Source organism: Phoca vitulina, unplaced genomic scaffold (assembly GCF_004348235.1).
Source record: "Phoca vitulina isolate PV1807 unplaced genomic scaffold, GSC_HSeal_1.0 scaffold1, whole genome shotgun sequence".
Lineage (NCBI taxonomy): Eukaryota > Metazoa > Chordata > Mammalia > Carnivora > Phocidae > Phoca > Phoca vitulina.
The window spans coordinates 68,905,910-69,194,267 of record NW_022589704.1 but is presented as its reverse complement, the minus strand read 5'-3'; the positions used below and the strand labels follow the sequence as shown (position 1 = coordinate 69,194,267).

The following is a 288,358-nucleotide window of genomic DNA, read 5'->3' as shown; positions in this document are numbered from 1 at the left end:
GAAGATTTTAAGAAACCTACTTTAATGGGAGAAAGAACAATATACTTGGAGACATGATGCAAAGTGTTTAACCCTCAGGGCACCCAAGAATCATGCCTAAACCAGTCTTGGGGAGCCAGAGAGAGCTATCCAGAGAAATTAATGTCTACACCAAGAAATGAGGGACAAATAAGAGTTAGGTAAAGAGTAGTCAGAAAGGACACTTAAGGCAGTCTGCACAGCGTATACAAACGCCCAAAGACAGGAAAGCATGGCTGTTTTGGAGAACTGTACAAAGTTCCCCACTGTTATAGTTGTGGTGAAAGGTGAGAGCATGGAGAAGTAACCAGGGGCCAGTCATGAACAGTTTTATATGACTTTTCTGAGGGATGAGGGTTTGGAGAGCCATGAAAAGATTTTATTATTAGGAAGGTAACGTGACCAGATTTGTACTTTAGAGAAAAATAGGGAGCAATGTAGAGAATGGATTGGATATGAGCTAAGTTTAGCGGCAAAGAAGCAGTTCAAAGGCTGTTGTAATCCAGTAAGATAAGATGGTATGTACTGAAGAGAGGTAGTAGGTATATAAGAAGGTAAACCAAAGAAGTTGGTTGCACTGTACTACTGTCCTGTCCAAGCAGAAAATCTTGCGTTGGAATGTGCTGTGGCAGAAGAGGAAAGGTGTCATGAGACTGCAAGGAACTGACATTTGTTGAGTGCCTACTAACCTGGACAGAATTGTGCAGGGCGCTCTCTGTTTCAGTCCGCATCCTTGGGAAAGCCTCCTTTTGTGAAGGTCCAACTTCTCTGATGACTACCTTTTTAAAGTGCTGTGTTGTTTTTTCTTAAATTTCTATCTTTTGTCCATTTAATGAAAATCACACATTACCAATCTCCAACCTTACTGTTGTCTTAGGTAAGATTGTGGAGCACAATTTAGCTTTTTATGATGTCTCAGGATCATCAACATGGAGAGTGCTTTGATCATTGTTTTTTTGCATTGAGAAATGTAGCCCTTATTGGCCCTACACCAGACGATAGCGTTTTCTGAGTTCTTATATCTGCTTTTTTGTTTTTCTTGTCTCCTCTCATGCTTTCAGCTCTTGTTGATATCTATATCTGTCTTCAACAACTCCTATCCCTACCTTTTAATTTGCTGCTTCTAACCAGCTCTGAGCTAGGGAAATATCATCAAGCTTGTTAGAATAAATCTAAAAAGAGAATAAGAACAAAATGCATGTATCTGTGGGCCTTTTGGCTCTAATTCTGACTCCTCAGAAGCTCTATTTACTTACTTTCTAGCTTTTGCCTGTGTCCTAGAGAGCTGAATTTGTTCTAGAGAGCTGAATTTGTTGGATAAGCAACTTCTAGTTAAATGCGCTGCAGAGGCCATGGTCTCTACCTGCTGTCTACCTACTAGCTAACAGGAGGCCTGTATATCAAATGAGAGAATTATATATTCACATACAGTTTTCTGAACATGCATCCCAAAATTTCATCCTTCTTTTGCCTCTGCTGTCTTCTTTCTCCCCAACCCCCACCACTGCTACTCCCTCACATGGATTATTGAGAGTACACAATGGCTAAATTGATTGGTGAAACACTTGGTCACACAGTGACATCAGGGGTAATAAATGGCCTAATTCACGCAGATTCTTAACCTGTATAATGTTATGTATGCCTAGTAAGGATTTTCCTTTTTAACAACTTATTTGTCTAAGCAAGCTCACAGTTGCAGCTTCCATTACTGACAAAATGTTTAAATGTATACACCACAAGCAAATGTTTTTTAAGCATAGAACAGGATAACTGTGAACGAGAGGCAAAGCTTACAGCAAAAGACCTAGGCAAAGACAAAGTAGTTTAACCGTGACTAATAAGCTCCGTTCCAGTTCACGCACTGGAGACTGCTGATATTCCTGTGAAGATGGAAGCAAATGTAAAAACTCCCAGTTGTCTTCAGTTGCTATAAAAACTAATAGAAAAAATCATATTCATCTGTCCAAAGCTAATTGAACATTCAAATTTTTAAGAATGATTGGAGTGCAACTGTTTTCCTTTTGTGTTCTTTTCCCTGCAGAAACACAATGCTCTCTCCCTATACAGTGTACGGATAAAACAGAGAAACAAGAAGCGCTGGGTAAGCCTCAGGCTAAAGATGATATAAATAGAGGTACACCATGTGTCACATCTGTCACACCGAGAGGACTGGGCCGGGATGAGGAAGATACCTCTCTCGAATCACTTTCTAAATTCAGTGTCAAGTTTCCACCTACGGACAATGACTCTACTTTCTTACATAGTACTCCAGAAAGACCCAACATCCTTGGTCCTGTCACATCTGAGGCAGCATGCCAGGATAAATTTAATATGGAGTTCAGAGACAACCCGGGAAACTTTGTTAAAACAGAAGAAACTTTATTTGAAATTCAGGGAATTGACCCCATAGCATCAGCTATACAAAACCTTAAAACAACTGACAAAACAAAACCCTCCAATCATGTAAACACGTGTATCAGGACAACTCTGGATAGAGCTCCGTGTTTGCCACCTGGAAACCATAATGCATTATATGTAAATACATTACCACTTCAGGACCCGTCTGATGCACCTTTTGCTTCACTTGAGTCCCCGGGAAAAGCTATCCGAGGACCACAGCAGGTAACCGTTTTGCATTAACAAATATATTATGTGTGAACACACATTTTGCCATACATGCACAGATATGCATCTTTTTTAGGTTATCAGTCATCCTTAAACTAATGACTACCTACAGTTAAGGGTTTTGATAATTAAAAAAAACCCAAGTCCGATAATAAATGACATGAAATTTTAAAAACTGAATATATATGGTAAAGCTCTATTATAAAGTACCTTAAAATGTAGAACACATTTTAAAATACATGTCAGCTTTATCCATACCTAGTGTGTGTCTCTTAGTCCCTTATTCAAAGCTTTTTACTCAGCATCAGTGTTAAAATAGGATTCTTTGTTAAATTTCGTACTGTGAAACAAATGGCATTTTTTTATTAAAAAGTTTGTGTGTCATTACTCTTTACAAGAATGCATGTTTTTCATAAGTAAATAATTGCATCGTGTATTCCTCTTTATCAAAATAAGTGAACTGTCTTTCATCTAATACTTCCATTACATTCTCAATTATATAGTACGTAGATCCGAAGGGTTTGGTTTTGGTTTCTAATCTGGCAATGAACATGCAGCCTAATAGATTTTTTAAATAGTCTCTGCATATGTATGATTTTAATCAAACACTTCAATGTTTCTAAAGCTCGCAGACTACTTACAGCCCCCCAATCCACTACTATCCACCCATTTATTCAGGTTCTATTGCAGAATGATGCTCTTAGTTTAAAAAAACAAAACAAAAACAAAAATTAATGCCTGAAGGCAAATGAAAAATATATAATTGTTACAATATACCGAAGCTGGTGAAAATACAGAATGGTATAAATATCTGTATAATTTGCCCACATTTGTTTGATTTCTATTTGCCTTGAGATACTTATTTTTAAAAATCCAACAACTTGATGAATACCCTTTGGCTCTCTAAGTACTCACATAGGTTATAGACTTTTAAATCCGCCACAAAGGAGGCCGTATAGTCAAGCTGTGGTATTTTAGTAGTGGGGAGAACTAGGCATCTCTGACAGTAAGCTTTAATTGTAAACTCACTTACGTTCTACATTGTGCCTTATTTCACATCATAGTCTCAGTTATAGTTACTACTAAATGAAACAAATTAAACAATTTCTTTTATTACAAGTAGAATTCCTGTGGAGCTGTGAAGTGCATCAGTTCTAATGCCTGTTACTTTTTTCCCCATTATATCTCTTGCTTGTTCTTTTACTAGTTAGTCTGTGCATTCATGTTTCAGTAGATGGCACCCTGCATTGTGCATTTGCTTTCTATGCTACAGCAAGGGAAACAGCTGGTATGTGATTACAACTTGATGGAAAAGTATTCAGCTTAAAAAATGCAGGAGAATTGGTGTTGAGCTGTCACAAGACATGGGGCATAAGGTTAGATAATTGATATTTTGGCAGAAAAGGCAAAGAAATTAGTTTGTTTTGAAGGCCATGTTGCAGTTCAGGATTGAAAGAATATTTCTTAATTTTTAAAAACATTTTGCCATTTTATTTGTATTAATAAAGCTAGTATGATAAATATAAAATTCTTGAATTGTTGGTAATGATAAAGAGACATGAAAAATTTGGGTTATATATTTCAGATTTTTATTTTATATCAGTCACTACTACCACTTTTTTATACCTTCAGGTATCATAACAAAGCGTAAAATATATCTGCTTATTTTTGCTCTATGTGATTTTCTTTTCTTCTAACTTTTGCTGAGTCAGTGAGTGGGGTCCCAACTGAATTCTATGAAAAGATCAGATCTGAGCCAGTAACTCCTAATAGAGGAGGATAAACATGGACTTTAAAGATAAAGTGGCAATAGAATATTGGCTCACCAAATTTAGAAGCTAAATTGCTTCTAAGCTTATTTCTTGCTATTGTATAGATCTTAATAAGAATTATCTGTAACAGAACAATCTTTTATTTATATCCCTGTCAGTTTCCCATTAAAGTGATGCACATTAATCACTTGTACTTTTTGTTTAAACTGCAAACAGTAAAATTTAAATCTGGTTAACTCTAACTTATTTTTGCTTATATACTCACAGTTATTACTGCTGCTTTTAATCATATTTTCTAAAGAAGATTATCCCAAATTTTAAAATAAATATTTTTAATATTACTATTTTTTGTGATAAAATTGTCACTTCTTAGAAAGGGAATTGAATCAATGTTATTATAAGCCTCTGCTCTAATATTTGAATGTATCTCGGTGCCTAGACAGACTTTGTATATTTACACCAACTGTACGCAGCTGTCCAGTAAAATGTTTATAAGAAGACAGTGATGTGAAACTCAAATGCTTCAATTAGTAATACACTGTTTATTGTAAATGATTGGTTAACTAGAATGAAAGAGATTGGTTAAGGGAATGAAAACTAACATTGTATCAGGTGTTGGACTAGGTTGTTACTTTAAAAACATATTGGTAATGGGAGCCCAAAGGGATCTCTTTAAATTGATTTTTTGAGGTGATTCTCCTCAAAGTGTCAGAAATTAGCTGTGTCAAGGTAATTTACCTACGTCAGGGTATACCAGGAAGCAAATTTTTAAAATAATTTGGTTTACAATATTTCAGGAAAGTAAGACATTCCAGTCAACAAACATTTATTGAGCACCTACTATTGAACTAAATGCTTTTTCTTGCCCTGCTAGATATTTTTTTTAGAAAGAATAAATGCAGTATTTTCAGAGTACTTATGTCTTGCTTATAATGGAGACAGTTCTGTTGAATTATGGTTTTCCCTGCTTTAATTAAGCAGCTATTGACAAGTTTCACTATATTCAGTCACAAGAAAGGGTTAAGAAGGTAAAACGATGCACTATATAACAAGATTTTGTTGAATGATTAAATATTTGAGGTTTCAAAAAACACCTGATCAGTGGAATTTGTTTAGTACTTTAAAAATTTTTCAAAAACCAAAACTACACTTATTCCTATATGTTTTATTCATTGTGTATTTGCTTATAAATAGCAAAATTTAAATGGCTCTTGATCAAAATGCATGTATACACACCTCATGTCTAGTGTACTGTGTATTAAAAAGAGCCCTATAACTTAAGGTTTCTGTTGGAAAATAGAAAAGATAGAATTTAATTTTTAAAAAGTCTTAATTATTGACTGTTGTTCCAAAACTACTGCTTTTGTGATAACAGGTATTAAAATTTGCTGGTGGTAAAACTGGAAAATTTTTAAATATGTGAAGATAAAGTGCATGTATGTATTTTAAGTGACTCTTAATCAAAGTTTAGCTGTGCCCTTAATGAAGAGAATTGAGTCACGTCTTCATGCTAATGCTATGGAAAGGTAATTTGCTTTCATATAAGGGAATTTTGTGTTTATGCACATAACCCACACAAAAAATTTGAATTTGAAATTCATTGGAAGTTGATTTTTAAATACAAATAACAGAAGATGTTTTTGTTTGTTTCCTGCAGCCCATTTGGAAGCCCTTTCCTAATCAAGACAGTGACTTATCATCGGTACTAAGTGGCACAGGCTCAGAACTGCATATACCTCGAGTATGTGAATTCTGTCAAGCATTTTTCCCACCATCCATTACATCCAGGGGGGATTTCCTCCGGCATCTTAATTCACACTTTAATGGGGAGACTTAAGATGCATTTGAAAACAGTTCTGTGTGATGATTCTATGTGATCATCAAGTTCTATGTGATGATCTTGGGTTTGTAATACTATAAATACTTGATTGCAGACTTAGTTAAAGATCATTTATTGAAAAATAGCTATGTCACAGCTATTGGAGTTTTTTTCTAGACTTGCATTGTAACTTTCTTTTATTATCTTTTAAAAGATCATTCTGTATAAAACTATAATTCATTATATTCATGTTTACAGTGTTTATTACCTTAATTTATGTTTGTTTCAAATATCTAAGCTTATTGCTTGGATTTCTATTAGATCTATTGAATTTGGTGATGTCAAATGTTGATAGGGTTTTTCACCTAAAAATTATTTATGCTATAGGTGATTTTTTTTTTTAAGTAAACCTGTAATACAGAACAGCAGACAACATGAATGTCTTAAGTAAATACCAAACCTAAGACATTTGTTGCCGAGTGATAAAATCACTGGTAGAATTATTTAAACACTTTAGATTGTTTTGTTAAATAATATACATGGTTTTAAATTTTACTACATGATGAAATGAGTTAAATATTTAAAAAGTTACTTATGTTGTGATCATTAAATGTGTTCTTTGTTCCTGAGTGAAAAAAATAAAGGAATAAATCACGTTTTGGGGAAGTTTGTAACATTCGTGTTTTGTAATGATAGGAGGGTGATATCAGATCTGGTGATATTTAATTACGAGTAGTAGATCACTTTGAATTTAAAAATTATTTTTCAAACTAAACTTGCCAAAGAAACATGTATTTCCTGGGAGCAAATCTAAAGCCCTGTAAGGACCATCCACATTTATTGATTTATATTATACATGTCTACATTGTTGTTCAGAAATTTGTTATTCATTGTCAGCAGCCTGATTGATGGCCACTGGAAGACATTTGAGAGCAAGGATACCGAATCCAGAAGGCTGCAAAATTTTGTTTAAAATGAGATTTCTCTTTCATTTTTCTTCCCTGTGGTGCTTGTTTTTTTAGGTTTCCCTTTGCCCTCTGATTTTTAAAAATGTTTGAGGCATGGCTTCCATTTTAGAAAATGAACATTGATTTGCAACTCTCAAAACATGAATTTAAGCCTTCTTTGGAATAAGTGTTTTTAAAAATTGGAGGGTTTTAGGATGGGGGAATTTGAGAGGCCCCTGTGCTACAGCAAAGAGCCTTCACTCGTGGAAGAATGAGAATGGTGCCTCGACTTCTCAGGGTGCCAAGCACATCACGTTGACATCTTCCTCACCAAGGTGACATAGCGATTATTAGGCATTCACTGTGAAGGGTTCTGAGACATGTACATCTTTCCTCCACTGCCACTGGGGCTGAATGGAAATACCTAGACAGTTATCCAAGTCTCTTCCCTACCTCCAGCCCACCCAGCCTCCCCTCTCACTCCTTCCCCCCTCCCACAAAATTAAAAATAAAAACTTCTCCGCCCTACCAGCCAGAATATACCACTGTACCTATCTCGTGAACGGGGATTCTTTTTCCTTCTCCTTTTCTAGAAGAGAAAGAGTCCCTCTCACACAGTTGCCATCTACTAGCCTGCTGACAACCAAAGGAAATTATAGCCCAGAAAGTGACTCAAAGTGTTATCAGGGACTCTTCTCCGGTCCACCCTTCTTCCACATCCAGCACTGTTAGTAAGAGCGGGAAACTCTTGTTTCCTTTTGGGTTCCAGGGCTCCAACTTCCGAGGGACAGAGGCCCTCTTAGGCCACAGGAAATGCAGCCTGGAGAGCAGCCTCCAGTCCCGCACTGCAGAGGTGGCGCAGGCTGCAGCTTGAAAGGTGGAGTGGGCACCCGCCGGGTCTCTCCCTCTGCCCCTTATTACTGAGTCGTGCAGGGGCTGCATCTTGGCATCTGCTAAGCGTGGCCGGGTAAGAACAGCTCCCAGGTAGAAAAGCTGCACACGCGAAACGCTGAGTCTGAAAAAACCACCCCCGCCGAGACGAGGCAGTTGTGAGCGGGATGCCTGAGAAGTGGGAGGTGAATGTCCTCGGGAGGGCCCCCCCTCCCCCCACCCCGTGCAGCTTTCCCCGGAGGCTGAGGCTGCTGCCAGCGGGGACATCTGCTTTCTTACACTCCAGCCTGGCTCACCCCGCCCCCTCAGCCCGGGTTGCGTGGTTATTTTACCAACACCGAGGGAGGGAGAGAGCTCGAGGAGGTAGAAAAGGGGTGGCTGGAAACTCAGGAGATATTCTTCCCACTCCCCCACGTCCCCTCCTTTTTTTTCACATCTTTTAACCTTCAAGGTAAAGACTTTATAAATATGAAACGATAAACGTGTCCGCTGGCTCCCAGGCCCGCCTTCTGCTCGCGGGGCTCTCGGGTGCGGGGCCTTGCCCTTCTCTCCATGGTCCCCGGAGTCGGGCCGGTCCGGGCGCTTGGGCCGCGCGCAGGGGCCGGCCTGGTGCGCTCCGCCTGTGGCGCCTTCTCTCCCGGGCTGCTGCCTCGACAGCTGCTTGTAGCTACAGTAATTAGACTGTCAGTGCTTGTTAGAGGAGAGCGGGGAGAACACGCTGCTGACAGCAGATTCCGAGACTCCCCAGTTTGTTAATTTCTAAGAGATCTTTAAAGCATTAATTGAGGTCTCCCCAACTCTCCCCTCCCGCCCCTCTCCTCAACTCCTCCCTTCCCAAAAATTTCTTCAGGAGGAGAGATTTCTCTCCGCGTGGAAGCAGTGTTTCCCGCAAAACTGCCAGGCCGCCCCCTACTCACGCGCATACACCCTATTTTACATAGACGCATATACGCGCACTTGTATACGCGCGAGGTTAACTCCGCGGAGGCCTCCTCCAAATAGGAACCAGGCTTGCATTTAAAATAATAATAATAATAATAAATAAGTAAGTAAGTAAATAAATAAATAAATAAACTGGGGGGGTGGGGGGAGGGAAGCAGAAGTCGGGAAGAAAAGAGAAAAGCAGCAGGCTGATTACGAGGTGTCAAAACTGCCAGGAGCAAGAAGGTGATAGCAATCAGGGGTGAGAAGAGTGCGGCATTCGTGCGGGGCAACTAATTATCCGTCTCATTTGAGAAGAGCAGCATTTGAGGCAGCAGCGTTCGCCTGCTGAACGGTGACAGATTGGCGCGGAGGAGAGGGGAGGTGTTAAAACAATGGAGCCGGGCGCGCGAGCGCTGCTGCATGCTAATCAGCCCTCCCTCCGCCTGCCTGCCGCGCTCCCTCCTTCCCCCCCGGCCTCCCTCCTCCGCGCTCCCTCCTCCCGCCTGCGGCGCTCCCTCCTTTCCAGCGGGCCCGCCGCCGCCGCCGCCCGCTTCCTGCTCCCTCGCTTTCCCGCGCGTCCTTCCCGCCACTGGCAAGTGGAACCCAGCCACCGCTATCGCGTCCCTCGCAGGTCGGGAGCCCCCGCGCAGCTCGCCGCGGGCATCCTTCGCTGGGCCCGGCCGTAAGCGCGCGGCGGGCGGGAGCCGCCCCGCGCTGCTGCGCCACGCGCCGAGGGCCGGCCTGCGCCGGGTGCCCACCCCTGGGCGCCTCCTGGGGGTGGGGCGAGGGCCCGCGCTCTCGCTTCCACCTCGTGCGGAAGAGGCCCAGGAGCCTGCATTCTTGTGCCCACTTGCTGTCTGCTGGTGGGTTGAACGAGCTGGGCAGCGAGTGAGAACCCAAGCGAATTCACGAAGGGCGAAGGGACAGGTGGGACAGACAGGAGTGGGAAGAGAATGGAGACCAGAAAGGCAAGGAAGGCCCCTGGAGAGACTGCAGCTCCGACGCCCGGCCCTAGGACGGCTGCCGCCCCACAGGCCTCTCGCGGCCCGCAGCCCGCTCCACGGCAGCCGGGCAGCGGGTGAAGTCAGCCCCTAGCAAAGGCTCCCTCGTTGAGCCCCACAGACACCCCCAGAACCTTCCTCGGCCCACCAAGCCAGAATAGCGCACACGACTTAGAAATCAGACAGAGGAAGACAAAGGGCCTTCGCAGTAGTTGTGCTTCCAAGGCTTGACCTCCTGACGCAAGACTAGACTGGACCTCCAGAGACACCCCCATTAAACTGTTGCTGGTGAGAGAAAGCCTTTAAGAAAACGGCCACCCCACCCTCTGCCGCTTAGACTTGGAGGCAAGAGGGCGCCGGGGCATTTCTGGAAGCGCAGCTCTCTGCCTGTTGCTCCTCTCAGTGCTCTGACCTGAGTGAAGTTGTCTCCCGACAGAGGAGAATCCAGAACCTGAGTCTCTGCTCTACCTCTTGAGGCAGGCGGGCCCAGGACCTGAGGTTTTGATACCATTTCCTCCTACTTTTTTAGTTTAAAAGCTGATTGTTGAGCTCCAAGCTTTTGCCTAAAATACTCATTTACCTATATCCTACATTTTTACTATTCTACATCTTACATAAACTACCCTTAGAGATTAAAACATTGAAACACTGCCGTTCTTGTGGCTTGAGTGGGTTAAACGAAACATAGCTTCAGAGGACTGGTAGGAATTTGGACTGAACGAGAATGCGGTTCCTTCCAACGTGTTCTGTGCTATTTAGCTAAGCAGGTGTTTAAATTAACATCATAAAACTTCCTTCCCCAAAAATGTAGATGGAAAAGGAAAGCCCCTGAAAGATAATCCAACCAGTATAATTTTTTTTTCTGCTGACCTTTACCATTGCATCAATTTACACACACAAATGTTCGTTTAAAAAAGATCAATTTAAAATGTGAAGATTCGATAAAGCTGTCATTTATACCTGAGAGTTTCATTTATAGTATTCTCTCTACCCCTCCCTGTTTCTAATGTGTCATAGTTAAAATACAACACAAGAGAATAAAATAAAAATGACTTGAGTAAATTTTGGTGTTTTATATCATAATCATTGATCGAGTCATATGAAAACCTGCATAAACACACAGAATGAATCAGTTTTCCTTTTAGAAGATGCCCAAGGCATACCAATACAATAGCTGAATGCAAGATTGTTGGGATCTACAACAGAATAACACAGAATGTTTAAAAGTTTTAAAATTGAGAATTCTTAAAAGAGTTACCCCAAGAATTTTGTATAAATAATGTTTTTTTTTGTTTCTACTCCTTGGAAAACCACTAAGCAGGCCTCTCTACCCTCACTGCATCACAGACTTCTCGGTGCTAGAGTATTATCTGGCATTTGGAAAACTCCCTGGCATGGGAATCTGTTAAAATAGCAACCTACCTAACAGGAAAAAAATTTTACTTTACATTTACTAATGTAAATTTGGAGATTCAGGTGCTCCATCAGCATGAAAATTAACCAACTCATTAACTATTCATTAGACTTTTCCTCATTAACCAATTCTATAGAACCAAAATCTCTCTCTGAAGTGGTAAACCTATAGAGTTCAAATACATTTAGTTCAGTTCCATGCTGTGTATGTATTTCTAATATCTAATCAAACTCTTTACCTTCCAATGTCTTGGTTGTTGTTACGCGCTTAATGCAATTTCTTCTCAGTCTACAGACTTCACAAATTTGCATGGTTGTTTTAATGGTGTATTTACAGATAAGTTTTTATTTGCACATAAGGACAAAAAGGTGAAGTGAAATTTGGTCCCAATGGAAACCTGTTAGGTTCCCTGAACATATGGCTCATTGGGCTGTTACTTCCTTTTTGAGATCATTTTCCAAGATTTTTTAATATATACATCAATTTGACACCAGTTATAAAGCAAATATATTGGCTTCGAAGATGCCTCCACCTGGGGCATATCTCTCGGTAACAACCCATTTGGTCAGGTGGACCTCTGAATGTACCGGCTTCCAAGTCTCCAAGAACAGGGTACGATGATTTGAAACCAGTCAGAACTGACAGTTGCTTTACACTGTCTTTGCAATCAGGTAGTTCTTTGGATTCTTAGAATGCCACAATGATTTGGTCAATACAGCTCAGGGGAGACCACGTAAAACTCTTTTTAAGGAGGCTGTGCGTTTGGAATACACAGTATTACAATGACTCCTCTCAGTAGATACAAGTGATGTAAGTCTCATTTATTGAAAGTATGGGATGCCAGCTTAAGACTTAAGGGGAAAATCACAGCACTTTGAAAAAGATGTAAATGTTCAATTGGTAAAAAAGGGGGGAAACCGTGCTAAAACATGTGCCTATTTCCATTATGCTTAATTTACTATTCAAAACAAGTTTTTCCTAATAAGCTCTATTGTTTCTTTCTGTTTTGTAAAATTTAATATGTGTGAGACAAAAACCAGATTCAGAATGTGAATGAAGTCTGTTTAGCGAAAGCTTGTTGGAACTTACAGCACAAGGAGGGCCTCAAATTAAAAGACATACCACTTTATAACCCTGATCGGATGTAAGGAAGTGAGTTTTTTGGGTCTTTTCTAGAACCAGTTACAACTAGATTGCTAACTTCCTCCAGCCTCAGAGCACCTCATGGATGAATTCATATACTTAAAATGCAGCAAACACTAGAATATTGAGAATGATGATACCACGTATATTTACTAAGTAACTTTAGCTTTCTCTTTATTGCAGTCTTCTTTCTCAGGTCTCATTCCCCAAATAGGGCTCCACCGTAGGTTCTCAAACGTGTTATCTATCCCCTTGTCCTGTTTGTTCAGGGTTAAGCCTTTGCTCACCCTTCTCCAGAGTATTTGCACCTGCTTATGTATCTCTTGATGTTGAACTGGTCTCCTTCATTTGAATATCCCCTTGGAATCTGGAATGCCTGGGTAACCTGAAGTGTGCCCATGATTCCTTTGTTGTTTAGAGCCACATCATGAATACATTCCTTAAATATCTTACTTATATCTTTTGGAAGCAGAGTACAAAAGATAAGTCATCACTTACTAATTAATTCAAGGAATAGTTGTTTTTGAAATAACAAAATCTCAAAGATTGCCTAATCCAACTTTCTTTTTGTGTGGATGAAAAAACCCAACAAACAATAAACCCCAAATAAACTGCATTTAAAGAGGATGAATGAGTCTCTCAAACCCACTCAAATTGTTAGAACCCAACTCAAGCTCTCCTGTCTTTCAATCCACTATTTTTTCCATAATAATCCTTCACCTTAAAATAACTACACTTTTTCACTGGCTTTGTACTTGGCTTCATAGGAAGCTTAAATCATTCTATCAGAAGTCTTTTGTACACAGAGGACTAACCAATATACCAAACCACAGGGACAGTGGGGAGGCTGACATTACCTGACCATGGGTGGGGTGAATTATTTAGGGATTATCCATTTATCACCACCCTAAGGCAGGCCTCAGAACAGTTCTGCTGGGAGGAGGAAGCACCTTAGTGCACTGAATGTCAAAAGCATTTCTCTTTCCTTGCTCCAAGCAGCAAGTGTTGGAATGTAATTTTGAAGCTTAAGACACAAACTAAGGTAGGAGAGAAAGTAAAAGAGATTTGCATCTCAAAAGCTTGGAGTTAAACCTCACCATAACAAACCACAACGCTAACTTTAATTGTCTAAACTCTAAACCGAAGGTTAGAGTTTGTAAGGTAAAGAAAAAAAAGTAAACCAGTATGAATTGGAAGTGAGCCTATATATTTTCTGAAACTATCCAACTGGAACTAAAACATTCCCTAAACCAAACAAATGTTTCATTGGTTCAAGAGTTGGCCTTCACTTGTCTCAAGATGGCCCTGAGGCCCATGAGGAGGTCTCAGCATTATATTATCTTCCCTTACATGTTGGTGAATCAACTCTGGAAACAGCTCTCATTAGACAAATAGTCTCTCCCTTTGCAGTTGTTAAAGGGACAGCCCGTGTGGGTGTACTCATCCAACTTCAAGCAGTTGGCTTAAAAGGAAGGCAAGCTCACTGGGAATCCAAAGTATCAGTAAGGGTGATAAAGCTTCCTTGAAAAAGCTCTCACTAACCAGGACTGAGGGAGAAATGCAAGCAGCAGGCTTCCACCGTTCAGCTTTTCGATTCACACACACACACACACACACACACACACACACACACACACCACATTCCAATATGCAAAGACCCACTGTTTCGTTTTTCTTGAGGTTTCTACCACTGGCATTTTGAAAGTCTTTTCTTTCAGCATCTGTAAGGCCTGGATGAGATCTGTTTATAGGTGAGAGCCCTTGAGAAATTTCAAAGCAGATTTTCCTTTTCCCTTCCACCTTTAAAAGTTTTCAGGTCCCAACTTTGTCTCTTTCGGAAACAAAATAGATACCAACGAGTAATGTGGCTCCATACTAAGTGGTAGAAAACATCTAATCCTGACATGGGAGTCCCACTGTCACTGACACTCTACTTCCAGGCAGGCTCTGGGTGCTCTGTCCTAGCCTGGAAGGGAGCCAGCCTCTGGGAAGGAACCCTGGCCCATTTCCTAGTCAACAATGACACCGCCACTTCTTCCAACAAATAAGGACATTTCCGCGTGTTTCCATCATTTCTTCCTCCACCCTACTATAGGCTTGGAAAAGGATCCTGTGAAGGCAACTCATTTCCTTTCAAAGTCAAAGTCCCATTGAAAAGTCCTTACTATCCTGATTATTCTATTAATATACATCAGAGCATGAGCCTTGCTTTTTTTTTAGTTAGTATTGCCAGATTTGGCAAATAAAAATACAGGATGCCCAGTTAAATTTGAATTTCAGATAAACAACAAATCATTTTTTACTGTAAGTATGCCCTATGCAGTATTTGGGAGCCCTATTTTTAATATTTCATTGACTTGTAACGATGTGAAATCAAGTCTTACTTAACAGATTTTCCTCTAGTTTTTTTTTCTTTCTTCCTTTTTTCTTTTTTTTGCTCTTTGTGGATTTTGGGGGTGAGGGTGATTAGGTGTGAGGTAATTACCTCTTTTTGTGCCTGGAATTGTCTTTCTTCCTTTTTCATTCCTCAAGGGAGATCTCAGTGCCTCTTAAATCTCTCTCAGCATTTGCTGTACAAACTGCTCCCCTTGCTTTCGATCTCACAGTGTTTTGTGTTTAAATGTGTGTTTATATAGTCTCCTCCATGCTACGGTGAGCTTCTCCAAGAGAGAGACTCCGTGTCGCGTGGCTTCCTCCCTTCCAGAGTTGCCGGGCCCCTCTCCACCTCTCCCTCCAGGTGGGTCAGGTGGGTGGGGAGGCGCGCCCCCGAGGGCTTCCCTCCCGCCTCTGACCCGGAGCCGGAGCCGAGGGGAGACTGAGGCTCGGGTACTGGGCTCCTGGAGCGGACCGAGAGGGAAAGGAGAAAGCGAGGAGGGCTTTTCGACCCTTGCAGCCCAGCCCTGCGAAGGGTGGAGGGGCCTAGGCAGGCCCTTCCCTGAGGCCTGCACTGGAGGCCTGCGCGCTGCGAGGACCCGCCAGGCCTGGAGGCCGGGAGCCGGGCCCGGGGCCGGGGAGGCCGGGGAGCGGCGCGGGGGGCCGACCGCTCCGGGCCCGGGGGCCGGGGGGCCGGGGGGCCGGGGAGGCAGGCCCCGGCTCCGGCTCCCGGGCGGGAGGCCCCCAGGCCCTTCCCCGCCCGGCCGCGCCGCTCCGCGCCTCGCTCCAGCCGGGCGGTTCTTCCCCTCATTTGTTGCATTGTTTGCATTAATATGAATATCTTGTTCTGTTTGTTTTGTCTCCTGGGAGCCAATAAAGCTGTGAGTTTTTTCTTTACACCAAATGCAGCTCTACGGGCGATCAATCAATGGGTAGTCTTCGGATAATCTGTGAGAGTGAGAAATCTAATAAAGCTAGCGACTAAAAAAGGAAAACAATCTATTTTTCTCTTAGGTTAACTACGTCAGGATGAGTGTGTTCCACTTCTGCTGCTTGAGGTGGGTTTAACTCTTGTTCTTGTTTGGTTTAGTTTGGTTTTGGTGTTTGAAACAAATGGATTAAAATGTCCAGGTGGGAGGGAAGGCGATCTGAGCGGAGAGTGAGGAGGAGAGGGATGTTCAGGGGCCTCGTAACAGTTTCTGATGATTGGTCGGTTCTCGCAAGAAGAGGAAAGAAGGTACTTTCTCCTGTCCCAGGGAAAAAAAAAAAAATGCGAGGGATGTAGGATTCTATGAAGACGCACTTTGGCGAGGAGGGCCTGCCTCAGTGTTCCAAGCAGACAGGAAATGTAAATTAATAACGAAGGAAGCTAACTACTGATAATAAATCAAGTCATTACGAGGGGCCCTCGCCCCCATCGCTTGTTCGCTCCAGCTAGACGCTAAGCTCCCCAAATGCATTTTTGGAAGTCCCCTCAGCTCTCCTGAGCCATGCAGTAAAGACGAGAAGGATCTTCTGCTCCGCCGCTGCGCTTCTCCTCACGGCACAATGCAACCTAAATCATTTATAAACAGATCAAAATAACAATCTGAATTATCTAACATTAACAGCTGAACTGAAGAGCCCAAGATTATGTGATGAATTGTTAAATTGCAGTAGCATTGTTTTGGATTGCTAATTAAAAAAAAATAAGCAAACCCCATGACTCTAGATATGACAACTGAAAATACCCACAAATTATTTAATAAATGAAGCGTCTAACAACTTTAACACTTCCTGGTCGCCTTGTTAATAAATGTAATTTGAGGTAGATTTTAAAAATCTTCAATCTAAACAGTGAATTCATTACGCGCCATTCAGATCTCTGGATGCCTATGGACTTCTTGGAATTAGGTGTTAAATAGACAAAAGTGAACCAAACTGCCTTTAAAAGCACAGCATGACCATGTAATTCTTTTTCCAGTTTGTGGTAAAAAATGATGAAACTTCTTTCCAAGTAGCTATCACCCAGATTTAGTGTGAAAAGTAGTGTAATTGTAATTCACGCCATCAGGGTCTATCGCTGATAGACGATCAGCTGTTCTGTAGTGGGGAGAGGCTTTCTTTTCAAATAGGAAAGCTGCCAAGTGCTCTGCGATACCTCCAGCAAGCTTATCGGATTGAGTTCAGAGCCAAAACAGCAGCTGCACACATATGCAAATTGGCAATTAATAGTATAACATTCTGCAAAAAAAAAAAAAATGTTAAAAAAATTTTTAAAGAAAATAGAAAGAAGCTACCTGAACATTAACCTCCACTGTAACTGGGACTTCTAGGATGAATGACTAAGGATTAATTACCCTCTGGAGAGGACCTGCTCTTTATTACCTTCTCTCCTGCAGATCAAGTCTTTGTTGTCTTGCTGAGTTTTGTCTGTTCCATGGAACACAGCAATGGACTCTACAGGAAGAAGTTTAAAAATAACTAAAAAGCCCTCATATTTTGATTCCAGAAAAGGGGGAAAATTAAGTCCCTTCCATTGATCATGCTTTCTCATACACAGAGATCACAAAGCAAGAGCTTTAGCGTCCTCGTGGCAAAAACATTTTGTTCTGGATGTCACCATCTCCTTCCACTCCAGCTTGCAGGAGGAGCAAGCTTCACGTCCTGGGGGTGCTGCCTGTCTCTGTCTTGATTTCTGTCTGTCTCTTCCTCCCATTGACAGGAATGCCGTTTCTAGGCTTCACGCAGCAGTAGCAGAAATCCAGCAAGATTTATGATTTATGTTGCCCAGCATGTAGAAACACAACAGTCTCAAATGTTTAAAGAAAAAAAAAAAATCATATGAATGTGTTAAATGTCTTGACATCCTGGTGCCCCACCCCCACCCCACCCCAATTCACACACACAGAAGTACACTGTTTTCCCTGGTAGAGTCAGGTAATAGTCGTGGCTGGAATTAGGTTGACAACCTAAGGCCTAAGAAGGGCCTGGCATTTTCACAGTGGGCTTTCCCCAATGCTTGGAGTCTTCCTCTCCCTCTAGCTTGGGGGTGGGGTGATTAGTAAATGTTTCAGATAATCTGTGAATTCTTAATAGTCATATTTCCATGGTTGAAGATCTGCCTGTTTCTGGGATGTGGCAGGTTTCAGAAACCTTGGTGTTGGGGGTTTTACAGATATTTCCAAGTTCCAGGAGTTTGGAATTTGGGTGAGGATCCTGATTCCCTTCAATGTGCGAAAGTGAAGGAGGTTTTATTTTGCTCTCTTTTTCTGGATGTTCTGGGGGTGAGATTGTATTGGTCCTGGCTGTAACGTGGACCCGAAATGCAGAGTTGTGGCCATTACCTCTGCCTTTTTCTCCTTTTATCCCCTACACTTCTGATGTTCTCACTTTCAGTTCTATTACAAATCAAGTGTGCCTTTATTTTTAAAAACATTCTTTGTCTTAGGCCCTAGGGACACTTCTTTTATAATCTGAGACAAATTTGGGATTAACATCCCCCTTGAAAGCAATACTTTTCAATGCCACTATGGGCTTTGAAGCGTGAATACCAAAATGTTAATAGAAAATCCACCCATGCAGAATTTAAATATATTTGTTTATATTTCTTGGAAAAGAAGATTTTGGATAACTGTCAATTAAGCATCCAATCCCATGTTGGGTGCAAAAAATTTTGAGCTCCTAATAAGAAGGACAAATTTTTTTTTCCCCACTAAGTGACCAACTCTGGGTCAGTAGATTGCACTTTCTAAATACTTATGATTAACAGAAATTTTTTTTGTCTGATTCCAATAGAAATAGTCTATGTTCTGAAAATTTAAGGTACAGGAGAAAAATTGTCAAGCCTGTATTCTGTGCATAAGTAAGATATTATTTTTCTTGACTTGTGATCCAATTTGAAAGCATTGTTAGGCTTTTCTGTTTTCTTTTGACTAAATGAAAAGTGGTTTAAAATGATATAGCAAGTCAACTGGAAAGTTGCTTTTGAATAAAACAGAAAAATGGGAATGCCAACTTTCTTTCCTTCTCTATAACTTCATTAACATGGTTGTATAGACATTTGCATGTAAAATGTAGTTAACAAAAATTACACAAAAGTAAATTTAGTCCTTTAGTGCCTACCTCTATGGTAAAATCAGACCATTTGGCATAGTTTGAAGTCTTCCAAGAAGCCTGGTTTCCACCTGGAAAATAAATTACTAAATTTGAATGTGTTAGTTATACTATGGTGAGTTGTCTATCTGTTAACATTTTATTTTAGTGCATATACTAGAAGTTGTATTTAGAGTTTTCTAAAAATGTCATCTGTCAAGGTAGAGAATTATAATCATATAATTATATCCAGGGAAGGTGTTCTGACTTTAGATTATTTTGATGCTGTCACAAATATGATGCATTTTTCAAAATTCAGAATGCCACAAGTTCCTATGTTTCATTGTCTAATTTAGATTAGCTGTAACTGTTATAACCATAGTTTATTTTCTTTGCATTTATTAATACACAGATAATGTTTATACAGGGGTTCAATGTAACACGTAGGCACTATCGGAATATCTAGCTGTATTACTTTGCTCCATCTTTAAATGGAACTTCATCTCAAAAATTTCTAATATAGCATATTTATCAAATCATTGTTATAGTCTCAATTCAACGTATCCTACTGTTTTGAATCATAAAGTTTGTAGTATTATAAAAACTATTTTGATTAATCAAAGATTCTCTGTCATAGGACACAAAGTATCATAATGAGGTGGTTGATGAAATGTCATAGGCAGTGAAGACAGCACTGGATTAATTTATCCAGATGGAAACTATGTCTTATAATGCTGCAGGTGTACACGGTGGAAACAGATGAAGATGCGGGACCATGGCTCAGTAAAAACTCATTAGCACAGCTAGGGACAGGGGGAAACGATGTGTCTTATTAAAATGTGTTTGTTAAGTTTTTCTTCATCTGAAAGGAGAACACATTAACCTCCTAAAGGAAGCAGTGTTCCTTTCTGAAGGGTATATTTTCTAAATTGAATAAACAGCCAGAACAAGTGTGGCTGTGGGACTGTATACTTTCAAGACCAAAGACTTTACAATTAGGTCCAATATAGCCAAACATGTCTAATTCCTATACCATTTTCAGGATAATTATAATTTTATGTTTGTCATTTTTTTAGTCTGAAGTGAGTCCAGGTGAATATATAATAGATACCACCTTCTGTGGGGTTGAAAAGAAGAAAAATCTTGATTCATACTTAAAGATGCTATATTTGAACAATATGATGTTAAAATATTTTATGTAATATTTAAGAGCACAGGGTATTTGTTTTAAGATGCTATATTTGAACAATATGATGTTTAAATATTTTACTTAATATTTAATATCACAGGGCATTTGTTTTGGAGAATTTATCTGGAGGACTCAGCACATCTTCTATGTAGTAAACTGAATGAAGAGCCTTGACTTAAGATGGTAAAAGAGTAATATTTTCAGAAAATCATGCCTCTAGGACATTTACGTGGCCACTGTTTTAATAGTCTAAGCAGTGATGGTGATTGTGATGGTCATTATTATCTTTATCCACTGACAAGGAAAATGTGGCCAAGTTTAAGTCACGTGGCTGGTAACGGATGAGCCCCTACGGCTGTGGGACTAGTCCTTGCTCTTCGGTGAGGCACTTCCATTCTGGTGTCTGAAGGATAGAGGGATGGGAGGTTAGGAAACCATCTCTGCCCCCTTAAAATTCCATTTTCCCTTTACTAAATCCAAAAGACTCAATGAAGTAGTCCAAGAATTTAGCAGTGTAATCGAGGTCCATTTGATTAGGAAGTCTTTATATGCCTAGAAACAGGATTGCTTTGGCACAGGCATGAAGACTCGGGCGATCTACACATCCATCCTCAAATTTAGCAATTCGAAGCAGTTAGCTACACGGACAGTTTTGTATGCATTGCTAAATGCAGACACAAAAACTGCATTTGCAAAAAGAGGAAACCCAGTTAAACTAGGTTGCAAATTTGGCCCTAATTTAGCGTAGCATTTGTGATACATATAGGTTAGAGTGACATTTATATAATGGTGTGAAATATGAGAAACTTCCAATGCTAGACACAAAGACTTTTTAAAATTGCTTTTGCCTACTTTGGTTAGTTTAAGAAACAGGAGGAAGAATTTGGTTTTTCAAGTGATGGGAAGCCTTTAAGCATGTTGGAACACTGTTCAGTCCCCTGGGGTTCTGCCTGCTGTACAATTTTAAATGTCTTTTAGCTAAAAAATTGGCCAACAAGGGAAACATAGAGATGAAATCTCTTTTTCCTTATCTGGGAAGTGACAAGCTATAGGTGGGTAACATAATCCAATTGTGACTGTCAAATAAATGGTCAGCTTTGGGGGTCGGAAAGCCATAATCGTTTCTCGTAGCTAATATGACTATTTAACTGGAGTAACTACTTATATACTAGAATTTTCTTTGGAGGTTTTGTCCTTATGCTCGGTTGTAGACGTAGTTTTCAGCTTAAGAAATACAGCCAGAAACAAGACTAGCTATACACACAATGTTTTCTCTAAGTGCTGCAATCATGGTACCTGAAACTATTTCCATTTCTCCAGTGAAGACCACTGGAGGGCAGTGTTTTCTCCTGTGGGAATAGCACCTGGTTTCAGATGGAGGATGCGCTGGTAAATTAAAAAGGCGTCTCGCTCATGGAAAATGATTTGCTCTTCTCACTCAGGCTCTGCTTGGAACTGACCCCTCCTGTTCACATGCTGCTTATCACACTGCCAGCCAAATCAGGCAGACCTAAAATCAGATCCTAAAATAATATCATGTACATTATTTGCTACTTGGGAGTCTTTTAAAGTTTTATGTGAATGAACCATGTGAGGATTGTGCAAAGTTTGTTCTACTAATTTAAACAGCAAATGATAGGATACATGAGAAAGAATGGATAGTTTTAACTAGCTGCTTTGTGCTTCACAATTTTAACATTTCATTAGGTTTACATTAATTTTATTTTTAATACAGTCTGTATACATGTTTGTCACCAAATCAACAAGTTAGCATTTTCTAGAAAGAACAAATTAAGAATGTTTCCTAGAGTTTATTTGCCCTATTCTGTGGTATGATTTGTTCCCTGGGGAAGTATATGGAAAAATATTTAGAAATTTTTTATTAAAAAAATGACCTGTTGCTGAGTATTAAATTTTATAATTATACTTATTTGTGTTCCCATTAATTAGAAAATGAAGGGGGATTACATAATAAAACTTAGGGAGGAGCCATTTAATCTTTACTTAAAGGAGTATAATGCTAATTGAATTCTTCTAATTATTATAGTAATTTGTTTCTTTTTAAAAAATGAAAATACTGCGTATTTTAGCTCTGTGATTTTGTCTAACAAAAGATCATGATTTTTTACAAAATCAACATATAATTTTATTCTCATGATTTACTTGGTATATTTTCTCAATGAAATGCTGACAAGCTAACCTGGGCTTACACCTGAACAAAGTGACCCAAAGCAACCAGTCACTTAAGAAAAAACATAAATTTCAATGTCTGCATCATAAACATTTGTTTAAAGTTTTTTTTTTTAAGATTTTATTTTTTTAAGTAATCTCTACACCCAATGTGGGGCTCGAACTTCCATCGCCGAGATCAAGAGTCACACACTCTACCGAATGAGCCAGCCAGGTGTCCCAGGATTTTATTTTTATAACATTTTTGCTGATTATAAAATTAATAAGTGTTTATTGTGAAAATTATGGAAATAATATAATAAAAATCACCCATAGCCCAACTAGTTAGAGATAGTCACTGTCACAATATTTTATATATAAATATAAAATAAATAAAAATAGTCACAATATTTTAAAGCATATTGTTACAGCGTATTTTTCTGTGCAATAATACGTATTAAAAATAATTAGAATACAGGGCACCTTATTTGTGAGCTACACTTTTCAGTTAAAATATATCACAAATATTTTCCCATGTCATTAAATGTTTGTGCCCAGAATTATTTTGAATGCCTGTATGGTACACAATAGTTTACCTAACAAGTTCTCTGGCACTATATTCAGTGGTTTCTAGCTTTCCTACATTATAAGCAATGCTATGATGAACATCTCTGTAGACAATACTTGCATACATCTACAATTATATCCTCCATACAAATTCCCAAGATGGGAATTTGAGGATCAAACAGTTTTTTTACAAGCTTTAACACAGAAATCCAAAGTGTCTTCCAGATTGGAAGGGTATGAAGGTGTCCATTTATCCATCTCTTCACCAACACTAAATGCTACCAGTTTTTTAATCTACTGTGATGTTTAAAAAAGAGTTTTGTTCTAGTTTTTGTTACTTTGACTCAAAAATTTTAATATATTTCATGTTTATTTGCCATTTATATTGTTTCATAGTGACTTGCTTCTTTCTCTACTTCATCCATTTTTTTTTCTATTGACATGTTTTTATTTTTAAATTAATTTCGGAGCGTTTTTTATATAATAAGGATAGTAACACTGTGCCATATATTATAGAGTATTTTTCCAAGGTAATGTCATATTTTGTCATTGATTTTTTCATTTTTAAAAAGTATTTTTTAAGTAAACTCTACTCCCAACATGGGGCTTGAACTCACAACCCCGAGATCAAGAGTCACATGCCCTACAGACTGAGCCAGGCAGGCACCCCGGCTTTTGCAATTTTAAATTATCAGTTTCGCGGGGCGCCTGGGTGGCTCAGTTGGTTAAGCGACTGCCTTCGGCTCAGGTCATGATCCTGGAGTCCCGGGATCGAGTCCCACGTCGGGCTCCCTGCTCAGCGGGGGGTCTGCTTCTCCCTCTGACCCTCTTCCCTCTCTTGCTCTCTGTCTCTCATTCTCTCTCTCTCAAATAAATAAATAAAATCTTAAAAAAAAAAAAATTATCAGTTTCGCAAATGTTTTCATTAAAATTTCTACCTGTGCTTGTACATTTAGAAAATACTCCTTATGAAGATTAGGTATTCACTTACATTTCCTGCTACATATTTAATGACTTTGGTTTGTTTTTGTTTTTTGTTTTCATTTCATGCATTTAATGCTTTAAGCAATCTGCAATTTATTTTGGCTTGTCACGTGAGGTGAAGATTTGATCATTTCTTTCCAGTTGTTCAGCAATTGTCCCTGAATATTTACTGAATGACATACTTCTTTCCTATTGATTTAAAAAGACTTTTGAATCAAGCTGAATTTATGTTCCAGAGTCCTCTTCTGAGATTAATTTCTGCTCCTCTGATTTCTCTCTTCCTCTATCACAATATTTTAATTATACATTCTTACATCTGATATTGCAAGTCTCTCTTCAGTAGTTTTTTTCCAAAGTCCTCTTTGTTATTCTTGCTTACTTATTCTTTATACGTTTCAGAATTACTTTATTAAGTTAAAAAATTCACTTGAGAGCATATGTTTTGCTATGGAAAAATGCCCAAGATATATTAAGTGGAAAAAGCAAGTCGTAGAACAGTATGGATGATATTATCCCTCCTATAATTAAAAAAGTCAGCGAAAGCATAGAAGTGTGTGTGCATGCCCATGTGTATGTGAATATGTGCCTTATAGACACGTAAAAAATTTCTGAAAGAATAAACAAAAAAAATTGTTACCAATGGTTACCTTTGGGGTGTAGGAGTGGACATTGTGGGGAAGAGGAAATTTTCCTTTTTACTATGAGGTAGTCCTTTTAGGCAGTCTGGATTTAAAAACTCACCTGAAATTCTAAACAGAATTACATTCAATTCATAAATGAATTGAGACACCTTTATATAATATTGTCATTTTCCCATCTAGGAACAATTTGTAAAAATTTTTGTGTTTCTCAGTATAGTTTTTTAATTGTTCTCAGATGGGTCCTACACAGCTCTGCAGTTTATTATACCTCAATTTTATGTATCTATAAATACCTAAATTATATATCTATATTTATAGATTGATATACAGAATTCTAAAGATATACAATATCATAATAATATTATATAACTGTGATTGTAAAGTTAATTTGTCTCATTGAAGACTATTTGCTAATTGCTTTTTTTCTTTAAATAATTGATTTTTTAGTTTCTGAACTTGAATTTTAAAAATAATCCTAAAATAATTGGTCATCTCAAGTTGGTCAGTTTAAGTTCAGGCTAAAATGATTGGTTTATGTAGAAATACTCTGATTTTACTCAATGTAATTGTTTTTATTTATATACTTATTTTGGAATCATGTAAACATGGCTGAAGAAAATAGCAATTATGAGGAATATTCTAAAATATAAATGACTGCAGAATACAGTACCTGTCATTTTTTTGAAATGAAATGCAAAGGAGTAATGAACAAAAATAATTATTAGTATAGATAAGATTTCTATGAATAATTTATGAGGACCTAGACAAGGCAGAAATAATAGATATGACCTATTTTGAATCCTGTAGGCTTTTTTCTGTATTTGTAGTAGAAGATACTGCCATTTTAAATATTTTTTCTTTTCAAAAAGGAAGGTGTTTTATTGCTCTTATTCTTGACTATAAATATATGATATTCTCATTGTAAAAAGCATTCAAATATTATAGAAAAAAAGGACTTCCTTATGTGAAGTTCAGCCACAACCCTATCATCCAGAAAAAAATAATAGAATTTTGCTTATTCTTCAAGAATTGATTCTATTCATATATATTTCATATATTTATAAAATGCGACCATACTGTGCATACTGTTTAATAACTTCCTTTTTCTTTTATTTTTTTTAAAGATTTTATTTATTCACTTGACAGAGAGAGCGAGAGAGAACAAGCAGGAGGAGTAGCAAACAGAAGGAGAGGGAGAAGGAGGCTCCCCGCGGAGCAGGGAGCCCGACGTGGGGCTCAATCCCAGGACCCTGGGATCATGACCTGAGCCGAAGACAGTGGCTTAACCAACTGAGCCACCCAGGTGCCCCAGCTTCCTTTTTCTTTTAATGTATAATTACTGCTGTCCTTAAAAGTCTATAAATGCAGATCTTGATAATTCTTAACGGCTGCCATTAAAATGTATATTTTATTTCATGGTGTTCCATAATTTGATCAGTCTTCCACTGATTAACATTTAGGCACTTTCCACTATTTTACAACGAATATCTTAAAACATCTTTTCACATTTGACACATAATTTCCTTAAGAAATGGAAATGCTAGATCAACAAGTCTGCTTAATTTTAAGACTTTGGATACATACTGCCAAACTGGCCCGCAAAAACGTCATGGTGATTTTTCTCTCAAACCTTTCCAGTATTGAGTGTTGACATTATTTTTTTAATCTTTTATAATCTGATAGATGACAAATGGTATTTCATTGTTCTTTTAATTTCCAGAACTTGATTACAAAGGAGATTTATTGTGTTTTTGCCTGTTTATGGTCTATTGTTATTTCCATATTTATTTGTGAGTTAGCTATTCCATCCTTTCTGGGTTTTCTTCTGGAGTATATATATTATTGTTATTGACTTGTAAATGGCTCCTTAAAGATTAAGAATATTAATCCTTTGTTATATCCATATATTTCAGTATATCTTTAGTCTTTTTACCTTATTTGTGTCATTTTTGCCATACAAAGTCTTTATGTGATCAAATTTGTAAGTTATCACTTAATTTAATATCTTTGGTATCATTCTTAAACATTCTCTATGACAAGATTAGTGAGAAAAGATTCTCATATGTTTTATTCTAACTGTATTTATGTTTTCATATTTTGTAGTTATATCTCTAACTTTTCTAGATTTTTCTTTGACATAGAGATCTAACCATATTTTTTTCCAAATGGTTAATGTTACCATACCATTTTTGAGCAACTGATAATTTTCCCACTAAGTTCTTAGATATATTGTAATCTAGTTCCAGATTTTATTTTTATCTTCTGTTTCATTTATCTATATTAACATGATCTACATTAATGAGATTCTGAGAATATTGTTTGGGTTTTGCAGCAATAGTGCTCTCCCCCAAATCTCAATGGCTTACAATAACAAACATTTCTTTCTTTCTCATGGGTCGCTGGGTCAGCTATGACATTGCAAGGTTCTGCTAGATGCAAATGGACTTTGCTCCAGGCTCCAGGTCAGGCTTATGACGGTTTCGCATGCCTCTTTTGTTAGAGCATATTCTTTTGGCAGGAGTTCAAGAGGGCTGGCAAAGTTTTGGCTATACTTACTTCTCAACTCAGCACATTCTCTTTTCTATCCACACTCCATTGCTTTGGCCAAGCTCTAGGTGAATGACAAAGGAAAATATATTGCCTTCCCAAGAAAGGCATGTTAAGGACTTGGAGAAAATGAAACTGTATAAACAAATAATACTATCTACCTCACTGAGCCAGTTATATTTTTAAAGCCCCAGGTTTTTCACTGTTAAACGTGATAATTGTGAAGATTCAATAATATAAATAATAAATTACTGACATCTAGTAATTCAATAAATGTGTATCTGCTTCCTCACCATATACTATAGTTTTACAACATACTTTAATATGTGAAAGAGCAGATTAGCTCCTACCCCATCACTCTGCCTTAACAGCATTTTTCTAACTATACCATTTTTTCCAGGTGAATAAACAAAATTTTTATTCCATCACATGTGTTCATCTCATTAATAACTGAAAAAAAAATCTCAATCATACTACTTTAGAATGATGAGCAGGTTGTTTCAAGGCCTCACCAAGAAGGGATTGAGAGATTACTCTTAAGACCCATAATAATCAACATATTTTCTCTTTATTCAAAAAAGTCAAAACAATACTGCACAGATTCTCAAATGATATTAAATTAATTAAGGTACTTGCTATCCTGAAAAAAATAAACTATAATTCAATTTAGGATAATGATCATATATTTTTTTTAGTTTAGAGATTTTACTTATTTGACAGAGAGAGAGAGAGCACGAGCAGGGGGAGCGGCAGAGGCAGAGGGAGAAGCAGGCTTCCCACTGAGCAGGGAGCCCCAATGCAGGGCTCGATCCCAGGATCCTGGGATCATGGTCTGAGCCGAAGGCAGATACTTAACCAACTGAGCCACCCAGGCGCCCCAATGACCATATTTTTTTTTTAATGATGCTCAAAAGAAGTAAGTGCAAGGTGCACTCATAATAATTCAGTACAATATAGGATTGTAAAGAGTGTCAGGGCAAAAGGACAGAAAAAAAAGACTTTAAGATTTATCCACGAAGTACAAATACTCAATGTGGGAGAAAACATAGTTTTTATGATTTCCTAAATATTCTTAAACAGGCAAGGGAAAATTTCTGCTCTGTATCATATATTAATTACATTTTTGTTTGAAAATCATTTCCTGTTTGGGATCACATTTTTTTTAAAGATTTATGTATTTATCTGAGAGAAAGAGAGCACGTGCACGTGCGGGGAGGGGCGGGGGGCAGAGGGAGAGCAAGAGAGAATCTCAAGCAGAGTCCCTGCTGATGGGAGAGCCAGAGGCAGGGCTCAATCTAATGGCCCTGAGATGATGACCTGAGCCAAAATCAAGAGGAAACTCAACCGAATGAGCCACCCAGGCGCCCCTGGGATCACATTTTTAAAGGAGGTGAAGAAACTGATGAGAATTCAAAAGACAGAAAAATAGCTAAAGAGATTTAAGTCCTTGAAGAAAGCTAAGGGAATTGGCATTATTTCGTTGTAAAAGGCGAAAGTGTGACTTGATTAGTATTCAAAGGCAAAATTTATTTTCAGAAAAAAGATACTGAACACGAGTCCTCTATGTCTAAATAAGAACAAACAATTTTTATTAAAACAGTTTAATGTGACTTTTTTTTAAAAAAGATTTTATTTCTAAGTAATCTCTGCACCCAACGAGGGGCTCAAACTCACCACCCCAAGATCACTGACTGAGCCAGCCAGGCACCCCTGATATGACTTTTATAAGGTAGCAGTGATTGTTTGTTAGGTCAAGGAAACACTAAAGATAAATACCAAGAAAGATTTTTAAATTTCTATTTCTAGAAAGAGAAATATTTTATTTTTTAAGTAATAGACAATTACCCGTTTGGCTAAAACTGTCATTTGAAGGTAAGTGACAGACTAGATGAGCCCTTCCAACCAGTGTGAGCCTCTGAATTTGTCTCAAGTTGCCTAATACATTAATCTGTATTATTCATTAATAAATTAACTCAAATATTTATTATGTAGTTTAATCATAGCAATATATTGACATATTTATGCACATTTGAGCATGAAACAAAATAGCATAGTTGCCTAATTTACTCTTACTTCTTAATAAATAGCAATAGATATATTAGAAATACATTTGGTTAGTTATGTTCTGTGGATCATTTTAGGCTATTATTTACAAGCATCCAACAAAATGTTGCCAACACTATGCCCACTTATTCTTGATTATAACATAGAAATTCAGAGTTTTAACTGTATTTTTAAGCATTACTTTAAGGCTTAATTTTAGAATCATATATTTTATGTTGTCCTCCAAAGACCCAGGTTTTAGAACTAACATGCCCTTTTAAATGTTATTTGTTAGCGCTGTAAAACTGATTTTTCAAATGGGGCATCTTCAATGCATTTAAAAAAGGGGTCTGTAACATAAAAACCAAGAAACTCTCGGTAAAAGGGCAATTGGGAGGAGCTGAGATATCCTTTGCTTTCAGTCCGATGAGGCACGGGCTGTTCCTTGTGTGTATGTGTGTGTGTGTGTGTGTGTGTATGTGAGATGAGAAATTTTAAGAAAGAGTAAATGTCAGTTTTCAAAAATATAACGCAAACCTGTCAATTAATTTAGATCCAGTCACAAGAAATGTGTTTTGGTAGAATCAAGAATGAGGTAGGGTGGTTTTGTTTTTATTTAATCCCCTGCCAGTGGTTCTAAGAAATGTGTGTGTGTGTATGTGTGTATGTGGAAAACACATCAGTTTATTCCCAAATCTCAGCTCAGTGGAGTAACCTTTGTGTAAGGAAGCAGTGTATTTGCATATTATAAATGGGTCAGTTAATCTGCCCAATTTTTTATAAATATTCTTTTCAAACTACTGATATTATTAGCCCTGATTGCATTTTGGCCCAAGTGAAGACCTATTTTCACTTTTCGATGGCTTACTCATCTTTACAAGATTAAATAGCCTTCACTGCTTTTAGCTTTCCGGTTGGTTCTACTTTTTAAAATTGCATTATTCCAACTATTGATAACTTCCTATTTGCATTATTAATAGGCTGTCAAAGTGTATTGATGTCTGTGTTAGTTTTGAAAATCCCTTAAGGTTTTCTTTGCATTGGATCTAGACAGATCAACCCATTTGGAGAAGAGTGTGATCAAAAGTGACAGCCTTGCTCTCTTGGTCGTAGAATCACCCAATGCAGGCACAGATACGCACAAGTTGGAAATAAGGTAGGTAGGATGTCTACTTCAATTTCAAAACTCAATTTAGTTTTATATCATTTTGTGGTTTTTTTTTTTTTAACATTTGCTCCTTTTTTATAAAACAAAAGGAAAATTGCATCCTAGGCCTCTGCTGTGAGGACTGATTCTGATCTTAAGGATGAGGATAGTGTTTATTCTTCCTTGGAACTGACTGTCCCACCACTAAACAACACCTGAGGCATGGCAGCACTCGATACTATTTATCAGTCAGGTGAACTTGACAGTATAATATAATGGTACCAAAACTTGCCCTCTGTAGGTTCTTGGAAATTGGACGCAACTTTGCTGCTTTTAAAGCTACAATTTAAAATGTTTAGATGGCATTTTCATTCATTGTAATTGGCAATCTGGCAGTGTTCATCAAAATTTAATACACACACATTTGACCCAGTGATTCCAGTTCTTTGAACCTATCCTATAAAAGGCCCAAACATACTCACGAAGATTGGTCTACAAGGCTACTCACTTCATCATTGTTTCAACAGAAATACCTGATGGACTAAATGCTCATCATTGGCAGATAGTTAAATAAATTGAGGTACATCTACACTGCACAGCAATTTTAAAAGAATGAGGTAGGTCTATGCATTAACACATGGAAAGATCTCCGAGATGTATTGTTGAGAGTTGAAAAAAAAGCAAAATTCTCCAAATAATTTATGTGATGTCAATGAATAAGCATATGTTCTGAAATGATAGGCACACACTTTTAGTATTATTTACCTCTGGGATACAGAGGTATATTGATAAAATCATATGTTTTAAGGTTCTGATACGGGCTTTCATTTTTTACTCTACTGTATTGGTTGTATTTTAATTTTTAAGAACAAGCATGCATTTATGAATTAGATAATTAAATAAGCCTGAGAGTTTTTTAAACAATACTTTTTTAGGCAGAGAAGCTTTTCCCTGATAAAACAATTGTTAAAGTATAAGGTATAACATTTATAATTATTCTCCACATCTCCATCTTTTCTGCCATTCCTCTCTTCACACATCCCACCCATTACAAAGCTACAAAAAGCCAAAACATCTTTAAAAACAGGAAAAGGGAAATAAAGATATGCCTAGAAAATGCCTCATTTAGATTATGTCCCTCTTTTTGTTTAGTGGCAAAAAACCAAGTTTCTATTTAATCCAGTGGATACCGTTCATATACACAGTATTGAGAGCACCAGAGACCCCGGCGTGTTGGTCCCTCTTGGTAAACTTCCAGGGAGATGGAGCTGATCATTTCTACCACAAGTCAAAGACAGAACAGTTCTTAAATGCTTTTGAATGAGTAGATACAGCCTATGTTAGCATTTTATCTGCTTGTCTTACATTGAACAATATCATACTGGGGTTAATGTTTTTCTTTAAGTACATGTTACATTGCTTTCATCTCACTAGGTATTAATATTTATTAACGTATGCTCTGTTGTGGTATATTATTTCCTATTCATTTGTCTACCTCACACATGATATCATTTATTGCTGAGACTAAGTCTTGTCCATGCCTTTGTAAACGAAATATAAGTACTAAAGAGGGGTGCCTGGCTGGCTCAGTTGGTAGAACATGTGACTTTCGATCTTGGGGTCCTGAGTTTGAGCCCCATGTTGGGGGTAGAGTTTACTTTTAAAAATATAAATAAATAAATAAATAAAGAAGTACCAAAGCAGTACTTAGCTCTTGTCCCTTCTTACTCTCTACTTTTACATACACTTATATACAATCTAACACATAGTTATAAAATTATTTTTTGTTTTTATGTTATCCTATGAGAAATATTTTAAATAAGGAATAGGGAGGAAAAATGCTTACATAGAATGAGAAGTTGCTTCCAAAAAAGAGAAATGTTTTAAATGTTACAAATACTTCAACTTACTTGCTCTCTGTAAACTCTCACTTAGATGTCAGCTACAGATCTTGATCTTCACTTTTCAAAACTCTGAATATCTAAACCACGCCTTTCATTATTTTCTCTGAAGCCTAACTTAATCTGAGCAGATTTTGTTCTTGAAAAGAGGAAAACTTTTTAAGACTGAGGCCCGAGGTTTTCTCATTTAATGCCATTTTGAGCTAAAGTATGACTATTAAGAAGAAAATTGAGACATCACCTGTCCCATGGTCCTTCACAGATTCTGATCTGGTCGGTAGAACTACTAACCAAATAATCATCTCATAAAACATATTGCTACTTTCTAAATGAAAAACCATTAAGCTAATAAGATGAAACAAAATCTAATGATAGCCAACCCCTTCTGCTCTTTTCAAATTCAGAAGTAGCCACCCATTTTCCCAGGAGAGGAAAATTTTTAACTAAACAAGTAGAAAATAAAGCTACTTTCATATATTTTTCTATTATAGCATTCCAAGGAAAAAAAAGAGGCAGGTAAGACCTTAAAGCAGGAAAATACAGCAAGAAGTAATGTGGGTTTTTTTGTTTGTTTTTGATCATTCATATTATTTTCTTTATTCTTTAAATATACTTCCTCTTCCTTCTAAAAGAGTTGTATTTCTAAAGTCAATGGAAAATGACATTGTTGCGGGCCAGGTAAGGGAAGATGTGTTAATGCTCGGTCAAAATGTGGAAAATCCTACTGAGGTCTTAACAGTTGTTCAGGCTTTTGGCCTCTCCTCACATTCTATTTTCTCACCTCGATTTTTAATCATTACTGCATCATTAATTACTAAGACAAGCAGAATAAATGATGTAGCGGGAACTCAAACTTTCGTTTAAATATAGTTCACATTTTTAAATAGGTGATGGTCTAATAGGAGAGACAAGATTAGCCTGAAATGAATTCACTGAAAATAAGCTAATATGGGTTATTTACTCTTGTTATGTATTTGTAGGTTTGCCTAGATATTTATATGCATTCATTGAATATATTCTTGCATGTGAACACATGCACATATAGGGGACAAAGTGGTCGGTTGCTCTGTATTAATGAGAGAAGACTTCTGAGAGAAGGGGACTCCACATATCTCGACATATGGATGGCTGATAATTCCATGCTTGGAGTCAGCTTGAAGATGATGATGGACCAAAGGACTTACCTGAACTTTTTACTCTAAAAATTGTAGTGTTGTCACAGGAATAATTGTTGTCTATGGGACAACTAAATATACAGACATATTTATATTATTATGAACAACTATTATTGGCCTGTCTGCCTCAAAATGAAAAACTTACTTTCTTTGAGCTTTGTTTCAAACTGAATTCTGATGAACTGGAAATAACAATATATGAAGAAAACTTTCTTTTTGTTTTCCATCTCTGTACACAGAACAACAAATACAACAAACACAGTTTGAAAACCAGTTTTTATTTAGAACTATTTTTCACACAAATTTAAAGAATACACATTGAAAGAAATGTCTGTGTTGTCAGCAAAATGGAAAATTTAAATTACTTGACTAGAAACATACCAGTCCTCATGTAACTTTCACTCAAAAGAGCCAAGAGCAAGGTAAGTGTATCCCATATACTGAAATCACCATTTATTTTTCTAACGTTGATAATTTTAGTAAGATTATACTTTTTTAAAATTAACAGACTAAAAGGATTATATTTACCTATATCTGCATGAAAGTATAAATGAGACTATAAAACTAATTTTATCTATTTATTTGCTAGCCTATGTTTTAATAGGAATTGAGCTCTAATAAGTCTGCTTCTAATGAGCTTTTTCTTGTCCTTGTTGGGGAGAGTTGGGTTACCATTTCTGATATTTTTTGTGCTGAGGATACTTTATAGTACCTCAAAATCCAGATAATCTTGAAGATCTCATCTAGCACAACTTCCGTTAAAGATGCATTACCTACCTGTAGTTAAAAGGCAAAAATCAACTATTCAACAACGAAATGGGGAAAGTATTCTGAGTTACTTCTCAAACTCGGTCCATTTCTCTTTATAGTGCACTGTACAATGAAACAATTTTTTCCCAATTTTCTTGGTTAAATGGACTTTTAAAGGTAAAATAAGCCACCTAAATGGTTTTCCGTTGAAAGGAGAAGTCCTATAGAGGCATTGGGTTATTTTACCCAACACTTTTTTTTTTAAGATATTTATTTATTTATTTATTTATTTATTTATTTATTTATTTGACAGAGAGACACAGTGAGAGAGGGAACACAAGCAGGGAGAGTGGGAGAGGGTGAAGCAGGCTTCCCGCGGAGCAGGGAGCTCGATGCGGGGCTGGATCCCAAGACCCCGGGATCATGACCTGAGCCAAAGGCAGATGCTTACCTGAGCCACCCAGGAGCCCCTACTTTTTGACATCAACACGTGGTTATGTTCTGAACTCGACTGTTAACATGCCTTTCGTGGTCTAACTTTGTAGGTTCCGAAGAACGGAACTTCCCCTACTTTCCCGGGAAGACAATTCTCCAGTGTAGTCCCTCTAATTATTTAAGGTAGGTCTTCATTTCTTTAAAATAGCTGAGTTATTCAAGTTTGAAAAGCAGCTACTGCGTAAGCAGCCTGACTTAAACTGACAAAAGCAAGGAAATTCTGGATCCATAATTCACCTTCCACCCCTCGACCTCGCAAACCGCCATATTAGCGTGATCACACCAAAATACCAGCTTGTGTTTACAGTTTCAGTCCTCCTGATGGCGGACGGGCGCGTGTACACGAGCACTCACTCTGTGTGCACTGAATAGGATCACGATCCGGAGAGCTGAAAATGTAAACACAAGCTGGTATTATGGTGTGACTGGCGGTCTGTGGTTCTTTGTTTGAATACTTTAAAAATGGGCACCCTGGCAAGAACAAAAGAGGCAGAAAGCAGAACTGCTCTTAAATGGCTTCTCTCATCTTTGTCCCTCCTCAGGTAGACCCAGAATAACTTACCCTCTTGACGGGCGTCCCCCGCAACCATTTGTTTTTGCTTAGTTGGCTACACTTCAACCCAACAGTTTTGTTTTCAAATGCAGGCCGTTAATACTGTGCCTTTGGTAAAAATTAAATTATTTTTCAGTATTTGCAAGCCTCATACTTCTCCAGTTATTAGTTGAATCAAAATCGTCCACGTGGCAAATTCATTGCAACGTTTGATGTGTTTAAGCAGGAACCTAACTGCCTTATGTGGCCTTGTTTTAGTATTTGCAAATTAGCAGTAGTTTCTTTACCTCAAATGAGGATTGGCATCAATATAACCGTATTAGACAACATATCTACCTACTGTTCTTGCTTGTGCTATTTTAGTCATTGATTTTGAAGCACAGAAATTGACCTCAAGAGAAATGTAAAGGGTAAAAAAACTAAAATTATCAGCTCTATTTTAGCATAATGTCTACTTGCAGGGTTGGTCCTTCAGTTTTCTCTGCAGTCTTTGTCATTTTCCATCTTCACGCTAAATACGCTCATACTTTGGTTCTCCACTGTGAACTTTGATTCTGATATAGATTTACTTGTAGAATGAAGAAATGATCCTATCATTTCGGGAAGAAACTTAAGACATATAAAGCGGGAAGGTTGAAAAAAAATTCTTGCCTAAAAAATGTCAGCATAGCTCATGATATGCTTGACTTCATGATAAAGTACACGGTCTTGTTTTTTTTAAAAACAAAATTTTCTCTTTGGAATTAGGTATACCAGCACTACCAAAAGTCAGTAACTAAAGGAACAGTGGGTAGTTGGCATATCCCTTTTCTTAAATAAAAATTACAAATTGATTTTACACCTACTGAAGCAGCCATTCTCCACTGTAAACTTATTTCTGACAACTGTTTCTCTTAGAATCCAGTAAGTAATTGAAAACCAAAAGTAAATTTTCTCAACACAATTGGAAAGCAGTTAATGTAAAGACATAAACACCAACAACTCATGGTTGTAGACAGTTTTGATGTAGACTGCAGTACTTAATAATGGAATAGGAGGGGTCCTAGCTTGGGATTTTTTAATGAAATGCCACTCAAATGGGAACAAGTGATTTCAGAAGTGTTGCCAGTCACTTTAGACTGAAAAGAAATAATAAGAAATAGCTTTTAAGATATCAAATAATTTGCACTAAAATGCTGTATTCTCACACCTCGCTTTTGAATAGGCCAACAAGTTGCCTTGTTTATTTAAAATATACTTGGTCACTTCACGAAACTGCACAACTTGACTTACTTTTGCCATCTTGTACCTCGATTATCTCTCTCCATGTGAGATCCCTCACCAAGGCAGCTTGCTAGCATTTCACAAATTGTAATAAAAGAACCACCTACATGTACGTCAATACCGACAGATCTGGGTCATCTTATTTTCACCTGATATATGTTCAGGCTCCATTGAAAACTAAATTATGGAATGCGTATTTACTGGAAGAGTGAGTTTGGCCTTATCTTATACACACATTTTGAGAACAAGTGAGTGAGGCTATTTTGGAGATTCAATATCTACGGTAATATGTTCAGTTCTACAAATAATTAACATACAAAGAATCGACATTTTCACAAGTTTTATCTCCAATATCATATAAAATCATATCTTGTGTGCCATATTTCATATTCTGGAGGAAAGAATTCCATGCTGCAGTGTTTCATAGCTTTAAGCTTTAACTTTTAGTTTTAGAGATTTTTTTTTAACTCGTCATTTCAAAAATGTGACTGTAATTTTACAGAAAGTTCAAAACATCTTTGAGCCTGCAAACATCCTTATTACTCCCATAGTTTGCTTTGGCTCATCCACTTTCTAATGCCACCACTTCTTATCTCCCTCATGCTGTTAGTATGTGTTGGTAGCAAATACAGATAAACAAATGTGGACTTTTAGATTAGAAGGTCTTTGGCAAATTTATCTTATGGAAACCAGCTAAGCAGGGCTCAGGAAAGCTGCAACAATGGCCCCATTCTACATTTCTAGCAACAACAACTATCTATTAAAAAAAATAGATTGATAGAAATGGATGGTGGCGGGGTGATTGTACAGTGTGAATGTGCTTAATGCCATGGAGCTCTACATTTACCACTGGTGAAAATGGTAAATTTTATGTAAATTTTACCACAATAAAAAAAAATAGAGGTTAAGATGAACTTGAGTGAGAAATTAGGGACTGACTTCAAGAACCTCCTTGCCCCACAAAAAAGCAATTGTACGACCGAAAGGATGCAAAGGCATGTGAGAGATTAAGCAGGCAAAGCGAACTTTCTTCCCAGTTCGCTGGAGCACACACTTAAGAATTCTTTGCTGCTGGAATTTATTCAAACACAGATTATCATGTTAACACAGCTGAAAGATAATATTAAAGGAAAACAAAGTTTATTACATATCTTTTAGTCTCTCCTCTCTATTTTTTCCAAATGGCCATCTTTTTTTCTGGGTTATTATTTTTTTTAAAGCCCATGCACATGAGCATATAACTTGTCTGTGTGACTATTTATAAAATTGAAAAGGAATAAAGTAAAAAGAAGTGAAAAATAACACTGCCTTAAATACTAATGAATTTTAAGTAGTTGAATTTTTGAAAAGTAAACTCTAAGTCATACTGTAGGGCCTACTTTCCTACTTTTTAATAGCTTTCTAAAAAAACTCAAACCTTGAAGTGCATGCAATTAGTAACAGGCAACAGTGAGGCTAGGCTTAGTCACAGCACTATTTCAATGCTGCTTCTATTTTTGGTGTCCTACAGAGAAATAGAATTAGAATGTTCTAACCTCTGCTCATTCTGTAGGTGAGAGTATAAAGCTGACTGCTTAAAAAAATTGGGGAGGGAAAGTGCTTTCTAGCCAATTTTTTCTTGTGTTTTATGTATTAGGTGATTATTTTACTATGATGTGGACAATTCAGGACAAACAATTAATCTTGTATATAATCAACTCCAAACTCTCTTGGACAGATTGCCATGAATGTGCCCTATCTAGGAGCACCAGAACATGGTTTCTGCCTCATATCCATATTATCCTGCTGGGTTTGTGCCCTAGCCGTATGGTTTTTAAGGCTTCTCCACAATCTAAAACAGAGCAGTGTTACATAAATTTAGAGAGTCTTAGGGTTGGATGAATTTTAACTTCATCCAGTTCAAGCACCCATCCGATGCTTGGATCTCTTCAAGTACTCACACGGCCTTAAAGTGAATAATTCTAGTGATGGTAATGCTTACTTCTGCTGGAGCATATGTAATTAAGAACCGGAAAACTAATAAACCAGGAATAAATTACTATCCATTCATCTGCAGAATATCTATAAGATTGAGGACTCAATGAAATAACCCATGTAGTCATGGCTAGCACAGTGTTAGAAATATAATGCCTATTAAACAATAGTTCTATTTAAATCCATTTATATCATGTTCATTACTCCTTATGTTTCAAGTGTCTAGTGCTCGTTAACGTCACATAGTTTTTTGGTACCTGGTTGTCAGTTATTATGTGAAGGTAAGAGTTGCTGGAGTGTCATTAGTTTAATATTATGAAGTAGAACCAGTTCACAATTTTTTAACTTGAAAAAATAAAGATACTTCTGTTATAAATTAGATTCTTGTAGTCTTAGGGTTTTGGCTGTGTCATGATATAGTTAACATAAATATTTACCTGTCATTTAATTCACCTTTCCACTCACTCTCTATTGCTAAAATCTTGGCCACAAACTGTAAAAATCACCAGAAATTTTGGAATCTTACGATCGCCTCAGTAAATGCTTGTCTTCACGTGAGCAAAGTCGCTCTTCCACTTTATTCATACCTCTTGATTGAGTAGATGTTGAGGAGTACAAAACCTACTAATTTCCACATCTAAAATATCCCACATGTCTATTTCTTAATTTTATATTCAGATATTAAGAAAAATCCCACAAAACTTCCCTCTGGGGAAAATCACATTCAACTAGGTATGATAGTCTTTAAGCTATTTTTTTTAATGTTCTTAAGGATGTCTAGTTCTATGATTAGGATTATTATTAAAGCGATCTGAATATAAGCAGTTTTGTTCAAGATAAGTTAATTCAAATTATGAGTATGTGACCTAAAATGTCTTAAGGTAATTAGCAGCTCTGGTTTACCTGAAAACGGCAGTTATCAGGAGCATGTCGCTTAATACCAGCACATCTCTAATATCGATGTTATTTAAAGCCATACATTAAGAGTCATAAGCATCTGTAGTGACAGAAGAAGCATGCAGCAAAGTACTGAAAAACTGGAATAGAATTAATTGGTTTTGGTCTACCCACTTCAAATTAGAAAATAGCAACAGAAAAAAAAATTAAACACTAAATGTATTCGTTAGGCAGGATCAGCAATCATGCTGCCCACACATGATCTGCAATTAATTTGTAAATAAGATTCATCACCTGGAGGATAATAAACTCTAGTTTTATGGCCCAAAAGACTAGACAAGTAAAAACCACTAATGAATGTACTGTATAAACACAGGGGCAAGAATATACATTGGTTGAGCAAGTGAGGATAACAAGGAGACTGTGTTTTGTTATTAAAGTAGACCAAAAGATACATGACACATATCTGGAGATTTTTCTGAAGTGTTAACACTGCTCAAAACAGGGTCACTTAAAAGGCATGGAAAAGTGTTACTACAAGGTAAGGAGGGCAAAAGTTGATTTTTAGAAAGAACATTTTTTTTTTAAAGTCAGGATCAGTATTTTAAAAACTGAGATAGTTATCTTAATTTTAATTAATTTCTTATAATTGCATATTGGAAAATCTTACTAATAAATAATAACCTGAAGGAATTTCAGCTTACCATCTTTAAATGTGACTTGGATTATGAAGAGAAGTCTGCAAACATTATCGAGAAAATAAGTATGAAGTGGAATGTTCGGTATTGCCCTACTTTGTAAGAGGGTTTGATATGAAAACTAATTTCCTTCATGTAAGTTATAATTGTATAACACACCTTAATTTGGGGGGCGGGGTTCGTTTTTGTTTTGTTTTGTTTTAAAATTCTATTTTTTAGTAATCTCTACACCCAACGTGGGGTTGGAACTTACAACCCAGAGACCAAGAGTCACATGTTCTACTGACTGAGCCAGACAGGCACCCTTTTTTCTCTTTTTCTTTCTTTCTTCTTCTTTCTTTCTCTCTTTCTTTCTTTCTTTCTTCTTTCTTTCCTTCTTTCTTTCTTTTTCTTTTCAAAATTTTACACACCTTAATTTAAATCCAAAATAAAACACTCAACTTTACATTCATTCAAATGAGAATTTCTTCTTTAGTGTCAGCTAAGAACTCTGAGAAGTACAAAGAGGTAAAAGAATCAATAGGGATGTTTATTTAAAATACAGAGTCCTGGTCTCTACATCATACCAATTGAAATACAATCTCTGGAAGTGAGGCCCTAGAATGTGTATGCAATTGTAACAAAATCTTTACTTGATTCTGATACATGTTAAAGTTTCAGATGACTTTATTGATTAATATCCATGCTTGTCGCAAATTTCTTTAGATATTTCCTTTTATAAACAAAAATATTTTTCAGTAGACGTATGAAAATATTTCTGCAAAGTGTAAAAAATAGCCCTGAAATTTCCCATAATAAATAAATTCTCAGACCTGAAGTCCTCTTAATGGGATCAATAATATTATTAATACTAAAATTAAAAAGAGAAGGAAATCAAAGAGGTATAGTAAATAGGATTCAAATTTTGAATGTTCTAGAACTCAATTATTAATTATAAATATAATCAGTATATTAAAATAGATCACTTATTAAGCAAATAGAACTATCAAAGTGTCTCAGTACTCAAAACAGATGCCATAAAACATACAAAGGTCTATGTAATTCAACAATGATATTTGTATTTGACCCAATTCTAATAACTTCATTTATCTGGTGTATTTGATTATAATACATTAGAGATAGTAATATTTTGAAACAAACTTTGGGGAAAGAAGACATTTGCTGTTAGCAGTTACTTTTAAGAAGTAATACCTGGAAAAAAGAGAAAAAATGCTTATTAAAAAACAAGCCCCCAAATACTAGACTGAACTAAAATACTGTAAAGGGTAAGCTCAAAAAGCATGGTTATCTGGGTCCATTTAACATACGGTCAAACACTAGAATAGTGTGTATATGCTTATGTAGTACTGTAATTGATATTTATGATGGTGATTATCAATCATCAGGAAACAGGCTTATATGCTCTAGCTTAGGAAGGAAGACAAATGTATATAGCCCACTTAGAAAGGTTTTAATCCAGATTGTTTAGAATTAACAATTCTTTAAATCTTAGAGATGAATTGTACCTATCATGAAAATTCACTAGTGGGATTTACCTCAAAGGAAGACAAGGATTTTTCCAAATAGTTTAACTTAAAAAAAAAAAAAAATAGATTGTGTTATTTAGGCATAGGCGCCATCTACTGGCAAAAAGTGATAGTTTCAGGGTAATTGTTTAGTCGCCGGATTAGGACAATATGGAACTGGCTACATCCAGAGGTTTTGTTTAAAATGTTTTAAAAAACATTTTTAAAATGTTTATTTTAAATTGTACAGATTAAAATGAAAATTATTTTTTTAAAGATTTTATTTATTTATTTGACAGAGAGAGGCACAGCAAGAGAGGGAACACAAGCAGGGGGAGTGGGAGAGGGAGAAGCAGGCTTCCCATGGAGCAGGGAGCCTGATGCAGGGCTCGATTCCAGGACCCTGGGATCATGACCTGAGCCGAAGGCAGACACTTAACAACTGAGCCACCCAGGCTCCCCTAAAATGAAAATTATTCATTAAATTTCAAAAGAACTAAGGCTAATGAAGATCACAAAGTGAGGCAGAAGTTGAAGATGATGAAAGTAGTGTCAACATAAATAGTAGAGATATGGGAAGTATAAAAGGGAAAATCAATACAAATAGGGTTTAAGAAAAAACTTTATTGAAGTTGATCATAGATATATTATTTATTATATACATACATTTTTATGGGGAATGTTCTGCTTTGTTTTGTTTTTACATTCAGAGCCCTGTTTAAAAATATGAATGTGTGGTGGAATTCTCTCTTCTCTGATGATGGTAGTTATAGGCAACATTATTATACATTCAAACATTAGCCAGTTGTGAGGAAACGTGAGTTTTCTGATTAATTATAGTTTACCAACAAATAATTATTAAATAAGTACTCTTCATAACTAAACAAGTTCAAGGGAATGAGTAATATTGAAAAAATACATAGTTTCTGTTTATAATCGAACAAAATGCAGCTGATATGACAACAGATTACTTACAAGAGAAAATATTTAGTAGGGAAAATAATTTAAAAGTCATTCCAAACCTAAGACCACTGCCCAATCCAAAGCTCAAGAAAGGGTGTTCCTGCTTATCCTGGTGCTTTGTGCATCTCTATTAAAAGTTTATCGTGTGTGCTCATAATTTGGTTTGACATGTTTCTTTCTATAATTTCTGACACTGCTATATTCAAATGTAAATACAAAATCAACTTTTTCCAAAGTTAAATAGGAATTCTTTTTGAATCAGCCACCATTTTGGATTAGGAGGCACTCTTTGGATGGAGGGTAGATAGGGTTTGGAGATACATGGTCCTGGGGTTGAATCCCAGTTCTGCTAGTTTTTAGTTTTAAGACTGTTTGCAAAGTATTCAAACTCTCAGAGCCACAACATTCTCATCAATAAAGAATTAGTAATGCCCGTTATGTGAGACCATATGTGACATTGCCTGGCTATGGTAGATATTTAGTTCCTAATCTTCTGACCCGTTCGTTAATATAGATAAGTAAGTCTAATTGATAGGAAAAACTGAGCAAGTACTGAAGGGTAATATTTTATATGGGGTATGATTAGACAAGGAAGGATTTAAGATGTTTTGAGTCAGATCTAGAACAGAGTGATAAGTATAAAATGACAAAGAAGAGGGGCATCTGGGTGCCTGGAGCCTACTTAAAAAAATTTAGGGACAAGTGGGTGGCTCAGTCAGTTAAGCATCTGACTCTTGATCTCAGCTCAGGTCTTGATTTCAGGGTCGTGATTTCAAGCCCCACATTGGGCTCTGTGCTGGGCATGGAGCCTACTTAGAAAAACAATGACAAAGACGGAACTAAAAGGCATAGAATCTAGGAGCATAAAAATGGAAATTAACATGCTGTATTGATATAGAGGTCAATATGGAAAGTAAAAAGGCGTAACACAAGAATGACGAGGGTCATGCAAGGAATTATCGTTTAAAGATTTATTTTATGTTAGGCAATAGGGAACCATGATATTTTCTTGCAAAATACTGAAATACATCATTCAAGTAGCTGATTCACCACCTTATTTTACTATTAAATTGACTCAATCTAAATGCACGGGGATTTATTTGTGAGTTTTTCTAAGGAAGGAAAAAAGTGAGAGGATCGGTTACTTACCTGTCTGGATGTGGTCAGAAACCTTGAAGGAAAATCTTTCAAAAAATTTTCTAGAACCGTTTTTCCCCCTAGGTGTCCATAGTACTCAACATACAATCGTGACATTTTCCTTCTCTTTCTTTTTCCTTTCTTTCCTTCCTTCTTTCTCCCTCCCTCCTTTGTTTCTTTCCTTTCTTTCTTCCTTTCTTTTTTTCTTGATTATAAAAAAAATCCAAGGCATAATTACATTTTAGTTTTGATGAACAGCTATGTTGAAACTCTTAGGGAAAAAATTAAGTAAGAACTTCTTCAGCTTTATTTCCGATATCTGGAAACAAATTACCTAATATGCTAAACTTCCTAAGCTGTCAAAACCATGAATCCATCTATACCTTACTAAACTCTATTAAAATTTATATATATAAATGATACCTATCATCTTAAAATTCTTCAAAGTAAGTCATTCTACTTGAATGTGACTTGTCTTAGAAAAATAAATATAAGAAAAAAGCTATTTTTGATAATGTTTTATAAATTGATTCTGAATTATTATAAACCACTGTAGATCTTGTCAAGGAGTGTTATTATAGTTTGTCTTCAGCAGAACATAGACATAATTGATAACCCATAATCTTTTCCTACCTCTTGTAAACTAGGTGCATGGATTCTTATGTTTGCAAACTGCACCATTCAGTTTTTCAACAAAATAAATAATTAGCTAAATTATTTGTGCCCCAGAGCATGGTTGTTTTTTGTTTGTTTATTTTGTTTTGTTTTTGACTAATCTCTACTCCCAAAATAGGGCTTGAGCTCACAACCCTGAGATCAGAGTCATATGCTCTACCAACTGGGCCAGCCAGGTACCCTAATCCAGAGTGTGCTTCTTAACCTCCATGTTGAGGTCCATTGCTTTGTGTGCCACAGTGAATTGTGAGATTTGCCAAAAGTAATATGTGTTACTGATAAAAAATAAAGCAGCAAAATTGACAAATAATTTACTTTTATAAAGTTATAGCACATTCATATTTATCTCTATAATGACATAACTCACTCATTTGAATTCACACATAATTCTTTAAATTTTTTGTCACCCCACACGCGCCCAGAGGTTCCCACCTCCTCCTGCCCCCACCTCAAGGACATGGGATGAATTCACAGATTATTCTTAAAAGCAAAGCAAGAGCTAGAATAAACTTCTGTTCCCATTCCCATGAATTATCTACATCCTTTAGGATAGAGCTGGCATTGTTAGAGCACAGATAAACTATCCAAGCAACATATGAAGTAAATTCCAGCCACTATCCATCCTTCGTAGTTGTTTTGTACTCAGCAGTTATTCATTCATTCATTCTACTTCCTGAAAAATGTGCTAGACATTCAGGTTCTTAAGATTGATAAGATTAGGTCCCTGTACTGAAGGAGCTCAGAATAACTAGGGTGAATAGTTTGCTTGGTATCCAAAATTACAGCTTGTGGTGTTAGTAGGAAGATGATTTCTACGAGGAAATACATTGATTGTTTTCTTTGGGAATTTTATTCAGTTATATGTAAATATATCCATTTCATGTTTTTATTTCTTAAGTTTTAATTTTCCGATTCACATGCACTAATCATGGGCTAATAACGTGCACGTGGCTTTTTTGGTTGAATATCCCAGGGTGATCTGCTGATGCCAGTGCATTTATCCTGATTCTTATCACTTTCAAGGTGATTGTCGAGATGTGCTTTGGCCATGAAATTTCTCCTTAGATATCATTTGTTGAGTCCTTATTCTAGAGTAGGAGATGCAAGGACTTGAGGCTTTGCTGGCTCTTCACCCTGCTCTCTGCCCTGGGAGACTAGGCCCTAAGGACTGAGTCATCTGGAAGCCAGTCTCAGTTTGAGAATGTCTGAATTCCATTAAGGCCATAGTTCCATCAGATGGCCCATCCCCCATAGCTACAGATCTCATCTCAGGTTCTGGTAACTACTTCTTCCCCTCCCCCCTTAAAATCTAGGGATAGGAATGGCTTCCTGTTGGCAGGTGCTTCAGCTGAATTCCTTTAAACTTGCCCACGTGTCTTAATGAAGGTCCTCATTAAACTGTCTTTTGATGACATCTTTTGAATGTGTTTCTCTTTCCTGCTGGGATTCTGACTGACAGAAGGCTTCTAGTCAGAATTCCAGCAAGAAAATTATAGAAAAGAAATATATATACCAAGCAGGAGAGACATGGGCAGAAGAGGCTAGCTAGTTTTATGTTGTAGTAGAAAACACTAAACTCTTAGTCATTTAAAGCATAAACAATTATTCCTCTGTCAGTCAAGAATCGCTACAATTGATGCAGTTGTCCAGGGCTGCTGTCACTCAGGTGTCACTAATAATCAGGTCTACTTTGATCTTCCGCCTCCAACTTCTTACCACGAGACATTCCCATTTGCTGCTGTAGAGGAAAAGGAACCTGGGAGATTGCATGGTGGCTTTTTACTGCCTCAGCCACATATCATTTCCTCTCACAGTCTATTGACTGGAAATATCATATGGCCCTGGCCAACTCCTGAGGGCTGGGAAGTGGGGTTTTCTGTGAGCCTGTGGAGTCTGACACTCACTCTGGGTAGTCAGTATGATGATGTTGAATTGTAGGACACCCAGATGGTGTGAGAGAATCATAGAGTTGAAGAGTGGTGTTGGAAAAGACACCATGCTTTTGGTGTCAGGGAAAGAACCCTAGAACCACAAAGAACTGCTTATTCTGAATAATGTGATTGATGAAAGTTCACCATTAAGAGTTCTAGGTAACCTCATGTGTGTCTCACTGTTTCCCACCCTGCCAAGAACAGATGATGTGGCTCTATCCTTAAACCCTCTGCCTTTTTAGGATTCTCTTTTTTTTAGCAAGATAGCTGCATGAGAAAGTCAAAGGTCAGGGCCCCCTGGAAATATTTTGCACAGTGTTTGGAAATGGGGTGAGTAAACCAAAAGAATTAGAATAGTCACAAACAAATAAAATTTGACATTATTGACCTAAAGTTGCACAACCATTACCACCAATAAGCAAGTAGCACTGAAACCTAAAGGTGGGGAAAAGAAGCAGTCACTGATGGACAAGTACTTTGGTCTCCCTCAATTTATAAGTGGACTATTCTGGCATTTAAAAGCCTGTATATATTTCATTTATTTTTCACAACCCTGAGGTATTTTAAATCCCTGTATTTAAAAATGATAATTTTATTTATGGCTATTTATTTACGGTTGTTTATAATACCTTATTCTGACAACATGTTATTTTAGTTAACAAAGACCCGCCCCTCACTCCTCATACCATCTACAGTATAAGTACATAGAAATTTCTAATTAGGGGCACCTGGGTGGCTCAGTCGTTAAGGGTCTGCCTTCGGCTCAGGTCATGATCCTGGGGTCCTGGGATTGAGCCCTGCATCGGGCTCCCTGCTCAGTGGGAAGCCTGCTTCTCCCTCTCCCACTCCCCCTGCTTGTGTTCCCTCTCTCGCTGTGTCTCTCTCTGTCAAATAAATAAATAAAAATCTTTAAAAATAATTTTTTAAAAAAGAAATTTCTAATTAAATATAAGGAAAATGTTTTTTGAATACATAACTGTGCTTGAAAGAAAAAAGGGAGGATCCAGAGGTACTAGAAATAAAGAGAGAATTCCCAGCCATAGCAGTAAGCCTATGAACAAATGCTGTGGTGGGCTGAATAATGGGCCCCCAAAGATGTCTGAGCCCTATTCTCCAGAATCTGTAAATATGTTACTTTACATCATAGAAGGGATTTGGCAGATGTGATTAAATTCAGGATCTGGAGATGAGGAGATGATGCTGGATTATCTGGGTGGGCCCAGTGTAATCCCATGGTTCTTGTAAGAGAGAGGGAGGTCAGAGAGAGCAGAAAGTGATGAGAGGAAGAAGGAGACTGGAGAGATTCACCACAGCCCGTGAATGCTGGCCACCTCTAGAAGTTGGAAGAGGCAAGGAACAGATTTTCTCTTGGAGCCTCCAGGAGGAAACTGCCCTTAATTTTAGCCCATAAAGCTCACCTCCAGAACTGTAAGAGAATAAATGTGTGTTGTTTCAAACCACTGGATTTGGGGTAATTTGTCACAGTAGCAATGGGAGACTAATACAGGTGCCAAGGCAACTGAGGAGGTTATCAGACATGGATATGGATCCAATTGGACAGGAAATAGGAATCTCACTCCCAGGTGGGAACAAGAGACTTGGTCCTGAGCTCCCGTTAACGGGGGAGCAAGAACTGAAACCATGACTTGCAGCAGGAAACCAGAATTGCTGTCTGCCCCTGAACCATGCACAGTCATAGAGCTCAAATGCACGCAGCTGGAATAGTGCCAGTTACTGTGAAGAAAAAAAACTAACAGACTCAGGGCATCTGGGTGGCTCAGTCAGTTGAGCGACCCACTCTTGATTTCGGCTCAGGTCCTTATCTCAGGGTCGTGAGATGGAGCCCCGTGTGGGGCTCCACACTCAGCGGGAAGTCTGTTTGAGATTCTCTCTCTACCCCTGCCCCTCCTCCCATGCGCACTCTCTCTCTCAAATAAGTAATAAATAAAATCTTAAAAAAAAAAGGTTAGACTCTGAAGAGTGAATTAGTGAACTGAAATATAGGTATGAGAAAATGAGCTAGAATCCAGCACAGAGGGATAAAAACATGGAAAACATAAAAAATAGATTAGGAGATTTGAGAATAAATGAGAAATACAGCACACAACCAATAGAAGTTCCAAGATGAAAGGATTGGAGAGAAGTGGGGAAAGGCAAGGAAAAGAAAAGGGCTAAGAATTATACCTTGAGCCTTCATATTGAAGAAGGGCACTGAGCCCTGAAGATAAAAATGAATCCATTAGTAGAGATAGCAAAACGTAATTCCAAAGACTAAGCTCACGGAGAGAATCTTAAAAGTGAAAGCAAAACCAAGCCAGCCCAAACCAAAATGGTAACAACCAAAATACACAGAACCCAGAAAAGACAGCAAAAATAAACAACTAGATCATAGAATACTTTTTAATATTCTGAGGAAAAATAACTGATAATACACAGTATAATAACTAGCTAAATTGTTATTCAAAAGTGAGAGCAAAATATACTTTCAAAGTCAGAGTGTTTATTGCTCAGACTTTTACTGAAAGAAATAATAATAATAAAGTAATAAAAGATGTATTCCCATAAGAAGGCAATAAACCCACAAGCAAAAGTAATTAATAACCACATGGGTGAACCTAACATTGAATTGAAAAAAAATAAATAAATATAATGATTAATGGTGGGAATTACGAAAGCAAGATAGAACTGAACAATAACATGGTAGACAGAAGAGGAATTTATTGGCGTTCAATCATCATAAGATCTGTGGTTTGAGAGAAATGAGATATTGACTAAATTTAGACATTGGTAAGTTAAATATTCATGTAAATATCAGGGTAGCAATTTTTTAAAAGATGAAATGTATAATATACAAACTAAATCAATTGATTTCTAGCTTAAATGCAATAATTGTAATAATAACACATAACATCTACTAAGTGCTTTATAAATATTAAGTCATTTAATCCTCACAACAATCTTATTGACTAAGTAGCATAATTATCCCTATTCTGGCTCCAGAATTCATGCTCTTACCCACTCTGCTAATGTTATTATATCTCTTAGTTTGATCACAGTTGCAATAGATGTCAATATTTTTTACACAGCAATAATAAATGTGGCATAAAAATATATACAAAATGCTAACAATCAGTACATAGAACAGAGTCTTCATAACTTAAAGAAAAAGGCAGGACTGGAATATAATATTTCTTCTTGGCAATCAGTGAAGGATGAGAAGAGATAGAAGCATCCCTAAAACTAAAGTACCAGTAACTAGAAATGAATTCGATGTGAGGATAAATGTGAGAATTTATTACAGGAGAGGGTGACATTGCAAATCAGTAGGATAAAGATAAATTACTTAATAAACATAGGAACAATTAGATAGTAATCTTGAGAAATATGATTTTGGAGACCTACCTTACTCCTTACAGAAAAATAAAATCCAGGAGCGCCTGGGTGGCTCAGTCGTTGAGCGTCTGCTTTCAGCTCAGGTCATGATCCCAGGGTCCTGGGATCGAGCCCCGCATCGGGCTCCCTGCTCAGCAGGAAACCTGCTTCTCCCTCTCCCACCCCCCTGCTTGTGTTCCCTCTCTCGCTGTGTCTCTCTCTGTCAAATAAATAAATAAATAAAATCTTTAAAAAAAAAAAAGAAAAAGAAAATCCAGATAGATCAAGGATTTATTTGTTTGTTTATTTACTTATTTATTATTTCATTTATTTATTTGAGAGAGAGAGCACAAGAGGGGTAGAGGGAGAGAATCTTCAAGCAGACTCCCCACTGAGTGTGGAACCTGATGTGGAGCTTGATCTCAAGACCCATGAGATCACAACCTGCACCAAAACCAAGAGTCGGACGCTCAACTGACTGAGCCACCCAGGTGCCCCCAGATAGATCAAGGATTTAAATGCAAAGTCTTCCTTAAAGAAGGAAGATACGATTGTTTACAAATGTTTATGCTGTGAAGTCTGATTGTGTACAACCCAGAAGCAAAAGCAAAGTCATCAAACTTTTTTTGAAACTTTTATACAGCAAAAAATAGCATAAACAAATCTGCAGAGGGCTCCAGGTTTTCCCACCCACCGCCTGAACAGAACAGTTCTGCATATATGTGTTTTATATATTGGTGCTCCATGGTAAGACTCCATTTAGCAAAATGCTCTATTGCTAGAATAAGAAAAAGAAGAGAAGTTGAAAATCACTCTCTCCTCATGCACACTGAGGCCCAGAGCAGTTAATTGATCCAAAGTCACAGAGTTAGCAACATAATCTGGTCCAAACTTGGGCTATTTTGTTTTGTTTTTTCTTTTCACTATGCTTTTTTTTTTTTTTTTTTAAGATTTTATTTATTTATTTGACAGAGAGAGAGAGACAGCGAGAGCAGGAACACAAGCAGGGGGAGTTCGAGAGGGAGAAGTAGGCTTCCCGTGGAGCAGGGAACCTGATGCGGGGCTCGATCTCAGGACCCTGAGATCATGACCTGAGCCGAAGGCAGACGCCCAATGACTGAGCCACCCAGGCACCCATTCACTATTTTGTTAAGATTAAGTGAAACACTACATAGCCCTTGAAATAAATCCTCTTTTGCAGAAATTGAATAGCCTATTGACTTTTTCCGTTTCTTTAGTTCTCAGTAGTTTTGATGGTTTTAAATCTTTTTCACATGTCCCATTATTGATTATTTAATTTCTTATTATAGCACTACAGAGTCTAAAAATGTGCAGGTTAGAAAAAAATGGAATAGACTTTTCAAAGAAAAGTACAATATATGTGTGTTTTTTTTAGGTTTGAAAATTACCCCAAACAATTAACAGTTCATTAGAAACATTTTATAACCAAATCCAAAATGTCTTATTATAAGGAGGTGTCACTTTTGAGGCAATTTTGTAGCACAGATACCATGGTTATTATAAGTCCAGAAAGCCTTTTTGCATGCTAGCCTCAGAAAGTTACTTCATGAAAAAAAAATCTACTTATATATGTAAAAATATATATATAAGGTTATGTATATACATATATATGTATATATGTGATTTGATGTTTTGTATGTGAATATTATTTTTTTAAATATTTTTATTTATTTGAAAGAGAGAGAGACAGAGAGAATGAGAGAGAGCATGAGTGGGGGGGCATGGAGGGAGAGGGAGAAGCAGGCTCCCCGTGAGCAGGGAACCCAACACAGGGCTCCATCCCAGGACTCAGGGATCATGACCTGAACCAAAGGCAGACACTTAACCGACTGAGCCACCCAGGCGCCCCATGAATATTATTTTAAAATGTTTTTGGTCAGAACAATTAATAGTTCAATTGCTCTTGTTAAGCGTTAATAGCCTCATTATGTTTTGAAAAATAAAATAAAAAATTACCTCCAGGTAAGGAAAAATAATCTGGTCCTTATTTAATCCTTAATCAAATTATTTGTAGTCTCAGATTACCACTTTCAAACTTTTTGCTCAATGGCTGAGATTTATTTAAAATGTTACCATCTATCTGTAAAGAACTCTTGTCATTTTGTGAATGAATATTAAATCCTCTCCATGAATGAGCTCATTTTCACCCAAATTGTTAGGAAATTCATCTATTACACTAACATTTTAAAGCATTAAGGTTATTGCTTAATTTATTAAACACAATAATTATAGAAAGAAATCACAAAATGCCAGGAAAATTAATACAAAGATTAAAGGGGTTTTATAGTGAACTAATCTACAAATCAAATAAGTTTATTATAAAAATAGTTATACTCTAATAATAGAACTCTTTATAGACCCAATTAATAACATCCAACAAAGATGATCTTGTTTAAGCTACCTCATTAGAGGCTAAGAAAGCTTTTGAAGTTTAACTAGAGCAGTATTTTCTGATACTTCACACATTTTGATTTAATTCTCATATTTGTAAGAAGATCAGGTTTATTTTATAAAAGGTTCAGAGCTTTATGTAAGTCCTAACCAATGAGTCACTAATATTTTTACTTTAAAATAGAAGCTAAGTAGGAGCGCCCGGGTGGCTCAGTCGGTTAACCATCTGCCTTCCACTCTGGTCATGATCCTAGGGCCCCGGGATTGAGCCTTGCATCAGGCCCCCTGCTCAATAGGGAGACTGTTTCTCCCTCTCCTTCTGCCTTTCCCCCCTGTGTGTGCTCTCTCCCTTTCTCTCAAATAAATAAATAAAATCTTTTTAAAAATAGAATCTAGGTGTCAGTTTGAGGATTTTATGAAATTAAGAAAAATATTTTACTCTAATTCTTAAGAAGAGAGTAAAATTTTATGCAAACAGCATTCTACATATTGAAATAAATAGTAAATGACAGTACTATACTTTTTTGAATCCTGGAACAACAATAAAAAACAGTTAGGGATTTTCAATAGTGATCTGATATAGGCAATTTCCTTAAGCCAGAATACACACAGCATCTCTAAATGATCACTTAAGCAAGTTAAAAAAAAAAAAAATCATAGTGTTGAATCACTATATTGTACACCTGAAACTAATATAACACTGTATATTAACTATACTGCAATTAAAATTTTTAAAAAAGGAAAAAATTATAGCGTAGAAATTTACTGAGCCACTAGGTCTTCACTCTTCTACTTTTTTGGGCTACTCTGCACTCTAACAATTTTAGGGGAGGTATTTTAGCTTCTTCCATCTACAAACTCCCCAAGTAATAAGTGAAAGATAGGACATTATCACTCAAAAACTTGGGTACTTCCCTGTACATCTTATTTTAAAGCTATTAAGAACAGAAATGCTTTATACTATCCTTACAGTTGATAAAATCTTCTTTATTTATTGTTAATAAAGCTCTTCAAAATTGTCATTCTGTGTCTTACATGGAATAGAGGACATTCAGCATTTTTTCTGAAATAACTTAGCATTCATTTGAATTCATCCCTTAGTTTTTTTTCTCTGGGTTAAAAAACCCCCAAATTATTCTCATCTTTATTCATGTTTTCTATTATTAAACGATTATTACTATTTCTTTTTCTTTTTCTTAAAATGTGATGATAAATGTTAGATGTTGGATTCCAAAAGGGGACTGTCAATGCCAAAAATAGGAAGAGATTACTTTCTTGCACATGCTTATTAGAACAAGAATGGGAAGGGCGCCTGGGTGGCTCAGTTGGTTAGGCGACTGCCTTCAGCTCAGGTCATGATCCTGGAGTCCCGGGATCGAGTCCCACATCGGGCTCCCTGCTCGGCAGGGAGTCTGCTTCTCCCTCTGACCCTCCCCCCTCTCATGCTCTCTCTCTCTCTATCTCATTCTCTCTCTCAAATAAATAAATAAAAAATCATAAAAAAATAAAAAAAAAATAATAAAAAAAAAAAAGAACAAGAATGGGAAGATTTTAGAACGTATCCAAATGGAAAAGACAGAGATTTTGGTGAGCCTCACAATGATAGGTAGGTGTAAGTGGAGGAAAATACATCCTAAACACCAAATCTAACCATGAAAATGGCCAGAAGTAGGACATTATATGGAAAAGGGCAGCTCTTTGGAATGAGCAAAATATGATGGAGAGTAAATGGAAATTAGACTTTCTTTAAAGATTAAAATTAGATTTCTTGTTTATCAACCATTATTCGTAACAGGTCAGCCTTTAAGTGTGGGTCACCACAGGCATTTTTCTCCTGATTATACCGAGAGAATGATATTACATGCTAGTTTCAATGTCATTGGGACAAAAGTCAGAATTTGGGAATATTTCTGCAAAATTAATAACATAAAACAGGACATGCATATTTTGAAGTAAAAAAATAGTGGGGAGATTTAAAAAATTGACCCAGGTCTATGTTAAACCAGTAAAAAGGGGTCAAATGGCTTTGATAATGGTTTTAAGGGTTTGTGCTGGAATTTAAAGTATGATAAGCAGAATTCAATTTTTTTTTTTTTAAGTAAGCTCTATGCCCAACATGGGGTTTGAACTCACCACTTTCACTTGAAATCGGGAGTCTCATGCTCTACCAACTGAGCCAGGCTGGTGCCCTATAGATTCTTTTTTTTTACTACAAAGTGAAAGGGGTAGATTCTGGAGATGTGAAATACTAGTCGTCAGACATTCTAATCTGAAATTCTTATAAACAAAATTTTATACAAAATGACTCAATATCATGCTAAGTTTTGAAACAATAGCATTTGCTTACACTTTTGTTTTTGTTTTTGTTTTTTTTAAGCGGGGCAGGGAGGGATAGGGGGAGAAGCAGAGAGGGAGAGAGAGAATCTTAAGCTGAGCCCTACCAGGGCTCGATCTCACAACCCTGAGATTACCTTGAGCCAAAATCAAGAGTCTGACTCTCAACCGACTGAACAACCCAGGTGCCCCTGCTTATACTTTTATATTTAGCTTAGAGGGCACTGGGGCGATTCTAAATATACTATTCTGAAATTAAAGGTTTATCTTATAATTAGTACTATCTATGCCTTGAACTTGGGGTTATTAGAAGTAAAGTATATTTATGTATTTTTTAAGATTTTATTTATTTATTTGACAGAAAGAGAGAGAGCACAAGCGGGGGAAGCAGCAGAGGGACGGGGAGAAACAAATTCTCTGCTGAGCAGGGAGCCTGATGTGGGGCTCGATCCCAGGACTGTGGGATCATGACCTGAGCCAAAGGCAGGGGCTCAACCCACTGAGCCACCTAGGGGTCCCTAGAAGTCAAGTTTAAATCTTTAGACAAGTTCTACCCATCGCACTATACTTTTAATTTTTTAATATTTTAAAATATTTTTAATATATTTTTTATTTCTTATTTTTCATGCTGACAATGCTTAGTTCTAATACTATCCTAGGCAAAATTTTACAGATCTGTGTTAAGATTTTCCATAAATAAACATTAAAGTGGGGCACCTGGGTGGCTCAGTCGGTTGAGTGTCTGCCTTCGGCTCAGGGCATGATCTCTAGGTCCTCAGATTGAGCCCCACGTGGGGCTCCCTGATCATCGGGGAGTCTGCTTCTCTCTGTCTCTCCCTCTGCCCCTCCCCCTTATTAGTTTTCTCTCTCTCTCTCTTTCTCTCTTAAACAAATAAATAAATAAATAAAATCTTTAAAAAAAATTTAAGTATTCCAAAGCCAAAGTATTTGAGAGAAGGTTGTGAACCAGTAGAAAACAATGAACTGGGCTTGAGATCTGAGTTCTTTAAGGCCTTGAGGATACAGGAATAATCAAGACAGATACAGTTCCTTCCTGCCCAATGGAGCCTGGGGTTGAATGGATGAGAAAAGGTGATGTTCTTTATACAGGTCCAGTACTGTGCTAAGTGCATTATATATACTATTTCATTTAGTCACATAATCCTATGAGGTTGTTAATTTTATTATTTTGATTTTACAGATAAGAAAACTGATGCTTACAGAGATTAGGTGACTTGCCCAATGTAAGTAAGAGATAGAACTGGGATTTGATTCTAGAACTGTCAAATACCATTGTCTGGATTATTACAGTTGTATAATAAGACTTGAAGTCAGGTAATATAAGTTCTTCAGCTTTGTTCTTCTTTTTCAGAGTTGTTTTGGTTATTCTAAGTCCTTTGTATTTCCATATGAATTTTAGAATTAGCTTGGGGAGAACTGATATCTTAATATTGAATCTGGCTCAGTTATGTAGAAATACTTTGATCCTTTGGGGTTTTGCTTTTAAGCTTTTTAAGCAGGACCAGACCTGCAATTAGTCTAGGACTAATTTTCCCCACTAATGAAGCATACCCTTCTTGGTGCTTTAACTGATGCTGTTTGAATTATGAAGTTTTTTTTATTAAGTCTAGCTGTTGGGAATAGGTATTATTCCTAGTCCCTACAAACCAGTCGCTGTTCCCTCTGATCCTTTCACATGGTTCTTTACCCAGCCACACACAGATACTGCTTAACACTCAACTGATTACTAACTAAATGCAGTCTCTCTGCAGATCTCTGGTGTTCTCCCTGTGATCTCTCTCCTATCTAGTACACAGCCCTGTGAACTCTAGCAACCTGGTTTCCCTAGACTCCACCTCTATCACCTCAACTCAGGTAGACCCTTGGGTTCTGACTAAGTTCTTCCTTCCTGTATTGAGGCTTGGAAACTTTCTCCAGAGTGTAAGCTGGGACAACTGGGGGGACCAGAGAGCTCCCCTCCTTTGTTTTCCATCTCTCAAGGTTCATTGTCCTTTGTTGCTTGATGTCCAATGTCTGAAGTTCCATTGTTTCCTTCCATCCCACTAGAGATGATAGTCTCTTTTGCAGTTAGTTATTAGAATGTAAATAAAAGTGATATGTGTAAATTCTAGTTCATGCACTTAATAAAAAGCTGCTTGCTCCATACTTCCTCTTTTCCCCTTCCCACATTGTTGTAGTGTGAGGATGATGGAGCAGCTGGGTGGAAGGATCCCAGGCTTCTAGTAAACTTCATGGAGCAGTGCTACCCTGACTCCCTCACCACCTTGAACTTTCATGTGAAATAGAAAAAAATGTTATAACTTCTTTAAGCTATTACTATTTTGGTCTTTGCTGAAGTAACTAAATATACTAACCAATATGGCCAAGGAAAGTAAATAACTTCCCAAGTTCATGCAAATAGAAAGTGATGGAGTCAATTTATTTTTTTAAGACTTATTTATTTATTTGAGAGAGAGCAGGGGGAGGGGCAGAGGGAGAGGGGGAGAAGCTGACTCTCCACTGAGTGTGGAGCCTGATGTGGGGCTAATGTGGCACTCAATCCCACAACCCTGAGATCATGACCTGAGCCAAAATCAAGAGTCAGATGTTTAACCAACTGAGCCACCCAGGCACCCCTGGAGTCAATTTATAAACTCAGAGTCACCTGTGACCAAGATCACTGTCCAGTGTTTTTGAAATTTTTGTCATTTATTCATCATTTCACAATTTTTCCCACCCACATCCTATTTGTGTTGTTTACTTAATATTTCTCTTTAATAGATGACTTTAATTGAGTGTCAAATCTATAAAGAACTTCTTAAACTCAACACCCAAAGAACAAATGATCCAATCAAGAAATGGGCAGAAGACATGAACAGACATTTTTCCAAAGAAGACATCCAAATGGCCAACAGACACATGAAAAAGTGCTCAACATCGCTTGGCATCAGGGAAATCCAAATCAAAACCTCAATGAGATATCACCTCACACCAGTCAGAATGGCTAAAATTAACAAGTCAGGAAACAACAGATGTTGGCGGGGATGCAGAGAAAGGGGAACCCTCCTACACTGTTGGTGGGAATGCAAGCTGGTGCAGCCACTCTGGAAAACAGTATGGAGGTTCCTCAAAAAGTTGAAAATAGAGCTACCATACGATCCAGCAATTGCACTACTGGGTATTTACCCCAAAGATACAAATGTAGGCATCCGAAGGGGTACGTGCACCCCGATGTTTATAGCAGCAATGTCCACAATAGCCAAACTGTGGAAAGAGCCAAGATGTCCATCGACAGATGAATGAATAAAGAAGATGTGGTATATATATATACAATGGAATATTATGCAGCCACCAAAAGGCATGAGATCTTGCCATTTGCAACAACATGGATGGAACTGGAGGGTGTTATGCTGAGCGAAATAAGTCAATCAGAGAAAGACAAGTATCATATGACCTCACTGATATGAGGAATTCTTAATCTCAGGAAACAAACTGAGGGTTGCTGGAGTGGTGGGGGGTGGGAGGGATGGGGTGGCTGGGTGATAGACATTGGGGAGAGTATGTGCTATGGTGAGTGCTGTGAATTGTACAAGACTGTTGAATCACAGATCTGTACCTCTGAAACAAATAATACAATATATGTTAAAAAAAAAAAAAAAAAAAAAAAGATGGGCGCCTGGGTGGCTCAGTTGGTTAAGCGACTGCCTTCGGCTCAGGTCATGATCCTGGAGTCCCTGGATCGAGTCCCGCATCGGGCTCCCTGCTCGGCGGGGAGTCTGCTTCTCCCTCTCCCGCTCCCCCCCTCATGCTCTCTCTCTCATTCTCTCTCTCTCAAATAAATAAATAAAATCTTTAAAAAAAAAAAAAAAAAAAAAGAAGAAGAAGATAGCAGGAGGGGAAGAATGAAGGGGGGGAAATCAGAGGGAGAGACGAACCATGAGAGACAATGGACTCTGAAAAACAAACTAAGGGTTCTAGAGGGGAGGAGGGTGGGAGGATGGGTTAGCCTGGTAGTGGGTATTAAAGAGGGCACGTTCTGCATGGAGCACTGGGTGTTATACACGAACAATGAATCATGGAACACTGTATCTAAAACTAATGATGTAATGTATGGGGATTAACATAACAATAAAAAATTAAAAAAAACTAATGATGTAATGTATGGTGATTAACATAACAATAAAAAATTAAAAAAAAAGAAATTGAGTGTTGTCTTAAGCAATAATAGCCATTAAATCACAGATCCAATATGCCTTTAATATATTTTTCTAGTATTCATCAAGGTAAGTATGTATCTATTAATGTGAAAAATGTCCATAGACTATCTAAAATTATCTTGTGTACTACGTGTCGAACTCATTATAAACAAGAAGAAATACACTGCATTTTGATTTTGCCTCTCAATCACTTTAGATAATGAGTAGATAGATCACAGTGAATAAAAAGATCAGTCTCCTCGGTGGGTCTTTATCACATGACATACTTCCCTCACTCTATCCCCCAAATTTGAGTTTCCAAGATAGTTGTTAATAAATTTCCTGTGTTATTTACAAATATAATGGACAAACCTATGACTTCTTAATGTTCACTATTGGGTGTAGCATCACTGGAGCAGCATGCCAATCTCAGTGGACTGCTAAGCCCATATATCTGCCTGGCTCAGAAAGGAGGTGATCAAATGCAATCCATAGTATAGAATGCAATCTAAAGTGTCATGGAAATTTAATATTATACTTCTTTCCACTTTAGAAAAATAAAATTATGGCATAGAAGGAAATGACATTAGTTGCACATGAGTTGCTTTTCCACCAAAAAAAAAAAAAAATCACTGGTTACTATGAATTTTGACTCTGCTACTAACAACATGACCTTTCCCATGTGATGTATCCTCTTCAGGTTTCATTTTACTGAAGTGCAAAATTAAGAGTTTGAAAGTATGCAAAAAAGGACACATAAAACCATAGTAAAGAATGTGCCAAAGTCATGAATTGACATTTCAGAAAAGAGAAAATGTAAATGGCCAACAAACATATGAACGATGTCCAACCTATGAGCGATCAGGAACATGCAAATTAAAGCAAGACAATATATCATTTTTTTCCCATTAGGGTTGGCAAAAATTAAGAAGTCTAACAAAATTATATGTTGGTGATAATGTAAAGTGATGAGAAAGTTTGAAGATTATATTGAAATACAATTTGGTATTATCTATTGGGACTGACAACATGCATGCCTTAGAACCCAGCCGTTTTACTTCTAAGTATGTATCGTTGAGAATCTCTTGGTCAAATAGACATGGAAAACATAGAATATTTATAGCAGTATTGTTTGTAGTAACAAAAAACTGGAAACAACCCAAATGTTCATCAGCTGGAGAATGGATAAATAATAATATAGCCACACAACAGTGAAAAACCTGAAGAAGAGACAGACACAGATATTAGAAATTTGCAAGTCTTCAGAATGTACATAGTAATGAAAACTTTATTTTTTAAAAAGATTTATTTATTTATTTTATGGGGGAGGGGCAAGAAGAGAGGGGAGGGAGAGAGCAAGAGGGAGAGGGAGAAGGAGAGAGAGAGAAGCAGACTTCTTGCTAAGCATGGAACCTGATGCAGGGCTTGATCCTATGCCCCCAAGACCAGGACCTGACCTGAAATCAAGAGTTGGACGCCTAACTGACTGAGCCACTCAGGTGCCCCAATAATTCAAACTTTAAGCCTGAAAAAAATCATACATAAAGCCTGTAGAGTGAAAAAAGAAATGGGTGGAAAATGGCAAGAGGGACCAACAAATTCCCTTTTCAAAGAGACAGAGGAAACAAAGGTATACAAACCTTTAATAATCATCTAATATCTATTTTCTTTTTCCATTAGAGATTGAATCTATTTTCTCTGTCTTCTGTAAAGTGTCTTTCATTAGAAACCCTTTTGTAATGTGCAAAATTATTTTGTAATATAAATAATCACTATCTTTTTTTTTCTGTAAAAATATATTGGGTTTCTAAACTGAGGGCACATCAATTTGGAATCATTTGAGTTATTCCTTTTATTTTATTTATTTTGCTAAATACAGTAAGTTAAATTTTAGAGGTTTCTTGAAAACAAAGGTTATGCTTTTTACCCAGTAGTATCTTGAGTATAGACTCTGGATTCTGATTTATCCCCTTTATGGTGTCCTTTCTTCATAGATGCTAAGAAAATTCTTTGTTGAATTATTCACTCAAACAGTCAAAGAAAAATATGGAAATTACTTGGGAAGATTAAATTTTATTGACACCAAGGATACTTAGGCCACATCACCAAAAAAATTTATGGCAACATCAGTAGTGCCTTTTAAATTAAATGACAAATTGGAAGTGTTTAACAACATATGGTTGCTTTTCCTTGACATATATGATTAAGAATATATCTTTTTATCAAAATGTAAAATACCATCTGGCAGAAGTAACAATTATTTTATTGGCCTTATACATTAAATTAATTCACTGTACTTTAAAGAGTAAATATTTTCCTATTTTTCCTTTTTCTTGCACTAGATCTAAATTTATTTATAATACTCAAAAGCTGCATAATTCAAAAACTATAATTAGGTATAACAATTAAAATGGATCTTAAATTTTGCACAGAAAACAATGTGTTTCTTAAATTTTTTCCAAACATTTCTTTGAAATTCAAATGGCAACAGCCCTTGTCTGATATTCATAATTGTAAAGCTGGGTTATCTGAAAATTACTGTTACAATTTCTTATTAGACACATGGTCAGACTTTGTATATGAAAGGAGTTATATGTATATGTACATAGTGCTCTTTACGGATAGGAGGAAATTTTTATAATAAGGATGATGCATTTTAAACAGCTATGTATTACCACTACTAGGCAGAGTTATTCATTCATTTAACAAACCTTTCAGGTTCAGAAGATACCAAATGAGCAGGAAAGTTTCTCTCTGATACAATGTACATTACATATTTAATAATGTGAGCTTTTGGCAATTTATCATTTTGGGAAACATATCAAACATTTCACAATTCTGTGCACTGTAGTGTTCTCCAAAGCCACACTGGGACTAATACAAACAATGAATGCTTTAATCATAGGCATGTAGTACTTGTATCAGATATGTGGCCATTTAAATTCCATAAATTTGGTTGTTAATTTTTGAAGAATTGATTGTTTCAAGAGGGGCTGTATCTGGATTTAAAATGTTTCTGATCCTTTTGAGTATAGTCAGGAAGCAAAGTATTTGGACAAGTAATACTTCAACAGCCAACAATAATTTTTAGTACCAATTTATGGCCAGACCATGTTCTCTGCTCTGAAGAAATTTAAAGTTTAGATGGAAAGGCAGACAAGTAAAAAAAGAGATTATAGAGTAGGATTGTAGGGTAAGATTCATGACTAGTATTAACCAACCACTCTCCAAAAAGATGGGGTGGACTGTGGGGATAGCAGATGGGAGGAAGGACATTTCAGAGAGAAGAAACAATAGGTTTGAATATTCTGAGGCATAAAACAACATGCTTTAACTACAAAATACCTTGGTATAACCAAGGAAAGAGATACAATAACAAATTTGAGGATTTTTTCTTCTTTTAAATAAACTTTATGATAGTATAAATAATATACAATAAAATGTACCCATTTTAAGTGTACTATTTGATGAGTTTTGACAAACCACCACGACACAAAAAAAATATAGAACATTTCTAACAACCTGAAAAGTTCTTTTCCTCCATGGAATCAGTTCTTCTACCTAACTCCACTTCAAGTCCCCAAGATAACCACTGATCTACTTTCTGTCACTATATATTTGATTTCATTTGTTTAGAGTTTCATTAAAATGATGTTACATAGCATGTACTCTTTTGTGTCTCACTTCTTTTCCTCAGCATGATGGTTTTGAAGGTAATCAATGTTGTTGCACATATCATTAGTTTCCTTTTTATTGCTGAGTATTATTGCATTGTAAGGATATATCACACTTTATCCATTTACCAGTTGGGAAACATTTGGATTATTTCCAGTTTAGAGCTATGATTAATAAAACTGCTATAAACTATCACATTCAAATCTTGGTGTGGACATATGTTTTGATTTATTTTTGGTAAATATATACAGTGTAGTTGCTAGGTCAAATGGTGGTTGTATTTTTTAATTTTATTTAAAAAATAGCAGAACAAAATAAAAATAAAAATAAAAATAGCAGAACAATGTTCAAAGTGCTTGTACTATTTTAGTTACTGTTCGCATTATATATATGTTTTTCATCTTTTTAGTTTCAATATATTTTGTGTCTTTGAATCTAAAGTGTGTATCTTGTGGACTGTAGATAGTTGTATCTTTTTTTTTAACCCATTCTGCAGATCTTTGTCTTTTAATCAGAATGTTTAACCCATTTATATTTAATGTAATTACTGATAAGGTAGTATTTACACCTGACATTTTGCTATTTATTTTCTTTATGTCATATGTTGTTGCTTACTGTTGTTCTATTCCTTCATTACTGCTGCCTTTTCAGTTAAATACATATTTTCTAGTGTACCATTTGAATTCCCTTGTCATTCTTTTACTATATATCTTTTGATTATTTTCTTAGTAGTTGCTCCAGGGATTATAATTCCTGAGTTATAACAATGTAGTTCAGATTAATAACAACTTAATTTTAATAGTATACAAAAACTTTACTACTCTACAGCTTCATTCCCTCCCCTCTCCTTTGTGCTGTTATTGTGATACAAATTACATCTTTACACACAATATGCCAACACAGAATTATTATTGTTGCTTTATGCAGTGTCTTTTAGGTCAAATAGAAAAAAAATGAATTACAAATAAAAAATATATTTATACTGTCTTTTATATTTACTTATGCAGTTATCTTCACAAGTGTCCTCTATTTCTTCATGTGGATTTGCGTTATTGTCTAGTGTCCTTTTATTTCAACCTGAAGGACTCCCTTTAGTATCTCTTGTAGATTTCCTGTGATGAATTCTATTTTTGTTTTGACATATATTTTGGAAATATATTAATTTCTCCTTCATTTTTGAAGGATAGTTTCTCTGGATATAGAATTTTTGGTTGATGGTTTTTTCCTTCAGTATTTTGAAAATGTCATGCCACTGCTTTCTGCTTCCATAGCCTTGGTTGTAAATTTTATTGATAATTATGTGATGAGTGGCTTCTCTTCTGACACTTTCAAGATTATCTCCTTGCCTTTGGCTTTCAACAGATTGATTATAATGTGTCTAGGTATGGATTTCTTTGAGTTTATTCAATTTGGAATTTATTAATATTCTTGGATGTGTAAATTGATGTTTTTCAACAAATTTGGGAAGTTTTTGACTATTATTTCTTCAAATATTTCTGCCCCTTTCTCTTTCTCGTCTCTTTCTTTTTTTTTTTTTTTTTTTTTTTAAATTTTTTTTTTTTTTTTTTGAGACAGAGAGAATGAGAGAGAGAGAGCACATGAGAGGGGAGAGGGTCAGAGGGAGAAGCAGGCTCCTTGCTGAGCAGGGAGCCCGATGTGGGACTCGATCCAGGGACTCCAGGATCATGACCTGAGCCGAAGGCAGTCGCTTAACCAACTGAGCCACCCAGGCGCTCTTTCTCGTCTCTTTCTAAGACTCCCATTATACATATGTTGGTATGCCTGATTGTGTTCCACAGAATTTCGTGATTCTATTCATGTTTCTTTATTTTCTTTTCTATTTGTTCCCCAAACTTGATCATCTCAACTAATCTGTATTGGAATTTGCTGATTCTTTCTGCTCAAATCTGCTATTGAGCCCCTCTAATGAATTTTCACTTCAGTTATAGTTTTCAACTCTAGAATTCTTGTTGTTTTTTGTAATTTCTCTCTCTTTATTGATTTTATCTATCTGGTGAAACATTCTCCTCATTCTTTCCTCCAGTTCTTTAGACATGGTTTCCTTTAGTTCTGTGAATATATTTAAAATATCTTATATAAAGTCTTTAGTAAGTTCAACATATGGGCTTCCTCAGGTACAGTTTCTATTAATTGCTTTTTCTGCTATGTATGGGCCATATGTTTTTTCTTTGCATGTATTGAACTTTAAAAATTTTTTTTTTATTTTGAAAACTGGACATTTCAAATAATATAATGTGGCAATTCTGGAAATCAGGTTCTGCTCCCTCCCCAGGGTTTTTGTTGTTTCTGTTTGTTATAGTGGATGTTGGTTTAGTGACTTTTTGAATGCGTTCCTTAAGTCTATATTCTTTGTTGTGTGTGACCAGTGAAGTCTTTGCTTAGTTAGCTTAGCAGTCATCTGATGACTGGACAGAGATTTCCTTAAATCATTTTAGCCATGATTTTCCTAGTCTTTGCTGAGGGTCTTAGTATGTGCATTGGGACATGCCTTCAACACTCAGGCAGCGAGTTTACACCTCTGTATTAGTTTTTATTTCTTGCTCTTGTAGAGCCTCAAGGTCAGACAGAGGTGAGAGTTTGGGGTCTTCTCAGTTCTTTCCTGAGCATTTGCACAGGCCTAGCTAGGTATGCAAATGTCCCTAAGCATGTGTATTACCTTCTAGACCCCCAGAAATGTCTCCGTTTTTCAAAGTTTCTATGGACATCTCATTCCCTAGCTAAATACTTTAGTGTGGCTGGAAGCAAGGATGTTCTAAACAAAGTTAAGAGATTTTTGACCTTTGTATTAATTGTTAGGGGGAGTCACTGGTGAAATTTTTAGCAAAGAAGGGGCATGACTGAGCGCCTGGGTGGCTCAGTTGGTTAAGTGACTGCCTTTGGCTCAGGTCATGATCCTGGAGTCCCTGGATCAAGTCCCGCATTGGGCTCCCTGCTCGGCAGGGAGTCTTGCTTCTCCCTCTGACCCTCCCCCCTCTCGTGTGCTCTCTCTCTCTCATTCTCTCTCTCAAAATAAATAAATAAAATCTTTAAAAAAAAAAAAAAGAAGGGGCATGACTCTATTTGTGTAGCTGAAAAAAATCTTTGCTCATAAAGGAGAATGGATTTAAGGGGGACAAACTGGAGGCAGGGAGATTAAGATTATTGCAGCATTCTAGGAAAAAAGTGAGGAAGGCTTGAGTTAAGGTTGGAGAAGAGGGAATGGAGAAAGGTGAGTGGTGGATTAGAAAAGCTCTTTTACAGATTAGACAATGATTTATAGGGTGATTAATTGGGAGGTAGGTAGGAATAGATGAATAGGAGAGAATATGTCTACTCTCAGGTCTGATTAGCGAAACTAGCTGAAGGATGGGTTCATTCACCAAAAAAAAAAAAAAAAAGCAAACAGAAGAGGCACAGGTTGGGGTAGACACATAAAGATGCTGATCCAAATACAGTATTACCTGTGGTTAAAATAACCAATGTATTATTATTACTTTTTTTTTAGGTAGAAATGGAGTATCTTTAAGAGGGAAATTTTTTGTAATTACGCCCACTCAAATAGCTTTGAATTCAGATGCTGTAATTCTTCCTTCCCCTCCATCCAGAAGATTCATCACCATTCTTGATTTAGGAATGCTTTAAAGATGCTTATTATTTGGAACATATTTGACAAAGTGAGAGGGACTTGGTGTAACTAAACAGAGCCTGTAACTAAATATAATATAAACAAAGCCTGTAACTAAATATGATATAAATTTGTCGACCATCAGTCATTTCTTTTTTTTTTTTTTTAAGATTTTGTTTATTTCCTTATCAGAGAATAAGAGAGAGAGAGAGAACAAGCACGGGGAGCGGCAGGCAGAGGGAGAAGCAGGCCCCCCGCTGAGCAAAGAGTCCGATACGGGACTCGATTCCAGGACCCCGGGAACCGCAGGCAGACACCTAACCGACTGAGCCATCCAGGCATCCGGATAATCAGTTATTTCTTGCGTGGTTTTGCTCTCTGAAAACCTAGCACGGAACAGATAATGGGTAAAACGTTGTTGCTGCTAATTATTTGGAGAAACGTAATGATTTTTTTTAAGCCCTGTAAGTTAAATTGGGCTTAAAGTGGGTGGTTTTAACATTTGGGAAACGTTGGTTTTCCTTGAAATCCAATTCCTGGAAAGCGGAGAAGACAAGGAGGTGGGTAGACTGCGCTCTGGAAGAGAACCTCTGACCTATTTCCCCTCTTTTTACACCTCTTCCTTTTCTCTTCTGCTTCTCTGACGACCAAGTTGAGTTCAAACGAACCTTTCAGTTTTTGAGTTCAAGGACCGCGGTGAACACCCAAACGAACGGGCTTCTGGTTTCTCCAAGCCCGCAGTTGCATTTCCTAGCCCGTCACCTCCAGGGTCCAGTAGGCCGGCGTCCCAGATCTCGACTACGGCCTGGATTCGCAGAGGAGGGGAGAAAAAGGTGGGGGGAGAAAAGGGAGGATGTCGGAGGGGCGGGAGCGGCCCCGGCGCTAACTTCCGTCCGGCCCTCCCAGCCTAGACTGGAGAAGCGGGGCGGCCCGCGCCCACCGTCTGGCGCTCTCCTCCCGGGACGCCCGCCGGACTCCCGAGCCGTCTCCAATTGGCCGTCGGGGGGAACGGAAGCCGAAGCGGAGCAGTGAACCCGGAAGTGCTTCGCGGCGGAGGCCCGGGCGACTCTTTTGAATGGAATCGGGCTGATTCATCGCCGGTTCGCGGAGCCAGAGCCCCGTGGAGTCTGAGCCGCCGCCGCCGCCGCCGCAGCTGCCGCCTCCGCCGTCTTCGCGTCACCGCTGGTGGGAGACGAGAGCCCAGACCGCGGCTTCCCGACCCCTGCGGCTTTCAGGTAAGACAGGGAAGGCAGGCCTCGGAGGTCCGCGGAGGCAGCCGCGCTAGGCCGCCGCCAGCCCCGTGCTTTCCTGAGTCACGTTGCCCAGCCGAGTTGCCACTGGAGGCCTGGGCCCTGAGGGAGGAGCTCAGGCTTCTGCGTCCTTCTCGCCGGTTACTCGGGTCTCTTGTAAGTTAGGCCTGGAGGTGGTCTTGTCTTCCAGGCGTTTCTGCTTCGCTGAATGAAACACATCTTGGGAACCCTCTTCTCCCGATACCAGGAAAACCCTTGTGTGTGGCCTCCGTTTGTGTGTCTATTGATAGTTACTCCCGTGTTGAAAAACTTCAAAGCTGGCAGAGGAAACAAGGGAGAGAGAATAAAATTAACTTTCCCATTGAAGGCATGCTTGTTTTATCACTTGTCCTTCTCATGGGCCTTGACCCTTTTTCTCTTAGTGTTAGGATTTCAATTCCCTTTAAAAACCAAACAGAAACCCCAGAGATGCACTGGTTTTTAACCTTGAAACTCTTCAAAACAAAGTGTGGTTTTTCTGCTGTGCCATTTAACTTACTTTCAGTTTGTCCTAATTGAGTAGTTGTGAATAGATAACATTTCCTGTTTTCAATAAAGTAGTAATCTGCTACTCTGTGTTACCTCTTGGAACTTATTTTTTCCTGGGGACTTACTTTGTGTCTGTCAAAAGAAGAAAAAATGTAAACTTTTCGGAAGAGTTTGAATATAAATCTAGCGACCGAATGAAAAATTCTGGAAATTAAAAATGGTAACTGAAAGTTGATAAAGATTCATGGGAAAGGCAGGCAAGAAGCCTTAAAAATTATCATAGAAATGCAGTTTTAGGGTGAAAATTATTTTTTTTATTGCTCACAAAAATATGTTTTTAGTGCTGCTAAGTTGTTTATTATGTGGAAAGCCAGAAGAGAGTCACTGATAATGTTGAAAGAACAAAAAAGAACCGAATACAGTTTTGGTGGAGATGATTAAGACAGTGGTGGTTTCCTTGTTTTGTCATGTAAGTCTAGCAACTGGCTCATTTAAAGTTTATAGGTTTTAAATAAATTTAAATTTAATGAATAACTGTACATTTGGAGAGATTAAGATATAGTAGTTCAGAATTAACTACAGTTGTGTTTAGTGAAGTGATATTTAGTGAAAGGCCTGAATATTGTCCTGAATTTGTCCCAGAACAAAATTACTTCTGGCCCACAGAAGAAGGTTTTGAAGTCATCTTTCAATGAAGCCTCACCTGTTGACTTTGGGGTATTATTCCCCCCTCCCAAGGTGCTTGGTAAATAATATTTTGCTATTCTAATTGTAAAGCTGCATTTTAACCTCCCCGTCATGGGTTTATTTTATTTTTATGCTTGTCATGTAAACCTTGTGTTTAGTATGTAGGTTTAGAACCCATGTTTGAATATCAGGAACGAGAGGCAATTGTGTTTTTGTTTTTCATTTTATAGCAGTGTTCATTTCATAATTCAATGTCCACTTCTGAAAGTCTTACCTGAATATTCATGGCATTTATTACTCATGAACTTGTCACATACCCAGTTTGTTGCACTCATTTGACATTCATATCCTGCTTTGTGATATTTTGGCATCTCCACCTGTAAAATGAGAGATGGATTAAATAATAGTTTCTGGTTCTAAGATGATGATAACAATAACAGTAACAGCAGTTACTGAGTACCTTATAAATGTTCCAGGCACTGTGTTAGGTGCTTTGTATTTTATCTTACCACTGACTTGCAAGGTAGGTATTGTCCTCATTTTATAGATGAAATCTAGATTCTAGAAGAAGGTAGCTTTTTCCAGATCATACAGAGAGTAGGTTTGCTTGTTTTTTGAAGACTGTATTTGAGAGAGAGAGAGCACGAAAAAAGGGGTGGGTGGGGCGCAGAGGGAGAGAGAGAAGCAGACTCCCCACTGAGTGAGGAGCCCAATGGAGGGCTTGATCCCAGCACCCCAAGATCATGACCTGAGCTGAAGTCAGACGCTTAACTGACTGAGCGACCCAGGCGCACCTGGAGAGTAGGTTTTGAAGCTTGGATTCCGATTGAGGTCTGATTGCCTTCACAGCCTTTCTGGCTCTACACTGCTTCCTTTCACTTTATGTATTTTTCATAGGTTTATATCATGCCTCCCCAAATAGACTATAAATTCTTTCAGTGAAAGTCACTTGAGTTTCTTAGTGGCTCTATTTCTATATCACCTTATGTACGAGGTAGTACAGGTTTCTCCTACTGTCTGAAAGTTAGCTTTACCCCACTTCACTTTTACAGAAGGCCTGCATTATACCTGTTTTTTTGCTAACAGAAAGAAACCCGAAGAGGATTTTCACTTTTACAAAATGTTAATTGTTTTTTTGATTTATGCCATTTCCACTTAGGAAAGTTTTTTTTAAGATTTTATTTGTTTATTTGACAGAAAGAGACACAGCGAGAGAGGGAACACAAGCAGGGGGAGAGGGAGAAGCAGGCTTCCCGCAGAGCAGGGAGCCCGATGTGGGGCTCGATCCCAGGACCCTGAGATCATGACCTGAGCCGAAGGCAGACGCTAAACGACTAAGCCACCCAGGCGCCTCTCCACTTAGGAAAGTTTTAAAAGGAACATTCTGCTTCTGGATAGAGGGGGAACCTTGTACTTAATAAATGTTTAATTGAGTGCTGTAATTAGGAAACAGCACAAGAAAAGATATTGTGGTAGTTCCATCTTCACTGTTCTAAACTGGAAAAATCTTGCTTTCAAAATCATATTTATATAATTAAGTTTAATGTTGACTCTTTCTATTTCTTCCATTGAAGAAAGCCCTTAAAGTCAAAGAAGTTCCTAATTACTTTCCACAAATCAGAAAGTAGAGGAATTAGAAATACAATGAGATCTGGAGTAAAGAAAGGATTTAGCATCAATCTGAGAAGTAATATGTAACTAAACTGCAGCATGGGTTGAGGAGTACAAAATGAACTAAGAAAAACAATGATGAACTCGAACAGCTAAGAGCTTCATGATTTTGTTTGTTATGAATTACTGGGACAACAGTGTCCCTTGTGAAAGGTTGAAAAGTTAAAAGAAAAAAATTGCCACATTCCAAGACCAGATTAAGTTAATTTTGAAGGATCTGTTTTTTTAAAGTTATTCTTGGTTCTGTACATTTTCTGTAAATATTTGAGAATTGATTTATTTTAGTTCCAACATGAACACAATCTAACTGTATCAGGTTCTCATCAGCTGTTAACTCAGTAGGGAGATGAAAAAGTGGAAGATCATCAATTTTTTGATGTACAACCTTTTGAAAGTACCAATGCTTATTTCGTACTCTTTACCAGTTAGGATACTAAAGATTATTCTATGTATGATATGCTAGTTACAGCTAAACACTTTATTCATATTATCTGATAATTTTTTTAAAGATTTTATTTGTTTACTTGAGAGAGAGCACAAACAGGGGAAAGGGCCGAGGGAGAAGCATACTCCCCTGCTGAGCAGGGAGCCCCGTGTGAGACTCTGGGATCATGACCTGATCCAAAGGCAGACACTTAACCTACTGAGCCACCCAGATGCCCCTATCTGACAATGTTTTAAGTAAAGTTAATCATTTCATGATAAGCTCTTGAGTCCTCTGTTTTTTGATAGGTGTAAAAGCTTGCTTTAGATCTATAGGTGTTATGTATGGCTTTTATTTCTAAGAATTGTCTTTCATATTATAGTGTAACCACTTTAATTTTATTAACCCTTTTGCTAAATCCTGCAAAATGCAAGTCCCTCCTCTCCAATATAATTCATTTAGTACTGTGAAATGTGCCTACTGTTTTGAAATTCACTAAGTGGCAAACTATGTAGGAAGAAGAATCTGTGTTGTATGAACTGTAGCCCCGCTAAGGAGGGTGGTGCTGATAGCAGCTAGCACTCATTGTTTACCTACTATACACTAAGCATTATGTTAAATGTTGTTTATGTCCACTGTCTTCTTTAATTTTCTAAACAACTGTAAGGTATCCCCATTTTGCAGATGAGGAAACAGGCTCAGGGAGGTAACTGACCCAAGGACACACAGCTAATAACTATCAGACACAGGATTTGAATCCTGGCACTTGTACTGCAGAGTCATAGCTCTTAACCCGCATATAAAATATGTATAACATAAAATTTACCATTTTAACCATTTTTAGATGTACAGTTCAGTGGCTTTAAGTATACTCGTGTTGTACAACCATCACCACCATCCATCTCTGGAACTTTTTCATTTCCCAGTTGCAATACTTTTGAAAACATAGATCATAATTTTGTTGAGACGATGGCTATCATCTCTGCTTGCAAAACATTTTTTTTTCTTTTAGATTTATAAACAGTTAAAGTTAGTCCAATGATTTTTTTCACTTCTACATTATCTATTTCTTTTTGCTCATCTTTGTGGACAATTCAGCTTTTGCCCACATGTGAACTTCATCAACATCATAAAAGATAAAAGAATATGTCACATATCTCTTCAGCAAAACAAGTTCTGGTTGTAAAATAGTGTGTAAAGGAGTCCTTCTTGTTGAATACCTAACTGGATGAGAACCTGTTTCTTTTTTAGTCCTGGAAATATATTGTTTGCTCATTGATCCACTTAGCAAATAATTTTTGTGGTGAAATTCAGGTAACAAAATTAACCATTTTAAAGTGAATATTTAGGGGCCCCTGGGTGACTTAGTTGGTTAAGCATCCGACTCTTGGTTTTGGCTCAGGTCCTGATCTCAGGGTCATGAAATCAAACTGAGCGTCCATGCTTTAAGTCGGCTTGAGATTGTCTCTCCCTCTCCTTTGCCCCTCTCCCATGAGCGTGCATGTGCTTGCTGTCTCTCTCTTTCTCTCAAATAAATAAATCTTGAAAAAAATAAAGTGAACAGTTCATTGTTGTTTAGTAGATTCATGGTGTTGTGCAACTACCCCCTCTACCTAGTTCCAAAACATTTCCATCATTCTGAAGTAAAATCCCTTACCCATTAAGCAGTTTCTCCATATTACTCCTTCCCTGTAACCTCTGGCAGTCACTAATCTGTACTCTTTTTCTAAGGATTCAGGTATTTGGGTTACTTAATATAAATGGAATCATATGGTTTGTGACCTTTTGTGCATGTCTTCTTTTACATAGCATAATGTTTTGCGGTTCATCCACATTCTCACATGTATCAGTACTACATTCCTTTTTATAGCTGAATGATATTCCATATGTTCCATTGTATGTATATTCATGCTAGAATTTGTTTATCCCTTCACCTTTTGGTGGGCATTTGGGCTTTTTCCATCTTTGGGCTGTTGTGAATAATGATGCTCTAAACATGCATGTACCTGTGTTTGTTTTGAATACCTATTTTTAATTCTTTCGGATATATAGCTAGGAATGGAATTGCTGGGTCATATGGTAATTCTTTGTTGAATTTTTTGAAGAGCTCCCAAACTGTTTCCAGCACTCCTTGGTTCTTAAGTTCGAGAAGATTAATCTAAGGTATTGTCATCTGAAGATGTATAGTCTGAAATTTTGTTTCTATCAGTGGTTCTGAACTGGGAGTGATTTTGCCCTTCCAGGGGACATTTGGTAATGTCTGGGGACACCTTGGATTATCACGACTGGGTAGGTGCTACCAGCATCTAATGAGTAAAGGCCAGGGATTCTGCCAAACATCCTGTAATGCACAAGACAGTCCTCTACAGCAAAAAATTTGGTTCTGAATGTCAACAGTGCTGAAGAAACCTGGCTTATACCATCAATTTTATTGTAATCATTAGAGACTAGAGTGCTGTTAACTGGTTTCTTTACATTCACCTTATGATTCTCTAATCATTAGGAAACTTTTTTTCTCTGTTCTTCTCTCTTTGACATTATGGATATAATATGAAAAATTCTGAATTTTCAACTGTGTTCAAATGAAAGCTAAAAAAAAGACTACAAAGATTGTGTCTCTGGTCTTTTCTTTTTGAAAGATGGTTAAATGCTTTGGGCAGCACAATAAAAACTGAAGAATGAAGCAATAGCGGTAATGTATTTCACTGTTGCATCATTTTGAATAATTACTCTTTCATTTTCTTGTTACTTTGGCATAGTTGGGAATAACTGACTAAAAAATGATGAACTAATTCCTATGATAATGAAATAGCAAACTTTAAAATATAGGCAATAACATCACTAAGATTCCATAATATATCATGGATTTGTAATAATGTGCAATGGAACTATATGGTAATTACACAATAGAATGTTCTCTTTAAAAATATGGGTAAATTTTCTCTTTGTTCTTTGAAACACCTCTAGAAAGACTAAAAGTCATGAAATGTCAATTCTTACATATAATTAGAACTGCTCAAAAAAGAAACTTAAAAACAGAATTTGTGTATGGGGTAATCCTCTGCTCTATAGCTCCCTAGGATGCTATTTCTTTCCATATTCTTCTGGAAATGGTGATTAAAATCAGTTTTTATTTCTGTTTTGTTTTTAGGAATTTTGTTTCATTTAAAGTTTGTGGCATAGTTTCCTCCATAGTTCTCAAAGTAATTGTATCTTATTTTATTTACTTTTTTTAGGAGAGAGAGAAAAAAAATACTTAGGAAAAGTTATACCTGCCAGTATTAGCAAGAGCTTGAGTTAAGAAGAAATTTGTCAAACTCAACGAATTGAAGCTTAACACCTCAAGAGTTGTAGTTACTGACCAGGTGAGAATTAAGAATGTATATAACTTTCACCTGTTCTTTCAGGATATGATATAAAGATGTTATGAAAATGTATCATTTTTTAAACACACATCAAATTATAAATATGTGATAGATATCTAGATTTAAGAGCTCATGAAAGTCATTTAGATAACTAGCACTTTTGTTCTTATTTGCTTTCTATAAACTTTTTTTAAAAAATAGTGTGATATAGAACGTTTATTGATATATTTCATTTCCAAATGTTAGTATTTTTATTAAACCTCATTATGTTATCTAAAATGTTTTAGTTTGTTAAATATTTTTTCCTGTTTGCTGAGACATCTAATTTTACTAAAAACACAAATTTGACCTGCCAGATTTTCTTTCCCTCTGCTCCCCACATTGCTCATGTATATTCACAGCATCTGGAGTCTGTGTAAAGTCATAAGAAACAACACTGGGGGAATAGATAAACTGAACACAGCTGGGAATCGACTTTGGCCTGGAATGTATATAACGTCTAAAGTATACTGTATGTTGTTAGTTTTTTTCTATTTGTTCTTTAAGTTTATAAGCTTGAAATGGTCCAAAAGAATTTTTTTTCCTTTGGTAATACATTCTAGAGAAATGTCTTTAATATTTTAAACTAGTCAGGTTTTGCCCCTCTGTTTATAAGCCTTTAAAAAAATGCCATGTATTGAATGGTATATTTGAGTTGAGGAATTTTAATGAGAATTTAATGGAGATTTTGTTCGTAAATGCTACTTCTAGAATGTGTTAAGGTCATAAAGCAGAAACTTTGTCTGGACTAACAAGTTTTCTTAATGTGTCTTTCTTTTTTTAAAATGAATTTATCCATTGTGAATCTCACAGACTTGTTGATATAAAGTTATTTATAAATTGTTGTTTATATAAAAATCAAAAACAGCAGAACTAATCTATGCCATTAGAAGTTGAAATTCTATCTTTGCACGGTGGAAGGGACCAGAAAGGGGGCATGAGAGGTGTTCCAAGGTGCCCATAATGTTGTTTCTTTATCTAGGTCGTGGTTGTGGGAGTGTTTTCACTTTGTGAAGATTCCATGGCTTTGTCATTTGTGCATTTTTCTGTACGTGGACTTGGATAAAGTTTGCAATATTAGCATTGTTAAATACAGAAATAAATTGTTAGCAGGATCCAACAAACGTGATTGATTAGGCTGTAGTGTAATGATCATGAGTACATTATTAATTTTTAGTTTGTATAGCGGTTCTAACTAGTAAAAGAATATGAACAAATGACTAATTCATTAGCATTTAATTTAGAATATAAATTGTAGTAATACCATTTTCTAAAGCATACATTAGAAAAGGAATTTTAAGGCACAGTAGCAATTTTCAAGTAGATGAAATGCTCCATTGTCACTCTTAAAGTATTTAGTTGTACTGCTATTAACTTTTTAGAATTTGGTTACACTTTTTTGTGTAGTTGAGGTCATATCAATACCCTTGTTATTTCTTTCCGTTGATTTCTTCCGAGTTTTTCAAGCTTATAAGAATGTCTTCTATAGTTATTCTAGACATAAAAAACAAATTAGATTGATACTTTAAAGTTAATCTTCTTTGTATTGATTAACTCTAAAATTATCATTGGGAAGAACAGCTGAATTTCCTTAGTGAAAAAGGTATATATCTTCACAACATCTGAAATAAGGCAAAATATCTGTGTAGGTTCTAGAACACTATCTTAATGCATTTAATGTTTACTTTATAATATTTCTTTTAGTATAATGAGTTCATTTTAAAAAAGCCTTTGATGCTAATTCAGAGATCCATAATCTGCTCACAATGTCTTTCACATGTAGTTTTGATGATAACTGACAAGCTGTAAGTTAATTAGCACAGAACTTACTAATGAGGATGTTAAAATTTAATTTAAAAGTGAGGATTTTTATTTGTACACTCTGAACAAATTGAAGGAAATTCAATCATACATATGATAAGCATTTCAGGCACTTTTTCCTCATTCAGGTACTTTATTAGATAACAATGAGAAAATATAATTAACTTAATGATAGCAAAGTTTTGAAAGTATGCTAAGATTGCTTGTCTTTAAAACCGGGGATAACCCAAAACCAAAGCAGTAAAGTAAGGTCTGTTAATTAGCATGGAAGACAGCTTCTTGAATTAATATGTGGTGTTAATTAACAGGAAGTCTGATGTTGTGTTGTAATTACCACCAATATTTTTGACATACTGAGTGACTGAAGGTGAATTATATAGATAGCAATTGAGTAAACACTTTTGTGCTTAGGAACGTTTTCCTTTGTTTCTGTTTTCTAGAAATATGGACAGACTTCTTAGACTTGGAGGAGGTATGCCTGGACTGGGCCAGGTTAGTATATAGACTTTCAGTATTTCTTTGTTTGTAAACTACACATCTTTCTCTAGTTATCCAAAGAGAAAGAAATCACTCCCAAGGAAATCATCTCACAGATAACCTTATGGTAAGAAGCTTACCTTATTGCTGGTTGTTGTATTGCAACACTAAATAACATGGGGGGAACATTTTCTATTATCTTAATTTAATTTTCTCCTAGGAATAAGAATTTTCTGTATTTTTTTAATTTAAAATTTGGGGATATGTAAGATTCTCAAACTTGCCTTTTAATTAAAAAAAAAAAGGAGTCAAAATATCTTATCTCTGGGTTTACAACATAGACTTTAGAAGTAACACATGAAAAAGTAAACATGGCATATTCTTGGCAAGATCCAGAAAACTGACCCATAGAATGTTTGTATGTACAGTTTTAATACTGGTAAATTCCTTCTAGTAGTTATGATACATGGCTGAAATAATATGTAATACCTCTTTTTTTCTCTAAATTTGGTATGTATGGTTTCTTTTTACATTCTTATTAAAATTAAATTTGTTTTTCAGTTTTAATATTATCATCTATCTTGTTTCTTGCTATTGGGCAAATGGCCTCTAGATAGATTTTTTTGATCTTAGAATATTCTGCTTTAGGTGAAGCAGAAATTTTTGCCTTTTTTGAGTTCTACACTGATTATCTTTCCAGTCCTCCATTCACAAAAGTGATAACTGTGTTGTTCCTTTCCTGAGACTTTTATGTAACATAGTGTTTTATGACTAAATTTTGGGAATATTTTTATAACCTACTTTTATAACCCTTTTAGCTACCAGCTTTCCCTCATTTTCATATCACGGTCAATCAGTTTGTCTTCCTTCATTTAAAGTGGTCTGTATTTTGGGAAAGAAACAGTTTTGTTGGGGATTTCGTGGTATTTTAGGTGTGGAGGCACTTCCATAAGAATTCCTTAAGTAGGTCTGTCACATGGCTTCTACTAATAAACCTTTTCCTTTTAGAAAGTTGGAATCATTTCGTGATTCTGTGTTGCATCCTTTATAGACTTCAATTATTTTTCCTTTTTTTTTTCAGTTACTTTTACTTCTGTTAGTGTTGACTATTTATTTCTCCTGTTCTTTACTATCAGCCTACTTCTTTATGATTCTTCATTTTTGTAAGATCTCTGTAATCCATTCTCTTAAGAGGCCTAAGCCTTGGGGCGCCTGGGTGGCTCAGTTGGTTAAGTGTCCAATTTTTAATTTTGGGTGAGGTCATGATCTCAGGGTCTTGAGATTGAGCTGTGCATCGGGCTCTGAGTGGAGTGCGGAGTCTGCTTGAGATTCTCTCTGCCTCTGCCCCTACCCCACATGTGCACATGCTCTCTCTTTCTCCCTATAAATAAAGTCTTAAAAAAAAAAAAAAAGAGGCCTAAGCCTCTCGAAACTTGACCCTTCCAAAGCTGTTTCCATGCTTTTGTAAGCATTCTAGATACCTTCTAGAATTCCCTCATTTATTCTGAAATTAGCAATAACAATGTTAAAGCATATCAAAGTGTCAGAAGTGAGCTGAGGTGATAACATAGGTACTGCAAATTTACCTGCAAAATATAGGCAATGATACTGCCTTAGTAGAATTCTTTTTTTTTAAATTTTTTTTTAAGATTTTATTTATTTATTTGGCCGAGAGAGATATAGCTAGAGAGGGAACACAAGCAGGGAGAGTGGGAGAGGGAGAAGCAGGCTTCCCGCTGAGTAGGGAGCCCGATGCGGGGCTCGATCCCAGGACCCAAGGATCATGACCTGAGCCGGAGGCAGATGCTTAATGACTGAGCCACCCAGGCGCCCCTGCCTTAGTAGAATTCTTAAAGGAAGTTGCAGCAAATTTAAATGCCCAAGTACCTTTTCTTAAGCATTAGATGCAATAAATTTATATATCCATGTTAGAAATCCATGCTGGGAAATTGCTGGATGTGAAATATAGTTTTACTGACCACAAATTGAGCTACATCATATCTCAGTGACTACTGCAAACCTTTGTAGTAAGTGAAAAACTTAAGTTTGGTTCAATAACCTCTCCTTGGCTCCTGATAATTTAATCACCTCATGTGCCCTCTATTCTTATTTGAACTTAAAAATATGTTATTTGAGAATCTTTTATTTCAAGTATGTGTTTCATCTTCCCAATTAGATGACAAACTCTCAATGGGATAATTTGTGGGGTGCTTATTTCTGTGATATCTCCTTTATCAAATACTAGTGTTCAATGATTAATTTTTTTTTAAATTTTATTTTACTCTTGGGGCGCCTGTGTGACTCAGTTTGTTAAACATCCAACTCTTGGTTTTGGCTCAGGTCATGGTCTCAGGGTCATGGGATCAAGCCCTGTGTCGGGCTCTGCGCTCAGTGCAGAGTCTGCTTGACCCTATCCCTCTGCTCCTCCCCCAACTCATGCTCGTGCTCTCTTTCTCTTGAAAAATAAATAAAAATCTTCAAAAATTTTTTTTATTTTACTTTTGTTCTAGATTTAAGATGTAATTTTGCAACAAATGTAAAGTATATTTTTTAATATACAGGAATAGAATGTTGTTTATTATTTATTTTTAATAAAGTAAAAAATATTTGGGTTAAAAGCTACTCTTTCCATTCAGTAATGCATAGCAGCCAGTAAAAGTGGAAAAGGAGACATAAGCAGTTTTATCCTTACAAAAATAAATGGGTAATGTTACTATCTTACCATTTAATGGAAAAGTCAGAATTTCCTTATAGATGGGGCAGGATACTTGCTGGTAAGTTTGCAGATGGTCCTTTGAAAACATGAGAATACAAACAGAACAGGGTTCTTCATTCTAACAACTCTGAACTTTCTCTGAAACGAAGTGATTTTTCTCTTCTCCATGGCTAATCTTTCCACTTATTCTCTGATCCCATCTTCTCTTGAAACCTTGCTCATATGCACTGACCCCTTTCTCTGTGTACAAAAATGTTTGTCTGTATCCAAAAAACAACAAAACTTCACTGTACCCTGCCACTAAGCCTTTCTTTTATTTATTTCTAGAATTCCTGAAATAATAGCTTATACTCACAGATTATACTTCCTTACCTTTGACTCTTCTGAGGTTATATACTGGCTTTCTTTTCCATTACTTTCCTGGAATTGCTCAAATTGCCCAATCTATTGGCCTGCCTTTGGTTCCCGTTTCACTGGACTTTAAAATATTTTTTAAAGATTTTATTTATTTGTCAGAGATAGAGAGTGAACACAAGCAGGGGAAGCAGCAGGCAGAGGGAAAAGCAGGCTCCCCTCTGATCAAGGAGCCTGATGGGGGACTCGATCCCAGGACCCTGGGATCATGACCTGAGCCAAAGGCAGATGCTTAACTGACTGAGCCACCCAGGCATCCCCAGTATAAATGTATTAGTAGTTTGAAGTAGAAACAAACAGATTCTTTTTTTAAAGATTTATTTATTTATTTGAGAGAGAGAGTGCACACACACACACACAGGGAGAGGGAGAAACAGACTTTCCACTGAGCAGGGAGCCCGATGTGGGGCTCAATCCCAGGACCCTGGGATCATGACCTGAGCTGAAGGCAGATGCTTAACTGACTGAGCCACCCGGGCGCCCCACAAACAGATGTTTTGTTAGAAGTATTAAAATTTGTTAACTGGTAGCTTTAAATTTCAAATGTATTTTTTTATTTGCTAAAGTGTTTATGAACTTGAAATTACTATAAGACATGAGATGATTTATTAAAAGCATTTACTGCTGTAATTTGGCTACTTGATTATAACTATCCCAATTTACGTCTTGGCAACTAAACTTTCCAAAATCTGTGAAGATAAAACCCAAGAGATAGGCATAGCCAAAGTACTGTCATAGTCTCCAGTCTCTAAAAGTTTTAGTTTAAGTCTTTGGGTCCATTTTAGCTTTAGAAACAGCCAAGGTAAGCTTTTAAGGTAAGCTTAAAAGTAAATGAATTCTCACGGTGCCTGGGTGGCTCAATCTGTTAAGTGTACGACTCGGTTTCGGCTCAGGTCGTGATCTCATGGGTGGAGATCTCATGGGTCAAGAAATGGAGCCCCGCTTCCAGCTCCATGCTCAGTAAGGAGTCTGCTTGAGGATTCTCTCCCTCTGCTCCTCTCTGTGCACGTGCTCTTTCTCTCCAGTATGAATAAATCTTAAAAAAAAAAAAAAGAAGAAGAAAAGTAAATGAATTCTTAAATGAAATGTCAGTAGCATCTGTTGGCTTGTATTGTATTTGAATTTGTTAGGCTAGTATTTTGATTTTCTAAGAACATTGTTACTTAACCTAGGTATGTAACATTCTACTCTGTATTGTTCCGATTTTAGTATATATGCTGCTGCAGAAGCAAGCAGAGTATGTTATGTCCTAGTATAAACACACCAATTATGTTTTAAGTGCCTGGCACATATTAACTACTTTGAGTGGATACTAGTGCTTATTATAAATAGTGTGATTTAAAAGTATAGTGGTTGTAGGGTTTCTTTTTCCATGATAAAGGTAAATAAGACTGAATCGAGGAGATGATTGAGCTAAATTTTGGAATATATGGCAAGACATATTTAAAGGGTTGGAGAATAGGTGATGTAAGGGAAAACCACAAGGAAAGAAGCTGGTGAATGAATTTGGAGTAGATTGTGAAAGGACTGAATGCCATTCCTAGTGATTTTTACTTTTTTTTCCCCATAGGCATTATAGTTTCATGTTTTTTTTTTTAGCAGAGTTATGAGATAATTCAATCTGTGTGCCTTTTTTTAAAAAAAAGATTTTATTTATTTATATGAGTGAGGGAGAGAGAGTGCGTGTGTGTGCAGGGGGAGTCGCAGAGGGGGAGGGAGAGAGGATCTTGAGCAGTTTCTGTACTGAGCACACAGAGCCCAACATAGGCTTGATCTCACAATCCTGAGATCATGACCTGAGCTGAAACCAAGATACCCTTAACTGACTGAGCCACCCAGGTGCCTTGATGCAATCTGTGTTTTTGTAAACTAATTCTAGTGGTAATTTGCAGAATAGATAGAAGGGAAGAGATTGAAGGCAGAGTCATCAGTTATATGAAATAACTTCTGATTTATAACCTTTTGGGCACGTAGCAGGCTTTTATTTCTCTATCATTTTTTAAGTTAGCTTGACCATGATTTTACTTTGACAAGTGGAATGTGAATTGGAAATTAATAGGTCACTTTTATGTGGAAGCTTCAAAAATCAGTATGATTTGCCTGCCCTGGTAATCAAGAAAGCATGGAGATGGAATCTTTGTTAGCTGGGTTCCTGAGAGCGAATGACATACCTGCAAGTCACAGATTCTGTGATTTTTGTGTGAAATGTCTAATTGTTTTGGTCTCTGGTTTTTGTTTTCAGGAACATGATGTAGACCAAACTAAGCACATATGCAGACCTGTGTTGCCTATGTTATCAGTTTGTATCTTTCTGATATAGACGTCAGTGATTTCCAGATGCAAAAAAAGGGGGAAATACTATAGATGAATGATTAGAGGAGGCTTTCTGAAAGTGGTGAGATGTAAGCTATATTTTGAGGGAGTATTTCAGGTGGCTTGATTAAAAAAAAAAAAAACAACTTCCTGAATTGGATGTGTTCTGTTTTATTTGTTATAACTCCCAAATCCCTACAGTATGTGGATTTTGTATACATAACTAATAGTCATTTTTCTGTTTCCCTGGGTCTTTGAGTAGAAATGTTTTTTTCAGTTATTTGTCTTTTGGGTTTTGGTCTGATGTTTTATAGAAAGGATTTACTTAACATAGGAATGGAAAAAAAATGCCCAGAATAAATGAGGAAATACCATTTTCATAGATGAGGAATCTTAGTATCACATGTGAGTTCTCCAATTTAATCATAAATTCAGTGGAGTTCCAATAAAAATATCAACTGGAATTTTCATAGAATTAGAAAAATGATTCTAAAATTCATATATGAAAAAATAATCCAAGAATAGCAAAGAAATTCTTAGAAAGGAAAAAGAAACTTGCTCTACCAAATATCAAAATATATTTTAATGTTACATGATTCAAGTAGTATAATAGTGGTATATAGATAGGTCAGTGTAATCAAGTAGAAAGCCCAGAATAGACTCATGCATATATGGGAACTTGATTTGTGATAGAGATTGTATTAAAAATTAGTGAGGAAGGAGAGAGCTGAGCTGTTCATTAAATGGTGCTAGAACACGTGGCTTTCTATATGGAGGGAAAACTGATACTAGATTCCTACCTTATTTTATATACAAAAATGTATAGCACATGGATTGAAGGCATGACTATGAAAATCAAACTTTATACTTTTGGAAGACACGCCAATTAGGATAGCTATTCAAAAAAAAAAAAAAAAAACTGGAAAATCACAGTTGTTGGGGCACCTGGGTGGCTCAGATAGTTAGGCATCTGCCTTCAGCTCAGGTCATGATCCCAGGGTCCTGGGATCGAGCCCCATGTCGGGCTCCCTGCTCAGCGGGGAGTCTGCTTATCCCTCTCCCTCTGCCTCTCCCCCTGCTTGTGCTCTGTCTCTCTCTCTCAAATAAATAAACAAAATCTAAAAAAAAAAAAAAAAAAAGAAAGAAAATCACAGTTGTTGATTAGGATGTAGAGAAATTGGAGCCCTGTACATTGCTGGTAGGAATGTAAAATTATGTAACCTCTGTGGAAAACAGTATGGTGGTTCCTCAAAAAATTAGGCATAAAAGTACCATACAATGCAGTAATTCTATTTCTGTCATTGTATATTCCCCCAGAATTGAAAGCTGGGACTCAGATATTTGTACACCAGTGTTCATAGCAGCATTATTCACAGTAGCCAAAGGTAGAAGCAACTTGTGTAATAGCGATAGATGAATGGATAAACAAAATGTGATATGTACATGCTATGGAATATTATTCAACCTTAAAAAGGAAGGAAAAACCTGACATCTGATAGAACATGGATGAACCTTGAAGACATGATGATAAGTGAAATGAGCCAGTCACAAAAGGACAAATATTGAATGATTCCGCTTATATGAAGTACTAGAGTAGTCAGATTCATAGAGACACAAAGTAGAATGGTTGTTGCCAGAGGTTGGGGGAAGTAGTGAAGTGGGTTAGTGTTTAATGGTTACAGGGTTTCAATTTAGGAAGACAAAAAATTCTGGAAATGGATAGTCGTATTTGTTGCACAGCAAATGTGAATGTGTGAATGTACTTAATGCTACAGAACTGTATACTTAAAAATGGTTAAATGATAAATTTTATGTTGTTTATATTTTACCACAATAAAAATTTCAATTACCATATCTTTAAAATGAGATTAGTACCTACCTTAGATGTTTCTTAAAAGGATTAAATATGTCAGACACACAGAAGATAGCCCAAAAAAATATTTTTTAAAAGATAATTTGTATGACCTCAAAGTAGGAAAGCAAAACTCAAAAGATTGCTAATTTGACTGCTTCAATACATTACTCTTGTCCCAACAAAGACAATAAAAACAAACTTAACAGACAAGCAATAGAAGGAGAGAAGATATTTGTAACATATTCATCTGCAGCACATTTAGCAGAACCACAAATCAGTAAGACAAAAAAAGACAGCCTCATAGAAGAAAGAACATGAAATGGCAGTTCGTAGAACAACTGCCAGCAAGCGTAGGAAAAGATACTCAACTTCAGTGTATGTCAGAGAAATGAAAATTAAAACAAGTATTAGTTTTTTTTTAAACAAAAGTCTGTTGTATTAATAAGTGTTAATGAAGATTTTGAAAAGCAGAAATTTTCACGTAAGCTTTTTATGTAGGTGGGGTGTGGGTGTGGAGTATGGGTGTGGGAATTGGTTAAGGATTGTATCTCAGTGCTTAGAACATTACCTGGCAAATAGAAGACCATAAATATATGTTGAATGAACACACTGCATGTGGAATATAAATGGTTGAAGTCACTTTGGAAATCAATTTGACAGTATCTAGTAAAGTTGAAAATGCCCTAATTTCTGTGACTCAGCAATTCCATTTATTCACTTTAGAGAAATTCTTACACATGTGTATCAGGACACGTGTTTAAGGACATTTATTATGACATTGTTTACACTATTGAAAAATTGCAGAATACTTACATGTCTCCTTGTGGCAAAAATGTGTTATGATGGAATATTATATTGCAGTTAAAATGAACCAGATTCTTAGACTTATAAACATATGAAGAGAAAAATTGAGGTTGTAGAGAGATATACAATATGAAAGCATTAATGTTAATTCTAAAAACATAACACTTTTTTTAAAGGGTACATAACTCTTGAGTAAACATATTACAAGTTCTACAGCAGCACTGTCCAATAGAACTTTCTACAGTGACGGAAATACTCTGTATTGGCTCTAACACAGTAGCTGCTAGCCATATGTGGCTGGCTATTAAGCACTTGAAATGTGAGTAGAACAACTGAAGAATTGAATTTTAAATTTTATTTAATTTTAACTTTTTTTTTTTTTTAAGATTTTATTTATTTATTTGACAGAGAGAGAACACAGCAGGGGGAGTGGGAGAGGGAGAAGCAGGCCTCCTGTGGAGCAAGGAGCCCAACGCGGGGCTCGATCCCAGGACCCTGGGACCAGGACCCGAGCCGAAGGCAGATGCTTAACGACTGAGCCACCCAGGCGCCCCTAATTTTAACTAATATTAATTTAAATTTAATGGCCACATGTAGCAGTTGAGTCCATGGATTGTGCCTACCTTATGTGACTGAAGAACTGAATTTTTAATTTTATTTAAATGTATTGTTATATGTAGCTAGTGACTACCATAGGCCTAGATAAACCCACACAAATTCATGAGATGGGAGGGAGGCAAAAGGAACTTTTACTTCATATATAATGTTTTCTCTTTTTAATAAACAAATGAACAAACAAAAAAACTAAGTAAAAGAACAAATAGTGAGTACCATTAAATGACATTAAGTAACATTTTCCTTTAGTACTTTTTTAAAAAGTCACCAAGTGAAACAAAGTCAAAAATGCATTTTAATTTATTTTTCAGTACTTTTTTTCATGCTTTACTTAGGTATTTCATATAACTCTAAAGAGGTTGCCAGAGGCTAAACTATTTAGGGCCTAATAGAAGATTCTCTTCCAATTGAGTTGGGAAATCATTAGAGATTTTTGAGCAAAGGAGTTACACTTATCAAACATTTTTAAAGAACTTGGGTACTCTAGAGATGTAAGATGGAAAGAATGGAAGCAGAGACAAGAAGCTACTACAATAGTGTTTTAAGATAAGTTATAGATTATAATGTTTTATTTTTATTGTATATTTATCTGCCAGAGAGATTCTGGTGTAGCTTGAGCCAACACAAGTTAATGTGTACAATTAATCTTTATACCTGTCATATTTGAAATATGACCTTTATTTACTAAAAGGTGCAGTAGCATGAAAATGAGCAGGCATTTACAAAAGGCTTTTTATGATTATGTTCCTTGAGTGCTTTAGTCTGTATTGACAATTTTTATATAGTGATGGATGCTCCTGGTTACCTTTTTTTCCTCTTTGATTCTTTGAGTATCTATCCTTATGTGATCCTCTGAACATTTACAAAGAGCCTTTCTAAACATTGGTAGATTAATTTGGCCATTTTTCTGCCTATTAAGAGTAGGGAAGGGTCAAGAAATTGTAATTGTTTTATTTCTTTGCTTAACTACAAATAAATAGTGATTTTGCTTTAGAAACAAAGGAAAAATACAAGATGCCTTTAGTTTTTTTTCATTTGCTGCACTTGTCATGTAATAATTTTATTATTTTTAAAGTATAGTTCCTAATTATTCTATTCATGTACTTGAGCTGATGTTTCTACTGTAGAAAATTAAGAAAGGTCAGGTCAATAGCAAGCTAGAGCACACTCTTTCTAGTCATCATTGTAATGTAATTCTTCTGAATAGATATTAAACCCCATGAAAAATGTGGTGCTCTGGAGAGGTCTCAAATCTACTCTTGAGAGTGTTCAAGTGAAAGGAAAACAAATTCCTGGTGGGTGCATTATAGTTACTCTCTGTCATTTTGTTTGAACATTCTAGTGAGTGGTCTTTCAGTGGGAAAGATCTTTGACACTTGGTGAATGTTAAATTTCTATTTTGATATGAAATTACCATAAATGATTTTGTTTGAATTCTTTAGAATATAAAGGGAGCAGTTATTTTCAATTACAGTGAGATTATCTTCCAAAATTAATCACATTCTGATGAAATAGAAAATCAAAATTAAGAGAAAAATGAAACATTAAGATTTTAAATTTGAAGTCAAGTATATGATGGATCTATGACATTTGATACCATTTTTGGTAGAAAAGATACATGGGATGAGAAATAAGATACCTCTGTCTAATATAGGAAACTGAGGTATTGCAATATAATCTCAATATGCCAAATGTATGGGATGTTATAATCTTGAAAATCCAGTCTCTGTCTTTTTCTTCTCTACCTTCTATATTGTTTTACGTATTTGATTTACTGGCTACATTGCTCATTTGGTACATTGATCTTTGTGTTTCCTATCTTAAACTTTTGTAATGTAACTTGTAATTTTTCAGATCATATTATCATTTGGACAGTACTCTAGATCTCATACTCATCTAAAATCGGGGAGACATGGTCAGTGTTCTCTCCCACAACACACAGTGGTTCTTTGTGGGATGTTATCTGGGTTGAGTGCCCCAGAAGCATGCCACCAGAGCAGGGCAGTGGTCTCCACTGAGCAGCCTCCCAGTGCTGCTTTTCACATTGTTGCTGGTGATTTCACGGGCTCTAACTGCCAGGACACTGAGTGCCTGTTCGGAGCACCATGGGAGGGCTTAGGGACAATAAAGAATAAATTAATGATTATGGTAGTTATACTTTTCTCTTACTCCTATGTATATTTTCCCTCTTTTTACCCGTGTACATTCTTACCTGCCTGTGGTAGCTCTCTGTTGATAAGTTCTTTATTCCCTTAGTGTCTAAACACCAGAGCCTAAGTAATCAAAAGCAAAATGCTTATCAGAAGTAGATGAAACAACAAAACCTGGTTTTGGAAAAGCACCCCTTTCTGTTTTATAGAAAAGGTGTTCTTCTACTAAATGGAAATGGCTTATTTTATTACCTAGTAGAATACATTTTTCTTACCATTAAATAGCCATATCACTAAAGGGAGATAATTTTGATTTTACTTTAGTTTGCATCTGGTTCCACAGTTTCTGGCTACTATTTCCTTCCCATTCCCCCCCCCCCCCCCAATTTCTTTTTTATAGGCTAAATGAGATCTTTGCATATTTTATAGTTCAGTCTTTCAACAAGATTCTTCCTTAGGGGTTTCCATGAGGGCTGTGAACATTGTAGCAGTATTGTAGCGATATTGGAGCAATATAACGAGATAGTCTGAATAGGGAATGTAATTGTCAATGGGATCCAGGGCTAATGTCTGGATCCATAAAGAGAACCCACATATTTTGACAGTTGTATCAGGATTCCCCTAGAATTTATAGAAGGTGGGTGGGGGAGAGGATGAGAGCCAAATGGACTAATGCTGAGTGCCTCCCATGTTTTGAGGTGTCTATGAATTTAATCTCATTTAATCCTCACAACAATCCTATGTGAGTAGGGATAATTATTCCTGTATTACAGGCTTGAGTCACAGAACTAAGAAGTGAAGCTAAAGTTGGAACACAAGTTTTTCTGATGCCAAGGGCTGTTCTACATCAATATTTTCTCAGGTAGATAATCTTATAGTGTTGTCCCTGGCTATTTGCCTCATAAATTAAAAAACCTTAAATAATCTGGAAATTTTTATTGCAAAATGTAGGTGAAGAGTAAGAAGCTTGCTTTTTATTTATTTTTAATACTTATTTTTGAGAGAGAGAGAGAGAGAATGCATCCGTGCCCTTGGATGCAGTGGTGGGGATGGGCAGAGGGAGAGTGAGAGAGAGAATCTCAAGCAGACTCCCTGCTGAGCGCAGAGCCCATGTGGGACTCCATCCCACCACCCTGAGATCATGACCTGAGCTGAAATCAAGAGTCGGATGCTTAACTGACTGGGCCATCCAAGCACCCGAGGTTCTTGCTTTTTAAATTTTTAAGAAACAAAAATATTTGAGAGGGTTTTCCTTTGTTGTGATATGTCATTCTTGTTTCATGTTTTTTTTTTTTTTTTTTTAAAGATTTTATTTATTTATTTGACAGAGAAACACAGAGAGGGAACACAAGCAGGGGAGTGGGAGAGGGAGAAGCAGGCCTCCTGCTGAGCAGGGAGCCTGATGCGGGGCTCGATCCCAGGACCCTGGGATCATGACCTGAGCTGAAGGCAGATGCTTAACAACTGAGCCACCCAGGCGCCCCTTGTTTCATGTTTTAAGAATATTTAAGGAATGAGTGAATATTTCATTTTATTCTCTATGATAACATATAATATATACCTTGATATATTGATAAAAGTAGAGGATACAAATAGTACAACTTTTTAAAGAAGGTTTATGTACCTTACTCCTTTTAGTTTATAAAACATTTTCCTTCCTATTCAGAATTTGATTAGTACTCTAAAGTAATTGTCAAAATAACTTGTTTCATTTAAAAAATTATTTTTGGAAAGAGGCTTCTCTTATTAAGCTAATTTGAATGACCAGTCTTGTTGTACCTTGACTTGTAATAATGAAAGAAGAGGTACAGAGAGCTGTTTTATTTGAATAATAGACTTGCCAATTAGCCATCAAGTGCTTCCATCTGTGAAATTGTTGATCAGATGGGTTAGCTGGGATGTTTCCAGACTAGGGCATCATAAATGGCACTTGAAAACTGTCACTTTGATGATGAGGTTTCAAGTATTACACGGCTTGGTGCTGTGGAACCTTTTTTCCTTTTGCAGTACCATGTTTTTTTAGAACATACTGATCCCACTTACGAATTCTGTGGCATCAGGAGAACTTGGAAGACCTGCCACTGATGTAAAGTTCTGCTTAATCTGCTGCTCTGGCCTGTGCTGAGATTGGTTTTAAACCAGAGTATTAACAGCTTCTTTAATGGCCTGCACAGTAACGTTGGTTGGTGATCTGACTAGCACAGACAGGCAGTGCTCACTGCCCATGGGCTATGGAGCTGGCACACACTGGCAAGTTTCTTTGCACTTTCCCATTAATATAAACTCATTTTCAAATGTCTCCCTCCCTTAAATAAATGTATGGTAGTCTAAGGCCACATAGATTTCTACATGTAGCAATTGTATGAAATGAATTTGACATCTGCCCTACAATTTTTTTAGGATTTAAATTACTTATTGGTAATTGTTGCATTTTAAAATTTGTTTAGTAATTTGGAGATATACATTTCTGGAAAGAATTGTCATACGTTTTTCCTCACTATGCCACATCTTCCTTGCTTGGTCTTACATTTTGCAGGATATTTTCTTTAGTAAGTTGATGTCTTTGAATGCTTGTGGTTATGATTAGATTATGGAGTCCCTCTCTGGTCCCCAATTTGTGTGGGGATAAATTCATGCCACCAGTGTGGCTTGCTTTCTGCCTTGGCATGGATATCTAATTCAAACTCACTGAGAAAGGTAGTATATATTGGGCAACAATCAAAAGGCCACATTCTGGAACTAGACTAGATCTGAATGGTGACAGAGATCTGTGGAAGAGGAAAAGAGAATGACAGTACAGTGTCAATGTGCAAGAAAGTGGATGTTTGGGATCTTGTTGCTATTCGTTTTTCTTCCAGGGTATATTTTCATACATTAGCATCATCCGCAGGCCCTTCAACCTCCCTGAGCTATCTCCCAATGAGAAAAAAAGTATCAATTCAAATGTTTTGTTGTTTGTTATTTTGGATTACCTGATGACTGCCTTTTTTATTCTCAGGTTTGGCTGTTATTCTCTCTCGCCTCTCCTAGGCAAAAATGCCCAGTAGTTAGTAAATAACATTGATTAAGCAACAGTTTTTCCATCTCACAGGTGAAGAGATTGACACATACAGTAATTAAGTAACTTACGACCTTTGAAGGAAAAAATATGATTTCGGAGTAGAACTGAAAGACTTGCTTTCAGGTGCTCCTCTGTAGAGCATTAAAGAGCAGTATGAGAAAGGGAGAAGAGAAATAGATGTGACAGTGTCACCTGTACCTTCCTTCCCAAAAGAATAGAATTTTCCCCTGGGCTTTTTGACCACAGCCTCTCTTTAATGCTCTGTAATACTTTTTCTTCTAATTTTTTTTTTTCTGTCCCTGTTTCTTTAATTTCTCTGAAATAGCAACTCTGTAGTTTTTTGGTTGGTATCCCAAATAGTATTATGAATAGACAAATGCTTAATGAAGTTAAGGTAGTGGTCAGGAGTATTTCTAGGAAATCTTGGAGAGATATTTTCTATCCCTTAATCTCTATCGGTTATGCCTCAGAACTTTGAGCCTTTTATGCTTCTAATTAGCATAAATCAAGGAGTTTGAGAACGAAACAAGGTATTTTTAAATAGGCAGTTCCTTTAAAATAGGTATGACATGTTAACAGAGTTCAGAAGTTAGAACTGTGTATATATGTTGAGTAAGTGTCCTTGCCATTTCTGTCTCCTTCCCTAGAAACGAACACTGTTACAAGTTTATGTCCTTCCAAAGATATTCTGTATTGCTGCTGTCCAGTAGAACTTTCTGTGAACAAAGAAATGTGTTATACTCAGCTGCCCAGTATGGTAGCCACTAGCCACATGTGGCTGTTGAGCCCTTGAAATATGGTGATATGACTGAAGAACTAAATTTTTAATTTAATTTAAATAAGGTTACATAGCTGCATGTAGCCAATGGCTACCATATGGGATAGTGGAATGTACATACTTAATAGAATATCCTGGATACTGTCCCATCCCATATTCAGTACATAAAAAGCTACCTCATTTTTCTTTAAGTGACTGTTTGCTATTCCCTTTGTGAATGAATCAGGACTTACTTAACCAGTCTTCTATTGATACACACTTAGGTCATTTCCTGTGTTAATGTTTTCAAAAAGATATTTACTGTAACATTGGCAGCTTTAAATTTAGGCTTCACCACTTACCTTGATCACTGTGGGCACATTGGTTAACTTCTTTGAGCCTCAGCTTCCTCATTTATACTATAGGCACAATAGTACTCACTTTGCAGGATTATGTGATTATTAGAAGTAATGTTAGGTAACAGACCTCCAAAATGGTGCTAGGAGCTCATATTAGGAGTGGTAGATAATGATAGCCTTTGTGTTAACTTATTATTTTAACAACAAGACTGTAACAAGCCCAGAGGTCTATTTAATGTTGAATTATGGCAGAACGTTCAAAAGGCTTTGCTTAGCTCAATTTAGGTTTGTAAGTACAGATAGTTTCCACCTTTTATTCACTTGACTTCTCTGAATTGTACATAGCCATCTGTAGATTACTTTTCAAATGCTAATTTAGAACTTTTGTATATCAGCTGGCAAAATTGTACATGTCAAGCTCTTCCATAGTGCCTTCCTTGTCAGACAATGGTTAAATTTAAGCAGGGTCACTGACTTTTTTTTTTTTTTTTGGTAGTCGACATACAACATTATATTAATTTCAGATGTACAACATAGTGATTTAACATTTCTTTGCATTAAGACATGATCTAGTTACCATCTGTCACCAGAGTTGTTATACTGTTATTAACTATATTCACTGTGCTGTACATTGCATCCCCACAACTTACCTCTTTTATAACTGGAAGTTTGTACCTTTTAATCTCCTTCAACTATTTTGCCCATTCTCCCTCCACCCCTCTTTCTTGGCAACCGCCAGATTGTTCTCTAAGAGTCTGTTTCTGTTTTGTTTTATTCATTTGTTTTGTTTTTAGATTCCACATATAAGTGAGATTATGTGGTATTTGTCTTTCTCTGACTTACTTCACTTAGCATAATACCCTCTAGGTCCATCCATGTTGTTGGAAATGGCAAGATACGATTCTTTTTTATGGTTGAGTAATATTCCATTGTATGTATGTCACATCTTTATCCATTCATCTGTCAGTGGATGCTTAGGTTGATTTCCATATCTTGGCTATTGTAAATAATGCTGCAGTGAACATAAGGATGCATATATCTTTTTTAATTAGTGTTTTTGTTTTCTTCGGATACATACCCAGAAATGGAATTGCTGGATCATATGGTAATTGTATTTTTAATTTTTTGAGGAACTCTGTACTGGTTTTCATACTGGCTATACCAGTTTACATTTCCCACCCACAATGCATAGGGTTCCTTTTCCTCCACATCCTTGCCAATATTTGTTATTTCTTGTCTTTTTCATAATAGCCATTCTGACAGGTGTGAGATGGTTTTGATTTACAATTCCCTGATGATATTGAGCATCTTTTCATGTGTCTCTTGGTCATCTGTATGTTTTCTTTGGAAAAATGTCTCTTCATGACCTCTGCCTATTTTTTAAAACATATTTATTTATTTGAGAGAGAGAGTGTGCGAGCAGCGAGGAGGGGAACAGGGAGGGAGAAGGAGAATAGACTCCATGCTGCGCAGGGAGCCCCATGTGGAGCTCGATCCCAGAACCCCAGGATCATGACCTAAGCCAAAGGCACACACTTAACCGACTGAGCCACCCAGGTGCCCCTGCTCATTTTTTAATTAGATTGTTTTTTGATATTGAGTTGTGTGCGTTCTTTATATATTTCCAATATTAACCCCTTATCATTTATATCATTTGTAAATATCTTCTCCCAATGAGTAGTTTGCCTTTTTGTTTTTGAAGGTTTCCTTTGCTGTGCAAAAGCTTTTTATTTTGATTTAGTCCCATTTTTTATATTTGCTTTTGTTGCCCTTCCCTGAGGAGACATCCAAAAAACATACTGCTCATATTGATGTCCAAAAGCTTACTGCCTGTGTTTTCTTCTAGGAGTTTTATGGTTTGTGATCTTTAATCTATTTTGAGTTTATTTTTGCTTATCGTATAAGTGGTCTTGTTTCATTCTTTTGCATGTAGTTGTCCAGTTTCCCCAATACCATTTATTGAAGAGACTGTCCTTTCTCCATTGTATATTCTTTACTTCTTTGTTGTAGATTAATTGATTGTATAACTGTGAGTTTATTTCTGGGCTCTTTGTTCCATTGATCTCTGTGTCTGTTTTTGTGCCAGTACCATACTCTTTTGACTACTATAGCTTTGTAGTATTGTTTGCATTTAGGTTGCATGATACCTCCATCTTTTTCGTTCTTTCTCAAGATTGCTTTGGCTCTTCAGGGTTTTTGTGGTTCCCTACAAATTTCAGGATTATTTGTTCTAGTCCTATGAAAAATACCATTGGCATTTTGATAGGGATTGCATTGAATCTGTAGATTGCTTTGGATAATATGGACATTTTAACAGTAGTAATTCTTCCAGTCCATAAGCATGGAATATCTTTCCATTTGCATGTGTCATCTTCAGTTTCTTTCATCGGTGTCTTATAGTTTTCAGAGAACTGGTCTTTCACTTCCTTGGTTAAATTTATTTCTAGGTATTTTATTCTTTTGGTGCATTTGTAAATGGGATTCTTAATTTCTCTTTCTGACAGATCATTAATGGTGTATAGAAATGGAACAGATTAATTTCATATCTTGCAGGTTTATTGAATTTATTTATTCTAACAGTTTATTTGATGGAGTCTTTAAGTTTTTATGTATACAGTATCATGTCATCTGCAAATAGTGACAGCTTTACTTCTTTTCCAATTTGGATGCCTTTTATTTTTCTTGTCTGATTGCTGTGGCTAGGACTTATAAACTATGTTGAATTAAAGCAGGTCACTGTTGTTAATATAACATTGTTTGTATTTGAATATTTTATGGTAATTTGGAATATTGATGAAAAATAGGGATATAAAAAGGCTGTGATACTATTTAGAAGTGGCCATAGATCCTAAAATTATATGGATTATGGAAGCATATTATGAGTTTGGGTATAATTTTTTTTCTTTAGTATTTTCAATGACATTGCTTATTTGAAATAAAACCCTTAGAATTATATTGAAGAAGTAAACTTCTTTGAAACTTTATTTCTTGATCACAGGTGATTTTTATATTTTTAGTACACTGGAAACAATAAGCTCATTTTAAGTTTATCTTGACTTTATTTTTTATAAACATGAAGATCTATTATCAACACTGTGTATTGTCATATGAATGATTTACTTATTCAAAGTTATTTAAAGAAAAATTAAATTAGTTTTTTAAAACCACTAACCAGAATTTTTACAAGTACAGAGATTCAGAACCAGTTTCAGGCATGCTGTATGTCTCTATATTCTGTGAAGAAAATGTGCTGACTTTGTTTATTATTGTAGTTGTTTCTTAATCTGCATACCTAATAGGCATGCTTGTGAGTGAAATTCAGTTAAAGGAAAGACAAAGTATTATCCTTTTTATATATAAATTTAGTATTTATTTCTAAAGCATGTATGTATTATTGATGTTAGAATTACTGTTTTTTGACAGACATCAGTAACTTAAGTATAAAGTGTATTGTTAAAAGTAGTAGGGAGAGTAGTAGCAGCTGTGTGCCAGGTACCATACTAGATGCAGTATCTAATGTTCTAGCATTTAATACTCACAGTAATTAGTACCATGGGTATGAGAAGCCCCAATTCACAGGAATCTGAGCTTTAAGCAGCAAGGCAATTATAGAACCTCATATTTATTCTTTCTGATTCCAGAATATCTATTCCTCTTACCAATATTTTAATTTGGGAGGGGGTTTTATCAGATTATTGATAAGCATTGTCATTTTTTTTATATACTGAATTTATAGGAATGACCCAGTGCAGATAGTCAATTTTTGTTCATGGTGATGGGCTCAGGGCTCAGGACTCCCTGTGCAGATGACTTTGAGCAGTAAGTCATAGTATTTTTCATTGTGTAAACAGGTAACATTTGTGATAATTGAAAAGATGCACTGTAACAGAAAGCAGATTGGACCTGAATATACCTCCTGAGCTGTAGCTTGCACAGTTATTTAAATTATCTGTATTTATTTGCCTATCTGTATGTTCAGTAGAAGTATGATTATACCTCTCTAACTACTTCATTGTTTTAAGGATCAATAAAAAATGATGAGAGGATTTAAAAATGTTTTATTAGATCATATAGCATTTACATATTTTAATCTGAAAGATTGAAACTTGGTCTCCAAATGCATAACATTGTGGTGAGTTTTTGAGCCTTGATGAAGCATCCCTAAACTAGATTTGTCACCTTTGACCAGAATATTTCTCTAACAACTTTTGGAATTAATTATCTTTGGAACTACAAATTATGAGATATGAAGTTTGGAAACTGCAGTGTGTGTGTGTGTGTGTGTGTGTGTGTGTGTGTGTGTAAACACAGGTGCTATAATCCAGTCACATTGTAGGTGGAGTCAGGAGATTTTTTTTTTTTTTGAAAGATAGGAAAGCTGCTCTTAAAACGTTTTAATTGGGCATTTCTGAATGAATGCTGTTTTTGACTCTGATACATGAATTTGCTGAGCTGCTACACCAAATCATATTATCTATCCTATTCATAAGCCTTTTTCTATTTTATGCTTACAAAAGAATTTTATTTTGTAGTCACTGTACTTGAGAATTATCACAAGAGGCAGTACATGATCACAGAAGGCTTTAAGTAACTTTACAATATTCTTTGAGTTGTAAGAATTTAGAATAGGAATATTTATAAGCTTTTGCTTTTATTAGCTTTATTGAGGTGTAATTGGCGTGCATTAAACTATACATACATAAAATACATAATTTGATAAGTTTTGACATGTATACACTTGCTGAGCTAGCACTACAAGCGTAATGGTGAACATCCATCACTCCCCAAATTTTATTTAGGCCCCTTGGTAGTCCCTCATTTTTTATTCTTCCCCATTCTCCAAGCAACCACTGATCTGTTATACATTAGTTTTCATTTTCTAGAATGTTAAATGAATGGGATCATACAATAGTTGTCTTTTTTCTCTGGCTTTTATACCATAAGTATTTTGAAATTCTTCTAAGTGTGTATCAATAGCTCATTCCCTTTTATTGCTCAGTAGTATTTCATTGGATCAATATACCACACTTCGTTTATCTATTTGCCTGTTTACAGCTATTTTGGTGTTTTCTAGTTTGGGGCTATTATAAGTAAAGCAGGGATTAACATTATGTACATGTTTCATTTCTTTTGGGGAAACACCTAAGAGTGGAATGGCTGGATCATACAGTAGGTATATGTTTAATTTACTAAAAAAAAAACTGTCAAACTGTTTTCCAAAGTGGTTGTACCATTTTACACTCCTACCAGCAATGTATGAGAGTTCAAATTCCTCCACATCCTTGCCAACACTTGGTATGGTTAATCTTTTTTAATTTTAGCCATTTTAATAGGTCGTAGTATCTGATTGTGGTTCTAGTTCACACACTTCCTTAGTGACTAATGATGTTGAACTTCATTTGATGTACTTATTTGCCATCCATATATCTTTTTTAGTGAGGTCTTTATTCAAGTCTGTTGTCCAGTTTTTACTGGGCTGTTTTATTTATGAGTTTTGTGAGTTCTTTATATCATCTAGATACAACTCCTTTATCAAGTATATAATTTGCAGATATTATTTTTTTTTACTCTGTTAGTGTTTTTTGAAAAGCAGAGTTTTTAATTTTGAAGTCTAATTTACAAAATTTTTGTTACAAATTATACTTTGGTGTGATATCTAAGAAATCTCTGCCAACCCAAGATCACGAAGATAGTCTCTCATGTTTTTTTCTAGAAGTTGTTTTTGTTTTTTTTTTAAAGATTTTATTTATTTGACAGAGAGATAGCGAGAGAGGGAACACAAGCAGGGGGAGTGAGAGAGGGAGAAGCAGGCTTCCCATGGAGCAGGGAGCCCGACGTGGGGCTCAGTCCCAGGGCCCTGGGATCATGACCTGAGCCGAAGGCAGACGCCTAACCGACTGAGCCACCCAGGCGCCCCTCCTCTAGAAGTTTTATAGTTTTAAGTTTTACATTTATGTCTGTGATCCATTTTGAATTTTTTTTTTAGTATTTTATTTATTTGAGAGAGAGAGTGAGACAGAGAGGCCAAGCAGACAGAGGGAGGGCCAGAGGGAGAGGGACAAGCAGACTCCCCTGTGAGCAGGGAGCCCAATGTGGGCCTTGATCCATGGACCCTGGGATCATGACCTGAGCCGAAGACAGACTTAACCAATTGAGCCACCCCGGCGCCCCGTGAATTTTTTATATATGATGTAAGGTGTGAATCATGTTCAGATTTTAAAACATTTTTTGCATGTGGATATCCAACTCTTGCAGCAACATGTATTGAAAAGATTATTTTTTCTCTACCTTTGCATTTCCATCTTTATTGAAAATCATTTGTCCCTGTATGTATGATTCTATTTCCAGAATCTATTCTGTTTCATTATCTATTTGTCTATCTTTTAAAGCCAATACATTGTCTTGAATAGTGTAGCTCCATAATGTGTTGAAATAAGGTTGTTTAGTCCTCCAGTTGTTCTTTTTAACAGCATTGTTTTGGCCAGTCTAGGTCTTTTGCATCCTCATACAGATTTTAAAATCAAGTATGTTAATTTATATAAATAAAAACCTATTGGTATTTTATTTTTTTTAATTTTTTTTTAAAGATTTTATTTATTTGACAGAGAGAGATACAGCGAGAGAGGGAACACAAGCAGGGGGAGTGGGAGAGGGAGAAGCAGGCTTCCCGCGGAGCAGGGAGCCCGATGTGGGGCTCGATCCCAGGACCCTGGGATCAGGACCTGAGCCGAAGGCAGACGCTTAACAACTGAGCCACCCAGGCGCCCCAAACCTGTTGGTATTTTAATTGATGGTGTGTAAGATCTATACATCAATTTGGGAGAACTGATATCTTAACAGTAATGAGTCTTCCAACCCATGAATACAGTATATATCTCTTTATTAAGGTTTTAACTTTTTCTCAACAATTTTTTGTAGTTGTTAGTGTACAGAATTTTCACATTCTGTCATATTTATGTCTGTTTCATATTTTTGATGATATAGCAGTATTTTTTTTTTTTTTAAGATTTTTATTTATTTGACAGAGGTAGACACAGTGAGAGCAGGAACACAAGCAGGGAGAGTGGGAGAGGGAGAAGCAGGCTTCCCGCGGAGCAGGGAGCCTGATGTGGAACTGGATCCCAGAACCCTGGGATCATGACCTGAACCAAAGGCAGACGCTTAACGACTGAGCCACCCAGGCGCCCCATAGCAGTATTTTATTTCAGTGATTATGTTGTCTGTGAAAGAGACAGTTTTACGTCTTTTTTTCCAATCTGGCTGCCTTTTATTTCCTTTTTTGCTGAATTGACTGGAACCTTCAGTAAAATGTTGAATAGACGTTAAAGTGGACTTTTCTGTCTTGTTCCTGATCTTAGGAGAAAAGCATTCATTCTACCATATTAGCTATGTGTTTTTTAATAGATGGTCTTTATCAGATTACAGAAGTTTTTTTACTGTTTTTTACTTTATTAGTTTTCATCTGGAGTGGATGTTAGGCTTTGTCATTTTTTTTTTTTGCTTTTGTTGAGATGATCACATTTAATATAATGAGCTTCTTTAACACTTGTAATACTCTTTGCTCTGAAATTGTTTGATATTGGTATAGACACTCCGTCTTTCTTTTTGACTAGTGTTAATGTGATATATATTTCCCAGTGAACTTATTTAGGTCTTTATTTAACCTACTTGTAGTACCTTTCTTGTAGGTAGCATATAGGTAGGTAGGTCTTGTTTGTCTTTATTCAGTCTGATAATCTTGGGTTTTTAATTGTGATATTTAGGTCATTTACATTTAATGCAATTATTGATATGATTGCATTTAAATCTATCATATTACTGTTTACCTGTTTTTCTCACTTGTTCTTTTGTGTCTTTTTTTCTTTTCTGCCTCCTTTTAGATTGAGTTTTTAAATAATTCTATTATATTACCTTTGTTGGATTTCTAGCTATAACTTTCTTGTTAGTTTATTATTTGTTTCAGGATTTATAGTATATACCCTTTTTTTTTTTAAATTTTATTTATTTGACATAGAGACAGAGAGAGAGGGAACACAAGCAGGGGGAGTAGGAGAGGGAGAAGCAGGCTTCCAGCTGAGCAGGGAGCCCGATGTGGGGCTTGATCCCAGGACGCTGGGATCATGACCTGAGCTGAAGGCAGACGCTTAACCGTCTGAGCCACCCAGGCGCCCCAGAATATATCTTTTTTTTAAAGATTTATTTATTTATATATTTGAGAGAGAGAGAGAGTGTGTGTATGCACAAGTGGGGGGAGGGGCAGAGGGAGAGACTCTTTTCAAGCAGACTCCCCACTGAGCACAGAGCCTGATGCGGGGCTTGATCGATCACCTCAACCCATGAGATCATGCCCTGAGCTGAAACCAAGAGTTGGACACTCACCCAACTGAACCACCCAGGCATCCCTATAGTATATATCTTTAACTTATCAATTTGCCTTCAGGTGATGTGTACTACTTACATGAATGTTAAAATAGTATACTTTATATCTTTCCTCTTAACATTTGTATCATTGTTGTTACACATTTTAGTTTTACCTATGTTATAAACTTCATGGTATATTTTTATTATTTTTGCCTAAGTAGTCTTATTTTTTTGTTGTGGTAAAATATATGTAACAAAATTTACCGCTTTAACCATTCTTAAGTATACAGCTCAATGGCATTAGGTATATTCTCACTGTTGTGTAACCATCCATCTCCAGAACTACTTCATCTTCCCAGACAGAAACTCTGTACCTATTAAACAATAATTCCTCATTCCCCCTCCCCCCCCAGCCCTTGGCAATCACCATTCTACTTTTTATCTGTATGAATTGACTACTTTAGGTACCTCATATGAGTGGAATCGTATGATATTTGTCCTTTTGTGACTGGCTTATTTCGCTTAGCATAATATCTTCAGTATCTTCTTACCCTTGTAGCGTGTGTCAGAATTTCCTTCCTTAAGGTGAATAATATTCCATTGTATGATAAATTACATTTTGTTTATTCATCTTTTGAGGGACATTTGTGATGTTCCACATTTAGTTATTATAAATAATGCTGCTGTGAACATTGGTGTACAAATATCAGCTCTGATCTCTGTGTTCAGTTCTTTTGGGTATATGCTCAGAGGTGGAATGCTGGATCATATGTTAATTCTGTTTTTAAGATTTTGAGGAACTACCATGTTCTTTGACACAGCAGTCTATTGTCTTTTAAAGAAATTTAAATAATAAGAAAAAATAATATATTTACCTATGTAGTTATTATTTCCTGTGTTCTTTTCTTTCCTTTGCGTAGATCTGTATTTCTGTCATTTTCCTTACACGTGAAGGATATAACATTTTTTAAATGCAGTTCTGCTGCCCATTTAAACAATTGGGTTATTTTTCTTTTTAATACTGAATTGTAAAAATTCTTTATATATTACATATATAAGCCTCCTTATATAATTTGCAAATATTTTCTTTGAATCCAAGGGCTGTCTTTTTCCTTTCTTTTTTTTTCTTTTTTAAGATTTTATTTATTTATTTGACAGAGACACAGTGAGAGAGGGAACACAAGCAGGGGGAGTGGGAGAGGGAGAAGCAGGCTTCCCGCAGAGCAGGGAGCCTGATGTGGGGCTCGATCCCAGGACCCTGGGATCATGACCAGAGCCGAAGGCAGACGCTTAACGACTGAGCCACCCAGGCGCCCCATCTTTTCCTTTTCTTGATGCTGACCTTTGAAACACAAAAGTTGTTTTTTTTTTTAAGATTTATTTATTTATTTTAGAGAGGGAGTGTGCACGTGCGTGCACAGGAGCAGGTGGAGGGGCAGAGGGAGAGAGCGGGGAAGCAGACTCCCCAATGAGCAGGGAGCCCAAAATGGGGCTTGATCTCAGGACCCTGAGATCATGACCTGAGCCAAAACCAAGAGTCTGTTGCTTAACTGACTGAGCCACCCAGACGCCCTGTAACACAAAAGTTTTTAATTTTTATTTAAGTCCAGTGTATCAGTTTTCTCTTATAACTTGTGCCTTTGATATTGTACTAAGAAATCAATGTCTAACCAAAGTTCATGAAAAATTACTCCTCAGTTTTCGTCTCTAAGAGTTTTATGATTTTAGCTCTTTTTTTTTTTAAGATTTTATTTATTTATTTGAGAGAGAGAGCGAGCATGAGTGGGGGGAAGAGGGGCAGAAGGAGAGGGAGAAGCAGACTATCCACTGAGCAGGGAGCCCAGTGTGGGCCTTGATCCCAGGACCCCAAGATCATGTCCTGAGCTGAAGGCAGATGCTTAACTGACTGAGCCACCCAGGTGCCCCTGTGATTTTAGCTCTTACATTTTTTTTTTTCTTTTTGTGATCCACTTTGTGCATGGTGTGAGGTGGGGGATCATGTTTTTGCATGTAAATACTCCTAGCACCATTGAAAAGACTATTCCCATTGAATTGTGTTGGTCCCTTTATCAGAGACCTGTTGACTTGAAATGTTAGGATTTATTTCTGAACTTTAATTCTGTTTTATTGATCTCTGTATTTATCCTAGTTCTGTAATACTTTTAAGATTTTTTCTCTTATCACTGGTCTTTAGGTTATGATGTGCGTTGATGTGGTTTACTTTGTGTTTCTTGAGCTTGTGGTTCTTTGAGATTCCTATATCTGTAGGTTTATTATTTTCATCAAGTTTCAACAAATTTTGATATTCTTTAAATATTTTTCTGTTTTCCTATCGCCCCCCCTCCTTCAAGGATCCCAAAGACATATATATTTTTCTCATTGTAGTTGTCCCATAGTTCATTTATGGCTCTGTTAATTTTTTTTTCCTATCATTTTGGCCTCTGTGTTTCATTTTCTATTCCCGTGTCTTCAGGTTAACTCATTTTTTCTTGTGCAAGATTTAATCTTCCATTAATCCCATCCAGTGTATTTTTCATCTTACAATATTTTTTCACCTTTTGGCCAGCCATGGACATTGTAGAGTGAAAGCTCTACCAAGCCTCTCTGAATTCATGCCTATGTCATCCTATCGCCACTGACTTATTGCAGTTTTCACCTCAAGAACTTGGATTTGGGTCATTTTTTGTCTTCCATGTCTCCACGTTTTAGCAATTATAATAACACTTTAGTGTCCTTGTCTGCTAATTTTAACATCTTTGTCAGTTTTGGATTGGTTTCAGTTGATTGATTGATCTCCTCATTGTGGGTTATATTTTCTTCTTTGCATGCCTGGTAATTTTTCACTAGTGCCTGACTGAATTTTGCCTTGTATGCTGGCTGTTTTTTACTCTTATAAATATTCTTGATATTTGTTATGAGATGCAGTAAGTTACTTGGAATCTGTTTGATTCTTTCTAGTTTTGCTTTTAAAAATTATAAGGTGAATCTGGAGTAATGCTTAGACCCTTCTGTCTAATCGATGCCTTTGCATTGGAGGTTTTTCAGTTTGGTTGGTGGGAACAGACACTATTTTCAGTGCTATGTGAGAGGTAGGTATTCTTCTCTAATCCTTTCCCCAGACTTTGGTAGTTTCTTTACACACATGCACAGCTGAATACTCAAGGAGGACCCTCAAGATCTCCAGAGTTTTCTCTCTTAGCAGTTATTTTCTTAGCTATTATCAGTACTCCGTCCTGATAGCTCTAGCTACTTTGGTTTCCCAGTAATCTCAGCTCCATCATGTCAATTTAGGGAGTCCACTAGACTCTCTGCCTGGTTTCCTTCCTCCTGCACTGTAGCCTGGAAACTGTCTTAAGGCAATAAGCTTGGGTGGTAGTACGGCTTATCTCTGTGTTTCACAGTCCTCAGCTATCACTGTCCTTTGTTGCCTATCAGCCATGTCCTACAAATTGTTATTTTATATAGTTTTATCCATTTTTAGGTGGGAATGTAAATTTAGTCTCTGTTACTATATCTTGGACATCAGCGGATCCCTCTTTTATTTACTTTTTCAATTAGCAATAATCGCGCCCTGGATAAACCTCACTGCCTACAATACTGCCACTGCACAAAGGGGCAGAACTTGTGTTGGACTAGATATTCTCGATGAGTTTCTATTTTCTACTTGAATTTCATAGAGATCAGTATTAAAATTATACTGAAGAAAATATGTTGAAACTGAATAGTTAATTGAAACCATGTTAACTGAAAGTGTTGTTCTTTCTTAGCATTCAGTGGTAGTAAATAAACAAGATAGGTTGAGACGTATATTGCTTAGTGGACACATAATTGAATGTGTAGGGTTGGATTTCTTAAACAAGATAGCACAAATACTAATGGGATAGATTGATAAATTAATTTACATTGAAATTTAAAATTCATTTTCCAAAAACACCACTGTAGAATAAATAGTTAGCATTTGTAGAGCACTTACATGTGCCAGACACTGTTCTAAGTACTTTAAATCTATTAACTCAGGTACTCTTTACAACAACTGTATGAAGTTGGATTATGTTATAATCTTCATTTTTCAGATGCAGCTGAGACATGAAGGTAAGAAGCAAAATGGTGAGCCACAGATTGGGAAAGAGATATCTAACATAGTGGACAAAGCAGTAGTTATCTACATATATATTTAGCTTCTGCAAATCAGAAAGAAAGATGTCCATATTTAAATGGGCAAAGATACAAACATTGGAAGAAACATGAATGGTCTATAAAAGTGTATAACCAACCACCTTGGAAAAATAGTTTGGAAAAATCTAGTAATGATAAAGATTGGCCTACTCTACAACCTAGCAGATCTTTTCCTAATTATGTTCCCTAGTGAAAGTCTCCCACATGGATAGGGGAACATTCATAACAGCATTGTTAATAGCAGGGGTTGGTATCCTTTCCTTAAAGGGCCAGATTGTAAATATTTTAGGCTTGGGAACCAAATGTTCTCTGTTGCAGTTACTCAATTCAGCTCTACCACTGTAGTGTTAAAGCAACCATACGTAATAAAAAAAAAAAAAAAAGAATGAATGGGCCTGGCTGCGTTCCAGTAAAACTTCATTTTCAAAAACAGTCAGCTGGCTCACCCACAGGCTGTAGTTTTGATCTCTATTTTATAATATCAAGAAATTGAAAACAACCTAATTGTCCATCAGCAGTAGGAGAATGTACATAATTTTGCTTAATAGTGGGATCTTCACATGCCAACATGATTAATCCACACTAATATAATGAATAGAGCAATGGAGGAATAGTACATTCTATATGAAATTTTTATATAGAATTTAAAACATGCAAATACTATAATACTTTATGTATACTTTTATAATGAAGGTATAAAGAAATGTTGATAATCACCAAAATTAGAGTAGTGGCTACACGTGGGGGTATGGAGAGGATGCATTCAGTCAGAGAGGATGACAAAGGAACTTTAGCCCAACTGTTCTAATGATGTTTTATTTCATAAGCTGGGTAATGAGAGTATATTGCATTAATATTAGATCTTTTGTACCTCTTAAATATTTTATAAGTTTTAAAAGAAACAAAGTTTAAAAGTAACAAACTAACAATGACTAGAAAAGAACATTAGTTCTTCATGCTGTAGATAGTTGTCACTTGGCCCTCTCTTCCTCTCAACTGCTGATATAGGTGCCTCACTGGCTTCTCTCACACCCTGCAAAGCAACTTTGTACTCTTAAGCCTGAGAAAGATCAGTTGTCTAAATGAATAACCCTTGGGCCCAGTCTGCTACATACTTGGCTTACTGTCTCAGCTTCTTGTTCTTTTTCTAGTATGCTTCAAGCATATTAGTTTCCTTTTCTGTAGCCTCTCATTTATTCTGCCTTTTGGATATATTTATCCTTCTGGGAGAAGGGATCTAAAGTTCTTAATGGAGACCACACAAGCAAAGGATTGCCTTTGGCATTTTCATGTATGCTTGGCTCACAGAGGCATCAGAATGCCTGCTGCTGGCATGTTTGTGGGTGAGATAATGATCAAAAATAAAAGCTAAAACGGCATTTATTTATAAAGAGATTGAAGAGTTATTGAGCATCTTTTTTGTGGGTGTTGGGTAATCTTTATCTAGTGTGGAATTCTTTCAGTTATGTCCATAGCCTTCTCTTAACTTTTTGACTTTTCTATTAAGACATTCTATCAGGGAGCAGTAGTAATATGCAGAGCATTCCCCCAGATGCTGTGGTGGAGTTACAAACAAGTGAATGCAAAGCCCTTACAGAGTATTTTACTAAATGGAGACTTAATGACATAATAAGGAGAAGAGTTTATAGCAAAGAAAATCTAGGGGAGCTAAGGAGCACTGCTCAGGGCCTGCATGGAGAATCTACTGTCAGCTAGACCTGGGACAGAGGTTGGAGAGACCAGGAGGAAACAGTGTACTCTGAACTATGTTTTGTTGCCTAAAGTAAAAGATATATTTGTTGGTTAATGAATGATTATTTGAGCATCTGGTAAGAGAAGACATTTCAAAGTAGATGCTAATTTCCAAAAGAATAGGAATATGTGTATATCATTAAGATGATAATTTCATTTGTATTTTTTTTATTAAAGGGAACTCAATGACCTTTTGGTCAGGGTGCTTTAGTCTTGAAAGTATTACTTATTTAAAGATAAAGAAGTAGCATTAGTTTTGTTTTCTTTTTAAGATTTATTTTTTATTTATGAGGGGTAGGAGAGTGCACTCGGGAGCCAGGGGAGGGGCAGAGAGAGAGGGAGAGAGAGAATCCTCAAGCAGCCTCCTGGCTGAGCACGAGCCCGAAGCTGGGCTCAATCTCCGGACCCTAAGATCCTGACCTGAGCCAAAATGAAGAGTCAGCTGCTTAACCGACTGAGCCACCCAGGTGCCCCCAGAAGTAGCAGTAGGTTTTAAAAAAGTTACTGGTATGTGTAGTAATATAAAGTTGCCTCTGGCTTAAGCTAGGCAGAACAAATAAAATGGGAAAGAGACTTAAAATATGGACTTAGATTAGGAAGTACTTAATAGGGGTGCCTGGGTGGCACAGTTGTTTGAGCAACGACTCTTGGTTTTGGCTCGGATCGAGCCCTGTGTCAGGCTCTGCGTTGAGCAGGGAGTCTGCTTGAGATTCTCTGTCTCCCACTCTCTCTGCCTCTCTGCCCCTGCTCCCACTCGTGTGTGCTCACGAGTGCGTGTGCACGCGTGTGCATCTCTCTCTCTCTCTCTCTCAAATAAATAAATAAATAAATAAATCTTAAAAAAGAAAAGGGTACTTAATAGTTACTTGGGAATAGGGTTGCTGTATTTAAATCACAAAATAAAACATAGGATGCCCAGTTAAATTTGAATTCCATATGAACAATAAGTATTTTAAAAATAGAAGTATGTCCCAAATATTGCAAGGAATGTACATATTAGAAATATTCATTTATTTGAAATTCAAATTTAACTGAGACTTATGTATTTTTTTTATTCATCAATTCTGCTTAGGGATAAAGAACTTCAGTGCTTTATATTGAGAAGGAAGAATACTAGTCCTGCTAAGAATAGCTGTTACTGTGTTTAATTTTGAGTGAGTAACTGATTGCTATCATAGTTTTTGGTAGTCTTGAATTGTTCCTCTTTAGGCAGGCCTAAACCACTGTTTGCAGATGTACTAGATATAATGTTATTAAAGTTGTATGAGATTAAATTTGAACTTTGTAATGTCAGGTCTTGCTTAATCAAAGTATTAGGAAAGAAAGGAGATCTCAGATAATTTCTAATAAGAGGAGAAACAAAATTACATAAAATGAGATATAGATGGATTTCATTCCCTGTAACATTTATAGTTATCATCAGAGAGCTATGGTGGTAAGCAGTAAGATTCTGGTGGTAAGAAATGGATTTTGGAGATCTTGGATATGGCTTGAAGGTATTTCCTATCTTGATTAATGGTATTAGTATTTACCCAGCTTCCCCAGGAAAAACATGCAATCACAGTGTACTACTCCATTTCCTCTATATAGTTAGTCCTCAAGAATTGTGGTTTGTGGTCTGTTTTCTTAAAGTCTCTTGAATGTATTTCTTCTGTCATTGCCTCTGCTTAATTCAGGCCTTTACATAATCTTTATCTGTACCCTTCTTGTCACAGTTATCCTTTAGTAAATCTTTCTGCCACCAGAAATGCAAGTCCTTTTTAAAATGCAGAACTAATTATTTTATTCATTTGTTTAAACATCTTTCATAAGGCCTCAGTCATCTTCACTGTAGGGTAAATACAGTCCTCAAGCCAAAGTGTAGTGTTTCTTGAGGGGATAGGGAAGGGGGAGGGCCTTCTCTCCTAAAAGTGGATCAAAATCGACTGGAGCTTTCTAAACTGATATGTATAATAGTATGCCATTGTTACTGGTGAAAATGGGTCTTCACTTAGGTATAACAGGGCAGAAAGAAGATTGAGGACTCGTATATGAACTGTTTTGTGGAATGGCTGCTTTGACCTTTTTGTGAGTTGATCTCTTGTCTAGATCTTTATTTAGTCCTTTATGAGTTGTCTTTTTTTTCAGCTTTCTCTCTTGCTCCAACCTTCTCATATCCTAAACTAGCCATATTATACTATTTTATAATTCCTCAAATGTCCCATGTCATTCTGCTTATTCATTCATGACTTTGTATAAGGTAGTCTCTGAAAACAAATGCCCTTTGCCCCCATTGTTTGTCTAATGAATGGTACTTATTTTTTCTTTAAGTTTATTTTTTTAAGTAATCTCTACACCTAGTGTGGGGCTCAAACTCAGGACCCTGAGATCAAGAGTCACATGCTCTTCTGACTGAGCCAGCCAGGTGCCCCTGAATTATACTTCTTAACTTTCCTTCTGGACTGCTTAAATAATCTTCTTCCTCTGGAAGTATTCTATGGTGTGTCAGTCAGGAAGGCTGGGTTATGCTTCAAGAACAACCCCTAAATCTCAGTGACTTAAAACTACAAAGCTTTCTTTTTCACTTCTGCTTATATGTCTGTCATGGATCAGCTGGGTGCCATTCTGTGTGTCATCCTTACTCTGGGACTCAAGCTGACAGAATGTTATCATTGAACTCTGATTCTTAAAAAGCTGTGACTGGAAATGACAGGTCTCCTCTATATTTCATTGGCTAAAGCAAATCATATGTTCACATCTAACTTTAAGAGGAGGTCAAGGAGGTATACTCCTATTATGGGCTGGAGAGAAGGACCAGAAATATTTGGTGGGTAACAGTAATTACCACACATGATGCCTTCAAACTTGATTAATCTCTTCTTCATACTTCTGCAACACTTTGTAAAACCTCTGCATTTCATTGAATTGAGATTATTATAAAACCTTGTTTTAATGTTGAATGTGATTTGTTTGGCGATTGGCTCTAGATCTCTCAAATTCCTAGCCAATTAGCCAGGCAAACTTACCCCAATAATTTCATTAACCTCAAAATAATGAAATCCTTTGGTTTATAAGTTTATATCCGTGGTTCTCTACCTTGGCTGTATGTTAGAAAAAATAAGAGATTCCTGAGCCTCACTCCAGAGCAATTTAAATCAGAATCTCTGAGGGTGGGTCCAGGCATCAGAAGCCCTCCAGGGGATTCTGAGGAATAAACAAGGTTAGGAATCACTGGCTTACATGTTCATTGCTTACTTGCTTTCTGGGGAAGGCTCTTTGAAAATAGGCCTTGTTTTTATTACATCTCCAAAGCTTGTTCTGTTTCCTATTTTGATACCAAACTCAAGTTATAATTATACACTCATTTTTATATTTACTTTTGTATTATCTGTCTCCAACATACATGTTAAGGACTAGCACCACATCTAATTCGTTCATCATATACCTAGTGCTTGTCATAGTGTGTTGAACACAGAGCTTTCCTGTCTTTTTTATTTCCTCCTAGCCATGCCTACATTAACCCATTTTTTTTGGATTCCCTCTCCTGTGTAGTAGTCTTTCATATATTGTTCCTGGTTTTTCTCTTCTTTCATTAGGTGATATAAATAACATATTTGAAAAACACAGAGTAAGATGCAAATGTAACGTATTTGAAAAATGTAAAGCAAGATACACCCAAACAGGCAAGGTTATTAGTATTCTGTGTTAACACCTCTAGGGCCTGGTTTTTATGGCTGTTCAGTGGCTGTAACAGCTGATCACAGTGGTATCCACTTATTCTTCAGCATCTTTGATTAGTGATCCAGCTAATCCTAGCCTTGAACTCTGTGTCTTCTTTTCCAGTGGTATCCATTGCTTGAATGTCGGGTAATCAGCTTTTTATAATATTGTTTGTTAAAACAATATTTTATTCTGAGAACTATATGTTAAAGAGAAATAGTCCTTGGCCTCATATAATATTTGTACAAAATCTATAAACCACAGAGACACTGCTTATTACTACATAACATTTTGTTTTTGGGTTTTTTGCTTTGTTTTTTTTTTTTAGAGAGAGTGTGTGTGCAAGTGGGGGGGTGGTGGAGGGGCAGAGGGAGAGGGACAGAGAATCTTAAACAGGCTCCAAGCCCAGGGTGGAGACTGACGCAGGGCTTGATCTCTTGATCCTGAGATCATGACCTTAACCAAAAATCAAGAGTCGGTTGCTTAACCCACTGAGCCACCTAGGTTGCCCCTAAGATAACATTTTGTATGAAAAAACACATGTTCTCCTCTACTGTCTTGTAACTATATATATATTTTAAAGCATCTCAGAATTCCAGACTGATGTATATTCTAAAGTGCTAAATATTTTTCATAAAGGGAAAAGTGTGGTTAAGAAAAAGCATTTCTTTTAAAGATGGCCTTTATAAAAAAGTCATATTCTCAGAAAAACATCCATTGAAATTGAAGCAATATTAACTTATATTTAATTTTAAGAACCCATGCTTTAGGGGCGCCTGGGTGGCTCAGTTGTTAAGCATCTGCCTTCGGCTCAGGTCATGATCCCAGAGTCCTGGGATCAAGCCCCACATTGGGCTCCCTGCTCTGTGGGAAGCCTGCTTCTCCCTCTCCCACTCTCCCTGCTTGTGTTCCCTCTCTCGCTGTGTCTCTCTATCTGTCAAATAAATAAATAAAATCTAAAAAAAAGCCCCCCAAAAAACCCATGCTTTAGCGCATTATTTAAAAAGCCTGAAACAGTAATGTGCAGGATGATTTCTGTATTGTGTCTTTGTGCCTTTAAATGTGTCATTTAAAAATAAATAAATAAGTCATTTTTTTTTCTTGGAATGCCTTTTCCTAACACTCCCCTATCCCTTTTTTGGCTTGAAAAAATTCTGCATATTCTTTAATTCTTAGCCTATAGAAAGATTTTATCAAATAGATTGCTCTGACTTCTGTGCTTATACATTGTGCCCCTTATACGTGTGGCTATTTTTGCACTTAATCTACTATATTGCATTTATGGGTTTTTTTTCTCTTTCTTGCTTACTTTTTAGTTTATAAACCTTTAAGGGCCAAGGCCTGTCTGCCTTTGTTTAGCTAGCAAGTGGGCTCTGTGGTTGTTGAGTGAATAAATAAAAACATTCTGTGTGTGTGTGTAACATTTCATACGTGGCATTATGTAATATATAATTCAGAAGGTGGGCTAATGGGGGCGCCTGGGTGGCTCAGCCGTTAAGCGTCTGCCTTCGGCTCAGGTCGTGATCTCAGGGTCCTGGGATCGAGCCCCACATCGGGCTCCCTACTCGGTGGGAAGCCTGCTTCTCCCTCTCCCACTCCCCCTGCTTGTGTTCCCTCTCTCGCTGTGTCTCTCTCTGTCAAATAAATAAATAAAATCTTTAAAAAAAAAAAAAAAAAAAAGAAGGTGGGCTAATGGATTATGAATGCTTCCCAAAATAACTAGTTTGTAGCTGACTTACATTTTGCATGTTTTATAATTTAAATTCATAAATAACTAGTACTGTAGTTGAACATTGTAAAAGAAGAAAGGGGCATCCATGACTATAAGCCCTTTAAAGTCAAAGCTAGTCGTAGGGTCTGTTGTGCAACAGTTTTGATAAAACTTAATGGTCTGTTGTGGGACATTCAAGGTTCTGCTTGATGGTGGGAATTAATTTCCAGTTATAAAAGACAGCATGTTTTTAGCCACTCCTAAACATTTTTTTTTTTTAAGATTTTATTTATTTATTTATTTGAAAGAGAACAAGCACAGGCAAGGGGAGTGGCAGCCAGAGGGAGAGGGAGAAGCAGGCTCCCCGCTGAGCAGGGAGCCCAATGCGGACTCGATCCCAGGACCCTGGGATCATGACCTGAGCCGAGGGCAGATGCTTAACTGACTGGCCACCCAGGTGCCCCATTAACATTTGTAGTTATCTTCTGGTTTCTGAAGTTTGACTAACTGATGATCTGTGAATGATTCTTCTGTATAACAAAGGAAGTCAAGCATTGTGCTTGCTCCTTCCTCTGCTAAGGAGCAGAGTGAAAGTCATCCAGAGTGGGAGATAGTAGATCCTTATTCCGGTGAGACGGATTTCATAGATGTCTAAAGTGATTGGTGCTTACAGCATATGTCACACACACACTTTTAAGTAGGTAAAAATTATTTTAAAATGAGTATCTTAAAGAGAAAGAAATGTCAGATCGGGCAATGTGCATTAGGCTTTCAGATCCTATATTACTTTGATCAGTTGTCTTTATAACCAGGTGATGTTATAAATGTCATCTTACCCTCTCCCTTACTATTATGTAGCCTCACCCCACTGCCTTTTCTCCCACTGAAATTTTTATGTTCTCAAAATATTGGTTCCAGGGCAGCTACTTAGGTTTGCTGTATTGGAGGAGGTCAGTAGGCCTAGGGAAGGAAAGTCAGTTTTCATAGAAGCAAGAACTGAGTTTGTCAAATAATTGGAAGACTTGGAAGAAGAGTGGGTGAGGTAGGGAAAGGAATATAGAATCAGTTGTAGTATAATTTCTGTTTTTTTGATATCCTCGAACCATTATATTGCCCATTATTATCTAAGACCTTGCTGACCAAGTTTTTAATAAGCATATTTTTAGTTATAATTACTCAAGAGCCCAGCTATATTACAACAGTGGATGAGATTATGTCTATATTGTCATGTTAGTAATTTTTTATTGATTTATCACAAGGTACATAGTGTTAGGTATTATACGTTTTCTAATGTTCTTACTCTGATACTGTTTTCACTAAAGGAATATTTTCAGGGTTACACAGAGATGAAAGATGTAGCATAAGTATGTTAATTTTTAATTGTAATATTTAGAATATTATATAATTGAATTTTATTTAAAATGCCTGTAATGCTTAAAATGTATAAGAATATTAGTATTTATAAATATGGCATTTTGAAAGCAGTGCATCATTATTTTGACATTTTCATTCTTATTTTTCTTTCCTTCTTTTTGTATTTTTTTTTTTTCTTAAGAATTAATGTGCCATCTGGAAACCTCTAAGATCATGCCATAAAAGGAATTTAGGCTTTTTGGCAACCAGTCATTAGGATATGCTGTGACTATGCACCTTATCAGAATAATAAAACATAATTAGAAAGGTGTTTAACTCATATATATTTCAAAACATTTTTAAATTGAGGATTCTTACATGGACATTACGGGAATAAAAAAATTAATATTGCCCTATCCTAGGGTTAAGATGATTAAGTTATCATAGGATAAGTTGGATCCTTAAACAGAAATGTAAATCAAAACCCTATATGACTAAATGGTTCTAAACTATTTCTAAACACTATTTCCTATATTTTCTTTACAGTGTTAAAACAAGCAAACATAACTAGTTTCTATATTTTTCAGAAGGGAGAGTTGCAATATTATATATTGCAATTAACTCGCTCTATTCTTCTCTTCTGAATAATATAGTCATTGGAACTGTCAGCCAAAGGACCTTTTTTGGGGAACATTTTTTTTTTTTAACTCTAAAAAGTAACAAGTTTTTTAAATTAATTGAGAGAAAACAGCTGAAATCATGCATTGAAGGGGTTAAGTCGACATGAAAGAATTCATTTCCACTTTAATGACCTAGCCTTGCTGGGTTATGACGATGGGGAGCATGCTTCTGACTTGTACTCCTATTGCCAATTAACACCTCCTATAACAGGTTGCCTCAGCTAGTCATTGAAGCTCAGGCAGTAGAAATAGTTTACATGCAGCTTGTTTTTCACACTAGTTGTTTAATACTCACAAAATTAAAGTATTAAAAGGTTGTTTCTTACCTTGCTAGATAGTAGATAAACAATACCATGGTAGTTATTTGTATATGTTTGAATTCACCTATTTTGTGTTCACTTGGTTTTTTTCAGGGTATTTTAATTGCAGAAACTGAAGGTGGTAGCTTCATCAAATTTTTAAAATTTTTTACAGTATTTGTCAAATTTGGGTGATATTGGATACCATAAATTAAAATTTTTCTGTCAACTATTCAGTATATGTTTAGGTTTTATTTTGTCTTTTAAAAACATAGTCACCTCCATTTGTTAATAAAATTTATTTTCTCTTTGTTGAAAAATAGGTATTTTAAAGACCTTAATTCTGTGATGCAGGACCAAATATATACCTTTAAACAGCCATTATAAAGATAAAGCCTGTGTAATATTGAAATCCTAGAACAACTTTTTGACAAATTTTGAAATGTTTGTGTTGTTTCCCAAGATAACTTTATATTTTTAGATAGTTTTAGAGTGTTGCAGTTCAATGATACTATTTATTTTACATTTCTTTTAAGTGACACTTTGGTTCATGTTTAATCAGCAGGTATTTTAATAACATAATAAAATTGGCTAAATAATTGATACCAGTTCACACTAAGAGAAAGGTGGAGTAATATAACTAATAGTGTTAACAAATTTGTTAAAAGGCCTGAGTAGGTAACACTTAGAGGCGTTAGTTTTATCCTGTTATAATGGCAAATGCCTTTTTTTTTTTAACACTTAGTCAACAAGGGCTGCCCAAGTAAAACTCACAGCTTTTTATGCTGGGTAAGATTTTAACCTTCTAAATGGGGTGGGGTGTGGGGAACCGTATCTCATTTAAGTTAACCACACTTAAAATTTGTGGATCTGGTTGTTAATTTCTGTTTTACTAAACATGGCAGATCAAAACTCATTGTACAGAGATAAGTTTAATGCCTTCATGGAGTCATAATAGGTGTTATAAGACCAGTTGGGCAGATTTTCATGGTATGTATAAAGGTTGGTTGCACTGCTTGTGCCTTTGGCTCACCAATTTATCCTATAGTTCTATTAAATAGCTGATTTTATACTCTTAGTTGAAAAGTGTGGATTTTTCTCCCCTTTTAAAATAAACTTATTTTTGAAGAATCAGAGTTATGTAAGTGATTTTAAAGTTGCCTGTTGAATATTGAGGAGTTATGTAGCAAATGTGATTACTGTATTTCTGTTTCTTTTTTATAAGAGGGTTATATGCAAATATTTTAGTTACATGTTTTTTACAGCAATATATAACTAAACCATTCCAATTTTTAAATTGTAACATTAATTTACATTTTTAACAATAAAGTTACAGAATATTTAGTTGTTTTTTTTTTTTTTAAAGTAAACTACCACCAATGTGGGGCTCAAACTCATGACCCCAGGATCAAGAGTCGCATGCTTTACCAACTGAGCCAGCCAGGAGCCCCATAGATGTTTCTTATTTTACTTATCTGTTATCAGTGATATGTGTGTTTCTATTTTATAGTGGCATTGTGTGAAATACAGGCCAGTTTTCTTTAGTTTTTTATTTTAGTTTTTCTTTTGCTTAATACCACATTAGTTACACCAGTGCCTTCAGGTACAACTAATAGATGTTGTTTTTAAGATTTTATTCACTTATAGGAAAGAGAGGGAGAGCGTGAGAGAGCACGGGGGGGGGGTGGGGGTGGGGGGGAGGGAGAAGCAGACTCCCCACTGAGCAGGGAGGCTGACCACGGGGATTGATCCCTGGACTCTGGGATCATGACCTGAACCAAAAGCAGACGCTCAACCAACTGAGCCACCCAGGCGCCCTCTAATAGTTGTTTTTAAAGGACCTTGAAATTTAAGTTACATCATGTTCAATCTCCAAAAAAAAAATGACTTTCTGTACTTATTTATTATGGTAGTAGTGGAATTGTTGTTATAAGGTCAGCAGAGAACTTGAATAGTTCACACACTATATAAGCTGGTAACTTTAGAACTATGCTGTTTGATTAAGCACCAGAAAGAAACTATTTTCTCCATTACTTATTTTTATAGTAGTAATAGCCAAGTGTAAAAATTCAAAAACATTTGGGTCTAGGTTTTCATTTGATTTAATCATTGTGTAGTTTTTCACTTTATTTTACCCAGCATTTAGCTTAGTTTCTTAAACATAATAAGTTCTCAAAAAGTGAAAGATAATTGAAGTAATTCAAATTCTGTGCATTTATTCAGATGTTTTTCATTGTACAAATGAGACATGTATAATTTGTTATTTGTGATCACCACATGTCCATTTTAGTTGAATGTAAACATAGCCTGACAATGGTTACTTTAAGTCTAACTTAAAACCATTTGTATCAGTTTCTATTTGTGAAATCCTTAGTTTTTTATTAAAGTCATAGGATTGCATACATATATGAGACATGAGGGCAGGCCTAGTTAAAAGGACTTGGAAACTTTCAGGGGGTGAAGAATAAAAACCATCATGTCTGCTTTGCTGGGTAGTGCCTCACAGTCCTGGGATTCTTATTACTACCTCATTACCCTGACCACTCCTACTCCATACATTTCCCCTTCTTGAATTCTTAAGTTATTTGAAATAGAGCTATACCTCAGTATCTTTGCCTAGGGTATAGCCATCTAGCACCTGAAGTATCTTGAGATCTCAGCGTAAGGAACTTTTCTTTTTTTAAATTTTTATTGAAGTATGATGAACATACAGTGTTATATTAGTTTCAGGTGTACAATATAATGATTCAACAATTCTTTACATTTTTCAGTGGTCATCAAAATAAGTATACTCTTCATCCCCTTTATTTCACCCATCCCCCGACCCACCTCCTCTGGCAACCACCAGTTAGTTCTCTCTATTTAAGAGACTGTTTTGTCTCTTTTTTTTTTTTCTTTGTTCATTTGTTTTGTTTCTTAAATTCCACATATGAGTGAAATCATATGGTATTTGTCTTTCAGAGAAAGGAACATTCACCAGTATTCTTTAATTATTGGTTGTTATTTTATTCCTTGATTTATTTGCATTATTAAAAGAAGCATGAACATTCTGGTTCATGCAAACATCTCTGTTTACTTAAATAATTTCTAGGAGTGCAAAAGTAGGGTCAAAAAGTTTGTGCAGTTGTGAGGCTCTTGATATTGCTCAGTTGCTTTTCTGATAGATTATACCAGTTCACATTCTCACTAACAGTGCTCAGAGTGTTTCTTTTATAATACCCACTCCAAAATTAGGCATTGTAAAGCTCGTGTGATAGAAAACAACAACGTCTTAATGTGTTAATTGGCATTTCTTAATTAAAGAAGGTCAGCTAGTGAGGTTGAACATTTTCATATTTATTTCACCATGTATTTATGTAATTACTTGCTTTATATTCTTTGCCCATGTTTCTTTTTTTTTGTTTTGTTTTGTTTTGTTTTTAAAGATTTTTTATTTATTTATTTGACAGAGAGAGAGACAGCGAGAGAGGGAACACAAGCAGGGGGAGTGGGAAAGGGAGAAGCAGGCTTCCCGCTGAGCAGGGAGCCTGATGCGGGGCTCGATCCCAGGACCCTGAGATGATGACCTGAGCTGAAGGCAGTTGCTTAACCGACTGAGCCACCCAGGCGCCCCTTTGCCCATGTTTCTATTACAGTTTTAGTATTTTGTTAATTTCTGTATTGACATTTTGTCATAAATGGGGCAACTATTTTTTTTCGGGGTTTTTTAAAAAATTTTTTTAATATTCAGAAATTTTAGTTTGTCAGTTTTATATTTTATTATATGTCCAAATTAGAATGTGTTTCCTCACCCAGATCAGATAGATATTCTTATATATATATATCCAGTAACTAAGTCCACACCCCTCTTCACCAGCTTCTGACAATCACCATTATACTTTCTCTTTGATTTTGACTACTCTAAGTTCCTCATCATATAAGTGGAATCATACAGTATTTGTCCTTTTGTGATTGGCTTATTTCACTTAGCATGATATTTAGTTCATCCATGTTGTACTATATTGCAGGATTTCCTTTTTTAAGGTTGAGTAATATTCCATTGTATGTATATACCACATTTTGCTTATCTTTTAATCTCTTGATGTATACTTGGGTTGTTTCCACATTTTAGCTATTGTAAATAAGGTTGCTGTGAACATTGCTATACAAATATTTCTTTGAGAGCCTGCTTTCAATTCTTTTGGGTGTATACCTAAAAGTGGAATTGCTAGATCTTACAGTATTCTGTTTTTAATTATTTGAGGAACTGCCATAACTCTTTTCCACAGTTGCTTTACCATTTTACATTTCTATCAGCAGTGCACAAGGGTTCCAGTTTCTCCACATCCATGTTGTTTCTGTTTTTTGTTTTTTATAGTACCCATCCTAATGGGTGTAAGATGGTATCTCATTATAGTTTTAATTTACATTTCCCTTATGATTAGTGATGTTGAGCATCTGTTCATGTGCTTATTGACCATTTATATACCTTCTTTGGATAAATGTCTGTTCAAGTTCTTTGTCCATTTTTGAATCATGTTTTTTTGTTTTTGAGTTTTCTCTTTTTTTCTGGATATTAATCCCTTGTCAGATACATAATTTGCAAATATTTTCTCCCATTCTGTGGGTTGTCTTTTTACACCGTTGATAGTATCTTTTGATGCACAAATTTTTAAAATTTCCATGAAGTCCATTGTATCTGTTTTTTCTTTTGTTACCTGTGCCTTTGGTGTCATATCCAAGAAATCATTGCCAAATCAACATTATGAAGTTTTTGTCCTTTGTTTTCTTCTCTTATTGGTTAGGTCTTACATTTAGGTCCTTGATCCATTTTGAGTCAGATTTTTAAGGTGTTAGGTAAGGTTCCAACTTCATTCATTTGCATGTGGATATCCAGTTTTTCTAGCACCATTTGTTGAAAAGATTGTCCTTTCCCATCGAATTGTCTTGGCACCCTTGTTAAAAATTATTTGACCATATATGCAAGGGTTTATTTCTGGGCTCTCTATGCTCTTCATTGGTCTGTATGTCTATTTTTATGCCAATACCACACTGTTTTGATTACTGTAGGTTTGTAGTAAGTCTTGAAATCAGGAAGTTTGAGTCCTCTGGCTTTGTTCTTTTTCAAGATTGTCTTGGCTATTTAGGGTCCCTTGAGATTCCATATGAATTTAAGGATGGGTTTTCTATTTCTGCAGAAAGCATCATTAGAATTTTGATAGAGATTACATTGAATCTATAGATCACTTTGGGTAGTTTTGACGTTTTCATACTAAATTTTGTGATCCATGAACATGGGATATGTTTCCCATTTCATGTTACTTATTTATGTTCTTTAATTTCTTACAACTGTGTTTTATAATTTTCTTTGTACAACTCTTTAACCTCCTTGGTTAAGTTAATTCCTAAGTATTTTATTCTGCTAAATGTTACTGTAAATGGAATTGCTTTTGTAATTACTTTTTTTTTTTCCACTTAAGTAGGCTCCACACTCATTGTGGGGCTTGAACTCATGACCCTGAGATCAGGAGTCCCATGCTTTACTGACTGGGCCAGCCAGGCACCCTGCTTTTGTAATTTCTTTTTCAGATTGTTCATTGTTCACGGTAGAAATGCAACTGATTTTTGTGTTGACTTTGTAGCCTGCTACTTTGCTAAATTCATTTATTAGTTCTAATAGTTTGTGTGTAATCTTTAGAGTTTTCTACATGTAAGAGCATATTGTCTGCAAACAGAGACAATTTTACTTCTTCCTTTCCAGTTTGGATGCATTTTACTTCTTTTTATTGCCTAATTGCTTTGGGTAGAATTTCCAGGACTGTGTTGAATAGAAGTAGTGAAAACAGGTATACTTGCCTAGTTCCTGATTTTAGAGGAAGCACTTTTTGTCTTTTTCCATGGAATATTATGTTCACTGTGGGCTTTCAGATATGGCTTTTGTTTATTTTTTTAAAAGATTTATGTATTTATTTTAGGGAGAGGGAGAGAGTGTGGGGGGGTGGGAGGAATAGAGAGAATCTCAAATAGACTCCCTGCTGAGCATGGAGCCTGACGCAGGGCTTGATCTCACGACCCTGAGATCATGACCTGAGCTGAAATCAAGAGTCTGACACTCGACTGACTGAACCACCCATGTGCACCTGATATGGCTTTTATTATGTTGAGGTAGTTTCCTTCTACCCCTAGTTTGTTCAGTGTTTTTATTATGAAAGGGTGTTGAATTTGGTTAGATGCTTTTTCTTCATCAGTTGAAATGATCATGTGGGGTTTTTTCCCTTCATTCTGCTCATGGGGTATATTACATTGGTCAGTTTTCATATGTTGAACCATCCTTACATTTCAGTAATAAATCCGACTTGGTCATGTGTAAAATAATCCTTTCCATATGCTGCTGAGTTTTGTTTGCTAGTATTTTGTGGAGGATTTTTGCACAAGTGTTTATAAGAGATATTGGTCTGTAGTTTTCTTGTAGTGTCTTTGTCTGGCTTTGGCATCAGGGTAATACTGGCCTCAGAGAATGAATTAGGAAGTTTCACCAATATTTTTAGCCAAGTTGTGTTATAATTTGATTTTTTGTAAATGTAAATTATTAATCTAACTGGATGGTGATATAATGTGATACAGAGAAACACATTTAGTTTTAAATGTTTTCAATATTAAACAATTAAAAATTAGAATATGTTCAATTCTATGGTGATAACTTTGTAATCTACTGAAATGAAACTTTCTGGAACAATATAATAGTATCAAGACATAAATAACCTGAATTTATCAATACCACTGAAAAAGTTATAATGATCAGCTCCAAAATCAGCTTTAGAGCCAAATATTTAATATTGAACTTTTCCAAATTTTTTTTTCTTTAATATTTTATTTATTTATTTGACAGAGAGAGAGACCCAGCGAGAGAGGGAACACAAGCAGGGGGAGTGGGAGAGGGAGAAGCAGGCTTCCCGCTGAGCAGGGAGCCTGATGTGGGGCTCGATCCCAGGACTCTGGGATCATGACCTGAGCCGAAGGCAGACGCTTAACGACTGAGCCACCCAGGCGCCCGAACTTTTCCAAATTTTTAAGACCTAGATAATTTAGTATATACAGTTGATCATTGAACAACACGGGTTTGAAGTACATGGGTCCATTTATACACAGATTTTTTTCAATAAATACAGTATGGTACTATAAATGTATATGATTTTCTTAATAACCCTTTATTATAAGAATACGGTATATAATCCATATAAGATACAAAATATGTTAATTATTTAAATTATGTTATCAGTGGGCTATTAGTAGTTAAGTTTTGAGGGAGTCAAAAGTTGTATGTGGATTTTCGACTGTGTGGGAGGTTGGTGCCCCTAACCCCTATGTTGTTCAAGGGTTAACTATATTAATATTACTAGAACACAGAAAATGGTAAAGTGTAAAATTTCAAACTTATTTTTAAACTAGCATAATGATATAAAAAGCTGACAAATTTAATACAAAAAAGAAAATGCCAGACCAGTCTCACTTGTAAACAGGGAACAAAAACCCTAAAAAAAAAAAAAAAAAAAAAAAAGTAAATCATGTCAACAGTTTTATCCCAGGAGTAGAGAGGTGATTTAATACTGGGAAAACTATTACTGTAATGTATCACTTGACAGAGGCAAGATGAGTAAAACATAGTAGCCATTACGGCTGTGTTTACAAAAGAAAATGTATACAAATCTCACCAATCCTTTTATTTTTTTTTTAATTTTTATTTGTAAGCAGTATATACATGAATTTCCATTTTATTTATTTATTTTTTAAAGATTTTATTTATTTATTTAACAGAGAGAGATATAGTGAGAAAGAGAGCACAAGCAAGGGAAGCAGCAGAGGGAGAGGGAGAAGCAGGCTCCCCACTGAGCAAGGAGCCCGATGCAGGGCTTGATCCCAGGATCCCGGGATTATGACCTGAGCCGAAGGCAGCGAGCCGCTTAACCAACTGAGCCACCCAGGGGCCCCTGAATTTCAATTTAAAATCTATTATGAGAGGCTTTTAACAAGGGACTTTAATTCATTTATAGTTTTCCATTACCATTATATTTGATCTTACCTTATATTTGCTGTTTTTGTTTCACTCCCTTCTTGGTTTCCTACTGGTATTTGGGTTGTTTTTTGTTTTTTTTAATTATCAGTGTTGTGTTTGCTTTTCTTTCTCTAATGATTTTGTAAGATGTACATTCTGTTTTAATGTTTATTATGGTTATTTTTAAGTTGTTCAGATGACTTTTTAATTCATATTTCTGTAGTAGTCAAAATCAGCACTTAAATTAGAGGTGTTTTTTTTTTTTTTTCCCTCCTGTATGTAAAATAGAGAATTTTGTTTACTTCATTTCTTTCCACTGCCGTGTATTGTTATTTGGACAATATCTGTGGTTTTGAACCCTCTTTATTTATATTATTTAGATCCATATCTGTCTTTAACTGCTTTCAATAATCTTAACAGATGGCTTTTCCATTTTTCAGGTTTCAATTTTGATTTGTGGGGGCACAGCTGGTTTTATTTATTCAAGAAGTTCTTTGAAGGAGGATATATGGAATCATATTTTCTGAGTCCTGGTGTACTTAGTAACATGTTTGTGGGCCTTCATACATTTTTCACATTAAGTATAAAATTTCTGACTCAACAGGGTTTCTCTCTTAAAACTTGGAAACTTTCTTTCATTGTTTTCTGCCATTTAATGTTGCAAAGAAATCTGAAGTCAACCTCTGAGTTGCAGTTTTTTCATCAGGTTAGTTTTTCTGCTTTCATGTTTTTAGGAATTTTGCTTTATCCATGTAATTAAGATTTACCCGGGGTGCCTGGGTGTCTAAGTTAAGCGTCCAATTCTTGATTTCGGCTCAGGTCATGATCTCTCAGGGGTGTGAGATCAAGCCCCACATGGGTATGGAGCCTGCTTAAGATTCTCTCTCTTCTTCTCCATCTGCCCCTCCCCTCCCTGTCTCCCCCTCTTAAAAAAAAAAAAAAATTTGCCCAAGATTTTTCAAGGTATAATACTTTCTTCACTGATTATTGCCTAACATTTAGGATCTGAAAGTTGAAAAAAAAAATTTGTTTTTTCTTTCAGGAAAGTTTTCTCACCTTTATCTTGATTTATTGATTCTATTTCTTATTTTGTCCTTAGGAACAACTGTTTCTTAGCTTATAGCTCCTTCGTCCTCTAGTATCATTATATTTTTAGTAGTTTTCATCTCTGACTTTTAACTCTGCATTCTGAGACATCTTCTTTGTGTTCTGTATCAGTGAATTAAACTTGTCATAATCTTATTTTTACCCTTGTTTCCTCCCGTGTGATTTTAGTTCTTAATTATTTTTCATCTTTTCATATTGGTCTGTCCTTGAACTTTCTATTTCAAAGTTAGGAAAGCTTATATTGTACTGATGCCAAATAGTTCTCTAAAATTTTGTTTATGAGTCCTATTTTTAGATTTCTTTCCTCTCTTTGAATCATCAGGATGCTATTGCTCAGGAGCATTTGCCGAAAGACAATGTAGGTACATTGTCCATAGCCCCACATTTTTCTTAACTTGGGTTAAGTTAAGCTCAGTTTCCAGGGTCTCTGATGGAGTTTTCTTTTTCTTCCTTGCCTGGTTGTATGATATTCTGGACAGGTGAGCATATGAAAAGTGATAGTCTCAAATATTCACAACTACCAGAGGTCCTGAACATCTGTCCTGTAGACAGTATTTTACATGGATTACTCTTTTTATTTTTATTTCTTTTAAGAATGCAGTTCAGGGGCACCTGGCTGGCTCAGTCGGAAGAGCATGTGATTCTGATGTCTACTCTTGATCCTCAGGGTTGTGAGTTTGAACCCCGTATTGGGTGTAGAGATTACTTTTAAAAAATGCAGTTCATGATTCATTGTTTGCGTATAACACCCAGTGCTCCATGCAGAACGTGCCCTCTTTAATACCCATCACCAGGCTAACCCATCCCCCCACTCCCCTCCCCTCTAGAACCCTGTTTGTTTCTCAGAGTCCATAGTCTCTCATGGTTCGTCTCCCCCTCCGATTCCCCCCCATTCATTCTTCCCCTCCTGCTATCTTCTTCTTTTTTTTTTTTTTTTTTTTAACATATAATGTATCATTTGTTTCAGAGGTACAGGTCTGTGATTCATCAGTCTTACACAATTCACAGCGCTCACCATAGCACATACTCTCCCCAATGTCCATCACCCAGCCACCCCATCCCTCCCATCCCCCACCACTCCAGCAACCCTCAGTTTGTTTCCTGAGATTAAGAATTCCTCATATCATGAGGTCATATGATACAATCATGAGACACTACATCAAAAACTAATGATGTAATGTATGGTGATTAACATAACATAAAAAAAAAAAGACAGTACTGCCAACAAAAAATAAATAAATAAATGAATAAAAAATGCAGTTTACCTCTATAAACTCTTCTCTACTTCTTGCCAAGTTTTTTCCTAAGGAATTTAGTCTCTGACTAGATCAAGAAACAAAATAGTAGTGGAGTGAGAGAAGCAACAGGAAATATCACTGGCTGCTCTCTCAAAAAACAGCACCCATCCAGTAGAGAAACAGTCGAATGGTTTTCTCCTATTCTGTTTCTGAACCAGAAGAAAATAGTGAAAGAGGAGGTGATGATCTTTTATATCTACTTACATATGGCTTGTTCTCTCTCACAGAGTAACTGGTGGGTATTTTTCATTTCTGTTCCATTGGCTTATAGTACCTCAATTTATTCATTTCATTTTTTTCAGCCAATACTTAATTAAGTTCTTTTCAGGCACTTTGCTAGGTACTGGTTATATGTAATGTTGAACAAAACAGACGGTTCTTTAATTGATGGCAGGGGTAGTTTCTGGACTTTGTCAGTAATACATTTTCCTGATGGTATGATGTTTTATTTCCCTGTACCTTTTTTTAGTATTTTCTGGCAAGTTAAGAAGGGCAGTATTAAAAAAAAAAAATTAAAAGAAAGAAAGGCTGTATTAATAACTACAATCTAGATACCATTTTAAATTATTTTTCCATACGAAATTTTTAAGTTGCTCTGGATTCAGGAAATAATCTCTATGAATAAATATAGTGTTCATTATCCTAATTTAAAGTAGTATTTCCCCAAGACCTCTCATCACAGCTAACTTACTACAGTCCTCACCTTTTTTCTTAAACTTTCTTTATTTTCTTAGTTAGATGAATAAAATGATCATATCAACAAAATTATCATGTTTTAGGGGTGCCTGGGTGGCTCAGTTGGTTGAGCAGTGACTCTTGACTTCGACTCAGGTCATGATCTCAGGGTTATGAGATCGAGTCCCACATTGGGCTATGTGCTCAGTACAGAGTCTGCTAGTCCCTCTCTGTCCCTCCCCCTGCCCACGCTCCCACACTCTCTCTAAAATAAACAAAATCTTAAAAAAAAAAAAAGTATTATGTTTTATATGATGATCTCAACAAATGTTTTGGCATGATAGTACTTTAGGTTACCTTAGAGTTTTCATTCTGAAAGAGACTTATATTGGGGCACTTGGGTGGCTCAGGAAATTAAGTGTGGAGTGATTTCGGCTCAGGTCATGATCTCAGGGTCCTGTGATCAAACCCCCCCGTGAGGCTCTGTGCTCAGTGGGGAGTCTGCTTGAGGATTCTCTCCTTCTTCCTCCCCCTACCAGCTCGTTTGCTCATGCGCTCCCTCCCTCTCTCTCTCTCTCTCTCTCAAATAAATAAATAAACAAACCTTTGAAAGAGACTCATCTCTATTTGAAAAGTAAGTAATAAAGCTGCATTAGGCAATAATAAATGGAGAATTACTTTTGGTTTTTAAATTTATTATCTGATATGTATTATTAGATTCTTACCCCTTTGTACATAAGGAAACAATTTCTGTAAGAAAAAAAAGGAAATAATTTTGTGTTCTTGTATTCAGAGAAAACTTATTGTAGAACTCTTTATATTTAATGCTCCCAGCAAATATTATGAATTTTTAAACAAAAAATAAAAATTAAAAAAATGACAGAATTTAGCATATAAATAGACAAGAAGCACAAAATACACATAGACCTACACATCTGAAATGTAATGAGTAAATCAGTTGATTAAGTTTAATAAGTAAACCCATAAAAGCAAGATAGAATATTGATTTATAATTTGGATAACTAACATTTGTTTTGTAATTTGTATTAGAGTTACTGTCAAGGAAAGGGAACTTTGAGCAAAACAGAACCTGGCAATTATAGGACACATCTCATTTTCATTTCCCAGACTGTCGAGTATTGAAAAACAAGGATGCTTTCTTGTGTGCAGAATTATATGTATAAGATTGTAGTCATCTTGAGGGTAAGGACCCTATGTAAATTACCTTGTGCCTCTGAATGTTATAGTCAAAAGAGACTTGTTGCTTTTGATGAAGAAGACACAATCCTTAGGGAGAATATAGTGTCTGCCTTAACCTGTAGTAAGATAAATAGTAACATTTGTTTTAAAGGTAGTAAGAATTTGAAAGTATTTTCATGTTGGCCACACCAGTCTCAGCCAGTTTGTTCACACTTGGTGCACTTGTGTTAAATTTATTGTATTGGGGAGGGGAACAACTTTATCAGGTGAAGTGCATAGTATGTTGTTCACAGCTCTTTCACCTAGGGATTAGACATCTTCTGTCCCCTCCCCACAACTATATCTGTGCATCTGCTGAGATCCCATAGCCCTAAAGTACATGCTGTCTGTAGCTGAAAATCAATCTCAGATTGAGAAGGAGAAACATGGCTAATTGGTGCATTGTAGTTATTTTGTAGCAGAGGTAGATTAGCATTGCTGAAAGATTTAAGCTTTATGTCAGCTGGACGCTTGCCTGAGCATTAAGTTTGATTTGTTTTCCACTGGTTTGAGGTTTGATATTTACTAAGTTGTTTTGATGATTTGTGTTGTGCTGAATAAAAGGATACTTGAGAATAAAAGGATGCTTGATGGGTTTTCCCAAAACTCTTAAAAACAATCAAGTTTATATAACATATAACTTTAATTTTAAACTCATAAAATGTATGTATGTAATAATTGATGTGCTTATTTCTAGGGGCCACCTACAGATGCTCCTGCAGTGGACACAGCAGAACAAGTCTATATTTCTTCCCTTGCACTGTTAAAAGTAAGTATTGAATAGAGATACTTGCTTTAAAGAACTCTGTTGCTTTCACTTTTTTTACTTGGGAATATTTGTTATGTTAGCCCTCAAACTTAAGCCATTGCTCTAGGTGCATCTGTAAAATAAGAGTTTTATTTCCACTGAAACAAACTTAGGTTATTAAAAAAAAAAAAAAATACCAAGGATCTTAATTTAAAGCTTTATATCCACCTATCTTCCTCTTTACAGATGTTAAAGCATGGTCGGGCTGGAGTTCCCATGGAAGTTATGGGTCTGATGCTTGGAGAATTTGTTGATGATTACACCGTCAGAGTGATTGATGTGTTTGCTATGCCACAGTCAGGAACAGTGAGTACTTTTTATGGTTGCCTGCTGTAAGTAAATGTGTTTCTTTTCTCTTTCCTTTTCCTATGCAAAATAATTTTGATCACATTATATTTTCTCTTCCTGATAGGAAAAATCCATCATAAGATTAATGATAGAAATTTCTACCCTGAATGGAATTAAATCATTCATCTTTTAAATGCATGATGAATTCCCTGTAGGTCCACAAACTGAATGATGTTAGCATTAAATCCCTTAACTCCTACTTTAAACTTTAACTAGTGTAGCATACCAGATTTATAAGTTAGTTACCCTATAATAGTAGGGTGTTAATTTGAACACTCCATTCAGAAGATTTTAGAGACTCTCTTAATTAGACTTTTAATTCACATGTGTTATCTAGTCCTCACATTTTATTCCTTTTGATTTGAAATATTGGACCCTGTTTTTTTATAGATGGTGATAAATGACTCTTTAAGTTTTTCATATTCAAAATGTTAAGTTTAAAGAAACCAAAAAAACTGGCAAACTTTAGTTCTTTTGCCCAGGTGTAGTAATTTCTTTATAGAGGAAGTATACTACATACAAATTTTAGAAGTCATTTACTTTACCTGTTTAGAATGCATTATTCTTTTCGGAAGGTTTTTGTTTTGATATTTTGTTTAATGCGTTGGACTTGTGTAAAAAGGTGTGCATTTATATCTAAAGAAAATGGCCAAAAAACAGCAAGCATTCTGCCTTATAAAAAACTACACACATATCCTTCACATCTGTTTGCCTAGAAAAATAAAACATGTATATTTTTCTGATGGTTGTGTTTTCTCTAATATGCAACATTTCTCTTACTGAGCTTTATAAAATAAACTGGATTAAAAAAATTGTCATAAAGCTGTTTGCTTTGTTTGAGGCTCTTAACTGTAAGTATACCTCGATAAAGTAGGTAATAGAGTAAAACAAGTTATATTTTTACTTTTTATTATTTATTTATTTATTTTCAGAGAGAGAGTGCACACTGAGGGTTGGAGTGCAGAGGGAGAGGGAAAGAATCCTAAGTAGACTTCATGCTTGGCTGAGCCCTACATGGGGCTTGATCTCATGACCCTGAGACCATGACCTGAGCTGAAATCAAGAGTCGGCTGCTTAACCGACTCAGCCACTCAGATGCCCAAGCATTTTAAAGATTTATTTATTATTATTTATTTGAGAGAGAGCGAGCGAGCGCGTGTGTGCGAGTTGGGGGAGGGGCAGAAGGAGAGGGGGAGAGAGAGAATCTCAAGCAGACTCCCCGCTGAGCATAGAGCCCAACGTGGGGCTTGATCCCAGGACCCATGAGATCATGGCCTGAGCCTAAATCACAAGTCAGATGCTTAACCGACTGAGCTGCCCAAACGCCCCATTTTTTTAAGGTTTATTTATTTATTATTATTTATTTTAGAGGAAGAAAGAGAGGCCCCAGCATTTTAAATAGAGTAGTTACTACAGATTGCAGTGTATTTGTTAATAATGCAAAATATAGAAAAATATGCAAATTTTTCTCCAAATGGACTAGTTTATTGAGGTAAACTAATTTAGATCTGCTGATTTTGTCCATCTGGCTATCCATTGTATTTATTTTGTACATTTGGATATAGAGCAATATGCTACGTATTAACTAAAGATTTAGATTTATATCTTAGGCTGTATTTTTATATCTTAGGCTATTTTTACCTATATTTATCTTTTCATGTCAGAATATGAAAAATATAATAAAGTTAACTAGTATTTCTATTACATGTGGTCCTTATCAATTATAATAAGGAGTTCTTAAGCTTTAATATCATTATTTCCTTGTAAATGCTTGTTTGACAATATGAAATAGAAGATTTTTATCTTCGTGTTCATTCTGTGTAGTGGATTAGAAAGGTGGTTTTTTGGCCCAGGAGTTAGCTAACTTTCTGTAAAGATGTATGTTTCTGTCTCATATTCTTGTGTTTTTTTTTTTTTTTTAACACTTTAAAAATGTAAAAAACCTATAGCAACAGATTGTATACCCCTGTTCTTGAGGATGCTTTCTCAATTGGAATTCAGATATTGTTTGTTTTGGTGGGAAGGAAGTGCTGATGTTAACTGGTGTATTGGGATAGATTAGAATTAAATTCCTGATTAGAAGAAAGCCTTGTAGGAGTTAAAATGGCAGTGATCTGTCACTGGAGAGACGACATGAATGCCTTTAATTCTTCCATGTTCTAAAATTTTTTGGTTGAAGTAGCAAGATAATGCAACATTTAAAAGACTTGGTTGTAGATTGTCTCTAATGGGGAATGGGGGGGGAGAGAATCTTTTTTTTTTTAAGATTTATTTATTTGAGAGAGTGAGCGAGAGATAGAGCATGAGCAGGGGGAGGAGCAGAGGGAAAGAGAGAAGCAGACTCCCAGCTGATCAGGGAGCCCGATGCGGGGCTCGATCCCGGGACTCCGGGATCATGACCTGAGCCGAAGGCAGACACTTAACCAACTGAGCCACCCAGACGCCCAGGAGAGAGAGAATCTTCATTCTTCAAAGTATTTATATTACCGAGGAAAAAGAAGACTTCAGGTTGTTGATTATTATAATAGCTGAAAAGCTTTGGATGTGATGGAAGGGACATAGTGCCTATCAGGTATCAGAGATGGCATTTGAAAGTATGCTTGCCAAGATAGGTCTAAACAAAAATGGTTCAATTATTTGGTATTTCTGGTAGTGTGTGTGTGTGTGTGTGTGTTCGTGTGTGTGTTCGAATGCGTGTGTACATATACGTAGCCATGGCCATAAGCTCTTAAAGGATCCTGAAAACTGTCTTAATTCATTAGCTAACGGCAGTTTGGTACTTGGCAGTTTTAGAAGTTTTATTAAAGTATGGCTTATAATTAATGATATAAGTGGGAATCAATTATGAATATCCAAACCTATAAAATTATTTTGGTATCCCAAAATAATATGTATAGGGGGTTTTGGGGTAGTTTTTTGTTCATTTAGAGTGAATAAATGTTTGTGGGTCTTTTTTCATAGTTCTAAAAGCTAATTATGTTTCTATCTAAACCAGGGTGTCAGTGTGGAGGCAGTTGATCCAGTATTCCAAGCCAAAATGTTAGATATGTTGAAGCAGACAGGAAGGTAAGTATTTTAACTGATTCTATAAAGAAATAATGGGAAATATTTTTAGAGATGTATTTCAAAAATCTGGATGTTTATGAATATCGTACCTAGGAAAAAAAAGCCATGTAGTTAATATAAAAGTATCACTCTCAATACTATGTATCACCTACCTAGTATCTCTTTCTTCTCGAATCAGAGAAATTTGCCAATGAGAAAACTGTCTCATGTTAAAATTCTCAACCATCACATAGTAAGCTTGGGCTGTAGCTTCCCTGTTTAGCATATGGAGTTACTTTCTAGTCACTTATAATTGAAAGAGCTTGTATGTTCCAGGTATTGGAACTGAATAAGATTCTGAATATTTAATTATATTAGGCATGTGATTTTTAAAGAGAGAGAAAGTAGAATTCAAATATTCTTCAAGCCCCCCCCCCCCAGATTAAATCTCAATAGTTGTCATTCTCTTGCTCAAATTCTTCTACTGTGGAAGAAACTTCAAAATTAATGTTAGCAAAAGGCTCAGCAGCTGAGCAGAACAGTGCAAATTGGTTTTTGACTGAGTTCCTAGTTCTACTGCTGGTTTAATTGATATTTAATCCTTTCACAACAGTGGATCCTGGTGTCCATTGTTAAAAATGTACTCTGCCTGGAAAATCCAACTCCCAGACCTAAGGAGTTAAAGAGTAGATATTTACTTGAATGCTGAAAGGGTAAAACTGGCTCAGAGAAAGTGTGGTAACAAGGTGAAAAACTGAAAGCCTTATCTACCACTGCTAATGTGCATCTCTTAATGATAGCACTCCTTTGTCATGCTTATTCATTTCCATGTTTTCTGGATAATATGGTGTATGATTTCAGTGTTTCTAATGGTGCTTTTTTCACACCTGTGTGTTTTTCATCTCTTCTTAATTTATACCCTGTTAGTGTGTTGTTTCTTTTCATATCATAAACGTGTATTACTTGTTCTGTTCTGAACCGCTGAATGCCCTCTTTGTTTCAGGCCTGAGATGGTTGTTGGTTGGTATCACAGTCACCCTGGCTTTGGTTGTTGGCTTTCTGGTGTGGATATCAACACTCAGCAGAGCTTTGAAGCCTTGTCGGAGAGAGCTGTGGCAGTGGTTGTGGACCCCATTCAGAGTGTAAAAGGAAAGGTAGAGTAGATTCTATCTTTATTAGCATCTACTGCCACATTCTGTTTACAGATACATTAAATTAAAATTTCTTTTGTTTAAAGCAGGATTCTTACACAAAAAAACCTTGTCTGTGTACTTAAACAAAAAAACCTGTACAAGTTGAAAAATGTGTTGTCTTGGTATGATTAGCAAAATAACCACTTAGAGATTTGTTTCTACTTTAATCAGCTATTGTCTAATCATAAATGTTTATTTTTAAATTTGTATTTCATAGATTTAGAAATGTGAAACCATACTAAAAGCCTGCTGTATACATTTTATTAATATTTTAATAAACATTGTTCTACCTTCCTTTACTTTAAAATGGTGAATTTGGGATTGGCACAACATTTTATGTATCTAGTTAAAGACACTCTGTTTTGCATACATTGTGCAGGACATATTCTGGAGTTGGATGTTCCAAATATTTTAAACAATGAAAACTTGACCCAAAGACTTGGTATCAGCCATTTGCATTTTTGGAGTGAGGACACAGATGAATGATTAAATATGCTAAGTGATTATGAAAAGAGATTAACTTGCAAAGCATATTGGGTTATAGTTGTTCTTTGTTGAAATCTTTTGTTCTTGTTTAGTTCTTTTTTTTTTCCCCCTTCGTTCTCTCTCTCTCTCTTTCTTTTTTTTATTTCTTTCTTTCTAGCCCCATATGCCATTTTCCTATTTCCTGCCTCATGACAGCAGGGAGCAGCTCTATTATCACCTTCACAGAGCTGTCTGCAAATGTGAGAGGCAATTCGATTTTGCTCAACCACAGGGAGAGTGGATTAGAAAAACTACAGAACATACAGAAATTGGCTAGGTGGTTACTGCTTTAAAATACTGCTGAGGTGTCTTGTTTGAGCATGTACTTCCATTGTAGTGTAGAATAATTGTTAAAATAGAATCACAATGCATTTATGAAATCCTTTTTATGCAGCTTTTACAAATAATTTTTAGAGCACTTAAAAACAAATATTAGCTTGCTATCTATCAGACCTGGAGTTTGCTAGTATTGCAGATTACATTTACATCTGCTCACCAGCTCAAACAAACTAAATATGGCTGTTAAACATGGAGTTTTTATGTCATGATTTGAAGTTGAACACTTTCTGACATCATATTATTATGATGAGTAAAAATTGAGGCCTTCTCTAAATCATGATCCTATTAGATGTGATTTAGCTTTTCAGAGGTGGAATCTAGCCACAAAAACAATAATAATAGAAACCAATATACTAGGCAGTTCAGAATGGATTACTTCTGATGCTTGCTGTATACCTATATTTCAGTTTACTTTTTTTAACTAAGTATATTGTTACTTAACTGTACAGATAAAAAGAATTGAAAATCCTTGACTCTTGTTAGTTTTATGAATTAAAGTACAGTATAATACTTCTTAAATTTAATTCCTGATAATTAAGGTATCTTTTTAATAACTCACATTAACTCATTTAAGTAATAATTATCATTTTAGAAATATAACAGAATTATTTGATTAAGTCTATCCACAATATTTACAAAAAATAATTGAAGCTTAATGTTTAACATAATTAGAGTTCTATTTTGTAATATTAGTGTATCTGACTTTTTATGATACTTGACTTGTGATGGCCGCTTTGAAAAGGAAAATATAAACTTAAATACAATGAAAGAAGACATTCTCAAAACAGAATATAAATAAATGTGTATTTTTAGTTATTTATAGTGTCTTAAATGCCAGTTTTAATTTATATTATATAACTGGAATTTGCATTATTTCGAATTAATCATAATTCATGTTAAAAGAATGAAATTCATTTAAAAATATATTTGTATGACATGACTGTTGTCATGTGGTAAAATGTAGTTATTTTTTCAAAATAAGATATCTAAAATTACTTTATAAAATCATAGGTATCACTGTCTAGGTTTATGTGTCATGAAAAAATGTTTTTGAAAAATTAAGTATAAATACTTGTCACTGATGATTCACATCACTTCTTGTACCTAACATGTAGATTCATACAATTTCATGACCTGAAATAAGGATCCAGTTCTTTCTCAATAATGTAACTTCATCTATAGGATGTCTGAGTTTGGTTATAATTTATGGTTATTTTAGTGTCAAGACCTCTCAAAACTGTGAGCCAAATTAAATGCTAGTAAATCAAGAATATAAGCTTTCAAAAAATGAATAATAGCATAGGATTCTCCCTCCCCCTTCCCTGAATGTGATTTATCAGAGCTGTCAAAATATTTAGTAAGACAATGATTAGATCAAGAGTTAAAATGACAATCTATATGTAAATTACTCAAGTTGAGACTCTGTTCACTTAATACCTCTTCCCTGTAAATTTTATATTTTCATTTTTATAAATCCCAATATTATCGATTTTTGAGTGATTAGGTAAGCACTGAATCTTTAGAATCTCATTAATTCATAATGTTTGATTTCCTTTTATAGTGACTTGATTGTATCTTTATGGAATTACTGCTGTGTGCCAGGTATTGTGGTGATAAATATTTCAACTTGTCTCATGTATTCTTTAGTAATTCTGGAGATTCCATTATTACTCCATTTTATCAATGAAATGGTAAAAAAAAATTAGGGTCAAAGAGATTACTTTGCCCAAAATTATAGCATTATTAAGCAGCAGAACAAGGATACAAATCAGGTCTATAAAATTTCAGAGCTCAAGCTGTTTTACTGGCTCTTTAATATTAGACAATTACGAACTATGTAATTAGAGTAACTCAGGATTGGAAAATGAGTACCAGAGGTCATTGCAAAACTTTCTCTTATATGGATAGATACCATTCCCTTCAGTGTAAGTCAGGGTAAGGGGCTACACTTTTTATCTAAGTTCTCAATAGTTCACTGTACTATTTATAGTAGTTACTATGTATTAATTGATTTTCCTCATACAGTATTTGTTGTATTAATTTTAAAAAACAATTTAGACAGACTCATTCCTGTCAGCTTTTGTGACATCCCTAGGACCAAACGTTGAGACCTACATAAATAATAAAATATACTATATGATAAAGAATCCAAAGCACTCTGTATATTATATAATCCTGTAAATGTTAAAAAATGTTAAAAAATGTCCTGTAAATGTAAAAAATGTTTAAAAGGTGGAAAATTACAAACATGTATAATTTAAATGGAGAGTAAGCTATAGAAATTACTGATGAGCTTGACTCTAAACTTGTCAGTGAAATAGTTTTTAAAATTTTGTTTTAGTTTATTTGTAAAATACACATATTCAAATATTTTAAGCTTCAGTTCTTAAGTAGAAAAGTTGCAGCCTCTTGCTTAAGTTTTTTATCTTGTTTATTCAGCCCACAGCTGGACTTGATCCAGCAGCAGATTTAGAAGTTAATTTAGCTTATAATATGATTATACTTCTTTAGGGCAAAAAGAATGATGACTTTGTGCAAAGTCATAAAACTACCATGCAACTATTACTCCTTTTGAGAACCCATTTTCTTATCACAATTCCTGTCAGTAAAATGGTCATATGTTACCTGCTAACTGATAACAATCTTCGTGTTTGTTCTCTATTTTGAAAACATTAAAAGAAAAAAATCACTAATAACCCTTCAGTCCATATAAATCTTCACACTGGTTGAATTTTCTTGAGAAATTTTTATTCAGTCTGGTCAGAAATAACTTATCAGCAGGTATTTCTTAAGTACATTTCATGTTTCTGTGTGCTAATGATTCTGGTATATAAAATAGATAAAAAGCCAGTCTTTGTCATTTTGAGACTGTGTGCTAATGATTCTGGTATATAAAATAGATAAAAAGCCAGTCTTTGTCATTTTGAGAAGTTAAGTCATATACATTTAGTGGATGCCAGATAACATGTATCTAGTGAGCCAGATAACATCTTGCCAATTATATGCTGATAATCCTGCATTGCATATTGATAGAATACAAATTACCACTGATACTGCTTTGTTTCTATAACTAAGTATTAAATTGGTTGCTAGAGAAATAATTCAACAAATACTTATTCAGAACCTTGTATGTGCCAATTTGCAATAAAGTAGTAATTGTGTAGCAAACATAGTAAATGCAAATTGGAAGAAGAGAGAAATTGGTATGGCTGCACAAAGTAAGTGAAGCTTGGACTGAGCTTTGATAGGCAGGCAGGACATCACTCAGAAAAGAGAAGTTTGTCCTTCTGGAGAAGAATGTAGAAATAATTCTATTCCAGGTGGTATACTTACTTACCTCTTTGTTCATGCTTTTTTCACAGATATTTTAGAATCTAAAATGAGTAGTTTTTGATGTTGTTATTGTTGTCTTTATTCAGCATTTTATAAAAAAATGGGGCTTTGAAAAGTAAATGCAAATATAGGAGGAAAGGATTAGGGAATGAATATTACGAGAGTTTACCTTTCCAGAGATTTGTAAGATTTTATCTTTTTCAGGGTAAATGGGGGGCAAATATTTTACTTATCCAAAAGTTTTGTATTAGAAGCTTTAAGGTGGTGGAGATTTTATAAACTACTCAAAAATAGTTTTGTTTTAGCTTTTCCTTCTTATTGTTAAAAAATACATATCATAAAGGCAGGGCATAGAGGAATGAAGAGCACAGGCTTTGGGATCAGGGCTGCAGTCGAATCCCCTTCTTATCTCTTTATCTCTTCTTATAGTATGACTTTGAGCAAGTTATCTAATCTTGAGCTTCAGTTTTCTCATCTATAAAACAGGGCTTTTAGTACCTATTTCCTGGTATTATGAAGTGATACGTCGTGAGTAGAGTGCCTGTGCCATATAGGAGATGTGCAATAAACATTTTATTCTCAAGATTAAATTAATTGCTACTTAGGGGCACCTGAGTGGTTCAGTCAGTTAAGCATCTGCCTTTGGCTCAGGTCATGATCCCAGGACCCTGCGCCGGGCTCCCTGCTCAGTGGGGAGCCCGTTTCTCCCTCTCCCTCTGTCTCCTGGCTTGTGCGCGCTCTCACTCTGTATCTCAAATAAATAAAATATTTTTTAAAAATAAATTAATTGCTATTAAATACATTAACAACTAGCATATTTTAAAATATAGAATATGAATATTTCTTTTTTTTTTTTTTTTTTTTTAAGATTTTATTTATTCATTTGACAGAGTCACAGCGAGAGAGGGAACACCAGCAGGGGGAGTGGGAGAGGGAGAAGCAGGCTTCCCGCCGAGCAGGGAGCCCGATGCAGGGCTTGATCCCAGGACCCTGGGATCATGACCTGAGCCGAAGGCAGATGCTTAATGACTGAGCCACCCAGGTGTCCCTAGAATATGAATATTTCTGAGAATTTTATTAAGAACAAGTCTGTAACTGTGTTGCTCACTTTAAGAAGGTAAGGGTGATGACTACAAAAGAAATGAAAACTTTCCCTTGTATTTTGTACCTCCTAATTTAAGAATACTCTTCTGAATCAGCTGATTTTTTTTTTTTTTTTTTACTGAACACTTACTATTTTTCTAACATATTTCTCTAGGACATGCTGATGGAGAGAAAAATACATACATTAAAATTCTGGCCTTTGAGGTGATTAATGTCTCCCATCCAGGTACTAACCAGGCCCCACCCTGCTTAGCTTCCGAGATCAGACAAGACTGGGAGAGTTCAGGGTGGTATCTAAGGTAGTGAAAGATATTTAGAATACCTGTTGTCCATAAGATTTTCTTTTGATCAGTATCCCATAAGGGTCAGTTAGGGCTGGATAGTCCTACTCTCAAATTGTATACACATACACACACCTTTTCTTCATCTAGTTTTCCAGATTGCAAGAGAAAAATAGAAAATAGGACACATAAAAATTCTATTTCCACTCCTAATATAGCTCTGTGAGCATACCCATCCAACTCTTGGAACAAGTTTAGTTACTATATTATCTTTTGTTTGCTTCCTGTTTTACACTCTTATTATCAGAAATTGTCAGCTAGGAATGTTAAAGCAATTTTATGTTTAAAGTTCTAAGAAACATAAATTTTATATAGAACTATCGTTCTTTTAATTTATAGTTTCTGTGTTAATAATGTAGTCTTTGAGCTATTTTATTATTGTTTAGTACTTGCTATGTATTTTGAGTGATATAAATCTGTTTCAAATTAGTTCAAATTAAGCTGTTTCAGTAAAGATAAAGGAAAACCTTTAAAACTCTTCCCATTACCTATAAAAATATTATTGACTTTTGATTCGGAAATACTTTTCTTTCCCCAATCTAATGATGCTTGATCATTCCCCAGATACTTACTGATCACTACTGTGTCACAGGCATACACTGGAGACATAAAAACAAGATCTACTCCTTGTTGTTAATGCCAGTATTGTACCAGCAAATGCGAACTGTGACATTGTATAAGAAGCCTTTCCATAGCCCATATATTTTAATAAGTTTAATATGTTCTTATCATTGTAATTTCCTAAATAAGTTAGGATTGATTATTGTGCTAGATATTCTTGTAGGTCATAGTTGATTCCTCAATGATTATTCTTAGACGACTAGTAAGCTGATTAATAGATACCCACTGCCACTTTTTACATTTCAAATTGCTTTACTGGATTAAGTTTTTATTCTAGACTAAACAGAGATCAGTGCTTTGTGATGTTTGGGGTTTTTCAGTTCAGTATGCAATGGGTAAGTATTTTATGAATTCAGAACTGATCAGTGATAAAGAAATGGTAAGTATATATTTTGTAAAGCTAGTTATTAGATTTTTATAGAAAACAAATGCCCCACCCCTTTTTGAAGGAAAAATAAACATGAATGGTAAAACTTTATATAAAATGCTTTCTTTGGAGCTCTTGATTTAATAGATATTTATTCTGTAACATTACGTGTGCCAGGTACTCTGCTGGGGAATGGATATTTGATGGCAAATAAGACGCAAACCTTGCTGTCAAGTAACTGAATCTAATAGTAGTCTTTTCTTGCTTTTGTGTTAGGAGAAAGTGTTACATCAAATAGCTTGGTGATGAAGAGTACTAGCTTTGGCATGCTGTGTATGTACAAATCAGTGGTATCACTTTGCTGGTTGTGTCATCTCATTTAATTTATCCAAGTTCTCTGAGCCTCCATTTTCTCATCCATAAATTATGAATATTAATACCTGCCTCTTGGTTGTTCAGAGGCTTACACAAGATAATTTCTGTACAATAATTAATAAGCTCAGTAAATATATATAAGTGATACACAACCAAGTATTAACTTTTACATATTTTTCTTGCAAAAATGACCTTGCCTACTGAGAGATGGTAGTTTGAAGGTTATATTTGTATTTTTTTTGAAGATGATGTTAAAGCACAAGCAGTGTATGTAAGTCCTTTATTCCCCTTATCCAGCTGCCTTACCACCTTGTTAACATGGTTGAGCTCTAGCTTTTAGTTTCTAAAAGTTTCCTTCTTTCCTTTTTGGGGAACTGTCAATAAGCATACCAACTGTTTTGCTTTAGTTTGTGTACCAGAAAGGAATCTGAAGTCACTTGCTCATTTTATATAGGCTAGGTAAGTAATCTCTATCCCCAGCGTGGGGCTTGAACTCACAACCCCAAGATTAAGAGTTGCATGGTCTTCCGACTGAGCCAGCCAGGTGCTCCCTCCCTAATTTTCTATTGATGTTTTCATATGTTGAGTGTCTGGATATGTGGTTTTGGGAGTCGCTTTTTTCTAACTTTAACACTCTTGCAGTAACAGTACTCTGCTGTTTACCAGATCAGTTGGGGTGCTCCAAGAAGCAGGTTCCAAATGGGATTAGCTGTGCAAGAGATTTATTTGGGTAAATACCTGTGATGGATAAAGGGGACAGCAGTACAGGTGTGACCCTGTGGAAGGAGAAAGGGAAGGTAGAATTGGGAATTTGGTAGAATTGGGAAGGTAGGAACAGTATCAGACTATACAGTATGTTTCTGAGAAAGTTTCAGCCAGACTGATGGGGAGTCCTTGAGACAAAGTTGCCCTTTAGAGGAATCCTTTCTCTGTTTGGCAGGAATGGCTAGTTTCTAGTACCCCCACTTTGCCCAGTCATTACCTGGGAGTAGCCCGAGGGAAACATGACCTGGGGTGAACTCCCAGAAGATCCAAAGGTCTAGCATGTGGAGGTGGTGAGTCAGCTATGCTCTCTGCAGCAGCTTCTGTTGAACGGAGGTCTGAGCTGGGCAACTCTGTGACTGCCACCGTTAATAACACTGAGAACTACAGTGGCAGGTATACATGTACTTTATTTAATCTTATCACCAACTTTGTGAGGTGTCATTCATGAGCAAATGGAGACATTGAGAGCGTAAATAACTTATCCTGGATTGCTGAGCTAGCCAGTGGTAGAACCAGAATTGTAACTTAGGCAGGATTCTGGCTCCAGTGTCTCAAGCATTTAAGTACCTATTACCAGACTGACTACATGCATACCCTAAAAAATTCTGCTGAACTTTATGATTTAACTATGTTCTTTTTATAAAGTTTTATGAATCTGAAAATGTCTAATTACCTTTTGCCATACTAGTTTCTAAAGATCCATTTGTTTTCATTAAGGCATACATGTTCAGAACTTGCGGCTTTACTGTTTGAATTTTGATGCATGTCTTCACTTGTCAAAAAAAGTACATTATGCTAGTTACACCCCATCCCCCTTCTCTCCCAGTATATTGAAGTTGTACTACAGATCTCTAGCTACAGTAAGCAGTTCTCCAAGGATGAAGAAAGAAAATGTACATACACATAGGAATTTCTTTTCCAGAGCTAAAATTGACATTTTATAAATAATTTCCGTGTTGCAAACTTGAGACTAAGAAATCACAGCAATTCAGTGATATGCATTTGGCATGAGTCAGTTTTAGTTCTTAGTGCTTTTCATTGGAAATGGCATAAAAAGTAAGATTTCTTTGAATTTTTTATGCTGTGGGCTTACAAGAGACAGAAGATGTTTTTCTCTTATAGATGCTTGGCAGTGCATGGCAGCAGAAGTAACGAAAAGGTCACAAACCCCAGCAGTACTTCCCAGGTCACATGCACCCTTAATTTTTAAAGAATCTAGAAACAACCTAAGCAGTTGATAATAGGTCATTTCTAGGTGATAAAGGGTATTTGATATGGAGTGCTGCTTTTCTTTCTACACCTAACATTTTTTATAGTCATTTAGAGACTTTATGTTTTTAAATATGTAACACCTGGTAACTGAATTACAACTTTTTTCTTTTTTTGATATTTGAAATTGATTTTGAGGTCTTAAAATTTTTCTTTCAAGCTTTGTTAAAAAAATTATTTCAGTTCATTTTATTTCTAAGCACTTTCCATAGTCATTGACTTCAATATAAGTGCAGTTGGAAATGCCAGAGGCAGCTACTATTAAGAGAGAGAGAGAGATGGAGAGATGATAATTATAGTAACTACTGCCAAAAGTGTGTATGCATTTTTCTTTCTAACACCTTTGTATTAAAGTAATTTTAGGAGCTTTACAATATAGCCTCCTTTGAATGGAAAAATTGGGAAACCTAGATTGATGTTTTAGAAATTTAGTCTAGTCTCTCAGTGACCTAGCAGTTGATATGAAAATATGAATTTGAAAATAAATAGCATATTGGGTAAACTGTACTATACGCATGAAAGAAGCCAAAAAAATTATGGATTAAACTGAATTTGAAAATAATTGCAGTTTTGAGTCCTAAACCAGATTCGTTATTAAAATGAAATGATAGGTTCTTGACCCTTGGGTGTGCTTGGAATAAATATGGAACACAGTATTGTTTTTAAAACTATTTTGCTTTTATAAGCTAAGACAGATGTACAAAAAAGATGCAGTTTTTATTTTGTATTGGCAGCTTCCAAATATTTAGTATCTATTTCCAAGAGTTGCAATTAGTAAAGCAACCATGGTACTGAAATCTGCACATCCCACAAGCTAATTATATTTGCAAGGTCAGAGTGAATACATATTTTCAGAAAAATAAAGGGTTATATAAATATGTGTCTTCTACTTGGCTGTTATATCACAGTTTGTTGATCTGGAGTATAATGTGTACAATTCACAAATTTGTCTGATAACAGAAAGTGGTGTGTGATTGTGTTTATTTTACTAACCAGTATATTCACAGCAATCACTTCCAAATATCTCTCCAGTAAAGATGTGTTAATTACAAAACAGACAAGGTCTTCTATTATATTAAAGCTACTAACAAGAAGACAGCAGGAATCACACATGTAAATAGCATCATCAACCCCTATTTTAGTCCTCTGTTTTGATCTGTGAGTTGCGCATAGACCAAAGGTGCTATTAAAGACTGAGTGTATGAAATAGGCAGCATTATATGAACAAAATTTATTCAACAAGAAAACAGACCTTTAACATGAATTTAACAAGCCTGAGAAATTATAAACTATCATATGCTGCAGATTCATGCAGTGATAATAAACAAAAAAGGAAAGTAAGAGGTTTCCCTAAGCTAGCCAAACTGCTAATGGTTTTGTTATAAGCTGTCTACTGTTGCAGTGACCTCTGAAAAGTCTCAAGGCACTTGTACCAGAAAAAATTAAATGGTCAGGCTGGTGGATTGAGATTCAGTGTGGTATATAGGAGTTCAGCATGGAAAGAAATTATAAAAGTCTAGCATCACATTCCTGAAAATATTCTTTATACTTTTGTTTGGAAGTTTTGGTTACTACATATTAATGAGGTAGTTTTTGTGCAAAGTTTTTGGCTAAATTACTATTTGGATTTATAAGCTATAAACTGGACTGGTTTAATGTATGTATACTTTAAAACAAACTGTTTAGGAAATTCATATAGCTTCAGAAATGGATTCTTTCCCCTGTCCCCTTCCCCATACCTTAATTAATCTTTGGGGGTTCTTTGTGCAGTATATTGTATCTAAGATTTCCTTTCTTATCTGTGGAGTGACCACTTCACTGTCATTCTGTTGCATCATGCTGTAAATACATAAACATGGGAGAAACGCCTTCAGCTTATACACACCTCCAAGTGCTCACCAGGGCTTTTTCTTGAATCTTACTGTGGCATAATTAACACCTTCTTCACCCATTGCTCATTAGTGCACTGGACATTAATGAGTCTATTTTGATAGGTTGCTCTAAAGGAGGAACCCACTTATTCTCACAGTGCAAAAGGCAATTATAAAATTGTACAGAAATTAAAATGTAGACTATATTGCCATATTTATATTTTTATTGCGTACTAAATCTAATTTTGGTCTGCAGGTTGTTGAACATGTTAGTTTCCTTAAGACAGTTGCTATAGCAATGGCAGCAAATTCCTTTAATCTTGGTGTAGTTAAAGTATTCTTTTCTATTGGCTATCATATCGCTACTGAGGAATTGTCAATCTAAGCATGTTATTTCACATAGGCCATCATTTATTAGTTGAACAGTATATTTTTAAATTTTTTCTCATTTTTTAATAGAATTTAATTTTTTTGTTTTAGATAGGTTTCTAACTGATCATAATACCTACTTAGCTGGTATTTCATTTCCTTTTTATGAAGTTTCACACCTGCTTATAATATTCCAGAGAAATATTATGGAGATTTTTGCATGTAAAATAGCTACCTGCTGTTTTAGTATGAAAGTGTTCAGTATAAGACAATATATAGGCATTTTGTTGTGATATATGATGGAATTTTCATAGTTTTGTAGGACTGGTTTTTTTCCTACAAATGATTTTACTGAAATCTTTTTTTTTTTTTTTTAAGATTTTATTTATTTATTAGAGAGAGAGAGCACGAGCAGGGGGAGTGGCAGGCAGAGGCAGAGGGAGAAGCAGGCTCCCTGCAGAGCAGGGGGAGCCTGATGTGGGACTCCATCCCAGGATCCTGGGATCATGACTTGAGCCGAAGGCAGTCGCTTACCCAGCTGAGCCACTCAGGCACCCAGATTTTACTGAAATCTTAAAATGGAATCAAAGTATTCTAAGAATAATAAGGCCAAAATGATGCTTTACTCTTAAATTTACCTCAATCTTTAAATGGTGGCTGTTCTTAATCCTGCATTTATTTAAGTACATCTATTAAAATGGTCACTTCTCCTTTTGCTTACATTTTAATTTTATTTTAGGGTGCTTTTTAGTAGAAAATTTTACTTCTGTATTTTTTAAACAAGTGTTTGAAATTATTTATGATATCTGATTAAAGCATGTCTGATATTAGTACCTTTATTATTGTTTTATGAAAATAAATGACAAAAAAATGTAAGTATAAGCAAGAAGTATTAACCCAGGCCATATTTATTTATATATAAATATGAAAGTTAAGTCTGAATTACAGTTACTGTATAAAAAGAAAAAGGAGTTTTCACAAACTATTAAATCATGTATGTTCTGGGAATACTTGGTTTTATTTTGAGGCAAGAGGACTCTGGGGAAATTCAAACTGTTAGAAATAAAAGCAAAATTTCAAAGTTGATTTTTTTGGCCTGCCAGAGTGGACACTTGTAATGCTTTAGGTCTAAGTTTGTATTCTTTGTACTGTTTGTTGACCCTTTGTGGTAGCCTTTTAGAAAGGGTGACTTTTTTTCTTTCTTTAGATCTTGTTCTTTAGTATACAACATGTATACATACTTAATACAGACTTTTAAAACTTGATTAGGTTTCATTTGGCTTGAAAATAAATTTGATTTTCTACCTCTTACTAAACTATACTTACTCAGCTGTACTCAAACTATATGGAAATGGGGAAGTCTAGTTGATGGTAGCTTTTATAATGTTAATAAATCTCAGTTAAAGCACTTTTATGGCAAATCTAGAAAAATGTATTATCCTGCTTTAAGATTTTTTTATGTGACAGAGGTATTGAGTTTATTCTCTAGGTAATTGATTTAATTTCCCAGAAAGAAGCATCTGTCTTAAAGTCCCAGCGCTTTACATAAAACTTAACAGCATTTTAAAAGCTTTAACGAGTTCTTTTCAAATCCATGATAATGAACAGAAAAAGGTGTTTGGATAATATGTGATTCTTGTTAAATCTCTATTAATATATAAGAGCTAACAGATGATACTGTATCATATAAGAATTTGAACTCTTTTTATACAGAAATGTTGAATACACTTAGAAAAAGATGATACCTATCGTTACTTCTTTACTATGAACTTATGGCCATCTCAGTCTATACTATGTTCCTGGCTTAAAGCACAGATGACCTTGGTTTTCTTGTGTTTGCCTCCTATTCTTGACAGTGGCTTGGATATTTAAGGCCATCAGACAAGGTATAAAGTCTTTTATAGTCACAAGAAGTAAAAGGTATCTGACTAGAAGAGAATACGTGGAGCAAGTGCCTTGCTGGCTGTAATTTTGTTGTCATTTCAAGTACTGTGGTAGTATAATTGATGTGACAGGGCTGGGCTTTACATGTGGTCCCTTAGCTTGTGCTCACTTTCAGTTTTAGTTTCTCTTTGTCATTCATTTTGATTAGGTAAAATTTAGGTGACAAACATATGCACACCAATGGAGGCTGTTTGGTGTGTAAGTTTAGTAATGATGTATTTCAATAATAAAGATGCAAAGTTAGTATTTTTCTTTACTGCTTCATGAAAATTGCAATAATTGGTGTCACCTTACATTACAAGATAGAGGGTGGTGTGCTGATGGCACAGTCAGCAGGAGGCTCTTTTTTATTAATATTATAATTAAATGATTTTCTGGAAATGGGCCAGAAACAGATGCAAGTTGATCATGCCTGTCCACTGTTGCTTGCTATCATCACTTGCTTTTTAAAAAGAATTGACCTGACACCTTATTTTTACAGGTTGTTATTGATGCCTTCAGATTGATCAATGCTAATATGATGGTCTTAGGACATGAACCAAGACAAACAACCTCAAATCTGGGTCATTTAAACAAGCCATCTATCCAGGTAATGCCTGTATTTGATAATGTGTTAAACTCTGTTTTATATTTTAAAAACCTATTATAAATGGCCATTTTACGATCTAATACTTAGCATTTTAATTTGTTTGGAATTAATTTTTCTTGTGCTTGAGAAGATTATGGAAACACTTGAAAAATTAGATTTGCTCATTTATGAGTCCGTTTTTAATGGAGTCTTTAAACTTAACATAGTTTGGGGATACTCTTTTTGGAAGCACAGTAGAGTCTTTATCTTAAGAGTAACTTATGGCTTTGCATGGTTAACATTGTAGTAGAGGACTGATACAAGTTTTGGGTAGAGTGCATTAGGGATATCGTTATTGATTGGTTAGTAGACATTTCTCAGCATTAAAAATGGGAAAATTGATATACTTTAAGAGACAGAAACAATTCCTTTTAAATGGTACTTAAAACTTTCTGCCTTTTTTTTTTGTTTACTCTCCACATTTAAAACAAATCCTACAAAACATATCTATATTATTACTTTTGATTCATTTATATCTTGTTCTAATAATGTCAACCACCATTATTATAGTTATGCAGGCATTTAATATCCTCCTGAGTGATTTTTTTTTTGTATCATTCACGTCTCATTGTTGTTACACAAATCTTTATTGCCTGCAAAGATTATTTTAAATGTGTTTTTAAATGCACCACAACCTGTGTCTATATAGTTAATTGCTTCTCTGAAGATTAATTAAATGGACAGAAATACCATAGAACACATAGGACAAAGACATTATAGTAGCTATTGCTTCTCGCCTTCTGAAACCTGGCTCTGTCATATGATTGTCTTTGGGGAGTTGTGGCTTTGACAGTTAACCATGGTTAAGCCTGGGTTGCACTCTGATTAACTTTACACCTTTAGACACTTACTTTTGCAGCAGTCACTCATCTGAAATCTTCGTCAAAGTGAAACGTTTTGTTTCAAAGGATTGAGGTGTGTTGCTTTTGAATAAGATTGTTTTACAAGTCAGGGAAAACTGCAGAGTTTAATGAGTATGAAATAAGCTACCAGTGTTTTTGATTGGGTACAGACAAGCCCATGCTTGTATGTTCCAGGAGAATATATTATTGGACCTGTTTAGCCTGTGATAATGACCTTTCTTATAAACCCCCATAGTATCATACTGCTTCATTATTATTATTATTATTATTATTATTTTTTTTTGCCAAAGGTTAAGTAGCATCTCACAATCCAAGATCATTGTGATTACTACGTGGTATATTTCTGCCAGAAGTTTTTACTAATTACAAGTCAGTAGCCACCTGTTGCCGATTTCATCTTTTAAATGTAAACCCTGCTTTTTAACTTTATAAATTGAGTAAAATCAATATTAAAATCTGTTTTTTTTCCCTACAGTAGTCCAGTTTGTATTTTTTAGTCCTACCTTACAGTCTGTAACTTAAGATGGACCTTATAAAGCAAGTTCCAAACCCAAGTTAAAAGGACCTGTGTGTATAATAGCTACAGCGTCATTGTTTTTCCTTTCATTTTAGTTTGTTTTGCCTTCTAATTAAAATCTGTAAATATATTTATTTCACAGTTTACATAGTGCTCATCAGAATGACATCTATCTGGGTGCTTTACAGTTTTAAGATAATTTCAATACTAAAACACTTAAATAGGACCAAGCCAACAAGTAACAGAACAAAGCCACACCTTAAAACTATTTTAGTTTTCTAAGACAAGCTAGAAAGAAAGCAGCCCAGAAGAACCTGAAGTGGTGAATGGTAATATTTATAATAGAATTTTAATATATGTTAGTAGAATCTTTGACTCAGGGATCAGAAGCCTTTCTGAAGGGGTTTTATTTTGAAGGAAAATTAGTTTGTGTTAAGAGGGGCCTTGCACCTAAACCAACTTTCTAGTAGTAGGGATAGAAACCTGACAGCAGCCATCAGCACTTAACGCTGATGGTGACTAATGCTTTTCTAACACTGATTTTTTTACTATTATACTTATAGTAATGGGGGAAATTATGGTTATATTATAGACTACTGTTTAATAATTTGAGGAAAGTTTAAAATGTGTTAAGAAAAAGATTATGAAATAGGATTTACAAGTTCTCCTCTTTGCAAATACATATTTTATAAAATGTGCCTATCTGTACAAAGATGTTAGTAATTATTACCTTTGGTGGTGGGATTATGGAATTCTTTTTCTTGTTTTTCCTTTTCCATATTTCTTAAACTTTCTACGATGAAACATACATTACTTACAGAAAATGTTATTTTTAAAGCACTAAAACAATGTTGGAAATATCTACAAGACAAAACTAATAGGCAAAGTTTATGTTAACTTTCATGTTTTAAATAAGGGAAGCCATTAATAGTCCTGATAGGGAGGCAGAAGTATGATGCTTACATTCTAGACTTTTGTTTTAATATATGAGACTTTGTATTAGTTTGTACTTGAAACATTTACCATTATTGTCAAACGTATAGGATTGAGGGTTAACAAGCATTTATTTGAGTAACTAAAAATTTTAAACTAGTCCACTTAAGAACTGTTCAAAGCATTTCAGATCCTTAAGAGCCATAGTATATATGAAGATTGGGTTGTCAACTGCATGGAAATTTAGTAACTGTTGATGCACAGATACATTGTACAAGGACTGTGAGCCTCTGAGTGTAACCCTGGGTACAATTGCATTGTCTAACAGAGTTAAGCTCTTTGAAAAACATTGTTTTCAGTACTTATTGAAAGTTATAAAACAGTTGGCCTGGAAGGAACCATTGTGGTCATTTTGTCGGTGAGGGAACTGAGGCCCAGAAAGTTCCTAATTTGCACAGGCTTTGTAGTGAGTTCATGTAGGAACTGGTATTCATAACCTGGGCTCCTGGTTCTTAATACTGTACTTGGAACTTAATTAATTAAATAATTAATTTTAGCATAGATAGTATATTTATACGGTTCAAAATTCAAAAGGTACAAAAAGGTATTTAGCAGAAACTCTCTTCTACTTTTGCCTTTTGCAACCCAGTTCTCTACTCTTAAGGGAAAAACAAAACACATTTTATTTCTTTTCAGAGTTACTATATTTATAGAAAGAAAAGTCCATTCATTTAAAAATATGATCTAATTGATATTATTTAGCTCCACATTTTCACTTTATCAGTGTAAAATAATTTAAGGCAAACAAACTTACCTTTGGATCTGAATAAACAAGCCCTTTTTTTTTTTTTTAAAGATTTTATTTATTTATTTGAAAGAGAGAGAGAGAGGGAGAAAGAGCATAGAGGGAGAGGGAGGGGAGCAGACTCCCTGCTGAGCAGGGAGCCCGATGTGGGGCTCGATCCCAGGAGCCTGAGATCATGACCTGAGCCGAAGGCAGACGCTTAACCGACTGAGCCACCCAGGCGCCCCGAAACAAGCCTTTTTTAAGAGCATGGAACTTTTTTGACCTATCAAGAACCTCTAAAAAAGTTATTATTAGGGGCGCCTGGGTGGCTCAGTCGGTTAATCAGCTGCCTTCGGCTCAGGTCATGATCCCAGGGTCCTGGGATCGAGCCCTGCATCGGGCTCCCTGCTTCGCGGAGAGCCTGCTTCTCCCTCTCCCTCTGCCTGCCTCTCTGCCTACTTGTGCTCTCTATCTCTCTGTCAAATAAATAAATAAAATCTTTAAAAAAAAAAAAAGTTATTATAAAGTTCGTAAGCTGTGTATTTTATAATATGCCTGCTTTTCTATAGCAGTGAGTATATGGATATATAACTTTAACCTCTTCTCAGTAGTCTGGGCAGTGTCAGTGAAGTATAATGAGGATAGGTTTTAGTTGTTTGTAGTTATTTGACACAGGCATTATATAGGAAGCCATTTAAGTAAAGGATCCTATTTTAGGATCTGTTGTCAACAATCCCTTTACATAAAATACCGTCTTACACAATTCATTCCAACTTGATAGCGGACTGCCTCTCATAAACTGCTTATATGTTTATTCCATAGTTTCTGCCACTTTTGCTCATATATCACTACAGTTCTAAGTTTATTGCTTTTCCTTCTCGCTATTATTTATGCTCTAGTGGTTTAGACAGTCTTGAACATTCTTTGGGATTAGGTATCTAGTCTCCCCAAGATATTTATAATACTCAAGTTCTGTAAATCACATGAATGAACAAATACAGAAATATAAATAATTCAAATGGTGGTTGATTTTGAAGTTGATTGCACTGTAATGATTATTTATGTATTGTTCTTTTTTTTTAAACGATTTTATTTATTCATTCGAGACACAGAGATACAGAGAGAGAGAGCTTGAGCAGGGGGAGAGGCAGAGGGAGAGGGAGAAGCAGGCTCCCTGCTGAGCCAGGAGCCGGACATGGGGCTCGATCCTAGGACCCTGGGATCATGACCCGAGCTGAAGGCAGACGCTTAACCATCTGAGCCACCCAGGCGCCCCTATATATTTGTTTTGAATTTGTCATACTAACAAAATTATGAAGCTCTACTCTAAAGATTAACTAAAGCCCCTTAGAAATAGCCAGGAAGTTAATCAGCGGGATCTCAAAACTCCCCTTTGTCTATGGTCCTCCAAACCATTCTTTATCTAGAATAGATAGCCCCTTAGACTGATAATGAGTTCCAACCTAGGCAGAACTTCCTTCTTGAAAGGTTGGCAAGGTTTGAGCAAAGAAAACAAGGGTCAGGATATACAAGAAGCAAATAAATAAGCTCACTGCTGTTGGTAAATTCAAAACGTATTGTCCTAGAAACAGTGCTGTAAAAAAGTGCTGATCCCAGATCAGCCACTGAAAGCTTATTTAGCTCACAGTATATAATATTATAGAATAGAATCAAACTATAAGAATGCTTCTATGAGAAACTCTTGTAGATTTTAAATAGCCAATTAATGAATGAGTTTGGGGAACATATCCTGATTTAATGAAGAATTGCCTAAATTTTCCTAAGTCCATCATATGTTTGTTAAGTGTAAATTAAAAAGTTAAGTAATGATGTTTTAAGAAATTTCCTAGCTATATTTCTCCTTTACCTGCCTGACATACTATGCCATTTGCTAGTATATTCTGTTTAATTTGCAATTTGACCCCTACAAAAGGTTGGTTCTCCCTCTTGATAAAACTAATCTTCTATTTGGCATATGCTGCCTCAACTTGTTGACTAAATTGGTTAATTTGAAAGAATTTATTGTTCACTGAGGCTGTGTTTTTTGGGCTCATGTGGAAGGAGGACTGTATATGGCCAATTGTGATTTGGAGGGTACTGGGGGTACACAGCCGGTGAGTAAGTGAAATTGGAAGACTGCTTGAGGATATCATTTTATTTAAACTTATATATTTTTTAATCATTATACCTGCTCATCTTTCATGCTGCCTGTGTTAGTTTTCCTGCTTTTATCTAAATAAGATCATTAAAAATCAAGTAGGTAGTGCCTTCAGATACCAAACTGCATATTTTAGCAGTATAGTTAATCTTTAAAATGTGGACTGTGGGCCCATTTATTGGCCACAGGTGTCACTAGCATTATGGCTGCTGTGTAGAATTATGTAGTCAGGGCATTGCACAAAGGTCCTTCGATGAGGAGGGCAACTGGCAACTGAAATCTAGTGTAAGTTCCACTCTCCAGTCAGGCTTTATCCACTGGGAGGACTAGGTACCATCTTCTTCTAATTCTTCCACCCAGGGGATATACTTCCTAATTTACATAAATATGAGTATATATTAAGGAAGGCCCTGATTAATTCTATTTGTTGATCTGCACAGCACCGCATTTCTGAGCACTGAAATTTAATTCACTACTCTTGATGATTATTGAGATGGATAAGGATTTAATAGATACATTTAGTACTTTAATTTTGTACATCAACCATTTTATTATAGCAGATGTTAGGATAAGAATGGATTGTTATAGTACTACCTAAAATGCTTTAGTACTTGGTGGAATGATTTTTTTGCTAGCATAGTTTTATTTATTTATTTTTAAAGATTTTATTTATTTATTTGACAAAGACAGCGAGAGAGGGAACACAAGCAGGGGGAGTGGGAGAGGGAGAAGCAGGCTTCCCGCCAAGCAGGGAGCCCGATGCAGGGCTTGATCCCAGGACCCTGGGATCATGACCTGAGCCGAAGGCAGACGCTTAACGACTGAGCCACCCAGGCGCCCCAGCATAGTTTTAAAATAAGACTGGCCATGCTTTGTTTTTATCCTGATCCTTTAAAGACTTAATCCAAGAATTTCCTAAGACACATTGTGGCATACTATGGTAGAAAAAACATGGGCTTTGGAGTCAAAAATACTAGGGTTCAAATCCCACCTTTGCCTTGCTATAAAACTGGGACAAATTAAGATTTGTGTTATATTTTCTTCATCTGTCAAAATACAAATGGAACCAGCCTTACCAGGTTGTTACAAAGATTAGAAGACCTAATGTGAAAAGCAGTTGCTGTGTACTCAATAAATGTTTCCTTTCTAGCCCTTCTTCTACCTCAACACCTTAACGCCTTCACTGTAAAAATCCAGTAATTAGAGAGTGCAGTGGTAGTTTTGGTTAGCTTTATCTTTATAGTTGAGCTAACCCTAAAACTTTTACCCTTTTGTTTTTATACTTGTTGAAAATAAGTCCAAGGTGTATCTGTACTTTCATGTCTTACTAGGCTGATAGAGGATCCCCCAGAATATCATTCTGAACCCCATTTGAACATCTGTTGCTAGAGTTCGATATTTGAGCAGTTGTGAATGGATTACATGACAGGCAGGGTTGTTGTTTCTTAATAAAGCCATGTCATTAGCTTAAATTTTTATTATGATCTGCCTGTTTGTCTTAGAGAAGTCAAGTGCAGTGGAAAAAATTCTGATTAGTGAGAAGATAGTAAAGGTGTTGTCTATAGGATATGTCAGCAGTTTCAAACTTATTTTTTACATGCAAAACATTAATTTGTCCTTTATCTACTCCTTTATTTATATAGGCCTTAATTCATGGACTAAACAGACACTATTACTCCATTACTATTAACTACCGGAAAAATGAACTGGAACAGAAGGTAAGTTAAAATTTTTATCTTAGAGAGAGGGAAAAAAAAATCTTTTTCAGACCAATTGAACTATTACATAGTATATTTGAATTTGAATTGTTGATCTTGTTCATTGATGTGTTCAAATATTTTTTCATTCCTGATGAATTGCAGGAACATAAAATAAAGGAATATTTTATTGGATATATTGAAAGACATTTTACCTTATTGGTAGGTGCTAAACAAGAAAATAAGTAGGTAACAAACATTTCTGTTTGATTATATGATTAATTACAAAAATCTTTCTTCTTGTTCTGATTTTTCTGATTAATTTATCTTTTTCCAACAAAATGACCTTTTGAAACTTTTTCCAAATTTGAAAGGAATAAATTAGATTATAATTGTGTAGTACTTAAAAAAAAATTACCCGATTTACATAGGGTAAATGAAAGGTGAATCAAAAGGGAAATACAGTAGGGTTTTCAGATATTTATTTATTTATTTATTTAAGCTTTAAAGTTTTTTTTTTAAAGATTTTATTTATTTATTTGACACAGAGAAAAACAGCGAGAGAGGGAACACACGCAAGGGGAGTGGGAGAGGGAGAAGCAGGCTTCCTGCGAAGCAGGGAGCCCGATGTGGGGCTCGATCCCAGGACCCCAGGATCATGACCTGAGCTGAAGGCAGACGCTTAATGACTGAGCCACCCAGGCGCCCCAGGTTTTCAGATATTTAAAGCTAGATTCTTACCCTTTTTTATACTAGGCAATTTTTAAATTTGGTTACTTTCAAAATTACCTAGCATCTTGGTGGCTTAGCATTCTTTTATTTCTACTATTTTAGGATTATTTCAACTAATACCAAATATTTCAGTCTGCCTATTGCTTTTTGAAATTACAATCTGAACTGCCTTTTTTTTTTTTACTAGTACAATTAGTCATCTTCCAAATTAGCTTCTTGTATTTCTCCCTGAGAAAGACTTAAAATAATTTTTAAGAACCCTGAGTACTATTGATAGCCAGTAAGTTTTGGTTTGTATGTGACTCTCAAGTCCAAACATGCTAAGTAATCAGGAGTAAATAAGACCTTACTTAACTGATCAAAACTGTTCCTCACAAAGGTGCCTTAGAAGGGAATTCTCGTGCATGAGGTGAATGCGAAGTGGGATGAATTGGGCTGTCCATATTGCCTCCACTTTCAACCAGATGACCTCCACTTTTAATGTCATTTATATATTGTGTGGAAAGATGTGCTGTATAAGATTTTCATTGAAAGAAGAATTCTGTTTTGTTAAGTTTTATAAACCATTGTTTTAAAAGGTCAAAGCTACCAGTCAACTCACCCAAAGGACCTGTGTGCTTGAGCATGCTGATGAGTGAGGGGCTGCAGGTACCAGTTCTTCCCTGACCCAAGGGGAGACACAGAGCCATAAATCTTTCTTCAGCTGCTTGCCTGTGTCCCAAAGTTTGTATGTGCTGTGGTAGATTTAGTTGATAGCTTGAAGTATATTTTCAACACTTATTTTTAATTTTTATAGAATAGGTACAGGCCATGAAAAAGAGCACCAGTCAGATACAAACTGAACAATTTATTCACATATGTAAATATTTTATCAGTCTGATATCTGACACCCAACTATTTGGAAATATCCAGCTAATTACATTAACTTTTCCCCCTTTTTGATGCCCCTAAAATTTACCATGATCCTTGGCATAAAAGATACACACATAAATACCTATATAATTAATGTTATGTTTATGCTCCTAGTAGCTCAGTTTAGGAGCTTTTATAGTACCAGAAGCCCTGCCTTTACTCTTACCCCACCAACCTGTATACTTACCTTCAAACATACTCAGGGGTCACATGGAATCCTTGTTTAGGCATGGTAAGGATATCCTCATGCTCTCTGGGAACTTTGCTTTTGAGGTGGTAGGAAAAATCCAGTTCTCAACACTTAACTATAGGTAGCTTTATAACTTACATAGTTGCAGCTGCACCAAAATTTCCTGAAGATGTATTTTCTAGAACACTTACCATTGGAGAAGAGGAGAAGCAGTCAAAGAAATTGGAATTACTTGTGCAGGATTTTTTCAGGTTTTTTTTGCAAACTACTCTTGTCCCTATGGGCCCTTGAATAGGAATGGAGGAATTTGGAGCTTTGTGTCTTGTGAAGTCTTACAGGTGATTTTTGACATGCAGCTTATTCTCTAGCATAGAAACAAAAAACAAAACAAAACAAAAAAAACCAACTTTGTACCACATATAACTGCAAAATTCTAAGCAAGTAGAATAGTTTTTCTACACTAAACTCGACACTTCAGCTATATCTTCAGATCATGGCTCATATATCTCACAAGATAGACTGGTCCTAATGGTAGAAGAACAACAATCATTTTTTTTCCACAAAGATTTTATCAGTCATTTGAAAAAGTTACTCAATTGTAAGTTCAATTAAAGAACATTTATAGAGTAATAAGACTACAAAAAACTGTCTTAAGACTCTCAACTTGAAAACTTAAGGAACTTTGAGGAAAATGTACTCAGAATGAGGAGTCTAGCTTGAGAAACAACGAACTAAGGTGTTTAGTTCCATGATCACTAATAGAGTCTGATCCTAGTTTGCTGCTTTGATTGTAGACTGGACAAATCTGTGATTTCTTGCCCAGTTTCATGACTTTTCATTCTGACAGTAAGGAAGTTTTCATTTTAAAAATTATAGATGGAATATTAGAATTGAAAAGAAACTTAGAGAGTTATGAGGCCTTAGTTCATAGATATATAAACTGAGGCTCAGAAAGATTTAAATGAAGTCATTCAGTGAATGGGACATTTACCTCCTTATCATGGCCTTTGAAAGCTGGGCTATATGAACTATTAGAGACCTTGTGTGTAACGTAGTAGTTCACTCATTCATTCATTCATTCATTCATTTATGCATTCAGCAAATGTTTATTGAATGTCTGCTATGATTAGATTAGGTACTGTCTAGACTCTAGATCTTGGTGATCTTGAAATCAACAGGTCAAAGCTCTTACCCTGTTGAGTTTTCCTTAGTGAGAGAGAAATGCAATAATAAAGAAAACAAAAATTTCAAGTGTTGATAGTGTTATAAAAATGATAAGAGAAGACAGATGTTTAAGATAGTGTGAGGTGACTTTTGTATATAGTGTGGTGAGGAAAGGCATCTAACTCTAAGGAAATGAGAAATAAAAGCCATGCACAGATAAGGAAAATAGCCTTTGAGGCAGAAGGACAGCAAGTACAAAGGCCATGGCATTGGAATACTCCTGAGGTTATATTAATATAAATTTAGGAGAATTCTTATTCAAGTTTAAGTTAATAAAATTAAGTTTTAAATTCTTTCATTAATTCCGAAGTTTTTTTGTGACATTGTTTCTCAAGACAAGTGAAGGAAATATCCTCAATACAGGAAAATAATTACTTTTTCTTTATATTTTTTAGATGTTGTTAAATTTGCATAAGAAGAGTTGGATGGAAGGTTTGACACTTCAGGACTACAGTGAACACTGTAAACACAATGAATCAGTGGTAAAAGAGATGTTGGAATTAGCCAAGAATTACAATAAGGTGAAAGTTACTTCCAACATTTATTTCTTTTTTTTTTTTTTTTTTTAAGATTTTGTATTTATTTGTGAGAGAAGGTGGGGAGGGAGAAAGCACAAGCTAGGGGAGAAGCAGAGCCCCCCCGCCCCGAGAAGGGAGCCCAACGTGGGGCTCGATCCCAGGACCCCGGGATCATGACCTGAGCCGAAGGCAGATGCCTAACCGACTGAGCCACCCAGGCGCCCCCCCAACATTTATTTCTTACAGTCTTTGAAATATGTATGATTAGGTGGCAAACATGGTATAAATATATAGTTAAAAATAGAGTGGCCTATTTTATAGATCAGATAGTAAATATTTTGGACTTTGCAGGCCATCCAGTCTGTTGGCAGCTACTCAGCTCGGCTGTCAGTCATCTAAAAGCAGCCGCAGACAATACATAAAGGAATGAGTGAGGCTGTGTTTCAGTACAAATTTATTTTATTTTTATTTTTTAAAAATTTTTAAAGATTTTATTTATTTATTTGACAGAGAGAGAACAAGAGAGCACAGGCAGGGGGGAGCGGCAGAGGGAGAGGGAGAAGCAGGCTCCCTGCTGAGCAGGGAGCCTGATGCGATGCGGGGCTCGATCCCAGGACCCTGGGATCAGGACCTGAGCCAAAGGCAGTCGCTTAACCGACTGAGCCACACAGGCGCCCCAATACAACTTTATTTAATAAAACAGGCAGCTGGCTAGATTTGGCCCGTGGGCTATAGTTTCCAGCCCTGTTGTAGACCATATAAAATAGTTTTACATTTGAAATTTCTTCCTTATCCAGAGGGCTTTTTCTTGGAAGGGAAGGGGAAACAAGGAGATGTAGGATAATAACAACAGCATTTAATACTTCTACATATAGTTTATGAACTTTTCTTTTATTCATTTAATAAGTGTCTATTGAAAACTTGCTATGTGCCAGGCACTGGGGATATGGTAAGAAGCAAGACTTGTCCTCACAGAAATTATTTTCTGGTGGAGGAAACAAAGTAAACAGAGAAACACAATATAATAATATATTGTGATTGGTGCTATACGAAATAAATGGGATGATGTAAGAATAACTAGGGGAGATCACTTTATATGACGATGTTTAAAAAGTTATATTTTGTGAAATCTCCTGAAAATATTTATTGTATGCTAAAATACATGTGGCCATAATATTTTTGTTCATAAATTTATATTCTTTTACAATTCTGAAATTAAAAAAAATACTTGAACTATGACTTAAAATGTATGTTCTGTGTTGTATTAGTTTCCATAAACTGGGTATTTTAAAACAAATATATTCCCTCACAGTTATGGAGGCTAAAAGTCTAAAATCAAGGTATTAGCAGCCTCCAGGGGAAGATCTTTCCTTTCCTTTTCCAGATGCTTTAGTCCCAGGCTTTCTTTAGCTTGTGACAACTCCAATCTCTAACCAGGGTTAGGATTTCAACATATTTGGGGGGGGGGGGTTGGGGAACATGATTCAACCTAACATGTATTTTCCAGCTTTCTTGACAAAAACCCTAACATGTATTTTCCTACATGTATTTTCCAACTTTCTTGACAAACATAAAGAATAGATTTTACATTTTGACCCAGAACATGCAAATGTATATGTGTATATATATAGTTGCAACAAAAGTTTTACGAAATAATATTTACCCTTATTACATGTGATATGTTGTCATTTGACTCAATTTTATTGTTTCAATCATATATATATATATTATATACACATACATATAGCTTGCAACCCATTAATGTATTGAAAACCTGCACTTTGTAAAACACACAAATTATACAGTGTTTTGTTTACAAATATTTATTGAATATCTCCTGTACAAGTTGCAGTGCAAAACAGGGATCCTTCCTTCATTTATAGGAAAACAGAGGCAGTAAAAAAAATTCACAAATGATCAGTAGGCCAAAATTGGCGTGTTCCTTAACACCTTAGTTTTGTCCACAGACCAGCTGTATCAGTATCACCTGGGATCTTGTTAGAAATGCAGACTCTCAGACCTACTGAATGAGAATCTACATTTGATCAAGATTTCCAGGAGATTTGTATACTCATTTGTATACAAGTTGGAAGTTAGAGAACTGCCCTAGAGAAGTCTGTAGTGAAATCCTATAGAGATTCAGGGGCTTTTGCTTTCAGTTGTGGGAGACTCAGGATGCTGTCTTAGAGAATAACAGCATTTGAACTGGACCTTAAAGCTTGAATAAGATTGGACATACAGAGAAATGTTACCCTAGGCAAAATAAACATTACGGGTAAAGACTAGGAGACAGAAAAGGCAGAGACACCTTTTAGGAAACTGTGTTTGGCTCGAGTATATAATATATGAAGGTGAATGGGGGAGAATAGTTTTTTTAAGTTACTGAAGTCAAGTAACAGGGCTTGGAATATCAGGATAGAGTTATTTTTGACCAGGAGCATGATATACCCAGAACCTGTCTCTAGAAATGTAATTTGACAACAGTATTAAAGAAGGAGTGTGCTGTAAGAGGAGATTTGAAATGGATGTTCTGTTTAGGAGGAGCTTTCTATTATCCAAACAAAATGTACTAGGTATCAGCTTTACCACAGTGGCATTAGGAACAGAGACATCAGTAGACAAATAAATAAAACGTGGCACCTGTTGGATGGATGAAGTGAAAGAAGAAGGATGAATCGAGGGTGAATTCAGGGTTTCTTCCTAAGTGACAAGAAGTATGTTAGTACCATTAAAATTTTCCAATTTAGAAGTAGAAGGATTGAGAAAGGAGTTAGAGTTTTATTTTAAACAAGCAGTGGAAATATAGGACTAAAATTTAATGGTAGGGGCTAGAGCTTAAGATTTTGGAGACAGTTAAAATTGATATTGGTTGTCACACCAAAAAGTAGTATTTCTCTTTCTACGTTAAACATGTCTTACCAAAATAAATATTAGCCAAGAGACAGTGTATAAAATTTGCCACGTGTAGCAAGAAGTCTTTGGAGAGAGTTTAGCTTTGAAAAAGATTGATGGGCCCATACAAACGAAATTCCAGCAGAATTAGGTCTGGCTTTGAAGATCATGCCCTGATGTATATGTAGTGTTCCAGCTGGAAATCTCCACTGATTCTAGATGATAGGGGGAAAAAAATTTTTTTTTTATCTTTCTAGTATATGTTTTCATGTAGTGATATTAAAGAAAAAGAAGTAGTTTATCATACTTAAAACAGTTATTAACCTTTTACACATTAGTGACTTAAGTAATATTATTCAGCAGACTGTAGGAATGGTTTTCATTTCTCTGTAACATTGCAAGTTTAAGTAAATTCATATTGGTACCACTGCCAGGAAATAACCTATTTATGGTTACTGCTGCCCATCCACAGAAGTTTTTCCTATTTTACAGTTTTAAAAAATCTCTGTAGTACTCAAAAACTTGTAAGGTTTGGTTATAAAATGAAAACAATGTGTAAGCTGTGATATGAAGGAGTCCAAATTTGAGAATGTAATTCCCTCTGTGATTGAAAGAGAATGTGGTGGAGTTTTTAGTAACACTTAAAATATAAAAAGAAAGGCCCATGCTACCAATTCTTCATAGTACTCTTTTTAATTGGTTGGTGTTTTAAACTAAGGTAATTACCGTTAGGTGCCAGTTAGCTCCTAAAGTGAAAGAAGATTAGAAAATAATTAAATTCCTTTGTCGCAACTTTTCTATTTCAAGTCTGAATTCCACACAAAGATTCTGATTGATTACTAGTCATTGATTTCTCTAATTACCAAACTACAACACCCACACTCTGTTATTCCAGATCTCCTAATTTATTCTGCTAAGATGCATCAAATTTTAAAATATTGATATTTGATTGGATATTTGTAAGTGAAAGTGCAAGTGAAAAATGAATTGTAGGAGAGTATTTTAAGAATAACAGACATAAAAATTTGCCTTGTTTTCAAACATGTAGCCCTATAAATCTGAGATTTGACTGTGTACCTTTTAGATAGAAATAGTGCCTGCTCTATAACCTGAAAGAAAATTGAGGTATGGGGATGCCTGGGTGGTTCAGTCGGTTAAGTGTCTGCCTTCGGCTCAAGTCATGATCGCAGGGTCCTGGGATTGAGCCCCACATTGGGCCCCCAGCTCAGCAGGGAGCCTGCTTCTCCCTCTCCCTCTGCTGCTCCCCCTGCTTGTGCGCGCGCTCTCTCTCTGTGTGTCAAATAATTAAATTAAAAAACAGTCTTAACAAATAAAAAAAAAGAAAATTCAGATATATTTCAGAAAATTCAGAAAATAAATATGTATTTTTTACATATAAAACGTGTAATTATATGACTACGTTTGGTTTACTACAGTAGCTGGTTAAGTAGGAAAATGTTGTTTTATGCTAGTGTAATAAGATAAGAAAAACAAAGTAATATGTAAATATTGGGAAAACCAGGCCAGATTATCATTATTTAAGTATGATAGGATATGTTTGCAATCAAACAGAAATCTAAGAGCCTAAACTAGAAAATTGTTAGAACTGTTACAATAGAGAATTATGTGGGTGGTAACCAAGCAGTTACATAGGCTGAAACCAGTTGAAAAATACAATAGGCAAATCAATTCATAGCATTCAAAATTACCAAATACTTAGAAATAATTACCATAAGAAAGAAATGTATAAATGTATATGACTTATTTGAATAATACTAAAAACATTTGTGAATAGATTCCCTTGTTTCCAAATAGGAAGATTCAGTATTGTAAAGCTGCTGTCAGGCTTCCTAAAGATTACTTTAATGATAGTAAGAATATCAGTGAGGTTTTAAAGTTTTGATAACTTGACAGTAAAGTTTATCTGCAATAAAAATAACTAACATTTATTGAATGCTTGTTAGGAGTCAGACTGGGAGAAAATATTTGTACTGGTAACACAGAAAGGGCTAGTATCCAAAAAATGCATAATATCCAAAGAATCCCTATAAAATAGTTTTAAAAAATAATAATTTGGACAAAAGAGCTAGAAAACTCACTGAAGACAAGTGGCATATAAACATGAAAAGACAAGTTCAACCTTATTAAGTAGTCAAAGAAGAAAATTAAAATTATAAATAGAATTTTTTTTCTTTTCAAATATAAAAAACAATTTGGGAAAATGCATCACTAGCAGGTAAGTAGAGTGACATAACATTTTTGGAGGCCATCTTTCAATTTTAAATGCATATGACTCTTAAAACTAACATGTTCTCTTTTAAGGGTTTATTATGAAGAATAAAATTCTATAAGTACCGACTTAGAGAAATATTTAAATTCTATTATATAAAAAATTAAATTATAAAACAACACGAAAAGTGCCTACTATTTTACCTTCCCTTTCCTTTTCAAAGATACCTATCTTGGGGCACCTGGGTGGCTCAGTCGGTTAAGCATCTACCTTCTGTCTGCCTTCTGCTCAGGTCATGATCCCGGGGTCCTGGGATTGAGCCCTGCGTGGGCTCCCTGCTTAGTGGAGAGTCTGTTTCTCCCTCTCCCTCTGCCCTCTGCTTGTGCTCTCTCTCAAATAAATGAATAAAAATCTTAAAAAAAAGATACCTGTCTTCCATTTATCTCAACGTATTATGTTGTTAACACTGTCAGCTTAAAGGTGGAAGGCAGGGAAATGATATGCTTTATGTAAATCCTGCATTATTTTCAGTTTTTGCATTAACCAGGTGTTACTTATATCTAAGATTGTGTTAGCTCAAAGTAGCAATGGCTTCAACAAGATAGAAATGTAGGTTTCTGGCAACTCAAGGCCAGTATGAAACTTTGAGGTCATCATGAACCCAGATTTTTTTTTTTTAAGATTTACTTATTATTTGAGAGAAAGAGAGAGTGCACAGGGGTGGAGGGACAAAGGGAGAGGGAGAGAGAGAATCTCAGACAGACTCCCCACTGAGTGTAGAGCCTGACTCAGGACTCAGTCTCACGACCCTGAGATCATGACCTGAGCGAAACCTGGATGCTCAACTGACTGAGCAACCCAGGTGCCCCAAACCCAGATTCCTTCTATCTTTTGCTCCACTTCCCTTATAGTGGCTTCCATCCTGTAGATATCCTCATGATTCACAGTGATTGCTAGAGCTTTAGCTATCCCATCCGAGTTCCCAGCAACAGGTAAAAAAGGAAGGGCAAAAGGGGGGTTACTTCCCAGCTAAATCAATTCCCTTTCACAATCCTTTTCTTAAGTCCTACCCAGCAGCACTTCTGATTATATTTCACTGGCTGAACTCAAGCGGACACAACTTGCTTTGAGAAAGGCTATATAGTGTGGTCTTTTTTTTTTTTTTTTTTTTTAAGATTTTATTTATTTATTTGACAGAGACAGTGAGAGAGGGAACACAAGCAGGGGGAGTGGAGAGGGAGAAGCAGGCTTCCTGCTGAGCAGAGAGCCCAATGTGGGGCTCTATCCCAGGACCCCGGGATCATGACCTGAGCCGAAGGCAGACGCTTAACGAATGAGCCACCCAGGCACCCCTAGTGTCGTCTTTTACCTGGGACCATCACTGCCTTTACTAAAATCAGGGTTATATTACAAAAGAAGGGGAAAATATATGTTGGGTAGGCAGCAAATAGATTCTGCCATAGAAATTTTTTCAACAAGCTGAACTACAATTTCCATTATATGTGCACACACATATACATACGATCTTTATTGTATATCTCTATTTTGTGTAATTACACTTGAAAATTGGATTCCCTGTAAGATTTTTAGAAAGAATTTATGCTGTTCAGGCCATTTATTAAATCATGGATTTGGCTTTGTTATTATTTAGGATGTGTCATTAAAAACTAATCATTTCCTGAATTGTCATGAATGTTGCTTCAAGGTCTTTGGAGATAGATAGTACTGTTGAAGTCACACTTGCATTGCTTATTAGCTGTATGGCTGTATGTGTCCCTGTTGTTCTCTGTGCACACTCCATTTTTGTATATTTCATACTGCATTGCAGTTTGAGATTTATAGGCAAGTAAAGCCCAAATGTGAGCTCCTCGAAGAGCAAGAACTATCTTATTCAGAATGAGTGATTACCAATATGTAAAATGAAAATTCTGCTGTTGAGGACATGTATAGAATGTACTGGAGTGTTATAAGCTATTCCAAAAGGAGAGTTAGAAATACGTTTTTTTATAATAGAAGTATTGCTGGAATTACCATATAGTTCCTCAAAGGTGCCTAATTTCTTCATATGTAAAATGTAGATTACATGAATTCACTGGGATGTTTTAAGGATTCAGTAAATTAATATTTGTAAAAGCACATGTATGGTAATATTTGAATTACTGATAGTGGTAGGAAAACCAATTTTCTCCAAACTCACACCTCTTATCCTGTCTCAGATTTCTAATTGTTTCGTGTTTGTTAATTTTGCTTTCCCAAGTATGTTTTATAAAAGCCGTTTCTTTAAACTCATTCTCTACTGCCTTAACCCAGTAATGTGATTTTCAGTTATATAGTCAATACACTGACCTCACATAAAATCAAGAAAGAAGTAAAATACATTATCTTAAAATTCACTAGCAGTTACTCAGAGTTTGTTTAATGGTGAAAAAAATTACCATATATGTGATTTTAGAAAGCATGTGTTTAAATGGGAGTATGGTGTGTTATAGAGTGAAGAAAGTTAACATTTCAAAGGGAAAAGAAGAAACCCAAGGACTAGAGAAGTGTGAAGTAGAGTAAGAGACACGGTGTCATAAAAGCAGAGAGGTTAAAGGATTAGAAGAGAAAACAGGTATTGGAGAAGCTCTTAAAGGCATTCAGAAAGTTCAAGAAAACAGTTCGTTGGAATTTACGTGGTGGAGAGTGTTAACGAAGTGCAAAGAATCCAGTCCATATTTATTAAAGGGTAGATTAAATGGTAGAATCTAAGATACTGGTTTTCCATTTAATAAATTTGACCATTACCAGAAAAAAGAGAATGAAGTTAATGGGTTTCGTAAAAGCCTCTTTAAGATGGGGGTACATCTGAGGGGATTATGATAACATAACAGACCAAATTCTAGGAATTTCTTAGAACTGTGCAGACCGTGCATGATGGGATAGCCATCTGGGGGTCTTTGTTGATAAACTGTTAAAAACGTTTCTAGTGTGAATAGCCACAAACATTTTCAGTGCTTTTTTGTTGGTTGAGTAAACCGAAGAGCATGAATGCAAAAGCAAAATTTGATGCCAAATCACAGAAGTTGCCATAAACACAGAAGTTCCCCTAGTGAGGACACTGCCTGTGCCTGAATTTCATTTGTTTCTGCTGCTACCATTTCTTAATTTTTCCTGGTGACTAGCCAGATTAGAACTATGAATGAAGACAAACTGGTCTTGCCCAGATGGTAGATGAGATATAGGTGACTTAGGTAAGTGGAGAAAATATTTAAGGGTTTGATGTGATGATCTGGTCTGCTCTGGTCTATCTTAGAATGAAAAAGATGTGCTTATTCTTTGTCATGGGGGTTTGCAACCTTAGTATATGCCTAAATCTACAGCTGCTCCTCATTTTCCAGATGGCATCTATGGCTGGGAGTACTTTTTACCATCTGCACTTCTCGAAGAGTTTGTGAACTCTCTCTTTTAATTATTGGAAATGGAAAAACTAATTGGTAAAGTGGTTAAATGATGTAAAAGATTTTAAAAATTAAGTTAGAGCTTTTTACATCCTATTTAACCTTTTAAATAAGATCAGTGTGTTTTGACTTTCATCTTTGCATACCTGCCATCTTTGATATTTGCAGTACTCCAGAATACTTTGTAATAACTGTTTGTACATTGAATGGTATTTTGAGCCAAGTTCCAAAACTCTTACCTCCTTGCAGTACTGTACTGTTTTTGACATGTGCATAGAGCAGCTAACACTGAATGAATGCAGAGTACAAACTTATGTGAATTGTTCCATTCACTCATCCAATAATGTTTTCAAGTTGGTAAGGTATAGTGTCATGATTTGTAAAAGTAATTCAGAAAAACAAACTTTTTATGTGTTGCTCCTGTTTCTATATATGTAAAACATTGAGATAGTGGGAGAAGCAATTTCCCACTTACGTAATACTTTTTTACTAGTTGAGCATAACAGGAGTGACATCTGACTCTGAAAATGAACATATTCTCTATCTAGGGAATTCTAGATTTGGAGTGTTATTAGCTTTTATTTTTCCTTCTTCCAGGTTTATGAGTCATAAATGTATTTTCTTAATGATGTGTTGTAAATAAGTATCCTCTAGTAATCAGTAGATACAGTACTTATTCACCATCTTTTCTTTTCAGGCAGGTTCTACTGGGGAAAATTCTCTAGATAGTTTGTCCATTTATAAAATTAGACACTTGCCATCTTTGCTCATTTTCAAGTTCTCTGTTTACAAAACTATTAAGAAGGTGTGAAATGCAGCCAAACTTCCCAGTTTATGGGAAATGTCTGATGATTGCATTTCCTACATGTTCATTGTTCACACATGAAGAAATTTGGCAGCTGCGAGATTATTAAGTTTAGAGTATCCAAATCTAACCCTCACTGGGATTTTGGTTTCCTGCTTTCCACCCCCACCATCTCACCCCTTTTGTAATCATATTTGTGGTAAGTGCTGTGGTGTTATTTCTTAAGGTTGATGATCCTTCAGTTTTCTGTGTTTTCCAGTTATCAGATGCTATGAATATAGACCAGGAGTTCATCTGATACAGAGAGAGTCCTGGCTTCAGACAGAAAATTACCCAAACTCTTAAGGAGGTTCCTTCTCAATAAAGAGGTTTTATGGTGGTGCCGTTATTGAGAGAGGGGGCAGTGATGGTAGCTAATCTACATGCTGTAATTCTTTCGTAATTACTTGCTAGAAAATTTATGGTCATACACATAGGAGTTTGTAGCTAACTGAAAATAGTAGAAAATGGTTTGTGTATATTGTTTTGTTGATTTAATTTTTACTTGATTTGACTTTGAATTCAAGTAAGTTTTCCTATTGAAAACTTCAGATTACTCTGTTTCTTCATGATTACTAAAGATCAGTCATGGAAAAGTGAGATTTTTTTTTTTTCCCGAATACATGTACTACTTTTAGAGATTTAAATATGTAGAGTTATGAAGGGAGAAAACTATATGATTTGTTAAGTGGATCAAAAGGCAGCATCCTAAGAGCTGCTGATAGTTAAATAGATACTGGGTGTGCACGGGTTCAGTTGACCAAAAAAAGGAGACAAAGAAATGGGAAGTTGGGGCAGAGGTGTAATGAAAGTAGAACAAGGAAAAGAAGACAGAATAGGACTAGTTATCACCATGGTGCCATAAGAACTGCCTCAGGTACTTCTCTCCTCCACTTTAGCCATCCCTCAAAGAATTCTGTAACAGTTTCCAGATGGGGAATACTACCATGTGGTGGTCCAGTTTGACATATTCAGTGTCTTTTACGTATTCCTTAAGTCTGTTTTCAAAATGATGGTGGTAGGGGCCTGGGTGGCTCAGTCAGTTAAGTGTCTGCCTTTGGCTCCGGTTGTGATCCTGGGGTCCTGGGATCGAGCCCCTCGTGGAGTCAGGCTCCCTGCTCAGCGGGGGGGCTGCCTTTCTCTCTGCCACTCCCCCTGCTTGTGCTCTCTCGCTCTCTCTCTCAAATAAATAAATAAAATTAAAAAAAAATACAATAAACATAAATGATGGCGGTAATAGTTTTTATTACACTGAAGGTTATTCTGAAGATTAGCAAACTTGCTTTTTTGTTTAGTAAGTCACTTGAATAAAAGGTTCTGTGAATGAAAATTATGATCACCATTGTCCTCCGTGAGTGTTCTGTGGTGGGAAAAGTAAATTTGGAATTTGAAACTCTGTCCTTTGTGTCTCATTCACAGGCCGTAGAAGAAGAAGATAAGATGACAGCAGAACAGCTGGCAATAAAGAATGTCGGCAAGCAGGTGAGGTATACTGGAATAGGTTATGCCGTCGCACAATGACGTGCTCTTGTAGAGTTAAAACTGTGGGAGGGCCTGTACGATTTTTGTTTCCCTGTTTGTTCGCTCTACATTTTTCTTTTGTCCTGTAACTATGATGCTAATTTTAAAGGTCACTGAATTACTTGATGTCAAATTCTCTTTGCCATATATAGTGAAGTCACAAATAGATCTGTAAGATACTATCTTTAGTGAAAATGACTTACTAGAAATAAATCAAGAAACTTGTGTCCTGAGTTAATTATTCAGGTATTATTTTTACTTGAAATAATATTATCAGTGAAGATAATATAATGGTTTATTTCATATGTATCAGTTTTTTAAATGATACAGTTTGTCAGTATGTAGGCTTCAGTTTGTAGGTAATGTTCCTAAGAAGGCTGAGAGCCCCATTGGATTATAGTGAGTGAGGAGAAAGGGTTTTAAGTATTTGCTCTTTCACATTTCCAAGATGAAATATATATTTTAGTTCCTATTTTCTGAGGGTTGGGGGAACACACCAGCCAATTAAAAGAATCTACAGATTAATTAGACTGTTTTTTAAAGAATGTTGATTACATTTTTTTCATTTCATGGAACATGGTTATCATATTGCTGATGTTGGCAGAATCTTGATATTTCAGATGCAAGACACTAAGCTGTCTTTGCTTTCAGCCATCCTACCATATGCTCTGATCCCATCACATCTCACAAGCTATGTAGGTTTGGGCCAGGACCATTCTTGGATGGGAAATCTCTAAGAATCACCCAGCTGCCACAAGAAGTAATGTAGATAACTGAGGGAAGTGTGTTACCAGTTCACTACAAAACCAGTTACTCCAACAGAGCAGTAGGGGCAAAGGTCTGACTTAAATATCATAATTAGTGAAATTAAATCTCACTACATTCTGAATATTATAATTTAAAACAGCCAGAACCCTCCCCAAACAAAATGAAGTATAGTTCATCTTGTTCTCTCATCTTGTGTGATCTGGTTACCTTGTCTGTTCCCACTACTTACTGTAGTCCAAATATATAATATTAGATCACCAACTTGGAATCTTGCACTTGATAGAACTCACTAACTGTTTTTTGAATAAATGACTCTGAGGCTACGATGTAGATTTTAGCAGTTAGCAACAAATAAAAGGTCTAAGTTAAAAGTGAAGCTGAAAAATATGTAATGGGCAAAGTCGAATAATCATCAGAATCATTTTTTTTAATCTAGCATTTAACTGGTTTAGCCTATTGCGTGGCAAAAGCAAAACTGTTTGTCTGTAATGGAATCAGATCACTATCTTTTACTCCTGCCAGTCTTTCTCAGACACTTTCACCTAAAATGTCCTAAGGCTTATTTCTGAAATAAAGAAAATTTAATATGTGGTCTAATTACTTGAAATTATTTGTAGCATGTTGCATCTCTGGGTTGTTTAAGGAAATCAAGCATGTATTGAAATTGTAATTTAGAAAAGAACAGCCAAGAAATAATTCCAGTGATGAGCATTTGTTTAAAGTTAGGAGTCTTGGGTATTTTAGCAATACCTATACAAAAATAATGCTTTAATTGAGAATTTTTTATTGTGTGCGATATATATATTTTAAAGCTTTCACATTTAGTTGAAATACTTCATTCAGCTCAGCCTTAAACATAAATATAATTAAGCATTTTAATTTAACTTCATTTATTACAGTGTTATTTTAAGCCTCATTTTTAACTCAGATGTTTCAAATATAGATTTGATCAGGTTTCAGTTAAAAGATTGTACCTATATGCTTTTCTCTGATACTTTATTTTTTCAAAATAGCTGCAGAAAATATGTATTCTTAGCATTATTTTATACACATTATATACATATAAATTATGTATATCTTAACATTGTATTTAGATTTTTAAACAACTAACAGTGGCTTTTGATCCAAGAGTATTTCCTGAATCATTTAAAGCACTTTTTCTTGAAATACTAAAATTATACAGGAATTAAATTTAAATTAAAATTGCAGAGGAAGTGATGAGAAAGAATTCACATTGAACTCTTACCTATTGGTACGTCTGCTTCGAGTAAAGAACCTCTTAGACAGTCAATAAATATGAATGGCAGAAAATATGCACACATACTTGGGCTTATGTACACTTATAAATGCTTATACTTTGTTTTTAAAAAATCAGATGCTGCGGCTGTATAGAATTCCTTGTTACTCTTTATAATTTCTGGTACAGAATCGAAGCATTGATTGTGTAAATAAGTTTTTTATTGTGTAATCTATTATTTTATCAGGTTTTATCTAAGAACATAACAATATATTAGGAAAATGAAATTGTAAAATATATATAAATTTAGGTTTGGCTTTCTTTACCAGTTTCATCAACTACTTAAACTAAGTAATTCTTCTATCAGTAATATGGTTCTTTTTTCTTTTTCTTTCCTTATTTTCTTATTTAGGACCCCAAACGTCATTTGGAGGAACATGTGGATGTACTTATGACTTCAAATATTGTCCAGTGTTTAGCAGCTATGTTGGATACTGTCGTATTTAAATAAAACAATGCAAAAAGCTATTGGTGATACTTTCAGCGTATATTCCTCTATTGTTCCTAATGCTCAAAATCAAGGGACCTCTGAAGGTGTGTTTGGTTAAATGTAAGACATCTGGCATCATTTGCAGTACTGTAACACCTTCAGTCTCGGTTGTGCAATTACTTCTGTTTCTTTAGTCAGGGTCTTTGCAGATTCCAAAGTTGTATAAGAATACATCAAAGTGGACAAATTTTGTTAAGATCCCATTTAATATTTGAAGAAATCAGTAACACAAATATATTTTGATTGTTGCTTACAAAATAAAATACATTTACAATCTATGTCTCCTGAGGTTTTTTGGCACTGGGTGGAATTGAGAGAGTAACATTTGACAGTGCTCTCAAAATCTCACACAAAGATATGTTTCTCTTTGCAATTTAAGATCTTACAACACATAAAACATCAGTGTGATAACAAAACTTCACAAATATAAAATGATCGCCATTAAGGAGTTGCTACCCCATTAGTGAGTAACCCAGAAAAAAATGTTGACATATTTTATTAAAAGTATCTGTCACAAATTAATATTGTATAGTCAGTATCTTAACATATTATACTTTCCAGGGTTTCAGAGGAGTACATTTAAGAAGAAAAAGGGAACAATATTAATTTAGACTTTATTATTTTTTTTAAAGAGTACATTCTACCAATGTGGAGGTTACCTGGAAGTTGCCTGCTTCAAACTCCACTAAACTTTTAGCTAAGACAGCCACAGAAGGTATATAATCTCTTCAAAGCAAATTAAGAAAAGGCACCATAATGTGAATTTAGTATCATGAGCACATAAGAAATAATTTTGTCACTGTTTTCTCTCATCTTTCCCCAATTAACTTAAAGTACTCAGTTTTCTGATAAAGACAAAAATTTGACTAATAGCAGGTTTTATAGATGACCTTATCCCTCAACCTGTTTCTAACCTGATATAATAACTGCCCCCATTAATAGTCATGGCACAGCACCATTCTGGGTATACCAAGGAGTATGGGAAAACATATGGAGACAGATTTAATTCTTGTCTGTATCCTTTGTGAAAATATGGTAAAATGTTTGTTTTTTAAGGCTTCATTAAAAGAGGGTTTTACTTGGGGACTTGGAATTTAGACTTAACTCCTACTAGAGGTGGTAGGAATGTGTGGTAGACCAAATTACCGTCCTATTTGAACAATTCTAGGCTCTTACTGGTTGCCTAATGAACAATTACCAGAAACTAAAAGTAGAAATGGCTTAAATTCCCACTATGTTTCACAGTCTCTTTTTTGGTGGAATAAGAGGTATTCTGAGCATTTGCTTGTCCTGTGGCTTTTTCTCTTATATATAGTCATAGTATGTTTTATGTAGGACATGTAATATGTATTAATTTAATTGTTGAGATTACAACAGCTAACCATTTACAATTAAAATATAAGTGGAAGTTAGCAGAAGTTTTCCTTTTGCCTAATTTAATCTTGTGTGCAGACTTTTTGAATACATGATCTTTCCCTTCACATAAATAAGGTTCTATGATTTATTTCACAGATAATCATTAGAGCTAGTCAAGATTTTTTTCATACAGTGTGCCCTTAGAAGAAGGCCTCAATAATCCAGAGGCTATTCTCAACATTCCATTTGAAATACTTTTTTTTGTTTTTCATTTTAGTCTCCTGAAAACATCTCCTGAGAAGGCTTACACAATACCTGCCTTTTGCTCTTATTTGATCACCTCATTATTGTGGACTCCCCAAAACCAGTACCACTTTCTCCTACTTGGTTCATGTTGGAAACACTCCCAATTTCAAAACCTTACCAGGATCCCTCCTAGCAAAAACCTGCATTTTCTTTCGAGATTTGGAATGGATCAAAATTAGGATGCTCTGAGTCTCAATGAACACTTTTGTCCTGGAATGTACAGCTATTTTAGCAGCAGCCTGGTGGCTCAGGTCCAGTTAGGCATTGAAATGACTTATTTAATCACAAGCTCAGTAAGGTGTGTATGTGCTTATGTGGGCATCTTTACCCATCTCTTATGCAGCATTAAAGCAGCACAAGAACCCGAACTCCTGCTTGCCTCTAGTATAGACATGTCCCTGCTTTCCTCTTTGACTAACATGGGGCCATTGGAAGCTCCAGCCACACTATACAGTGTGATCTGCCTGGACCAGGAGCACCTGGCTCTTCTGGGAGCTCATTATATATAGAGAATCCAGGCCCCCAGTTCAGACCTGAATCAAGAATCCTGGCATGGCTCATATGCACTTTAAAGTCTGAGAATCCCTGCTGCACACAAGTATGGCCCAAGAGCAGGTGTGCTGATCTTGAGGAAAGTGAGTTTTCCCTTTTGAGCATATGTAAGTTCAAGATATAGCCTGTAATGAGGAATCACTGAATTTAGTACTGATAATCTAAAGTCAGAATGCACATTTATCTCCTATTCCAATTCCTTAAAAGCTGAGGAAGTTTCACTCTATTCCTTTTCTATACTTTAACATTTCATTTTTGCATTCTTCATTCTTTAAAAAGTTAATTCAGGATGCCACGAATGAGAAAGCCTCGAGAGCCCAGGTGCAGTCTTGCCTTTTTGGCTGCCTACTTAAGGCTCTTGGCCCACTGAGAAAGGGGCGGAGGGTAACCTTGGAAGCAGGGGACAGAGAGGCCCTCAGAGACAAAGAAGTTAATGATCGAAGGAAGGAGAAAGCAAGACTAGCCAAAATTGGGCAAAAACCTCTCAGGAGAATGGTGGTGGAAGGTAAAGGGCAGAAATACCAAGTGTCAAATAGTGTCATAGCTACTGTCCCCTCCCCCGCGCCCCGAAGCCTCAACAGCCAAGGCCCTGCTTGTTGATGAAGCTTCATGGCCAGGAGCTGAGCTTTGCTTCCGAAAGGAAAAAATGGGTCTGGCTGTATTTTTCTCTCCGAAAACTGTCTCGGCTTCAGTCGGACATCTGGTCACCCACTTGTCCAGCCCAGGGCCGTCCGCGCTGGGCCTGGCTCGCGGCGCCCTGCTGGAGGCGCAGCTGGTGCCCTCTGCAGCCAAGGCGCCCAGCCCGCCTCGGGGACTTAGGCTGGGCTCCGCGCTGACCGTTCGGTCCACGGAGGCAGCGCTCTTTAAAAAGGCGTCCGCCTAGGCGGAAGTCGAGTCTGGTTAACCCCTCTCTGCCCAAGTCCAGGACCCACCCAATGTCCCCAGCGCCGCTCTCCGTCAGGGAGGTGCCGAGGCCCGAGGAGGGCTGACGCGCCCTCTCGAAGGCTTCGGCGGCACCGGGCGGAGGTTCCCGGGCCGTGCCTCTGCCACTGGAAGAGTGTTGCCCCCGGCGTCTGCGCCAGCGCGGCTCTCTCCACGCTCCCTGAGCCTCCCGGGCGGCGGCTGCCTCTCGGGACCGCCGAGGAGCTGCGCAGCCTACGCTCAGGCCGCTCGGGGACGTTAGACAATGGACCAGAGCCGGGCGGATGGCCGGGCGCGGGGAGGGCCGCTCGGCTGCCAGCCCTAGCAGTGCTCGGCGCGGAGCCCGCCCGCCTGTCGGCCAGCCTGCGGGGCCCAACTGAGCTCCCGCCGCGCTCCTCCTCCTCCTTCCCGCGCGGCTCGGCGTCCCGGGGAAAGCCGCAGGAGGGCAGATTGGCGGGTGCCGCCGCCGGAAGCAACTTGGGCGGATAAAGCCTCTGTGCTCTCGGCCCTCTGGTCCAGGCGCAGGGCTGGGTTCCTCTCTAGAGCCAGTACTGGGAGATTTCTTCCGACATCTCAGGGTCGCTTTGGGCCTCGTGCTATTTATTTGTGCCAACATCCTTTTAAATTGGTTATTTTCTCTATTCCTCCGTTGATTCTTCCTCATTTTAAACTTACTGGCATGGTTTTTTTTCCCTCCCCTCCAGATTACATAAACGTTGCACACACACACACACACACACACACACACACGTCTTCGGTATCGATCACTGCGTTGACACCACTTCCACTCTGTCTCCCCAGATCAGCGCTTCCAGCGAACCCATTTGCACGAGGACTCGGCCCTTTCTTTTCCTGGCGAGGCTTTTGAACCTTGTCGCCAAGCCAGTACCTCAGAGAGAAGGAAGTGCAGTGGGACGCGCGGCATGCATGGCGCCTGCCCCCAGTTAGATGCTCTTCAGATAATCTGCAACCAAGCTCGCTGATAAAATATTTAGTAAAGACCTCGTAAACATCACTGCAAATACATTAAAGCACTTCAGCCCGACAGCTTATGATTATTTCAAAACTTAAAAAGGTGATCATGGATTGTCACTGTTTCTGTGCTCAAGCAAGAAACCGAACCTTCCCGAGGTGGGTGGATGGGTGGGTGAGTTGCAGCTTTTCGCCCCCACTTCTCCCCCCTCCCGCTCACTTTCATCGCTGTGGCTCTCAGCAGCAGTGATTTATTTATTTATGTATGTAGTTAAAAAGGTGTGCGTGGTGGGGGGGGGGAGGCGGTTTGCCGAGGACACGCAGGACCTGCTCACAAAGGACTGGCTCAGGTGTTATGTGCTTCTGTATTAACTGGAAAAGACAGACTCTGGAACTTTTACAGGGCGAGAAGAGGCCACCGGCTCGCGCTTTGTATACTTTGCACTTGAAATCGTTACATTCAACTGAATATTTGGCTCATTCAGATCCGAAAAGTCTCCTAGCATCATCGAATTCCCTCCTCCGCCCCTCGGCTGGAGAGGAGGGAGGTGGGGGGGAAGGTAGGGAAATGTTTAGTAAATTGCACATCTTTGAATCTTCCTAAAGCAGTGGTCACAAAGCTTAAAGGTGACACAACAGTGCTCACGTAAAGCCAACACACATTCCCCACCCCCCAAGCCAACAATAAAATCATCCCCTTCAATTTGCCATGATCGTCGCGACCAGGAGCCAGGTGATTATCCTAATTAATGTCTATCTAATTAAATTACTGTCAGCAGTTAACCAATGGCAGGAGCCGTTTCATCGGCTGCACAAGCAGCAAGATCAAAAGTGAGCCTTTTCTGATTGCTGCATAGTGTCAATTGGCCAATCTCTTCTCCCAGGGAAAAAAAAAAAGTAAATCAAACCTTTGAGAAGCATTTGCTGGTTGAAGTGCTTTCTGTCTAGTGAGGGGGTCTGTGGATTTCTAGTTTATGATAAATAGGACTTTAAAAACCAGGGACAGGAGGGCGAGTGTTCAGGTTCTAGAGCTATGCAGCTGGAGCACTGCCTTTCTCCTTCTATCATGCTCTCCAAGAAATTTCTCAATGTGAGCAGCAGCTACCCACATTCAGGCGGATCTGAGCTTGTCTTGCACGATCATCCCATTATCTCGACCACTGACAACCTGGAGAGAAGTTCACCTTTGAAAAAAATTACCAGGGGGATGACGAATCAGTCAGATACAGACAATTTTCCTGACTCCAAGGACTCACCAGGGGACGTCCAGAGAAGTAAACTCTCTCCTGTCTTGGACGGGGTCTCTGAGCTTCGTCACAGTTTCGATGGCTCTGCTGCAGATCGCTACCTCCTCTCTCAGTCCAGCCAGCCACAGTCTGCGGCCACTGCTCCCAGTGCCATGTTCCCGTACCCCGGCCAGCACGGACCGGCGCACCCCGCCTTCTCCATCGGCAGTCCCAGCCGCTACATGGCCCACCACCCGGTCATCACCAACGGAGCCTACAACAGCCTCCTGTCCAACTCCTCACCGCAGGGCTACCCCGCGGCCGGCTACCCCTACCCACAGCAGTACAGCCACTCCTACCAAGGAGCCCCGTTCTACCAGTTCTCTTCCACGCAGCCCGGACTGGTACCCGGCAAAGCGCAGGTGTACCTGTGCAACAGGCCCCTCTGGCTGAAATTTCACCGCCACCAAACGGAGATGATCATCACCAAACAGGGAAGGTAATGCTACATTCTTGGCAGTCGCTGCTCCAGGCACGGCCCGGGGGCAAGAGCGCTGGGTTGTGACTAACCCCGGTAGCGATGTTTTGGGGTCGGGAGCGGAGTGGAAGGCGCTCTGGTGCGCCCTGGAGTTGACTGGTTTTGGAAAAAGGGGAAAGTGGAAGGTATAACCGCCGCGGTGATGTTGGTAAGGGGGTTCCCGCTCTAGAAAGGTGGTCAGAGAACCAGTCAAGGGCTGGAGAAAGGCGAAAGAGAGGGAGAGTCCCGGCCTGCGGCTGGGAAATTGTAGGGACGCATCAAAGCCCGGAACCAAGGGCAGGTGGAGGTGCGGGTCGCCAACCTCACTCTCCACCTGGGCAGTGACACCTGCCGACTCCCCACTCCACAGCTCACCCGCCGATCTCCCCGACTTCAGCTTCACTTCTTTTCCTCCCCCACCACCCCTTCTCTAACCCAGCAAACATTCACTCATCGACGCTGGAAGAACAAGTTTTGCTTTGCTATCTGGCGCCGCGCTTCTTGCATTTAATCTTTAACATTTATGTGTTTTTTTTTTCTCTTGTTTTCTCTCCCCCCCCCTTTAATTTAAATAGGCGCATGTTTCCTTTTTTAAGTTTTAACATTTCTGGTCTCGATCCCACGGCTCATTACAATATTTTTGTGGATGTGATTTTGGCGGATCCCAATCACTGGAGGTTTCAAGGAGGCAAATGGGTTCCTTGCGGCAAAGCGGACACCAATGTGCAAGGCAAGTCCTTCCAATTAACACATTTTCCTGACACTTATTTAGGTGAGAATGATTAATTAAAGCCTTTGTGGACTGGCTCGAGAGACTTTTAAAACGATCGGCCAATGACTTCTAAAAGGAAACGAAGGGGATAGGGGGACAGACTGAGCAGCGAGAAGGGGGAGGATTATGCAAAAGCTATTTTAATCATCTCCAGTTAATAGGAAGAAAGCGAGGCCTAAAAAACCCCCAGCTAATGGGCCTCACTGTGGAATAAGGTGTGTGTGTGTGTGTCCTACGCGGTGAGGAGTTGGGACTGGGCAGTGCCCGGGGCATATGTAAACAACGTATTTCTTTCTCTAGGAAATCGGGTCTATATGCATCCGGATTCCCCCAACACGGGGGCTCACTGGATGCGCCAAGAAATCTCTTTTGGAAAATTAAAACTTACAAACAACAAAGGAGCTTCAAACAACAATGGGCAGGTCAGTGGCTCAAGCGCTCCTGCCCCCCACCCCACCCTCTCTCTTCTCTCTCTCTCTCTCTCTCTCACACACGTACGTCCCTCGCTAACATCCAGTCCGTTGGTTTAAATCAGCATGAGAAACTGGACATATGTTTCTTTGCTACATTAAAAAGACTTTTTAAAAATTCTATTTCCACCCTCCTATAAAGTTGTTCTTGCCCCCCGCCCAATTCCCGAGTGCCCGACCTTCCCAAGTACTGTACAAATACTTGATTGATTGATTTCGAAAAGGAAACCCACAGGATCTGGGGTTGTAAAAATCTTTGTTCCTCCTAAAAGGAGGGCTGGGCGGATCGGGAGGCCCTGACGACCAGGCAGTCGGGTTCGGTTTTCCTCCGGTGCTCCGGTGATCCTTGCTCCCGGAGGAACCAGGGCTGGTCTTGCCCCAGCTAGCCAGTCACCTGCCCGGCGAGTCCCACGGTCAGTTAGCCGGGGCGGCGGGCTCCAGCCAGCCCCGGCACGGCCCGCGGCCCCAGCCCAGCGCACACTGACCGCGCTAACGCGCCGCCCCGCGCTCCCCTTTCTCTCCGCCGGACAGATGGTGGTTTTACAATCCTTGCACAAGTACCAGCCCCGCCTGCATGTGGTGGAAGTGAACGAGGACGGCACGGAGGACACCAGCCAGCCTGGCCGCGTGCAGACATTCACTTTCCCCGAGACACAGTTCATCGCCGTCACCGCCTACCAGAACACCGATGTAAGGAGGCCTGGGGGCTGGGCGCGCGGCGGGCGGCTCCGACTTCTCCCGGCACCTGCCCGCAGCCCCCGCCATCCCCGGCTCGGGCACTAACATCAGCAACAGCTGGCTCTGCTGCGCCAAAAGGGCGGAGGGCTAGGGGCCTGCTGGGCACCTTCCCTGAATACCTTGCCGGTGGGGAAACGCTTCCTATTCATCTCCATCGCGGGTCACACGGGCCACCGTTGAGGGGCCCAGGATTTCTAGGGCCTTTTCTTTTGGGAATTTTAATTTAGTTCTCAAACTAGAACAGATTTAAATCTGCTTTCTCCCTCTCCCTCTCTTTCGCTCTCTCTCTCTCTCTCTCTTTTTTTTTTTTTTTTGAGTCCTTCTTCCATTTAGAAAACAAGCAGATTTCCCCCTGCATTTTATTATTGGCAAGCTTTGGCATTATCTAAAAATAAATAAATAAATAAATAAATAAAAGTCTCAGAACTGATGGCTGAAATAAACAAACATCACTTTTTGGGTGATCAAAAGAACAGACACATTCACATATCTAAAAAGTACAATAAATCAAATTACCGGAAGCTGTGGAGCGAGTTTTTTTTAGCACTTGAACCTCTTCAGCATTTGCAAGTTCGCCAAAACTTATTTTACTTCTGTTGATTTGACTACTAGGAGTGACGGTGGATTTTTTTAAAAAAACTTAGATGAAAGAATCAAAAATGAAAATATGCATTTATTTTAAATTAAAGCTGATTTTAAGATGCAGTTATGGGTTCTTGAGGCTGTGAATCAGAAGTGACCAACTTTTAAAAATGTGGTGAAACACTTAAAATAGGCAACATTTGGTGATGAATTCAAGTGCCCCTTAAAGATTTCTGCCTTTTTGTAACAAGCATTTTTAAAATGTGCATTTTAACTGACTTAGAACACGTGGGAGAGCTAATTGAAAGCAATCCTTTAGTGTTAGGCATCATTAATTTAAACATGTTTCTCATAACTTTCATGATACTTTCTCTTTTTTCCCTTTCTATTCATTCCCTCAAATTTTTCAGGTAGGGAAACCTTGCTACTTAATGAAATTGTGGGCCATAAGCCCCTGTAAAAAGTGGTGTTATATTCGTAAACACCTAATCCACCTACACAGAAGGTGAGACCATATTAATTTTTTTTTTGTCTTTTCTAGATTACACAATTGAAAATAGATCACAACCCCTTTGCAAAAGGATTTCGGGATAATTATGACACGTAAGTAATTTTGCACCTTCCTTCTCAAATAGTTGTGGAATTGGGCTTTAGGTCAAAGGTGGATTGTTGTGTACAAGGCTTTTGGAAGCTCGAGTGTGTGAAGACAAGGCTGTTTCTAAGGTTTTCCCTTGCCCTTTTATGGGCTCCCCTTCTTTCTGGTGACTTTCTGGCTTGGTGCTTTTGTGGTTTTGGTCAAAGATTTCCTCCACTTATTTTTATCTTTCTTATGAATTACAAAGTTGTTGGCGGGCCTCTGGGGCTGGCTGGCTGGGGAAGCTGCCCTGGTTCCTGGGTGTGGGAGCTGTATGTGGCGCTGCAGATGCTCAGCTCAGATTGTCTGTGTCTGAAACCGCCCGATTCTGCCGGAAAGTGCATGTGGCTCTGGCAGTTGTTACATACTCCTTGGCATATGTGACTTTTATTTACCCATTTCCAAGTTTTGTGTAATAGCTTTTCCTGTGCAAGTTTACTATGGACTGAATAAAAATGTGCACCCACTGTAGGCAAGGTCATGAGCAGAGCCACTGTTACAGTTATTTCGGGCTTTGGGAAGGACCCAGGTGTTGTTGCTGTGTATTATTTATAAGCTTCAAAAGAAAAGTATTTCCTTTTATCTTTTGCATCTAGGCGTGTTTTAATTAAATGTGTTGGTACCCTTTTCTCCGGGCCTCCCTTACTTACCTCCGTGTCTTTTTTATCAAAATGATGTTCTCTGGGGGCAACAAGAGATACAAACTTAGTGCTTTCTGGGCTTGTTCTAGTATTCTTGCTCAGAGTTCAGATATAGTGCCCAAGAGTTCAGATAGTGTTATATAGCAAAATCTAAATCTGGATCGTTGGGATTCCCCCCCCTTTTATTCTGACCATAAAAAGGAAGACTACATAAATTTTAATTTTATGGCTTGCATTAAGTGCCTGGGATAGAGCTACAAAGTTGAAGTTGTCTTTGACCAGAAATAGATTAATTTTATGGAGAAGTAAGGGTGGGCTGCTTCTATTCCATCTCCAGGTAGATAACAAAGTTTCCTCCTGATATTTTTTATAACAAATTGAAAAGAGAGTCATTGATATTTCTGCCCATAACTGTCATGTGCCTCCCTTAAAAGTAGTTTTGAGGAAGCAAGGCTCATCAAGATGATACCCCAGAATAAAAACTCAGCTTTTCTAGTCCTCACAATCTAAAAATGTGGACCCGGCACTGTGGAAAGTGTGTGGCCCAGGAGACCAGAGATACTGGTCTCTGTACTAGGGGGCCTTGTAGGTTTTGAGCTTTTAATTCTGTTGCGAACATCTGTTCCAAAGCATTTTATTTTGCACAAATCAATTCGGTAATCCCAAGTGGTTTGGGACCTGGATGGGCATCTAAACTGTATCTTTTGCAGGCTGCTTTTTTCTTTTTAAACTATTGTGATGGCAAACAGAGAAGATATTTGCACCTTGCTGGTTATGTTCCCTTCCTGCCTCCCTCTACTTATTTGAAACTGGAATTAAATTTCAGGAGGGAAATTTTGTGTGGTAAGCAGAATGGACCTGGGCAGCAGCATCGCCCTCACCCGACCTCCTCTGGCTGACTCCTGTAGGAAAAGCCACTTCTTTTTGATTCTTAAACTGTATATTTTCCATAAAAGCTTCTTTATCTATACAAATGGAGACCTTAGTTATTAGGGGACAGGGGAGAGCAAAATGGCTTATGCCACCCACCCTATCCCCTTTTATGTTGATATTTTGGGCATAGCTCACTTTTGGAGAAACAGGGTGAGCAATAAGAGTTCAGGGGGACTAGAAGGTTGCTTGGCCATTCCCCAGGGAATCTCCTCCCCAAAGGATTAAGGTCTGACAAGACTGAGGCTCTCTCTCAAAACATTGTGTTGATTAAAGATTAAAACATTTATGTGTGAGCTAAATAAAAAGGGAGGCATGTGTCTATGTGTAGAAGAAAACACTTCTACCAATCTTGATCCAATCTCTGGTTCTCTCTCAATTCTAATGGGATTTTCTAGGCCCAGGGCCTAGAGTTAATCATTATTTCACCTAAGGTGATTCCCAGTAACACAATTACCGTCTGTGAGCAAGTTATTTAACTTCCCCTTGCCTCAGTTTTCTCATCTGTAGGGTGGGATAATAATGCTACATAACTGGGAGGATTGTTGTGATGGTTAACGAAATTACTATCTGTACAGTCCTAGACAACGGTGCCTGGCACATCGTCAAGTTGTATAAGGGTTAGCTTGGAGGAGGCTGATAATCACTGTAAGAATTTGCCCCCCAGGTAGTTTTTGGCGTTTTTTTGTTTTGCTTTTTGTCTTTTTAAAAATTTTTTTTTAATTTTTATTTTATTATTATTATTATTATTATTATTATTATTATTATTTACCAGTAACGGTTCAAAAGCTTGGAAAAAGAGTAGAGAACCCTTTTTCTTGGAGCACCTGGCTGGCTCAGTCAGAGCATGTGACTCTTGATCTTGGGGTCGACTCGATCTCGGGTGGTCAGTTCAAGCTCCCGCGTTGGGCATGGAGCTTACTTTACAAAAACAAAACAAAACAAAAAAACCTCTTCTTTGTAAAAGAATTTTATTGATTGATGACTTTGTTTCCAAGTAGTAATTCTTATTATTGGTAGAGGTGGGGGTTAAAGGATCCCACGGGGGAAACAATGGACAGTAAGTACTGTGGAGGCTTCCAGCAGCAGTCCTCAAGTCTCAGAAGACTGGTGAAGGCCAGTCTTTTTTGATTACTACCTGGATAGCCTGCGTGTGTATCAGATGGAAGAAAGTGTTCTTCAAAGAGTGAAGAAATGGGTATCTCGTTTAGAAATTTTGCTCAGAAACTCTCACTGCACAGAAAAGGCCCACTGGGCAAGTAACACCTTAGTCCCTGGGCAAATCTGCCCTAATGTTTAGGCAGACCTTGGAGAAGTGGGATGAGAATCCCTGCTGCGCTCCGCTCTCTGATCCCCTGTACAGTTGGCGAGAGAGAGCGAGGGGACAGGGAAGCCTTCCTCTTGATCTGTGTTTTGCCTAGGTCCCTGAACGACAAACCGACCTCTTTACAATTTCACGATTTATTTTATTTTGGGGAGGACGCAAGTCTGTGACCTTTTGTCCGTCTCCGCCCTGGACCGCAAGTTACAGACGGAGAGTGTGGGGGTGGGCGAAAAGTGGAGGTGGCCTTCCCTTTGCCTCCCGAGGGGACCTCTCTGCCACCCCTCGGTTCTCTCTCTCTCTCCTTCCCTCGCAGGATCTACACTGGCTGCGACATGGACCGCCTGACCCCCTCGCCCAACGATTCCCCGCGCTCGCAGATCGTGCCCGGGGCCCGTTACGCTATGGCCGGCTCTTTCCTGCAGGACCAGTTCGTGAGCAACTACGCCAAGGCCCGCTTCCACCCGGGTGCGGGCGCGGGCCCCGGGCCGGGCACGGACCGCAGTGTGCCCCACACCAACGGGCTGCTGTCGCCGCAGCAGGCCGAGGACCCGGGCGCGCCGTCGCCGCAGCGCTGGTTTGTGACACCGGCCAACAACCGGCTGGACTTCGCCGCCTCGGCCTACGACACAGCCACGGACTTCGCGGGCAACGCGGCCACGCTGCTCTCCTACGCGGCGGCGGGCGTGAAGGCGCTGCCGCTGCAGGCGGCGGGCTGCACCGGCCGCCCGCTCGGCTACTACGCCGACCCGTCGGGCTGGGGCGCGCGCAGCCCCCCGCAGTACTGCGGCGCCAAGTCGGGCTCGGTGCTGCCCTGCTGGCCCAACAGCGCCGCGGCCGCCGCGCGCATGGCGGGCGCCAACCCCTATTTGGGCGAGGAGGCCGAGGGCCTGGCCGCCGAGCGCTCGCCGCTACCGCCCGGCGCCGCCGAGGACGCCAAGCCCAAGGACCTGTCCGACTCCAGCTGGATCGAGACACCCTCCTCCATCAAGTCCATCGACTCGAGCGACTCGGGGATTTACGAGCAGGCCAAGCGGAGGCGGATCTCACCCGCCGACACGCCGGTGTCCGAGAGCTCGTCGCCGCTCAAGAGCGAGGTGCTGGCCCAGCGGGACTGCGAGAAGAACTGCGCCAAGGACATAGGCGGCTACTACGGCTTCTACTCGCACAGCTAGGCCGGCCCTGCCCTCCCGGCCCCGCGCCCCGCCGCCGCCCGGCCCCCCAGCCAGCCCCTCGCAGCTCTCCCCAGCTCTTCCTCCCCACGGCCCACCTCGCGCACCCCCTCCTGTTATCTGGCCCTCGAATACCGTCTGCAACGAATAAGCACAGGTCTCCGAGTGCGATTTTAACCTTTTTTTGCACAGCAGTTTCTGCAGTTAGCACACCGACCTTCAACTTTGCTGTAAACCTTTTGGTTTTCCTCCTTACTCTCCTTCTGTGAAGTTATACTCCTAACAAGCCTCCTCCCTCTCGTCTTTTTCTCACCCTCTCCTTCTCTTTCTTGTAATGAAACTCTTCACCTTTAGGAGACCTGGGCAGTCCTGTCAGGCAGCAGCGATTCCGACCCTCCAAGTCTCGGCCTCCCCATTAAACCGTAGGATGTTGACTCTAGAACCTGGACCCACCCAGCGCGTCCTTTCTTATCCCCGAGTGGATGGATGGATGGATGGTAGGGATGTTAATAATTTTAGTGGAACAAAGCCTGTGAAATGACTGTATATAGTGTTAATTTATTGTACCGAATGGCTAGTTTTTATTTTCATCGTCAAGGCACAAAACCAGTTCACGCTTAACCTTTCCATTCTTTTCCTTTCTTTGCCATTTTCTTCACCCCCCCCTCCACTTTAAAAAATTGCCTTGTGAGATAATTAACAATATTCTAAGAGGCTCTGGAAACGTGAAATACTTGATAGATAATGATGGGTTTCTCACTTCTCTTCAATCCGTTGCATGAAATAATTACTCTGTGCCCTAATGCACACAAATAGCTAAGGAGAATCCGACCAAACACCTGTAAAGGATAGGTGTCTGTTCATAGGCAAGTCCATTAAGTGGCATGATGCCTGCAAAGAAAAGTTAACTGGAGTTGTATGTCCCACCCCAACCCCCCCCCCCTCCAATAGAATAGCTCTACATCAGCAATATTATTTTGCCTTATTTGTTTTTCCCCAAAGTGCCAAATCCATTACTGGTCTGTGCAGGTGCCAAATATGCTGACAAACTGTTTCTGAATATCTTTTCAGTCCCCCCTCCACCTTTATATGCTGTAAATCTTTGTAATGAATATTCTACTAATGATATAGATGACTGAATTGTTGGTAACTATAGTGTAGTCTAGTGAAGATAAATTGTGTGAGTTGTATATTTTACTGCATTTTAGTTTTGAAAATGATTTCCCTGCCACCTAGAAACAGCTGAAATTTGACTTCCTTGGGAAAACACTAGCATTAATGCAAGTAAGACTGGTTTTTTCCCCCCTCTAAGTCTTGTTATATTTGATAAGGAGCATTAATCCCCCTGGAAATAGATTAGTAGGATTTCTAATGTTGTGTAGCAAACCTATACTTTTTTTTTTGTATTTTAAAATTAATGTGAAATATGCATCATACACAATATTCAATCTAGATTCCAGTCCATGGGGGGATTTTTCCTAATAGGAATTCAGGGTCTAAACGTGTGTATATTTTGGCTCTTCTGTAAATCTAATGTTGTGATTTTTATATTTGTTTCGTTTTGTCTGTGAACTGAATAATTTATACAAGTACACACTCCATTGAGAAACGTTTTGTTTTTTGCTCGTTTGTATCGTCTGTGTATAACAAGTAAATAAATCTGGTAAAACGCTATGGTGTTTGAAAGCAGTTTACAGTTTGAAAATATTTTATTATAGGTGATTACTTTTAAGGGTTAAGGAAGAATAGCCCATCCCCACTTGAATATGGGGCAGTCTGTGTAATGGGAATCGTGTCCCATTTCCCACTTAAATTTGTTTTATAGCACTACCAGTAATTACTTTTTCCTTCTTATTTACAAGTAACTTAGTTCCCTATGAGTCAAGTTTCACTTTGTTGCACTTTTTTTCCCCCCAGGAAGATGTAGGCACTTCCTCATCGTAGCTATCTGATTTTCTCTGAAGTCGGAAATAATGCAAGCAGGAAAAGGAGGGTCTTAAATAAGGACTTAAGAATTTCTTTAAATTTCACAGGCGGGAGGCTTTGGGCAAGAGTAGGATGTAATTGAAATGCGTGTCAGAATAGGCTGTTGACCACCGCTTTAGGCAGATGTCGAAAATCCCGGTCTTTAAATACGAGGCCTTGGAGATGTGTGGCGAATCTGTAACTGCAAACACAGAATGGCCTATATTTCTTGAGCGGGATGTTTCAGGGGGGTTGGGCGGGGTTGGAGTGGGGTAAGGACTCATAGAACAAACTGGGAATGGTCGGTATTTAAGCATTGAGCTTAAAACTTGCTTTGGGAGGTATCTGGGGGGTACCACTCCATCTCTTCTACAGTGGAATTCCTGTACCAGTCCTGCCCAGGCCAGATTCCCATCCCTTGAGAACAAATGCAGAAACGTGGATATCCCAGCTTGGGGGGTGGGGGTGGAGTAGGGTCGCTGCGTCTTAGTCGAGGAGTCCGCAGAGCTCTGACTTTATCTCGTGGAGAAGAGATTTTTTGTACTTTTGTCTCCAGAGAAAGGAGATCCAGGAAAGAGGTGGAAAATGGTTCAACATTCTTGCTTAGTCTGGGTCAGTTTCAGGTTATGGGACTAAATGTACCACCACGTAGAGATTGTCCCGAAACCCCTTTGCAATTGAGAGATGCAAAGAGGCTTCGAAGTTCCAGTTAAAAGGAAAATTCGGGGGGCGGCGGGGAGGGGGGGAAACAAAACCGGTTTGTTGTCCCTGGACAATTTCGCCACTAGACGGCGTTCCGCGGAGTTTTGTCTGCCACACAGAAAGGCGATGGCTGATTTTCCTTTGTGTTTCTTTCACCCTTCCCACACCTAAGACCCGAACGAGGGGACGAAAAGTACAAAACACGGTGCCTGTGTAGCCAGAGAAGTTGAGCAGTGTTTTCTTGTAATCCCCCCACTGGGTCTGCGCTCCTGCGAGCGGGCCGCCCAGTGCGGCGGGGGAGGAGGCGCACGTGCGGCGCCGAGGGCGCGGGGGGCGCCGAGGCCCGAGGGCCCGGGGGGGGGGGGGGACGGGGGCCGCGCTCGGCCCGCCGCCCTCGGGCCGCAGGCACGGCGAGCAAACGAGCTGCTGTCATGTGCGGAAACGAAGCTCTCAGAAGCCGAGGATAGATTTCACAGGAACGTAGTGCCTTGTACCGAAAGACGCACTTTAGCTGCTATTAGGAAGTACTTTAAAAAATTGGGGAGGTCGTTTCCCTTGCAGCTCTGCCACCATCTCCACCATCTGCTGTGTGGACTGAGTCAGCGTGAGGTAAATTTGCAGCTCCGCGCTCCTCTCGGAGGCAGTGTGCTTTCCTGTCCCTTTCAAGCATGATCATTTCTGCTCGCTTTCAATGTCTTGGGTGTCTAGTGAAGTGACACTGTCGCTGTGTCTGAGGAGCTGCTGCTGTTCCAAGGAAATCAGAGTTTGGATTTGGGAGGGCCCGTGGGAACCAAAGTTCGCGTCCCGGGTTGGATTTCGATTTGCCGCTTGTTCTCCGTGAGGGCAGGGGTCAGGCGAGGACGGAATCCTCCCCGCAGCCTGCAGATATCCTCAGTTTTCCAAAAGTGTGTTTTCAGCAGTGTCTTTTCTAAAAGCGACGGGAAGAAAAAAGGCGAGCGTGCGGCGAGCACTGCATCCTGGCTCACGCCTTCCCGCCACTCGCATTCCGCGCCATCTTAACTCACTTGCAACCACCCGCTCGGGGTTGAGTGCCGCCGCCGGCCGGCGCTGCTCCAGCCAGGAGTGCTGTGCCCTCGGTTCCTAACCTTCGAGGCAGACGCTGTGGGTCAGTGTAGACGGGAGGCGGAGCCAGAGCGCGCTGCGGCGGCGGGCGGCAGGTCCGTGCGGCCCCGGCGGGCGAGGCTGCTCTTGGCCTGGGCCTAGCGCCGTCGGTCCGGGCGCCCTCCAGCCCAGGCGGGCGGGGGGGCGGGCGCCTGCAGGAGCTCCGCCGCGAGTGAGGCCGTGCGGGAGGCCCGCTCCCCGACGTGGAGCCTGGACCGAGGCTCCCCTGCTTGGCCGGTGGGCCGTCGGCTGTGCTTTGGCTGTCCTGGCCCAGTCCAGACAGGGATTCGGGGCGCTGGTCTAGACTGGCAGCCCGGGCCCACCTGCAGGCCCGGAGTCCAGGAGACTCCTTCTGCGTCCTCGGAGTCCGATGCAGCCGGGCCGCGACCTTGGCTGTGCCCGAGGGCGCCCTTTCCAGCCTGTAGCTCCTCGAGGGCCACGCGCCAGGCGACCCGCTAGGATTTAGGACATGACGGCCCCTTTAGGCCTAGCAGAAGCTTACTGATGAGTTTGCTTCCAAAGCCAGGTTGTTTCTGTCTCTTTAGGGCTGGCAGACATCACCCGAGCTCTTTAAATGTAGTAATTTAGGGTATTTAGAGAACTTTCTGAACCCTCTTGCCTCCTGCAGTTATATTTTCTTATAAATCCTACTGCTAGAACTCTTTGACCCATCATTTTGGTGACGTTAAGTATTTATCTTTATAGCATTGAAGCTTTCAAGGATGTTCTACTTTCTCTTGAGGGTGCAGGCTAGGAACAAAAGCCTCGTTGCATAGAGACCATTTATATTCCTGCAGAACTTAAAAAACTCTCTATAGCAATATTTGGGCAACGTGTTTGTGTTCGTAAGTGATTTTATAAAATGACCTGAACTCAGGTGCAGTACCTTTTTTGTGTGTATATTAGTTATTTTATCATGTAGGCTTTTTACCCGTGGGGATAGGAAAAAAGTAGAACTTAAGAACCTGTGTGAAAACAAACTAATCTAGATTCCCCAAAGGAAAAGCAACTATTATTTAGACAAACTTAGGAAGAAGTCAGCTTCTTTTATTTATTTATTTAAGATTTTATTTTATTTTTAAGATTTTTTTATTTATTTGCGAGAGAGAGAATGAGAGACAGAGAGCATGAGAGGGAGGAGGGTCAGAGGGAGAAGCAGACTCCCTGCTGAGCAGGGAGCCCGATGTGGGACTCGATCCCGGGACTCCAGGATCATGACCTGAGCCGAAGGCAGTCGCTTAACCAACTGAGCCACCCAGGCGCCCTTTAAGATTTTATTTTTAAGTAGTCTCTGTATCCATCGTGGGGCTTGAACTTACAACCCAGAGACTGAGTCACATGGTCCACGGACTTAGCAAGCCAGTGGCCACAGAAGTCAGCACCCTTAAAGACCAGTGATAAGCACTCGATTTAAAAAATATTTAATTTACTCTGGTATGTGGGCAGTTACTTGGCTAATTTTAATATTGGAAAGAATAAATTTTTAGTGTAATACCAGTAAAATCAGGTTTTTAGAAGGTCAGGTGAGACTTTTCAAGCAAGTTGAGTCTATATGATTTATTGAAGTTACAATCTGAGTGCAAGATTTACATTTGGACCATCAGATTTTCTTTTGCCAGAACAAGATAAGGCAAACTAGGCAAGATTTCAGGCATGGCATTATACTTGGTTTAATTCAGTTGCCTTGAGATTTGTGGGCCTTCCTGGTTCCTGTCTTCAGCTTGTTAAGTTAGGTTGCAACATATTTAAAAATATATTCACTTGAAAGAAAACCCCACTGCTTTCACAATAAAGTAAACTTGATGGTGTACAAGTCACTGGTCTCATCTGAGCTGATTATATCTGCCTTGCATGTATTTTACACCCACAGTATGGTTTGCAGCGGTGTTCAAGGCATGGCGTGAAAAATTTGATTTGAATAGTTCCATTAAAGCAATGAAAAAAAAAAAAACATGGCTTAATAGACCTTCTAGTGATAGCTCCCCCTCTTACTATGCTAACTCTGAAATAAATATGTAATCTAGTGTTAGGAACGTGGCATTTAGAAGACCCTTGCTGGTAATATTTAATTTAATAAACATACTAACTGTGACATTATTAATGCAATGAAGCTTGTACCACAAGCTGGTTCTTTCAGGTTGTTTGACCTATTACTTATCACTAGATTCCTTAAAACATATCCTGTGATTTATAACTTGAATTTTATATTAAAATTATTTTGGATTTCAACTCTTTAAAAATATCTGCATGATGGCACTCATTTTATATACAAAGCATTTTATACTTGGGTATCTTGGCATATCTTCTATGAGGAGGAAGAGGAAATTTAGGAGGGGAGGGAATCTCTCTGGATATGCCTCTGGTCATTTTAGCCCATACGGTTATTTTGTTTCAATACTAGCAAGAAAAAAAAAGAATGTAAGATTACGTTTTGGGGCAAGGATTATATTGATTTCGTATATATCAGTAGTACATATGTGTTATCATATATATATATGATTGTACTAAGTTTTAAGGAATGACAAATTAATTAAACTTCCTGGTTGAAAAATATAACAAAACAAATCTTGCTTATATTAGGTTTAGTGCTTATATTAGATTTATTTAGGTTTCAGTTTAGTACATATCTTCACGTTAGCAAGTGTACTGTATGGGAAAAAGCCTTTTCATGACAATCTGATTTCAGGTTCCTAAAAAAGAAAAAGTCAACAATGTTGTTCTCAAACCACAGGATCTTCCTAGCTCACATTTCAACTTCCAAGATGTATTTGTCTTTTATTTTGTCATTCCTAGTATGAAAGGGAAGGCATTTTTCAATCTTAGGATAATTCAGAAGCAATTTTTTGGTTCTCAGTTAATTCAGTTTCATCTTAAAAGTTCAAATTTAGCAAAGCACATGTTCCCTTGTTCATGCCAAGTGTGATAAAAACTAGTCGAAAAATAAAACCATTGCAAACAAGTAGAGCATTGCACTTCCCTGCATACTATACAGGCCACATCATTTCTGGGTCTGATGTCACTGCTTGCTGGGCTGCCATTTGTGGGCACAAGGAAGGCTGCCTGTGAAAGCTGATGGAAGGCACGACCATTTCGGATACGTGTGCTTAAATTGTGTGTGTGTTTGAAACGTCCTCTTTGAATAGTGATATGCCTACCCATGAACGTTCAAACATTTGCTATCTTCTATTACCGAAAGGTTATTCTGTTTAGTCCCAGAGGTGTTTTTCTCCCTCTGCCTTAGGAGATAGTTTCTTTGATTGTATCTAAAACATGAAATAGCAAAGTCATCTCTCCCCTTTTGTAGCACAGTGAAATTATAGACTACTTCGTGGAATTATAACTTTCTTGATAGTTTCATCTTTGCATTTACAATGTTAAGCTATCACATTTCTATTTTTAAACTTTAACTTCCTTGAACTTCAGTTAATAAAATATGCATACGTGTTATGTAGATTCAGTTCAGGCCATCTGCAATCAACAATGACATTTTATGAGAACTTTTCAGTTATCATAGTGATTTCTATTTTGAATGGCTCGCTCAAGTGGAAATTTACTAAAGGCCAAACCATTATTGCCAATTAAAAATGTTTCAAAGGTAGTTAGCACTTTTATAACCTGATGTCTTTTTTAATTAAAAATTTATAATTTTACCAAACAATAGCAATGTTTACTACTCAGCACTTCTCTTTGAAAGGCTATGATGGGGACATACTCCTTCCAGTTTACTTACCGTTGAATGCTATATATTTTGTTTAAATAAAATCTTTTTTTCTACCTCTGTCTTAATTTGCTATATATATATATTTTTAAATTGACTGCATTCTAAATAATCCTTAGAGCTCACTCACCTTTGGGATTAACTCTCTTAATTTATGCTCACATTCTGCTTTGTTCCTGTGGAGAAAGTCAAAGAAACATACTGACTTCCTCCTCAACAAATTTGTTCTTTCCTCCTCCAACTCTGCTGTCTTTCTGACACTCATTTTGCCCTTGTTGACTCTCTTGCCAACAACTTTTTTTTAACCTCCTCTTTTTTTTCTCACGCTACCACACTGAACCTGATCTTTATAAAATCTATGCCTGATTCATCAGTTTGTTTATTTCAGGTCAGAATTTTTATGCTTTCCCTAAAAGCAATTGTACAATTTTCAGGACAAACATCAGATACAGTGTATCTTCTTATTTAGCTTCTCCCACATTGTTTTTCAAGATTTTATGCTTTTTCCCTATATACTTTTATAATCATTTCATCTCTCAATATTCACTTTTCTATTATCTTTTTTTTGTATTTGTGAAAGGACAAATTAATATTTTTGTCTCTTACTGGTGTTTCTGTGTTCTTCTTTACCCCTGACATTTTTAGCTCTGTGAGGCACTCACTCCATTTACCCCTGCTCCCTTTTGTATGTAGGACCCATCTTTCAATGCTTTCTTTGATCCTTTTCAGTTCAGCTTCCTCATTTGCCAGACATTAAAATCTTTCTTATTACATTTGTCAGTGTGCTCTTGACTGAGTGTAAGGGCCTATTACAGACTAATCTTCATTCTCTTAGCTATTTAAAATCATAATTAGCCCTTGGGGTGACTCAGAATCACTGATTCTGCAACTCCTTCACTTTCCCTTCCTTCTTCCAGCTTTTCATGGGTCTCTCTGTTTGCTGGCTTATTTATTTATGCATTTATATGTTTCTATAGGATTTCTTTGCCCAGGGTGTGTCCTCATACACTTCTCCTAAGAAAACTTGCTATATATGTGTTAGGGAAGAATGGGGTGGGAGAAAGAAGATCTGGTACTAATTTTCTTAATATATACCTTCCACCCATTGCCTAGTAGCCTTTAACTATTTGATGGTTTCTTATTTTTTGTAGCCTGGTACATTTTAATTGACATTCTGAATTTTTCTATTATCCTTCCTTGAACTTTCTGATACCAACGCATGTTCTCCTTGCCCTTAAGTTTAGCATGATGAAGACTAAAATGAATTTTTAAAAAGTGAATTTTTCTTAGTTAATATTAATTAATTTAACCCCTTCAGGAGATTGCAATATGAAGTGTGTATGCCAACACGATGAGGAAGGAAGGGTTTTTTTTGAATGGCTCTACAAGTGTATGTACTATACTTTATTAGTGACAACATTATCAGCCCTTTCTCTACATAGCTTCAAAAAATAAAGTTCCAAACCTAGGAGATTCAGGCCTTACAGATCATGAGAAGCAGTTTTACTTGCATTACCATTGATTTAGGAAACTCTTTGTTCCTGAGATTAAAGTTACACCGATTTTTAATTTCATTTTCAATTCTTTCTGCTCTACAGCAAATGTATATGTACATTTATGTGTGTGTGTGTGTGTGTGTGTGCGTGTGTGCGTGCGTGCGTGTGTGTGTGTACACAACACCATGATGCGACGGGAGAATAAGAACATAAACTCAGGAAAAGCAAGTGGAGAATTTGTCACACTTCTTGCACAGTGCTGCCCTAGGTCCTGTCATGACCGTGTGCTTTTTGAGGACCTCCTATCGGAGCCTGAAGAAATACCCTTTTGGCAATCTCTTATCTATGAAAATAATTCTCTACTTCTGAGCACTGGAATCAAGGGCTTTAACATTTATCACTTAATTTGCACATGGTATAATTTCCACTTGAGGAAGAAATTGGTGAAAATGCCACCATGTCAAAGAAATGTTCACATAATATGACTGAAAACTTGTCGTTGGTGCCACGGCAATTTAGTATGTGAGATACCTGCATTCAATTTATTTTGAAAATATAGGTCTCAAAGGAACCTGACTCTTAAGGTATAGCAGAAAACACTGGACACAAATAAGACAGTTTATTTCTGATTTTCAATACAATCATTTGTAAAATAAAATTATAAATCAAATGTTTAGGTATTTTTCAGCTTTAAAGAACTTTGCTTTTTGTGGACCTCTGAGTTTCTCTGCACCTTGAATTCCAGTGTTCTGAGTTAGGGTAGAAAAACCTCGAGAGCAGGGGCTTTCAAAGTTTTTAACTGAGACTGACAGTGATAAACACACACACACACACACACACACACAGACACACACAAAGGTTTCACAAAATACTACCTTTACCACATTTGATACACTCTGATATTTTTTCTTTTATGTTTAATTTCATTCTGGTTATGACCTAGTAAATTTATTTCATGATTCTCTGATGGACAGTGCCTCAAAGTGAGAAGCAATTTCACAGTGGTGATGTTAATTAGACTAGCATAGAATGTCTTCAGTTTCCTGTTGTATCTCTGTGCTCTAATCTTTCTTTTCTAGAATGGCAGACTATACATATTAGTAAAGTAGAATGAGTTGTTTCTTGTTTGATAACCTACTTGGATGTATGGCATAAAGGATGCTTGAGGGGAAGGCTTGAGAGATTGCCCTTTACAATGTTCTTTCCATTATGATCTGCACATGAAGAAAAAAAAATCTTTAAATTCTGTCTCTTTGAGATTGCTAGATTTTATTTAAGATTTTTTTTTAAAGATTATTTATTTATTTATTTATTTGACAGAGAGAGACACAGCGAGAGAGGGAACACAAGCAGGGGGAGTGGGAGAGGGAGAAGCAGGCTTCCCGCTGAGCAGGGAGCCCGATGCGGGGCTCGATCCCAGGACCCTGGGATCATGACCTAAGCCGAAGGCAGACGCTTAACGACTGAGCCACCCAGGTGCCCCTTTATTTAAGATTTAACCTAACTTACTTGTCCTTAGTCATTTCACATTCTTCTCTCTTTTAAAAAATTTTTTAGAAAGTTTTATTTTTAAGTAATCTCTACACCCAATGTGGGGCTCGAACTTAAAACAACCAAATCAAGAGTCTCACACTCTACCAACTAAGCCAGCCATGTACCCCTCATTTTTTCTCTTTCATGCACACACACATGCCTACTCCAAGCATACTGATTTATTAAAATTGGGGTCCCTTCTAGTCTTGGGGATAAGCAGGCCCATACTTGTTGGTATGGTTCTTTGCATGAATTGCCTCTTTCCCTTTCTTGACCCTAAGGCACAGCTGGAAGGGGGCAAGAGGATAGCAGCTCTTATATCCTTTAGGTCAGTGGCTTCACATTGGAATCAGCAAGGGAGCTTTTAAAAATTAAAAGTTTCTAATGCTCAGATTCACACCCTATCCCAGATGAATCAGAATGTGAGTGTTTAGTAGTGAGAGCCAGGCATCAGTACTTTTAAAGATTGCTAGGTGATTGCAATGTGCAGCAAAATCTGGGGACCACTCCCCTAGGTTTTTTGTTTGTTTGAGGTTTTTTTGTTTGTGTAATGAAAGAAGAGGTAGAAATGAAAAGAAAAAGGTGTTTGTTTTTTTCAGTTTTACATCTATTAACCATGGTGGTAAACTACCTATTCATTGTAATTTCATGCCTAGGGACTTGGGTAATGGCAACGTTCTTAAAAATAAAAATAAGCACATAGATTTAAAAATAACTATTTTCAAATAGCTTTCTATTTCTTTTATTTATTTATTTATTTTTTTTTAAAGATTTTATTTATTTATTTGACAGAGAGAGACAGCGAGAGAGGGAACACAAGCAGGGGGAATGGGAGAGGGAGAAGCAGGCTTCCCGCGGAGCAAGGAGCCCGATGCGGGGCTCGATCCCAAGACCCTGGGATCATGACCTGAGCCGAAGGCAGACGCTTAACGACTGAGCCACCCAGGTGCCCCGCTTTCTATTTCTTTTAAAAACATTGTGACAGTATGGCCATGTTTTAGAACAGGCAGTTTATGCCCTTGGCTATAAGAGCAAAGTGACCTGAAGAGCCCTTTCTTCTTACTTTCTGTATAGAAGAAGCATTTGTATTCCTCCTCCAGCTTTATCATGATTAAAACATGGTGATTAGTACTGTCTCTGGAAACTCTATAGTCATCCATAACGTAGCCTTTATCTAGAGAGACTGAAATTGGAAATCGTCCAGAAGTATTGCATGTTTGACATCTGATTATCATTCTCAAAACAATACATGCCAGAGTATTCAGAATAGTCCTAATCCATGGGACAAATACAGAATTATAGGGTGGGAATTCAGTATAGCAATGCCAGCCATATATCATATTTCAGTTCAGATATGGAGGGATTACCTCCAAAATGTATCAGATGGAAAGATTTTTTCCCCTTAATATAGGCCAGATATAAGCAGCCTACTTACTCAGATAGTTCCATGGCAATCTCCCAAGTCATTCATTTTTAAGTGGTTGCATTCACTTGAGTCATGATATGAACATCACCCATCAAAGTGAATCACAGATAAATTTATGTATTTGAGAATTTGTTGTATTAAGCATATTATAATAGAAATACCATAGAAACTTTATATTTTGTTTCATTTAGATTCAGAATCCCCTAAAGTGTGCAGTTATTATTTGCTATTATTATCCCTAGGAATAATAAGTTCGTATAAATTGATCTGGGCTTGTGTTTTACATAATATTTATATATAGAAGTGTTATACCATAACTAGAGGATAGGATGAAATGAGATCTGTTTTTTTTGTTTTGTTTTGTTTTTGCTGAGAAATATCACTTAGAATACAAAAATTCACCTGCCCTAGGAGTCAAAATGGTTAAAGAGTGAAAGGCTAAAAGGAAGAACCTTGGTTAAATGTATTTGGGGATTAGCTGAGCTTAAAATATTAGAAAAGTCATAGAGTGTTTGTCACATAGAAACGATTCAGTTTGTCCAGTTTTTAGAAATCTCCAAGTTCTGGGATTTAAAAATAAAAGAGAAACAAGAAGAAGAAAAGTTAAAGTTATTGATTCTCATTTTGTACGCTGCATACTACCCACCTCTCCAAATGCAATATTTCATCTGTGCTGGAATTAAGTATTTATTAATGTTCAAGAAACTAGGCAGTCATCTGACCATGGCTTATTATAGCTCACTCCTAAATTTAGAAGTGTTCCCAGATTGAAAAATGGTAAAGGGAATAGAGAACAAATGCACAGTTTTTAGTTTACTACTTGTTTTAAATTTTATATATTTTTTGAAACTAGATTTCATTATCTGAATCATATTGTATTGAGCCTTTTAAGAGAATAAAGTAAGATTGTTAGAATTCTCTGAGGTCTCCAAGTTTTACTTGTATAAATTATACCTCTTTTGTTTGTCCAATTAACATACTTTCTAGAAATGATAGTTAATTAAAAAAAAAAAATCAGACGTTTCCTATTTCCGAATTATCTGTGTGAATTGCTCCTCACTTGCTTCCATCTGCCAATCTTTTGATTACTTTTACTCCTTATTTTTACTAGATAACAAAAAAAGGAAGTTTATGGTAAAAATGAAATCTGTTTATCAGTGGATGCAATTTGGCAAGAAGGAGGATACAAATATTTCTAAAATGAAATCTTTAGACTAATGAATTTTATTTATCCTTGCTTTCTTTGCAGTCTTAAACTACCATTAATTGAGAGGTTTTAGTTTATTTTTATTGCAAACTGAAAGCAACATTGTAATAGTTCATTTCAGAGAGACCTTAGTGAGTATGGACTTAGCAAGGTGAACTCTCTAGGATAGGAATTCCTGAACCAAACCTTGGGATTTCCCTGCCAGTATTTTGAAAGCCTCCCTGATAGATCTCAAAAATGATTGTTTGATCACTTCTCTTTTGTCCTGTGGATTGCCAGTTGAGAGGAGAGTAGTGATGGACAGTAGTATACCTCCATTTCATGTCTCCATTTAGGGTTATTGTAGTTTAGATGAATTTCTTTTCTCTCTTTCTACTACTCTGTTGCGCTCACACTTTGAAAATCTAAAGTAGCTCCTCTTAGCAGAAAGATTGGGGATTCTTTATCTAAGTTAGACTGATATAACAAGAACTTTCTATATTGATCTGATTATTTTAGTTTAACAAGGCTTTGTTGGGATTGCTGACTATGATTAGGGTTTTTATAAGGCACCAGGGAGATTATAGGATGAACTAAATATGGATTCTTTGTGATTTGTGAAAAGACTGTATTATAAGATAAAAAGTGGTGAGTATGAGTTCTAGAAGAGAAGCACAGGTAAAAATCCTCTGGGATAATAGAGGTGGTGTGGTTACACCTAGCTGAGGGAATCATGGAAGGCTTTGTGAATGTGATACTTGTTGAGCCTGGATTTGCAGAGGCATTCTGAACAGAAAAAACAAACAAACAAAAAACCCCCCAAAAACCCAGAAGCCATAAGCCAAGTCTGGAAGGTAGAGAAGCAGAGGTCTGTTGGGAAAGAGGTAATATTTTATGTTTGAGAAATAGAGTATGTAGAGGAGGTAGTAGGAAGGTAAGTGTAGAAGGGCTGGGTGTCAAGTAATGGCCACTTTGAGTGGTAGGTTTATACAAACTGGGCCTCTGATTTAATGGAAATAACCCAACCTGATTAAATATAACTGACTTTTACTATGAATTCCGTTAGAAGAAACCATGTGTACTGTTGTGCAACTTATATTTTTTATTTAACAATATATTTAGGCTATATTTCTAACCCAGTACATACTGATCTTATTCTTCTTAACATCTTTACTATTAACGTTGTTTGGATAAACTATTCCTAATTTAACTAGTCCTATGAATGTACATGTAGTTGTTTCTAGGTTTTTGCTATTGTAAAAAAAATGTTATATTGTACATTTCTCTCTGTATACTTGTGTTAGATGTCTATTGGATAAGTTCCTAAAAGTGGAATTTCTGGGCTAAAGGCTGTATCAATTTACAGTTACTCCATAAGTATACGAGAATTTGTTTCCTCACCCTCTTACCAGTTCCAACTATGTCAGTCTTGACATAATTAAAAATTTGATCGTATTGATGAAATTAGAAATTGGCATCTAAAATAGGAAGGTATCCACTAACTAGAAAACATATAACTTTGAAGAGTATGTTATCCTGGGGTATGGGATCATGTGACAGTATAAGAAAACTTATAGGAATAATGTGACATGCCTTTCTAGATAGTTAAGTTTTAAAGATTTGGGAGGAATGTTATTTTCATTTTAAAACAAGCTGAAAAATTTGAAGGTAGAATGTAGGATTTATATGATTTCTTTTTTATTAAGAAAAGTGAACATTTATTCTGTTTCATCATTAAATAATGTTTATGATAGCACTTTGCATATTGGGAAGTGCTATACAAGTTTTATTACTGTGTTAGCCAACAACTTATTACAAGACATGAAATCTCTCTTCATTGTTTAACAAAACCATCAATATATGAGAAAAAGGAATGGCAAATTATTGATTTATTAAAATGTTCTGATAGAATTGTCACATACACAAATCAAAAAGCATTGTAAAGTAGAATTTAGTTAATACCTACTTCTCTTTCTTTTTCTCTTTCAGGTTGTAAACAAACTATTACATTGCCTTAAACAACTTCAACTTGTTTCTTATACATTTTGCTTTTAATAAAAAAGTCACTTTTTTAAACTTGCAGACATTAAATATTTTTTTTTTATAGTCCACATAATCTACACTACTTTCTTGACTGGTAGATGAACTGAAGGGAACAGAGGCTAATTCATATTTAAAATAACACATCCAATAGAAAGAAACACTAACAAAAAATCATTACTTTTTAGTCTCTCTGTTTCCCAAGAAGGGCAGTGGTCTTCATACTTGAAAAATTTTTAGTAACAGAATTGTTTTTCAAAACACATTGAAATACCCAATAGAAAACAAGTAAATGTGGAGGTGCTCTGTTGAAGCAGAGTGAGGCCTCCGGACTTCTGGTCAGCAAGCCCCTCTCCCTTAGTTCCCCCAGTGTGAGCGGCCTCCAACAATATCTAGGTTGCTATGAACCCAGAGCAGGAACAATATTCTCCTTGGCGATTTTGGTCCCCTGCTTTTTAGGAAAGAGCAGGTGGAAAATCCCAGATTGCACAAGTTCTTCCATATTCTGCTTTATGCTTGGAAGACATAACGTCCTGAATTTGATGTATGAAATTTTTATGGCCCGAAGTTTTAGGTTCCAGGTTTCTTGGCTGAAGAATACAGGTCTTTGAACTTCAGTTTTTCATGTTGTTTATTGATTACCATGAGCTGGCAAGTTTAATAATAAATTAAGCTACCTCTGTGACCTCAAAGAACTTCCCCATTGTGATTCATTGATCCTTTCTCTGTGGATTTCTTTTAAAACACAAGTCTTCAGGCAAAGTTTGTACTTGGGCTAGATGCTTTGGGGTCTTCTCCTCACTTCCAGGATCTCCTAAAGCCAAGATAGTTATTCTGGTGGAAAAGTTAATGTTATCATTAAATTTTATGATAACATTCTCCCTTATAATAATCATGTGTTTCTGAGGTATGTTAAGTAAGCTTTGATGATTGGCTCATTGACTCATTCTAAAGGTAGATTTCCTCTAGAAATTCTGCCTTAAATATTGCATTATAATAATACCACATTTTTATCAACATGCTGCATATAAATCTGGCCACATAGCAGGAGAGCGATGACATGTGCCAAATGACTGAAGTCACTAATGTCAGTGCTGTGAATTAAAACTCGTGATTAAATCCGAAAGGAGACTGAAGGTGCCATAAAGTACTCCTGTTGACATTCAAAAACTTTATTCATGAAGTATGAACCTAGATTGAATTGAAAAGATAGTAACTTCACAGAGATTTAATTTTCTTTTTTTATCAATGCTTTTTAGTAAATACTTTAAATTATTGTAGTAGTTAACAATGATGAACGGAGGACTATATAAGCGGAATGTTCTGGGTAATCCTCAGTATAATAGTGGACATGTCCATGAAATCAGCTTTCTTACTTAATGTCATATCTTGCAAAGATATTAAGTTAACTGTATTAACTTATGGATTTAATTGGAGTTTTAAGGAAACATTCTTTTCACCTTCGACTAATGAATGGATAGGGAAATTTGACTATTCTGCCTTTTCTAATGATGTTCATGGCTTCTTTAGTTCTGATTAGCATCACATGAATCATCTGACCATTTAAATGTCATTTTTCATAAAGAAAATATTTATAGAATGCTAATAAACTATTAAGTGAACAAGTAATACAATATGTGATAATTTTTACACTCTTTCCACAGAGTGTAAAATTTTAATACAAACTTAGTGTATACTTGATAACAATTTACATGTTTATTTTACCATCTGGTAAATGTGTAAACGATATTTTGAGAAGCACATTTCATATTCACTTTAACAACTTATCCTTGACAATATGTGCCCTATCTTATGTATCGACTGGAAGGATCTTGGAAAATTTTTAAAAAGATGAATCCAGGAAAAAAAAAAAACACCATTCATGTCCTAGTTTGTTTGTTTTAAAAATATTATGGAGATTTAAGACTTAGTTTTTAGTACCAAACTCAGGCATTGAGTTGTTTGCTGACTTTTACCAGACATCCTGCTAATTAGGGTAGAATAATCAGAGCGGCTTCCAAACATTATATCATGTACATCAAATCAGGTTTCCTGTGAACACTATGGGCCACATAGGTAGCGGTAATAAGATAAATATGGTTCTGTGTGTTGTATAACAGTATCACATCTTCTCAGAGTGTTTGGCTTGCTCTCGCATGTGTCTAAATATGGGAAGATCATTTTTTTTCCCAATGTGTTGCAATGAACCTCAAGTGGATAGCTTTTATCGAATACTTTAACAGCATTTATGACACTTTGGCCTTCTGCCTTTTTTATTTCATTCTCTCTGCTTATTGCTCTCACTGGAGTAAATCTCAGGGACTTAACATAAAACAAGCAAATAGATAATTCCCTATTTAGTTTTGTTTCAATGCACTCTTTCTTAGCTGGTAATAATCTAAGAATCTTTGTAAAATTTCATGGACTACCCCTACATATTAATTGCCATCTGCCCATCTATAATGAAGAGGTTTGATAAACAAATTGCAAATATTGGCTTTAACAAATATATTCGTCATCACAAAATCTTTAATTTGAAGTCAAAATAAACCTCAAAGCCATATTTCTTTTTTCTACTAGATTTAGAAATCAAAGTACAGGTGTATCTTAAAAATATTTTCGTAAATGTATCATATCACCAATTACTTTTTGATTTATTCTAAATAGATTTTAAATTTAAATTAGTTGTCCTTATTTGTTTCCTCACAAAATGCATATCTCACTGTTATGATTATATAACATAATTTGGGGAAATATTGTCTGTGTATATCTTTATCTACAGCTGTGATGTTAAGCTACGTTGTACCTGATGCTTTATAAGGCTTATAATCTATTCTCTACAACAACCCTGTAACACGGGCACTGGCTTCCTTTTACAGATAAAGAAATTACACAGAATGTTTAAGTTATCTTTCCAATGGCTGTATAATTAGTAAATGTTAGAGCAAGAATTTAACCCCAGATCTGCCTTGCCTGAGACCCAGGCTCTCTTTAATACATTATTGTCTCAAATTTTAATCAGGAAGACATGGAATCCCCTTTTACTGAAGTAATTAAAAGTCTACTGTAGTGTCATTTAGTCTTGGAAGGGTGAAGCTTCTCGATACAGGTGTGAGATGGTAGGTGTGGAGATTGGGAAGAGAGGGAAGAAACGGAGATGACCTTCTAGTTTCCACTCAGTGCTTTGATTTTATAGTTCTAAAATCTGTTTCTTTTAAAATTATTATTCTATGCCTCCAACTCTTACCTCAAACTAATGTACTTGGATTTAGTTTGTTATAAAGTGGATTAGAAATTCAAATCAAGTATTTAAGAATCAACTAATATTCAGATTTAAAAAAAAAAACAAGCAAAAATAGTATCTCAGACACCATGGCAACTCTGGAAGAAAGCTGATTTTTTTTGGAAATACCACAAGTGTTAAACTGATAATAATGATCACAAATATTTATTGAATGCTTTATGACAATTTTCTAAGATGTTTTTAAATGTATATTAACTAATTTAATTCTCATAACAATCCTATGAGATAGATACTATTATTCTCACTTTTTAGATGAAGAATAGAGATGGTAAGTAACTTGCGTAAGGACAGAGTAAATAGTAGTGGAATCAGGATTTGAACTCTGGCAATCTGGTTTCAGAGTAATGACTATTATTAGCAAAGGTATTAAGATAAATGAGATGTTAACTGATCTAGACTACTACTACAGAAAGCGGTATGAAAAAAAACATTGAATCAAATAGGAGTTAAGAAGTCAAGAAAAAGGGGCACCTGGGTGGCTCAGTTGTTAAGCGTCTGCCTTCGGCTCAGGCCGGGGTCCTGGGATCGAGCCCCGCATCGGGCTCCCTGCTCTGCGGGAAGCCTGCTTCTCCCTCTCCCACTCCCCCTGCTTGTATTCCCTCTCTTGCTGTCTCTCTCTCTGTCAAATAAATAAATAAAATCCTTAAAAAAAAAAAAGAAGTCAAGAAAGAAAGTAAATCTGCAATGGATCCTTTAGGACTTTATTTAAGGATATAAATATGAGCAAAACAAATGGACTATTTGCATTTTTCAAAAAAGAATTAGGATTTTTATTTCAGGTATACAATATTCATTATTTCTTCCAAATGGAATAATAGGAGAGTGTGTTGTTTGTGAATCTGCCAAAATTTTCCTCTTTATTGGTCTCTAATGGTTCTTTATAGTTTCTTCTTTTTTTTTAAAGATTTTATTTTTAAGTAATCTCTACACCCAACATGGGACTTGAACTCATGACCCAGAGATCAAGAGTCCCATGCTCTACCAACTGAGCCAGCCAGGTGCCCCTATAGTTTCTAATAAGTAGAATTAAAAACAGTTTAAGCTTTGTGAGCTTGTTTTATAAATCATGAGGGTTTCAACTTTAGTTCAAAAGTATCAGTGATATTTTTGTTATATAACTTCCTTTGTACAACAGAATAAAAATATATCTGGTAAAATAAAATTATTATTTTGAATTGAAAAAAAAGCATTTTTGCCAGTAAAATTGCACATTTTTGAAGATAAGACAGTATTTGTAGAATTAATCAGAAGCTTGTTAAATTCATGCAGAAACATCTAGTCCCTCGTTTGGTCAGAATTTTGAATGAGATTACTAAAATGAAAAGTTTCAATACTACTTTGATGTTTTACTGAAACACAAGACCTACTAAAATGCTTGCACAGAACACAGTAAACACACTGGGTGTTTAACTTAGAGATTAAGTTTTTTTTTTCTTTTTTGTAAACATTTTTGTTCTAAAGTTGGAAATCCTCTATTTTAAATGCTTTCTATTATTATTAATTTCAAAATGTCAGTCTACTTGTCTTTTTCTTAAAATGGAGCAATTTCTACAAAAAAAAGGAACAGGACATGTAAAAAAGAAAAATAGTAATGGTAGTATTTCTTTTTTACTTATGTGGCTTATTTTGAGTTTCAGTTAAATATCTCTATGTGCAAATTGAGAAATGTTCTTTTCCCCATACTTTAAAAATGTTTGTTTGTGTATTTTTATGAATGGCCTTTATTTTGTGGTATAAATTAAGCTGAACTCTTTTCTATGTCCATAGCGGTAAAATGATCTGAAACTAGATCTTCATGCTTTTTTTTCCTAGCAGCATTGCTCCTCCTTCTGTTCCAGCAGTGTCCCTCTGAACAGGTCTTAGGTTACATGGTTGGCCAAAGGCAAAATTGGAACCCTGGTTTTTGACTGCCTTAGTCTCCCCATATTGTGTCTCTATTTTATATATTGCTTCTCTCCTTTCTTAGTTACCTCACATCCTCTTGCTTTCTCCTGTATCTATTCAGATTTGCTCAAATATCCTACCAGGGCTTTCAATCATGGCTATCCATTAGAATCACCTGTCATTCCTTTTTTTTTTTTAGAGAGAGAGCGTGATCGTGTGGGGCGGGGGGGAGAGAAGAGAAGAGAGAGAATCTTAAGCAGGCTTCACGCCCAGCAGGGAGCCCCGCACAGGGCTTGTTCTCATGACACTGAGATCATGACCTGAGCTGAAATCAAGAGTTGGCCACTTACTTGACCGAGCCACCCAGGAGCCCCTCACCTGTCATTCTTAAAAAAAAAAAGAAAGAAAAGAAAAAAAGAAAAAATACAGATGTCCAGGCTAAAATGAGAATCTCTGGGGCTGAAGCTATGGCATCAATGTTTTAAAGAAGTGCCCCAGATAATTCTAAGGATTAGCCAGGACTGTGAACCATTGAGTTAAAGAATGAAATGCTTGCTTCAAGAATCAGCAGACAGGGTGAGAAGAAGATAGTTTGGGCCTGGAGCCTTTCTGGTATCCTTAAGCTCACATTACATAGATAATGCCTCCTTAGCTTATTCATAAGGCTAGCCATGGTATTGTTGGCAAACCAGAGAGGAGAGCCTGAGTAGATGGGTGTATCTATTAAAAGCCTGTAGAATTTGCTTTATTGGTGTTTATCATCTCCAAGTAGTTGGCATTAAGAAAAGAAGAGGTAGGGGCTCCTGGGCGGCTCAGTTGGTTAAGTAACCTTCTTTTGATTTTAGTTCAGGTCATGCTCTCAGGGTCATGAGATTGAGCTCCACATGGGGCTCTGTGCTGGGCATGGAGCCCCCCCCCCCCGCCATTGTCTCTAAAATAAGTAAATAAATCTTTAAAAAAAAGAGAACAGGAGGTAAAATTTATCCATCCCCTCCCCCAAGAACCTGCATTGCTAATTCTCTTAATGTTTGGCATTTTGAATAATAAATTATTCTGACTTAATTTTACCAGTATCCACAAGAATTTCAATACATCAGTAATGGAAATTGATGGTGGTTTTGATAGCTTATTTATTATTCAAGTACCTTCATAGAAGAGAATAAAAAAACTACAACCTTATTTTGGATCAGTCAATAAATAATGTCCAGAGCTTGATTAAATCTGGTCACAAGGTCTGGCATTTAGATTGGGTGTTATCTGAAACTTGTATAGATTAATTGATTCTTTTCTTTTAAAGATCTTACACTGAGATGCACCATAGTGGATCAAATACTTTTAATTAACTCAAATGAAAGCAGTATCCAGCACCTACCTATGGTTTTGGAAATTGTTTTGCTGTTTGGTTGAACTAAGATTGTGCAGACTGTTTGATGGAACTTGTTCAAACTGGTTCTTGAGGAATTAGCTCATTTGAGTAGTCTTTTAAAGTCAATATTACTTTGGATTAAGTAAGATTTTTGTAGAGAAATGAATTTTATATTGGGGGAGTAGGGTGTGTCCCTGGGAGTTACTTCTGAGTTCTGTCAGCCACTTAATTTTGTTGAGCCACTATTTCTCCATCAGCAATTTGGTTATAATAATGATTGCCTTGTACATACTTTAAAGGGATTTGGAGCAGGAAGATTTTGCTGTAAATAAATTAAAATACTGTTGAGCCTTTAGTAAAGCTTTGTTGGAATCTTTGAATAAAAAGTGTTATAAAATAGTGGATTAGGTCAATACAATTGCTAATATTATTAACAAATCAACAGTTACAAATGGCATAATGTGCCCCCACAGCACTTTGTGCTTACCTTTTCTGTATCATGTATCAGACTATATTTTAATGAGTTGATAATGTCTATTTCTCCTTTTAGATTTAACTGATCTTGAGAGCAGGGACTGTATTTATCTTTGTATTTAGTCTAATATAGACCTTGGCATATAACAGTCAATACATGTTTGCTCAATGAGATTTTTTTAAATGTATCTAGGATGAAAATGTTAATTACTTTAAAATTAATATATCACTTTTTTCTTTTTTGGGGGAATACTATTAGAAAATATATTTTTACTGTCTCTGAAAGTATGCAAAATGTGTTTAAGGGGAGATTTAGTGCTTTTGAAAATTCGAATTGGGATTGGGAAGTGAATTATATTGTCAGAGTGATGTAGTGGGGCACTGCATTTGCTATTTTATAATGGGTAAGCAGTGAGGTGTGGAGGAAGGATCATGGGCTTTGTAGCTAAACTGACCTGGATTTGAATCTGCTGCTTTCAAGATGGGTGACTTGGGGAAATTTCTTAATGTCTCAGTTTCAATTTCCTTATCTGTGAAATAGGGATAATAGTACTTCATAGACTAGTTGTAATGATTAAGTAGAATCTTTAGTAAAGCATCTGATACAATGTCTGGATGTATTAGGGGCTGTGATAGCTGTTATTATTAGATAAATTAGCAAAAGGATTCTTTTCAAGTAGAAAATTATTTAAAGATGTGCTTTTCTTTTTCAAAGATAGACTTTTCAATTGAATAGAAATTTCTGTCCTTTTACTTTTTCTTTTAATTTGCTGGAAGTTAATTTCCAAATTAAACACTATGAAAGATTGCATAGGTATATTTTACTCTTTGCTCCTAAGGGATCTTGTACTATCAGAGGATTACAAGGTGAAGCTAAGCTGGTGGTTTTCATTCTAGCCTCTGTTAGTCCCTGTCACCAAACTACCACACAATTTGGAGCATTTGCCAGTGTTGGCTCAAGAGAGGCCAATCGAGACACTAATAGATGCATTTTCTCCATGAGTACACCCTTGGATCACACATAGAATTCCTATTAACAGCAATGAGAGTTAAACTTGTAAATCCCTCATGCATTGATGGGAGAATAGACCTTTTAGTTTACTTAGCCATCTTCCAGTTATTTGGCACTTTCCCCATCCCTTGTGAGTTCTCCAACATTTTCATTAAAGGCTTTTCTATTTTCTATTCTGCTTCATTCAGTTTGGGTTGTAATTCACGTTGGCCTGATGCCTTGGCAGCAATGAATGATTCTAATTGCCTCACTATCTATCTAGTCTGGCCTAATCATAAAGCCTTTCAACTTTTCATTCAAGCTTCCAGCAGTATCAACTTCATGGGTCACAAACTTCCCACTCATATCCTTTCATTGCATCTTAGCTGCTTACCTCTTAAGTATTTAAGAAACTCTAGAGAGTTCATCATTATTTCATTCCTTTTCTGTTATACCATCTTATCCTTTTTGTAGAATTAAAGCAGCACCGCAGAGACCTAAGGATGCAGGACGACTTTTGTCCAGACATTGTATCCGAAGAGCTAGATACCCTAGTTCTCATTTATTTGAGTTAGTTATAGCAAAGGGCTAGAAACTAGAAAGTTTTAAGTATTCTCCCATGTCTACTCCATTACTTCTTTAACTTTAACCAGCTCCATTTCCTTGTCGACTTCCTGAAATACACAGTATTCTTTTCTGATCCTGAAGATAGATATGGTATGAGAATCATAATGGTAAGCTGAAAACAAAGGTCCTGCTTTGAACTCCTGTGATTTTCTGGCAGACAGGGAAGCTGCTCCAGCACTCTAGCTAGTGTGGCTATACTGTTTTGATTCTGTGTGGCAGTGCTTATTTTGGAGACTTTATGGGAACTCCTCTCATATGGTAAAAATAAGTATATATATATATATATATATATATATATATATATATATATATATATATAAAAAAATCAAAAAGGCTTAAAAAGGAAAGAATTACACATTATTTGATCATGAAATATTTTTTTTTTGCTTTTTCCCTTTTTTTTTTTTTTTAAAAAGGATTCAAAAAATTTAAAAAGCTTTATATATATATATATATTTATTTTTCTTTTTGGTAATCTCTACACCAAATGTGGGGCTCAAACTCCTGACCCTGAGGCTTGAATGTGAGCCTTGTGCTTGTTATACAATGTCATGATCCATTTGCAAGTTTTTTTATTAATCATATTTATAATTCCAGGGTTTGGTACAAGGGAGGATGATTCATCAGAAGAAGGCACTTGACCCTTCACTTTTAGGATGGTTATTGGACATTTAAAAAAATTGATAGTTTTGACTAGTAATCAATGGGTACTGATTTCTTCTCTTGAAGTTTTATATATCTGACAATTAGGGGGATTTTCCATCAGATTAGCTTTAGACTCCACATATGACTTTAAACATTTTCTCCTTCTATTCCCCCAAATATTTCCATGGGGATGCTATAGGCCATATTCATCATGCAATATGACCTCTGCCTTTGTACCTTCATTGGGTGAGTCAGAACAGTGCAGGGTAAAAGTATTTCTAAAAGTCATTCCTATAGTGGGAGTGGCTAGCAATAACCATGAACATGACCACATATATATCACACTAAACCAAAAGTAAATGTGTCCTCGACACAACTTACCCTTAACAGGATCCCAATCCTCAATATTCCTATAAACACTCCAACACTACCCACTGTGAGGAGAGTAGTGGAGAAGAAGTTGGAATGGAAAGAGACAGTGGTCTTAACTGATTGTGGTTAAAACATACTACTTTTGGAAGTTTTACAAAATCGTATTACCATGTGAATACATTGCTAAAAGCTCTTCCAGGAACAAATTACCACAAACTTGGTTGCTTAAACCAGCACAAATTTATTATCTTACCAGTTCTGGAGATCAGAGGTCTGAAATGGAAAAACAAACAAAAAAGAAGTCTGAAATGGGTTTCACCGGTCTAGAATCAAGGTGTCAATGGGATTCCATTTCTTTTGGAAGCTCTATGGGAGAATCTCTTTCTTTTCCTTTTCCAGCTTCAAGAGGCTGTCTGCATTCTTGACTCCTGGTCCCTTCTTCCATCTTCAAAGCCAGTAACGTAACATCTTCAGGTCTTTCTGACACACATCCTCCTGCCTCCCTTTTATAAAAGGGTCCTTGTAATTACATCAGGCCCCAAGATAACCCACCATCTCAAGACCCTTAATTTAATCACAACTGCAAAGTCCCTTTTACCATGTAAAGTAACATATTCACAGGTCCTGGCGATTAGGACAGTGGACATCTTTGGGGGGGGCCATTATTCAGCCTATCACAGGCGAGTGCAGAGTTTAGTTTCATAATAAATCTGTTCTGTCCTTTAGCGAGACTGAAGTTTTCTTCATATAGGTCCTATATGGTCCTTGTTAAATGTGCTTTTAAATATTTTATGTTTTATTGTTATAATTATATGTAGCCTTTTTTCCATTTCCATTTCTTTCTTTTTTTAAAAAACATTTTTATTTATTTATTTAAAGATTTTATTTATTTGAGAGAGAGGCAGAGATAGCGAGAGAGAGAAAGAGTGGGGAGGAGAGGGAGAAGCAGGCTTCCCGCTGAGCAGGGAGCTGGATGCCAGGGCTCCATCCCAGGACTCCAGGATCATGACCTGAGCCGAAGGCAGATGCTTAACCGACTGAGCCACCCAGGGGCCCCCATTTCCATTTCTAGGTGGTTATAGTAATATAGAGAAAAATTACTGATCTTTATATGTTCTTTCTTAAATGTGGTATTAAAAAGCCATACCACGGGGCACCTGGGTGGCTCAGTTGGTTAAGCAACTGCCTTTGGCTCAAGTCATGATCCCAGAGTCCTGGGATCGAGTCCCGCATCGGGCTTTCTGCTCAGTGGGAGCCTGCTTCTCCCATTCCCGCTCCCCCTGCTTGTGCTCTCTCTCTCTGTCAAATAAATAAATAAACTCTTTAAAAAAAAAGCACGCCATACCACATTTCATTATTCTAGTGTTTTATTTTCACTAGAAATTCTTATGCTTTTATTTATTTATTTTAAAAAGATTTATTTATTTTAGAGAGAGAGTGTGTGTGTGAGTGGGAGGGAGGGGGAGAGAGAGAGAGAGAGAGAGAGAGAGAGAAGGAGACTCCCTGTTGAGCTCGGAGCCTAGCTTGACCCAGGGCTTGATCCCGCTATCCCAAGATCATGACCTGAGCGGAAACCAAGAGTCAGTTGCTCAACCGACTGAGCCACCCAGGTGCCCCCTTATGCTTTTAGATTAATTGTATCAACAGCAAAAAGATTGTTTTATCTTGTCCTTACTGATTATTTAATTTAGTTCTTCTTACTGCATTTATAATCTGCCCCCAATGCCTAGGTTTTGCTGAGATAGTTTCTAATTCGGTTCCAGACTATTATATTTTTCATAGTAGTATGCCTCTTCTATTTCAAAAACTCTTTATTTTACACGTACATTATAAATTTGTGTCGATTTGTTATCTAAATGAATAATTATAACCTATATTGGTGGTTCTCAACTTGGGACCAGTTTTGCCCTCTAGGGAACATATGGCAATGGCTGGAGACATTTTTGATTTTTCAGGACTAGGGAGAGGAAATGTTACTGACGTCTCGTGGGTAGAAACCAGAGTTGTGCTAAACATTCCACAATGGGCAGGTCATTCTTACCTGCGGAACAAATAACGATCTGGTCTGTATGCCAAAGTTGAGAGACCCTGAGCTGTATGTGTTGTAAGATTCATTGCTTACCTCTGTTCCCCTCCTCTTCATTTTCTCATATCTTAAGGTCGTTATTCTGATGCATGTGTTGTTTTGTTAGAGTACTTATCTTGCATATAATTTTTCCTTGGATGGCTTATGTTGATGATATATTCTCTGTATTCTTATATATCTGCAAGCATCTTTATTATGCTTGGCAAGTGAATGATATAATTTTTTTCCATTGTAAATAACTTGTTTTTGAATGATATCTTGGCTAGGTATAGGATTTTTGAATTGCATTCTCTCTCAGTATTCTGTCAATGTTGTATTCTTTCTATTTCCCAATGTTGCTGATGCCAATCTGAATTTTTTCCTTTATAAATAACTTCTTTAGCTCTGAAGCTTGTTATATAGTTCTTTTTATCCTTGAAACTTGGGATTTTTACTAGGATATACCTCGGTATATTCCCTCACTCCCTCTTATTCTTCCTTAATCAGTGAACTCTTTTAATTGTAGGTTTGAATCTTTCCTAATTCCAGGGAATGTTCCTTCTTTTTTTTTCTTGAGTTATTACCCCTCCTACATGCTCCAATTTCTTCTTCTGGAGTTTCTATTATTTATATTTTAGGTCTCTTCGATTTGTTCTCCAAGTTTCTAAACTTTTCCGTCATGATTTCTGCTTTTTTGCTTCCCCCCTCCAAGCCAAACAATAAACTCTTCAAATTTTTTTAAATAAGTTGAGACATAATTTACATACAGTGTAATGTACAGATTTTAAGTGTACAAATTTGTAAGTTTTGACAAATGTATACACCCACATAACCCATACCTTATCAAGATATAGAATATCTTTACCATTCCAGAAATATCCCTCATGTCCCTTCCTAGGTATTTCCAAGCCCCTGACCAGGCAAGCAATCTTCTGATTTCCTTCCCTTAGATTAGTTTTGCCTACACTAGAACTTCCTGTAAATAGAATGACAGTGTCTGGCTTCTTTTACTGAGCAAGATATATTTTCCAATTTACGTCTACTTTTCAAAGATTTTTGTATGCTGATTTATCTGTCTTGGACATGCATCATTTGTGGATTAGTTGGAGATTTGGGTAGTGGTTTAATCTTAGTTCAGTTCTCAAAGCCTTTGCTATGCTGCCTTTGGTTGTCTCCCAAACATGCCCACCTTAAAGTTAAACCTATGATTTTGTGGGTTCATGTATTTGAGGATGCAGAGTATTTGAGGATCACCTTCTTTAGCTCTGTCTTCTCTGGGAGACTCCTCACACTCTCTGCTCCAAAGGGGTCCCTGCTCCTTGTTATTCTGGTCAGAAAGATGGAATTTATTTTGGAGTTGGGGTCAGGAAGCTCACCTTCTTGCAGGCTGCTTGTCCCAGTTTTTATCACTTTTTACAATCTTCCTACTTTTTAAAAATTAAAAACAATTTATGCTATGTTAGAAAAATGCTTAACACAAATTTACCATCTTAACTATTTCTAAATGTATAGTTCAGTAGTGTTAAATATATTCACATTGCTATGTAACCAATCTCTAGAACTTTTTCAGTTGGAAAACTGAAACTCTATACCCAGGAAGCAACTCTCCGTTTTGCCATCTCCCTATCCCCTGTCAGCTACCATTCCACTTTTTGTTTCTATGAATTTGACTACTCTAGGTACTTTATCTAAGTGGAATCATGCAGTATCATGTCTTATGACTGACTTACTTCGCCTAGCATAGTGCCCTCAGGTTTCATCCATGTTGTAGCATGTGTCACAATTTCCTTCCTTTCTAAAGCTGAATAATATTCCCTTTACGTATATACTACATTTTGTTTATCCATTTGTCCACTGATGGATACTGGGTTTGCTTCCACCTCTTGGCTGTTGTGAATAGTGCTGCTATGAACGTAAGTGTGCAAATGTCTCTTTGAGATCATGCTTTTAATTGTTTTGAACATATATATGTTAAATATTATATATATGCATGTATATACACACACACACAGAAGTGGAATTGCTGGATCAGATGGTAATTCTATTCTTATTTTTATTTTTTGAGAAACCACCATATTATTTTCCATAGTGACTGCACCATTTTATATTCCTACTAACAATGTGCAAGTATTCCAATTTTTCCGTGTCCTCACCAACATTTGTTATGTTTTTGGATAGTAGCTATCCTAATGGGTGTGAGGTGATTTCACATTGTGTGGTTTTTTTTTTTTTTTAAGATTTTATTTATTTATTTGACATAGAGAGAGAAAGAGAGAGCACAAGCAGGGGGAGTGGCAGGTAGTGGGAGAAGGAAAAACACTCCCCGCCGAGCAGAGAGCCTGACATGGGGCTCCATCCCAGGACCCTGGGATCATGACCTGAGCCAAACATAGATGCTTAATCGACTGAGCCATCCAGGCACCCCCTCATTGTGGTTTGTTTTTGCATTTCCCTAATGACAGTATGCCTAATTTTGTTCACTTTGCATAGTTGACAGATTATTATTATTATGTTGGTATTTTGTCTAGTTGTAATCAGTGGGGGAGATAAGCAGAACCATAATTAACAATTTTCAGTCGTGAATTTCATGTTTTGAGTGGCGGATTTTATTGTATTGAAAAAGCGTTGGACCTTGTTCTGGCAGGCTGTTAAATTATTTAGGGATCATCTTGAATTTGGAGGGTTTGTTTTTAAATTTTTGTGGGGTGGGTCTTGGGTAGCCTTTACTCTAGGGCTAGTGTAGCCCCCCCCCAACCACTAAGGCATACCTACTGAATGCCTTATGTTTTCAGCACCATCTCTCCTCTCTGGTTGATGGGAACTTGAAAAGTTCCCAGCCCTGGGTGAACTCTGAATCATTTCTCTTACAGTTATGTGGGAATTGTTCTTTTGGGCAGTGGTTCTTCGCCTGATATTGTGGAGTTTCACCCTTGGGGCACACAAATTCATATTCAGCCAGAAACTCAAAGGACCCTGTCAAGGTTTCTGGAGCTCTTTCTTTGTGTAGCTTCCTCCTCTGTGGTATAATCCCACAATTTACATTCACCTCAGTTTCCCTAACTCCAGTCTCTGTGTCCTTCATTCAGTGACAATGCTGGGCCAGTTTTGGTTCTGCCTCCCTGAACCACAGGAATGCCTCCAGGGGTCTCTTCAGTTGTTGCTCTTCTCTGGGGGTTTATAGTCTTGCACTGCCTATTGTCTGATGCCTGAAATTCATTCTTGTATATATTTTGTCCTTTTTTCTACTTCTTTATAGAAGGAGGGTAAGTCCTAGAGCAGTTATGCTTTTGTGGATGGAAGCAGAAGTCCATCTCTTTATGCTTTGCTCTGTGTTTTGAGGTATTTCTTCTTGGACTTCTCATTTGATTTGCAGTAGTGATCATCCTTTTTAATTGAACTACTGAATTTTAGAATCAGAAAACCATGCTTAATTCTAAAAAGTTCTCTTTATGCTGTAATTGAATCTTATGTATTCTTTTTATTTTTGTGTTAAAGTTGTTATTTATCTTCTTCAGTATTTCTATTTCAGTAGCAGCTTCTTTTTCTTAAAATTTTTGTGAGTTTTCATGAGGTGTTTGAGTTCCCTTAAATACATTTTAAAAAATTTACTGTTATCCACTATCAGGGCTCACAACTTTTGGGGTACCTTGACTAGTAGTAGCAAACTCATGAGTAGAAGCAGGGACAACAATGTTTCCTCCTGTGGGTTATTGATGTATCAACTGATAATCTGCCAGATTTTTGTTCTGCCAAGATACATTTTTAGCATAGCGTTTAATGTCCCTGTCATTTCACTAACTCCTCTTGTCATCTTCCCAAATGCATCCTTTGTTCAAGACGTTCTACTTGGGATTTTACATACAACCCATTTTCTTAAGCATTTGTGCTTTTGTTACTACTATCTCTCACACCTGGCATAGTCTTATATTCCCAGTATATTCTTTCTTATTCATACTTTGAGATTCGGCTGAGTAGGCCTTTTACCCAAGGGGAGTTGGGCATTGCCCTAATAGGCTGATCACATTGGTGAGGCAGGATTAGAGAGAACACCCCTTGGGCAGTAATTCTGAAGTAGATAGCCAAATAGTGTCTGTGTTACATATGTGCATTATAGATTGTGCCCAAAAGAGAAATATAGACCCTGGGATTTAAGTCTTTTATCATATTTCCAAATAAGTGCTAATGAGAACCAGAGAAAGGGCAGAAGCTTTTTGCCCAATACTTCTGAGAGGCCAGAAGTTGCACTTCATGGGTCAAGGCAAGAATGTGGAAGAGAAAGACAAAATGGTTCTTCCTACAGTCCTGGTTCCCCACCTCACATACAACTCATGATTTTGATACCAGACTCAGAGTTTTCTCTGAAATCCAAGTCTTCTCATCATTCTAGAAACTTCAGTGCCAAAGACGCATCCAAATATTCTTACCTTCAGTGATGTTCATCTGCCCTCCAGATCCAAAAACATTTCCTGTGGTCATATATGAAACTTGAACTGCCCAGATTTGACATCTTAAACTTCCAATCTTATTATTCTTTTATAATACTTTTCTATCTTACTAGTTCTTACACATCTCTACCTATTGTGTGTGTGTGTGTGTGTTTTTGGTGTTTTTTTTGTTTTTTTTTTGGCTCCCATGGACACTTAAGAGTCCCTGAAACTCTTTCTTCTTTCAAAGTATTACCACCCTTCTGTTTGTATTATTGTCCAGCCCAGACACCAGGGTATATAAATTCAACCACTCTCTTGTCAGTACTCTCAGCTTTCCTACCATTTGTCATTTCCCTGTATCCAATCTTCACGGCTTCAAATCAGGAACAATCCAAGAACCTGTCTTCTGTATTCCAACATATGGGATACTGGAAGAAACAATCACAACCATGAATACTAGCATTACAAATGATAGAAATGTGCATGTTGTTGTCATTAATAATAATAACGTACATTTATTTTTATTCATAATATAAACCCAAGTAATTCTTTAGGGAAACACAAGTTTTTATGATACTAGGTTTGGCAAAAATTGCTCCCAAGGTTTACATAAAGAGAATAATATACATAATATACATACGCACATATTTACATACCTAATAAACATATATACACACATGCAATAAACATAATATATTGGACATACTGTAAACAAAATAGTATTTTAGAGCTGTATACAACATGCAATCAGTGACATCACATGAAAGTTTGCCTCCATAAAGACAATTTTAGGGGGCCTGCATAATATGATCTCAGCACATTTGGCTAGCAAATTTACCTAATCCATGGAACAATCTTTTCATCATTCAGCCTTCTTGTTTGCAAGTAAGAGAAAATGAACTCTAACTTAGAAGCAAAAAAAAATTTTTTTTTTGGAAGGATTTCACACAGAATTCATAAAAAGTTTGGAAAACCAGGCTTAAGGAAAAGGTGGGAAAAGAAAGGCAAGCCCCAGGAAAGATCCTATCATAGGAGTAGCCTGCACACTGCTGCCCTTAGATAGACTACAGACTTTCACCCTTATTTTCCTGACCTCACTTCTGCTGCCACCACTGTGGCAGATAATCTGATTGTCTTTGCATCTTGCTTCACCTTCTCATGATACAAGGTCCCAGGATAATAGATCATCCAATAGATCAAGCCTAGATCGCATGTGGACTTCTAGTGTCTAGAGAGTACACTTTGGTGTTTCTAGGGAGAAGCAGGACCCTGCCTCTCCTCTATCTTGGGATTTCCCAGTATAGGAAGGGTATTTGGAAGTTGAGCTGCCAAGGATAGCAAATGTCCACTCTATCCTTGAAGCAGTCCTCCCTAAATATTGTTTATCTTGGCCAAGATTTTGATCGGTATTGGACAGCATGAGTTCAAGATTGTATTTGCTGACAACTACCTGGAGTGCTGCTAGTCTATGTTGCCAATTAAATAAAGACCCATATGCTTTAACAGACAGTTGAATTGGGAGTAGGATTGATATCCTCTTGTGAAGATTGAGTTGCCTAATATAGACACACGGCTGACTAGGAAGGCCACCCCTGGTGCTCGAGAAGCTGTGGGAGTACTTACAGGCATGGCCAAGAGTCCACTTTAAAAAATGATTGTGATTTGCTCTAATGTACAGACGAAGAGAACATTTATGTTACATGTAGCAAAGCCATAATAATATTAGCCTGGCATATTTTAAGAAATGTATAACCGATGCCTCCTTAGCCATGAAAAAAATTCAGTAAAGATCCCATAGAATAGAATGCCTAGCTTTGAAAATTGCTTACAGCGTATTGCTGCTATTGGGTATACTTTTCAAAAGAAGATATTTGAGGAATATACTCCAGGAAAAATAAAAGAGGAAACTTTCATGAAATTTTTCTTTTGAATAATATGGATATGAAAAATTTTATGTTAAAATTTTATACTGAATAGATAATAATATGGTCACATGGTTCAAAATGGTATGGAGTATGAAATCTCTTACCCCATCTGTCCAGTGATCTCCAACATACTTAACCACTTAAATTGGTTTTTGTATTTCCTTCCAGAGTTACATTTATGCAAACATAAACAAATATGTATATGTAGTCCTGTTTACCCCCTTTTTAAAAACACAAAAGTAGCATACTATTTTTACTTTTCTGTTCTTTTTTTAAAACTTAATAATAGATACTGGAGATCTTTTTCTAGAAGTAAGTAAAAAACTTTCTTGTTCTTTTTCTTTTGAATTACATTTTATTATATAGATGTACCATAATTAAAAAAAAGAACTATGCCTCTATTGAAGGAGACTTGAATTGTTCCCTATCTTTTGCTATTATATACAGTGCTGTAATATGTCAACTTGTACATATTCTGCACGCATGTAAGTTTAAATGTAGGCTGTATATCCAGAAGTGGAATCATTGAGTCAGAAGATATATGCATTTGTAATTCTGATAAATATTGCTAAATTATACCAATTAATCCTTCCACCAGTGTTAAATGAGATGCCCTATTTTCCTATGGACTCTCCAGCAGTGGTTTTATTATAATTTTGATTTTTTTTCAAATCTGATAGGTAAAAATGGTATCTAAGTATAGTTTTAGTTTATTTAATTTGTTTATCTTGCCTTGAGTGAGGCTGGGAATCTAGTCATGTATTTAAAAACATTTACATTTCCTTTCCCGGGACTTACCTGATCTTATCTTTTGCTCTTTTTGTTATTGGGTATTGGTCTTTTTCTTATCAATTTTTATGAACTCTTATAAATTTCTGAGATTAACCCTTTGCTTGTGATATGATTTGCAGATATTTTTTGACCAGTTTGTTATTATCTCATTACTTTGCTTATGGTATTTTTTGCATCATTCAGAAGGTTTATTTTTTATTTTGATTTCTCCCATGAACTCTGGATTTTGAGTCATGGTACTATTCTGGCTTATGGTTTTAAATCTTAATTAACTTTAAACTTATGCCATATACAGTCTGAGGTATGGATATCTTTTTTTTTTTTCAGGTGATCACCCTCTCCTAAGACTATTGAATAATCCATCTTGTCCCTTCTAGCCTTAGATGCTAATAAATCTAGTCCTGTTCAGTGGATGGCTTTCCTCTATTCAGAGCTTACAGACACTAAGGCTCCTTTCGGTTTTTGGTTTCACCATCCCATAGAGCCTTACTGTCCTCTACATTTAGCCAGAGAAGGATATAGTATGAAAAAACCCAAAAAACCCTGCATTTTAAAAGTTTTGTCTGGGAAGTGACACACAGTGCTTCTGCTTATATTCATTGGTGAGAACTAGTCATGTCATATCTCTCTATATCTATCTATCTATATCTATCTATCTATCTATCATCTCTATTCAATTATATGTATATATATACATATTATATATATATATTTTTTTTTTTTTCCCCCCCCCCCCCATAAGTATTCAGTCAAGTCATCAGGATTTTCATATGATTGCATTGACTGGCCCATTCAGTCCACGTTTAAGAATAGTGGTGATAGTAGCTTACTTCTTCCTGACTGTAGTATCAATACGTTTCCTATAAAGCATACAGGCTTTGGGGCCACAAAAGAAATATTTTATCATATTCAGTAAGTATCTTTGTATTTCTATTTCATTCAGTTTTTTTCTTTAGTCAAAAATAGATTTTTTAAATCATATTCAGCACCTTAGAGATAAAGTTTTTTTGTTATTAGAACCAATAAAGGTTTTATATTAATAGCTTCAAACTAATGCATTTATGAAACGAATCCCACTTGATAATTTCCAATCATCCTTGCACTTCTGGAACAAATCTTACTAGGTGTTTATGTATTCATCTTTTATTTATTTATATAAAGATTTTATTTATTTGACAGAGAGAGACACAGTGAGAGAGGGAACACAAGCAGGGGGAGTGGGAGAGGGAGAAGCAGGCTTCCCGCTGAGCAGAGAGCCCAACGTGGGGCTCGATCCCAGGACCCTGGGATCATGACCTGCGCCGAAGGCAGACGCTTAACGACTGAGCCACCCAGGTGCCCCTGTATTCATCTTTTAATGTACTGCTGGATTATATTTAGTAATATTTTACTTAAGATTTTTGCATAAATTTTCTTAAATGTTATTGATCTGTGGTTTTCTTTTTTGTGCAGTCTTTTTTTTTTTTTAAAGATTTATTATTTATTAGAGAGAGAGAGTGAGTGAGCATGGGAGGGGCAGAGGGAAAGGGAGAGAGAAACTCCAGCAGACTCCTCATTGAGCTCAGAGCCTGACGCGGGGCTCCATCTCAAGACCCCAAGATCGTGACCTGAGTTGAAACCAAGAGTCAGAGGCTTAACAGACTGTGTCACCCGGAGCCCCCTTTTTTTGTGCAGTCTTTGTCAGGCTTTGTGTTAATGTTATACAATATCATACAAATATATGGACATTTTCTTTCTATCTCTTTGCAGTTGGGCAGTTCAAGTAGCACTGGACAGTCTTTCTTTAAGGTTTTTATAAAATTCTTGGAAACTATTCTTTTTTGGGGGTTGGGATGGACAGGTTACTCTTTAGCAATTTCTCCAGTTGCTTCTATGGACATTGGTCTGTTAACATTTTCTGTGTTGTTTTTGTTCAGTTTTGGTAAATTATACAGTTGAGACTTGAACAACGAGGGCTTGAACTGCGTGGGTCCACTTACACAAGAATTTTTTTTCAATAAATACAGTAGTGCTGTAAATGTATCTTCTCTTCTGTATGATTTTCTTTTCTTTTCTTTTCTTTTTAAGATTTTATTTATTTATTTATTTAGAGAGTTCACGTGAGTGGGGGAAGGCCCAATGCAGGGCTTGATATCACAACCCGGAGATCATTACCTGAGCTGAAATCAAGAATTGGATGTCCAACTGACTGAGCCACCCACCCAGGTGCCCCATTCCTTATGATTTCTTTCTTTCTTTTTTTTTTTTAAGGTTTTATTTATTATTAGAGAGAGAGTGCATGAGAGAGAGGAAGAGGGAGAGAGAAGGAGCAGGGGCAGAAGCAGACTCCCCACTGAGCAGGGAGCCCAATGTGTGACTCGATCCCAGGACCTGGAGATCATGACCCGAGCTGAAGGCATACACTCAACCAACTGAGCCACCCAGGCACCTCTCCTTATGATCTTAATAACATTTTCTCTTCTCTAGTTTACTTTATTGTAAGAATACAGTATATAATACATATAACATACAAAATATGTGTTAATTGACTGTTTATGTTGTTGATAAGGCTCAACAGTAGGCTATTAGTAGTTAAGTCTTTGGGGAGTCACAGTTATACATGGATTTTTGGCAGTGTGGAGTCAGTGCCCTGGCTCCCATATTGTTCAAAGGCCAACTGTATTTGAGTATATATTGTGATCATTATTGGTGTTCTCTAAAAATTTTGCTGTTTTGGTTTATATTTTTTCTTTGACCTGACAGTTATTTTGTAGAGAGTTTTAAAATTTCCAGATGTAAAAGCCTTTCTATTTCTGAGTTTGTTAATTTCCGATGTTATTACATAATGATCACACTGTTGCCTGTTTTATTTCTGTTTTCTAGAATTTAAAGGTTGAATGTAAAAGCATTTATGACAATCCAGATGTCCTATGTCAAGCCAGATATTAACAGTATTTGCAAAATATGTAACATAATTCTATTCTTTTCACTAAACTTTTGTTTCGGAAAATATAGTTTTTCCCTTAAAATATATTATTTATGGTAACATTTAATGGCTTGTTATTTTTAAATGAATTTAAAAAACTAATAATGAATTTATTTATATAATAAATAATAAATAAATAAAATTTCAGTTTTAATTTCCAAAACAATAAATATCAATAGATATCATCTACACAAACAGACACTCTTTGGGGTCCTCTATAATTTTTAAGAGTTTAGGGAGTGTGGGTCCTGAGGCCAAAAATGTTTGAGAACTGTTGCACTATAGAATTGGGTTTTGCTTTGTGATCCATTCTAAAAATATTTTTCTTCTAATGATTGAATTAAACTCATTTGCACTTACTAATTTAACAGATGTTTGCTTTTAATTTTAATTTTTAATTCATAATAATTTTCATCTTATGTTTTCCACTTTAATAATTTTTCAAAAAGTCTTTACTCTGTTTTTTCTTATTCTTTTTTTTGTGTAATTCTTCTGTTCTTATAGAAGTTTTATGTTTTTATCTTAACAGTTCCTTTTATAACTACACCTTTATGCAGTATGTTTAGTCCTCTTATTTTAAACAGTATCTGTTGTTTCCCTACTCTGAGCAATGATAACATTAGTGTGTTTTCTTTCACACTCCTTCACCATCTTATTTTAGTTAATTATGTAATTTTTCTTAAGTGTTACTGTTGTACTGCTAAATATGCTTATACTTAAATTGTGATGTATCAACTTAAAAAATATCTTTGAATTCAATTATTATAAATGAAGCAATTGGTGAATATACCAATTCTCCCAATTTCCTCTTCTCCATGAAACTTCTTTCTGGATTTATTTTTAGGTTCTTTCATCTCAAAGTGCTGTCCAGTTTTTTCCCTCTTTGCTTCAAATGCATGCTTCTTTATTTTTCTGAGATACTGGCCCATCATTTTTTACTCTTTATCTTCAACATCTCCTTTTCTATAGACCAGTTTTTCTTTCATCATATGCATATTCTGAAGTCTTTATCATCTTAGAAAATAACAAAAAATTTCTTATTCTCTCTCAACTATAGCAGCTTGTGAGATCTTTTCTTTCCTCCTTACCCAGACTCTCAAAATGAATAGTATATGCTTTGTTATAAGTCATTCACTCATGAACCACCACAATCTGGCTTCCACTTTCAATCACAGTATTGAAAGCATTCTTTTCATGATTACTAGTAATTTCTTGCTTTTTTCAGTTGTGTCGTACGTGGCCTCTCTGTAGTGTTTGATCATGCTGACCACTGGGTCCTTTCTTGTTTTTCATGATAGCATAGTATCCTGATTTTCTTCTTACTGCTCCAACTTCTGAATTTTCTTAGTGTATTTCTCTTCTCTTTGTTCCTGCTCCTCAGGAATAAAAATTATATATATTTGGTTACCTTTTTTTCTTTTTCTAATCTTCTTGTGAGATAGCACCTATTCATATGGCTTTAATTTCCATCTTAAAGTAGTTCAAGAGCTTTGATCCTCAGAAATTTATTAAAAAAAATCTGTGGCTTTAGCATAGCACACAGATTTTTATTTTTAAAAATTTTTTTAAAGATTTATTTATTTATTTGAGAGAGAGAGAGAGAGAGAGCAAGCAGGAGGAGCAGCAGAGGGAGAGGGAGAAGCAGGCTCCCTGCTGAGCATGGAGCCCGATGGGGGGCTCCACGTGGGGCTCAATCCCAAGACCCTGGGATCATGATCTGAGCTGAAGACAGATGCTTAACCGACTGAGCCACCCAGGTGCCCTGTGCACACAAAATTTTAAATATCTGATCTTTGTTTCTTTTCATTGCTTTTGGGAAAAATTATATATGCTCACTGTAAGTAATTCAAACAATGTGAGAATATATAAAAATTAAAGTAAAAAAAATAGCCTAAATACTACCATTCAGAAATTACTATCGTTAACCTTAGATAAATATTATTCCAGGTATCTTTCTTCATGCAGAACTTTATGCAGATAATTTTCTTCCTATATGCAGAACTGTACACATACATATTTATGCACACACACATGTATATGTATGTATAGGCAGAACTATAGACATAAAGAGATAGTGCAGGATGGAAGATATAAAAATATTTTTATAAAAGTGGATCATAGTGTAGATTCTATTTTAAATATTAAATTTTATCTTATGTGAATTTAATAGAGGTAAAAGAGACCAAAGTTAAAGTAAAGCAATGTTGAATTTCAAATAAATGCCTCTTTACCACAGGATTTATTTCTTTTAAGATTCTGATTAATGATTTAAAAAGATTATGACAAAACTAAGAAGCTAGAGCATTATGTCTTATTAAATGACTGTTTTAATTTTAGACAGAATTGATTGACACTCTGCTGTGAAAAGTGAGAATATTAGCTCTCTTTTACATCTTCCTGGCTTACCACCCTCCAACTTTTTAAGTTATATGATTATTGTTACATTTTCTATGTTTATAATATCCATGGTCTATTAACCGTAATTCCTGCAGTTGTTCTGTTGTTCTTTATTAGTAATATATATATAAATGAGTTCACTGTCAACAATCTTGTGTTTTATTTTTATTTGTTTTTAGACTATGGCTTTTTTATTCCTCAATTCTTTAGTTTGGTTAACGTCTTTTTTTTTTTTTTTAAAGATTTTATTTATTTATTTATTTGAGAGAGAGAGAAACAGCATGAGAGGGGATAGGTTCAGAGGGAGAAGCAGGCTCCCCGCCGAGCTGGGAACCCGATGCGGGACTCGATCCCAGGACTCCGGGATCATGACCTGAGCTGAAGGCAGTCGCTTAACCCACTGAGCCACCCAGGCGCCCAGTTTGGTTAACGTCTTAAATGGCTGATTGGCAAGATGGAATAGTGTCTTTTGTAATCTCTGTGTTCCTTAAAATTTGAAGATGTCTGACTATTGTCCTTGTATTTGAATAACATATTGACGCTGGTATAGGTCAAAGTTCACAGTTGCAGGCCATGGAGTCCCTCTAGAGGGTTCAAGTAGGAAAAAGTTATTAGGCTCACAAAATTAGTGGGGGAGCAAAAACAATAGGCTTTAAGCAGAGCTTTGTTGTGTGTTGAGTTCTCTGGCAGTAGACAGAATTTTGGGCATAAAATATTTATTAGGGGATAACACCTGTGAGAGGAAATGGGGGAAGCAAGAATGTGCAGAGGAAGAAGTCAAACTGCTATGCAGACCCAGTAAAGCCTTAGCCCAACTGTGGGGACCTACAGGCACCACAACTCATCTTTAGCACTGTTTAGATCCACTTCTCCCTGTATGTTTGGGACCTAGCTCTATCTGGTGTCTGATGGTCCTCTCTTTCTGCAGGGAGCCTTAGAAGAGGGAGGTTAGTAAGACAAGCTATGGTCTCTGTCGCTGCAATCGGTCTCTGTGCTGCAGTTGATACTGTTTTTTCCTTCCACTATCTAGTTTAAATTTTTCTAACCCTCGCTGGCTACTCTGTTGGCCTCAACGGCTTATCTAGTGACATGAGCCAGGCCTTGATGGGTCTGTGACCCTGATCACCATTCCCTTCTCAGGGAAGTTTGCTGTAATTGGCTTTTTATAGTGACAGTCTGGCACGAGAGTACCAAAAGGTGCCCAAGAGAATTATGTGTTTCACTCCTATTTTTCCCTGCCCCAATAGGTAACAGTAGTCTTATCTTCTTCTGATAACCAAGATGGTGATCTCTTTTCTTGCCTACTGGCACTTGGACATGAGGATCCCAAAGGTGCCCAGGTAGCAGCCCAAAGCTTATAATATAGTGGGATTATTGCTCTATTTCCTGGTAAAATTGTGCCCACTCTGAGGATCAGGACCTCTAGCTCTGCAGAGTTCAAAGCTGCAATAGTGGGAAACAAAGAATCCTCCAGTGGGCCATTAGTAGTAATGATAAGTAGAGCAATGCCTGTGTCTGCCTTTTGTTTCTCAGACCATATATTCTTTCTGTTGGGGACATCATTTTGTAAAAAAGCCTTCAATCTAGTGAGTATTGTGCCTGGAGGGTGACACTCCATTCTTAAAAAGTTCTGTCTCTGAGCTGGTGTTTTAGTTGTGCCCCTAGCAGGCCATTTCAATGCTCAATCAGACTAGCAGCTTCTGGATACTATGGCATAGATGTGACTATTGGATCCCATGACCACAGAAACACTCCTGCACCCCTTTGCTGAAAATTGGTTCCCCTGGTCTGGTATCATATTACATGGGATTCTGTGCCAGTGGATTGAACATGCCATAAATTCTCAGTGTGTAGATGAGGCCCTGCATGCAAGAAGGAAAACCTACACCTGGAATATCTGTTTCTGTGAGAATTAACTACTGGCCTTTCAAGGATGGAAGGGGCCCAATGTAGTTAACTTGCTACAGAGTCTGGTTAATTTTCTAGAGGTATGATGTCATAACAGGGATTCAGCACTGGTCTTCGTTGTCGGACGTTGGACATCCAGTGGTAGGTGGTGCTAGCTATATCAGACCTTGAGTGGGAATGCATGTTGTTGGGCTCATGCACAGCTTCCAGTTCTCCTACTGGGGCCACTTCATTAATGTGGTTTTTCTGCCAACACTGGGGGTAGTCAATAACAGAGACTTGATGGCATCAACTGACAGTTATTTTGTTTACTTGGTTAGTTTTTGCCTCTTCTGTGATGGATACTTTCTGATGGTTAACATGTGATACAAAGATCTTTACACTTTGTGCCCATTCCCATATATCCATCCATATTTCTGTACCCAATGCCTTCTTCTGATTTTCTAATTTTTTTTTTTTTTTTTTTTACTTTTAGGTACCTGACCAGCCAGCTAGGCCATTCTTCTTCATGGTAAAAGATGCAAAATATACCAATTTGTCTATTACTTTGGCCCTGCTCCTAACCACTGGACTCCTACTAAAAATATACTGGCATTGCAGACTCCGAAATCTTCTTAAGGTTAATCTCCCACTCTGTGGAGTGTATGTTTCTTAGCAAGGCCTCTAGCATCCTAGCCACCTCTTGTTCATTTGGCCCAGTCAATATAATGTAATTGATGTAATGGATCAGTGTGATATTCTTTGGGATGTCCAAATGGTACAGTCTCTTTGGACACATTATGACAGACAACATGAGTTAGCATAGCTTTGGAACAAAACTGTAAATGTATGGTCTTGTCTGGTTCATGTGAATTTGAACTCTTTTTTATCTTGTTTTCTGACTGGCATAGAAGAGAACATATGCACCATATCAGTGGCTTTTACTGTGTATCTCAGGATGTATTACCTCTAGCAAAGATAGCACATCTGGCATAGTGGCTGTGACTGGGGCTGTTTGTGGGTTGAGTTTTGACAGTTTACAGTCATCATCTAGAAGCCAATCTTTTTTTGCAGGGGCTAGACTGGTGAATTAGATGGGATAGGATGGGGCCAATATTCTTTTACATTCTTAAAGTTGTTATTCCTTTGGAGTATGATACTGGTTTTGGTTTGGGTGAGGAGAAGTTTCAGGGCCTTCCGTTTGGTTTTCCTCTCTATGCTAGTTCTTACACCAAGGACCAATGTGGGGGTTTGGCCAATTGCTAAATATATTAATTCTAATTATACATTTGGAGACCAGGGAAATGACCACTAGATGACTCTGTGGACCTAGTGAATCCACTGTAGGTAGGGCCTTGCCCAGGACTACATTTATCCCCATATGCTTCCACACTAATAGGGAAGACATGATGATGTTTTCAGGCTGTTAAATATTGTCAGTTCAATCTCTGTGCTTAATGGTCCTCAAAATGTCTTATATGCCCCTTTTCTCAATGTGTAGTTTCCCAAGTAAATGCCAGAGGTCCCTTTGGGGGACTAGGGAAATCATTACCATGAATAACTTGCCATGTGTTACAGGGATCTTCATTCTGTAGATCTGGCCACCTCTTTAGTCATTGAAAAATTGGCTCAGATCCCAAAACAGGGTTAGGGCTTGTTAATTTTTTTTGTCCACAATCACTCTCAGCCTCCACTTATCTATCCTTAATTTATTCTCTTGGTATAAGCTGAGTGGTACCCCTTTTGGTTCTTCATCTAATTTTCCCCTAGGGACTCCATGTTCTGTTAACCATCTCTGTAACTCTAAAACTCTCTGCACATCAAGACTCCTTTGGCTGTCATTCCTGCCTTCTTGGTCATTATGATTGTTATGACTCCTTGGCTTTTGGCAGTAAACTGCTCACCTGGCTTCTATTTTGGGGATCCTATTATCCCCATTACTATTTGTGAACCAAGTTCTCCTGCTGTCATCCCAAGCCTGTAGAGGAGAGCCATGACTAAATTTTTAGTGATGCTGGTGCCCCTCTAACTACTATATTCCTTATGGTCTTGGTAAATTAAGTAGTGTGTTCTCTTGGTCTTCCAGTGGAACATAATAAACTGGTGGATCTTCTAGCTATACATATGTTTCGGTCTAGTTCCCTGAGCTTTTAATCCTATCCACTATTTGCCACAGCCATTCTGGCATTTCAGCTTTATTCAGTGTGGACGATCACTTTTTCTGTGTTTCTAGGAGCCACTGTAGTAACAAGTTCACATTATCTCCTAGGGGTCCCTGCCAGGGTGTTAAATTCTTCATCTTTAGGAGGGTGGAGGACATGAGGAGATGTTGGTCAAAGGGCACAAACTTCTAGCTTTAAGATGAGTAAGTTCTGGGGAATCTAATGTACAGAATGGTGAATATAATTAACTGTACTGTATTATATACATGAAAATTTTGAAGAGAGTAGATCTTAAATGTTAGTACCACAAGAAAGAAATGTTAATCATGTGAGGGGATGGTGGTGTTCCTTAACTATATTGTGGTAATCATTTCACAATATATCCCTGCATCAAATTATCATGTTGTACAGCTTAAAGTTAAATATGCTACATGTCCATAATATCTCAATAAAGCTGGAAAAAAATTTAATCTTAGGAGAGTGCTCCTAAGTGAATAAACTCTTTCTTATCCAATTTTATGCTCTGGTGCTCTTAATTAAGCACCTTCAGAACCTAGTCCCACACGTACTTGCCAGGTTTTTGTTTTTAAACTGGCTAGATTTTGGGCGCCTGGGTGGCTCAGTTGGTTAAGCGACTGCCTTCGGCTCGGGTCATGATCCTGGAGTCCCGGGATCGAGTCCCGCATCGGGCTCCCTGCTCAGCGGGGGGTCTGCTTCTCCCTCTGACCCTCTTCCCTCTCGTGCTCTCTGTCGCTCATTCTCTCTCTCAAATAAATAAATAAAATCTTTAAAAAAAATAATAAACTGGCTAGATTTTGCAGCTTTTTTTTTTATTTAAATTCAATTGGCCAACATATAGTACATCATTAGTTTTTGATGTAATGTTCAATGACTCATTAGTTTTTGCAGCTTGTATTAACTGTAGGTCCATTTCTCTCTTATAAGGACCAGTACTTCCTTGGCTGGGTTATGCTGCCATTTAATCCTAATTATACGTCCAAGAGATAGGAGGGGGAGTAGGGCTAGGTACCAAGGAGGGTCCATGTTGCTTTGCCTGGCAGAGGCCTCTGAATTGTTTTCTAGAACCTGGATTGGAGATAGGTGGGGATGAATGGAAATGGGTTGGAGGTGGGTGGGAGGATAGAAATTGGAGGTATTAGCTCTTAGTAGGAAGGAGGCTACTTCTACAGCCTCAGTAGGTTAAAAGGAGTCTAGGGAGTCAAAAATCTTTGGGGAATATTCAGCAATATGTCCACATTACATCTGTCCAAGTCAGAGGTTTTCCCAACCAAGTTCCTGACCTTTATACTCAGACCTCCTTCAGTTCAGTTCCTCTGACAGTTAAATTCTGGGCTTGGTCCTTGCTTTGCTGCCTTCTTCCTGTGGAAATGAGAGCTTTTTTGTATACAGCTGAGAGGGTCTTCTGGCTTTCACATCTGGCTTGCAGTTACCTGTTATTCACTCTTATTTGTCCATTATCTCTTGTAAAGCACCTGTGGGATTTAGAAGTACTAATCTAACCTCATTACCCTTATTGTTATTATTTCCTCCATGCTAATACATTTCCTTCTACCAGTACATCCTCCTAATTCACCACCAGGAAAGTTTTAACAACTGGATTACCAACTGGTGTTGTGTTCTACCTGCCCAACAGTGATGGGGTCCTCATTGTCAGGCAATGAGTGCTCTTGTTGCAAAGCCCCATCTTACTGTGCATTTTTTGAGACTACTTCTAGCACCAACTTCTGGAGGTTGGGTTCTCTGGGAGTTGGCACTAAGACTGAATGCGGATGCAAGATGTTTGTTAGGGATGGATGAAGAGGCAGTGTGGAACAGAGAAAGAAGTTGAACTGTGAAGTAGGCCTGACAAAGCCTTGGCCAACTCAATGGGAAGCTCTAGAGTTGTCCTATGTCAGGCCAAATTTGCTGGGCCTTTAAATTACTTACTTCCTCAATCACTGGATGTGGGTTACCCTAGAAAACATATGATTTCTTTTCTTCTTTTGTTTTTTTTAAAGGAGTGTATTTTATTGCTTTTCTCTGGGAGGTGTTCTTGTTTATTTATTTATTATTTATTTATTTTTGATGCTTGACAATCTCTTTTTTTTTATCAACATAAAATATATTATTTGTTTCAGGGGTACAGGTCTGTGATTCATCCGTCTTACACAATTCACAGCACTCACCATAGTACATACCCTTCCCAATGTCCATCCCCCAGCACCCCTCCACTCCAGCAACCCTCAGTTTGTTTCTTGAGATTAAGAGTCTCTTATGGTTTGTCTCCCTCTCTGGTTTGTCTCATGGTTTGTCTCCCTCTCTGGTTTCGTCTTGTTTCGTTCTTTCCTCCCTTCCCCTATGATCCTCTGTCTTACTTCTCAAATTCCTCATATCAGTGAGATCATATGATACTTGTCTTTCTCTGATTAACTTATTTCACTTAGCATCATACTCTCTAGTTCCATCCACATTGTTGCAAATGGCAAGATTTCATTTTTGATGGATGCATAATATTCCATTGTATATATATACACCACATCTTTTTTTTTTTATTAAAGATTTTATTTATTCATTTGACAGAAAGAGAGAGACAGCGAGAGAGGGAAAACAAGCAGGGGGAGTGGGAGAGGGAGAAGCAGGCTTCCCGCTGAGCAGGGAGACCAATGCTGGGCTTGATCCCAGGACCCGGGATCATGACCTGAGCCAAAGGTAGACGCTTAATGACTGAGCCACCCAGGCACCCCTCTTCTGCCCATTTCTTGATTGGATTATTTGTTCTTTGTTGAGTTTGATAAGTTCTTTATAGATTTTGTATACTAGCCCTTTATCTGATATGTCATTTGCAAATATGTTCTCCCATTCTGTCGGTTGTCTTTTGGTTTTGATGATTGTTTCCTTTGCTGTGCAAAAGATTTTTATCTTGATGAAGATCCAATAGTTCATTTTTGCCCTTGATTCCCTTGCCTTTGGTGCTGTTTCTAGGAAGAAGTTGCTGTGGGTAAGGTCGAAGAGGTTGGTTCCTGTGTTCTCCTCAAGGATTTTGATGGATTCCTGTCTCACATTTAGGTCTTTCATCCATTTTGAGTCTATTTTTGTGTGTGGTGTAAGGAAATGGTCCACTTTCATTCTTCTGCATGTGGCTTTCCAATATTCCCAATACCATTTGTTGAAGAGACTGTCTTTTTTCCATTGGGCATTCTTTCCTGCTTTGTTGAAGATTAGTTGACCATAGGGTTGAGGGTCCATTTCTGGGCTCTCTATTCTGTTCTATTGATCTATATATCTGTTTTTATGCCAGTACCATACTGTCTTGATGATTACACCTTTGTAATAGAGCTTGAAGTCTGGAATTGTGATGCCACCAGCTTTGTTTTTCCTTTTCAACATTCCTCTGGCTATTCAGGGTCTTTTCTGGTTCCATATAAATTTTAGGATTATTTGTTCCATTTCTTTGAAAAAAGTTGATGGTATATGGATAGGGATTGCATTGAATGTGTAGATTGCTCTAAGTAGCATAGACATTTTCACAATATTTGTTCTTCCAATCCATAAGCATGGAATATTTTTCCATTTCTTTGTGTCTTCCTCAGGTTCTTTCATGAGTATTCTATAGTTTTCTGAGTCAAGCCTTGCAAGTTTTCCTTCCATTTCTATTTTTTGGAACAGTTTCAGATTCTTTGCCTCTTTGGTTAGATTTATTCCTAGGTATCTTATGGTTTTGGGTGCAGTTGTAAATGGGATCAACTCCTTAATTTCTTTTTCTTCTGTCTTGTTGGTGTATAGAAATGCAACTGATTTCTGTGCATTGATTTTATATCCTGCCACTTTACTGAATTCCTGTATGAGTTCTAGCAGTTTTGGGGTGGAGTCTTTTGAGTTTTCCATATAAAGTAGCATATCATCTGCAAAAAGTGAGATTTTCACTTCTTCTTTGCCAATTCAGATGCCTTTTATTTCTTTTTGTTGTCTGATTGCTGGGGCTAGGACTTCTATTACTATGTTGAATAGCAGTGGTGATAGTGGACATCCCTGCCATTCTCCTGACCTTAGGGGGATAGCTCTCAGTTTTTCCCCATTGAGAATGATATTCGCTGTGGGTTTTTCATAGATGGCTTTTATGATATTGAGGTATGTACCCTCTATCCCTACACTCCGAAGAGTTTTAATCAAGAAACGATGCTGTACTTTGTCAAATGCTTTTTCTGCATCTCTTGAGAGGATCATATGGTTCTTGTTCTTTCTTTTATTAATGTATTGTATCACATTGATTGATTTGCAGATGTTGAACCAACCTTGCAGCCCAGGAATAAATCCCACTTGGTCGTGGTGAATAATCCTTTTGATGTACTGTGGATCCTATTGGCTAGTATTTGGTGAGAATTTTTGCATCCATGTTCATCAGGGATATTGGTCTGTAGTTCTCCTTTTTGATGGGGTCTTTGGTTTTGGGATCAAGGTAATGCTGGCATCATAAAATGAGTTTGCAAGTTTTCCTTCCATTTCTATTTTTTGGAACAGTTTCAGAAGAACAGGTATTAATTCTTCTTGAAATGTTTGGTAGAATTCCCCTGGGAAAGCATCTGGCCCTGGGCTCTTGTTTGGTGGGAGATTTTTGATTACCGCTTCAATTTCCTTACTGGTTATGGGTCTGTTCAGGTTTTCTGTTTCTTCCTGGTTCTGTTTTGGTACTTTATACATCTCTAGGAATGCATCCATTTCTTCCAGATTGTCTAATTTGCTGGCATATAGTTGCTCAGAATATGTTCTTATAATTGTTTGTATTTCTTTGGTGTTGGTTGTGATCTCTCCTCTTTCATTCATGATTTTATTTATTTAGGTCCTTTCTCTTAAAAGCCTGGCCAGGGGTTTATGAATCTTATTAATTCTTTCAAAGAAGCAGCTCTTAGTTTCGTTGATCTGTTCTACTGTTCTTTTGGTTTCTGTTTCATTGATTTCTGCTCTGATCTTTATTATTTCTCTTCTCCTGCTGGGTTTAGGCTTTAGTTGCTGTTCTTTCTCCAGCTTCTTTAGGTGTAGGGTTAGGTTGTGTATTTGAGGCCTTTCTTGTTTCTTGAGAAAGGCTTGTGTTGCTATATACTTTCCTCTTAGGACCGCCTTTGCTGCATCCCAAAGATTCTGAACAGTTGTGTTTTCATTTTCATTTGTTTCCATGAATTTTTTAAATTCTTCTTTTATTTCCTGGTTGACCCATTCATTCTTTAGTAGGATGCTCTTTAGCCTCCATGTATTTGAATTCTTTCCAACTTTCCTCTTGTGATTGAGCTCTAATTTCAAAACATTGTGGTCCCAAAATATTCAGGGAATGATCCCAGTGTTTTGGTAACGGTTGAGACCTGATTTGTGACCCAGGATGTGATTTATTCTGGAGAATGTTCCACGTGCACTAGAGAAGAATGTGTATTCTGTTGCTTTGGGATGGAATGTTCTGAATATATCTGTGAAGTCCATCTGGTCTAGTGTGTCATTTAAAGCCTTTATTTTCTTGTTGATCTTTTGCTTAGATGATCTGTCCATTTCCGTGAGGGGGGTGTTAAAGTCCCTTACTATTTTTGTATTATTGTCAATGTGTTTCTTTGATTTTGTTATTAATTGGCTTATATAAATGGCTGCTCCCATGTTAGGGGCATAGATACTTACAATTGTTAGATCTTCTTGTTGGATAGACCTTTTAAGTATGATTTAGTGTCCTTCCTCATCTCTTATTATAGTCTTTGGTTTAAAATCTAATTTGTCAGATATAAGGATTGCCACCCCAGCTTTCTTTTGATGTCCATTAGCATGGTAAATGGTTTTCCACCCCCTCACTTTCATTCTGGAGGTGTCTTTGGGTTTAAAATGAGTCTCTTGCAGACAGCATATCGATGGGTCTTGTTTTTTTATCCAATCTGATACCCTGTGTCTTTTGACTGGGGAATTTAGCCCCTTTGCATTCAGGGTAACTATTGAAAGATATGACTTTAGTGCCATTGTATTGCCTGTAAGGTGACTGTTACTGTATATTGTCTGTGTTCCTTTCTGGTCTATGTTACTTTTAGGCTCTTTCCTTGCTTAGAGGACCCCTTTCAATATTTCTTGTAGGCCTGGTTTGGTGTTCACAAATTCTTTTAGTTTTTGTTTGTCCTGGAAGCTTTTTATCTCTCCTTCTATTTTCAGTGATGGCCTAGCTGGATGTAGTATATTGGCTGCATATTTTTCTAGTTTAATGCTCTAAACTAGAGCCAGTCCTTTATGCCAGTCCTTTCTGTCCTGCCAGGTCTCTGTGGATAGGTCTGCTGCCAATCTAATGTTTCTACCATTGTAGGTTACAGACCTCTTGTCCCGAGCTGCTTTCAGGATTTTCCCTTTGTCTCGGGACTTGTGAGTTTTACTATTAGATGTTGGGGTGTTGACCTATTTTTATTGATTTTGAGTGGGGTTCTCTGTGCCTCCTGGATTTTGATGTCTGTTTCCTTCCCCAAATTAGGGAAGTTCTCTGCTATAATTTGCTCCAATATATCTTCTGCCCCCCTCTCTATTTCTTCTTCTTCTGGGATATCAATTATTCTAATGTTGTTTTGCTTTATGGTATCACTTATCTCTTGAATTCTCCCCCCATGATCCAGTAGCTGTTTATCTCTCTTTTTCTCAGCTTCTTTATTCTCCATCATTTAGTCTTCTATATCACTAATTCTTTCTTCTGCCTCATTTATCCTAGCAGTTAGTCTCCATTTTTTATTACACCTCATTAATGTAGCCTTTTTGATTTCAACTTGGTTAGATTTTAGTTCTTTTATATGTCCAGAAAGGGATTCTCTAGTATCTTCTGTGCTTTTTTCAAGCCCAGCTAGTATCTTTATAATTGTCATTCTGAACTCTAGTTCTGACATCTTACTAATGTCTGTATTGATTAGGTCCTTGGCAGTCAGTACTGCCTTTTGTTCTTTTTTTTGAGGTGAGTTTTTCCATCTCGTCATTTTGTCCAGAGGAGAATAGATGAATGAGAGAACAAAATGCTAAAAGGGTAACAATGACCCCAGAAAAATATACATGAAACAAATCAGAAGAGACCTTGAAACCAGGGGGAAAAGAAAAGAAAAGAAAAAAAAGAATATGATCAGGCTGGTGAATAGAACAGAGCCACACACTAGATTTTGGGTGTATTTTGGTCTGTTAGAAGAAATTGCGTCCCAAAATTTTTAAGAAAGAAAAACTTATATATATATATATATATATACACAAAAATAAGGGCAAATACTATGAAGGGATGGAATATGACTGTAAAGATGAAAATTTCAAAAGATTTTAAAAAAGGAATTGATAAGAAGTTGGTCGAAAAAAGAAGGAAAAAAAAAGAGAAAGAGAATGTGATTAGGTGGGAGACAGGACAAAGTCATGCACTAGATTTAGGGTATATTTTGGTCTGTTAGAAGAAACTGTATCCCAAAATTTTAAAGAAAGAAAAAAATATATATACAAAAAATAAGGTTAAATACAATGAAAGGATAGAATATGACTGTAATAATGAAAATTAAAAAAGATTTTTAAAAAAGGAATTGATAAGATGTTGTTTGAACAAAGAAAGAAGAAAAATTCAACTAAAAAATAGAAAGAGAAAAAAATAAAGAAAATTAAAAAAATTAACTTTGAAAGACTAAAGAATCATGGGAAAAAAGCCATGAATTCTATGTGCTGTGTCCTCCTAGTGCTGGAGCTCTGTCATTCTCATTGATTGGTAAACTTGGTCTTGGCTGGCTGTTCTTGCTGATCTTCTGGGGGGAGGGGCCTGTTGCTGTGGTTCTCAAACGTCTTTGCCGGAGTTGGAATTGCCCCGCCCTTGCCAGGGGCTGGGCTAAGTCATCTGCTTGGGTTTGCTCTGGTAGCTTTTGTTCCCTGAAAGCTTTCCGTATAGCTTTGGAGGGCTAGAGTGAAAATGGCGGCCTCCCAATCTCTAGTCCCAGAGGAGCCAAGAACTTGGGGCCTCACTCCTCAGTGAGCCTCCAGAGAAAAGCAGTCAATCACTCCCATCTCCCCAGTCTCCAGCCGCACTCCGTGCTCACCTGGCCTGTGACTGAGTGTTTCTATCTCTGGCTCACGACCCCATTTGGAGTCTCCAAACCCAGTGAATTCCTGTGGTGCACTCCCAGTGCCGCTCCTACCAGGGGAGGAAGGGGAGTCTACCCAGATCTGCCGCTTGTTGGGTCCCTGCTGGAAGAGCAGTGGCCCCACTGTGCGGCAGATCATGGTTTATGGCAACCCCGAGCTGAGAGCCCACTTGGCTCCATCTTTGCAGCTGGCTTCCCTGCTCTGATACCTGGGAGCTCTGCCACACTCAGGCACCCCCGGTCTTTCTGTGACCCTGAGGGTCCTGAAACCACACTGTCCCAGTGAGGGTTCCACCCCCCCCCCCCACTTAGCCACTGGAGTGACATCCCTCAGTGGAGCAGACTTCTAAAAGTTCCGATTTTGTGCTACGCTGCTCTATCACTTGCCAGTAGTGGCCGACGGAGGCCCCTTCCCCCCGTCTATCCTCCCGAGTATCGCCTCGGATTCACTTCTCTGCACGTCCTACCTTCCAGAAAGTGGTCGCTTTTCTGTTCATAGAATTGCTGCTATTCTTTTCTTCGATCTCCTGTTGAGTTTGTAGGTGTTCTGAATGGTTTGATAACTATCTAGCTGAATTCCTGGGGCCAGACGAAATTTAGGTCTCCTACTCCTCCACCCTCTTGCTCCTCCCCCTCTTCTTCTTTTTTTAAAAAGATTTTATTTATTTAGAGTGAGAGAGTGTGATTGGGGGAGGTGCAAAGGGAGAGGGAGAATATCTCAAGCAGACTCTGTGTTCAGCTCAGAGACAGATGCAGGGCTTGATCTCACAACCCTAAGATCATGACCTGAGCCAAAATCAAGAGTCAGATGCTTGACCAACTGAGCCACCGAGGTGCCCCAAAAACATATGATTTTTTGAGATGTAATTCTCTGCAGCTGAGGCAGACCTTGCTGGGGCTGGCAGCTGAAGACAATAGCGCACTGGCCATTTTCTTTGTTGCTGTATAGCAAGTCCTTCCTAAAAGGAAGATCTGGGTGGTGCATCTCCATGTTTATCCCAAGCTTCTAGGGATAGAGTTGCCAGATTTAGCAAATAAAAATACAAGGTCCCCAGTTAAATCAGAATTTCAGATAAACAATAATTTTTTTTAGTGTAAGTCTGTCCCATATATTGTTTTGTAGACACTGAATAAATGGTAGCCATTATCATTGTAACCTGACTTTCTCCAAGTGTCAAATTAAGAATAATGACCAAAATTTTTTGACTTTTGACCCCACCTTCTTATGAAGGACCCTGGTATTCTCAAACTTTCCAGATTATCTTTCACATGTATTCTTAAAAAGAAACCTACTATTTCTTGCCAGGTCCCTTGGTCTCCTGTTGGACCTTGCTGCTGCCTTTGCAGCTACCCTTTCCTGACATACCCCAGAGCTGAATGGTAGTTTATGGTGAAGTGGTGGAGAATCCCTCCCTTTCCTTAGTGATATATTCCATTAAAAGACTATCGGAGAGTGCCATCTGTGAGCCAGTGTCTTACAGCAAACCGAAGTGACCTTTTCAAATTTTGCTTAGAGGCCACTACTCACTGTAGGCATCAGATCTATGGAGGGTAAGTTTAGAAACATGGTGCATTGAGAATTATCCTTTTCTTTTGAACACTAAGTTTTTTAAAGTTCTTTTTGCTTCTCTATTTCTTCCTTTAGGTTGCATTCCTCCCCCCTCCCCCCCATGAATGGTCTTTATTGCCTTATAATGGGATTCTGGGCAGTAGGGGGTAGACTGAGGCAAAATATGCCAGTTAGGATTGAGATATGTTCCAATATGTCTTATGAACTGGATCAGAGCATCATTGGAAGTTATTTTGCTTTAAATTTTCTTTCCAAAGAAAGGAAGATTTTGACCTTGTGCAAAGCAACCATGTAATGCAATAGTGTGTGTCTGTCTCAGGTATTGGTTCCATGACCTGGCTCAGTGGGCCCATATCCAATTCTGGGGAGAGAAGAGCTGCAGGTGGTAGCTGAAGAGGCTTCCACAAGAGACTTTCTGAGTATATGGGCACAACTGACACAACTTAGGCTCAGGTGCTAAAGCATGGCACAGAATGGGAACATGACACTTCTCTGACAACTTAAAAATTGGTAGCTCTAGAACCATTGGATGGTAGCACCTTTGGCAGACATTGAAGTCATTTCATGGGCCAGTAATGTGACAAAAGCTAGAAATTCTTAAATAGATTTAAGTCAGTGAATATATTGGGTGGAACAGGAGAAGAAGAATGATTGTGTAAGGTAAATATATTTGAAAAACTGATTCATATTCAGATTTGAAATGCTCCTTGTTGGAGAGTGCATTATAAATTTAATGTTTTCATTTTAGGTGATTGTTTGGGGCTAATGTAATGTAATGTAATTGCAATTGTAAATTGTCATGGGCACCAAAATTACATTGTAGTATAATTGGAAGGCAAGCATTCAGATGATATAAATGCTGATAATAATTTAAAAACTTAACATGTAAATGAAGATATAAAATTTTTAAAAATCTCATAGAAAACACCTGTTCAGACTCCCTGGGCCATATACCCATCTTGAGAGACACTATTATGTTCATTTCTGTCATGTCAATCTGGCATATCTGAATCAGTAAATGCTCTGTAGATAGGAAGGAATATATCTCTTTATGGTTCCCTTTATTAACACTGACTGTTTACTTCCTTGGAGTACTGCTTATTTTCTGTCAGTTCATTTTGGAACTGTGAGGGCTTTCCAATGTTCTTTCTCTCCATTATTTAGACATAGTGGATTTATTATCTATCCCACCAACAGAGAATTTTAGAGACATTTTCACCTTTCTTGCCTTTTCCATCCTCTGATACAATCTGGTTTAAGTAGTTATCATTTGGGATTGAAAAAAGAGTCAAGAGCCAGGTTAGGTCTCATAACTCCCAGTTCAATGAATCTTTCCACCTGATCAATTCTATGGAATTAGATCTGTCCCTTCACCTTAAATACAGCTATCCGTGGATAAGAATGTTGCACAAATTAATTTTGCTTATATAATTAATATTCCATAGCAATTATATGCATTTAATATGTTGTCCAGAGCATGTGGAGTTGATACTGCTGAACTAGTGAGCATAGAATATGAATTGCTTTTCAAATATGGTGCTATACCACTTGGTAATCTCTACACGTTGGTCACCTCCTCTGATATTGATGAAATGGTGAGTACTTTACCCACCATAGAGATATAGTCTTTTTATATTTGCTTTTTTTTCAGCTAATTGGTTATTATGGCATTTGAACCAACACCCTTGGCTTAATTAGCATAATGTTTCCCAATTAAGTTAAGTGGCTTAGATATTTGATCTTAAAATGGCATTGCAGGAGAACATAAAAATGTTGTGGAGATATAAAAAATTCTGTGAACATGAGGCTATCAAAATGTTATCTATGTGTTCAGTATGTCTAAGAGTCAAAGCAAAATATAGCAGTCATCTGTTTAGAGGAGTAGAGGTACAGAGTTTATCAATGTCATCCCACTGATGGCCTGAGAAGAAAGGTCTTATATAGTCAGATGGCTGGAATTAAAGGCCACATCACCAGGATGAGAAAATTTGCTGAAAATGATGGTGTGTGAGATGAAATGATCATTTCCTTTGTGACAATTATGAAGTTAGGATAGATAGTGTGGGAGGTGTAAGGGTTACAAAGAGGATTAGGTGTAAGAATAACAAGGCAGAGTGGGAGGATAGCATTTAGTGCAGATGGTAATGCAATGTATTGTGGCTATATTGTAGGGCTGGCTAAAACTGGCTAAAGAGATGATTTTAAAGCTGGTGAAGATGAACATTTTTCAAATAATCTTCATAAAGAATGGATATTACCTTTTTTTTTTTTTCCCAAAGATTTTATTTATTTATTTGACAGAGAGAGAGAGACAACGAGAGCAGGAACAGTAGCAGGGGGAATGGGAGAGGGAGAAGCAGGCTTCCCGCCGAGCAGGGAGCCCGATGTGGGACTCGATCCCAGGACACTGGGATCATGACCTGAGCCGAAGGCAGACGCTTAACGACTGAGCCACCCAGGCGCCCTGGATATTACCTTTTTATCAAAAATAGAAGTGGTTGACCCATTTATGAAATAAAACACATTTTGACCATATTAACAAAATGAATGGATATAATGGAAATTTATGGAAGCTTAACTAAATTGTTTGTACTTGTTGTGAGTAAATCTGTGTAAACAGTATATACCTAGGTATGGTACTCATCTTTTAATAAATATTAAAAAAAAAAAAAGGTAAAACAGCTTGTAGAGCAAATTGAGTACAGTGCAGAACAAAATGCAATTTTCTTAACTAAACTGGAAGTGACACCATATCATAGGGATTTATACATTAGAAAATTTACCCCATACATTTAATAATTTCATAATATACCTGTACTACCTATAAACAGGTGATCCATAGTAAAGAAGTCTGAGTAATCCACACTGGTTGTTTCTGGTTAAACATGCTTTAGCAGTGTATTTATTCCCAGAAATATTTAATAATAAAACATTGAGAAGGATAACTTTCTGCTGAAAGCCTACTCTTGTGACCCAAGAGCACTGTGTGGTGCCTTAACAAAATAGGCACTCAATAATATTTGCTGAATGGATGTGTGAATGAATGAGAATTGCACACAACAGGATAGTTTCATGAATAGGCTAATAATAGTCATGCAAGTGAAGTCATTTGAGGGATTTTAGGAAGGCCATTATCTTCATAATCATCATCCTACTGCTCCAAATTGCATATTAAAGATTCTTGCTCCTGGGTTAAAGCACACTTTCTATAAGATTCCTTATTAAAATGAAAAAAAAAAGTCTTCAGAAAAAAGTAATAAATTACCTACAACACCATGGCTCACAAATTTATATATTAGAATATTTTCCCCATAAAAACCGAAGGGAAATAGTGAGGGTGGGATTAGGGGTTTGCTCAGAGGGAGAGATAGAATAAGCATTTTGGTGGGGAGAAGAAAGGAATTCCCTTTGAAGTTTGGGCCTATTTGTTACCTTAGATAGGTGGCATGAAAATTTGTAACCCATAATGGAAAGAGAAAGAGTGAAGGAAAATAACCAAAGTGAAAGATCTACTTTGTTATTTTTTTAAAAAAGATTTTATTTATTTATTTGACACAGAGAGAGAGAGAGCATGCGAGGGCACAACTAGGGGGAGCTGCAGAGGAAGAGGGAGAAGCAGGCTCCCCGCTGAGCAGGGAGCCTAAAGGATGTGGGGCTTGATCCCAGGAGCCTGGGATCGTGACCTGAGCCTAAGGCAGACATTTAATGGACTGAGCCACCCAGACATCCCTCTACTTTGTTATTTTTACATTAGAGGGGAATCCAAGAAACTAAGTGCCTATTATGTTTTCACAAAACATGAGGAAAATGGCCACAGGGGATTCATGTTTTATGCCATGTGCCTTGAATATCTAGCCATAAGAGATTGGGGACCAGGGATTGGTGCTATAGCCAAGACTCCCATCTGGCTGCCTACTGGGTAACCTGATCTAATTAGACAATCACTGTTGAATGGTGATTAACTCAGGAAAGGGGAGTGTTTCTTAGAAGTTTTGAATTCTAGACCTACAGAAGCAGAGGCAGTAGAGGGGATATTGAGCCAGAAGAAATAGTTATTAAATAAATACTGAAAATCTGCTATGTGCCAGGTACTATTTATGCTGCTGAAGATGCAGTAGTGAGCAAAAGTTTACCTTCATGAGCTTCCATTCTAGTTGGGGAGACTGGCCTTAAATAAAGAATAATTATATAATATTATTTTAGGTAGTGCTAAGTCCACAAAGAAAAATAAATCAGAGATGGGAATAGAATTTTTGTATGTTTTTGTTTGTTCTGTTTTTTTAGATTGGGTGGTCAAGGAAGGCTTTTCTTAGGAGGAGGTAGTTGAATTGAGAGAGATCTAGAAGACATGAGGGAGAGAGAACGTGGGGGAAGAGTATTTATCAGCGGAGAAAATAGCATTTGGAAAAGCTTTGAGGCAGGAGTATTGTTGTTTTTTAAGGAACAGGGAAAAGGTCAATGTTGGAGCAGTGGGAGATAGGTAATGAAACTGGTAGTTAATGAGATTGGGAAGTATCCAGGACTCAAGTTCTATAAAGCCTTACAAACCATGGCGAGGCACTTTTATTTTTTTTAAGTGTGCTGGGAAGCCATTGGAGGATTTTGAACAGGAAAGTGACAGGACATGACGTGCACTTTAACAACAGCTCGGGCTGCTGTGTGGAGACTGGACTGAGGGAGACAGCAGAAACAGGACGATCAGTCCAGGAGAGAGAGGATGGCGGCTTGAAATGCATTAGCTGTGGAACTCATGAGAAGTGGTGGGATTCGGGCTATATTTTGAATCTACAGCAGTCAGAATTTGCTAATGGTTTTGTTGTGACGTGCGAGAAAGAGAAGACTGAATGCTGACTTCAAATGGCGGTTACTATGAGACAGGTAATATATATTTGAGACAGAGGCTATCATTACATGAACCACGTCATCAGAGCCACAAGTTGGTTACTAGAGTCGCAATTTGGGCTTGAAGACAGCTGTTGCTTCTTTATATTTCTCTGTGTTGTCTGGTTGTATAGAAGCTGCGTCAGTTTCCTCAGATTAATTTCTTCCCCATGTGTTCTTCCAGTAAATCTGCATCATCTTGGTGGATCTATATTCCCTGCAACATGAAAGGCCCTAACTAATATAGTTTTGCTGAGCACTTCCTAGGTTCACATAAATATTATTGATGTTTATAATGCTTAATCCAAAGTCTTGACAGCACTTATCAAACATTAAACTTTAATCTTGAAAAAACTCTGGTAGCTCAGTTTAATCCGAGTGTTTCATGTCTTAATAATGGTTTTACAAAACAAAGTGTAAAATGTTTGAAATTTTAAAAAATCACTTGAAAAGAGGGATGCCATGACTTTTAAAAAATTATTTAGTTATTTGAATAGTTGTATATTCAATACTCTGACAACAGGGTAACCTCCTTGCAAACAGGATCTGTATTTATTCTCTGCTGTATCATTTGCGCCTTGCCTTGTGCTCGACAAACGGTAGATGTACAACATCTCTTATATTAAAAAATGAGTGAATTGATGTATGCCAATACTTCATTTGTACTGTTTAATTTATTTATAGAGCTTATGACCTTTTCCCCCTGGGGTATTGTGATAATTTTGGCATAAAACTTCTTTACAATTAATGTAGTAATTGATTTAAAAAGGAGAAATATAACTACAGAGGGTAGATATCAACTTGTAGGAGTTGAGCCAGGAACTTATTTGGGTTTAAAATGTAGATGTCATTTGTTTACTTGAAAAAAACCCCCCAATTTTGTGTGTTACATAAAAATAAGCATAACTAGAATAAGAAGAGGTTATTTTTTATAACATCTGTGTACAAATTATTATTAGCACTGCTAATCTAAGAGCTTAATCATTGGCATGATACCTGTATCACCACCAGATGCAAGCTTTCTGAATCTAACAGTAAATAAATGGTTTTGAATAATTTTAGTATAATTTTAAAAAGAAACAAAAATATAAACACTTTTTCCTAAAGCTAGCTGATTGGTCCAAAGCTAGCCCATTTATAAATGAATATTTCAAAAATGTGCCATTGTGTTTCTAAATTACAGTTTTCCTTTCATATAAAATAAAAATAGGCATCCGTGAATAGTAGTTGTTATGAAAACAGTATTTTAGTGGATGAATCAACATAATTAGAAAAAAAAATACAGAAAGATTTTCAAACAAACTCAAACCTCAAGAGAAGAAACTAACTTTTGTTAAAAATGGAAACCTACCACCAGCCACATCTGTCAATGAAATGTTTTGTAGACAGGCTTGGGATAAAGTAGGTTGTGAAGACTCAGATTGAACTTCTAAAAGTATAGTGAGTTAAGAATATAAAAACTGCTATGTGGAGTTGGTCCACTATTTTTCTTGCCTAATATTTAGTTTCCACTAGTAGAACCAAGGGATATGTTGAAGGAAAGAAGGCTTTCTCTTCTTCTTCGTATCAGTCTCAAAAGGTCAGGTTTAAAACATTGCAAAATTTCCTTAAGTCATTATGACTATCATATTTTATTTTAAATAATTTTGAAGTTATTTTTACATAGTCAATTTGCACTTCCTTGGGAGTAATAAATTCCATGTATTTGCTATCTCTTACAATTGTAAAATATTCTTTTAAAAAATCGTTACCATAAAAGAAAATGTCCAGATTATCTTATATTTTGCCCTCTCTCTGAGTCTTGGCAGTAAGTTTAGTACTTTGTACTAATTTTGAAATTGTTTGTATATGGATTATCAATTTTCTTATTTCTAGAAATATTTTCATCAGCAAAGTTGGTGTTACTGACTTATTACCACTTGAACACGGTCATTGAACTTTTTTTCTCTTTATGTATTTTATTATGGCAAAATACATATAACATAAAATTCAACATTTAAACCGTTTTAGTGTCTAATTCAGTTACATTTAGTACATTAACAATGTTGTACAACCGTCATCACGCTAGTTCCAGAATATTTTCATCACCCCAAAAGGAAACTGCATACACATTAAATAGTCACTCCCCATTCTCCTTTCCCCACAAACTCTGCAGCCATGAATTTGTTGTCTCTATGGATTTGCCCATCCTGGATATTTCATATAAATGAAACCATACAATATGTGACCTTTTGTGTCTGACGTCTTTTCCTTAGCACAATATCTTCAAGGTTCATTCATGTTGTAGTGTGTATTAGTACTTCATTCTTTCTTATAGTTGAATAATATTGCTTTGTGTGACTATATTATGTTTTGTTTATTCATTCATCTTTTTAAAAGATTTGTTTATTTATTTTAGAGAGAGACCGAGAGTGAGCGGGGGAAGGGGCAGAGGGAGAGGGAACTACCTGCTGAGCATGGAGCCCGCCGCAGGGCTTTATCCTAGGATTCTGAGATCATGACCTGAGCTGAAATCAGGAGCTGAATGTTTAACTCACTGAGCCACCCAGGTGCCCCTCATATTTTTTTCTTTTATCCATTCATCTTTGATGGTAATTTGGGTTGTTTCCTCCTTTTTGCTATTATGAATAATGTTCCAACGGGCATTAATTACAAGATTTATTTGAAGGTCTGTTTCTAGTTTATCTGAATATATATCTAGGAGTGGGATTGCAGGTTCATATGGTAGTGTTATGTTTAAATTTTTGAGGAGAGGAACTGCCAAACTGTTTGCTACAGCAGGTGTACCATTTGACATTCTCACCGGCAACATATGAGTGTTTCACTTTCTCCACATCCTTGTCAATACTTATTTTCTGATTTGCATTTGTTTTTTGTTTTAGCCACCCAAATATATCTGAAGTGGTATCTCATTGTGGTTTTGATTTACATTTCTGTAATGACTAGTGGTGTTGAGCATCTTTATATGTGCTTTTGGCCATTTGTATATCTTCTTTGGAGAACTGTCTATCCAAGTCTTTAGCCCATTTTAAAATATTCTGGGTACTGAACCCTTATCAGATATGTGATCTGCATATATTTTTCCCATTCTGTGGGTTGCCCTTTTATTCTGTTGATAGTATTCTTAATGTGCAAATATTTTTAATTTTGATAAAGTTCAGTTTATCTATTTTTTAAATTGCTTGTGCTTTTGGTGTCAAATATAAGAATCCATTGCTAATCGAAGGCCATGAAGATTCACCCCTTTGTTTTCTTTTTTCTTTTTTTTTTTAAGATTTTATTTATTTATTTGACAGAGAGAGACACAGCAAGAGAGGGAACACAATTTGTTTTCTTCTAAGAATTTTGTAGTTTTAGGTCTTTGATCAATTTTGAGTTAATTTTTGTATATAATGTAAGGTTAGAGTCTAGCTTCATTCTTTCACTTGTGCATATCCAATGTTCCTAGCATCATTTTTTGAATAGAGTATTCTTTCCCATTGAGTGGTCCAGTCACCATTGTTGATAATCAGTTGACCACAGATAGACTGGTTTATATATGGACACATCAGTTCAATTTCATTGATGTATGTCTATCTGTATTCCTGTACTACACTGTTTTGGTTATTGCAGCTTTGTAGTAAGTTTTGAAATCAGGAAACCTGAGTTGTCTAACTTTGTTTTTCTTTTTCAAGATTTTTGAGCCTATTTGAGGTCCTTGCAATTCCATATGAATTTTAGGCTAAGCTTTTCCACTTCTGCAAGATTGGTTGCTGAGATTTTGATAGGGATTGCATTGAATCTGTAGATCATCTTGGGAGAGTATTCCCATCTTAACAATATTAAGTGTTCCAATCTGTGTCTTTTTTCATTTATTAGGTATTCTCTAGTATCTTTCAGTGATTCTTTATAGTTTTAAGTGTGCAAGTCTTGCATCTGCTTAGTTACATTTATTCCTATGTATTTATTCTTTTTGCTGCTATTGTAAATGGAATTGTTATTTAATTTACTGTTTGGATTGTTTATTGCTAGTGTATGGAAATACAACTGAGTTTTTGAGTGTTGATCTTGTATTCTGCAGTTTTGCTGAATTAGTTCATTAGCTCATTTTTATGGGTTCTTCAGGATTTTCTATATACAAGATCATATAATTTGCCAATAGGGATTGTTTCACTTCTTTTTCTCCTCCTCCTCCTCCTTCTCCTCCTCCTCCTTCTTCTATTTGAATGTCTTTAGTTTCTGTTTCTTGCCTGATTGCTCTGGCTGGAATTCCAGTACAATGTGAAATAGCAGTGGTGAAAATGTGCATCCTTGTCTTGTTACTAATCTTAGGGGGAAAGCTTTCAGTCTTTCACCATTGAATATGATGAATGGGTTTTTTTAAAATGTCTTTTATTATGTCGAGTAAGTTCCCTTCTGTTCTTAGATATCTGAACATTTTTATCTGGAGAGGGTGTTGAATTTGTCATATTCTTTTTGTTGACTGAGATGATCATGTACATCTTTCTTCCTTTATTCTATTAATATGATGTACTACATTGTTTGATTTTCTTATGTGGAACCACCATGGCATCCCTGGAATAAATCCTAGTTAGTTATGGTATATAATCCTTTAATGTGCTGCTGGATTTGGTTTGCTAGGTTTTTTGTTTTGTTTTGTTTTGTTTTTAAAGATTTTATTTATTTATTTGACAGAGACACAGTGAAAAAGGGAACACAAGCAGGGGGAGTGGGAGAGGGAGAAGCAGGCTTCCTGCTGAGCAGAAAGCCTGATGTGGGGCTCGATCCCAGAACCCTGAGATCACGACCTGAGCCGAAGGCAGTCCCTTAAGGACTGAGCCACCAAGGCACCCATTGGTTTGCTAGTTTTTACTGAAGATTTTTGTATCCATATTCATAAGAGATATTGTCCTGTAGTTTTCATGTGGCATCTTTGGCTTTGGTAACACTGGTCTCATAGAACATGTTAGGAAGTATTACTTTCTCTTCTTTTTTTGAAAGAGTTTGAATAGTATTGGTGTTAATTCTTCTTTAAATGTTTGGTAGAATTCATCAGAGAAGCCACCTGATCCAAGGATTTTCTTGTTTGGAGATTTAAAAAAAATTTTTTTAAAAATTTAAGTTCAATTAGTTAACATATAGTGTATTATTAGTTTCAGGGGTAGAATTTAGTGATTCACCAGTTCCATACAACACCCAGTGCTCATTACATCAGGTGCCCTCCTTAATGCACATCACCCAACTGCACCATCCCCCCACCTACCTCCCCTCCAGCAACTCTCAGTTTGTTTCCTATAGTTAAGAGTCGTTGATTCAATGTGTTTACTCATTGCAGGTCTGTTCAGATTTTCTATTTTTTTCTTGAGAAGGTCTTGGTAGTTTGTGTGTTTATAGAAATTTGTCCATTCCTCTCGATTATTTAATTTGTTGATACATAGTTGTTCAGAGAATTCTCTTATGATCCTTTTAACTTTTGTAATTTTGTAGTAAGTATACACACACTTTCATTTCTGATTTTGGTTATTTGTGTCTTCTCTTTTTTTTTCTTAGTTTACCTAATGGTTTGTCAGTTTTGTTGGTCTTTTAGAAGAGCCAACTTTTGGTTTCATTGATTCTTTCTATTGTTTTATTTTTTTTTCTTGTCTCTATTTCATTTATTTCAGCTCTAATCTTTATATTTCCTTCCTTATGGTGGCTTGGAGTTTAGTTTGCTTTAGTTTGCTCTTCTTTTTCTTGTTCCTTAAGTTGTAAAGTTAGATTTTCTTTTTTGAGATCTTTCTTCTTTTTTAAATGTAGGTATTTATAGCTATAATTATCCCTCTGGGCACTGCTTTTGCTGCATCTATAAGTTTTGATATGTTGAGTTTTTGTTTTTGTTCATCTTAAAGTATTTTCTAATTTCCCTAATGAGTTCTTCTTTAACTCATTGGTTGTTTAAGTGCATGTTGTTTACTTTCTATGTATTTGCAGATTTTTCAGTTTTCCTTCTGTTGTTGATTTCTAGCTTCATTCTATTATGGTTAGAGGAGATACTTTGTATGATTTCAATCTTTTTAAATTTATTGAGTCTTTTTTAATAGCCTAACATATGGTCTATCCTGGAGAATGTTCTAAGTACAGTTGAGAAAAATGTGTATTCTGCTCTTCTTGGGAGCAGTGTTCTGTGTATGTTTTTTAGTTTTGGTTTATAGTGTTGTTCAAGCTCTATTTTTATACTATCTTCTGTCCAGATATTATATCTATTATTGAAGTTGGGTATTGGTTTCCAATTATTATCAAGTACTACCCATTTATCCCTTTAGTTATTGCTTTAAATGTTTTGGGACTCTGTTTTTAGGTGTGTATATGTATATAATTGTTATGTCTTCCTTATGGATTGATCCTTTTAGTCAATATATAATGTCTTTGTCTTTTGTAATGATTTTTGTCTTAAAATCTATTTTATCTGATACTAGTATAGCCACTTCATGATGCTTACTTTTGGTACTAGTTGAATGGAATATCTGTTTTGTTCTATTCATTTTTAACGTATTTGTGTTGAATTTGGTTTAAAGTGAGTTTCAAGAGTAGTATAGAGTTGGATCATAGTTTTAGAATCCGTTCTGCCAATCCCTGCCTATTAATTGGAGAGTTTAATCCATTTACATTTAAAGTAATCACTGATAATGAGGGACTTACTTCTGACATTTTGCTATTTGTTTTCTATATGTCATATTTTTTGTCTCTCAATTCCTTCATTACTGCCTTCTTTTGTGTTTAACTGATTTTCTGTAGTATACCATTTTGATTCCCTCCTTTTTAGTTATTTTTTTTTAGAGGTTACCATGGGAATTCAAATTTATAACAATCTAGTTTGAATTAATATCAATTTATTCTCACTAGTGTACAAAAACTCTGCTATTTTACAGCTCCATCCCCTTCATGTTTGCATTGCCACAGATTACATCTTTATACACTTTGTGCCCATTAACATAGATTTATAATTATTGTTTTATTCATTTGTCTTTTAAATTATATAGAAAATAAAAAGAAGAATTACAAACCAAAAATATAATAATACTGGCTTTTATATTTACCTATGTAGCTGTTTTTGCCAGTGTTCCTTATTTCTTCATATGGCTTTGAGTTACTATTCAGTGTTCTTTAATTTGAGCCTGAGAAACTCCCTTTTAACATTTCCAGGGCAGGCTACTAGCAATGGACTCCCTCAGTTCTTATTTATTTGAGAGTGTCTTAATTTCTCCTTAATTTTTGAAGGAGAGTTTTGCCAGATAGAGGATTTTGGTTAACAGCTTTTTTTTTTTTTCCTTTTAGCATTAAATGGGTCTTCCCACTGCCTCCTGGCTTCCATGATTTTTGATGAAGGAATTGGCTGATCTTATTGAGGCTCCCTTATATATGACAAGTTGCTTCTGCCTGATGATTTCAAGATACTTTCTTTGTTTTTGCCATTTGACCGTTTGATGATAATGTATGTTTGTGTGGATTTCTTTGAGTTTATGTTATTGTTATTTATTGTTAGTTTATTGAACTTCTTGGATATGTAGATTCATGTCTTTCATCAAATTTGTGAAGATTTTAGCCAATTTTTCTTAAGATGGTCTTTCTTTCCTCTCCTCTCCTTCTAATGCTCCCATTTTGTGTATATTGGTACACTTGATGGTACCTTACAGGTCCTTTAGGCTCTGTTTATTTTTCTTCATTTTTAAAAATTTTCTGCTCCTCAGACTGTATAATTTAAATTGCCCCATCTACAAGCTCACTGATTCTTCCTTCTGCCTGCTCAGATTTGCTGTTGAACTCCTCTTGTGTTCAACACTAGAGAAGCTATTGTACCTTTCATTACAATATTGTATGTAATGTTTAATTATTGTACTTCTCAGGTCCAGAATTCTTATTTCGTTCCCTTTTATAATTTGTAACTCTTTATTGATATTCCCTATCTTTCCTCAGGGATGGTTTCTTTCAATTTCTTCTTTCCTGTGAGTACGTCATAATTTCCTGTTAATTTGTATGCTTTTAAGCCTGGACATTGTGACTATTGTGATGTGGTGACTCTGGAAATCAGAATGTCCATTAGAATTGGTGTTGTTCCTTTTTGAAGGCCACAATCATCTGTTTTAATGACTTTTACAAACTATTTTTGCAAAACAAAATATCATCCAAGACAGTATCATGCATGGGTTTAAAGTTTATTTCATTATCTCCATGGTCAACCAGTGATCTGACAGAGAATCCCTTCAATGTTTGGGTCAATAAGAAAAGAAATAAAAATGTGTTACAACAACAACAACAACAACAACAACAACAACAACAGATGTGTTCTCACCTTAAATTCTTTTGACAGAGGCTTCTTGGGAAGCTGCTGTAGGTTGATGGGTTGAAACAAAAGCCAGCTTCTGTGACAGTCCTCTGGCAGTGTACTGCCAGGCAGATAAAAACACATGCCATGAGTTTTGGAGGGGAGGGTCCCTCTTGAACACCTTGGTAACATCTAGCTGCACCAGGAACATGGGCTATTATCCACATGGTTGCTTGATATATGGTAGAGAGATAGGTGATAGTAGCTGCATTGCAAAACACTGAAATTTACAAAAACTTGCTAGCTTCTTCTTCATGAAGCACTCCCTTGAACATTTCAAATATTTGACTATACTCTGGAGTTCCCAAATAGTTGGTTTTGACTCTTTTTGCCAGCTCAATAGTTGTCTCCATGGAGAGACTGATTCCTGGGGCTTCCTACTCAACCATCTTCTGTGACATCGCCCTGGGCCATGTTTTTTTAATCTGTCATACTAATTTTCTCTTAATTGGTATATTTAGATCATTTACATTTAATGCAATTATTTATATGATCTGCTATTTTATTGCTTGTTCTTCCTGTTTTTTATTCTTCTGTTTCACTTTTTTGCTTTCATGTTTGTTACTTGAAATTATTTAGAATTACATTTTGACTCATCTTTAAAATATTAATTTTTAATTTTTATTTTTAAAGATTTTATTTATTTGAGAGCGAGAGAGAAAGAGGGAGTGCACAAGAAGTGGGGGAGGAGCAGAGGGAGTGGGAGAAGCAGACTCCCTGCTGAGCAGAGAGCCTGACACAGGGCTCAATCCCAGGACCCTGAGATCATGACCTGAGGCAAAGGCAGGTGCTTAACTGACTGAGCTACCCAGGCACCCCTCATCTTTAGAATTTTCAAATGTATTTTTTTGTATATATTTTTTGTGATTGTTCTAGGCATTATATTATATATACATAATTTAATCCAGTCTTTACCCGTGTCAACATTTGCTTTCAGTTAGTTCTTTTATACTCTCCCTTTGTAATATAGTTGTCTTAAAAATATTTTCCTCTATTACATTGAGAACTACATCAAATGATGTTATAACTTTTCTTTACCTTTCTTAACACAATTCAGAAAAGAGAAGAATAGTCTATTATGATATGCCTATATTTTTGCTCTTCCTTTCTTTCTTAATTCCTGATGTTCAAAGTTTTCTTCTTTAAAATTTCCTTTCTATTTGAAAAGCTTTTTTTAGCCATTCTTATTGAGTAGGTCTGCTGGTGACAACTCTTGCTTTTTTTAATTTGAGAATGTCTTGATTTTCCTTTTATTCCTCAAGAATATTCTAAGTGAGTAAAGAATCCTGGAATGACACTTTTTCTATAAAACTAAAACTGGTCTAAAAAAGTCTATTTTGGGGGTGCCTGGGTGGCTCTTTCAATTAAACATCTGCCTTTGGCTCAGGTCATGATCCCAGAGTTCCTGGATCGAGCCCCAACATTGCACTGGGCTCCCCGCTCAGTGGGGCGTCTGCTTCTCCCTCTGACCCTCCCGCTTCTTATGCTCTCTCTCTTTCTCACTCTCTCGAATAAATAAATAAATAAATAAATAAAAAAAATCTTTTTAAAAAGTCTATTTTAAAAAAGGACATAGATTATTACTAAACTGAAGATTTTTTTGAAAACTGTTGATTGGAAGGAAAGACTTTAAGCATTTATACTGTCTTTCCAGTAGGAACTATAATTCAGTGTCAACGAATTAAAAGGGAAAGTTCTATCTTTACAAAATAATGTCATAAATTTAGAAAAATATCTATAACCAGAAAATTACCATTTCACAATCCTTAATGAAATTATTGTTTAGACAATGAGTATTAATTGGTGTTAAAAAGATTAGATGAATGAGCTGGACATTGAAATTGAGCTGGACATTTAAATGGTGATAAAATAATACTACATAGATTCTCCTTTGAAGAAAGGGGAGGGGCAATATGCAATGGAGGGGTGTCACCTTAATGCAGTGATCATTGGTGGGACATCAGATATTATATATCTCCAGTTGTGATGCAATATGAACCACAGGGTCTCATTTATATATATATATATTTTTAGCCAAAAATATTTAATTTGAATCCAGAAAAATCTTTAGATCTAACTCCCAGTTGATTTTTTTCAGGAAATTCAGGGGATAGGTAATTAAATAATACCACAAGGGAGCAATCAGATAAATCTAGAAGATGGGACATTGTGTGGTACAAGTGTACTAATTACTTCGACCAGTTGGTGTCATGAAAAAGTGGTGTTTAAAAGAGCCTCACTGGCCGAACAACTAGATGGAATGTGAGGTCCTGGGTTGGATCCAGTTCTAAAGAAACCAGCCATAAGACACTTTGAGAGCAAATTGAGGGTGATGGTTTATGAACTGAAAATTAGAGGATACTAAGAAATTTCTATTTTATTTGTGAAAATGTTATTTTGGCTGTATAGAAAAGTCTATTTATATTAAGATAGTATGCACAAAGATAGATTGACTGATAGACTAGATTAGAGAATCCAGAAACGAACTGAAGCATATGTGGAAACTTGATATAGAACTAATATGGCATTGCAAATCATTAGGAAAAAGTGGTCTATATAATTAATAGTCCTGAAACAATTGATCAATCATACAAAAAGTGAAATTGGGTCTCAATGTCATATAATATCTATAAGTCAATTACAGGTACATAAAAGACAAATGTGAAAGGTATAACTTTGAAACTTTAAAGTGTACAATAGTGTCTTTATGACTTTTGTATAGGGAAGAATTTCTTAAACATAACTAAAAAATGTGAACTATATATAAAATAAATGATTAAGAAAATAAGAGAAACTGAAAAGACAAACCATATCCTGGGAGTAGATATTGACAAGACATAAAATTGGCATGGTGTTAGTATCCAGAGTATGTAAATACTTTTTATAATTTAATAAGAAAAGATAAACTATTTTAAAAAATAGATGGTGAACATTTCAGAGGAGATAGGAATGGCAAGTAAACCTACGGAAAAGATGCTAAAACTCATTAGATTATATTAATTTAATAGAATATTATGTAGATCATAATAATATGTTATTGATTACAATGAGATTTTATTTTACACCAGTTAGTTTGTTACAATCAAGTCTTGCAGCCCAAAATGTTGGTAAGTATATGAAGGAATAAGAACGTTTAGATATAGCTGATGGGAGTATAAACTGATATACTTCCTTTGGAAAAAGCTTTTAGATTCAAAGTTGAACATATGCATATCCTACAGCCCACCTATTCTATCTAGGCCTATGTTTTAGATAAACTCTTGCACAAGTATACTAGAATACATGAACAAAAATATTTATGTGGCATTGTTTGTAATAGCAAAAAACCTAAAATAAGCACTTGTTATTTGACAGGAGAATGGATTAAGAATTGTTGTAGTGACATAGCAAGAATGAATGTAATACAGCTTCACATAATAATATGGGTGGATCTTGGAAACATGATGTTGAGTGAAGAACTCAAGTCATAGAAGACTACATACAGTATGATACCATTTTAAAGTAATACTTTCAAAAAGGAAAAACTAAAGAATACATGGTTTAGGGATTTGTATACATGTGGGTAAAACTTTTTTTTTTTTTAAACAAGGGAATGATAACATTCAGGATAGTGATTAATCTGAATGAGACAGAGAAATAAAATCAGTGAGGAACACAGAGATAGTTTTAATGCTACTGGTAATGTTCTCATTAAAATAAATAGTGGACTCATACATTGTTTTGTATGTATCATGTATCAAATATTTTACAGTAAAAATTAAGATAGATTATGAAATATTTCTAGTGAATGCTAGGCTGCATTCTTTTTTATGATATTTATTCACTAATAAGAAGGAAAAATAATGTTCTTACCTTTAAATTGCTTTTCTTTGATGTTGAAAGTAGTTTAATATCTAAATAGCTGATATGGCACTATTTTTAATAGGCCTTTCATTGGGAAAAAAAAGGTGTTAGCTCTGCTTCTCCATCTGGGCAGCCTAATGTACATTTCCTGATTTTTTTCCCCTAAGCTGTCTAAAATAGCATGGCCTCTGAGAGGCCATACCTGATTTAAATCTTTTATGATCATTGAAGTGAACTGTGGTATAGATTTTATTTCATTTCATATAGTATCTTAAAATTCATCATATAGTACCTTAGGATGAAATTTATGTAGGAGGTAATAGTGAAAGTACATTTTTTAGTCTTTTATTACTGTTTTATTAAGGATTTTTACACTTGACTTATATTTTAGAAATGTGTAGTTTTATAAATTATATGAATAAAATCCCAAGATATGAAGAAGAAGTTTGGTTTTCTCCTTGTATAATATACAGACCTAGCATTATTACAGAAATGTTCAAAACTGATCTAGGTGCTGTATAAAAACTGTGTACATTCTATTGATCTAATACAATGCATAGCTCAGAGAAGCAGCCACCAAATTTTATATGGTATTCATTCTTTCATTTATAACTAGATGTGAATAATGCATTACCACAAAATATGAGCCAAGAAGATAGGTTAGATTTTATGGTGGTTCTCAATTTCTAATTGTATCAGGGTACTGCATAATATTAGACTCACACCATGGTAGTACAGAGAGATTTTTCTCATTCTTCTCTATGGTTGGATGGTTACCTATTAATTGTGTGGATGTAATGTAGTTCAGTTAACCTGTCATCTTTAAAGGACATTTGAGTTGTTTTCAGTTGTTTGGTATGACAAATAATCCTACATCGGATAACCTTGTGTATATGCTATTTTGTGTTTCTTAAAGTGTATCTTCAGGGAAGATTGCTAGAAGTGGAATTGCTGGTTAAAGAGTAAACACATTTGTAATTTTTTTTTGTTATACCAACTTCCTTCTCAATAGAGATCATATCATTTTGCAATCCAACCACAAATGTTTGAGAGTGCCTGTTTCTCTACAGCCTTGATGATGGAGTATGCTGTCAAACTTTTGAAGTTTTGTGAATCTGATAGGTAAAAAGTGGATCTCAGTGTAGTGTAACCTACATTTTTCTTATGAGATAGGTAGAGCACATTTTAATTTGTTTAAGGGTCATTAGCATTTATGTTTGTGTGAACTGTTATTTTCCTATTTTTCTCTTAGATTTTTGGTCATTTTCTTCATTTTTTCTAGGCTCTTTTTGTTTATATCTGTATCTTTATGCACGCATATATATGTATATATTTTTGCCATGCAAATTTATTTTGTATTTATGAAGTCAGACTTGTCAATCTTTTATTTTATGGATTCTAGATTTTGAGTCATGAGAAAAGCTTTCTCATTCCCAGGTTATAAAGGTATTCAACCATAATTTCTTCTAGTACTTATAGTTTCAATTTTTTTTTTAGAGTAAACTCTACCTCCAACATAGGGCTTGAACTCACAACCCTGAGATCAAGAGTTGCATGCTCAATGGACAGGTTCCTCTCAGGTTTTTTTTTTTTTTTTAATTTGAGTATAGTTGACACACAATGTTACATTAGTTTCAGGTGTACAAATCAGTGATTTGACAGGTTTATACATTATGCTATGTTCACCACAAGTGTAACTACCATCTGTCCCATTATATCATTATAACAGTATCATTGGCTGTATTCCTTATGCTCTGCTTTTTATTCCCATGACTTATGCATTCCATAACTGGAGGCCTGTATCTCCCTCTCCCCTTCACCCATTTTGCCTATCACCCCACCACTCTCCCTTCCAGCAACCATCAGTTTGTATGCTGTATTTATAGTTCTGATTCTGCTTTTTGTTTGTTTACTCATTTTTTAAATATTCCATTTATGAGTGAAATCATATGGTATTTGTCATTCTCAGTCTGACTTATTTCACTTGGCATCATATCCTCTAGGTCCATCCATGTTGTCTCAAATGGCATTATCTTATCCTTTTTTATGGCTGTGTAATATTTTTATATTTAGAATTCTGAACCATTTGGAGTTTGTTTATTCTGTACTGATCCAATTTTATCTTCTTCCAAATGGTTATCCAATTGTCCCAGCATCGTTTCTTAAAAAGTTCTTTCTCCCAATCATTTAAGATGTCACTTGAATGATAAACTAACGTACTGTTTCTATTTCTAGACTTTATGGTCTGTTCCATTGGTCCATTTATATGTCAGTGAATTATAGAGGCTTTGTAGTGTTTTTAAGATCTGATAGGGCTAGCCACCCACACTCCCATTATTCTTCTTTATATTTAAACTTTAGAATCAACATATCTAGATCCAATAACTTCTTGGTATTTTTTTTTTTTGAGATTGTGTTAAATTTTAGGAGAATTGATCATTTTAAGAGCATGATTTATCTTGCTGTTGTTCACATCTACTTTTATGTATTTAATGAGAGTTTTATAGCTTTCCACATGTAGGTTTGCACATTTCTTTTTCAGTTTAGGGATTTTCTGTTATTTTCTAATTGGTTATAATTTGTATAGAAAGCTTTTGGTTTATTTAATTTTCTATTCTGTTACTTTATTGAATTATCTTATTGTTGTAGTTTTTTCATTGTTTTTCTTGTTTTTTCCAGTTACATCACCATGTCACCTGAAAATCATTTGCCTCTTCCTTTCTAATTTTTATTTATTTATTTTTTATCTGAGTTGGCAAAAATTTCCAATACAACTTACATAGTAGCAAAGCTTTATTTGTGACTTTAGTTAGAACATATTTATCCTTCTTTTTAAGCTTCCCCAAGACTCCTGTACCTCGCTAGGGCTGGACATCCTCTTTTTTTTTTTTTTTTTTTTTAAGGTAGGCTTCATACCTAGCATGGGACCCAAGGCGGGACTTGAACTCACGACCCTGAGATCAATACCTGAGCCGAGATAAAGAGTTGGACGCCTAACTGACTGAGCTACCCAGGCACCCCTACCAGGTGCCCCTCCCTGGACATCCTCTTTGCTTCAACCAGGTCTTCTTCACCCAACTTCTTAGTCTTCATTCCATTCATGCTTTCCTTTGGCACCCTTACTGAGGACCCAGTTTTCACCTCTGATTTGCAACTTTGTTAATGAAAAATTCCCTTGTGTTCCTTTTTAGACCTTCATCAGGCAGTGGACAGCTTAAACCTAATTCCTACTGTTAGGTTTTTTTTTTTTTTAAGATTTTATTTATTGGGGCGCCTGGGTGGCTCAGTTGGTTAGGCGACTGCCTTCGGCTCAGGTCATGATCTCAGGGAGCTGGAATCGAGCCCCGCATCCAGCTCCCTGCTTCTCGGGAAGCCTGCTTCTCCCTCTCCCACTCCCCCTGCTTGTGTTCCCTTTCTCGCTGTCTCTCTCTCTGTCAAATAAATAAAATCTTAAAAAAAAAAAGATTTTATTTATTTATTTGAGAGAGAGAATGAGAGAGAGAGAGAGAGCACAAGAGGGGGGAGCGGGAGAGGGAGAAGCAGGCTTCCCTCTGAGCGGGGAGCCCGATGTGGGACTCGATCCCGTGACTCCAGGATCGTGACCTGAGCCGAAGGCAGTCGCTTAACCAACTGAGCCACCCAGGCGCCCCCTATTGTTAGTTTTTTAGTAGAAGTGGACAAAGGAATGGTCCTACTAAGTATGAAAAATTCTCTCATGTTTTAAGGCTGCTGTTAAGACATTACTCTGTCCTATCATGTAGTAGGATGATACACGTTTTCTGTGGGCAATTATGATACAATTAACAAATCATGATTACTGTTTCTCATGGCTCTTGGCTAAGCTTTTCTCACTTTCTTCTCTTTTGTTCCAAACTTTCTGCCAGCTGGCTATATGCCTTTAATCTCTGAAGTAGCCACTCCGTATCATTGGTGTCAACTTCCTTAGGATACAGAAGATTGAACAGGATGCAGAGTTATGGGACAAATCCTACGAAGTTTGAAGAAAAATGGGAAGATGACTCTTACTATTGGGAAACTCAAATAATTTAAGGTCAAAATTTAATTTTCTCTTTTGAATGTTTAATCTCAAGCCTAAAGGGAATAACATAACTTTTTTTTTTAATTCTTTATCAATTTTTCTGAAGAAAAGTTTTTTTTTACTCTGAAATTTTATCACAATACACTATGGCCATATATATTTGACACAAATTACACTTTTGATACCTGCAAATAATATGAAATATCAATTCCAAACAACCTGAAGTCTATACCAGAGATGGAAAATAGGTCTCATCTCATGCCAGTTTTATTTTTTAAATTTTATTTATTTATTTATTTAGAGAGAGAGAGAAAGAGCGGGGTGGGGGGCACAGAGGGAGAGAAAGAGAGAATCTCAAGCAGGCTCCGCCATGGGGTTTGATCTCAGGACCCTGAGATCATGACCTGAGCCGAAATCAAGAGTCGTACACTTAACTGAATGAGCCACCCAGGCGCCCCTCATGCCAATTTTAATTGCCTGGCTGCTTAGAAGATTATGTTAAGAATCGTTCTAAGGTTGCATCTGTCCTTCAAGGAAAGAATGTTGTGAAGTTGGCCAACGGCAGGGGTAGAGAAATAGTGGCATAAAGACCTATTGGAAATATCTATATTTCAAAACTTTAGATATATGGGGTGGGTTCCAGTAAGTCATTCCTAAGGATGATAACGTAGATGATCTCTGTTATATGGGAATGATGGCAAGCTATTACTCAAAGTCTTCACAAATTGACATTTAGTATCTTGGGATCAAGCCCTTAGCTCAGCCGACTTAGAAACTTAATTTTGACATTAAATTCAATCCATATGTCATGGGTGACTCATAATAATGGAGTATATTTGTTATTTGTCATAAAGTATATTTGTTAATTTATGCTGAGAACTTTAACTGGAACAGGTAGTGAGAAACTCCAGTCAGCTTGATTAGCTCAGGATACTTGTAGTTAGGTTACATGGGAAGCCAGTATTATTGATTTATAAAAATAATATAATTGCCATTAGAACCAGAATATTCAAATTTATGTGACTGGCCCATCTTTTCCTTGTAGGTATATGTACCTGGGAAGTAAAGCCATAATACTCTTTTTTGAGCATTAATTAGGACAAAGAGAATTAGGTTAATTTAATAATCTTTTCAGTGGGCTTTATTTTGGCCCAAACAGATTTTCCCATGTACAAGTGCTTGAACGAGTGCTGCCGAAGTGCAGCTTTCTGAGGCTTCTTTATCTATGTGTGTTTGATTGGCCAGTTCCCCTTTTGATTGACATATTTAATAAAGCATCATTATATAATTAATCAAATAGCATGCAAGTCTTTCCATTTGTCTTTTAAGGTGACTTTGCATCTTTACTGTTGTGTATTAGGCATTCAGAGTTTTACACTCACAGGAAGATCTTATTTCTCTAATTTTTTAGATTTTTGTGAGAAGCCTCAGGGGCTCATAAGTACTTAGACTACATCTCACTAAAGAAATGTATTTAGGTTTATTTTTAGTGAGAAACCTGAGAATTATTTAGTTATCTTAATTGTTTATATACAGATACTACAGAATGATGGAGGGGAGAGATGGATAAAGGTTATGAGTTGTGTGCAACACAAAGAAAGTTTTTAATGGATGTTAATATTCAGTAAAATCTTTCAGAAGTGCACTGCTTTTCGCACATTTTTTGCTGCATGCTCTAGCTTTAGCCCTCAGACCTCCCATGCAGACAGCACATATGTTCGATGAGGCTGTGCTGTTAAAGTTAGAATCTAATGATGGATGTTATTAGTCTGTGGTAATGGTCTTATGGAAGCTGAATTGGGCTCAGGATTCTATCCAAATAGTACTGCAATGCTTACTAAAAATGTTTTTGTTTCTTTTTCCTATTTTATTTGAGACCATGTTTTTAATATTTTTCTTCCCATAAACCTCCATATTTCTCAAATTCCATTGTATTCAACCCTGGAAAACGAAAGCTGACCGCATTACCACAATTTCATAGTAAATGCATACTATTAAGCTTTATAGCATTTTCTGTAGTATTTTCTAGTTGAGGAATTCTAAACATTTCATAAATATAGCTTTCTGGTCTTTCATTTAATTGGAATTAGGGGTGAGGGGAAAAGGGAAAATGGCAGGTTTTAAATTTACTTTAATTCTGTGGTCTCTATATGGCTTATGGGGCAAATCATGAGTTATAATTGGTTATGGTGACAACTTTTTCAAAAGGAAAGTATTTTTTTGTGCGAAATTATTTTTATTGGAGTGAATTCAGATATATGGCTTAGGGACTTATTACTTCTATAAGGAAACTGGAGAGACTTACAGATAATTTTTATTTTGACTAGAAGAAGATCTTATGGTTATGTAATAAGATAAAACAATATAAAACAAAACCAAAGAAGTGCCATTTTAAAAAGTAGCTATTTCTGAGTTTGGGGTGGGAGATGACCAAAGGAATTCTGTTTTATTTAAGAAATTGTCTTGCACTTGGATCACATTTGTTATGCCCCTGAAGACCTATCGTGATGTTTCAAGGAGGAGATAAGAAAAAAAGATCCCAACCTCATTCCCTGTGGTTTGAAGTTAGGGAAATCTTTTGGGGTTGGTCAAGGAGTCTCTGACAGGGCAGGTTACAGAAGGAAATGGGACCGGTGGACAGAGTGAGACAGAAGTGAGGGCATGGGTAGACAGTGGAAGTGGTGATAGTAGTTCTGAATCTTTGAAGCAGTGGATTCTGTAACTGATTCTAACTCTTTTGGTTGTATGGGTGAATCCAGAGCTGTGCCCTAAGAATGAAAATATCTGGCAGTAGGGCTTATTAAGAAATGACTCTCCGTCTGTGGAGCACAACTAGAGGGGCACCATTCTAACATTCAGAAAGGAGACTCAGGCTCCATTTCTGTGTTTCACTCTTGTCCTGTAGGGAGAGGTTTTGAACTTCAGGAAAAAATTTCTGAATGTAGGCAGCATTTTGCTTCCTTGAAATCTGTGTTTCTAAGTTCAGAGACTTCTTACAGGTTTTCTTAATAACAGGATACTGAGTTGAACTTTTCCTGTTGACTAGGACTCAAAGCTGGGGACAAGGAGGCATCAAGTAGCTACAATAGCATGAAATATAACAGCTAGACCCTGTATCTGCTGAGAATCCAGTGCCTATTGAACAGGAGAGTAGAGAATGGAGAATGTGCAATGGAGGAGGGGCCATGTGGACAGCTTGCACTCCCATGTTAAGCCTATCAAGGATGTGTGAGTTTTTGGTCAGCTGGGAAGGTAGCTGGGCCTCAGCCATCTTGACAGAAGCCTACTCAAGACAACTTGCCTCCAGGCAAGTATATCCTGGCAGAAAGAAGATGCGAAGTGAAGGGACCTCCAGGGGTGCAAACTGAAGGGGCATTGGAAGAGGACAAGCTGGAGGCAGATTTTTGTCTCATGGAACCACATTTGCTTAATGAAAGAGCCAACATTTGGATACCTGCCACACAGAACTCCTCAATACCCAGCTTTGGCCAAGAAAGGATAACAACAGGGATCAGATAAGAAGGAACCACTTGTCTCATTCCAACTCTTCCCTCCTTGCCACAAGCCAGGAGAAAGGAGCTCTAAAATGAGGCTGGCTGGGGAGGAGGAGTGAAAGATCACACTGTTTACTTTGTCACTCTAAGTCTTTAAGACCCAGACGGCACTGCAGAAAGGATGAAATGAGCTCTAAGTGGGAAGTTTCATATCAGATTGGACTATTTTATACCTGAAAAGTGATCCGGAAAGTTCTGTACTTTTTCTGAAATGTTTGTAAGGGTTGAGAAAGGGAGACTTGAGCTAGTACAGCTGAAGGTGGCGATTGGAGAAATAGAAAACCCTTTAATGTCTATCCTATCTGGGTCACACTGTTCTCCATTCTGGAGCTGCCTCGCCCGATGTGCTCCACGAAGGCCACTGTTCCATAAATGCAAAAACCCCTCTTGATTCAAGCCTGTGAGTTGATTGTCACCAGAACCTGTTCCATCTTCACCTGTAGCACTGTGTGAGAGTGGATGAGGGAGGGAATGAAAAGAATTGTAATCCAGTGGGCCCTGTTCAACTTGATTGGGAGTTTTCTTCCTTGACTACAACAATGGAATTGACATTCTAGAATAATTACTACCAGCAGTTCCAGGTGCTGCCCCATCACCCATGGTTGCTAGAGAGGCCCTTGCTTTAGATTCTGGCTTCAGTCGCCACCTGCCAAGGCCAGCTTTTACCGAGCAGTAATGCCCCTCTCTCACAGCCAGTGTACGGATTTGGGATAGACCCTCTAGACTCTTTTCCTAAAATAACTTTAGCTGGAGGGGGGATCCTCTGGGTATACAAAGAAGAAGAGCTTTTATAGCCTCAGGTCAAGGCTGTATTCTCAAATTCCTGATTACTGGTGTCTTAGGCAAACAAACATTGCACTCTGGGGGATGTTTTTTGCACTCCAAATTGTGATTAAGTGCTATTATATATACCATGAGTTTTTCAATTTTTCTATGTAATTTACGTAGTCTTCATAATTATTAGTCTCCTACACAAAATTCTTTAAGAATATGTGTCATTCTTTCCCTAATTCTAGATATTGAGGTATTTTTTTCCTATTAGAAATGTTGATGGGGGCGCCTGGCTGGCTCAGTCAGTTAAGTGTCTGCCTTGGGCTTGGGTCATGGTCCCAGGGTCCTGGGATCGAGCCCCGTGTCAGGCTCCCTGCTCAGTGGGGAGTCTGCTCGTCCCTGCCCCACTCCCCCGCTCGTGCTCTCTCTCTCTCTTCAAATGAATGAATAAAATCTTAAAAAACCCCACAAATGTTGATGTAATTTTGATGTACCTATGATTTTCCTTTTGTGGATTTTTTTATTTAAAAATTTTTTGTGGGTTATTCAGCAGAAGAATTTATTGGATGTGAACGTTTATACATTTTTAAGAATCTTGAAATATATCTGCAATACATATTCTTTTTTATTTTTTATTTTTTTAAACTTTTTTAAAAAAGACTTTTTATTTATTTATTTGACACAGAGAGAGAGAGTGAGAGAGAGAGAGCACAAGCAAGGGGAGTGGCAGGCAGGCAGAGGGAGAGGGAGAAGCAGGCTCTCCGCTGAGCAAGGAGCCGAATGCGGGGCTCCATCCCAGGACCCTGGGATCATGACCTGAGCTGAAGGCAGCCGCTTAACTGACTGAACCACCCAGGCACCCCGCAATACACATTCTTAAAAAAATATTGTATAATTGTCATTTGCCACCTCTAAATTTTCCACATCTTTGTCTGATTAATCTTATGGATACATTTTTTCATATCATTTTCATTTTTTGCGTTCAAAAGTTTTAATAGTTCCCATTGTCTCTTAGTTTGTATGAACTAAAACTTATTGACTTCATGTTTTCCATTCCAGTCTGGTTCCAAAAATTCTTTTAATCCTAGTCAACTACCACTTTCTTATGTGAAATCATTACTCAGTCCAAATTGCTTTGCTCACTGTCTCCAAAATATACTGTTTCAACATCTTTGCTCACACCATTCTAGCTATATGAATGTCCTGTCTCCACTTTTAGGTCTAAGGAAATTCTACCCATATAGTAATGTGTACTTTTAAAGAACATACTATTTTTATAAAATTTTACTTGCCCACTCCTACCCTTACAAATGTACTTTTCTCAGCTCTGAACTTTTAAAGTACTCATTAACTTTTCTGACTTGTGTTATAAGTATGAAAGATTGCCTAGCATGAAATGCCCAAGATTGAACAAACAAAACAAGAACCAAACCAAATGAAACAAACAAACCCCCCAAAACTTAGTAGAAGCTAGAAAAACTGTTTTTTCAAAATGGAAGCAGTCTGCCTTGCAAGAAAAGATAGAGATTTGAGTATCTCTGAGTATAGATATTTTATTTTGAGGAAAAACATTTGAAGGGATCCTTTAATTGCAAAGAAACTCCAGCAACAACTTATATTTTTATCCTGTATGGTGACATAACCAGAAAAATATACAATAATATTGCTATCTTGAGATAACAAGACTCTTACATATGATGAGTGGTATGGATGAAAATCTTGTTCTTTTAAACTCGGAGTATTTATCTGTTGAATTATTTAGAAAACACCTACATGGGGCAGAGCATTATGCTATTGTCTAAAATTTATGCGTGTCTCAGAAATGAGGTCTATAACTCATGAACATTGGGGGATTTCCAACATTAACCTAGACCTATGTATGCAGGGTAAAGGGAACTACGCCCTATCTCTTCCCTCACATGCTTAAGCCTGAATGGAACCTCTCTGGCACTGGCTTTTCATACGGTATCAGCTCAGCTTGAAACAATGAAAGTAGCATATCTGATCACAAGCGGTTGATCCCCAGACATGTTTATTGATGGCACTATCAAGGAAAACAGCATACTGACATACAATACAAAGAAACTTGGCAGACTTTATAGTGGCAATTCAGTTTTGGCATTTATATTGGTAAAAACAGATTACAAGGCTTAGTGCAGCTCAAACCTTATTTAAGCTTGCAAAATGTCTGATTTGATCACTTGGCATTCCACTGAGAGCAACACCTCTATCTCTAGGAATTCCTCTTTATGCAGTTTCCACTGGTATAGTGCCTGCGCTTTGCTTTGAGTGCGTTATATAATCTAGTCTTTTTGTTTGTTTCTGATTGACCCCATTCAAAAGACTCTACAGTGATGCGACCCCCCCCCCCCCGGCCCAGTGCAGTTTTAAAATATTTAACTCAAGAGTGACACTTAGTGGCTAGAAATATTCATTACAGTGCTCTTCTGTAGGAATCTCCATTAACACGTCCCATGGTAATAAAGTAAATGATACCAAAATTTCATCTTCTTGGCAAAGTAATATATAGTATTGGAAGTGTTGTTGGTTTTGCAGCAGCTGTCATTCCATACCAATCCATTTAGTTAAAAAGCAAACAGGTGGCTCACACATATTGTTTGTACTACATAAATTTTAAAATTTTCTTTAGTCCTACTGAAATAAATGAGGCATTTTTGCTGTTGATTTCAATTTACCAGAATATATAACAATGCAGTGAAGATATTATTAATTAAGAGCACTGTTCACAGTGCTTGCCTTCTTCTAAGCGGATATGCATTGACCTGAAACGTGAACAAGTATCTTAAGCTAGACAAGTAATTTACACTTATACCTGCGAGAATGAGAAAAAAACAAACCAGACAAAAGATTACTGTGTCCTTAATTAACCCCCTTTGTTTTGGTACTATGGCACAGAAGAAGTTAAATTAGAGTGAGTTTTTCAAATGTTTACTCCAAGATCAAGAGTTTATTCCTTTAAGGTCTAGGTTAAGTTTTCTCTCAATTTTATTGCATTTATGGATTTATTTTTGACCTTTAAGGAAGGTTTTGGGACAATAATTAGTGTTTTATTTTCCTGCAAAATGAAAGCATGCTATCTTGCCTGAGGTTAATGTGTTTTTAAGTCTCTTGAGGTGCTGTGGTTGGAAAGCAATTTAGAATATTGTCTTCTGCCAGCTTCATATACAACAGAGAGATGAGTGGAAAATATCTGATTAGTGGGTGTGACAAAATATGGCATGACAGTCGTGGAAAAAATGTAAACCATGTCGTTTGAGTTACATATTGGGTTTTTAAGTACCAAAACAAATACAATAAAAAATTCTTTTGACAGAATTGATTTAGGGAGTGGGAGTGGGGGGGGAGGTGATACAGTAGTCTTTTACAAGTATAGTGAAAGTCTTTTAAAAGTAAATCTACTATATAAAAAGCTGACTTTACAAAACAGATAAATTAGAATGTGATTATGAGGTTTATAGAAGCATTTACCAAAGCCTCAAAGTGAACTATGTAAGATCCAAAACAGTTGTTTTATTTAGATACTTTCTCAGTTGAGTAAATTGAGTAAACAATTAACTTAATTCTCCACTGTCTGGTTATTTTGAATGCTTACTCTCCCCACCCCTCCCCACCACCTTCCTATGCTCTCTCCCTGCCCAGTAAGAGATGATCTCCCTCTTGTGCTCTCAGGGTATTAAGGACATACTCTTAACTCTTAACATACTGTATTGTAATTACCTGTAATTGTTTTCTCACAGATGGCAACTCCGTGAAGTTTGGGATTGTGTCTCTTGTTCACTATCCCAAGCATCTAGCATAGTTCCTGGCGTGTAATAATAACTCAATAAATATTTAATGTTTTTAGGTTCCCAGAATGCTGGAATACAGCTAGAGGGAAGATGCAGAGTAAAATTCCTTCCTGGTCTGTAGGGGTCGGGGGGACTCCTTATTTGTGGGGCTCTCTTTTGTGCTTGTCCAGGAGGGAAGATGAGCTTCTAGGCTATTGATGTTTTTCTTTGCTGCTCTTTGTCTTTGCTGATAGTTTCCAAGAATGGGTTTAGTGATCAGCCGTCCTGTATAAAAGAGGCCATTCTATTCCAGAGAGTATGCAGTGGGAGTTCAGTTTCAGATGGTATACAGTTGATTCCTTAAATAATTCTCCATGTAGACCTATCAAGGAGACTGTCTTCACTCTCAGGGTTATGTAAATCAAAGTCTATGATGGAAAGAATATTGTACTGGTGAATTGGAACTTAGGCCTGGTTCCACTACAAACTGTATTTAAACTTGACCTGATAATTTAATCTTCTTGGTCCTCAATTTCTTTTTTTTTTTAAGATTTTATTTATTTATTTGAGAGAGAGAGAGAGCACGAGAGGGGGGAGGGTCAGAGGGAGAAGCAGACTCCCTGCTGAGCAGGGAGCCTGATTCGGGACTCGATCCTGGGATTCCAGGATCATGGGATTCCAGGATCATGACCTGAGCCGAAGGCAGTCGCTTAACCAATTGAGCCACCCAGGTGCCCGGTCCTCAATTTCTTCTTTACAAAATGAGAGAGTTGGATTGGGTGACCTCTAAGGCTCCTTCTGACCTTATATACTAAGCTTGCATAGCTCATCATGACACAAAACAAAGATGTTGATTAATTTTAATTACCTAGAAGATCAGGACAGGGCTGTCCGCAAGATGAGCATAGGCCAATAGGAATTGCCTAGTCGCTCATTCATTCTTTGACTTAATACAGATGTTCAACATATGTATTTTGTTGACTAGTGAGATAATCAATTCTATTTCCTTCTTTTAGTTCTTTAAGCAAAAAAAATGTTTTTTGAAAGAAACATAATTTTTATAACATTGTAGATTTACATACAGTTGTAAGAAACAATATATAGAGATCCCGTGTACACTTTACCCAAGGTAACATTTTGTAAAATTATAGTATAATATCACAATCAGGATATTGATATTGATATAGTCAAGAGACAGTACATTTCTATCACCAGAAGGATCCCTCATGTTGCCCTTTTATACCCATATGAGTTCCCTTCTGCCCCCACTCCTAAGCCCCAATAACCCTAACATATTCTCCATTTATAATTTTGCCATTTCAAGAATGTTATATACATTGAATCATACAGTATGTAACATTTTGGGATTGACTTTTTTCACATTTTAGAGTTCTCTGGAGACTTATCCAGGTTATTGCATGTATCAATAATTCATTCTTTTTTGTTGCTGGGTATTGCTCTATGGTATGGATGTGCCACAGTTAGTTTAACCACTCACCCATAGAAGGGCATCTAGATTGTTTCCAGTTTTTTGCTATTATGAATAAACATTTGTGTCGTAAACATTTGTGTTCAGGTTTTTGTGTGATCACATCTTTGAGACAAATGCCCAGGAGTGGAATTGCTGTATCATATGGTGTTACATGTTTAGATTTTTCTTTTTTTATGTAAGCTCCACACCAAGCATGGAGCCCAATGCAGGGCTTGAACTCAAGACCTGAGCTGAGATCAAGAGTCAGAGGCATAACTGACTGAGCCAACCAGGTGCCCCCATATTTAGATTTTTAAAGAAATTGCCAAATTGTTTTCCAGAGTGGCTATACCATTTTACATTCCTACCAGCAATATATGAGTGATCCAATTTCTCTGCATCCTTACCAGCATATGGTTTTGTCACTTTTTAAAATTTTAGCCATTCTGAAAGGTGTAGTGACATTTCATTTTGCTTTTAATTTGCAATTCAGTAATGACTAATGATGTTTCATGTGCTGATTTGCCATCTCTGTATCCTCTTTGGTGAAATGTCTGTTCATGACTTTTGCCAGTTTTCTTTCTTTTTTTAAAAGATTTATTTTTTAATTTATTACAGAGAGAGGAGAGAGAGAGAGAGCACATAAGTGGGAGGGCCAGAGGGAGAGGAGAGAGAATCTTAAGCAGACTCCACGCTCGGCTTGGTCTCACGACCGAGATCACGATCTGAGCTGAAACCAAGGGTTGGATGCTCAACCACCTGCACCACCCAGGTTGCCTATTTTCTAATTAATTTTTTAAAAAACTGTTGAGTTTTGAGAGTCTTTTATATATTCTAGACACTAGTCCTTTGCTGGATATATGGTTTGCAAATATTTTATCCCATTCTATAGTTTGTCTTTTTTCCCTCTTAACAAGGTTTTTCACAGAACAAAAATTTAAAATTTTGATGAAATCCTATTTATCAATTTTTCCTTTTGTAGATTGTGCTTCTGGTGTCAAGTCTTAGAACTCTTCATCTAGTCTTAGATCCTGAAGATTTTCTCCAATTTTACATTTTATATTTAAGTCTCATCCATTTTGTGTTAACTTTTTGTATAAGGTATGAGACTTTGGTTCAAGTTCAGATTACTGCCTGTGGATTTTCAATTGCTCCAATGCCATATGTTGAAAAGGATTTTTCCTCCATTGAACTGCTTTTGTGCTTTTGTCAAAAATCAGTTGGGCATATCTGTATGGGTCTATTTCTGTGTTCTCTGTTCTACTGCATTTATCTGTGTGTCTGTTCCTCTACCAATACCACACAGTCTTGATTACTGTAGCTGTATATATGTTCTAGAAATCAAGTAGACTGATTTCTTTCCACTTCATTCTTCTTCAAAATTATTTTAGCTATTCTAGTTTTTTATCTTTCCAAATGAATTTTAGAGTTATCTAGATTGATCAGTCTATCAATCTATCAATTATCTATCTATCTATCTATCATCTATCTATCTAATCTTTTTGGGATTTTGATAGGAATTGCATTAAAACTGCATATCAGTTTGGAGAGAATTATCATCTTTATTCTATTGTGCCTACCAACCAATGAACATGGTACATCTCTCCATTTATTTATATTTCCTTTGATTTCTTTCATCAGCTTTGTATAGTTTTCAGCATGCAAATCATGAATATGTTTTGTTAGAATAACATTTAAGTATTTCATTTTGAGTATTTACAAATGATATTGTATTTTAAATTTCAGTGTTTGTGTGTTCATTGCTACTGTATAGAAATATAATTGATTTTTGTATGTTAATCTTGTATTCTGTGACCTTGCTGAAGTCACTTATTAGCTCTAGCAGGTTGTGTGTGTGTGTATGTGTGTGTGTAGATTCTTTGGAATTCTCTATGTAGATAATCATGCTGTTTGCAAACAGGGCAATTTTATTTCTTCTTTTTCAATCTGTATTCTTTTATTTCCCTTTCTTGTCTTATTGCAAGGTATTTCAATATATATCTTATCACAATAATTGGTGTCATCATTTTAGCAGTTTGTGTGAAGTATAGAAACCTTACTTCCCTTTGTATCCCTTTACCTCCCTCTGTTTATAATATAATTGTCATGAATATTTCCTCTACATACATTTAGTACCATATAGGACAGTATTGTAATTTTTGCTTCTATTGTCTAAGTCAAATGTAAGTTAAGAAACTCAAGAAGGAAAGCCTATCATACTTACTAATATTTTTTGCTTACTGTGTTCTTTTTTCATTTCTGATGTTCCAAGGTTCCTTCTCTTATTATTCCTTTTTTATTTAGGGAACTTCCTCTAGCTATTCTTTTAGGATAGGTCTACTAGTATTAAATTCTCTCAGTTTCTCTTCATCTGAGACTGTCTTTATTTCTTTTTAGTTCCTGAAGGATAAATTCATAGGATATGGGGTTCTTACATTTCTTTTATTTCAGGACTTGAAATATAGTGTGCCATTTTTTTTCCTCTGGCTTCTAAAGATTCTGATGAGAAATTCACTGTCATTCAGATAGTTTCCCCCTATAGGTAAAATGTCATGGCTGCCTTCAAGACTTTTTCTTTGGTTTTAGTTTTCAGAATTTTAATTATAATTTCTCTTGGTGTAGATATCTTTGAGTTTATTTTGTTTGGGGTTCACTCAACTTTGTGAGTCTGCAGGTTTATGTCCTTTGCTAAATTTGGAAAGTTTTCAGCCATTATTTCTTTAAGTGCTTTTCATCTCTGCCCTGTTTCTCCTCTCTTTCTAGGATTCTAATGACACAAATGTTAGATCTTTTGTTATAGTCCCATAGGTCCCTGAAGCACTATTCTTTTTCTTCTTCTTCTTTTTTTTTTTTTTCAGTCTTTTTAATCTATATTTAGATTGGGTAATTTCTATTGTTTTTTCTTCCAGTTCACCCTTTCTTTCCTCTGTCTCCTCCATTCTGCTGTTGAGCCCATCCACTAAGCCTTTTAAATTTTGATTATTGTATTTTTCAGTTCTAAAATTTCCATATCATTCTTCTTTATATCTTCTCTTTCTTTGCTGAGGCTTTCTAATTTTTCATTTGTTTCTATCCTGTTTGTAATTGCTCATTGAAATATTTTTGTAATGGCTTTTACAAAAATCTCTGTCAGATAATTCTAGCTCTTTTGTCATCTCTTTTTGGCATCCATTGATTGTCTTTTTCATTCAGTTTGAGACCTTTCTGGTTGTTAGTGTGGTGAGTGATATTTTATTGAAACTTGGACATTCTCATATTATATTATGAGACTTTGAGTTTTATTTAAACCTTCCCTTTTGGCTGACTTTCTCTGACACCACTCTGGCAGTGGAAAGAAGGGGAGAGGTGTCACCAAGTTAATATTAAATGGAGTAAAAATATTAAGTAGGTTGTTGACACTTGAATGGGAGGGGCTCCTTATTACTGCTGGGTGGCAGTGGGGACTCTGGCTCCTTACATAGTCTCTACTGACTCTGTGGTAGGGGTGGCCTTATTACCACTGAGTGATAGTAAGAGTCCCATTCTGCATTAGGCCTCCTCTGACACTCTTCCTGTGGAGTGGGGAGGGTGCTTCATTACTGGGTTGGGGAGGAAGTCCTGGCTCTTTATGTGTTCTCCACTGACACTAGGGGGAGATCACATTACTGGCCAGCAGGGATGGAGTCCCAGCTTCCTATTTGGACTTCTTTGACACTATTCTAGTTGAGTGTGAGGGTGGATATCTAGGCTCCCCACTTGGCCTTTGCTGGTATGGATGGGGTGGAGCCACAGTTTTTCTTGTGGTGTTTGACTGGAGTTGAGCAGTTATTATCTAAAAGTTTTCTGTCTCACTAGGCTGACCTTACCTTGGTCCTTTGGTTAGAGAGAGCAAGCTTTTGTTGGGGGCTATTTTTATGCCTGTTGGTGTTTCCAGGTTACTGGCTTCTTAAGCAATAAGTCTGGGATGTATGAGGCAAGAAAACCAAGGGAAGGGTGCCTGGGTGACTCAGTTCCTTAAGCATCTGACTCTTGATTTCAGTTCAGGTCAGGATCTCATGGTGATGGGATCAAGCCCCACATCGGACTCTGTGCTCAACGGATAGGGGGCGGGAGGGAAGGACGGCTGGTGTGTGTGTCTGCTTGAGGTTCTCTCTCTCCTCTCCCTCTGCCCCTCCCCCACTTGCTCGTTTACTCTCTCTCTAAATAAATAAATCTTAAAAAAAAAAAAAGAAAAAAGAAAACCCAAGGAACTCACCACCACCTTGTTCCTTGGGTTTTGATGTCCCTAGCCAGTCTGCCTTCCTCTCTCCACCTTTCAGAGTTTTGTATTTATTTTATATATAACATCCAAGACATTTACTTGTACCTAGTGGGGAGAATATGGAAAAATTCATCTATTCCATCTTCCTGGAATAATGTGTCTTTTAATGTCTCGAAATAGAAAAAATCTTTTACTCGCTGCTGAGGTTAGGAGTTGCTGTGAACAAGAATGGGGTAGTTTTGGGCAAAGGAAGAAAATTCCATTTTAGTTAATTTATAGTGTTTTTGAGTGTTTGAGGAGAGAAAAAGAAAACAGATTCTGTCACTCCTAAAAAAGATCTATGAGTCCTGATTGAATATGTGTTCATTCATTCATTTATTCATCATTCTGCAAACATTTATAAATCAGCACTGATGCCTCGCAGTGTGATTGGTGCTGGGAATACAAAGATAAGTAAGATTATTTTTGCCTATTAAGACCTCAAAATCTAGTCTATTGGAGTTTGACACCAAAATAAGCAAATATAATATCTTATGGCATGTGAACTGACTTTGGAGAGATGAGGAGAAGTTCTTTAGATGAACTGGAAGATGGTGATCTAGGCAGAAGAAATGGTTTGTTTAAAGGCTCAAAAGCACAAAATTTTGTGGGCCTAGGAGAATGGCAAGCATTAATGTGAGGAATAAAGGGTTCATATCAGTGCCTGGTGGGAGCCTAGGCTGAAAATATAGGTTGGGTCTGATTGTGGAGGACTTTAGTATGTTATGTAGGGCTAAGGATGTTTTACACTTTCTGCAGGCAAATGAGGGTAATCTTTAAACTATTTGAGTGAGCATTTAAAAATTATTTTTGTTATGTTTTTAACTCCGTCCATATGTGCCCTTTTATATCTTTTTATATGTGTGGATATAAGACTTGCTGTTCTGTCTTCATCTCTGTTTCCTTTTCTACCTTTCCCTCTATGATCATCTGTGGCTAGAAGTGGGGGGGGGGAGAGAAATGTTCACTTAAATATCTAGAGTTACTAGATAGAAATGTGTAAATGTAACAGATGCACAAGAGCAGCTCAGGATGAAGCTATTGTTTCAAATCTGTTCTCCCAGATAGTTCCATTTTCACTAGTTGTGAGTGTGAGTGCATGTGTTTAAATATAGTATCACCAGTTAATCCCAGTAGTCACCTCACATCCCTTCACCCCCTCACTGTCGTTCCAGCCTACTTAATGACAGTGGTTTTTTCATAGAATCTATTAGAATTGTACACTGATGGGGCTATCTTACTTTTAGGAAATGAAAAACCCATGTTTTCTCCAAGAAATGAGAATGTATGATTCTAGCTCATTATGTTAAAATAGATAAAATATTCTTTATCATGCAGAGTGTTGCATTGATTTTTTATTGTTTTCTTCTTAACTATCTCCATTTACGGTCACTATCTCTTTATGTCTTCAGATATATTCTGTTAGTATCTATAAACTCTTTTCCTCTTTGGTAATAGTATATATTCAAGCCTTATGGTATTTCTAATGTATTGGTATATTTTTAAAAATCCCATATACAATAACACTTTATTTTTATGCTGTCTAAATCTTTTATTTAAAGACATCTGGTATGTTTGGCTCAGCGGACAAAATATGACAGTGCTGAAAAGTAGTATTAGCAATTCTTATGACTTCTTACATATTTTAAGATGTTTATGGCAGCAATTACATACTGTGGTGGATAGAGTAGCAGACTAAGAAAAATTTATCACTGATATGCAATTGTTTACTTATTTGTGATCTTGGGAAAACCAGTAGCTTTTTTTACAGTTCTGATATGTTAACCACAATTTTATATTATAAAAGAGGCAAAAATTGCCCCAAACACCTGCAGTATAGGAATACTGAGATTTTAAACATAGTTCTGTTTTTTTAAAAAAATATATTGGTACTGTTAATGTTTTCAAAGTGGCTCACCTGAATGCAATTTGTTGTAATGATTAAAGACATACCCTTTATATGGCTAGTGATAACTTTTTGGTTTGAACTTCTATATGAATTATAAATAAAAATATAATATTGAGTCATACTTCCACTTGTTATAGAAATGTTTTAGATATTCAAATCCTTAATTAATTAGTTAATTAGTTAATTAACTAATTAATTAATTTGACAGAGAGAGAGAGAGAGCACACAAACGGGGAGCTGGAGTGGGAGAGGGAGAAGCAGACTCCCTGCAGAGCAGGGAGCCAGAGGTGGGGCTTGATTCCAGGACTCTGGGATCTTGACTTGAGCCAAAGGCAGACACTTACCCGACTGAGCCACCCAGGAGCCCCTACATATTCAAATCTTTTAGATATTAAAATTGAATTAGTATTAAACTAAATTTGAAAAATTGCTACAAAATTTCATTTATGTTTTACTGCTTACAATTTTATTTCAAAGATATTAATTGACTAAATACTATCTCTGTAATGAGACCATGATAAATAATGCTATTGTGTTAGACATGTATAGGAAACAGTTTATAGTTTGGTATTTCAGCTTGTGTGTACTGTCCTCTGCTGGATGGAAAACGTCATCCTAGTTCAAATGAACAGCACCTTGCTGCCTTACTAATGATTTATTCTGCTTAAACTTTGAAAGTCTTTGTGTTAAATTTGATGAGGATAGGATAAAGAAACTCAGTCATAAGCCGATTCCCTCAGATATGAGTGATTCTGGGAAGTTCTTTGATTTTTGGAATAATTAATTTTATTACACATTTTTAAATCATCTGGGAAGTTGATTAAAAAGAGGGACTTAATTTAATTACTATGGTATATCTATATTTATGTAGCTTTTATTGAAGCTGAATACCAAGATTCAGCCAACCCAGGGAACTAGACAGGCCACGATTATTGGAAGTTTTGTGTATAGTGACTGACATTGTGAATTTTGTGCATTTCTTTTTCAGACTGAAGTTATTTAAAAAATTGTGCATGCTTAGTAGAGGTGCATGAGAAGAAGAATGCTGGATTTTGATCTGATTCACAATACACATGCCAGATATATTTTGCTTTCCTGAAAAAGTTGTACTATCTTTACTCCTTCTCTAAATCTGTTGCCTTTCTAAGCATGATACCAAAGGCAAATACCCTGAAGAAAAGAGTGATAGATTTTACTACAAAAATTTAAAGCTTCTGTCTGCCAAAATCCACTATAAACAAGATTGAAAGGCAAGTGACAACTGGGAACAATGGCTGCAACACATATGGTGAACAAAGGATGAAAATCCTTCTTATAAAGAGCTCTTGAAATATAGGAGCATTTAGTACATGCCAGGACATCAGCTCATCTGGGGGGCTGGGTACTGTTATCTTTATTTCACAGATGAAGAAATTAAGGCTTGGAGAGGTCTTACTGTTTGTGATGGATGAAGACTTCAAACCCAGTTGTCTGACCTCAGAGCCTGGGCTCTTAACCCACTGTAAAGCACTGCCCTCCATTCCTATAGATAGTCAGAAACATGAACAGGCAATCTGCAAAGAAAGACATCCCAAAGACAGTAAACATATAAAATTTACTTACTCTTTTCAGAAATCAAATGAATGTAAATGAGAATAATGAGAAAACATTTTTGTCTATCAAACTGAGAGATGTAGAAAGAGTGGTCATGTTTATTGGCAAGATACAGAAAACCAGACAATTGGTAAGTCCTTTCTGTAGGAAAATTATCTACAAAGTCCATAAAACTTTGTGTGGTTTTAACATTGTAATTCAATTTTTAGCTTTTTATTCTGAGAAAATAATTTTATATATAAGAGATTTAGTTCAAGGATATGGACTCTGTTTATAATAGCTAAAAACTGGAATCAGCCAACATGTCCAACAATAGGAAATTGGTACATCTATAAAATAGAAACCAGTAGTTGTTTAAGATGATATTTTAAAGGACTGTGCAACGACATTTTAATATATATACTGTATATTAAAAGAATAAATTATGTCATTAAATCATTAAGATTTCATTTAGAACCTGTGAATTTTTGCATTGATAAAAGACTGGAAAAGTTTACACCAAAATGCTAACATGGATCATCTTATTAGTCCCATTAGTGGGACTATGATTCATGTATTTTTTTTAATTTTTGAAATTTTCTACAATAAATAGACATTTTAATTTTTTAAGAAGAAAAAGTTACCATGAAATTTTCTTTAAATTACCTCTTGTTGCATGTAAGATATTTCAAAGCATAGTCACAGATTTACAAAAGGGAATTTTTGATCTCTCCATCCTTTTTAAATTTCTAATGAATAGTACATATGGGTCATTATTTTGATTTTAAAAATGGATCGTTATTGGTAATGTTATTCCCAGATAAACTTGAATGATGTAATTTTATTCATGATTTCCAGGTGAATTTTTCTTAGTCTCATTTTTTGACCAAATTTTTATTTTATTTTCTTTAACCTTTCCATATTTATATTTGGATTTCTATTCCTTATTTTTCTAATTATTTTCTACTTAAAAAATGCCTTTCTTATTTTTGTATTTTTTCTTTTATAACACACTTTCAGTATTCACTCTTCAAATCTTTCTTTTTCCCAAACCAGTGAAAATTTTGCAAAATTGGTATGGAGTTTGTTGTGAGAAATGGAAGATTGCTTGCTTGCTTATTTTATCTTATGTTATTTAACATAATTAAGATTTTATAATCTAATTCCCAATAACTGGTGTTTTAATTTCAGCATTTGTTTATAAACTTCCATCAGTGTTTTTATTTTCTGTTAATGTGGGACTTACTGGTTAGATCTTGTCCCTGAATGGCTGCGTTTTTTTTCCTTCTAAGCAAATGATCTCTCTCTCCTATGCTTTCTGTAAGTCCATTTATATTTGGAGACATGGCACAGTACTAGATGATTCAAGCAGAGAAAGGAGAAAATAAGATCTCTGGTGCTCATTCTCCACTTCCTCCGGATCAAAGTTCCAACAGGTATCTTGTATATGCTGAATTTTTCATCTTGCTCAGATGTAACGGGCAGTGTAAAGCAGGCAGGGATTTAAGAATTGATGGCTTTAAATCCAGAGTAAATATTTCGAGGTTGCTATGACAGACTCGGTGGTTTGATTTGCTGCAATTCTGTGATTTGAACACTGAGTGGCACTAAAGCCTAGGTCACAGACAAAATATTGCTGATTCAAATTCTAAGATTCAGGGGTCTATTGATGGGTATGTCTTTGGGAAAGTGCAAAAAGATTAGTAAAAGGTACTTTGAGCTTAAAAAAAAAGAAAGAAAGAAAAGTTAGTTTGACAGTAAGTTAAGGAGCTGGAGGCTTAACCAAACTCTGTTGCTGTTATTTGTAAATTATTTGAAAACAAGAAGTAAACTGCTATTAAAATACCAAAGATAATTAACCTTACTGCAACCTACTCTTGAAATATTTCCCCTTTTTCTTTGCAGAAAAGGGGGAATTCATACTTAGAAGGTTTGCAGACAGAGGGCACCCATATGTATGGTGTTAAGCTCCTGTGCCCCCATAGTTGGCAATACCCATAGTAAACCTTACTTTTAAACTCAAGCATCTGTAGAGACTATTTAGTTATATCTATAAATATGTGTTCATACATTTGACTGAATTTAGGAAATAACTTTGTCATTCCAGTTTGGAAAAAAAAATAGAATTGGTTATTTTGGAGGAGGAAGAAAGTCATTCTTTTCTTGCTTCTCTAAACTTTAAATTCTTCATTTTTTCCCCTGCTAATATTCCATTGGTATATATATATACTCTTCCCTGAGTGAAGGCATGTCCTTATATCTTATATTTTTTCTAGAAGTTATTGGATTTTTAGCTATACCTCTTTCCATTATTTCAAAATTGTTTTTCTCTTAAATTATTTTCTTTAGAATTGCAGCATATATCCTTAACTTTACAGTCTATTTAGAGTTAATATACTACTTCATTTAAAACATAAGAATTTGCAACCATGATATTCCATTTACCTGCTCTCTATCATTATTGCTACAGTTGTCTTTTATCTTTTATTGAATTAAAAGGAAAGAGTAATCTTTATAATTATTCAGATATTTACTATTTCTAATGCTCTCAATTTCTTTTCTGAGTTTCTTTCTGTCATCCTTTTTTTTTTTTTTTTTTTTTCAGCCTGAAGACTTTCCTTTATCATTTCTTATAGTCCAAGCATCTTGACAACAAACTTTCTTAGTTTTATTTGAAAATGTCTTCATTGTGCATTCATTCTTGAAGAATATTTTTTTCTGGGTATAGAATTTTGGGTTGACATTTTTTTCCTTTTAGAACTTTCCTGTTTTGTTCTACTGTCTTCTGATCACTGTAATTTCTGATGAAAAGGCAGTATCCATGTGAGTCCTTGTTCTCATGTAAGTACTTTGTCATTTTTTTTTTTTTTTTGGCTGTTTTTAAGACTCTTCTCTTTATATTTGGTTTTCAGAATTTTGACCATGATGTGCTTAGATTTATTTTGCTTGGAGTTTGCCAAATTACTGAAAGTGTACATTTATATCTTTCACCATTTATGAGAGATTTTTGGCTATTATTTCTTCCAGTTTTTTCCCCTGCATATTCTTCCTCTTCTCTGGTGCCTGGATTCCAGTTACACATGTTAGTCTTTCTGATATTTTGCTACAGGGTCTGAGGCTCTGTTCATTGTTTTCATCTTTTTTTTCCCTTAAACTCTCTGTTCATAAGATTGGATAACTTCCTTTTTTTTTTTAAGATTTTATTTATTTATTTGAGAGAGAGAGAGAGAGACCATGAAAGGGCGGAGGGTCAGAGGGAGAAGCAGACTCCCTGCTGAGCAGGGAGCCTGATGAGGGACTCAATTCCAGGACTCCAGGATCATGACCTGAGCTGAAGGCAGTCGCTTAACCAACTGAGCCACCCAGGCGCCCAACTTCCATTGTTTATCTGAAACTTCACTGACTCTTTGCACCATTATCACCATTCTGCTGTTAAGATCATATGATTAACTTTTATTTCAGGAATTATAATTTTTGTTCTGTAATTTAGATTTTTTTTTTATAATTTCCATTTTTTAATTAAGATTCCCTATCTTTTCATTCATTGTGAACATATTTCCAGTTATTTCTTTGAGTAAAATAGCTATATCAAAATCTTTCTAGCATCTCTGTCATCTTGGAGTTGGGCTCCATAGATTGTTTATTTACTTGAGAAAGGGTAATTTTTTTTCCTGATTCTTCACTTGTTGAATAATTTCAAATTTCAAATAAATTTCTGGACATTGTGAATATTACATTGTGGATCATTTCTATTACTACAAAAGTGCTGTTATTTTGGTTTCAGCAGGCAGTTTTCCTAGTTGAATTCAAAGTACTGTGTGGCAGCTTCAAATCACAGTTTAGTTTTTAAAATCTTTGATGGGCTGCTTTGTGTCTTTCTCATGCATGCAAGATTCAGTGAACACTCAGAGATCTGGGCAGATTTTACAGAATCTGGGCCTCTCCTTCTCTATTTTTGGAGATTTACACTGTCTAGTGGGAGTAGTAGCCCTGAAATTTGTCCTCTGGTTCTCAAGGCCAGAAAGGTTGTGGGCTAAAAGCCATACAAATGAAAAACTTCGTTCTGGGCCATTCTCTTCTTCACGTTTTGATTTCCCTCCATAACCTGTCTTTTTTTGTTTACTCTCCAGGAACTTAAAATTTTTTAGTGTTTTTTTTCCCCCCAGAATTTACTGTTGTTCTCCATGCGAGGACAATCCTAATATGAATTTATTCTGTCATATGGGAGGCAGAAGTTTCATATCACTCTTGCCTCAGAAATCACCAGTGGTTCTGTGTTAACTCCAGAAAAAAAAATCCTATCTCCTTATCCTGGTACTGTTGGATTTTCTTAGTATGAGCATAACCTGTTTTTTCAACCACATAATTCTGCCTTCTCTCCCCAGTCTCATATCCATTTATTCATTCTGTGAATTAACTATAACAAAAAAATTTCTTCATGTCAGCCCAGCATGCCATATATTTTCAGTTCTCTTCTTATAGCTTCCAATGTTATAAGAATGCTAATATCCCTTTCTATCTGCTCAAGTTCTCACTCAACCTTCAAGGACCAGCTAACATATCATTTATTCTGCAGTAGAAGTAGTTGCTTCCTCTTCTGTGCTTCGATTATAATTTGTTTATTGTAGTATTTATAGAGCCAGTTAATTGTATATGTCTGTCTGTCCAGCTGGATTTTGTGCTACTTTAATCAAGAACTGTCTAATTTGCAGTTTTATGTAGATATGGTATGTAGCATAATAAATATTTTGAATTAAAAAAACAGTGAAATTTCCTTGAATATATATTCTAATTATATCTATTTTACTGTGTTCTGACTTACAGTTCTAATAATTGTACTGCAGCAAAAGAGTGTCTTGGTAAAAAGGCAAATATAAATATGTTCATATATATTAAACACTTAAGTACATAGATAATATTCTTTTTTAATGTTTTATATAACTTAATGACATTGAGTTTTTTCAGGTATTTACTTATATTCTTTTAAATTTTTTATTGTGTTAAAATACACAACATAAAATTTACCATCTTGATCATTTTTAGGTGTATGCTTCAGTAGTATGAAATATATTCACATTGCTGTGCAGTCATCACAATCATCCATCCCCATAACTCTTTTCATCTTGTAAAACTGAAGCTCTATAATTATTATTTAAAAGATTTATTTATTTATTCTTTAGAGAGAGAGAGAGAGTGGGGGGAGGGGTAGAGGGAGAAGGAGAATCTCAAGCAGATTCTGCACTGAGTGCAGAGCCCGACATGGGGCTTGATCCCACGACCCTGAGATCATGACCAGAGCCTGAATTAAGAGTCAGACGCTTAACCAACTGTGCCATGTAGGCACCCCTGAAACGCTATATTTATTAAACAATAATTCCCCATTCTCCCCTTCCCTTCTCTGCTGGCAACCACCATTATACTTTCTACCTTTATAATTTTGACTAAGTACCTCATATAAATTGAATCATACAGTATTTGTCTTTTTGTGACTGGCTTATTTCACTTACTATAATGTCCTTAAGGTTTATCCATGTTGTAGCATATAGCAGAATTTCCTTCCTTATTAAGGCTGAATCATATTCCATTGTATGTATGTACCACATCTGTTGATGGATACCTGGGTTGCTTCCACAGTTTAGGCATTGTGAATAATGCTGCTATGAATGTGGGTATGCAAATATCTCTGAGTTTTGAGTATACACCCAGCAGTGGAATGCTGGGTCATATGATAATTCTATTTTTAATTTTTTGAGAAACTTGCATCCTGTTTTCCACAGTGGCTGTACCATTTTATATTCCCACTAACAGTGTGTAAATGTTCCAATTTCTTACATCCTTACCAACACTTGTTTCCTATGTTTTTGATAGGCTGTCTTAATGGGTATAAGGTGGTATCTCATTGTGGGTTTGATTTGCATTTCCCAAATTATTAGTGATGTTGACCATCTTTTTTTCAAAGTTTTTTTTAAAAGTTTTTATTTCAATTCCAGTTAGTTAACATACAGTGTAATATTAGTTTCTGGTGTACAAAGTAGTGATTCAACACTTACTTACAACACCTGGTACTCATCACAAGTGTACTCCTTAATCCCCATCACCTATTTCACCCATCCCCCCCTTTGGTAACCATCAGTTTGTTCTCTATAGTTAAGAGTCTGTTTCTTGGGATGCCTGGGTGGCTCAGTTGTTTGATCGTCTGCCTTCGGCTCGGGTCATGATCCCGGGGTCCTAGGAGCCTGCTTCTCCCTCTGCTTGCCGCTCCCCCTGCTTGTGCTTGCTCTCTTTCTCTCTCTCTGACAAATAGATAAAATCTTAAAAAAAGTCTGTTTCTTGATTTGCCTCTCTCTCTTTTTTCCCCTGATGCTCATTTGTTTTGTTTCTTAAATACGACATGAGTGAAATCATAAGGTATTTGTCTTTCTCTGACTGACTTATTTCATTTAGCATAATACTCTTTATCTCCATCCATTTTATTGCAAATGGTGAGATTTCATTCTTTTTTATGGCTGAGTAATATTCCATTGTAGATATATACCATGCCTTCTTTATCCCTTCATCAGTTGATGGACACTTGGGCTGTGTAGATAATTTGTAGGTAATGCTGCTATAAACATCAGAGTGCAGGTATCCCTTTGAATTAGTATTTTTTTATTCTTTGGGTTAATACCTAGTAGAGCAATTGCTGGATCCTGGGGTAGTTCTATTTTTAACTTTTTGAGAAACCTCCATGCTGTTTATAAACTGCTTACTGGCTATTTGTATATCTTCTTTGGATAAATGCCTATTCAAGTCTTCCACCCATTTTTGAGTTGGGTTTTTGTTGTTGTTGTTATTGAGTTTTAGGAATTCTGTATGTAATCTGAATATTGATCTCTTATCAGATACATGATTTGCAAATATATTCTCCCATTCTGTCAGCTACCTTTATATTCTCTGAACAATGTCTTTCGATATACACAATTTTAAAATTTTTATGAAGTTCAGTGTGTCCATTTTTTCTTTTGTTACCTGTGCCTTTGGTGTCATATCCAAAAATCATTGCTAAATCCAATATAATGAAGTTTTGCCCATATTTACTTCTAAAACTTTTGTTGCTTTAGGTCTTACATTTAGATCTTTGATCCATTTTGAGTTGATTTCTGTATATAGTATTAAGGTAAGTGTCCAACTCCATTCTTTTGGTGTGTGGATATCCGGTTTTCCCAGCACCATTTGTTGAAAAGACTGATCTTTATTTACTTCCTTGAATGGTCTTGGCACCAATGACAAAAATCATTTAACTTTGTAAGTAAGGAATTATTTCTGGGCTCTCTATTCTATTCTGATGGTCTATATATCTGTCTTTATGTTGATACCACACTGTTTTGATTATTATAGCTTTCTAGTAAGTTTTTTTGAAAGCTGGAAGTGTGAGATCTCCAGTTTTGTTCTTCTTTTTCAGGATTGTTTTGGCTATACAGGGTCCCTTGATATTCCATATAAATTTTAGGATGGGCTTTTATATTTCTGCAAAAAAATCATTGGAATTTTAATAGGGATTGCATTGAATCTGTAGATTGCTTTGGGTAATATTGATATTTTAACAATATTAAGTCTTCTGATCCATGAACATGGGATGTGTTTCCAGTTAATTATGTCTTTTCTAATTTCTTGCAGCAATGTTTTGTAGTTTTCATTGTACACGTCTCTCACCTCCTTGGTTAATTCCTAAATATTTTATTCATTTTGCTGTTATTGTAAATGGAATTGTTTTTGTAATTTCCTTTTCAGATTGTTTATTGTTTGTGTATAGAAATACATTTTTTTGGTATATTGACTTTGTAGCCTGTTACTTTGTTGAATTCATTTATTAAATCTAATATCTTTTTGTGAGTCTTTAGAATTTTATTTTTAACCAAAAGATCATATTGTCTGTAAACAGAGCAAATTTTATTTCTTCCTTTCCAATTTGGATGTGTTTTATTTCTTTTTCTTGCCTAACTTCCCTGCTACTTTACTGAATCTGTTTGCTAGTATTTTGTTGGGGATTTTTGCATCAATATTCATCAGGGACACTGGTCTGTAGTTTTCTTGTAATGTCTTTTTCTGGGTTTGGTATCAGGGCTATGCTGGCCTTATAGAATGAGTTAGGAAGTGTTCCCTCCTCTTTAATATTTTGAAAAAGTTTGAGAAGGATTGCTCTTAGTTCTTTAGAGGTTTGGTAGAATTCGCTAGTGAAGCCATCAGGTTTCCCAATTTTGTTTATTGTTTAAAGAAATCTGGTCTTAGTTTTGTTGACTTTTTTTCTATTGCTTTTCTGGTCTCTATTTCATTTATCTTTGCTCAGATCTTTGTTATTTCCTTCTTCTGCTAACCTTGGACTTATATTGTTCTTTTTTCTCCTAATTCCTTGAGGTATAAAATTAATTTATTTGAGAACTTCTTTCTCTATGTTGGTATTTATCACTGTAAACTTTCCTTTTAGAACTGCTTTTGTTGCATCCCATAAGTTTCGGTAAGAAAAAGGACCATAACTTTGATAGAAAACTGGAAAGGAGCTATCACTGGGAGAGAACATTTGAGGATTTTTGGAAGTTAAAAAGCTAATGGGATCAGAAAAAGGGAGAGATCGAGCAGAGCAACCACAACCCATGTAGGTGTACCTGAGGGCTATTGATTAGATAACGCCCTTAAAGAATTCTAACCTGAGGGGTGTCTGGGTGCCACAGTTGGTTAAGTGGTCCACGGTTGGTTTTGGTTCAGGTTGTGATCTCAGAGTCATGAGATCGAGCCCCGTGTTGGGAGTCTGCCTGAGATTCTTTCTCCCTTTCCCTCTGCCCCTCCTGCTCATGCTCTTCTCTCTAAAATAAATAAGTAAATCTTAAAAAAAAAAAAAAAGAATTCTAACCTGAGGGTTAACAATAGGAACAAAAGCTGGCTGTGGATAAGCCAGTGTTTCTTTTTTTTTTTTTAAACATTTTATTTATTTATTTGATAGAGAGGGAGAGAGATCACAAGTAGGCAGACAGGCAGGCAGAGGGAGAGGGAGAAGCAGGCTCCCTGCTCAGCAGAGAGCCTGCTGTGGGACTTGATCCCAGGACACTGGGATCATGACCTGAGCCTAAGGCAGACACTTAACCGACTGAGCCACCCAGGCGCCCCAAGCCAGTGTTTCTTAAGCTTTAATATACACTGGAGGATTTCAGGTCTTATCCTATAATTTGCATTTTAAGAATTTGCATTTCTAGTAAGCTCCCAGGTAATAATAATGAATGGCTGTGAAGCTATTATTATTTGCCAAGCAATACTCTAAGGGCTTTATTATTTAATTCTCAACAGTTAAATGAGGTAGCTACAATTTGTATCTCCATTTTAAAATGTAGAAACAGAAGTTTAAAGAGAATTACAGATTTGCCCAAGGCAGTAACTGGTTAAAGTAAACATTTAAATCCAAGCCTGAGCTCTTAGTCACTGTGCTATTACATAATTGGAATATAGCAGCAGTTCCCAAAGTGTGGTCCTTGGACCAACATCATTAGTATCCCTGGAAACATGTTAGAAAAGGTGGGGCCCAGCAATTTATAGCTCAATAAGACTTCCAGGTGATTCTGATGCACATTAAACAAAAGTTTGAGAATGACTGGAACATACAAGGATTTACTATATGAAAAAGAGGTGGTCATTTTACTTTATTTTTTATCTTATATTATTTTTTTAAATTTAAATTCTAGTTAGTTGACATATAGTTCAGTATTTGTTCAGAGTAGAGTTTACTTGTTCATCATTTAAATATAACACCCAGTGCTCATCATAACAAGTGCCCTCCTTAATACCCATCACCCATCTAGCCCATCCCCATTCACCTTCTTCCATCAACCCTCCTTTTGTTCTCTACAGTTAAGAGTCTCTTATGATTTGTTTCCCTCTGTCTCTCTTTTCTTCTCCCCCCACAGTGTTCATCTGTTTTGTTTCTTAAATTTCAGGTGGTCATTTTATTTATTTTTATTTTTTGAAGATTTTATTTATTTGAGAAAGAGAGAGAGAGAGAGTGAGCATGAGTTGGGGGGGGAGCAAAGGGAGAGGGAGAAGCAGACTCCCGGCTGAGCGTGGAGTCCAATGTGGGACCCCAGGATTATGACGTGAACCTAAGGCAGATGCTTAACCCACTGAGCCACCCAGCACTGCACCCCCCGTCCCCCTGCCGAGGGGTATTCACTACATGATAATGAGTCAACTGGCTAGACATTTTCTTTCTTGAAAGTTCTTTATGTTCTAAACATTTTAATTTTTTCCAGTTTTACTGAGATATAATTGACATATAACATTGTGTAAGTTTAAGGTGTATAATGTGATGATTTGATACATGTATATATTGCAAAATGATCACCACAATAGGGTTAGTTAACACTTCCATCACCTTACATAATTTTTTTGTAGTAAGAACATTTAAGATTTACTCTCCTGAATGTATAGAATTGTTGAATCACTATATTGTACATCTGAAACTAATATAACACTGTATTTTAATTATACTGGAATTAAAATTGAAAAAAGGTTTACTCTCTTGAAAGTTTACTAGCAGTGTTTGAGTATATAGTACAGTATAGTTACCATGCTGTACATTAAATCTTCAGAATTTATTAATCTTATAACTGGAAGTTTGTACCCTTTCACCAATAATCACTCCATTTCCCCCCTCCCGCAGTTCCTGGAAACCACCATTCTATTCTCTGTTTCTATGAGTTCAACTTTTTTAGATTCCACATATAAGTGAAATCATATAGTATTTGTCTTTCTTTGTCTGACTTATTACACTTAGCATAATGCCCTCAAACTCCATCTATGTGCTTGCAAATAGCAGCATTTCCTTCTTTTTTTATAACTGAATAATATTCCATTGTATGTATATTCCACATTTTCTTTATCTACTCATTCATTGATAGTTAGGTTGTTTCTGTCTCTTGGTTATTGTGAATTATGCTGCAGTGAACATGCGGGTGCAGCTATCTCTTCGAGTTAGTGCCTTCACTAAGATAAGATATATACCCAGAAGATATATACAAAGGTTAAGATATATACCGGAAGTGGGATTGCTAGATCATCTGGTAGTTCTATTTTTAGTTTTTGAGGAAACTCCCTAGTGTTGTGTTGTGTTTTGTTTTGTTTATACATAATGGCAGCAAAGTGTTTTCTGGAAGAACTTGTGATGTTATCATATTAATTCTTTTTTAAATGTTTGGTAGAATTCACCAGTGAAGCTATCTGGATCTGGGCTTTTCTTTGTGGGAAAATTTTAAATAACTAATTTAATCTGTTTTATTTGTTATTGATCTATTCAGATTTTCTATTTCTTCTGATTTTAATTTTAGTAGTTTATGTCTTTCTTGAAATATATCTATTTAATGCAAGTTATCTAATATGTTGGCATATTATACCAACATAATATTCATAATATTTCCTTATAAGTGGCTTTAAATTTCTGTGAAGTCAGTCATGAGTTCCATATCTGTAACTAAAATGATTACTTGTTCCTCTACCTTTTTAAAGTATGGAATATAGTTATAATAATTGTTTTGCTTTATCTACTAGTTCTATTTATCTGTCTTATTTTTGGGTCTGTTTTTCTTGCTTGATTTTTAATCCTTTTTATGGGCTATATCTTCCTGCTTTCTTGCATGCCTGACAATTTTTTATTAGTTGTTAAATTTGTGAATTTTATTTACCTTGTTGGCTGCTGGATATTCTTTTATTCCTGCAAATATTCTAGAATTTTTTTTTTTCCCAGGGACACTTAAGTTACTTGGAAACAGTTTGGTCCTTCCAGGCTTTCCTTTTAAGGAACAGAGCAGCCTTTTAACTAGGGCTAATTTTGTCCCACACCTAAGGCAATACACTTCTGAGTACTCTATCCAATGCCCTATAAATCATGAAGTTTTCCGTCTGATGGGAAAATGTGGTATTCCTGGCTCTGTTTGACTTCTGAGGATTATTCCTCTACTCCTTTCAAGTGTTTTTATTTTTTTTTTCCCCACTTGCTTCAGGTAGTTTCTTCACACACTGTGCTAATTGTTATCCAGCTGAAGACCAGAGGTCTCCCTTTCTGCATATCTCTTTCCTCTTTGGTATCTGCCTTGTCAACCCTAACTACCTAGACCTGTCTTGACTCCCAACTTCATCTCTTCAACTTAAGGAGACCATCAAGCTCTGGATCCCCCGCTTCCTGTGCTACAGGGCTTCCTCTGGGCATTCAGAGGACTCATTTTGTTTCCCTCTCTCAGGGATCCCTGTCTTGCATTGCCTGAAGTCAAATGTCTGAAAACTATGGTTTCACATATTTTGTCCAGATTTAATGTAGTTCCATGCAGAAGAGTAAATATGATAACTATTATTCCATAAAGGCTGCAAGTGGAAGTGGAGCTTATATTTTAGTAGGGTAAACATCTAATAAATTAATAAGAAGATGATTATGGTAAATTCAGATTTAGGTTCTTTAGAAGGACTGTTCAAGGAAAATCTCTAAGGGTGGATTTTAGCTTGAGACCTGAGTGATGAGAAGGACCAAGCCACTCAAAGATCTGGGGGAAGAGAATTCTGGCCTAAGGTAAAAATCTGGCTAGTGAAAATGCTCTGAACCTGTAACAAATGATTTGACTTAACCCTACCTTTTTAACCTCATAATTTGCAATTGCCTTGTCACTCTCTAACAAGAGAGTGACACTCTTTAACAGTCAATCTGAGCTCTTTTCAATCCCCTATCACACTGTTGCTTTCCTTTCCTACTCATGCCATCCCCTCAACTTAAAATGCCATATTCTTCTATTTCTACCTTTGGAAATCTCATTCCCTTGCTAGTTAAGGCCAGTGACAATCTTCTTTACAGAGTCTTCTCTGATAACCTTAGTTAGGAATGATTTTTTTTTTTCCTCTGAATTTCTGTAACGCATTTTTTGGAGGTACCAGGATCCTAAACCCTAAATAAGTACCAATCTTGGTACTTATCATAGTCTTTTTTTTTTTTTTTTTTGCATTTTTTTTCTCTTTCATCCTTAGTGCCTAGAACAGACCCTGGCATAGAGTAGAAAATTAAATGTTTGTTGGGTGAATGATTATTATTAAACCTGTGTATATGTCTTTCTCAGAAACAGGACATTTTGATATAGTCAGTTTGAAGTAACCATTTTGATGTATGTATATTGTAAAAATACTTTTTAGAATTTAAGTAATTACACAACAAGACTGACTTTTATCCATCCTGAACCTACCCTGTGGTTTGCTTCCATCCATTTCCTGACCCCTAACCAATCTGTCATCTTGCTTCTAAACACTATTTCAAAATTATGTTTTGCTAGGCTCAGCAATGGGGTAAAAATGTCTGTTGTACATATTCCTTGGTTGTTTTAAAATCTTATTTTAAAATTTCATTTAACAACATTTATTCCATTCTACTTTAAAAGCTTCTCAAGCACGGTCAATATGCATTAATTATTTTATCTCCCAGATAATTTAGCACTTTGGTACACAAAATGTTGTTTGCAGACCAGCAACATTGGCATCACTGGGGAGCTTGGAACAGTGCAGATTCTTGGGCCCCACTTCGGACCTACTGAACCAGAATTTGCATTTTAACAAGAATCCCAAGTTATTCATTTGCACAGAGCACTGGGTTAGTGTTTTTTATGTTTATGTTTTTGTTTTTTCCCACATAGTTGTCACACTAAGGTATTTGTTGAGTGAATAAAAAGCTTCCAGGTCAAGTATGAAGTGTACTATCAGTCCTTTATTAACAAATTATGTTGAATAGACACTTAATGTTATGTAAGATTAGCCCATTTGCCTAGGTAAAGTAGTTCTGCAAACTCTTAACCCATCAGTGGTCAAATCTTCTGAATATACTTCATAAATATTACAGTAAATGTCAAGATATCAGCATAAGGTGTGTTTAGTGAAGGGACACTAGTTTTAGAATTTTAAGAGATAGAAACCTAGCTTAAACTATCTTTGGGAAAAAAAAGGTTATTGGCTTTAGTAATAAAACCACAAGAAGTGCTGGGCTAGACCTAGATCTCAGAGATAATTATGATTTGTCACTCATTACATCTCACCTTGGTTATTTTTTTATGATTTAGAGTCATTCTCCCTAAGGTTTTTTCTTATGGTGGGAGATATGGTCTCCATCAGCCCTAGAGCCTCATATTTCCTCCATTAGAGATGCATGCAGACTAGGTCTGTCTCATATCAAGTTTAAGAATCCAGGGGAAGCATACTGACACTGATCAGCTCCTATTAGGTCAGATGGCCATCCCTGGACCAATAAACTCTGGTCAAAAGGTTAAATAAAACATTTTCCAGATGAAGGGGAAGAGTACTTTTCATGATAGGCAAAACAAAACATTTCCAACATAATACTCAAAAACATGACTATAAAATTCCATCCTATAGATAGGGTAGTTAAATTTTTTCCATACTCGTTTCTTTTACACAATTCATGTCTGGGCCTACTAAAGGAATTTTTATGTTTTTCTAGTTAGTCTTGGTGGCACCTTATGCCCTTTAACAGTTGCTCATACTCCAAATGATTTTATTCTAGAGATGTACTGATGACTAAAGACAGTATTGTAGTTCTCCAAGATATTTTCCCCCATGTCAATTTGCTTCCATGTGGCATCATATTGTGAGGCAAGCTCGATCTCCACTGAAGAGAAATCTATAGGAATCTTGGACCCAGACTCCTAAACTCTTTTTCATGCCCAGTCTAAGGAATGCTCCAGGGTGACAAAAAGAATCATCTGTTTCTTTTAGGGGAGTGCTTGCCTCCACCCACGGGTATGGTCTAGTTTCTACTCAGACAAGAAAATAAAAATATTGAACAGTATATTTCTAAAAGTCTCTTATTTAGTCATAAATGATATCAACATG

The 288,358-nt window shown here is 36.7% G+C and overlaps 3 protein-coding genes across 12 annotated transcripts in view; all 3 read left to right on the top strand.

Annotated features, from left to right (window-relative positions):
• The window catches only part of TANK (TRAF family member associated NFKB activator), a 93,672-nt gene extending 86,742 nt beyond the window's left edge, over positions 1-6,930 (top strand). For 4 of the 10 annotated variants that reach the window (XM_032409556.1, XM_032409547.1, XM_032409523.1 and 1 more), the window contains 2 exons: positions 2,060-2,640; positions 6,073-6,929. In XM_032409556.1, the coding sequence (XP_032265447.1) occupies positions 2,060-2,640; positions 6,073-6,252 (761 nt within the window). In that variant the 3' untranslated portion in view covers positions 6,253-6,929. Of the gene's footprint in view, positions 1-2,059; positions 2,641-6,072 lie in introns of all 10 variants that reach the window. The other 6 variants (XM_032409589.1, XM_032409572.1, XM_032409579.1 and 3 more) reach the window with 3 other exon arrangements.
• A 59,773-nt stretch (positions 6,931-66,703) lies between these two features.
• Positions 66,704-170,196, top strand: PSMD14 (proteasome 26S subunit, non-ATPase 14). Its single transcript, XM_032409515.1, has 12 exons — positions 66,704-67,054; positions 73,616-73,744; positions 76,045-76,096; positions 126,205-126,276; positions 126,502-126,621; positions 129,659-129,729; positions 130,712-130,862; positions 144,606-144,713; positions 151,654-151,728; positions 155,161-155,286; positions 166,106-166,168; positions 168,625-170,196. The coding sequence occupies exons 3-12, from the start codon at positions 76,049-76,051 to the stop codon at positions 168,721-168,723; spliced, it is 933 nt and encodes a 310-aa protein (XP_032265406.1). The 5' UTR covers positions 66,704-67,054; positions 73,616-73,744; positions 76,045-76,048; the 3' UTR covers positions 168,724-170,196.
• A 2,921-nt stretch (positions 170,197-173,117) lies between these two features.
• Positions 173,118-183,546, top strand: TBR1 (T-box brain transcription factor 1). Its single transcript, XM_032409499.1, has 6 exons — positions 173,118-174,594; positions 175,188-175,342; positions 175,685-175,806; positions 176,386-176,544; positions 177,716-177,777; positions 181,017-183,546. Exons 1-6 carry the CDS (start codon positions 173,903-173,905, stop codon positions 181,873-181,875), a joined length of 2,049 nt encoding a protein of 682 aa, XP_032265390.1. The 5' UTR covers positions 173,118-173,902; the 3' UTR covers positions 181,876-183,546.
• Positions 183,547-288,358: the final 104,812 nt, after the last annotated feature.

Excerpts from the sequence above, each read along its gene's own strand:
- TBR1 (XM_032409499.1), top strand. The coding sequence starts at position 173,903 with ATGCAGCTGGAGCACTGCCTTTCTCCTTCTATCATGCTCTCCAAGAAA. Across the intron at positions 175,807-176,385 it reads CTTCAAACAACAATGGGCAG|ATGGTGGTTTTACAATCCTT; the intron begins GTCAGTGGCTCA and ends TCCGCCGGACAG. Across the intron at positions 177,778-181,016 it reads TTTCGGGATAATTATGACAC|GATCTACACTGGCTGCGACA; the intron begins GTAAGTAATTTT and ends CTTCCCTCGCAG.
- PSMD14 (XM_032409515.1), top strand. The coding sequence starts at position 76,049 with ATGGACAGACTTCTTAGACTTGGAGGAGGTATGCCTGGACTGGGCCAG. Across the intron at positions 126,277-126,501 it reads CTTCCCTTGCACTGTTAAAA|ATGTTAAAGCATGGTCGGGC; the intron begins GTAAGTATTGAA and ends TCCTCTTTACAG. Across the intron at positions 129,730-130,711 it reads ATGTTGAAGCAGACAGGAAG|GCCTGAGATGGTTGTTGGTT; the intron begins GTAAGTATTTTA and ends TCTTTGTTTCAG.